At 32.9% G+C, this 288,358-nt stretch overlaps 3 protein-coding genes across 7 annotated transcripts; all 3 read right to left on the bottom strand.

The window, feature by feature from the left end:
- Positions 1-11,681: 11,681 nt before the first annotated feature.
- LOC114333619 (glucose dehydrogenase [FAD, quinone]-like) lies at positions 11,682-73,341 on the bottom strand. 3 transcript variants are annotated; one of them, XM_028283535.2, is made up of 10 exons: positions 73,225-73,323; positions 64,410-64,449; positions 55,368-55,523; positions 50,029-50,259; positions 34,637-34,971; positions 32,538-32,829; positions 31,966-32,142; positions 29,140-29,336; positions 15,588-15,804; positions 11,682-12,337 (listed from the first exon to the last, which is right to left on the bottom strand). In XM_028283535.2, exons 3-10 carry the CDS (start codon positions 55,516-55,518, stop codon positions 12,054-12,056), a joined length of 1,884 nt encoding a protein of 627 aa, XP_028139336.1. In that variant the 5' UTR covers positions 55,519-55,523; positions 64,410-64,449; positions 73,225-73,323; the 3' UTR covers positions 11,682-12,053. The 3 variants fall into 3 exon arrangements, with proteins under 3 accessions (XP_028139336.1, XP_028139334.1, XP_028139335.1); XM_028283533.2 differs by lacking the exon at positions 64,410-64,449 and having other exon boundaries at positions 73,225-73,341; XM_028283534.2 differs by lacking the exon at positions 64,410-64,449 and having other exon boundaries at positions 73,219-73,319.
- Positions 73,342-104,866: 31,525 nt separating this feature from the next.
- LOC114333618 (uncharacterized) lies at positions 104,867-120,917 on the bottom strand. Its single transcript, XM_028283532.2, has 8 exons — positions 120,721-120,917; positions 114,890-115,096; positions 113,257-113,346; positions 113,036-113,170; positions 112,697-112,885; positions 108,144-108,282; positions 105,244-105,547; positions 104,867-105,114 (listed from the first exon to the last, which is right to left on the bottom strand). The coding sequence occupies exons 1-8, from the start codon at positions 120,874-120,876 to the stop codon at positions 104,955-104,957; spliced, it is 1,380 nt and encodes a 459-aa protein (XP_028139333.1). The 5' UTR covers positions 120,877-120,917; the 3' UTR covers positions 104,867-104,954.
- A 30,263-nt stretch (positions 120,918-151,180) lies between these two features.
- LOC114333617 (glucose dehydrogenase [FAD, quinone]) lies at positions 151,181-274,584 on the bottom strand. 3 transcript variants are annotated; one of them, XM_028283529.2, is made up of 5 exons: positions 274,398-274,584; positions 180,506-180,768; positions 168,502-168,742; positions 164,376-164,583; positions 151,181-152,513 (listed from the first exon to the last, which is right to left on the bottom strand). In XM_028283529.2, the coding sequence occupies exons 2-5, from the start codon at positions 180,765-180,767 to the stop codon at positions 151,359-151,361; spliced, it is 1,866 nt and encodes a 621-aa protein (XP_028139330.1). In that variant the 5' UTR covers position 180,768; positions 274,398-274,584; the 3' UTR covers positions 151,181-151,358. The 3 variants fall into 3 exon arrangements, with proteins under 3 accessions (XP_028139330.1, XP_028139332.1, XP_028139331.1); XM_028283531.2 differs by lacking the exon at positions 274,398-274,584 and adding an exon at positions 272,293-272,436; XM_028283530.2 differs by lacking the exon at positions 274,398-274,584 and adding an exon at positions 186,495-186,630.
- Between the last annotated feature and the right edge of the window lie 13,774 nt (positions 274,585-288,358).

The following is a 288,358-nucleotide window of genomic DNA, read 5'->3' as shown; positions in this document are numbered from 1 at the left end:
GAAAAACCGTGAGTAAACGTACTATAAACTGTTATTTTTGCAATTTATTAATAACAAAGTCGGAACGTGGTTTAAGCTATCACGACTAGTGACAGTCGATTTAGCGTATAAAAATACTATGAAAAAGACTACAACCTTCGAGCTTTTCGGCGAATAAACAATTATTTTGTTATTAACAAAATAAGAACACATTTTGAGTAATCGCGACTAGTCGCATTCGATTCAGCGACCAAAAATACACCAGAGAAGACCTTAAAACTATCAATTTATTTACAGGGCTTGTAATAATACCTGAAAAACACCTAATTTTACCATAATTTGTTAATAACAATTAAACGAACCACATTTGGGTGTCCAGACCACTTCCATTGGATTCAGCGACCCAAAAACCTATATTACCACCATCTAATCAGGGCGAACTAAAAGTGTCCACGGGACCCCCTATGTTGCGTCTAGACTAGTAAGCGGAGCAGGGGGCTAGTTGTAGCAAATATGTATCTTGACATCGATTTTCCTAATTATCACTAATTAAATACTCAACGCTACTTTAACTCTTTTTCGTCTTGATTGGCTTTACAATTCGGGGCGAGTCTTCGCCGCATCCACTATAGCCCTCCATCTTTGACGATCTTGTGCTTCCATTTCATATTGTTTTGCCCCAATCCTAGATAAATCGGCTTCAACATCATCCTTCCGTCTTTTTCTGGACGGCTTACTGATCTTCTACCGTCTGACCTCTCAAAAATAGCTATTTGTATAACTAGGGAGGAAAGTGCTGCTTTTCCTCCCGAGAATGAAGTTTACTGCCCGACGCGCAGCTGAGGGCAGTAATCATTCAAGGGAGGAAAAGGCACTTTACTCCCATGTTATACATATGGTTTTTCCACCTTCCTTAAATAACAAGTCATTTTTTCATTTTTACTTAATTTATTTATGTAACTAACCAACAAAATTTATTAGAACTAAAACTGACAAGTAGGTACAATATAACTGTCAACTGTCAAATATAAGTCAAATTATTAATGTAAACATTGTTAAATCAGAATAACAATTTACTGTTTTTTACCATTCTGCAAAATACAGAGTGTTTTTAAATAAACGTTAAAATGAATAGGTACTTACGTAATAGAAAATAGATATTGCACAGGGCGTCAATAAGTTATATTTCATGAATGAAATACCATGACGTCACTTTTACTTTTCCTCCCTAGGGAGGAAAATATTTTTCTCCCTAGGGAGGAAAAGTACAACTTTGCTCCCTACAATCAGGCCCGGAAAAGTATACTTTCGGTAGAGGTAGGTGGAAAATACTGTTACCACTCTGTCTTCCTGTGATCTTACCACATGACCTGCCCATCTTATGTGGTTAACCACCCATCCAGTTGATTTATTAACATTTTTTATCTCTTCTTCTTCTTATGCAATCCACTAATGGATGTTCACGATCACGTTTGACCATTTTTCTCTATCCCTTGCAGTGTGTATTAGGTCTCCTATGTTTCTTAGCCCTGTCCATTGTTTGACACTAGCCATGACATTTTCTTCCTGTCCACTCCATTTCTTCCTTCGATCTCTCCTTCAATTAACGTTTTGCAGAACATGGTATCCTTCGTTTCTAATTACGTGTTCCAAGTATGCCGTTTTCTCTGTTTAATTGTGCATAGCAGTTGTCGTTCTGTACCAATTCTTCTCAGGATTTCGTTATCCTTCATTTGTTATTCGTGCGGTCCAGGGAACTTTAAGGATTCGTCGATAATAGTCCAAAAACCGAAGCTTTTCACCTCGCAATTTTTACAGAATATATCGATTTGCTTGAAAATTTGAGAATACGTAGTGGATAGTCCAAGTATCAAAATAAATATTGTAGCAAAACAATGAGTCACCGGCCGCAAGACGTAAGCCGAGAAAAGTCTAGATCGAAGCACGCTATACGTGGAACCGACGCGCGGTTGTTAAAAGGTCACACGATAGTCGGAGAGCTGGCTTAGCCCGAAATGATCGAGAATAACGACTAGGATATATAAGGCATAATTTTTATAAATAGAGTTTAGTCTTAAGCTAAAGTTTGTAAAGTAAACTTGTATAAATAAATAATAAAGTCGTAAATAAATACCCGAACGCTCGTTATTGTTACAATATGATGCCGAAAGACGCTTTTACCATGGGAGTGGTTGCCACCCCATCTTGGGGGCGGAAATTTTTTATTATATTTTGACTACAAAAGTTGATAAAAACATTAATTCTAAACAAAAAATGTTCTATACATTTTTTTGATAAAATATACTGTTCGATTTATTCGCTATCGAAAAAATCAATGTTTTTCGATATATGTATACTCATTTACCATTCATTCAATTTTTGCCGTAGAAACAATTTTTTGAAACTAAGTTCTTGAAAAATAAATAACCTTCAGTTTCATATTAAAACATTTTTTCGTATATCTGATGTTAATCTTTCTATTCTGAAGAAAATGGCATTTTTTACCAAACTACAAAAAGTCGTTATTTGCCTTTAACTCCAATTTTTTTAAAAACTAATCATTCTAAGCCAGTCAAACTTCTAGATTATATTAATAATACATAAATAAATAAGAATGAATAAGGCCAATGACTAAAAACACCGCTAACTTACATTATTATGCTTCCAATTGGATTTCTCCTTTTTTTTTTTAAATATATTGATTTTTTAACCGTAACCTTTTTAATTTTTATCATAGAAAGTTTGGTGAAAAAGAACTTGGTAGGTTTTTATAAGGTCTATAAAGCTGTTAATATTAAATCCTTTTAAAATCCACAGTTGTAAAAAGTGAGGACTTTGAAAAGGTTGGTAAAGGTGGTTTTTGCATATTATTACCAGTTTTAATTGTCAATAGCTCACTCATTTTTTACCGTAGAAAAATTTTTGCAAAACACGTTCTTGGTAATTAAATAACCTACAGTTTCATATTTAAACATTTTTTCGTATCTCTGATACTAATCTTTCTATTCTGAAGAAAAGGGAATTTTTTACCAAACTCCAAAAATTTGTTATTCGCTTTTGACTTCATTTTTTTTAAACTAATTATTCTAAGCCAGTGAAACTTCTAGAACCTATTAATAATACATAAACAAAGAACACCAAATAAGGTCAATGACTAATTTTAATTAGGGTGCTGATTAGGCGTTTGCTTCCGATCACTTTTTCGCTGAAAAAATAGGGACTGACATTCTTTTCATTATAAGCCACTTAATTTTTGAGCTAAAGACTTGTTTTTTATTTCTGGAAATAGATATTTTTAAATACTTCTAATTAGTTTAAACATTTTATCCTTGAAAAATGCATAGTTTTTCCGTCTTTTGACTTTGAAACTACAATATTTAGCATTTGACGAAGAAGAGCTAACATATATAAAGTATAGCTCGATTACTATTGGTCTTAAAGAAAATTTAAAAAAACGGTTTTGTTGATTTGTTCATAAGGTACATTTTTGTTAAGCAAAGTTGTTTTGATAAAACGAAAACTTTTTGAGTTATTTGCAGAAAACTGATTAAAAACATTGATTGTTTCGATATAAAACTAACACTTTCGATAGCGAATAAATCGAAAACAATTAATTTTATCAAAAAATGTATAGAACGTTTTTTGCTTAGAATGAATGTTTTTACCAACTTTTGCGGTCAAAATATAATAAAAAATTTCCACCCCCGACATGGGGTGGCAACCACCCCCATGGTAAAAGCGCCTTTCGGCATCATATAGATTTTGATCTGTGGACTATCCACTACTTATTCTCAAATTTTCAAGCAAATCGATGCATTCTGTAAAAATAGCGAGGTTTTGTCCTATTTTAAGCTTCATTACTTGGACTGTAAATTCACATCTCAAATGCTTCTAGCTTATTCATTGTATTTATTTTTAAAGTCCATCCCTTGTATGCCATATAGGAACACCGACTATATATAGCATTTCGTGAATGTCTTAGGTTCATTTCTGAATTTCGTGAATGCGCTTCTGGCCCTTTCTATCCGACATTAAATTTCCATATCCCAGTGGCGGCTCATGGCCTTAGAGACAGGGTCGGCAAGGTCTTTTTGTCTCCTCATATAGGTATACCATCTAATTAAAAGGCTTAAATTATCATAGGAGATTTTTTTGTTTGGTTTACTTGACATTCTCTCTTGTTTCATGGTATTTCGACAATATGTTTTGATTCTTTTGAGACAAGAGAAATCCCGTTCATTTAAAGCAGAAGTTGGTGGTAACAAGAGAATTGATGATCAGTTTGTTGTATCTAATGAATTGCAGTACTTACTACATAAAATTACACATATTTTGTAACATCCAACTTTCTGAAAATATTTGGATCAGCGTAATGTTTAAGTAATTTGTAATAATAAATATCTTGAAAATTCTTTGGCGAAGGTAACTTTTAAATTTGATTCGCCAATGAGGTCAAAAATGTGCAAATCTTCAAAATTCGAAAAACGAGTATCTATTTGCATAATACATAGTAGGTATCCAAACAAAATATACTCGTTTTTCGAGATATGTAGGTATCATGCCTGTGTCTTTTTTGGGGTGGTTCGGAAATATCAAGCGAACTCAAAACGTCACTGCGTATATATTGGAAACTACAATCATTACGAAAATCTTTGAGATTTTGCACCAGTTTTCTTATTCTATCTTTGGAATAAATAATGTCAGTTGACTGATTTTGAACAACAATGTGTCAGATCGGTTTGGGCAAACACTTTCTTAAAAATATTACAAGAGTAATCATTTAATAAAGTTCCCAAACCGATTTATGTAATTTTTTTACACGTATCTATCCTGCAAAACTAAATTCATTCCATTCCCATGACAGTGAGTAAATAAAGCTTGTGGTGCAATAGTTTTAACTTTTGCCTGGAGACCTTTCAATTCACCAGACATCACGGCAGCGCCGTCATAAGTTTGCCCTACCAATTTATTTTTGATATCAAAAAATTTTAATCTGTTCTTTAAAACACCAAAAACATATTCTGCCTTATTGCTTTTACTCACGTCTGTAAAAACCTAAAAACCTCTCATAAATATTACCACGTAACGCGTATCGGACAACAGTTGATAATTATTGTAAATTACATGATAATCAGAAGTTTCATCTACTTCTAGCGAAAAGCAAATGGTTTTCTGAATCTCAGATCCAATAACGTTATTCAAAATGTAACTAATTGATTATATTAGTTCATTCTGTACTGTTTTAGACATGCCGCTAAATATCAGAAAGTAAATTAGAAAATCCAAATCGTATTTCTTAAACAATTTTATTAGTTATGTATAATTATATGATATAACGAGTTTATATATCTATAAATAAATGATAATTCCTGACAACTTAAAAAAATTACAATATCAATTAAACGACGTAAAACGGCGTGATTATTTTTTACAATTTCTGCCGATGCGATGCTTCCAAAGAAACCGGCAGATTTAAAATGTGCCGTACCTGCCGCTTAATGCCTACGGAGAAATGTATGTTTGGTTTCTCATCTACTTGTATTTTTCGTTGAGTTTTACGTGTAAATCGTCAAGCTACGGATGGCCTGGGGCCGGCTAGCCGAACAGTCAGATGAATGGCTCGGATCATTCATTTTTTGAAAAGTCTCTTATGCGCAGGAATCACTTAACGCTCGGATTGGTCGAATCCTTTTAAAAACCATGAATAAAATTTAGTAATTAGTTTAGTATTTAGTTTATAAATATAGATACAAAAAATGATATAAACTCTGATTAAATTGAATATTAAAAAAAATCTATAATATCTATAAATGTGTGGGTCGGCACTGCCGACCCTGCCGACCCTGACGGGCCGCCACTGCCATATCCGACATCCAGTCTTCACATAGCCAGGTTCCCTGGTACTTAAATTTTCTTACGCTCTACATCTTTATTGTTATATGCTAGTTGTGCATTTTGATTTTGACATGATTGACGGCTGAATATAAGGAACTTCGTCTTTTATATGTTGATGCTAAGTCCCATGTTCTTGCTATGGTCAATTTTATTAAGAAGGTTGTGGAGGTCTTCTATATTATTCGCTATTAAGACCGAGTCATCCGCATATCGTGTGTTATTGACCGAGGTACCATTTATTTTGATGACGCTTTCGCATTCCTCAAGAGCTTCTTGGAAGATACTTTCTGAATATAACTTGAAAAGTAGTGAGGAGAGAATGCATCCCTGTCTTACACTTCTAGATTTTTTTGAGCTGCGTTGTTTCGTTATCCACCTTATTGACAGCTGTTTCGATTCCAGTAAAGAACTTCTATGCAGCGAATGTCTTTTTGATCTATGTCGAGTTGTTTTAGTATATGTACAATGTACGAGTTTATGATGTTGTACTCCATCGAACGCTTTTTCATCATCTATAAAGCACAACATTTTTTATAAATTGTACTAATGTCATTTTAAATTGTCTTTTGTTGTCCGATGCGATGTCGAGCACTTGCCCCTGGGGTGGAATCAGATCACCATGACCGATTTAAGCAAGTCATTTTTTGTTTAAAATTATATCGGAAGTGATCTTTAGAAAATAATAATATCAAGTACGTTTTATTCAATGCAAGTAAATGTCTTAGAAAATAATGCCTTATAGACCGGGCAGTACCGTCGCCCCCGCTAGCAAAATTATTCCGATTCAATTTTTTTCCACAAACTTACTCAAAAAAAGGTCCTTATAACATATCCACAGGGTGCCGTGGTCGAAAAATTGTTTAAACAATTTTTTTTAAAACAAATTCACAAAAATAATTGTTTTATTTCGAACAATTTTTTAGATAATTTGGGCCATTCTGAGCAAAAAAGGTCTCCTGTCATTTTTCTCTAAAATTGATTGTTGTCGAGTTATATGCGATTAAAAATTTGAAAAATGCGAAAATGGCTATTTTAAAGGCTTAATAACTAGATTAAAAATTATTATTTTGAAATTCAAAATGTGACTAAATCAAGTCTCAAATCCCTTCTTCAAGGTCCTGAAGAGATTTTTGTCATTATTTTATTACAAAACCGCTATTTTTAATTATTAACAATTAGCGCTATAGTACAACTGTATCGTAGCCCCCGTTAGCGAAACTATTTTGATTAAATTTTTTTGCACAAACTTACTCAAAAAGAGGTCCTTATAACACATCCACAGGGTGCCGGGCGGTGCCGTGGTTCAAAAATTGTTTAAACAATTTTTTTTTAAACAAATTCACAAAAATAATTTTTTCATTGCGAACGATTTTTTTTTTTAGATAATTTGGGTTATTCTGAGCAAAAAAGGTCTCTTGTGATTTTTCTCTAAAATTGATTGTTGTCAAGTTATATGGCCATTTTCGCATTTTTCAAATTATAAATCGCGTATAACTCGACAACAATCAATTTTAGAGACAAATCACAAGATACCTTTTTGCTCAGAATGTCCCAAACTATCTAAAAAAATTGTTAGAAGTGAAAAAATTCTTTTTGTGAATTTGTTCAAAAAAAATTGTTTAAACAATTTTTCGACCACGGCACCGCCCGGCACCCTGTGGATATGTTATAAGTATCTCTTTTTGAGTAAGTTTGTGCAAAAAAATGGAATCGGAATAATTTCACTAACGGGGGCGGCGATAAATCCTGGACTATAGCGCTAATTGTTAATAATTAAAAATAACAGCTTTGTAATAAAATAATGACAAAAATCTCTTCAGAACCTTGAAGAAGGGGTTTGAAATTTGATTTGGTCACTTTTTGAATCTCATAATAATAATTTTTAATCGAGTTATTAAGCCTTGAAAATGGCCATTTTCGCATTTTTCAAATTTTTAATCGCATATAACTCGAGAACAGTAAATTTTAGAGAAAAATGACAAGAGACCTATTTTGCTCAGAATGACCCAAATTATCTAAAAAAAATTGTTCGAAATGCAAAAATTATTTTTGTGAATTTGTTTAAAAAAAATTGTTTAAACAATTTTTCGACCACGGCACCGCCCGGCACCCTGTGGATATGTTATAAGGACCTCTTTTTGAGTAAGTTTGTGCAAAAAAATCGAATCGGAATAATTTCGCTAGCGGGGGCGACGACATATTAATATTGTTATATTATATTACAATAACGATACCCGGTCTATTAATATTAACATATTACGGCACATAATAGTGAAATGTACTGTTTTACATAGGGGTGCGGGGGGTAGTTGAAATGTGGTGTTAACGACGTATTCTGAAAATATCATGGATGGATTGTAAAATAAACGCACAATTTTTGAGCAACTAGGAAAAGAATGCGATGTTTTAAATTCCATAAAAATTGAGAAGTTGGAATACTTGGGGCACATTATGAGACGTGAAAAATACGAAATATTAAGGAATGATTATAATGCATGGTAAAATCAAAGGCAGAAGAGTTGTAGGAAGACGTAAAATCTCAAAACTGCAAAATATCCGTGAATGGTTTGGATGCAGTAAAGAAGAGGAAAAAGAAGAATATTAGGAATAATAATCTTTCTTCGTATTCTTCCTCTTCTTTTAATAGGACTATGTCCTGTTTCTTCTGTTACAGTCTCTGTTGCGATCCGGAGCTCCAGCTCTCGTACCATCGTTTTTTGGGTCTTCCTATGGGTCAGTTGGTGTTGTGGTATCTGCACATGCGTTGTCGTGCTCTTGTCCATCTCACTACGTCTTGAACGCCTAACTCTCTCAATGTGTCTTCGTTTCGTATTCTGTCTCTGAGTGTGATACCTCTTATGGATCTTAGAGTTTTCATCTCTGTTGTTCTCATTATTTGTTTGGTCTTTGTTGTCTCGGCCCTTGTCTCAGCCGCGTCAGTATGGGTCAGGAATAATAATGTTTCCATAAAATCATGAATATTTCGCTTCGTCTTATTTCTTCTTCTTTCTCATAATACTTAGTGCCCTTCAGGGCGTCGGAGGTAGGGGTGCGCCTCTTATCCATTTCTTCCATGCACTTCTATTGGTGACCAGGTTCTTCATGCCTCTTATGAGACATGGCCATGTCTCTCTTTTCACCTATACGATGGGTTTGGTCCACACATGACTTCCTTGGTCTTTCCTTTCTTCTTTTGTTTCCCATTTTGGCTTCATGTACCTTTTTTGTTAGTCTCTTTTGCTTCATTCGCTCTATGTGGCCAAACCAGTTCAATTGTTTGTTTTCGATCTTCCTCATTATCGGTTCTTGCTCCAGCTCTCTCTTTATACCTTCATTTCTAAATCTTTTAAATGACCCCGCAACACTTCTTATGGAAAAGTGGTCCCGGCCAAATTTAACAAAATTTTGGTCAATGATAGTTCTCAGTGAGTAGATTAAAAAAGTCCGTGGCACCTGGGTCTGAAACACTATTATTCTCGAGCTACAGCCTTCTTAAGTTCTTAAATTCACGTACTCGGTTTACGTTAAGTGCACTTATTCACGGTCAAGTGAATGAACATATCTCTTCTTTAAAGAAGAGAGACTTATTTTCTTCATGCATGTTGCACATGAATTCGTGGTTAAAAATAGATGCATCGTATTTTAGTCTTCAGAAAATCTTCGAAAAGTACTCTGAAAACTGAGGAAGTGCGATAAACAATGTTTTGCTACAGCGACATAAGAATTATCATGTTTCATGAATGGTTCAGACTTATCCAATACCAGCATAGCTGCAGTAGCTGCTGCTGCTTTCCTCCCCCCGCATGGGCGCCCATATACAAATGTTTGGGGGGGGGGGGCAGACGTTAAGACTGAAGACGTTGCACATTACATTTTGTATACTTTGGATGACAATATATAGTTTACAGCAACCGAAAAGCCAGGGGGGAGCACGGCCCCCTTGCCCATCGTTATGGGCGTATATGTTCCCCCCGTAACACGGTCCAGAATTAAAGACAAAAATTTTTGAAACATAAAAAAATATATTAGCTGACATGAAACTTACTACAGACAGACAAATTCAACCCAATTAACTCGACAGTTAGGAAAATTAAGGGAACATATTGCACATGTTATTTCCTATGTCTTGTAGTTTGGGTTTATCTATTGTATGTATTTAGTGGTTGGTATTTTATTAAAAGTCGTCTCCTCTTCCAAGGCAAGTGTTTCGCCACTTCTACTGAAGCGCCTTCAGAAAACTGAGGAACAACCACAATAAGTGCTACTAGAGCAGAACAAGACATCTCACGTTTTCACGCATGCAGAATAAAGTGCCTCTAAAAATCATTAGATATGCTGACCAAGCAGTAGTTTTTGCAATTATCTTAAATGATTTGTAAAGAATATTCTTCAGCATATCAGATTAAATGGACTTGATCTCAATCCGAAAAGAAAAAACAAAGTACGCACATAGTAGTAGGTAAACGCGAAATATTAATTATAATCTTCTAGTGATAACTACCGACCTATTAGGATACTTCAGTAACAATTACGGAATATTTTCCTTGGGCGAGGGGGGCGACTTCCAATAAAACACCAACTCCAAAATATATCAAATAGATAACCAAACCTACATAAAAGACATAGGTAATAACATGTGCAATAAGTTCCCTATATTTTCCTAACTGTCGAGTTAATTGGGTTGAATTTGTCTGTCTGTAGTAAGTTGCATGTAAGCTAACATATTCCAACGTGTAATAATCATGTTTAAACATTTTTTTCATTAATTCTGTACCGTATTACTAGGGGAATTCCCCTATCCCCCCCTAAATCCGCCACTGTTCAGTAGTTTTCTAAACATAAGGTGTAACTGCAGTTATTGGATAGAACCTTGGTTTCCTCGAAAGCGGCACCGACAAACTGCGACAGTAACACTGCGATGAATGACGTCATAAAAAACTGTACCACGCAAAATAATAGCAGTGGTTTCCAAGGATGCGTTGGAAACCACCGCTTGCTGTTTACACATTTCATTGCCGCAGTTAAGAACCTTGAATTTTTCACCGTAATCTGACGTCATTCATCGCAGTGTTACGGTCGCAGTTTGTCGGTACCGCTTTCGAGGAAACCAAGGCTTTAGTGAGAAGCATTCATGAAAGCATGATCATTGTTATGTCACTCTAGCAGCACATTTTATATCTCACTTCTTCAGTTTTCTGAGAACTTTTCAGAGGTTTTCTGAAGACTTATATGCAGCATGCAAATATGAATGAAGAAAATGAGTCTGTCTTTTTTCAGTAATAGATATTTTCATTAATTTTACCGTGAATTAGTGCACTTAACGTAAACCCAGTACCTGAATTTACGAACTTCATAAGGCTGTAGCTCGAGAATGATAGTTTTTCAGAGTTTCAAAGTTTCGTTAAATTTGACCGGGACCACTTTTCCATAAGGTGTGTTGTGAGGGGTCCTTTCGTAACTCCAGCTATTCTTTTAATGTATTTCATCTCGTACGCGTTTATCATTGATTCATGTTTCTTTTGCACAATCCAAGTTTCCACCACGTGGTCATTATCGGATTAACTATGATGTTCTATGTATACTCGAGTTTAGTTTTGTTATATATTTCTTATTTCCCAAAGATTGTATTATTTAATGAGTAATACAGGTTAGTAGCCTTCTTCAATTTATTATTTATTGCCATGTCTGTTTTCCCATCATCTGTTATTATATTTCCCAAAGCTTCGCCTCATTTAAGAAAGTTTTTGTTGTAGAATTATATAGAACTAAATTATAAAAAAGGTTCTGTCAAAAAAAAAACATACAAATAGGTATTAAATTGTTCTCTATTTAAAATAAATAATATTTGATTTATAAATATTAAAAATTATTATGAGCAATATCTTTTGTCTATTTTAACTATTTTCTATCACTACAATAAATTAAATACAATCACAACCTTAATAATAAAAAATACATTTATAAATATGTATAAATATGTAAGTATGGACATTGTGGCAATTGTTTCAGTCTTGTGTAGATCTTGGAACTAATATGACTAATAAATAATTATAGCTATTGAACAGAGATCCTTGTATAAATGAAGATTTGCTAACGGTTCTATAGTTACTCTATTTTATAAATGTTTTTTTTTTGTTTTATCTCAACCTAAAATTATTTGTAAAACAATTCCAAATTGTTTAGCTTCGTTTCTTCCACGTCTTTTTAATCAAATCGGCAGCTTTTTCTCCAATCATGTAACCAGCTGTGGTGATATGGCCTGAGGTAGGGCCTGGAATAACACTAGCGTCTGCCACTCTCAAATTGTGGACTCCGCGGACTCTTAGTTTGGAATCTACTACAGCTTCTGGGTCGTTGTCTGGGCCCATTTTACACGTAGATGTGTAATCTCCAAGAGATGTTGCTAGCTGACAGAGTGAACATAGCCAGTATGCATCGGAGTCGAATACATGGTGTCCACAACCTAAAAATTATCATGATAATAATAAAATTTTACATGAAAAACGTAGTCTATCACACTTAAAAACCTATCGTTGATATAATTTCTTAAATTTCTCTACAATAATCAAAGTGGTGTACATACTGAAAGGTAAAAAGCTAATTTGAGAAAACTCAACAAGGAAATAAAAGAAAGATGAAAAGCTGATAAACAACAATAGATGTGAAGACATTGAGAGCCACGATCAAAACTACCAGCCGAGAGATCTATTTAGAAAAATACTCTACATAACAACAGACTTTGGACAGAATTAGACAGAATTTGAACAGTTGAAGATAAAACAAGAAGCCTGAGAACCAACAGGGAAGATATATCAGAGACAAGGAGATTATATTGCCGGGATCTATAAAGATGATCAACGCCAAGAACTTGTTCACCAAACAACCGAAGAAATGGAAGAAGAATCTAATATACCTACTAGAGAACGAAATAAAACTGGCGATCAGTAAACTCAAGCATAACAAAGCGCCAGGTCCGGTTATAATAGTAGAAATGCTCAAAGCCACAGAATAAACCGGAATAAAATTACTCCACGTGCTCTGTAACAACATATGGCATTCCAAGCAATGGCTTGACGATTGGACAAAATCTACAATAACGACAATAGGCAGCTTCCATAAATGTGATAACTATAGAACCATCTCCCTTATCTCATATGCCAGTAAAATAATGTTACACATAATCATTGAGAGACTGAAAACTTTCTTGCAAAGAGAAATACCCCAAGTTCAAACTGGATTTACCAAACGTAGAGGTACTCGAGAACAATTTTTGAACATAACAGAAATAATAGAAAAATCTAGGGATTTCAATCCCTATTTCCCACTATACCTATCTTTTATAGATTATCGTAAAGCGTTTGACAAGGTCAAAATGACAACACTTATGGCAAATATTAAAAGAGTTTGTTGTGGCGTACCACAACACATAATTCCACTTATAACTGAACTGTACGAACACACTACTGGAAGAGTTAAAGTGCATACAATCTCAAACAAATTCCATCCAGAACAAGGTGTCAGACAAGGATGTATACTGTGTGCTTATCCCAGTCTCAAACGAATTACATCCAGATTAGGATGTATATTGTCTCCACAATTATTTAACATATATGTGGATCATATTATGAGAAGAGACCTTGAAGGATGGGAAAAGGCTATCTCAATAAATGACAGAAAAATAAACAATCATCCACACAAAACCACGATTGAACGACTTAAGGTCGTGAACTAAGAAAGATAGATGCCATTAAAATGATCTTTTGGAGAAGAATGTTACGAATTTCATGGACCGACGACAGGGCAAATATTCAATTATTAAAGGAAATAAAAATGTAGTATGTCAAAGTGTGTAAGTAATCTATTTCTTTAGCTGAGCGCTTTCGACATAAACGTCATCATCGGAGCTAATGGTCAAATAGTAAAAAAGTACCGCCACATTGAGGTGTAATCATTTGCATCTTATGAATATAAATGTGATTTTTGATTGCAAATGCTAATTGCTTTGTCCTCCGTACAACACCAAACAGTAAAAAACAGAAAAAACGGCCACATACACGTTGCACAAACACATAAAAACTTTTTTCATGGTATGGGTGTAGGTATCACCCATCCATTCTTGGCCTAGTAAGACAGTCAGCTGTCTCTACTCTTTTTTATTATTTGACCATTAGCTCCGATGATGACGTTTATGTCGAAAGCGCTCAACTAAAGAAATAAATTACTCACACACTTTGACATCCTACATTTTTATTTCCTTTATTTATTCAAGTGTGTACAAACTTATCAGTCTTTCAACTATTACATACTAAATATTCAATTTTAAATTAGCTAAATGTCAGCCAAAGGCCTCTATCAAAGTCCATCTCCAACAATTAAAATACTTTGGGCATGTTATGAGAGCAGATGCACAAAACAGAATGACTTATTATCCAACGAAAGGTAGAAGGCCGAAGATCACGAGGAAGATCCCCAACAACATGGATCGACCAAATTGCAGGAATATGTAAAATACGTATGCATACGTTAAAAGAAATGACTAGATACAGAGATCTTTGGAGACGGACAATACACGACATTACGATGATGTCATCACTACCTCCGGGGAAAATAAAGAAAATTCATCTTTTGAAAGTAAACTTTAGTTCTCTTTTTGTTGATTCGTTTGGGATCTCATTTTTGCAATTCCTATTTTCAAAGATTGCTATCGTATCTGTCAAAAGGTATTACCGCCGTCGGAGTCTAATTTGACCGACAAAAGTTGCAGAAAGAGCTAGCACAAAAAAAAAAGAATGTGTGTGTACTTTGTACGCACGTAAGAAGATATTCTTCTATTATATAATAGGTAATTTAAACGAAGTAAATATACTTAAAAGGTTATTTGTACTTATTTTATTTAAAAATCAAACTAACTTTCTTATCTACCACTTTCAAAAAAGAACAATATCTTCAAAAATTATATAATAATATTCTTACAATCATGAAATCTATAAAAAAAAATAAAAAAATAATAACTTGCTTGGGGCTTGAACCCACTTCACGTCTACCGCGCCGTACGAAAGTTGACGCCATTTCAAACTGCACCAAACTCTCGTATACGTCATGTGGGAATATACACAAACTAAACGTTTACACCATAAATTTATATGAATTTAATAAAATTATTAGTTTGATTTTTGTCGAAATAAAATACAACAAAATATAGAGTAAGAAAACGATATATGAGATGAAGATTTGTAGAAAGTTTGTTCGTAATCAGATTATGTAAATTAAAGCATTGCCTACTAATAGGTAATTACATTATTTTGTTTACATTTTCCAAATAGATAGGTATTGAAACTATTAGGTATTTCCAACTGAAACATTTAGAATTACATACCTGCGGCTTTTCAAAACTATTTAAAAAGTCACTATAATTATAAATTTGATTTTATTTCTGTCCACACATCAATAAAAACTAATATTATACAATATTTTTGTTTACCGATAACCTCCATATTGAACAATTATTGACAGATCATTTCAAAATTTCAACACCCAATCAGAGCCCGTATAACAACTAATACCATACTGTCGGTGTGCGCATGCGCGCGGATCAATCAAATTTTACCCTCAATCGATTCGCCGCTAAAGAAGAATATCTTCAAAAACGAAGAACTGTAACTAAAATATAACCAAAAGCCGTATAAATATATAATCAACGATGCATGTTTTACCTGGAATGGGAACACCGACGAGTTGAGCGCCATATTTTTGTAAAGCTGGACTTTTGGCAATCCTCTGAGCTTCTCTTATTCCTTCCAAAAGCGTTCTGGCGTCGTAGTGACCGGGATCCGTAAGATAGTTGCTGTATATTTTAGGCCAGTGATAGGGGTTGTTTGTCTTAAGTTTTAAGTATCCAGACGACTTGGGATATAGCAATACTGGCAAAATCTAAAAAAATACATGTCGTAGTTGTCGTTATTATCAAATGTGAAGTTGATAATGAAAATAATTTAAAAAATACAAAAGTGTAAAAAGACAATATTTAAAAATTATAAATTAATAACCTCCAGTGATCACAATCACTGGAAACATGTAATTATTGTTATGAGGGAAAGTATCTAAGAGAACTTTTAAATCTATCTCATAGATGGCAAAGGTCCAAATGATATTACTATTTTATTATGTTTAAGATTAAATTATAAGAGTAAAAAAAGATCATTTATTTTATGTTGTTTTATTTGGTATAAAACAATCATCTTAATCTTTATTTTTGTTTCAGGTATGACTCGTTTTTAATTTCATAGCAGACTCATTTTGGTAAGATATTTAAATTTTTTTTATGTTCTAACTCATAGATGCATATATGGGTGTAACAAATATTAGGTCTGGATCCCGCGTATGAAAACAAAGTTGATTAATAGCAAGCTGAAAATTTGTTAGTAGCTTAAGGGTGTCTAGTTGGATAAACATTGATATATGGGAACACTGGAACAGGGGCAGTTTTAATTGTGGAACAGGTTAAAAATTTGGAACGGTCACACCACGAGAACGGCACATTTATTTTGTCCGACAGAGCAGACTTAAACTCTCCGAACAGAGATTAAACTCTCATGCAAAAATCAGACTGCTATTGACAACCTGTCATAATTCCTGTCATTTGACATATTCTACATGTTCCACTCATTAAAACGCCCATTTGGTGATAAATAGTAGTCTGATTTTTGCATGAGAGTTTAATCTCTGTTCGGAGAGTTTAAGTCTGTTCTGTCGGACAAAATAAATGTGCCGTTTTCGTGGTGTAACCGTTCCAAATTTTTAACCTGTTCCACAATTAAAACTGCCCCTGTTCCAGTGTTCCCATATATCAAAGTTTGTTCGACTAGACACCCTTAAGCTATTAACAAATTTTCAGCTTGCTATTAATCAACTTTTTTTTCATACGCGGGATCCAAACCTATATGTAACATATCTGATATGGTGGCAGACTTAAAAGTAAATACTAAATCTGCAGTTGATAATATTTATTACTGTTGTATATATCTGTTTAAATAACTTTGTCTTTTTGATAAAGCAGTTTCAATGCAATGCATTTCTGTGATTTCTCTAAAGCATTCGATTGTGTAAACCATAACATCTTGACTGACAATTTACAGCACTATGGATTTAGGGGAAAGGCTCTTAAATGGCTTAAATCATATCTTAATAAAAGAAGTCAGTTTGTAAGGGTTGACACGAAGACGTCTTCTTGCATGCCATTAGAATGTGGGGTACCTCAGGGTTCAGTTCTAGGCCCTTAATTGTTTCTGATATACATAAATGACATCTCTAGTCTGAACATTAAAGGTAAAATATGTCTCTTTGCAGATGATACTAGTATTACTTGGAGTAACACGGATATTATGGATCTTCGCAATACCATAGCTACAGACCTAGTCACCATTAAATCGTGGTGTCTAGAGGTAGTTGAATCGGTGAAGTTCTTAGGGCTTATTGTGGATGTCTCTAAAATGGAACTTTCACATTGATGCCTTACACAAAAAATTACGTTCTGCTTGTTTTGCGCTAAGATCAGTTGCTACGGAAATGAATTTGTCAACATCTAGGACCGTTTATTATGCCCTTTTTGAGTCTCATCTTCGGTACGCCCTTCCATTCTGGGGTTCGTGTTGTGCGACTCAATTTGAGCGTATTTTTAAACTACAAAAGAGAGCTCTTCGTTACTCCCTGAGACTCAATAGCAGAGTTCATTGCCAGGAATTCTTTAAAAAATTTAAAATATTAACTCTTCCTTCTTTGTTTGTTTTTGAATCCGTTTGTTTAATCCGCAAATATGCATCAGAAGGTCCAGAGAGACCCACTCACAACTATCCCCTTAGAAACGTGGAGCATAATCTTTATCTGCCAACCCCACGGTCTGAGCTGGTTAAGTGCTCTATACTATACAATTCGAGAAAAATGCACAATCACCTGCCATCTAACATCAAATCTATTGCAGCATTTCCCGCTTTTCGCAAGGCCTTGAAAGCTTATTTGCTTGAGAGAGCTTTTTATACAGTGAATGACTTTTTTATAAACGATTTGAATTCAGCAAATTGACTTGGAGGATTATTACTTTCGAGTACTTTTGTACATATTTGCAGCGGCATAGATCTTTTGATTTACTTTCCCTTTCCCTTTTCCTCGTTCGCCTTCTTTTTGCTCTGACGTATACATATTGTTTGCAAAATTTTTAAAATTTTTTAATGTGTACTTAATAACTATAAAATTGTATTTAAGTAGTATAACTCACGCCATTTATTTGGTGTATGTTTCTGTTTTTATTTTGTTTGTAGTTTTTATTATTTTTTGTTTTTTATTGTATTTTTTATTTTGTATAAGCTTTGTCCACAAATTGTAAAAAATTTTTGACAATAAAGCATACCTTACTTACTTACTTCAAATTAATTTCAATGTTTTACCGTAATAAAATTCTTATGTTAGAAGAGTTTACCGTCAACAGGATTTTTTAAGAAATTTGTGAAAGAATATAAACACAAGGCTGTATTTTGTCTCCTCTTAATCATCAATCTCTACTCTGACGAAATATTTATAGAAGCTTTGGACGAAATTTTACTAAACGGGTACCGGCTAAACATCATGTATACTAGAGAGCTCTATATACAGATGGCACCGTAGTATTTGCGGACAACCTAGAAGACCTACGAGTCCGTATGAACAAAATCACGTATTACAGTCAAGTATATGGACTCAAAAGACTAAGTTTTCGATCTAATGGCATATAAAACAACATAATGTTACTCTACATCCCACCAGACTGAAATCAATGGGAACCTTCTCTGGTTACACCCCCGAGGCTTCTACAATTTGCAAGCCATAACGCATGCTGAGACTAAGGAAGACGAGTGGAATTTTACAATTTATAATTCACGTCCCATCTGCTCAGCGCGGTAAAGTTCGAATGGGAGTGGTTCCCTTCATACTCCAATCAGAGTAAACATGTAAATAAAAAATGATTAACCATTTTCAATTTCGTTGCAAAACGAAAATACAGCCGTATCATATTCTAGTCCAATCAGAGAGTGCAGCAAGCACCTCTACCGGATTCGAAACTTATTATTAGTCTCTCATCAAGAGGCACATATGCTGCTCTCTTTCTCTCTGATCCAACCAAAACAAACCCCGGCGTTCAGTCACGGATTGCAACGAACGAAATGGCATAGATGCCCTAGCGGCAACTGCTAGCAAAAGACTAAGTTTTCGATCTAATGGCATATAAAACAACATAATGTTATTCTAGATCCCACCAGAACAATGGGAGCCTTCTCTGATTACACCTCCAAGGCTTCTTCAATTTGCAAGCCATAACGGATGTTGAGACTAAGGAAGATGAGTGTAATTTTACAATTTATAATTCACGTCCCATCTGCTCAGCGCGGTAAAGTTCCAACGAGAGTGGTTCCCTTCATACTCCAATCAGAGTAAACATGTAAATAAAAAATGTATAACCATTTTCAATGGTTCAATGATTTACATTTACTCTGTGTGGAGTATGAAGGGAACCATTCTCGTTGGAACTTTACCGCGCTGAGCAGATGGGACGTGAATTGTAAATTGTGGAATTCCCTCATCTTCCTTAGTCTCAGCATCCGTATGGCTTGCAAATTGTAGAAGCCTCGGAGGTGTAACCAGAGAAGGTTCCCATTGTTTTCATTCTGGCGGGATGTAGGATAGCATTATGTTGTTTTATATGCCATTAGAGTGAAAACTTAAGTCTTTTTGCTAGCAGTTGCCGCTAGGGCATCTATGCCATTTCGTTCGTTGCGATCCGGGACTGCACGCTGGGGTTTATTTTGGTTGGATCAGGGAGAGCAGCATATGTGCCTCCTGATGAGAGACTAATAAGTTTCGAAACCGGTAGAGGTGCTTGCAGCACTCTCTGATTGGACTAGAATATGGTTCGGCTGTATTTTCGTTTTGCAACGAAATTGAAAATGGTTATTCATTTTTGATTTACATTTACTCTGTGTGGAGTATGAAGGGAACCATTCTCGTTGGAACTTTACCGCGCTGAGCAGATGGGACGTGAATTGTAAATTGTAGAATTCTCTCATCTTCCTTAATCTCAGCATCCGTATGGCTTGCAAATTGTAGAAGCCTCGGAGTTGTAACCAGAGAAGGTTCCCATTGTTTTCAGTCTGATGGGATGTAGAGTAACATTATGTTGTTTTATATGCCATTAGATCGAAAACTTAGTCTTTTGCTAGCAGTTGCCGCTAGGGCATCTATGCCATTTCGTTCGTTGCAATCCGTGACTGCACACCGGGGTTTGTTTTGGTTGGATCAGAGAAAGCAGCATATGTGCCTCCTGATGAGAGACTAATAAGTTTCAAAATCGGTAGAGGTGCTTGCTGCACTCTCTGATTGGACTAGAATATGATGCGGCTGTATTTCGTTTTGCAACCCAAATTGAAAATGGTTATTCATTTTTGATTTACATGTTTACTCTGATTGGAGTATAAAGGGAACTATTCTCGTTGGAACTTTACCGCGCTGAGCAGATGGGACGTGAATTATAAATTGTAAAATTCCCTCATCTTCCTTAGTCTCAGCATCCGTTATGACTTGCAAAATTGTAGAAGCTTCGGATGTGTAACCAGAGAAGGTTCCCATTATTTTCAGTCTGGTGGGATGTAGAGTAACATTATGTTGTTTTATATGCCATTAGATCGAAAACTTAGTCTTTTGCTAGCAGTTGCCGCTAGGGCATATATGCCATTGATGCAATCCGTGACTGCACGCTGGGGTTTGTTTTGGTTGGATCAGAGAGAGCAGCATATGTGCCTCCTGATGAGAGACTAATAAGTTTCGAAACCGGTAGAGGTGCTTGCTGCACTCTCTGATTGGACTAGAATATGATTCGGCTGTATTTTCGTTTTGCAACGAAATTGAAAATGGTTATTCATTTTTGATTTACATGTTTACTCTGATTGGAGTATGAAGAGAACCAGTCTCGTTGGAACTTTACCGCGCTGAGCTGATGGGACGTGAATTATAAATTGTAAAATTCCCAACCAAACCTACTTATGCTTCTATACCCTTTCACCAAGATAGGCTATCTGGGGATATTTCGAACATTCTCAAAAGATCAGTAGACAACATCCGAATTTCATTTAAAGTATCCAACAACTTAGGACATTCTCTATCCAATTCCAAAGATAGCATCAATTACATGAATCGTAGTGGTGTTTATAGACTACAATGTTCTGACTGTGATGCTACTTACATAGGAAGAACTTGTAGATCACTTGCTTCTCGCTCTCTTGAACACACCAAAAGAGAGAACACCTCTACCTTTTCTCAACATCTCAAACAAAAAAATCATACGTTGAATATCCCAGATGATGTCGCTCTACTTCACAACATCCCACAGAAAGACTTCTTAAAATTAGACTTGTACGAGGACCTAGAAATAATAAAAGAAAAACAGAAAAGTCCGAATTGTGTCAACCGCCATGTTTCGTTCAACCACTCCATCGACAACTTTTTTCTTAACACATTTACAATATCACTTTTCACCCCCCTTCTACTGCTTCGTTCACATTCACACTTATAATAATTTATCTGGTACTAGCCACAATATTCCTTTTGTCATCTTCAGCCAGCTAACCACTTTTATCTATTCATAACTACATATAAATTACTGATATCATCATCCACAGACATCCACATTATATAAATTTTCATCTACATACAACCCACTATCATATTTCTACATATGGCTATGCTCACCGTAATTATTCAATCTGTCATTACCAAAATATAACACTAATCTTTAGTAAAACCAAATTCAATAGTCCAAGTTTCTTTCTGGGTCTCGTTCATATTCCTTTTCCATTAATTCCCTCACAGGCATCTCATACCCCCAGCCCCTATTGTCGTCATCCTATTACGGTTTTGGTTTTTGGACCCTTAGAGATCCGGGCAGCCTGCGAGCTCTTTGGGAATTAGTCGCCTAAGTTTGAGCTTGTGCTTTCTTAATGATACATCCCCCAGATTATTTAAGACATTTTTACACCTCAGTCACCCCCATTGTGATCTCTTACACACTTACCCACACAAATTCCAACAGCTACCAATAAGTTAAATAAATTCGATAACTTTAAATCAACAAAATTGTTTTTTTAATCTTAGATCTCTTGATAATAAGATTTGTTTACTAAATTTAGTTATCGAATACGAAACTTTTGTGTAATGTGGTTTGCCTAACTGCACTTACAGTATACGTGAATACATTTTTATTTATAACAAAATGAATTTTAAATGATAATTTTCACAATGAGTGTGTTGTTACATCATTTATAATTTTAACATGCTGTACACCTTAGTCTTAAATATGACAGGTTAATTTTTAACTTCCTGTGAAACTGTCATTTCTGTCTTGTCATCGTTCAGAGGTCCTATCCGTCTCATTGTCACTTGCCGTCATTCTTTCAACATGTAAACACGTCAAATCCACATCTCAGATGTTACCTTGGGCAGATTAGCTAAATATTTTAAACATCCATATTTAATGTAGCTTTTTAAATCAATGTTTCCTTGACAGACTTCTTTTACTGGGCTTTGACACACATATTTTTGTTAAATACTATCTTGGTGGTTAGCATGCACATTGCACGTGAATATAACTGATAAGTTTTTTAACCGTAGTCAAAATTTCAATATCTTTGTATTATTTTATCAGGTTATATTCATTTTAGGTAAGCACTGATGATGACTGGTAAACCAGTCGAAAACTAGTTATGTGATTTTGATGTGGCCCTTTTGAGGGTTCTTAAATATACCTTTTATACAGGATTTTACTGTTTTTTTTTGTATTACATGGTATACAGCTAACCACAGGAAAACTGTTTCCTTGTGAAAAAAGTTAATGTTTCGGCCCTAGACTTTTTGTTTTACCCTCGTGTTTATTGAATAATCCTATAATTTTTGCTCTGTTTTACGAATGCTGAAGCGCATAAACTTGACCGGAGGACCTTTTAAAATGAACGACAATTTATAAATCGTGAAAAATATGGGAGGAATAATAGATTCTATAAAATATCGACGTTTTCCCCTTTTCACAATGAATTTCATGAGAATCCTTAAGCATGATATCCTGTTCAAAACAGCATATTATTTATTATTCATTATTCATGATCATGACAATATCACTAGCAAAATTGCCTAGTAGGAACATTAAGATTTGTAAACAATTTGTAATAATTTAAAATTTGTAGAAAATCAGTATGTTAGCCAACCGTAACACTGGTTGCCTATGAATGTTCGTATGTATGTTCAATATTTTTTCTCCAAAATATGCTATTTATTTACTTCGGGTCTTTAAGCATTTTCAGTTCTGAATAAAAAAGGATAAGTTCTTTCTTGTTTTTTTTTCTATTTTTTTTTAATTGCCATGCATAGTAATATAAATAGTTATAAAAAATATGAAAATTGTTTCATCCTTGAATTATTGAATAGCATCAATAATAATTGGTACTATATGTGTGTAGAAAACCAGTATATCCGCCAAACGTAACACTGGTTGCCTATTAATTTGCTTAGGTTACATTATTTTTTCTCCAAGATAAACTGTTATTGGGAAAAATAATTTATCTTCGAGTCTTTTTTTAATTTGCAAACCTATACATAATACTAAAAAAATTATAATAGTTTAGTGTAATTAGGAAATAAGACAATTGCTAGATAAATGGGGTAGCTAGATTAGTACCATGTGAAAAAAGTACACAGTGTAATTGATACGGATATCTTAGGAAACAGAAATGTTCGAAAATTAAATAAGATTTATGTACCTATGACAGATCAAAAGATACAGTTTTCATTATAATGTAGCTGGTTGAAAAATATAGTAATAAAAAGACAAATGCTCGTGGGGTAATGATTTAGTTTCAGAAATCTATAGAGTAGTTCGCGAGATTCGGTAGTAAGAGATGAGTTCTTAGTGAGCATGTAAAGGTAGTTATGTACATATTATGGATTAACAACTAGCATCAGGACAGGTGCACGAGATACTAATAAATTTCCTACGAAAGTAAGATTTTATCAGATCCCAATGATTGTAGTACCTAATTATTTATCCTCATTAGTGTGGGATCAGATAACAAGAGAACAAAACAGGTTTAGAACAAAAACTGGAGACAAGCTCGACTGAACAAAAAATTGTAAAATTTTTTCACAGAAAGAGGACAAAAACCGAGTACATAGGTATCCATGTGTTCATTTGAATATTAAATTATCACCTCAAATAAGATGATAACTAATGATCAGGCCCGTTTTACACCCTGCCAGCGCCCTAGGCACAACGAAGAGTAGCGCCCCTTTTTATACCCCTTACAGCTGATTACGCCCCTCCCCTTCCCCCCACCAGCCCTACCATAACGCGCCTACACCCCGTAAATTTAGATTTAGTCTGAAATGCCAGTTTTGGTTCGGGAGGACTTTAGACTTAATGTCCCTTAACTCTCCTTTACAAATTATCCTGATTCTTTTCGAGAGCCTTCCCATTATCCACCACCTATGGACCCGCCGTGTCCCGGACTGGCAACCGGTAGCCGTGAGGTATCTACTGGCCTCCGGTGGGAATGCGTGTAACGTACCTCACGGCATCACGGACCACCCACTCTCCCTTCTTTACATTTGAAGTATTTACATTATTTACAGTATTCGTTTAATCACATTTTCTTTGGATTATTTTTGGTTTGTTGGCTTACCACTAGACTGACTAGAGATTCATACAATAGCTTTTTTTCTGGTTTTCCGTGTTGCAAAGTCGTCAATAATGTTTTTGTAGTCTAATTTTAAAGTAATGTCGTTTTGGGTGCACAGCAACAATAAGCCATTAAGCTTTTCATCAACCATCGACGATCTAATTTCTGACTTCACTCTTTTCAAAGCTGAAAAGCTACGTTCAGCTGTGCAGTTCGTCACAGGTAAGGTTAAAAATATCCTGAGAGCAACCTCCAAATTGGGGAAAGTGTTCTCTAATCTGTTTGATTTTATGTAGGCGTACATTTCTTTGATCTTAGAAAGGTTCTCCAAAACCATGTATTGTTTGAAATGGTTACATTCCTGGGCAAAGTCTTCCCCATCAATATCATTCTTGTATACTTCTCCTAACAGTTTAGCTTCACAAGCCACCTCATTGGAATTTTTCTCTTCTAGATTTTGTAAGATCTTAAATCTTGTGTCGAGATTTTTATAGGCCTCCCTTCTTTTGTTGAGCTGCGAAGCTATGTTGTCAACAATGGCAATAAACACCCCAGTGCGAAATCTTTCTCGAGAAGATGTTTCTTCCATGCTTCTGTCCTTTTCATCGGGCAATAACTTTCTTTTTCTTACTTTGTCGTATACAGCTTCTTCTTTTTCTGCAAGTTTCAATGCTTTGGACTCGAAATCATCAAATAAATCTCTCTTTTCACTCAAAAACGAAGATAGTGTTTCAAGTTCCTTTGTGGCACCAAATAGGTCTAAATCTTGATTTTGAAGAGTCTTACTTGTTTTATCAACTCTCTCGAGAATTTCGTCCCAGATCACAGTTAATAACGTGGTTTGGAAATGTCCAAGTGTTTTTAGAAACCCAGCGGCTGTGCATTGTGTTGCTGGTGTCTGAGTATTGTCTTTATTTAGCTCTTCAAGAGCATCTTTTAATTCATGTCGACTTATTTTTAAAGCTCGAAGGGCGTCTGCCCTAGCAGACCATCTTGTGTCACTCAGGGGTTTTACCATTAGCTTTCTCTGATCTTTCTTTGATTTTCCTTCGTTAATCTTTTCAATATGACTTTTTAGGATGTTCCACCTGTAAGTGGATGCCGAGAAAAAAGCATACAGCCCTTGTACGAATGTAAAAAATATTGTGGCTTCTGGACACGCCTTCTCGGCAGCAAAACACCCAGCAAGGTTTAGTGAGTGGGCTGCACATGGTACATAGTCAGCAAGATCATTTTTGCTTTTAATCCTTGCCTGAAGACCTGAGTATATGCCCGACATGTTTGATGCATTGTCGTAACTTTGTCCACGACAGTTATCGATATCCAGCTCAAGTTTCTCAAGTAAACTGAGGGTTGCTTCTTCCAAACTTCCAGATTTGTGGCATACACTTGGTAAGAGTTGTATCAGGCGTTCGTTGGCGCAAGCATTGGGCAATGAAACATACCGAAGTACTACAGCCAATTGGTCTGTGTGCGACACGTCAGGTGTGGAGTCTATGATTAAAGAGAAATAGCGAGCTTGCCTGATTTCATTCAAGATTTGTTTCAGTACTTCTTTGCTCATAATCTCAATAAATTCATTGCAAATGTCAGACGAAAGGTATGATACACTACCTTTGCCTTTGTTACCATGTGTTGCTATGTGTTGGGCGAGAAACGGATCAAATTCACTTATCAGCTCAAGACAGCCTAGAAAAAGTCCGTTTGATGTAGATCCAAACGTTTGGTTATCACCTCTAAATGGGAGACCTCTACTCGACAAAAATTTTACAACAGACACAACTCTTGTCAATATTTCTCGCCAATATTTCACTTCTTCCTGGTATTGACTTTGAATTTGTTTGGTGACATTAGATGTGGTCTTTTTCCTCAAAATAAATTTCAAAACATTAGCCCTGTGGTCGTCAGATTTTTCATGTTTCTCAGCTAATGCAAAGGAATTTTTCCAATCATTAAACCCTTTGTTAAAAGATGTGGATTTGTCCTCTGGTTGAAAAATAAGGCAGAATTTACAAAATACCTGCCCTGTTGATTGCGAGTAAATAAGCCAGTCTCTTTTGATCTTTTCTCCGTTCGGAAGCGTGACAAGAAATAAGTTGACGGAAAGCTTCCGTTTCACCTTACTTTTTCCATCGCCGTGATGTTCAGACTTTGAAAAATCAGCTTGCAGAAGATTTTGATCAAATTCAGAACTTATTATTTTATTTACTTGCGATTCATTTTTGATATTCCATGATGCCGAGTCTTCAAGCTCAAAATCGTATTGGTCTTCAACTGGGTCTTTGGGCTTCACACTTTCTACTACGAGGTTTGTGTCTGAGTTTGAGTTACTGTCGTGCTCGTGCACAATTGCAATAGTTGTATCTAATTCGGCCGACGTTGGAGAATGAATAGGGTCTTTCTCTTTAGTCTCAAAATTATATTGGTCTTCAACTGAGTCCGTAGGCTTGATTTTCGGGCGTTCTACTTCCAGGTTTTTTTCTGAGTTAGGTATGCTGTGTGCGATTGCAGTTGTTGAATCTACTGCGGCCGACGTTGATGGATGAATGAGAATTCTTAGGGGGTCATTTTTTACTGGATTACACGAAGACGGATTTTGTAGGTTTATCTGTGGTTTTGGCGCAACCTTGAAAAATCCGGATATTTTGGGGATCTTTTTCAAAACATTTTGCTCTTTTTGGTGTTTTTCAGCCGCTCGTTTACGAAACTCGGAACCACTTGGCTTTGAAGAACTCATTAGGATTCCTTTGAGAAGCTCAATAACACACGACTTTATTAAAAAACCGCCCTATCAATAAAATTAATACATTATTATAATGTTGTATATGAGCATAACCTTTGGAATGAGTTTTGTTGCTTGTATTTTACTTTATAAAATTAGATCACAATTTGCTGTGTTACTTCTATTCAATTTACTTACGCGCAAATAAATTGTCCCTTCTTCTTGATCACAGAATTTGTTTCACAGTATATTGTTCAAAATACTAAGAGGGTCACAACATGGATAAAAGAACTTCTTTTATCTGTGGTCACACTATACTATACCGATATTAAACCACACCACTACCACAGTCTTCAGTCTTCACTTCAGCACCTACAGATATCACATTGACTAGGACAAAAGAATATACTTTCAATTCATAATGATACACGTTGTCACAAATCATCCAAAAAAGGAAACAACAACAACTACAGATTTTCAAGTTGTGACAGGCGTAATCAATCCACGGTAGGAAGTGGGGAGGGTGGTCGGGGTGCGGGCGGAGAGAGAGGCCGAGCGTGGTTGACTAGCAACCAGTGGCGGTGGAAGGGGGCGCGAGGCGGGCTGTGTGGCTGGCACACGGCCACAAGTGGCACGTTAAGTACAGCGCGGAGCGCCGGGCGGGCTGTGATTTGGGTCAGATGTCGGCTTTCGGCAGTGGCGCAATAAATGAGGCATGCTGATACAACCACGGCAATTTTTTTTGCGCCCCCCAAAACCTAGCGCCCTAGGCACGTGCCTACCGTGCCTATTCGGTAAAGCGGGCCTGCTAATGATGATGAAATGATTGCGAAAACTAATAATTTTTAGTTTCTAGAATTTGTACCATATGGATTACAAAGCAATGGGGAAATAAATTAAGATGCATGAAGTAGAGTAGGAGCAAAATTGATGTTTCATCCATTTCAAGCAGAGGTAGAGCAAGATCAAGGAAGGCAAGGTAGTGATCAGTTAGGCAAAACATGTCTGTAAAGGGGACTAATATTGCTACGGCCACAGAAAAAAACTATTGGTAGGGGAGCAAAGTATGCTAAATTTGCAGTCACTCGAGCGTGATGGGGACCTATTGGGTTGTGATTATTAGGTCCTAAAACTAAAAAAAGTTAAGTAAAATTTTCCATTTTATTGGGGACTTTCCATTTTTTAATTTAATTTTTCATTTGCGACAATCATTTTTTCTGATTATAGCGCTATCTATCCATAATTCGAAAAAAGGTCTCGAATAAAAGTTGCTTATTTTTATGTAAAGAATCCCGTAACCCCCCACCCCACCTCCGCGGGGGGTCCTGTTTGGTACCATTCGATAAATTTTTGAAAAATGTTGAAGACGTATTGTTTAGTTTTTCGATCTGATGTTTCGCGAAATATTCGCATTTTTTTTGTGAAACTTTTTGACTCACCCATTCCCTTGCTCAAATCGTCAGATTTTTAAAATATGCATTCTTTTGCATCTACTTAACATACCTTATCTTAATCTGACAATTTCAAGTATTTTTAAGGATAGATTTTTTTTTAGTCCCCCTTAACGAACTTTCCTGTGTTAAGAGCTAATATATGGTAGAGGTACATCTGCAGGGTACCAGGTTTCTTCCCATATGATAATCTGACGCGCTCGAGTAACTGCAAAAATTCCCGCTTGGGCTCCCCTACCATATGGAGAAATTCAGTTAAAGAAGCGTACCGTGCATAGCGATGCAGGTGAAGAGAATGATGAAGATAATTAATTATGACAAATCGTTTTTATGATTTAACACTTACTTGTAGTACGGGCCTTCCTTCCAATGGTTTCCAAATAGTATTATACACTTCCTTAGATATTCCAAATAGTTTTCTGTAAACTAGGTTTTTATCGCCACTGATACCACCTCCGAAGAGCAACAGCTCAATGTTTGGTTGGCTTGGATTCCAAACCAGAGTTTTCTTAGTATTTAGATACGTCACAGCTTCCAGTCCACCTAAAAGTTAAAAGAATATTTTAACAGTGTTTAAAGATCTACTTTTGTGGGACTGTTAGTTAACTGATATCCTATTAACATACCAAAGTGTGTCCATATGAGTAAATTAATTATAAAAAAATAAATTTGTTACCTTCGTCTCTTTTTCTACTAAAATAAAACGTGTATATATAAATGTAAGATCTAGAAGAATGGCGAAGAACCGAGAGGTACTAACCACCATCAAATCTCGAAAGTTGGAATACTTTGGACACAATATGCGAAATTAATTCAGATATACCCTCCTACAGGCCCTCTTGCAAGGAAAAATATTTGGAAAGCGAGGTTCAGGAAGAAGAAGAACATCCTGGTTAAAGAACCTCAGAACCTGACTCAACAAAACATCTGTGCAGCTTTTTCCCCGTTGGTGCAGATAAAATAAACAGTGCCATGATGGTCGCCAACATTCGACACGGATAGGCACATCCAGAAGAAGAAGAGATAAAATATATATGATATACTGACACAGTCGAAATATGCTCTCTGGTGCCCGTTCCTGGCATAGATCCTGCATGTTCTGGTATTTCAGGGAGTGGGTACTGCTTGAGGCTTTCTAAGATAAGCTGCAGCATGTCTTTATTAGCTTGTGGTATAATAGTCCAGGGCGGATCTGTTTTGAGATGGACGTTGAGAGGTATTTTTTTGCAGAAATTGCTTAGAAACAGCTCATATAATAATAATTGAGATATCCTCCCACTCAAAAAGGTCCGGAACATTGTTTAAATAATCAAAATGTCAAAAAATGAAAGAAAAATTCGATTTTTTTCTTCGTTTTTTGATTATAACTTAAAAGTATTCACCTCCGAGAACAGTTGCACTAAAATAAAAGTTGCATAATTAAATTTCCTACAATATAGGCTTGGTTAAAAATTTTAAAAATTGCCCTTGTTAGAAAATAGCAATAATTGCGAAAAAACCATAAAAAAAGTAATCGCATTTTACATTTTTCAACCATTTATTGTAAATTTGGGACCTTCATATATTACCCAGAAAAACTTTATGATATAATAAAACAATACTGTAAATTTAATTAAGATCGGTTTAATATATTTTGCAAAATAAATTTAATTATGCAATCCAGCTTTCGCAAAAAAATTCAATTTTTCAAAATGTTGCAGGACTGAAAATAAAGCAGATAGCAAGTTGAAACTTTTTTTACATATAGAAGAATACTAAACCTTTCATGTGCAATTCGCAAAATTAAAATCGGTTACCTACCAGGGCGTCAGGAATTTTTTTAAATAATCAATAATTTTTGGTGCTTCGCGCAGGACAGCGGTGTTCGATTTACAGAAGTTGATTTCCACCAAAATTTCTTCGAATCTTTATCTAATATATTATTTTCTGACTCTATATTTTGTTGTATTTTAATATTTTAATTCCACAAAAATCAAACTAATTTGAGTATTGTTTGTGAAATATTGTTTAAATAATTGCATATGTTTAAAAATAATAAACTTTTATTCTGTAAGTTTAAATATATGAGCAAAGAAAGCTTTTGCTAAAAAGAGTATTATTTCACAGGACATAGTATGTGTTTTTATTTTGCAATAAGAAAATTTATTTATTTATATCGAAATGTACTAAAAATTAAAATTTATCAGTCATTATCAAAGGGCATTGGAATGCCCAATCAGAGCAAACGTATCCGCTGTCCTGACGCGGTGGTAGTTAACCGATTTTAATTTTGCAAATTGCATATGAAAGGTACAGTATTCTTCTAAATGTACAAAGAAATTCAACTTTGTCTGCTTTATTTTCAGTCCTGCAACATTTTGAAAAAATGCATTTTTTTGCGAAAGCTAGATTGCACAACTTATTTTGCAAAAACTGTTGAACCGATCTTAATGAAATTTGCCCTATTGTTTTATTGTATCATAAAGTTTTTCTGCGTGAAATATGAAGGTCCCATATCTAGCATAAATGGTTGAAAAATGAAAATGCGAATACTGGTTTTTTTATGTTTTTTTCGCAATTATTGCTATTTTGCAACAAGGGTGAGAATGTTTAAAATTTTTAACTAATACTATCTTGTAGGAAATTTAATTACGCAACTTTTATGTCAGTGCAACTTTTCTCGGAAATGAACACTTTTAAAGTTATAATCAAAAAACGAAGAAAAAAATCAAATTTTTCCTTCATTTTTTGACATTTTGATTATTTAAACAATGTTCCGGACCTTTTTGAGTGGGAGGATAACTCAATTATTATTATATGATTTATTTCCAAGCCACATGTGATATGCCTTATTTTAAGGAACATGTCTCTGGTTTCATTTTTATTTTGATGAGTCTCGACTTCCTGACGTAATTGCTCTTGAAACTTCATTGTTAAGGCCCTTCGCCTTCACCTCGTTTCTAACTTATATTATATCCGATGTATGGTCTCATGTATTTTCCTTTTCTCTGCTCGAGAAGATCTTATGTTTTTGCTCGCCTTAGGTTTATGATGTGATCATGATGATGACTCATCAAACCTCATTAGGTTTGATGAGCCATCAAACTTAGTATCACTTTCTACACCTTATTAAATTATTAAATCTCAAACGTATGAATAATAATATTTTATTTGAAATCCCCATAGAACTTACCTATTGGTACTGTAAATGGACCTCTTCCATCGTTAATAGCGATATAGTTGTCTAGCTTTCCAGTTTCCCATTCTTGGTTGGGAACTATCGACTGGTTCAGTACGAAATTCAACCCAGGGAATAAGACATGATCGTACAATTTCTTTCCTACTGGTAGCTCCTGTACTAATGAGATACCTGAAAAAAATCAAAATTTTAGAAGTAGCCAGTATATTCAGTTTCGAAGAGTGCTTTGTATAAAGAGCTAGTATATACTTTCAAAGTCTAGAAGTCCAGAATATCAAATAAAATCGAAAATACTATAGGAGGGTTGCAGAGATTGGCTAAAAGCATTTAAAATAAGAATAGCTTCAAGTTATATCAAAGTCAATTTTGTGTTTCGTAGAAATGCATAAAAATAAGAAGTAACGTATTTTCACATAGTGAAAAAAGAAACTGCTATAAATTAGAAGTAGTGCTTGAAATGCTACTGTAACGCAGATGATTCAATATAAATTGAAAAAAAGAACGAAGGATCATATCTTCACTTTACATTCAAAAGTTTGAAAAAAACTATGTTATAAAATACTTACCCAAATTCTCCAGGTGCCGTTTTGGTCCAATTCCTGACAACATTAGCAGCTGAGGACTGTTGAAGGATCCTGCACACACAATAACTTCCTTTTTAACTGAGGCTTGCCAATACTGTCTTGCTCTGATATATTTAACACCATAAGCCTGTTTGGTGTCAGGGCTTATCAAGATTTTGATGGCGCGGGAATTTTTGATGATTTTAAGGTTACTTCGATAACGTACTGGTCTAAGGAATGCTTTTTCTGCACTGACTCTTTTACCGTTTTTGGTGATGGTTTGAAGGTACGAAACCTGAAATGCACAAAGATACAAGAAAATGTTAAGTACCGTCGCAAACTCTCTCAAAAATAAATTTAGAACAAACACTTCAGACATGAAAGACAAAATGCATCAAAATGGGAATACCTTTGAATCAATAAGTGCAGGGCCCCCGCTACCATATGTGCAAAGTGTGCAATGCACACGGGCGCCATCCTTTAGGGGCGCCAAAATCCAGGGTAAAAAATTTGAAAAAAAAAACAAACAAAAAAACAAAAATTAATTTTAAAATAAAAGTTGAGAAATTAAATAGGATTACGTATAAATAGAAGAGAGACATGAGAAAAACAGAATACTTCGGCCATATAATAATTAGAGGACATACATTCCATCTACTTCGCCTTATAATACAAGAAAAAGTGGAGGGAAAGAGATGGATTGGTCGAAATTAACTTTCATGGTTCAGAAATATTAGCTAAAGAAGACGAAGGTATAATAAATACACACAAAAGTTTATTAGTAGGTATATCATCCAGTTACTGCCGATTCCTATATGCAAGACCATGTCGGAAGTCAGGAATTTTAATTTATTTTGTTATGATTTTATTATGTTTGTTTCATTTTGATATTTTAGTCTACAAATAATAGTCCATTTACTAACGGTTTTTGCTGTGAATTTTGAAGAACCGCTTGCATTGACATGAAATACACATTGGCATACACATAATACACATAGCTAACAAGTCAAAGAAAAAAAGTGATATTGTGCCGATGTGTGCTTTTGCACTGGGGGTGGCTTCCACCCCTTCTCGGGGGTGAAAAAAATACGTTCAAAATAAGGATGGAATTGGATAAACTGAGTAATTCTAAGGAACTTTGTTTCTATAGAATTTTTTCACTAAGTGAATACTTTTCGAGTTATTTGCGAGTGAATATGTTCATTTTTTAACAAAAACCCTTTTTAGACGGTTTTCCCAAATAACTCAAAAAGTACCTCAGCATTTTATCTTATTAAAAAAATAGCTTACAAAAAGTTTAAAAAATGGCTGGCATATGAAGTCTGTAAACCCAGTAGAAGCACAGTTGTAACTAATGAAAAGTAGGTTCTTATTCTTCAAATTCCAAATCGAATATTTCAACGTGAAATAACCAAAAAATGAAGCACTTTTTGGGGAAAGCTCATTAAAACTTCTTTAAAGTGTTTAAAACAAGCTTTATATTTGTTGTTTAAAAAAGTTTCTAGCATCAAAAGTAAGTAAGTTATGCTCAAAATAAAGTTCGTCTTCTTTTTTGGTAAAAGAAATCTTTTGGACAAAATTTTTTTATCTTGAAAAAAATTGCTTTTTTAAAAAAAATAGCTTAAAAATTATTTGTACGAAAAATCTCAAGCAGTAAAAAATGTAGGTTTTTTTATTCTGAATATTTTGGATTTTTTGTTTTCCTTTGTGAAGTTATAAACTTAAAAAAACAAAAAAATAATGTTTCACTTTCACTTTTTATAAGCTTTATATGTGTATGCCAAATTCCATGTTAATGCAAGCAATTCGTTAAAATTCGGAGGTTTTGCAATATTTTACCGTGAGTGACTGGCCTATAAATATGACTTCTAAAGTTCAATTTTTTGCTTTATTTCAAGCACCTACCCACCTACCTACCTACCTACCTTCAAAAAATAAATAGAAAAACATGATCCAAAAATGCCTCAAGGGGCGCCAAAGTCCTTTTTTGCACACAGGCGCCAGTTACCCTTACGGGGGCCTTGAATAAGTGTACAATTCGGTGTAAGAAAGTCAATAAAGAAGATGCTTAGGAGAAATATGCCAATGAAAAATAAACTTACACCAATTTGGTTTTTTCCATTGTAGTCCAAAAACGGATACCCTGCTTCCTGGGCAGCCTGGACAAAGGCATTAGCAGATTGTGTTCTATACGGAATATCGCTGACGGTCAATGGTCCTCCCGCCTGATGGTACTCAGGATCAGCCGCGCTGAGATTAGCGTTTTCGGATTTTTTAAAATACTTTAACACGCTTTCGTAAGACCATCCTGGGTTTCCAGATTCTTGCCATTTGTCAAAATCTGCTGGATTTCCTCTGGAGTACAGTAAAAAGTCGTTGATGGAGCTGCCTCCTAGAGCTCTTCCGGAAGGTAGTCTCATTCTTTTATTCGGACAACCTGAATTACAAAAAAGTGTCTTAATTGAGTTTTTAAACGAACGCAACATAAATATATCGTATTCTAACCTGTAGTACCTAACCTAGAGACCATACCAACACAAAAAACCCAGAGGCAGACCTCCTATGAGATGGACAGATGAGCTGAAACAAACTGCCGGGAATAATTGGCTACAAGTAGCGTACAACAAAAAACAATGAATAGGAAGACTTGAAGAGGTTTATGTTCAGATGTGGACGTGAATGGCTAGACGAAGAAGAAGAAGAACCGGTAGTAAATTCGATAGGGTTCAAACTAACCCTTCTTTTATTTTTTTTACTGCTGTCACCAAAGATTATGATAGCATTAAGCTAAGTGAAATAATCAAGATTCTTGAGGAGAATAGTGTAGACTCTAAATGGAGAATGGAGAGCATGGAGCATTGGAGAGAACACATTTTACAAGGATGTGAGAAGCGAGACGGGCAAGATCGGCTAAGGCCTACAAACGTAGATTAAAAGAAAAACAAAAAAATAGTGGTACCTACTAGAATACTAGAAGATTGCCTACTATCGTGGAAGTCACATTCAGATGGAATTGTACGGATATAGGATAACAGTGTTGCCAATTCTACTTCCATTGTAAATTTTGCTACCTTTTTAAAATAAGCAGGGCCAAACTCAAAAAAAAGTTCACAATAGTATTTTTCTATTTTACATTCATAAATATTTCTAAAATAATTATTTTATAGGAGCCGGCTCATAACGTACGATTAAAAACTTTGACAACATTGTAGTTATTTCTGCCATATAGAAAGCACAGGCGTATCTCTGTAACGCTGCCATCTGAATGTGAACTTCAGTATAGAATAATATGAATAGTCAAAAATCTTTTGAATGTTACTCATTTTATGTGTACTAGAACTTTTCAAACAGTTAGTATGGTAAAAATATATTCCATGTTACTATATTCCTAGTACCAAGAAGACATTCATAACTCGATAAAAATAGAAGTTGAGAAAATTAACAAATTACCAGAGAACGGCAGTTCTCGTCAGTGGCGCACAATACCCCTACATGCGACACTATATATACACGAAGTTTTCGATTTTCTAAATCTGACTGAATTGAAAATTGGGCCAAATCCCATCTTATAGTTTAAGGAAAAGACTCGCCCATCCATAGTCAACTCTCCATTTTGATCCAAGGGTGTGGATTTTACGGCCCTTCCCATTTTTGATTTGTTTTTCGTTCTCGTCCCCAAAAATGTCAAAAATTTAAGTCTGTTCTTTGCGGCATCTGATAGTACTGATCATTACCTTTCCAACGCATGTCTAATTTTGAACCTAAGTTACCGAGCTCAGAAGTATGACTGAATGTTTATTTAAAAAGGAGAAAATGTTTGTGGACATGTATGTATGTGGAAAAGTTACACCGATCTGAATTTTTTTTCTGTGTTTCAAGAGGGAGTCAGGGCCGATTCAGAACCGGTGTAGTTTGTGAGTTTTGACCACCCATAAGCCAGCTATAGGGCTAGGTATATACAAAATGGCATATTTTTTGGGCGTATATATCTTAAGTTCAAGAAGAGACAGGAAAACCGCAAATATACTATATCAATAGCGTTGAGTTAAGCTTTCAAATGGTGCCTAAGCGGTCAAGATCATACCTACACACGGCTCAGTATAGCCGAAAAACTAAAAGATTAAACTTTGAAAATTTTGGTTTTTCGACAATTACTCAAAATTTCAACCTACGAATTGCGTCAATAACTGAGCGTTTGTAGGAGGACTCTAGACGCGTCTAACGGTGTATACCTCATGTCTGGGAAAATTCAAATTTTTAAGTTATTATAGGCTTCACAAGTATGATCAAATTTATTTCTTATGGGAAAAACGGTTTTTCAAGCTCAATAATTCCTGTAATAACTTCAGTTATCATACTTTACCTTGGATGCAACAGATACTACTTGTCAATACGTTTCAAACTCATGTTTAATGATCAAAATCGGTTATGCCGTTCAGAAGTTATCGAGCTTCAAAAGTATAATCCATTTAACCATTATCGCCGAAATGGTTTATGTAGTTGTAGTGGTTACGACGCTAAGTTCGATAGGGCAATCCGAGTTCATTTGAACTCGGATTGTCTTATCACAAGTCTGGTGTCGTAACTACTAGATCATTTGGGAGAGAATGCGACAACGGCGACCATTTATAACGCTTAACGTGTAACCGAAAAACATTACATTCAATTTCATACATTTAATTTATAAAAAACTTTGAAAAACTCCTGATGATACAAGAATAAAAAACCGCTAAACGCCGTAAAAATGAGTGGCGCCTAGAATATTCCAGCTACAAAAGAGCTGATATGAATATGACGTGGCGCGAAAATGTATTTTCATTTTGATGGAAAATAAAATTCTAGTTTTATTTTGAAAGATTTTTTTCATAATATTTGCTAAATTTGAAGTAAAAAGCGCCACAAAAGAGCCTCAAAATGCACACTGTACCAAAGTTACTCTTTTGTGTCGCGTTTTATTTCAAATTTAGCAAATATAATGGAAAAATCTTTCAAAATAAAACTAGAATTTTATTTTCCATCAAAATGAAAATATATTTTCGCGCCACGTCATATTCATATCAGCTCTTTTGTAGCTGGAATATTCTAGGCGTCATTCTTTTTTACGGCGTTTAGCGGTTTTTTATTCTTGTTGTATATTCGGAACTAGTTTGTTATATTCCGTACATATTTTAGATCAAACATTAGTCTAATATCATTTATGAATAACAAATTATGGAAAATATTTTAAATGTTTATTAGTATTTTAAAAGTATGTCTTCAAATTTTCACTTTTGGCATGTGTGTATTGTATACGAGCATTCCTTTTATTATTGCGCCGCCTCCTTTCGAAGATTGGCGATCGAAATGGAAAGTTTAGAAACTGTTCTAAACATCAACTGGTTTACAAAAAATCTCCTATATGTGATATGGATATGTATATGATTATTCCAAGGTAGTGGTGAAGAAAAGCTCTTGATTTTATCAAGGAAAAAAAATTAACGGAAATATATATTTAGAGGAAATTCTCTAAAATTGAACGGACTCATCCGCCATTTTTAATTTGACGTAAGGAATCTACATTACCGACTGTCATAGTTCAACTATCTTCCGTGGCCGGCGCCAGTAATTCGCTATTTTTAATCTAAATTGCTTTGTAATTTGACATAAAACGTGACATAATATGTGACATTTAACGTTTGACATAAGACGTGATATAATATGTGACATTAGAACCATAGAATTAAGACGAAACTTGTAAGCAATCTGCGAACACACCAATATTGTAATAAACCATATAATACGAAAGAATGAAAACAAAAATCAAAAAATGTTACGTTTGACAGTTTGACATACAACGTGACAATTGTGCAACGTTTGACATAAAACGTGGTATAATATGTGACGTTTGACATAGAACGTGACATTTCTGCGACGTGATGGATAGACATCACTAATGAGTCAAAAATATAGTAAATACACTCGGGTGCAAAAAAATCGATCCACTGAAAATTTGGTCATATTTGATGTCTCGAATTTCCTAAACCTGTTGTCCGATTTAAGTGATTTTTTTACCATGGTATAGCCTTATTCATTAACAATATCGTTGTAATAATATTGTTGTTAGTCAGATAAACTGTCATTGTATACCGGGTATACGAACCAAACTGTGTTTTTTTCTCAAAGTTCGCACCAACATGTGGACTATTCTAGCATTTATAAAATACTGAAATTTGAACCCAACTATAGACTCAAGTTTTCTCAACATTCTGTTTTTAGATTCATTTGCTTATGTTGGATAATAAAAAAGTTAGGTACTTTAACAACTGGCCATGTTAGTCATCAGTACAGGGTGTTTCTAAATAAGTGCGACAAACTTTAAGGGGTAATTTTACATGAGAAAATAATGACAGTTTGCTTTATAATCATATGTCCGCAAACGCTTCGTTTCCGAGATACGGGATGTTCAATTTTTGTTTACAAAATGACGATTTATTTATTGCTTTAAAACCAGTTGTTCGGGAATCCTTATTTCTTTATTTTAATATTGCTATGATTCTACTATTTATTTATTTTCGGGTAGAATAAACTTTAGACAATTTAATTATATTTAGTTATTTTGGTATGCCCCCTGTAAAATGACGCGGAATAACCTTCTTAATGTCAATTTTTAAAATTATCCACAAGCTCAAAGCTTATCGCTTTCGGTACGCATGTATAAAACTGGACATGCGTTAAGTACTTTAAGGACAAGGTACCACTACTGTGATTTCGCTTCAAGCTTTCAACGAAAAAGGTACTCCCTTTCGTGATCTTGACGGTACCGTCCCGCGTTCCACGTGCATCGCGAATTCCATGGAAGGAGTCTAGGATTGAGTCACCCATTGGATCTACAAGTTTACCATATCCTAAACATCACCGATTTCCAGGTAAGCGATATTGTGCAAAGCTTGTGGAAACATAATTTTTAAATTCTATTTTTTTTACAACTCAGTTTTCATATTTCCTGCAGTTTTCATAACATTTTGAAACATTTCGGTCCTTCGCAGCCATATTTTGAGCCTTTTTTCTATTTATTTTACATAATATAAGCTTATTTTGCGTCATTTTTAAACCTTGTAAGCTTCTATAAACGACAAACGTTATAGGCTTTTTATTAACAGTCACTTTTTTGTAACTTTTAAAAACTTTACAATACGATACCTAAAGTAAATTCTCGCACATATTTTTGAATCGAGAAATTGAACGGTACATCGCTTTCTAGTTTGCTTTTCTAAACCTGTCGCTAATTATTATTATCGGTTAATTTGATGGGTTCACGTTAATTAGGTTTTCTTGTTTATTTTTATGTCGATTTTGATAAATAAAGTTACTTGCTGTTGTTCGCTTATTTATAACAAAACAATTATTATTTGAATTACGTTTATTATTTAAACCACTTGTGTCTTTGATTAATAAATTTTTTATTCGCTATTTAGAATACAAATCAATCACATTTAAGTAAATTTTATTAGAATATTAATTTGTTAAATTAACTTTCTAACATGTCTGATAAATTAACAAAAGCCAATTTAAAGCGAACTACTGCTTTTAAACGATTACAAGAAACTTACGAGTGTGGTCTTAAAGTTTCGAATGATGAGTCTTTAAAGCCTGAATTTCTTGCTAGAGCCAATGCTATTGATGGCACTTATAATGAATTTCAAAGTAATCATAACACTGTTATTTCATTAATCAATGATGATGAATTTTCTTCCTATGATGAGATGAGATTAAATGCTGATAAAGCCTTTTATGGAGTTTTATCACTAAAACATGATTTTTTGGTGAATGACTCATCTTCTCAAGCGGCAAACATGTCTACTGTAGATAATTCTAATTCTTCTAACCGTAGAAGTGTCGTAAACCTTCCAAAGCTTTCCTTGATGCGTTTCGAAGGTTCTTATAAAGATTTTCCTACTTATTTTGATGTCTTTAACAGTCTAATCCACAATAATCCTGACATATCTAATGTTGAAAAGTTTCAGTATCTGCTTACTTCTTTGGGTAATGAACCCCTAGCTTTAATCAAAGGCATTCCTCTTACTGAGGGCAATTATACTGTAGCATACGAAAAGCTGGAAAAAAGATATAAAAATACACGTATCTTAGCTAGCCACTATTATAATGAAATTTTTAATGCTCCCTCAATTTCAAAGGCAAATTCTTTTGAACTAAGAAAATTATTAAGTGTCTTTTCAGAAAATGTTGCTGCTCTCAGGGTAATGAAGTTGCCTGTAGATCATTGGGATTTTTTGCTATTTAACATGCTTCTTAATAAATTAGATTCAAAAACCAGAACCAATTTTGAACTGGAACATAGCCTTAGCCAGGAATTGCCAACTTATAGGCAATTAATGTCGTTTTTAGATAGACAATGCATCGCACTGGAGTCTGTTCAGTATATTGCTTCGTCATCTCACAATCCAAAGGTGAACAATAAAAAACACGTATCTAGTTTTCTGGTGGAATCCAGCCCTAATTCAGTTGAGCAGTCTAAGTGCCTCATGCCTTATATAAGTGCGGAATATTTCTTTCTAAATCCCCTCAAGAGAGGTTTTCTATTGCTAAACAACACAAACTTTGCGTTAATTGTTTAGTTTCGCCACACTCTATGAGGAATTGTGTGTCATCTCATAAATGTCGTGTTTGCAAATTCCCCATCATACAACATTGCACTTTGATAAAAAATCAAACGATACAGCTTCTGAGCAGAATTCAAACGTTCAGGTTACTTCTTCCAACCCCTCTGTTGGTCCGTCAGTGGGTTGCAACCCGTCTACTAGTTCTTCGATCACCAATACCCTTGTAAATACTTACATCAATTCTGACTGTATTACAAGCACCTTATCACTTCCTCAATCAACTATTTTATTGTCAACCTGTGAAGCGGAAGTAAAGGATATTCGAGGTAACTTTACAACAATACGAATTCTTCTTGATACAGGTTCTATGGCGAATTTTATTTCTGAATCTTGTGTTCAACGTCTTGGCCTTTCAAAAAGAAATTTTTCGATTCCTGTTGAAGGTCTCAATGGAATATCATTGGCTGCAAACAGTGGTATAGTGCAGTGCACAATGAAACCGTGTGGACAAATCGATCCAACATTTTCATTTAAAGCCATTGTTCTTCCTAAAGTATGTTCAAATCAGCCAAAATTCCTAATTAATCCTTCTGAGTTGACACATCTTCAAACTTTAAAATTGGCAGATCCTAAGTTCCACATACCTGGTCCTATAGACATGTTAGTTGGTGCAGAACTCACTCCGTTTATTTTAAAATCGGGTAGAATTTTTGGAAATCCAAATCAACCAGTGGCATTAGAAACTGTTTTTGGATACGTTCTTCAAGGTAAAGTAAATTGCCTCCCTAATGATTCTTCTATAAATACTCTTGTTAATTGTCATATGTCTCTTGAAACAAATATCGACACGCAATTAAGAAAATTTTGGGAGCTTGAGGAGATTTCTAAATCCTTACCTTTATCCTCTGAAGATAAAAAATGTGAAGAAATATATAAGTCTTTAACTCTTAGAGATTCTACAGGTCGATTTTTTGTCCCGTTACCTTTTCGTCAAGAAAAACCTAAATTTCTTGATACTTATTCTCAAGCCCATCGACGTTTTTCGATGCTTGAAAATCGTTTTAGAAAAAATCCTGATTTACGCACAAAATATTGTGATTTTATGCAAGATTATTTAAATAAGGGTCACATGTCTCTCGTTCCTACAGAGCATAACCATTCTCCTTCGGCCTATTATATCGCCCATCATGCTATATTTAAGGAACAAATTTCCGAATTCGAGATTGTATCTAAAATAAGGGTAGTCTTTGATGCAAGTTTGCGTGACATAAACGGTGTATCTCTAAATGACACCTTACTTGTAGGTCCAAAGCTTCAGAAGGACATTGCTAGTCTTTTACTTAGATTTCGATTTTATGCCTATGTCTTTGTTTGCGACATTAAGCAAATGTACAGACAAATTAATGTGATTGCCGACTATTGGGACTATCAACGTATTCTATGGCGTTTCTCCCTATCCGAACCTCTTCAGGAGTATCATTTACGCACTGTGACATATGGTATATCTTCTTCACCATATTTGGCATTACGTACCTTGTATGAACTCGCAGCTTCTGAAGAAAATAATTATCCTCATGTAGCTAAAGCTTTAAAAACTCAATTTTATATGGACGATGGTTTACTTAGAGTTGGTGGTCGGCTTAAAGGATCTTCTTTTAGTTATGACATTAAACATCCTATCCTTTTGCCCAAAACACACAGACTGACAGAATTGATAATAGAATCAGTTCACAGCTCATATTGTCATCCTGGTTTAAAGACTTTGCAATACTTGTTGCTTCAACAATATTGGATCTTATCCCCTAAAGCAGCAATTTATAAATGTTTATCTAGATGTATTACATGTTTTCGTTCTAAACCCAAGTCATATAATCCGTATATGGCTGATTTACCCTCGTTCCGCGTTTCTCAGTTAAAGGCATTCTCATCAGTTTGCATTGATTTCGCTGGTCCATTTTCGCTTTTGATGAGCAAACACAGAGGAGCAAAAACTTTTAAGGGTTATGTCTGTTTATTTGTTTGTACCGCTACTAAGGCCATTCATTTGGAGGCCACATCTGATCTTAGTTCAGAGTCATTCTTAGCAGCTTTTAGACGTTTCATTGCCCGAAGGGGTAGGTGCAATCATATTGTAAGTGATCAGGGCACTAATTTTAAGGGTGCTAATAATCAATTAATAGAACTTGCTCAAATTACAGCACAAAAATTAGACATTTCTTGGAATTTTAATCCTCCCGCTTCTCCGCATTTGAATGGATTGGCCGAGGCTGGCGTCAAGTCATTTAAATCATATTTTTACCGAGTTATGGGAAATCAAATTTTAACCTTTGAATAATTCTATACAGTTCTAACACAAGTCGAGGATATTCTAAATTCTCGTCCCTTGTGTCCCATTAGCTCAGATCCTAATGATCTGCAGCCACTTACGCCTGGACATTTTCTGATTTTCGAATCGTTAAATAATCCGATTCCTGAACCCAATTTAGAGCATTTAAGTCTTAACAAACTAAGTCGTTGGCAGCTACTGCAACGTATCGAAAGCGATTTCTGGAAACGTTGGTCTTTAGAGTATATTAACACTCTTCAACAAAGACACAAGTGGACTAAACAGTCTCCTCCGGTTTCTAAAGGAGATCTGGTAGTTATTAAGAATGAGCAGCAAGCTCCTTTGCAATGGGAACTTGGTCGTATTGTTAACGTGTTTCCGGGACGCATATTTACAGATGCTTGCGTGTGTAGACACCAGGGTGTTGAAATCAGTTAGGGTTTGGAGAAACGGTACATTTACAGATGCTAGCGCGTGATGACACCACGGTGTTGAAACCAGTTAGGGTTTGGAAAAACAGTACGTTTACAGACGCTAGCGTGTGTTGACACTAGGGTGTTGAAATCAGTTAGGGTTTGTAAAAACAGTACATTTACAAATACTAACAGATTTGGACACCAGAGTGTTGAAACCAGCTAGCTTTTTTAGTGGTTATACATGCATAGATGCTAACGGCTATTGACTTTGATTTTATATACCTACTGTTGTGGAAAATATTTAAGTGATTTAGGTATTAATAAATAATTAAACGTTGATGGGATACAAACAATAATATATTAACACAAAAAACATATTAACATAAAAAATAATGTTGTTCTGAAGCTATGTGCTTGTGGCATTTTTATAATTAACTATTTAGATGGGAAATAAGCAACAATTAAATTAAAAAAAAATAATTTTATTAACGGTTCGACGCCCAAATCGGGTGTCGTTGTCAAAATACAAAATACGTACTACTAAATTAAACAAGAATGTTGTTGTCTAGTAAAAAATACTTTAAAATGTATAATATATGTATGAATTGCCAATATAAATGAGTCAGATTAAAAAAATTATTAGTAGAATTTTTTACTAAGCAACAACATTTTTGTTTAATATACAGGGTGTTTGGTAAAGAATGGGCCATAGCTTAACCTCAGGTTCCTGAGGTTAAAATAGGCCGATTTAAGCTACTTACCTTAGTACAAAGTTTATAATAACCGAGATACAGGGTGTCAAAGTTAAACTTTTTTTTTATTTATTATTGAATATTTCCTGACAGATATGAGATAACAACCTGAAATTTGGTATGTGAGGTTTTTTTGGGTCGAGAAAACTAAATTCCCTACCAAAAATTATGTATTCCCCAGAGAGCGCCACATACGCCTTTCAGCACTTATTTATTACGTTAAATTTTTTTTATCCCTCACTCTGTATAATTTTGACATTAAAATTTTTATTCTCCTATTAGTTTTACTTAAAAAAGCTATGCTTCTTTCATCTCTCTAAACTCAACCGTTTTCGAGATAAACGCATTTTAAATCTGCGATACACCATCATTTTTAGCATAATATCATTGTAGTTACACCCGAAAAATAACTTAAAACCATAATAATTGTGCCAGTTCTCAAATTGGCACAATTATTGTACACTTTCCTGGTGACACCTCCAAGACTTCTACAATTTGCAAGTCAAATAGATGCTGTAGTGAAGACGAGAGGGAAGGAATTCTACACTATGCAATTCACATCCCCCGTCTGCAGCTGGTAAAGTTCCAACGGAAAAATGCACCTAGTTACTCTACGGAGTAATACGACCATAAAATAAAAATGTATACCATTTTTATTCATTTGCAATGCGAAGGCAAAACAATCTTACTTTTCAATTAGAATACGGAGTGCAGTCCAGTCCCTTGAACCGCGATTTTCGGCTCTTATTGGAGCCTTCATCGGAAGGAACGTAGGCACTGTTCTCCATCGCCGTAATTAATCATAATTAAGAGTTCGCGCAATGATAAGAATTGACAGTTACTTTAAAACGAATATATTCGTATAAATTTTATTGAATTTGAGTGACATTATATTTTCCATAAGATGTGTGCGATGTCCTTTGCGATACATTTTTGGATAATTTTATGGTTTTAAGTTATTTTTCTGATGTAACTACAATGATATTATGCTAAAAATTATGTTGCACCGCAGATTTAAAATGCTTTATCTCGTAAACGGTTGAGTTTAGGGAGATGAAAGAGGTATACCTTTTTTAAGTAAAACTAATAGGGGAATACAAATTTTAATGTCAAAATTATACGGAGTGACGGATAAAAAAAATTGAACGTATTAAATGAGTGCTGAAAGGCGTATGTGGCGCCCTCTGCGTAACACATAACTTTTGGTAGGGAATTTAGTTTTCTCGTCCCGAAAAACCCTCACATACCAAATTTCGTGTTGATATCTCATGCCTGTCAGGAAATATTCAATAATAAATAAAAAAAAAGTTTAACTTTGACACCCTGTATCTCGGTTATTATAAACTTTGTACTAAGGTAAGTTAGCTTAAATCGGCTTATGTTAACCTCAGGAACCTGAGGTTAAGCTATGGCCCATTCTTTACCAAACACCCTGTAGTAGTATTTTTTATTTTGACGACACCCGATTTGGGCATCGAAACGTTATTAAAATTATTTTTTTCAATTTAATTGTGGCTTATTTCCCATCTAAATAGTTAATTATAAAAATTCCACAAGCAAATAGCTTGAGAGCAACATTATTTTTTATGTTGTTCTTGTGTGTTAATATATTATTGTTTATATCCCAACAACGTTTAATTATTTACTAATACCTAAATCACTTAAATATTTTTCCACAGCAGTAGGTATATAAAATCAAAGTCAATAGCCGTTAGCATTTATGCATGTATATTAATTACTAAAAAAGCTAGCTGGATTCAACACTCTGGTGTCCAAATCTGCTAGTATTTGTAACTGTACTGTTTTTCCAAACCCTAACTGATTTCAACACCCTAGTGTCAACACACGCTAGCGTCTGTAAACGTACTGTTTTTCCAAACCCTAACTGGTTTCAACACCGTGGTGTCAACACGCGCTAGCATGTGTAAATGTACTGTTTCTCCAAACCCTAACTGATTTCAACACCCTGGTGTCTACACACGCAAGCATCTGTAAATATGCTTCCGGCATAGGATGATGTAATTCGCGTTGTCGAAGTCAAAACTTCTCGCGGCACGATGAAACGACCGGTGGTCAAGATTTGTCCTCTTCCAGGCAATTAGGCAATGTAACTGCCTTTTTTAATTAAGTTTAATTGAGTTTAACTTTAGTTTTATTTTTTTCTCTTTCTCTCTTACTTTGAAAACATTCGTTTTGGCGGGGTGAATGTTCGGGAATCCTTATTTCTTTATTTTAATATTGCTATGATTCTACTATTTATTTATTTTCGGGTAGAATAAACTTTAGACAATTTAATTATATTTAGTTATTTTGGTATGCCCCCTGTAAAATGACGCGGAATAACCTTCTTAATGTCAATTTTTAAAATTATCCACAAGCTCAAAGCTTATCGCTTTCGGTACGCATGTATAAAACTGGACATACGTTAAGTACTTTAAGGACAAGGTACCACTACTGTGATTTCGCTTCAAGCTTTCAACGAAAAAGGTACTCCCTTTCGTGATCTTGACGGTACCGTCCCGCGTTCCACGTGCATCGCGAATTCCATGGAAGGAGTCTAGGATTGAGTCACCCATTGGATCTACAAGTTTACCATATCCTAAACATCACCGATTTCCAGGTAAGCGATATTGTGCAAAGCTTGTGGAAACATAATTTTTAAATTCTATTTTTTTTACAACTCAGTTTTCATATTTCCTGCAGTTTTCATAACATTTTGAAACACCAGTTAAGATATACAAATAAAATTTGGTGGATTTTAGGACGTAGTTATTGCACATTTTTTGACGTACAATTAAGAATTTAATATTCACCATTGGAGCGCAAACGGGTATTACGACCAATGGTGAATATAAAATTCTTAATTGTATGTCAAAAAATGTGCAATAACTACGTCTTAAAACCCACCAAATTTTATTTGTATATCTTAACTGGTTTTAAAGCAATCAATAAATCGTCATTTTGTAAACAAAAATTGAACGCACCACATTAGGAAATTCGAAATATCTCAGAAACGAAGCGTTTTGCGGACATATGATTATAAAGCAAACTATCATTATTTTCTCATGTAAAATTACCCCTTAAAGTTTGTCGCACTTATTTAGAAACACCCTGTACTGATGACGAACATGGCCAGTTGTTAAAGTACCTAACTTTTTTATTATCTAACATAAGTGAATGAATCTAAAAACAGAATATTTAGAAAACCTAAGGCTATAGTTGGGTTTTAATTTCAGTATTTTATAAATGCTAGAATAGTCCACAGGGTGGTGCGAACTTTGAGAAAAAAACACAGTTTGGTTCGTACACCCGGTATACAATGACAGTTTATCTGTCTAACAACAATATTATTACAGCGATATTGTTAATGAATAAGACTATAACATAATAAAAAAATCACTTAAATCGGACAACAGGTTTAGGAAATTCGAGACATCAAAAATGACCAACAGACCAGGGCGCATCTGTAAAAATATTAGTACATTTGGACGTTGAGAGGTGACTCAAATTTTTTTGCAGAAATTGCTTGAAAATAAATCAAATAATAATATTTGAGTTATCCTCCCTCTCAAAAAGGTTCGGAACATTGTTTAAATAATCAAAATGTCAAAGAATTATGGAAAAATTCGATATTTTTCTTGGTTTTTTGATTATAACTTTAAAAGTGTTCATTTCCGAGAAAAGTTGTACAAACATAAAAGTTGCGTAATTAAATTTCCTACAATATAGAATTGGTTAAAAATTTAAAAAATAGTCACCCTTGTTGCAAAATAGCAATAATTGCGAAAAAAAGATACAAAAACAAGTATTCGCATTTTACGTTCTTCAACAATTTATGCTACACTTAGGACCTTCATATTTCACCCTGAAAATCTTTATGATACACTAAAACAATACTGTAAATTTCATTAGGATCGGTTCAATAGATTTTGCAAAATAAATTTTGCAATCCAGCTTTCGTAAAAAAATTCATTTTTTCAAAATGTTACAGGACTGAAAATAAAGCAGATATCAAGTTGCAATTTTTTTTACTTATAGAAGTGTACTGTACCTTCCATTTGCAATTTTGCAATATTAAAATAGATTAACACCACGGCGTCAGGAATTTTTTTAAATAAACATTAATTATTGGTGCTACGCGCAGGACAGCGGATAGTTTGCTCTGATTGGGCATTCCAATGACCTTTGATAATGATTGATACAGTTTAATTTTTATTACATTTCGATATAAATAAATAAATTTGTTTATTGCAAAATAAAAACACATACTCTATCCTTTGAAATAACACTTTTATTAGCAAACACTTTCTTTGTTCATATATTTTAACTTAAATAATAAAATTTTATTATTTTTAAACATATGCAATTGTTTAAACAATATTTCACAAACAATAATAAAATTAGTTTGATTTTTGTGGAATTAAACTATTAAAATACAACAAAATATAGAGTAAGAAAATAATATATTAGATACAGATTGGAAGAAATTTTGGTGGAAATCAACTTGTGTGAATCGAACACCGCTGTCCTGCGCGTAGCACCAAAAATTATTGTTTATTTCAAAAATTTTCTGACGCCGTGGTAATTAATCGATTTTAATTTTGAAAATTGCAAATGAAAGGTACAGTACACTTCTATAAGCCAGAAAAATTTCAACTTGCTATCTGCTTTATTTTCAGTCCTGTAACATTTTGAAAAAATGAATTTTTTTTGCGAAAGCTGGATTGCAAAATTTATTTTGCAAAATCTATTGAACCGATCTTAATAAAATTTACAGTATTTTTTAACTGTATCATAAAGTTTTTCTCGGTGAAATATGAAGGTCCTAAGTGTAGCATAAATGGTTGAAAAACGTAAAATGTTAATACTTGTTTTTGTATGGTTTTTTCGCAATTATTGCAATTTTGCAACTAGGGTGACTATTTTTTAAATTTTTAACCAATTCCATATTGTAGGAAATTTAATTACTCAACTTTTATGTCAGTACAACTTTTCTCGGAAATTAATACTTTTAAAGTTATAATCAAAAAACGAAGAAAAAAATCGAATTTTTCCTTCATTTTTTGACATTTTGATTATTTAAACAATGCTCCGGACCATTTTGAGTGGGAGGATAACTCAAATATTATTATTTGAGTTATTTTCTATCAATTTCTGCAAAAAAATTTGAGTCACCTCTCAACGTCCATCTCAAAACAGATGCGCCCTGGACTACAAATTTTCAGTGGATCGATTTTTTTGCACCTGAGTGTAGTTTGACTAAAAAACGATCCTGGCAGTTCAAAATGTTGATTGAGTTAAGACATTGAATGGTCATTATTAAATAAATAGTGGAATAATCCTGGATCAGTTATTATAAAAATTTGAAGTATGTTCTTTCATTAGAAAAATTTCACTTACCATTACACGAAGTGTTCTGTTGTTCCGCTGAGTATCCCCAGTTATAATCAGTAAACTGGAAGAATTCTGCCATATAAGGTATATCAGTAAAAGAGTCAGCTTCCCCGCCAACTTCTATCAACAGTACGTTCCATTCTGGCACTTCCGACAATCTGTTGGCCAATACCGCCCCCGAAGGACCGGATCCGATGATGACGAAATCGAAACTGCTTTCAGTCAGGTATGGATCTCCTGAAAGGACAAAATGTGTAGAAACAGTTAAAGATTGTGTTAATATAGTGGTCTAAGAGCAACGTTTTCGAGAAACTATTTTAAGACAGCTGATTATTTCATATAATTGTTCCCTATGCTTCCTCGAACACCTGATACTGGTTGCGTTCATTACTGCGCAGCACACCTGTACAGGTAAATACAAAATCAGGGTGATTGATTAGTGTGATAAAGCTTAAATGTAGATCCGCTATAGTAATGGATAGCAATAAAAGTTAATAACAAAACTTGTAGCCAACTTTGAGCTTCACATTACAAAATTAGTTAGAATGTTACAGGGTGTTCGATATCATAGTGGCAGACCAAACTTATGTTTTTTTAAATGGAACATCCTATATTTTATTTTATATTCGAAATCCTGTTAACTTCTCCATCACAAAAATATAAAGGTTTGTTATGTTGTACAGGGTATTTACAAAGTTATAACCAATGTTCTACGAAAATCGTAATAAGTTCAGCTCCCTGTATAAATAAAAATAAGCACAACAGCAATGGTTTATTGGTGCCACATTTTTTTTTGTTGATTGTCAAAATTTATAAAAATGATCGATATTGCTAATTTTCTTTATATCGAATACAGGATGAGTCAAAACGCAACTACATTATTTTCTCAGTAATTTTAAATAGAACACCTTAATTAATAACTTGCTCTGAAAAATGAAAATATCTCGAAAACTAACAAATTTAGGCACAGGAAATATTATACAAAAATTAAAGTACGGTAATGAATCTTTTCGATGGTGATATAAAATACAGGATGATCCATTTAAAAATGTCTGAGAAAAGAATGTACTTGCATTTTGACTCACCCTGTATTCGATATAAGGAAAATTAGCAATATCAACAATTTTTCTAAATGTTGACAATCAACAAAAAAAATATAGCACCAATAAGCCATTGCTGTTGTGCTTATTTTTATTTATACAGGGAGCTGAACTTGTTATGTTTTTCATAAAAAATTGGTTATAACTTTGTAAAAGCCCTATATAACATAACAAACCTTTATATTTTTGTGATGGTAAAGGTAAGAGAGTTTCGAATATAAAATAAAACATAGGGAAAAACATAAGTTTTTTTGCCACTATGTTATCGAACACCCTGTAACATTCTAACTAATTTCGTAATGTAAAGCTGAAAGCTGGCTACAATTTTTGTTATCAACTTTAATTGCTATCTATTACTATAGCGGATCTACTGAGCTTTATCACACTCATCAATCACCCTGTATATTGAATTTAAATTATTTTATGACGAAACATTTTTTTGTTATTACTTTTTAAACCACAAAAATGTCTGGCAATTATAGTTCATATTTCTAATAATGTTTAAAAAGTAATGACAAAATAATTTTTCGTCTTACAATAATTTTAAATTCGATATGTTTACCTGTACAAATGTGCTGCGCAGTAATGAACGCAACCTGTATCAGCAGCCAGATGGCCGGTACGGTGTTCGAGGAAGCATAGGGAATAATATATTAAAGAACCAGTTGTCTTAAAATAATTTTTTTTCCGACTCTTGGTCCATAGGATTTGCTACAATTTTTGTAATAGACTAAGAGCCGCTATAGGATAGGTGAAATTTCTTAATCATTTTAGGCACGATAAGAGCCTATAACTTAAATAGTAGAACCTAAAAAAAAACGTTTGAACACTGTGCCGTCACTTTTCAGTGGTACATGCGTCGATAGTGGCGCATCAAACTTTCCACTTATGGACGGGATAAATAAATTAAAAGTTACCCTCCCTCACTACCAGAATTCAATTTTTTTCATTTTTTTAAGTTCTATGTGATTAACACATAAGATTCAGCGTCATTTTAACCCACCACCCTCTTCCCCCTGCTCCCTCCCCCATCAAAAATTTCATGTTTTGTTTTTTTATTTTTTTTTTTGGGGGATGCAATCAATTTTAAAATTTCAAAAAATTGTGACGATAATATAATTGTATCGTCTAGAGTCTAGATCAGCGTTTCCCAAATAAAAGTTTTTTGGTCGAGGAGCATAATTCAGGACAGATATTATGTAGGGAGCACTTACCATATTGCACTTGAAACCTATATATTAAGTGCCACAAAGAACGAGAGATTGTAGCGAGTTCGTTGCGAGAACGAGTTGGGGGGAGGGAGATATTAACCATTACATTTTCTATTCATTTTATTCAATTTTTTTTTTAAATTCCAAACATAAGAAACTTAATTTCATATAAGAATAAAAAAATAAAATGAACACAGATCTTATTTCTAAAATCTTAAAAAACGTAATGCCTTCATTTTAATGTGAAGAATGAGGCTGCCTTGAGTTGCACAGGTTAGTAATATCCGGTTGAATTTGGGATAACTGCAATCGAATGTCAGGGTCCGCATTCAGCGAGATCTATATATTTTGTTTTAGTGGCCACATAGGCAGAGAACGCTGCTTTACATACCTAAGTATGTTTTTGCAAAAAGGAGACGAATAATTTTCGCTTTATCTGACAGAATTTTAAATTCGTCTTTGAGTTGACACCAAAAATCTACTAGCGATTTACTTTCAAAATGTTTTTTTATCGCAGAATCCGATGTCAAATATATCAGGCATTCATACTGCTGAGATGTTACGGAAGCTAGTTTTTTAACATTGCAAGGTACGGACCTGCAACCCAGAAGGTTTCTTTAATTTTGTCGTGGAATTCCTCAGGAAAATAATTATGGAAGTTTTCAAGTAAATTTAGCAGATGAGTGTGGAACTCGTTAAAGACAGCTTCTGGTATGTCCGATTCCAGTTCTTCTCTAAATTCTGTGATTCGTGGAAAGCTATCCAGATTTTTATTTTTCACCGATCCTGCCCAAAAAAATTAATTTCTTCCTATACGCTTGTATTTTATCATTTGCGTTAACAGTTATTGTCTTTCCCTGACGTGAGAGACTAACTTCATTGACCTTGTTAAAAATATCTGTTAAATATGCCAATTTAATTAACCAATGCCATGCCAAATTAACCATGTGAAACCAGTATTTTAATTTTGAAACTCTTATCTATTTTTTTCTAATGTTTAACCGTTTATTATCGCGATATAGCGGAGCACCTGTAGATGCTTCGCGGAGCACAGTTTGGGAAACGCTGGTCTAGAGTACGCCAATGGATTAAGTAAAACGTGTTTTTGTACCGCCTTGGACAATATAAAAGTCGGATCGAAAAGCCTAGTTGATTATTATTCTTGGAGCGTTGATCGAAGAATAATAAACAACAGCGAGGTACAAGAGGTGAGTTTATGTAGGTAGTAGTTCCCGACCGTTTTCCGCTGTCGTTTTGGCGAGTTGAGCGAATCCGACAGTTTTCCTATTACCTATCCTTTTACCTATCCTTATACGAGCGGTGATCGTATATCCCTAATATGTCTTTTCATCTGGCGAGCTGAGCGAGATTCCCTTTCTTCCCTTTCCTTACACATTCATGTCGTATTAATAAAAGCAATTCCTATTTCACGTGATCGTCAAAATTCATTCATTCATGTACAAAATATCGTCACATCGGCCCGAACAGGAATCTCGATGCGTAGATTATAATAGTTATTTATGAAACAGTTCGTGAAGTATGCTTTTCTGCGAACGCACGCGATTTTTAGAGCACGAGCGACAACGGAGCGAGTGCTATAAATCGCGTAAGTTCGCAAAAAGTACTTCACGCACAGTTTCATACAATATTTTATCTACGATAAATAAATAAAAAAGCTGCAACTCTTCGTCCCTGGAATTCATTTCTATTCTACAATTTTTAGAACTTTGACATTTAAAAATTCTAACTACTTTCAAACCACAAAACTGTCAAAACTTTTGTTGTAATTCATTGCTCATATTGTCATCACCATGACAACGCGAAAGTTAAGGATTGTCATCATGACAACGCGAAAGTTAAAAACAGTGCGAAAAAGTAAGTCCCATTTAAAATACATTGTTACTTCACGCACACTTTAAATCCTTCACGCACTGCTATCTACAATGACAGTTTTTACAAACTAAAAACTTATACATGATATGACATCGAGTAGATAAATACAATACATACTTGTATGTTTTATTAACGAAATTAACGAGTAATTAAGTTAATTATCTTATCTTTTGTATGTTTTGATTTCAAATAAAAATTTCTTACAAAGCGAACTCTTTTCTTCGACTGATTTAGTTACCTGGAGGAACAACGCAACGACCTCGTTACAAAATTCACACGCATAGTTGAGGCCTTTATAAAACATGTCTATTTTTTATAGACCCTTAGGTTGAGTGTACATAACCTCAAAAAAATTTTTTTTTTGAAAAAAGCGTGTAACTTTTTTTTGGGGATAGCTGCAGATCTAATTTTTTCTTAATCATGTGTATTTTATCAAACACTATAATATGTATTTCTAATTTTTTTCAGATTTTTCCGTAACGCTGGTCATCTTAAGAAATACAAAAAACTGTTTTTTAAGGGTGTTTTTTGCTGTTTGAAAGTGTTTCTTCCATTTTTAAATATTCTAAAGGACTCCGTTACTTCAATTTACATATAACCTATAAAATAGAAATTGATTTGATTTATTATGAAGTCTATAAAATATGCAAATTTTAGAAGCCACGAATGGTGTAACCGGAAGATTAGTTCTAATAAAGTTTTGTTTTTAATATTGTTAATATTAAAAGTAAAACTTTCGTTCGTCTTTAGCAGATACCACCACGGCATCCATGTCATCATGATCTTTCGTTTGCGGATCGAGACTGGCGGCCAGAATTTTGGTCGTTCAGAGAGAATCAAACATGCACTCTCTGAAGAAACTCTAGAAAGAATTGAAACTAGTTAGAGTGCTTTTTACAGAATTTTATCGTGCTGGACAGGCGGGTAGTGAGATGCAACTTGATAGATCGCCCTCAGCCTTCTTTGCTTCTGCGATTCGTTGAATTGCAAATTTTTAGAAGCCACGAATGGTGTAACCAGATGATTAGTTCTAATAAAGTTTTGTTTTTTATTAAAAGTGAAACTTTCGTTCGTCGTTTAATTATTAAATTACCAATTTAAAAAATTATTTAAACGTCTAAAAGTGAATCGATTTACTTACCATACAATCCTCTATTTTCTATTGGCCTATGTTGAACATAAAACGGCAGAAGAAATTTTCCTTTCCTAGTTTTTTGTTTTACTACTCCTTCACTGTAGACAAAAACTAGTAGAGACGGAATGAATATCCAAAATACACTTTTCAGTATCATTTTGCCTAAAATAATAATAAAATTAATAGATAAACTAAAGTCAAACAATAAGGAATGCACAATTTTCCCCTTGTTGCTATATTCTAAATTTGAAAAAAAATATAAGGAATAATCAGATATTTTTGACATGCCATTCCTATTACAGCTAGCATTTTATTGGCTAGAAGTAGTGACGATTATATGACGTCATTATTATATTTGGTCAGATGGCAAATGGTGACTGACGTCTGTCATAATAGGTTAAATTAGGTCATTGTAGGTTAAATATAATGTCAAATTATTGTTTTCCAATTATATTTTATTTATTTAGTTTATATTTTAACAACAGCTTATTTTTTACCAACTTCACTTTCCCTGCCCTATCCTTGGTCTTATTGTATGGTAGGTTTAATTAGGCGTTAATTTTAAGAAATGTTGCTGGCTAAATGGACACAGCTCACAAAGGCCATAAAAGAAGAAGAAGAAAACATACACAAACATAATGTCAGCTTGACACTTGTAGTAAAGATCTTTATTTCACACTCTTAAAGACAAAGAGAAACAGTGTAGGCTGTAGCAGCTTTGGTAAATAAATATGTGTTTTTTATTTGGCAACAGCGCTGTCCTGTCAAACTTGACGGCAACGAAAAAACTAGGTAATATATGAGGAAAAATTTGTTGAATTTGTTTGCCGTTAAGTTTGTACCGGTATGTTATGATGTCATTAAATCTATGAAGTGCATTCCTAATTGTTTGACTATTAGTATACAGGGTGTTTCATTAATAATTGTCCATATAGTAACTGGAGAAACCTTAGCACAAAGTGCGAAGATTTAACCTAAAACACTTTAATAAATTGTGGTTCCTTACTGAGTTACAGGGTGTTTTATCTAAAAATTTAAAAACTATTTTTGCTCAGCATTTTATAACTATTCGACGTATCGTTTTCATACTTGGCAGAAAGTGAAGTTATTTTTAAACACTTTAAATAAGTTGTAATGAGTTTTCCCCGAAATGTGCTTTATTTTTGGTTATTTCACATTAAAGTATTCCATTTAGAATTTGACGAATATGAACCTATTTTTAATTAGCTATAACTCTGCTTCTACTAGGTATAGAGACGTGATATATTACACCATTTTTTTTTTATTTTTTACAGGCTATATTTCTGCTACGAATGTTTTTTCGACAAAATACGTACTATTTGAATTATTTGCAAAAAACCGTCTAAAAGCGTGGTTATTTTGTTGAAAAAATGAACATATTCACTGGCAAATAACTCGAAAAGTATTGACTTAGTGAAAACACTCTATAGAACAAAAGTTACTTAAAATTAGTCAGTTTATCCATTTCCGGACTTACTTTGGACGAATACTTTTTCACCCCCAAGAGGGGGTGAAAAGCACCCCCGGGGCAAAAGCACATATCTGCACAATATCACTTTTTTTCTTTGACTTGTTAGCTATGTGTATGTCAAATTTCATGTCAATCCAAGCGGTTCTTTAAAATTTATAGGTTTTGCAATATTTTACCGTTAAAAAACGTACTATAAAATTTAAAAATTATTTGTACCCAGTACTTTAAAACTATTTGGCGTATCCTTATCATACTTGTCAGAAAGTGTAAGTGCTGTACACCCTACTAAATTAAGATAAATAAACGTTTCTAGCTACTACCAGAGGCGTACGACAGGGGATAGTGGCTGGTTGACCCTTCCCAAATTCTACGCCACTGACAAAATTGCTACTTTAGTGTAATTTTTTGATTTTCCAATCCTCTTTATGTAAATAATATACTGGTCATTTGTAACGATAACATGATTAGTTTTCGAGATATTTGAAATAAATTAAAAATGAAGCGACACAATACATTAATCAAAATAACCGTGTCGTTTCATTTTTAACTTCAAAGATCTCGAAAACTAATGACTTAATCGTTACGAATGAAAAGTATACTATTTTCATAGAAAGTATTGGAGAATCCAAAAATTGAACTAAAATAGCAATTCCGCCAGTGGCGTAGAATTTGGAAAGGGTCAACCATTCACTTTCCCCCGTCGTACGCCTCTGGTAATAGCCAGAAACGTTTGTTTAACATAATTTAGCAGTTTGTATAGTACCCATACTTCCTGCCAAGTATGAAAAGGATACATCGAATATTTTTAAAATGCTGGCAAAAATAGTTTTTAAATATTTAGGTAAAACACCCTGTAACTCAGTAAGGAACCACATTTTATATAAGTGTTTTAGGTTAAATCTTCGTATTTTGTGCTAAGGTTTCTCCAGTTACTATATGGACAATTATTAATGAAACACCCTGTATAGTGAGGTTGTACATAATATCAGGTTTTCTCTATAGTAAAACGAAAAATCGTGACCACTAACAGTGACACGTAATATAGATGGAATAGTCAATTTACTCAACAAAGGGAGTCCGTTAAATAAATGTAAATATTTAATTAATTATAAAACCTATATATTTTTACTAACCTTTTTACGTTAGTGGTTAATAAATTCCTTTCCAACTATACTCGAATTTTATTTTTAATCGTCTCATTTATTTTATATCTATATTTTATTTATTTTATATTTATAATAACTAAAGTTACTATGAAATGATATTTATTTATATTTTATTAATAATTTAATATTTGGTATGACTTTGTCGGGTCTGTCAGAAGTAAAAGCTTTATTGATATGTTAGCAGGTGCCGTTATAGTCTAAGATCCGATATAAGAATGACCTTCACCGACCTGTTTAACAGATAAAAATTATTTGATATGCAATTTAGTAAGTTTTTTTTTCTGAAAAATGGCTTTTGCAGAGCCACTTAGCCAAAATTTAGTATGTTAAAAAATTATAAAAAACAAGGGGTGCTCGATATAATTTTGTCCAGACTATAATTAAATAACTTGTTAAATAAGTAAATCCAGACTTATGTTTTTGAACCTCGTTATCTTTCTTTTTTTTTTTCAAATTGTTTATAACTCGAAAACGATCAACTTCAGAGAAAAATTACAGAAACTTAAAGAAAAATTACAATAGACCTTTTTATTGTTTCGAATGATCCAAAAAATCTAAAAGAATATCTGCCCGGATTGAAAACATTTTAGTAGGTAGAATTTATCAAAAAAGTAATTTTTCAATTATTATTAATTAATTATAGTCTGGACAAAATTATATCGGACACCACTTGTTTTTTATCATTATTAACATACTAAATTACATATCATAGTTATTTATGTACCAAGTCAGTAAAGCTACTCTTTATCGAACGAGTCTGATATTATGAGCAGAGCGAGTGTAGTGATCGAGGCGAATAACAGACGAGTTCGATAAAGAGTCTTTACTGACGTGTTGCATACAAAATTTTATCGCCAACATAATTTGATATTGGTTTAACACTTACTTACAATTTACAATTTAAGAACGTTTAAATTTTTGACGTAATAAAAATTTCATGACAGTGATGACAGATGACTTTTGCATGATGGCCGCTTTAGATCTTTAATTAATAGTTATCAACATTGAATAATTACTAAATCGGTAAAGTTTTGATTTATTTTGTATGAATATAATTACAAAATACTACAGAATTTACAGTGACTTTGACACTTTGACAGTGACTACAGAACTTTGTGACATAAATTTAATTAACAGTGTCGTAAATTTTATACAATGTTTTTAATAATTAAAGTAAACAAATTATAAGTTAACTCAAATAAATAATCGATTACTGCCATCGACCACTTACATTCAATCTCGATTAATCGCGGCAGGTAAAGTAAAAAACTTCTTTCAGTACAATAAAGTGTTACTTTACTGCCGCAAATGGCGTCAAATGAGTACAATAATGAATGACTTTAGTGACGGTTGGCGATAAAATAATTTTATTACATATCGTTCTTATATCGGAGCCGCTACTATTACATAGGAGGAAACATAATGAATTGTTGAAATATTTTAATATAATATATAATTTGTTTAAAATATAAATAATAAAATTCCTTTTAAAAAAAATATTTTAATATAACGTACCTCTATAATGTGTTTAAAATATAAATATAATAAATAAATAATAAAATTTCTTTATTACATTTTAAAAATATTTAAAATTTAAAATACAGAAAACATAGTATGGAACTTCGCGCCGGTCTATAGTACCACCTTTTTTTAATATAGAATAAACACAGCTACAATTAAAAAAAAATAAAATTAAATGGAACATGAGTTCGATACTGAATATAAATACGCAATAGAGTGCGAAAAAGTCTTACTGAGAAAAAGTCAGTATGAATCCACTCAACGACGTCTCTTTATCAACCCATCTGGTTACACCAAAGCTGGTCACACCAAATTTCCTTGTTTTTTTTTTATTTCTGGAACAGTTGACAACAAATACATTACTGGTCAATGGAGAGTTGGAAGACAAGCACGCTCACGGTAAGACAAAATAATGTTGTGCAAGAAAACTTGCTAACATCAGAAAAAATTCTTCTTCATGTAAAGCTAGGCCTTACAACACAGCCAAAACAGTTTTTCCCATTTCTCTCAAAAAACGAAGAATGTTTCAAATACTTAATTAAAAAGTTTACAGGTCTCTCGGATGCGAAATTAGATGATAGAATCTATATTCGTCTAGCACAATTCGCCAAACCTTGCGTGTTTGAATTGGAATCAGTAAAGTGTTATAAAACGTTATTTCAGCATCCCTGCTTCATCAGATACTCGGGCTGATACAAATTCACACACGGAATAGCGAACGAATGTCTTGTGCTTACTTCCATTCAAGTAGTTAGCTACAAAGGCGCCATCTATTTTGATGGTCATAAACGAAAACGATTTGATAACATGGTTTTATTTCCTTTTATCATCATCATCATGCAACTTCTTCTGTTCACTGCTGGACATAGGTCTCTCTCATTTTTCGCCACTCTACACGGTTCTGTGCGTCTTGTTGCCATTTCTTGGATATTCGTCTAATGTTGTCCATTCAACGTGTTGGTGGTTGTCCTCTGCTGCGTTTGTCTTCTCTTAGGCGCCAGTCAATTAGTTTTCTGGTCCATCTTGAGTCTTTCAATCTGGCTATGTGACCTGCCCAATTCTATTTCAGCTTGGCTATACGTTCGTCGCTTCCATAAATGCGACAATTATAGAACTATTTCTCTTATGTCACATGCCAGTAAAATAATGGTACATAAAATCAACGAGAGACTAAAAACATTCCTTCAAAGAGAAATCCCACAAGAGCAAACTGGATTTACCAAAGGTAGAGGTACTAGAGAACACCTGTTAAATATAAGACAGATAATCGAAAAATCTAGGGAATTCAATCTTCCACTGTACATATGCTTTATAGATTATCGTAAGGCGTTCGACAGGGTCAAGTGGAGATACTTATGGCAAATTCTAAAAGAAGTGGGCGTACCCCAACACCTTATTTCGTTTATAACTGAACTATACGAACACACTACTGGATCAGTTAAAGTACTTGACACACATTCAAACGAATTTCATCCAGAACGGGGTGTCAGACAGGGATGTATACTCTCTCCACAATTATTCAACATATATGGAGAGCATATTATGAGAAGAGCACTTGAAGGATGGGAAAAAGGTATCTCAATTAATGGTCATAAAATAAACAACCTACGTTTCGCAGATGACACAGTCCTTCTTGCAAATAGTCAAGCAGAGCTGATTGATCTTATATGACTGGTTGAAAACGAAAGTCAAATATTTAGTCTGCAATTAAACATATCAAAGACAAAGATCATGATAGTGGATAGACTACATAACAATCATCCACATATAACCACAATTGATCATTAATCACAAACACAGGGTCACTACAGGAAGAAATAAAACGTATATGTGATCTAGCAAAAGTCGCCACAGCAAAAATGACCACAATATGGAAGGACTGTCAAATTTCAAGAGCGTTAAAGATGAGGTTGATCGACTGCTTAATATTCCCAATACTGACTTACGGATGTGAATCTTGGACCCTGAGAAATTCGGAAAGAAGAAAGATAGACGCCACTGAAATGTTCTGTTGGAGACGAATGCTACGAATTCCTTGGACCGACCATAGAACCAATAATTCGATTTTAAGAGAGCTAAAAGTTAGCCAACGGCTCTCCAGTAAAGTCCATCTCCAACAATCAAAATACTTTGGACATGTTATGAGAGCCAACACAGAAAACATGGAAAGACTCATTATACAAGGAAAGGTGGAAGGCCGAAGATCACGAGGAAGATCCCCAACAAGATGGATCGATCAGATTACAGGAATATGCAAAAGACCTATGCATGAGTTAAAAGAAATGACCAGAGACAGAGATCTTTGGAGACGGACAATACACGACATCACGTCGACCACTACACCCCCTCCGGGGGGTCAGGATTGAAGAGAGAGATACGTTCGACGACATCAGTGATACCTGTTCTTTTCCTTAGGTCTTGGTTCCTTATTTTGTCTTTTTTGTCACGCTGAGAATCAATCTTTCCATGCGCCTTTGTGCCACTCGCATTTTTAGTGCTGTTGTTTTTGTGAGCGTGAGAGTTTCTGCTCCGTATGTCATAATAGGAAGAACGCATTGGTCAAATGTCTTCCGTTTCATGGCTATTGGGATGTTGCTCTTAAAGATGTCTCTTAGTGAACCATACGCCGCCCAAGCAAGTGTTATTCGTCGTTGAAATTCGCAGGACTGATTGTCCTTGCCTCTTCTGATTTCATGACCGAGATATAATATGTACTTTTCTGTCAATTCTACCACTTGATTTTGGATGGTTAATTGTTCGCTGGGAACTAAATTTGTCATAAATTTGGTCTTACTGATGTTCATTTTTAGACCTATTGAAGATACGTTTTCTAATTCTTGTAGCATTTGTTGTGCTTCACCCAGATCTTCAGTAATAAGTACTATATCGTCGGAAAAACGCAGATGATTGAGCATTGATTGATTGATTTATGTCCTTTACGCTATACAAAATTTGTAGGAGTTTACAGATTTCATTAAAAGCTTAGCCAATGTTAAAAAGTAAACAGGTAAAAAGTAAAACAGAGATATACGACGTGGAAAAGCTTAGAAATCCACTCAAAGAGGAAGGGTATAGACTAGACCAAAATTTAAAACAGAACTAATATTAATAGAATGAAATAATGCAATAGAAAATACATCCTTCTAATTAAAAAAAAAAAATTGGCAATTTTTGTTTTTAAATTACGGATACTAACATTACTTGTATTTATTACAAATATGCAGGGTTAGCAAAAACCAAGGTTTTTTTCCAAAAACCCAATAAAAGCAGGTATTTTGGTTTAAACCAGGTTTATTTGATACAAAGTATTATAAGTCTAAATACTTTAAAAATGAATAAATTATTTTATAAAATAATGTAATAAACAATGAAAAAAATTAAGACAACATTTATTTTTATTTACACACACAAAAAATTAACATGGCAAAAAAATCTTCAAACGTAATAATATTCAAAATAATTAAGTTCGAAACTACATAAATATGATTTATTTATCTTCATTTGTGGCCAATATATTAAAAACCACTTGGTTTAAACCTTGGTTTAAACCAGTGGTGGGCAAACTTTTTTAATGGGGGGGGGCATAAAGTTCAAGAAATTCTAAAGGAGGGCCAGAATTATAAAAAAGTGAAATTTGTGTTAAAGCTATGTGTAAACTATCCATATCGATGGACCCTCGGCGGACCGAATTAAATACTTTCGCGGGCCAGACTTGGCCCGCGGGCCGTTCTTTGCCCATCACTGGTTTAAACCAAGGTTTTAAGCTCCTGCCAACCCTGCAAATATGATAACTCATTTATTATTCAGTATACGAAAAAAATGTATTCTACATAAAAAGTTCTGCATGGTGTAAAACCTAAGATGCAGCTATCAAATTTTGTAAATTTTATACGAGATATGTCAAAAAATATGAATTTTGCTTAAGAGCAGTGCCTTTGACTTTCACAACATCCAACATTATTATTAAAAGTTGTTTGGAATTAAAAACTATGTTTGAATATGCAATTACTGTCTATCCAAAGTCAATTGAAAATTGAAATTTTATGAGGAGGTTCAAATATATTAACAAATCTATTTTACTACACAATGCGCTATACGCAACATAACCAAGCTATTACAAGATATTCTCGTATTACCGTTGTAAAACAGATCTGTTAAATAATATATTTCACCCACCTCGTAAAATTTATATTTTCAATTGACTTTGGATAAACAGTACATCGTTCTAAATGAAAAAGAAAAATTGCAAATTTTTCTAAAATTAGTAATTAATTCGAATTGCTATACCTAAATAATTCGGTACCATGACATCTCGTAACGCGACAGTTCGTAACCGGACAACTGGTAACGGACAATTCGTAACAGCAACAGTTCGTAACGGCGAATGTCTAAAGACGGTTGTCGGCTTAAAGATTTCACGAATTAGGTACTTCAAATCCTTTGTCTACGCGTATGCAAATTTAAGGAACAATAAGAGGGATAAACTTTTAAAAATATTGTTAAAAGTTTGTATGTATTTAAATATTTGTTTGTGTTTAACGACTTATAATATATTCTGAAACACGAAATATAAAATGTGTTAAACATGTTTATCCCGGTACTGATCCATTAAATTGATAAACATAATTTCAATTAAGTTAATTTCCGCGTTAACAATAATAAACAGAATACTTAAATTTTAACGTTACGAATTGTCCGTTACGAATTTGTATAGTTACGAACTGTCGCCGTTACGAGTTGTCCGTTACCACTTGTCCGGTTACGAATTGTCGCGTTACGAGATTTCTGGTAACGAAATAATTCACCTATACCAATAAAAATAGAAGTAAAGTACCTGAGCTTTCATCTAGATCTAGACGAAAAACTTACTTGGAAATCACATATTGTATCCAAACGACGACACCTCGACCTAAAAGTTAAGAATATGAGCTGACTAATCAACAGAAGATCGTCACTTTCTTTAGAAAATAAACTGATCATCTGTAAGACAATAGTCAAACCAGTGTCGACATACGGAATCGAGCTGTGGCGCTGTAGCAAACCATCCAACACCAAAAGATTACAGACATTCCAATCAAAAACTATTCGTATGTTAGCTAAAGCCCCATGGTACATGTCAAACCAAACCCTTCTTGCAGACCTCAATATTCCTGTCATCAATGATGTGATCGCTGACCACTCCAGAAGATACATGAATCGCAGCACAATCCATCCAAACCATCTTATATACGAATTATTCAACCTTCCACTGATTGACAGACGCCTAAAAATACTTTGGCGGGAAGACCTAACTGCTCGGAGAATTCTAATGAGTCGTCGTCAATGGACGACATCTGCCACAAGCCAAAAACTTACATCATATTTACCTATTACTTTATTGAAGTAGGTTGTAAATTAGCAATGAATAAATAAATAATAGGGGAATGCATATAGATTTTCACTTCGGAAAAAATCAAACAAGATAGAACTTTTTGTAATTTCATTAAGAAATGTTTAATAAACAACATATCAAAAAGTTCTACTCGAGAAGTGGGTGCTTCATTTTTTATTAAACAAATGAACTGCGAAATTAGATGTTTTTTTTTAAATAACTCCGAAAAATTGACCGTTGAAAAATTCAGAAAATTTTACAAAAAAAACCTTTATAAATATTTTTCTAAAATTAAATCTGTAGCTTCTATAATTTTTTATTTATAATACCGGGTGTCCATTTATATTTTCCCCCATTTTAACTGCCTATAACTTCTAAACGGCTCAAGATAGAAATATGCGGTTTTCGCTGAAATGTTTTATTTTAGTAAAAGTTTTGTCTGAATGGATTAAATTTTTTATATCGCTTTCAAATACGAAAAAAATGGCGGATTTTTGAAAAAAACTTTGTTGACTTTTTTTTAATGGAACACCCAGTATATTTTTTTGTAAATTGAAAGAAAGGTCATTCACCTATCCAACGATATAAAGTTTTTCAAAATCGGTTGTCAAATGACTGAGTAATTAATTTTTAAAATGAGAGGTGCAACTTTCTAACTAAGCAAATTGATATTATGTTATGTGATTTCCACATTGCATCTCTCATTTTAAAAATTAATTGCTCAGTCATTTGACAACCGATTTTGAAAATTTTTATATCGCTAGATAGGTAAATGATCGTTTTTTCAATTTTTTAGGTAAATGGCCATTTTTCATATCGCTTTTAAATAAAAAATGGCGGATTTTTGAAAAAAAAAACGTTGTTGACTTTTTTTATTAAAACAGCCAGTATATTTTTTTGTAACTTGAAAAAATGGTCATTTACCTATCCAGCGATATAATTTTTTTTAAAATCGGTTGTCAAATGACTGAGAAATTAATTTTTAAAATGAGAGATACAATGTGAAAATCACAACATAATATCATTTTGCTTAGTTACATGTTATTTAGGTATGTGATATCCACGCTGCACCTCTCATTTTAAAAATTAATTACTCAGTGATTTGACAACCGATTTTAAAAAACTTTATATCGCTGGATAGGTGAATGATCGTTCTTTCAATTTGCAAAAAAATATACTGGATGTTCCATTAAAAAAAGTCAACAAAGTTTTTTTCAAAAATCCGCCATTTGTATTTTCGTAATTGAAAGCGATATAAAAAACTCAATCGATTCATACAAAACTCTTAGTAAAATAAAACATTTCAGCGAAAACCGCATGTTTCTATCTTGAGCCGTTTAGAAGTTATAGGTAGTTAAAATGGGGGAAAATATAAATGGACACCCGGTATATTGTGATAACGTCACCCTTCTCACAAACATTGGCGCACTGTAAACTAGCGTACGGCGAAGTGCACGGTTGAGTTATTTTAATGTAATTATTTAACTAATGGATCAAATGAAATTTTATAAATTGATCATGAAAGAAGAATAATTTAGCTATCTTATGGTTGTAATAAAAACAAATAAAATGTATGGGCATAAGTATGGTGTGGGCGAAAAGTGAGACTTACATGAATTTGGTTTAAAAATGGTTTAAAAATGATAAAAATGTGTAACTAATACAATCTTTCTTATAAAACTCTCAATTTTGAACAGCTTACCTTTCAGACATCTTACTAAATGATGTTTATCTCAACAAAAAGTCTCAAAAATTTAATTCAAATGATACGGCGACGTCTCAAAAAAATATAATTTTTGAAAACTTCGTAGTTTTACAGAATTACCACCCGTTTAAGACGGTATTACTCAATTTTGAACAGATTTATTAGTTTTATAGGTGTTCTTTTAAGGCTTAGGATGTAATCTTTAAAATGCGCTAAATTATTTTACATTAGAAATAAAATAAACTATTTCTTTTTGAGAAAATTTAGAAAGATAACAAAAATGTAATAATAAAACCGAAAATTACCAGTTAAAAAAATGTTTATCAAAAGTGATAAAAACTTTTTTCTATAAAACTTACCTAAAATACATTTAATAATAAGCTTCAACAATAATAAATGTTCAACAAAAAAACTTTTTTTTAGCTCTTATACAGTATGCGTAAATTGAAACCTATTGATAACTTTTTTTATTATCAGTTTTACGAAAAAAAGTTATTCTTTATAAAATACTCTGCTTCGTATATAACACTGGTAAACACAGTTTGCTGCTGGAAATTTTTTTACTGTTTCTAGGTAATTTTGGTCTGCTGAATCGAAAAATGCCACCAGATTTGCTCCATCAGATCGTTTTCAGAAAATACGACAACAGATCAGATTTTTAACATATAGGGTAATTTAACGCAGTACTACCTATATACAGGGTGATCAACTTCTGTGACAAAGTCCAATATATCTGTTGTTATACAATATATGAAAAAAAGTTGTTAATAAAAGTTATAGACACCTTTAATGTACATATTTTAAAATTGGTGAGAAATATACAGGGTCCTCCATAACACGGTGCCAAACCAAAGTTATGTTTTTTTAAATAGAACACCCTGTATTTTATTCAAAATCTGGTTTCTCTACATTTTTCTGATTCTAGAGATATAACACTTGTCTAGGGTTATACTGAGTGTTTCAAAGTTACAAGCACTTTTATTAAAAAATCATACTGATTTGATCGCCCTGTATGTTTCTATTGGTGTAATATGAACTTATTTTTTTAATGCTTTTGACTGTCAATATTAAAGTAGTTTTGCAACAATGTACAATTTTTTTATAACTACACAAATTGTATACAGGGTAAGTCAAAATGTAAATACAAGATTTTCTTCATAATTTTAAATGGAACACCCTGTATTTTATATTATTATCGAAAAGTTCTATAACTCTACTTACATATCTTCTAAATATTCCCTATACCTAAAGTTATTAGTTTTCGAGATATTTTAGTTTAATTGTTGATAACAACATGTATTACTTAGTTATTAATAACAATACTTTAATTTATTAAAATTTATTAAAAAAACTAAATTAAATAAAAAATGTTCAACGTACTTCTTATGTTATAAAAGGTGTTCAAAATGACCTCCCATAACGTCTACACAAGCCTGGAGACGAGTTTCGAAAGACCTACGGATGTTTGTAAGCATTTGTTGTGTGACACTTTGAAAGGCGTTTTGAATCCTTATTTTCATATCGTCAACTATTATTGGAGGTGTCCTATACACTACGTCTTTAATATAACCCCAAAAAAAGAAGTCAACTTCGTTTAATTCTAGTGATCAGGGTGGCCAGTGAACTGGCCCATCTCTTCCTATCCATCTTTCAGGAAATAGTTTATCGAGTTCACCGTTGACAAGTGCGTTGTGGTGCGCAGGGGCTCCGTCGTGAAGGTACCACATATGTTGGCGGATGTTTAATGGTACATTTTCAAGTAGAATAGGTAAATGATTCACTAGAAAATTTAAATAAACCTCACCATTTACCGATTCCTCAAAGAAAAAAGGACCTATAACGTAATCGCCTATGATTCCACCCCAAACATTTAAGGACCATCTCGTTTGACTATGTGTCTGAGCACAGTACGGATTGGTTGTGGAATAATAATGAAAATTGTGTCTGTTTACACTAACATTTTTGTGGAATGTTGCCCCGTCGCTAAAAAAAATAACAAACTCAAAAAAATCTCTCTGTATAACTATTTGTTTTTGTGATCATTGACAAAATTGTACTGTTCGTTCGAAACCATCCCCAACAAGTTCCTGATGTAATTGTATATGATATGGGTGCATGTTGTTTTTCTTGAGTATGTTTTGGATAGATGCATAACTTATATCTTGCTCTCTTGTAATATTTTGAATACTTGTATGAGGATTTTCGGTAACAGGCAGTAAAACATTTAATTCATTTTCATCCGTAATAATGATTTTTGTTTTTTCCTTTGCTTCATAAACAGAACTAGTACGATTAAACATGTCTAATAAGTTGTCAAATGCTCTCTTATTTGGTTGCTGATGCTATGGACACCGTCCTTATGCTCCTTATAAATTCTTGTGGCAACTAATTAGTTTTTGAAACACTCTCCGAAAATCCATATCATGTCTGTCATTTCTTCACGACTAAAATTCATTGTTAGGTAACAATTATAACAATATGGCAAACAATTATAATCAATAACAAAAATAAATACAGATAATTAAAATCTTACATCTGACAGTCCTTGTGTCAATTATTTCAAAGCCACCTTAAACAAGAACTTGCAGCAATTTATAGTTCCCATTTCTTCGCGGAAAATTAATATCATTTTGTTAGTAAATATAAAATTATCGTTATTGTATATAATTTACCATAAACTTGGAGAAAAAATGAAATGCAGTCTAATTTTAATTATGATTAACAAACTCATTGGAGGTTTCTAATATTAAGGGTAATTAATTTACTGTAATAAACGTATCTATGAGTTATCAACAATAAAACTAAAATATCTCGAAAACTAATAACTTTAGGTATAGGGAATATTTAAAAGATATGCAAGTATAATGAAAGAACTTTTCGATTGTAATATAAAATACAGGGTGTTTCATTTAAAAATATGAAGAAAATCTTTTATTTGCATTTTGACTTACCCTGTATACAATTTGTGTAGTGATAAAAAAATTGTATGTTGTTGCAAAACTACTTTAATAGTGACAGTCAACAGCAGTAAAAAAATAAGTTTATATTATACTGTTAGAATCATACAGGACAATAAAATCAGTACGATTTTTTGATAAAAGTGCTCATAACTTTGAAACACTCAGTATAACCCTAGACAAGTGTTATATCTTTTTAATCAGAAAAGTGTAGAGATACCAGATTTTGAATAAAATACAGGGTGTTCCATTTAAAAAAACATAACTTTATTTTGGCACCGTGTTATGGAGGACCCTGTATATTTCTCACTAATTTTAAAATGTGTACATTAAAGGTGTCTATAACTTTTATTAACAACTTTTTTTCATATATTTTATAATAACAGATATATTGGACTTTGTCACAGAAGTTGATCACCCTGTATATGTGGTGCTGCTACCCATGAAATAAACTAAATACGAATAAAAAGTAAGATCTTTATTGTACAATATTGTACTTACAAAAATCATCACACATATCTGCCAAAAAAACTTAACTTTTCACCTAACCGGCAGCGTCGCAACAAAAATGTGTTATTCGGCGTCACCTAAAAACTTCCTTTTATATGATTTTCTTGCAAAGGCTTTAAAAGGCCGGTCCTTTTGAAGACTCCAGCAGTAATCCGCCATCATGTGATAGCCCCATCTCCCTGATACCCCTCTTCCATCGTTTTGATATCTTGGTGAAGATTTTCTGGGAAACGGTCTAAGTGGCTGTGGAGGTAATGAATTTTAATACTCATATGACAACCGCGTTTGTTCAAATTGTTGAGAATTTATTCCACTCTAATGCCCAATTGGTATACTTCCATATTTGTTGCCATTATGTAGAAGGACACACTTTAAACTTCGTTTGGAACTGTCGATAAAAAGACGCCAGTGATCTGGTGTATACTCTGATACACCCATTTTTTCTAACAGTCCTTTAATATTGTTATAAAAAACCATATCACCTTGCTGAGAAAAAAAGGCAAAAGATCTTTTATCTCTATTACGGTAGTATGTAATTTTGGTATACAGGGTGTCCCAGACTAATTTACCCGGGCTATATCTCTTAAACGAATAGAGATTTTCAAATGGGACAAAAACTGATCTACTCCATTTGTAATACACTGTAATTTGGCGTACAAAAAATCATCCCCTAAATATTCATCCCTTAGTTACAACCCCTAACTTTAATTTTTTTAATAGCACCCTGTATATTTCTTTATAGTTTTGGATGTGGTCTTCGATCGTCTAGTCATCACATTTTTTTAAAATAAAATCGGTTCGTAAATAATCAAGAAAATATCAGTTTATTTTTGTTAATTATGTGTCCCAGACTAATTTATCCAGGCTATATTTCTTAAAGGAATAAAGATTTTCGAATGGGACAAAAACTGATCTATTTCATTTGTAATACACTTTAATATGGTGTAGAAAAAAAATCATCCCCTACATATTCATCCGTTAGTTACAGAGTGCTATTAAAAAAAATTTAAGTTAGGGGTTGTAACTAGGGGATGATTTTACGCCATATTAAAGTGTATTACAAATGGAATAGATTAGTTTTTGTCCCATTCGAAAATCTTTATTCGTTTAAGAAATATAGCCTGGATAAATTAGTCTGGGACACATAATTATCAAAAATAAACTGATATTTTTCTTAATTACTTACTAACCGATTTTAGTCTGGGACACCCTGTATAGGTGAAGAACATTCTTTTCTTTTAGTCTGAAGGTAAGCAACTCGGAAGAATCCTTTGAAAGGTTCAAATTTCTTATAAGATCGCTTAGCTCTTCCTGAGTAAAGCGCTCAGGACGTTTTGAATCCCCTTCAAAATCACTGTCGACTTCCTCAAATCTATTAGTCTGCAGTTCGTCAAATAACGTTTCGGCATTATCCTCTGGTAACATAGTTAGACTGCTAAATATTGGAATGGGTATCTGTTCAAGCTGATGTGGAATTTGTCTTATTGCTGAATCCAGGTTAGGATATGTTCACGTATGTCGATTGTTACGATTAATGCCCTTTATATTCACAAGACAGAAATAGCAATCGTCAAAATGATTTTTTGGTTCCCTCCATACCATTGGAAAACCAAATTTAAACATTTTCGTTCTCCTTTCGTCCACTGTCGCAAGTTTTCAATACAAGTTTGCACACTACATGTGGAGCTCAGGATTTATCTTGATCTCCTAAATGAACACCAAAATAGGCCCGTTTGTTCATTTGCCCATTTGTCTTAGAATTTGTTAAGTTTGTTTATAAACATATTGCAATTATAGTGGTGGAATATACAGAAATGTAAGAATATTTAAGTATTTGATAAGTATGTTATATCTCAAAAACTAGAGCTGACACAAAGAAAAGGTTTGTATTTTTGGAATCAGCACAGATGAATTAACTAAAATCAGTTGATTTTTTTTCGGCAGCAAGACAAAAAAATTTTTTTGTTGGGCTGTGTAATCTAAGATGCAATCGTCAAATGTCAAATTTTATTAACTTTATACGAGGTATGTCAAAAAATATGAATTTCACTTAAGAGTAAAGTACCTTTATATTTCACGATATCAAAAATTGTTATTAAGAAAAGTTGTTTGGAATTAAAAAATATGTTTCAGTGTTCAATTACATCCTTCTAATTAAAATATTGTGAATAATAAAGGCACTTAACTCTTAAGTAAAATTGATATTTTTTACATACCTCGTATAAAATTGCAAAAGTTTGATATCTGTTAGTTGTATTTTAGATTTAAGACCAGTTAGAGCATTTTATGAAGACTAACTTTTTTTCGTAAATTTGATAATAAATTAGTTATCATAATTGTAATAAAATGATGATGGGTATCCGTAATTTGAGAAAAAATTGAATTTTTTTTTTTCGATTAGAATGATGTAATTGTATATTAAAACATAGTTTTTAATTTCAAACAACTTTTCATAATGGCATTTTTTGATATTCTGGAATGTGAAGGTACTTTACTCTTGAACGAAATTTATATTTTTGACATAACTCGTATACAATTGATAAAATTTGATATATGACGGTTGAGTTTTAAATTTTTGACTATCCAGAGCATTTTATGAAGAATAACTTTTTTTCCTAAAATTGATAATAAAAAAGTTTTGCGTGTGGTTACTAGTTACGCAGACATACTGTATAAGAGCTTCTGTATAAGAATTTTTAAATTGTAATGCCATATTTGGATTCAGCATAATCAAAAACAAAATAGAAACATATTTGATCCAAGTAAAATGATGAATTCGACGATATTTTTAAAATTATTTATACAAAACAATTGTTATTGTTAAACAATTAATAAACATTTAGCGGCCAAATCTGCGAATAGAACTTTTTACTTTAACATATATATAAACTAACAAAAAAAGTTTTAGAAAAATATAAGCTTGTTTGAATTTTTCCGAAACAATGCATGTTTTCGTTCTAATTGCACTCCCCTATAAAAAAATTTGAATTTTCAAATATATGTAATAAAATTAAATAAAAAGGTTTGGTGCACTAGAAGTGTAAAAAACGGTATATATTCCGTTTCTAAGCGTCTTTTTAGGGGTAAGCGGCTCGCTTATAAATAACATTTTATCAGAAAAAATAGAAATATTACCTTTACCTATAATATTTTCCCAGACACCCTACTAACACTGAGCATTCACCACCGTCGACTACTAAACTTAAAATGCGCTCAAGTCGACATGGACACTCGGGAAATAGTATCAGTTTCCGTTAGTCCATGAACTGAACTCGTCTTAATTGCCGAAGAAAGCAGAAAAAAAAAGAGGAACACTTTCAGATGCGAGTAACGGACTTGGGGTATATTAACCTTGTTAATTGCTATGCGATTCGCAAATTGCCAAACGATCAAAACACATTTACTCACATCACAGCACAGTTACTTCACAGTATGAGAAGAGGAGTATTGATATTAACGAGTAATCTCTTTAAGTGTTACAGGGAGGACTGAAAAATCTTCTAAAGTATAAGCTAGATTATATTATTATTGTTTTGAAGCTATTTCTTTGTGTCTGATAATATCAGTAAACGACTTTTAAAATACTTGTGAGTTGCATTCCTGGGACGACTTTATCGTAAGGTAGTTTATGTGATTTATCTTTAAAAAACAACCACATGCAATAATGACAGTAAAATTCTCGTGTTAGTGACTCCATAGTAACTCACGAGGAAAACCCAGGAAAAAAACCTCATGATACTATCCCAACATAATAAGTATTTGCTCCTACATTCAGTTTACTCTCAAAATTAACACCTAACTCTGATTTTATAGGTATATTATTTTAAAATATAAATAATATTTAACAATACATAAATATATGAATAATAATAAAATATAAATAATAATGTATCCTCGATATGTTATTGACTTAGTAATCGTGGTATTTTATTTATTTATATTATTTATTTTATTATGCAGGAGGATTCTGGTTAAAATCTGCTTGGTTAGCTCGAAATTCAATTTTGTTAATCTTTTCAGTATGGTGGTCGTGAAAACTTTATTTATTGCGGTAAGCAAGGTTATTAATTCCTCTCCAATTATTGCACAAAGTGAGGGTTGTGCTTTTTTGGAAGCTTAATAATGTCAGCGTTTTTTCCACCCCGCTGGGATGCGATTTGTTCCCACACCTCTCGGATTATGGAGAGCAAAAGTTCAGCAATTAGATATGGATTAGTTGTTAGTTATTCGGCAGCAATGCTATCAATTCTCGGGGATATGTTGTTTCTCAGAAATTTGATAGCTATTATTATCTCCAGTTTGGAAAAGGCCTCGCAAGATATATGCAAATCTGTATTCTTCGGATTTTCGACAATTTCATCTGCGTTATCTCTGGGCGTACCTAGCATCCCCTGAGAATTCTCTTGCCATCTCTTTACTTGGTCATGTGTTGTGTAGTAAGTAATTGATCTGTCTTGGATCTTACAATGTTCGAACAGTTGTGCCCATTTTTATGTTAGTCGTCTAGTGATTTGGTATAGCTCTTTAGTTCTATTGTGTTGTGCAGCAGATTTTGCTTGTTTTGCTAGTTTTTCAGCCCACCTTTTTGTATTATCGTGAATTCCTTTTAACTGCTTTATTTATTGTTTCATACTCTTTTTCTCTATTCGCTCTTTCTTCTACAGTTCTTATTTGCAAGATATCTTTTTCCCTGTTTTATTTCCTCGACACCGTTAGAAAGAGTGGAGAAAATATGCTTTCTGGACTGAAATATTAAGGATACTTGGGATCATAGCTACAATCTAAAAACTCATTTTATAGAAAAAGCCAGAAGTTTTTGTTTATCTAACCTATCTTTAAGTATCAATATTATTATGTAAACGGAATTCTTAGATATTAAGTCTTAAGTATCCTCCTCTACGAAGTGGAAAACTGGAGTGTCATAGAAATGCGAGAAAACGGTTGGTGGGTGGCATTCGAAATGTGGTGCTACCGACTTGTGTTAAGGGTCTCATATAAACACGACGCAATTAACACTACTCTCGAGCAACTAAAACAGGCAAAGAAAGTATTAACACCGTAAATAATAAATACCGATTTCTGCAGTTAATTTGACAAGGCAATAATGACGGCATGTGAGACCCTGGTGGCAGACATATATCCTGGTTGGCCAATCTTAGGAAATGGACAGATCTAACGTCATCTGATCTAATTCGAGCTGCAGTGAATAGAATAAGATGGGTCAATGTGGTCGCCAACATCATGAACCTTTAGAAGAAGGTATTTATCGCATTGACGAGACGAGTAATCATCTTGCAGCTACAGGTAATATGTTCGGCCGTTTCCTCTGTATCATTATCACAGAATCTCAGTTCAGTTTCCTGAATCACAAGCCGAATATTGTAATAATATTTTTGCTTGTCTTTGGTCTGGAATCGACTGCATTAAGTTCTTTTTATAATTTTTGGACATTTTTCACAATTTAGATTTCTGCGATATCTAAAGACACATATCCATTACGTTGGTGCTCCGTGCTCTATGTAGCTGCTCCACATAATGGATACGTTGGTGCTCCTGCTCGGCGCTCACCCTCGGCGATCCAATCGGTGACGGTTTATATATAGAGGAGTTACAGTTACACGGATCACGGAGCACCAACGTAATGGATACGTGCCTTAAGGCCATCGGTACATAATTCGCAAATATTTTACGGCTATCCCTACCTTTTCTGTCTTTACATGGCAAATTACTTGTAGTAAAATTCACACTGGTATAGATATGTAAATATTACTAGAATGTCATTCTACTTGAAAATGTCATCCTACTTGAAAATGTCATCATTAACTTAAAGAGATGGCTTTTGAATGTTCTTGGGTAACTGTTATTTGTATAATTGCAAATTATTAATTCAGTTAATAAATGTGATAATTTTTTCACTAACTATGTATTCAGTGATTGTAATAATTTATATGTACAACAAAAACTAATACTCAGTCGAGAAAAGAGGAAAAGTGTTAAAGTGATTTTTTAATAATACATATATTGTTACTATGGAACGCTTACAATTTTGAACATCTTTAACAACAAAATACTTGGATCACAAAATATATCTTGATGTATTATCTGCTTGGATCTTCCATAAATAATACACAATAAATAACTTTTTATAAAGCTCACGTCTTAAATCAATTAAAAACATAAGATGTAGATCTTTGAAACACACTCAGTGAACCAAAGATCCAAGGTTATTGGTTTAACGACCACTCGTACGAAATCAAATAGATGAAATAGAGAATGTGGAAAAATCCCCTTACGAACAATTCACACATCCACCATTTCGGGCTGGGAAAAATTTTTCGAATAGAATCAAAGATCCAAACACCAGTTCTTAGAAATGTGTTTCGCCCTCTTCAACCTCTCTGGGCTCGTCGGTAAAGACAAGAGGTTGAATATCTTTAGACACATTCTAATCAAAAAACAACATTCGAGACCTAGACATAGAAGGTGCGTAAGTCTACGGCAAATCCGACAATGACAGTCTCAAGTTTTAATTCCCTAATTACTTAAAGTAAAATATATGTTTAAAAACATAAGATGTAGATCTTTGAAACACACTCAGTGAACCAAAGATCCAAGGTTATTGGTTTAACGACCACTCGTACGAAATCAAATAGATGAAATAGAGAATGTGGAAAAATCCCGTTTTTTTTTGAAAAAAAAAAGTTCGTAAGGGGATTTTTCCACATTCTCTATTTCATCTATTTAAATCAATTATTTATCAAATACACTATATACAGTGTGTTTGGTAAAGAATGGGCCATAGCTTAACCTTAGATTCCTGAGGTTAAAATAGGTCGATTTAAGCTAACTTACCTTAGTACAAAAGTTGATAATAACCGAAATACAGGGTGTCAAAGTTAAACTTTTATTTTATTTATTTTTGATTATTTCCTGACAGGCATGGGACAACAACAAGAAATTTGTTAAGTGGTGCTGGTATTGTACACTCTACTAAATTATGTTAAACACACGTTTGTGGCTACTACCAGAGGCGTACGACGGGGGATAGTGAATAGTTGACCCTTCCCAAATTCTACGCCACTGGCGTAATTTCTGTTTTAGGGCAATTTTTTGATTCTACAATACTTTCTATAAAAATAACATACTCTTCATTGGTAACGATATAGCCATTAGTTTTCGAGATATTTGAAGCTAAAAACGTAGGATAATACATTAATCAAAATAAGTGTGCCTTTTCATTTTTAACTTCAAATATCTCGAAAACTACACTCCGTCTACCGAACAGACGGAGTAATCACGTGAATAAATCACAATATTTCTTCAAAATACCTTAAGTTATGTCCGTGTAAACAATACCGATAACAACAATACCGAATACCTTGATATCGGTATTGTGTACAAGGACGTGAGTTAAGGTATTTTGAAGAAATATTGTGATTTATTCACGTGACTACTCCGTCTGTTCGTTACGAATGAAGAGTATATTATTTGCATAGAAATTATTGGAGAACTAAAAATTATGCTAAAATAGCAGTTTCATTAGTAGCGTAGAATTTGGGAAGGGTCAACTATTCACTTTCCCCTGTCGTACGCCTCTGGAAGTAGCCAGAAACGATTATTTAACATAATTTAATGGGGTGTACAGTGCCTACACTTTCTACCAAGTATCACACGGATATGTCAAATTATTTTAAAATATTCTTTTTTTTAATAATTTATTCTTTATTTAAAACTTTAAGAACTATGTGTCCCCGGTACTAGAAATCTATTTGACATATCCTTATGATACTTGGCAGAAAATGTAGGTACTGTACACTGTACCTGTACACCCTTCTAAATTATTTTAAATAATCGTTTCTGGTTAACACCAGAGACGTACGACAGGGGAAAGTGAATGGTTGACCTTTCCCAAATTCTACGCCACTGATGAAACTGCTATTTTAGCATAATTTTTAGATTCTCCAATAATTTCTATGCAAATAATATACTCTTCATTCGTAACGATAAAGCCATTAGTTTTCGATATATTTGAAGTTAAAAATGAAAAGGCACACTTATTTTGATTAATACCTTTCAAATGAGCTTAAAAATAAAAATCGATCTATTTCAGGATATTTCCTTAACGTCGCGGGTTTACGAAATAACGAATTTATTCCTTCCATTTGCACCATACTGTACGTCTGAATTGCTGATATGAATGAGTCAGATTAAATTAAATTATTAGAAGAATTTTTTTACTGAGCAATAACATTTTTGTTTAATTTATTAATATTTTGTATTTTGAAAACGACGTCCGAAGTGGAAGTCGAAACGTTAATAAAATAATTTTTTCTATGGATGCTATACAATGTGCAACTTCTCTCACTACTTACATACATTCAAAACGATCAATTTCTCAGGGTGTGAGAAAAGTCGGCCATTGCAGTGAGAAATATTTTTTCTCACGGGTTCCATACGTAGAATCGCGGTTTCCATGGTAACATGCACAATACAAACACAAATATGTTTGTCAAATAAAATGTGTCAAATCAAAACTTACGAGGAATTACCTTTCAAAAGTGTTCAAATATAACTGGTAACTATAATTTTAAATAAATAAAAGTATATAAATATTAAGAATATTAAATACTTACATATGACATGTGTATAGTATGTATTTTATTTCAATTTTGTCATATAATCTACATAATAGCACCTAAATTATTTAATTTTGATGATTGAACTCTGGACAAAAACGCATCCATAGAAAAAGTACAGTGTACAACACGTGAGAAAACGACATACTTCTCCCTCGCTTGATTTGCGGGCCAACAAACTTCTGTGCTCGTGAGAAATATGTCTTTTTTCTCTCTTGTTGTACAATATTATACTATTTTTAATTAAATTGTGGCTTATTTCCCAACTAGAATAGTAATTTAAAATAAATGGTAGTCCGTTAAAGAGTAAAACTTTTTATTGGAGGTGTTTTCTAAGAGGCTCTTTTAGCCGGGTCTATTTTAGCCGGGGCTGTTTTGACCGGGGCTATTTTGTGTGCGATCTATTTTGTCGGGGCTATTTTGTTTGCGGGCTATTTTGTGTCCGGGCTATTTTGACGGGGCTATTTTGAGGGGTCACGGTTGCAACTCATTCTTCGGGGCAAGGTATTTGGAAAGAGAGGACTAGGGGAACGAAGAATATTTTGGCTTCAAAATCTGAGAAAGTGGTTCAATACATGTAGAACTGGACTATTCCGAATAGCACCAAGCAAAGTTGGAATAGCCATGCTGATCGCCAACATCCGAAACGGATATAAATACACTGTAAGAAAGAAAAGAATTTCTAGTCCAATATCATTTGAAAAAATTGAGATAACACAAAAAAACAGTTTCAAAACAATTTCAAAACAAATTAAAGAAAACCGTGTGTGTCACCATCAACTTTCGAGTCATCCTCTAGTCGTCTTTGAGAACTAAAATATCGTCACATTCACTCTTTGTAAAAACACACTGACATATTTTAAATGACAGTAGTATTTATTAGTCCCACTTGTTTATTTTTGCAACGTTTGACCTTGAACTTGCATCTAGTTCATATAACGTTTCTTTCTTTTTTGGGTCTCGCACCTCGCTGAGGTCGCGAGTATGCCAATAAAAATATAAAAGCATTCTGCATACACTTCGCCATTACGTAATTTTTCACTACCGAATGTAACGAGGTGAATAACTTTAAAAACCTGTTATGTACTGTAATACGTTTTGGTAATCTTCTTTTATAGTACATAACAGTGTATATTGATATTGTATGCCATTATAGTAGTACCTGTCAATAGTAATATTGTATTATTAAGGTGATACAGTAGCGATCAACAGGTAGCCAAAACGCGTTCCAAGATTGCGGCTATAATTTTGAATATTTTTTAGAGATATTTGGCACACTTATTCGTAATATAATAAAGAATGGCGGTACAGAGCCCAATTTGAAAAATATATTAATATGTGGAAATTACTCTGTAATTAAATACGATATTAAAAAAACGAGCCTGTAGCGCCATTAAGAAGAACAAAAAAATACACTTTCTTCAAATAAACTTTTTTATCTGATGCCTAGATTTTGTGTCATTTTGGAACTACTAATGAAATAAAAAATTTTAGTAGTTCCAAAATGACACAAAATTCAGGCATCGGATAAAAAAGTTTATTTGAAGAAAGTGTATTTTTTTGTTCTTCTACAGGCTCGTTTTTTTAATATTGTATTTAATTACAGATTAATTTCCACATATTAATATATTTTTCAAATTGGGCTCTGTACCGCCATTCTTTATTATATTACGAATACGTGTGCCAAATATCTCGAAAAAATATTCAAAATTACAGCCGCAATTTTGGAACGCGTTTTCGCTACCTGTTGATCGCTACTGTTTCCTACATCAGTCTATCTGGAAAAAAATATTGATTTTACGTACATAAATAATAATACTTAATAGTTGTTATTCACGGAGGTAAAGGAACTAACAGAACCAAAACACATAGAAAAGGATACATGAATTGACTATCTAAAAAAGCTCTATGTAGAGGAAGAAGAAATGATGCTAGAACCGGAAACACCAGAAATTGCAACAAGTGAACATGTTAATATATAGGGTGAGGCAGATAACTGGCCTATTAGAAATATCTCGAGAACTAAAGGCAACACAATCATGAAAATTGGAATAAAGGGGTTTTGAAGGATGATCTATTAAATGAAAATATTTTCATCTCTTTGCAACTTCCGGTTATACCGGAAGCTGCTTATAACTTCGTTTTTTTAATGGGACACCCTGTATATTTTTACATTTTTGGATTCTCTTCGATGTCTTCTTTCTTAACATATCAGGTTTTGATAAGATACGTTTAGATACAAGATAATTACGTTTTTTTATTAATTTCGTAGCAACATTTACACCCTGTAGAATTGTAGTAGTTTGACATCTAAAACTATACTTACGTTCAAATGATTTTTAATATACTCTACTATTGTTAAGAATCATTAGTATAGCTAAATTTTTAATTTTAGTATACAGGGTTGGTCGAAACTTGAAATGAGTATTTTCTGAGTTTTCTTAAATAGAACATCCTGTATTTTTGTATTGTAGTGAAATGATATTTTATAGTACTTTTTTATTTCTTAAGCATTCCCTATACCTAACTGCTTTAATTTGTGAGTTATTGGTGATTCAAGCTAAACATTAATTGCAATAAAAAATAGGTAAAATTTTATTAGGTTGGCCGTGAAAATACTCAATCCCAAATAATTTTTCAGAAATAAATACATATTAATCCAGACTGGTCCTTAAAATTACCAATAATGGTTTAGCTATCAAAATACCTACGTAGTTAAGATTGTTGGTTCGATTAACAATTAGCACAAATTAAAGTTAGGTATAGGGAATGCTTAAGAAATAAAAAAGTACCATAAAATATCATTTCATTACAATACTAAAATACAGGGTGTTCCATTTAAGAAAACTCAGAAAATACTCATTCCGAGTTTCGACCAACCTTGTATACTAAAATTAAAAATTTAGCTATACTAATGATTCTTAACAATAGTAGAGTATATTAAAAATCATTTGAACGTAAGTAGAGTTTTAGATGTCAAACTACTACAATTCTACAGGGTGTTAATTTTGCTACGAAATTAATAAAAATCGTAATTATCTTTTAAAAGGCCCTGTATAATATTACAAAACCTGATATTTTAAGAAAGAAGACATCAAAGAGAATCCAAAAGTGTAAAAATATACAGGGTGTCCCATTTAAAAAAACGAACCGGTATAACCGGAAGTTGCAAAGATATGAAAATATTTTCAGTTAATAGATCATCCTTCAAAACCCCTTTATTCCAATTTTCATGATTCTGTTGCCTTTAGTTCTCGAGCTATTTCTAATAGGCCCTGTATTTGCCTCACCCTGTATATGTACACAGGAAGTTCGAAAAACACTTGAAAGGCTGAAGAACAGAAAAACTGCAGGTAAGGATGGAATGCCAAACGAATTACTGAAATATTGTGGAGCAGCAATGACAGAACAATTAACACCATTAAACAAATTCATAAAACACAATAAAATACCGGAAGAATGGAGAATGAGCGAACTAATTGTACTATTAAAAAAAGAAGATAAAACACAGCCAAAAAAACTATAGAGGTATCAACTTGTTAAATACTACCATAAAACTTACATCTAAAACTAACATTCTACAAGAACTTATGAATCAGAGGATAAGTTTAGCAGATGTTTCATTAGCCAAACAGGGTTTTCGTACTGAAAGATCGTGTACAGATGCAATATTCGTCATAAACAAATGACTGAAAAATCACTAGAGTATAATAGACCAGCATCTCTATGTCTGATTGACTGATTGAATAAAGCATTTGATAGAGTAAGACTATGATGTAATCCATCTTATGTATATAGGGGAGTGCTTATAGATTTTCACTTCGGAAAAAATCAAACAAAATAGAACTTTTTGTAATTTCATTAAGAAATGTTTGATAAACAACATATCAAAAAGTTCTACTCGAGAAGTGGGTGCTTCATTTTTTATTAAACAAATGAACTACGAAGTTTGATGTTATTTTAAATAACTCCGAAAATATAAATTTTAGAACAAAACTGACTTGACCATTGAAAAATTCAAAAAATTTACAAAAAGTACCTTATATAAAGAATTTTCTAAAATTAAACCTGTACCTTGTATAATTTTTTATTTATAACGCTAAAGTCACCCTTCTCACAAACATTGGCGCACTGTAAACTAGCGTACGGCGAAGTGCACGGTTGAGTTATTTTAATGTAATTCTTCAACTAATGGATCAAATGAAATTTTACAAATTGATCCTAAAAGAAGAATAATTAAGCTTATGGCTATAATAAAAAGAAATAAAATGTATGGGCATAACTACAGTGGGGGTGGAAAGTGAGCCTTACATGAATTTTGTTTAAAAATGATTTAAAAATGTGTAACTAATACAATTTTTCTTATAAAACCCTCAATTTTGCACAACTTACCTTTCAAGCATCGTACTAAATGATGTTTCATTAAAAAAAATCTCAAAGATTTAATTAAAATGATATGACGTCCCAAAAAATGTAATTTTTTAAATCTTCGTAGTTTTATAGAATTACCACCAATTTAAGACGGTATCACTCAAGTTTGAACAGATCTATTACAGTTTTATAAGTGTTTTTTTAAAGCTTAGGATATAATCTTTAAAATTCACTAAATTATTTTACTTTAGAAATGAAATAGACTATTTCTTTTTGAGAAAATTAAGAAAGATAACAAAAATGTAATACAAAAACCGAAAATTACCAGCTAAAAAAATGTTTATAGGTACAAAGTGATCAAAACTTTTTTCTGTAAAACTTACCTAAAATACATTTAATAATAAGCTTCAACAATAATAAATGTTCAGCAAAAAAAATTTTTTTAATTCTTATACAGTATGTCTGCGTAACTTGAAACCTATTGATAACTTTTTTATTATCAGTTTTACGAAAAAAAGTTATTCTGTATAAAATATTCTGCATCGTATATAATCTAAGATGCTATCATCAAATATCAGATTTAATGAATTTTATACGGGGTATTTAAAAATATATGAATTTCACTCAAGAGTAAAGTATCGTTACATTTCACAATATCGAAAATTGTCATTAATAAAAGTTGTTTGGAATTATAAAATTTGTTTCAGTGTTCAATTACATCCTTCTAATTAAAATATTGTGAATAATAAAGGCACTTAACTCTTAAGAAAAATTCATATTTTTTACATACCTCGTATAAAATTGAAAAAGTTTAATATCTGATGGTTATATCTTAGTTTTTAGACCAGGGAGAGCATTTTATGAAGAATAACTTTTTTCGTAAAAGTGATAATAAAATAGTTATCATAATTGTAATAAAATGATGATGAGTATCCGTAATTTGAGAAAAAATTCAAAAAAATTTTTCGATTAGAATGATGTAATTGTATATTTAATTTTTAATTTCAAACAACTTTTCAGAATAGCATTTTTTGATATTCTGGAATATAAAGGTACTTTACTCTTTAACGAAATTCATATTTTTGACATAACTCGTATAAAATTGATAAAATTTGATATCTGATGGTTGAGTTTAAGATTTTTGACTATCCAGAGCATTTTATGAAGAATAGCTTTTTTTCGTAAAATTGGTAATAAAAAAGTTTTCCATGTGGTTCCTAGCTACGCAGACATACTGTATAAGAGCTTCTGTATAAGAATTTTCAAATTGCAATGCCACATTCGGATTCAGTATAATCAAAAACAAAATGGAATCATATTTGATCAAAGAAAAATGATGAATTTAACGATATTTTTTAAATTATTTATACAAAACAATTGTTATTGTTTAAACAATTAATAAACATTTAGCGGCCAAATCCGCGAGTAGAACTTTTTACTTTAACATGTATATAAACTAACAAAAAAAGTTTTAGAAAAATATAAGCTTGTTTGAATGTTTCCGAAACAATGCATGTTTTCGTTCTAATTGCACTCCCCTAATAATAGAAAGTCCCCTAGATACAATAAAAATCATTGAAAACATCTTTCAAAACAACAAAATGGAAGTCAGAATAGATGGACAACTTACAGAACCTATAGATATAGGCAGCAGAATAAGACAGGTAGACTCATTGAGTCCTATGCTCTTCAATTTAATCATGGTTGAAAAAATAATCAAAAGCGTCAACAAAGGAAGAGGATACAGAATGGGAAACAGAGAAATAAAAATACTCTTTTACGCAGACGACAGAATATTGACAGCGTAAGATGAAGATAATCTGTCCACAGAGATCTGTCCAATATTAGTCCGCAGATTTAACATAAAAGCAAAAGTATTCAATATGACAATTTCATATTATTAAACAATAGTAATCGCGTTACCAAGAAAGATGCTTTCTCTGTAACAGCTATAGTTAACTTAAAGAAAGCAGAAAAAAAAATAAAAGTCAGACCATAGAGATTTGAGACTTCTCTGAGGTGGGTTAGAAAACATAACAAGGAATCATTTTAGTCTGTCCTAAAATGATTTATTCAAAGTAGATTTTAGGAATATCTAACAAGAGGGCGCCAGCAAAAATATGTGAGAATTATAAATTAAAGAGTAAATACATATAAATTTATTACCGAAACAAATATTGTTTATTAAACATCAATATAATATTATATCGTTACAATGTTTTAAATAAAAGAGAAAAACAGTTGACAAAAAGTCACCTCGAATAGGCTTCAACCAAAATACCTAAAGACCCTAAGAGCTCTTTACATTATTTTAAAATTAAACTGTTAAATAATTTTGATATGACTTTAATGAAGTAATAAAATATTACCTATAGCCTAATAAAATAAAAAAAGTCAATATGTAAATTCGTACAGGTTAAAACAAATTTTATATCAAAGTTTAGGTGGGTACAAAAGATATTTTCAAGAAAGTATCCTAATCATACAAGGGGATCATTGTTTAAATAATTAAAAAGGGGTCATTTTTGCAAAAAAATTACTTTTGTAACTGCTGAGGTCATTCAATTACTAATGAAGGTCTATAGGATTTTTTTCTGCAAAGTTGAAGGGTAAATTTTTCACATAAGACTTACTAAATTAAATTTGACCCCCTATTTATTTAAATAATTATACATAAAACTTTAAAAACAAATTTGCAAAAAATTATTTTTAGCGTTTTAAATAAGCAATTTAAAATATCTTATTTTACAGAATAAGTTGCGCTATGTTACCAGTATTAAGGAAAAAAAATTGGTCGAAAAATATTTAATATTTTTTGAGATATTGAATTTGTTTATTAAATGTTACTATATTTTCAATTGCAAAAACGCGGTTGTTGCCAAAGAAATATTCACCTGCTTAAGATCTCATTATTTTTATTTTTATGTATATTTTCGATAAATGTATTGATAAATTCAAATTTCAGTTAAACTCCCCACTAAAATGGCATTTGTAAATTATTCAAATTTGTTTATAATTTTTTTTAATAACGTCGCGGGGATTAAGTATTTTGAAATGCCGTTTCCATAATTGGGTTCCTGGGAATTTTTTACTAATTAACAATATTTTTTTGTCATTTTTCTTCTTTTTTTTTTTCTTTGAGTTATATTACTACGGGCCCTTTTAGGGTTAAATTTTATTAAGAATGTCGAATCTCTGAGTTGTAGATTCTAGACCTAAAAATATTAAGATTTAACTAAAATCTTCTAAATAAAATGTGGCTACTTACTGAGTTACAGGGTGTTTTATTTAAAAATTTAAAAATTATTGTTACCAAATACTTTAAAACTATTTGACGTATCCTTATCATACTTGGCAGAAAGTGTGGCTATTATACACCCTATTAAATTGTGATTAATAAACGTTTCTAGCTAGTGCCAGAGGCGTACGACAGGGGATAGAGAATGATTGACCCTTCCCAAATTCTACGCCACTGAGTGAATTACTATTGTAGCGAAATTTTTCGATTCTCCAATACTTTGTATGTAAATAACTTTATTAGTATCGATAAAGTCATCAGTTTGAGAGATATTGGAAATTTAAAATGAATGAATGAATGAATCAAAATAACTATGCCGTTTTATTTTTAACGACCAATATCTCGAAAACTAATGACTTAATCGTTACCAGTAAAGAGTATATTATTTACATAGAAAGTATTGGAGAATCGAACAATTTCGCTAAAATAGTAATTCCCTCAGTGGCGTAGAATTTGGGAAGGGTCAACCATTAACTGGCCCCTGTCGTACGCCTCTGGTGGTAGCTAGAAACTTTTATTTATCACAATTTAGTAGACTGTATAGTACCCACACTTTCTACCAAGTATGAAAAGGATATGTCAAATAGTTTGAAAGTACTTGGTAAAAAAAATTTTTAAATTTGTAAATAAAACACCCTGTAACTCAGTAAGTAGCCACATTTTATTTAAGTGATTTTAGACCAATCTAAATATTTTTAGGTCTAGAATCTAAAACTTAGAGATTCGACATTCTTAATGAAACTTAACCCAAAAAGGGCCCGTAGTAATATAATGCCAAGAAAAAAAAAGAAGAGGAAAAAAAGACAAAAAAATTTGTTAATTAGTGAAAAATTCCCAGGAACCCAATTATCGAAACGGCATTTCAAAATATTTAATCCCCGCGACGTTATTAAAAAAATAAATTATAAACAAATTTGAATTATTTTCAAATGCCATTTTAGGGGGAACTTTAATTGAAATTTGAATTTATCAATACATTTGTCGAAAATATACATAAAAATAAAAATAATAAGATTTAAGACAGGTAATTATTTCTTTGGTAACAACCGCGTTTTTTCAATTGAAAATAGAGTAACATTTAATAAACAAATTCAATATCTCAAAAAATATTAAATATTTTCGGACCAATTTTTTTTTAATAATACTGATAACATAGCGCAACTTATCCTGTAAAATAAGATATTTTATAGTGCTTATTTAAAAAGCTAAAAATAATTTTTTGCAAATTTGTTTTTAAAGTTTTATGTATAATTATTTAAATAAATAGGGGGTCAAATTTAATTTAGTAAGTCTTATGTGAAAGATTTACCCTTCAACTTTACAGAAAACAGTCCTATAGACCTTCATTAATAATTGAATGACCTCAGCAGTAAAAGTAATTTTTTTGCAAAAATGACCCCTTTTTAATTATTTAAACAATGATCCCCTTGTATGATTTGGATACTTTTTTGAAAATATCTTTTGTACCCACCTAAACTTTGATATAAAATTTGTTTCAACCTGTACGAATTTACATTTTGATTTACATGTAGTGTAATTTTATTTTACTAGACTACTATCTTAGGAACAGATAGACTAGTGAGATATTGAAGTGTCTCTCAAATAAAACAAGAATGTGTGTGTACTTTGTACGCACGTAAGAAGTTATACTTCTACTACATATTATGTGATTTTTAAGACAATACCAAAAATAAAAAAAAAAATAAAAGAATAAATCGCACACAAACACATTGAAAAATGCCACAAAGAAAAAATGATTTCTGAACGATAATAATTGTTGGCAAAAATTTTAAATACGCATTTTCTGAAAAAAAATTATATAACAAATATACTTACAATCATAAAATGCATAAAAAAAATAAAAAAATAAAAACTTGCATCGGGAACCGAACCCGTGAATTTCGGGGCGCTTTGATTCGTAATCGAAGCCTAGACTCACTCATCCAATTACACATTATTTGTCATGTGGAAAAATAGGGTAACTGAACGTTTTACTGTTTGAAAGTTGTTTTGAATATAATTAAATTATGTAGTTTAAATTTTGTGGAAGATAATATTAAAATATAACAAAACAGTAAGAAAACAATATATTAGATGAAGATTGTAGAACTTTTGTTGGTAATCAAATTAAGTATGTAAATCAAAGCATTACATACCTACTAGATAAATAAATCTACGCCAAAAAATCATAATTTAAAAATAAAAATCGGACCTAATTTGGGATTTCTCTCTAAAATCCCCATTCTTGAGAAAATAAATGTGCAGTAGAGCGTCGATTATCCGAACGTCGATCAACCGAACGACCGCTTATTCGAACTATCGACTTCCGCGTCCCGCACTCGAATACCGAGCAAGCGTTAGTAATTGACGCTTAAAATATCTTCAATTTTCTTCAATATTGTATCCAAAAATAATTATGTTGTTGCAAAGACTGCACTTTTTTGTTTAGTTGCTAGTTGTCATTATCAAGATATAAATAAATATGTAGGTACATAAATATGGCTTTTATTCACTTGTGGATAAATATGTATGACTATAAATATGTATCAATATATTGTAGTTCGATTATCCGAACAAATCGGTTTTCCGAACACCATGTCCCCCAATTAGTTCGGATAATCGACGCTCTACTGTATTTCAACCTAATCCAAATGTATAATTACAATATGATTATAATAAAAACTACTTACCAAATTAGAATGAGTTTTCCTTGTCCAAAATAGTCCAAAAGTCCAAAAATATAGGTATATTACTATTAATTAATAATAACTATTAATTAACATTTGTTTGTTGTTTCTTTTCACACAAATTTTAAAACGCAACAACCATAAATAATCTAACTACAGCTGTGCCACAGCCGCCATATTGAATATTTTTTGACATGTCATTTGAACATCCAATCAGAACAAAGTTATAATGCGCATGCGCCGGGATCATAGGTTTTAACATATAAAAATTCACCCTCATATCGCCGGTAAAGAAGTATAACTTCAAAAAAAAAACAAAAGAATAGTCTTTTCTACGTGAAGGTAGTGATGTAAATAATTTCACTAACCTTTAGTTCCCAAACTTGAACGTCTTCACACCATCAACATTCTTACAAACAACCAATAGAAACAGTTGCATCCAACAACCTCATTACTGCAATTCGGCAAACATCAAATCGGAATAAATATGCGACTTCAGCGGACAAAGGTCTCCAACTAATATTTAAAATATAATTCACAGCCTCTATACCAAATTCTCGAAGATGTATGCGGTGGCAACACGTGGTTTTTTCTTCGTACAAAAAAATATGGCTAACGAAGGGTTTCACAGAAACTAGATTCTATAATCTCCAACAAGGAATCGGAAAACTAAGTCCATACGATGTTCCACAAACTGAAGTAATCTTTAGAATAATCCAAAATATGATTTGTGATAATATATGCACATTTTGATCGAAGCCGTTTGAACATTTCCAAACATTTGAACCGTAACAATCTATAAAGAACTAATCAGAAATAAAATAGAAACAAGAATAAAAAACCGCTAAACGCCGTAAAAATGAGTGGCGCATACAATTTTCAGCTACAAAAGATCTGATATGTATTTTCATTTTAATGCAAAACAAAATTCTAGTTTTATTTTAAAAGATTTTTTCATAATATTTGCCCAATTTGAAGTAAAACGCGCCTCAAAAGAGTAACTTTGATACAGTTTGAATTTTGAAACTCTTTTGTGGCGCGTTTACTTCAAATTTAGCAAATATTATGAAAAACTCTTTTAAAATAAAACTAGAATTTTGTTTTGCATCAAAACGAAAATACATTTTCGCGCCACGTAATATTCATATCAGATCTTTTGTAGCTGGAATATTGTATGCGCCACTCATTTTTAGGGCGTTTAGCGGTTTTTTATTCTTGTATCAGGAGTTTTTCAAAGTTACAGTACGGTCTCTTTTTATGCGGATTATTTTTATGCTATTTTGAAGTTATGCGGTTGGTATTTTATTCAAAAATGTCTATTATTAACAATTAGTATAATTAATATTAACTATTCCCATCCACTAGTCTGAGAGTTTGCAATTCGGGTATTCCCCTTTTTACATGATGTACCATGCAGCTATTATATTCAATCTGAATTTCGCATTGAAAGGTATTAGGTCTGGATCCCACGTATAAAAAAAAGTTGATTAATAGCAAGCTGAAAATTTGTTAATAGCTTAAGGGTGTCTAGTCGGACAAACTTTGATATATGGGAACACTGGAACAGGGAAGTTTTAATTGTGGAACAGGTTAAAAATTTGGAACGGTCATACCACGAAAACGTCATATGTATTTTGTCCGACAGAACTTTCTATTGATTTGTTACCCTTTCATTAAACTCTAATGCAAAAATCAGACTGCTATTTATTACCAAATGGGCATTTTAATGAGTGGAACACGTAGAACATGTCAAATGACAGGAATTATGACAGGTGATAAATAGCAGTCTGATTTTTGCATGAGAGTTTAATGAAATGGTAACAAATCAATTGGAAGTTCTGTCGGACAAAATACATGTGACGTTTTCGTGGTCTGACCGTTCCAAATTTGTAACCTGTTCCACAATTAAAACTTACCCTGTTTCAGTGTTCCCATATATCAAAGTTTGTCCGACTAGACACCCTTAAGCTATTAACAAATTTTCAGCTTGCTATTAATCAACTTTTTTTTCATACGCGGGATCCAGACCTATATAACCTGTAATAATTGTTTTGAAATTAAATTTAAATGTTGCTGATTTCAAGTTGCAGTATAATAAACAGCACATTTTGATTTCTGGATTGAAACATTAAGTGTCGTAAAGTTTTATGTTCCATATAGAAGAGGTTTTGCAATCTCAATATCGTTAGTCTGCGTTTTTAATTTATTCTTTAAGATTTTATTTGGCCCAATGAAGAAAAAAAAAACATCAAAGACACTATTTTTGGTGGACAAACGTCCACCATTTTATGTGATTTGAGAAAATCATGGAACGTATCCCTACTTTTTCAATGCAAGTAAAGTCTTTTTTATGCGGTTTTTTTTATATGCTGTTTTCTGAAGAACGTATCCACCGCATAAAACGAGACCTTTTACTGTATTTATAAATTAAATGTATAAAGTTGAATGCAATGTTTCTCGATTACACGTTAAGCTTTATAAATAGTCGCCTTTGTCGCATTATCTCCCAAATGATCTAGTGACCATCGAATGTACACTAGATTTTTTTTCTATTCGAAATAGATTGAAAAAAATTGGGATGGCCGGTAAATGAACTTTGCCAGATCAAATTAGCGTCGTAACCACTACAACTACACAAATCATTTAGGGAATAATCGTTAATTGGATTATACTTTTGTAGCTTAATAACTTCTAAACGGCTTAACCGATTTTGCTCACTAAACATGAGTTTGAAACGTATTGACAAGTAGTATCTTATTATGCATCTAAGGTCAAGTATGATAACTGAAGCTATTACAGGAATTATTGAGCTTGAAAAACCGTTTTTTCCATAAGAAATAGATTTGATCATACTTATGAAGCCTATAACTTAAAAATTCGAATTTTCCCGGATATAAGGTATGCACCGTTAGATTCGTCTAGAGTCCTTCTACAAACGCTCAGTTATTGGCGTAATTCGTAGTTTGAAATTTTGAGTAATTGTCGAAGAACTAGAATTTTTAAAGTTCAGTTTTTCAGTTTTTCGGCTATACTGAGCCGTGTGTACGTCTGATCCTAACAGCTTAGACACCATTTGAAAGCTTAACTCAACGCTATTGATTTGGTGTATTTACTGTTCTCCTGTCTCTTCTTGAACCGAAGATATATACCGCCAAAAAATATGCCGTTTTGTACCTACCAAGTCCTATAGCTGGCTTATGGGTAGTGAAAACTCGTAAACTACACCGGTTCTGAATCGGCCCTCATCCCTTTTCAAACACAGAAAAAAATTCAGATCGGTTTAAGTTTTCCACACACATACATACATACATTACCAGAGAACGGCGGTTCTCGCCAGTGGCGCACACCTACACCCCCTACACGCGACAATATACAGGTTGAGGCAGATAACTGGCCTATTAGAAATATCTCGAGAACTAAAGGCAACAGAATCATGAAAATTGGAATACAGGGGTTTTGAAGGATGATCTATTAAATGAAAATATTTTCATCTCTTTGCAACTTCCGGTTATACCGGAAGTTAATTATAACTTCGTTTTTTTAAATGGGACACCCTGTATATTTTTACATTTTTGGATTCTATTCGATGTCTTCTTTCTTAAAATATGAGGATTTGTATTGTTATACAGGGTATTTTAAAAGATAATTACGTTTTTTTATTAATTTCGTAGCAATCTCCACACCCTGTAGAATTTTAGTAGTTTGACAACTAAAACTCTACTTACGTTCAAATGATTTTTAATACAGTCTATTGTTAAGAATCATTAGTATAGCTAAATTTTTAATTTTAGTATACAGGGTTGGTCGAAACTCGGAATGAGTATTTTCTGAGTTTTCTTAAATGGAACACCCTATATTTTAGAATTGTAATGAAATGATATTTCATGGTATTTTTTTATTTCTTAAGCATTCCCTATACCTAACTGCTTTAATTTGTGCTTAATTGTTAGTCGCACCAACAATCTTATTTACGTATGTATTTTGATAGCTAAACCATTATTGGTAATTTTAAGGATCAGTCTGGATTAATATGTATTTATTTCTGAAAAATTATTTGTAATTGATTATTTTCACGGCCAACCTAATAAAATTTTACGTATTTTTTGTTGCAATTAATGTTTAGCTTTAATCACCAATAACTCACAAATTAAAGCAGTTAGGTATAGGGAATACTTATAAAATAAAAAAATAGTATGAAATACCATTTCATTACAATACTAAAATACAGGGTGTTCTATTTAAGAAAACTCAGAAAATATTCATTCCGAGTTTCGACCAACCCTGTATACTAAAATTTCAAAATAAGCTATACTAATAATGAAAAAGAAAATAATCGTTTTCGTTTTGATTCAATTCGAGTCTCTTGCCATCCTCTGACACAGTGTTTCTGGGTCTCTACCCTTTATCAAAGAGGCTATTGCAAGTAGACTGAATTGAATCAACTCGAGACGAAGAAGAACTGCATCTATTAAAATATCTGCAGTATATTGTGGTTAGACTGTCCTCTAACGGGGAATGACAAAATAAATAAAATAAATTTCGACCAAGAGTCAGGATTCTGTTAACCGAGATACGATAGTATCAAGCGGCGCCGTTAGGAGGAGCTTCTCCAACAATGCGTCTCAGAATACTTTAACAACACTTGGTCATTTTGTACTCTAAACCGAGTAAAGCATGAAAAAGAAAAAGAAAATAATCGTTTTCGTTTTGATTCAATTCGAGTCTCTTGCCAACCTCTGACACAGTGTTTCTGGGTCTCTACCCTTTATCAAAGAGGCTATTGCAAGTAGATTGCAAGTAATAATTCTTAACAATAATAGACTATATTAGAAATCACTTGAACGTAAGCAGAGTTTTAATGTCAAACTATTACAATTCTACAGGGTGTGAATGTTGCTACGAAATTAATAAAAAAAAACGTAAATATCTTTTAAAATACCCTGTATAGTATTACAAAATTTCATATTTTAAGAAAGAAGATATTGAGGAGAATCCAAAAATGTAAAAATATACAGGGTGTCCCATTTAAAAAAACCAAGTTATAAACCGGAAGTTGCAAAGAGATGAAAATATTTTCATTTAATAGATCATTCCTCAAAACCCCTTTATTCCAATTTTCATGATTCTGTTACCTTTAGTTCTCGAGATATTTCTAATAGGCCAGTTATCTGCCTCACCCTATACACACACGAAATTTTCGATTTTCTAAATCTGACTGAATTGAAAATTGGGCCAACTCCCATCTTAAAGTGCAGGAAAAGACTCCCCCATTCATATGTCAACCATCCATTTTGGTCCAAGGGTGTGGATTTTACGGCCCTTCCTATTTAGGGTCTGTTTTTCGTTCTCGTCCCCAAAACTCCCAAAAACTTCGAAAAATTAACTCCGACCTTTGCGGCTTCTAATAGAAGCGATCATTACCTTTCCAACGCATGCCTAATTTTGAAAATTGGTTATACCGTTCAAAAGTTACCGAGCTCAGAAATATGAGTCAATTTTTATTTAAAAAAGGGAAAATGTTTGTGGATATGTATATATGTATGTGTTTGAAGAGGGGGTGAGGGCCGATTCAGAACCGGTGTAGTTTGTGAGTTTTGACTACCCATAAGCCAGCCTTTTGGCGGTATATATCTTCGGATCAAGAAGAGACAGGAGAACAGTAAATACACCAAATCAATAGCGTTGAGTTAAGATTTTTTCATAATATTTGCTAAATTTGAAGTAAACGCGCCACAAAAGAGTTTCAAAATTCAAACTGTATCAAAGTTACTCTTTTGTGGCGCGTTTTACTTCAAATTGGGCAAATATTATGAAAAAATCTTTTAAAATAAAACTAGAATTTTTTTTTTATTATCAGCATCAACCACTTTGGGTTATTAGCTGTACTGTCATTGATACATGGTTACTTAAATCTAATAGCATTTTGATTAGGTATTACATAAGTTCACATTTAGGTAACAATATCATAATTTACAAATTAAGAATGGGGTTTATAAAATGTTAACAGTGGTTATAGTTTGTTTAAAACATTAATGTCTTTCAAATAATTAAACAAATGCGTAAGCTTACAGTGTGATCCTAAGGCTGCTTTTGCATTGAGAGGTATGGAGTGTTTTTGTCTTTCATTAAGATATTTAGGACACTCTATTAATATATGTGTTACATTGATGTCGCAATTACACAGGTCACAAATAGGGCGATTTGACTTGGAGATTAGGTAGCTGTGAGTAAGTCTGCTATGCCCTATGCGTAAACGATTTAGCTTCACAAACAGCTGGCGATTTAGGTCTATCTCACACCAAGGTTCAATTGAGGGCTTTATTGTGTGTAGAGATGATTGTGAAAGATTCCATTCGTTTTCCCATTTGTTTAACACTTTTTCTTTAAGGAATGGTTTGTAATCGGAAACAGGCACTAAGTTCACTAACACTGAAGACGCACTGTGTATTGCTTCTCTGGCATGGAAATCTGCTTTTTCGTTTCCTTGAAGTCCAATGTGTGATGGAACCCATATAAAGCTTACTTGCTGCATCGTGTTCTTCAGTAAATGTAATTGTTCTTTTATTAAAATACTTATAGGATTACTTGTATATAATTGTTCTATCGTATGTAATGCACTGAGAGAGTCGGTAATTATGACAGATTTTTGAATTTTTTGAGTACGAATGTGAATGAGGGCTTGCAGAATTGAATATAGTTCTCCAGAGTAAATACTGCAAGTGGAAGATAATTTAAATTGTAATATAGTGTTTGAATCTACAACTGCCGATCCCACACCATCAGCAGTCTTAGATGAATCTGTATAAATATAACAATGATCTGGGAAAGAAGCAAGTATGTTGAGAAAAGATTGATTAATTGTTGCATAAGGGGTATCAAGCTTATTGTATTTAGAAAGAGTTAGATCACATATTGCGGGAGGAAAGGTCCAGGGCGGAGGAGTAACTGTATTTGTCTGATTAAAAAATTTTGGGAATTGAATATTATTGAGAGAGAGATATTTTCTGATTCTCTCGTAAAAGGGGGGGGGGTTAGTTCTTTTTTTATTTACATAAGTTTCTTTGAAACGTTCTGCAATAGTGTGGTGGAAAGTGGGATGCGATTCTATTGCATATATGGATGATGCGTAGACTAATGACAAGTACATTCTTCGGAAATTTAAAGGTGGTTCTCCGGTTAAACATTGTAAACTATTAATGGGGCTAGTACAGAATGCTCCTGTGGCTATTCTTAATGCTGTATTTTGTATGACTTCTAGTTGAGCAAGAAGTGTCTTCTTTGCAGATGAGTATACAATTGATCCATAATCGAGTTTAGATCGTACTAGAGATTTGTAAATAAGAATCAAACTTTTACAATCTGAACCCCAATTACGATTGCACAGTGTACGCATTAAATTGAGACCAGATTGACAGGATTGTTTAATGTGCATAATGTGGTACTTCCAAGATAGTTTTTTATCAAAGATCATTCCTAGAAATTTCAAGTGTTCCACATAAGTTAAGTTGTTTCCATATAACTGAAGAGCTGGAGTTGTAGACTGCCGTTTTTTTGAAAATAAAATACATTTAGTTTTGGTTGTAGAGAATTGAAATCCTACAGCTTTCGACCAGTTTTCAAGGTGATTTAATGCACATTGTAAATTTTTCTGTATAGAAAGAATATTTTTTCCTCTTGAATATATGACTAAATCGTCAGCGTATAATCTCGCTTTAACAAGTTGTGGAAAGTTTTCTAAGATTTTGTTTATTGCTACTAAGAATAGTGTTGAACTAATAACAGATCCTTGAGGTGTTCCATTTGTTTGGTCTTTAGTGCTGGATAGTGTACCATTTATCTTAACCTTAAATTGTCTCTTACTAAGAAAATTTTGAATGAAATATAGCATGTTACCTTTGACGCCCCACTGACTTAGTGTGTTAAGAATGTCGTATCTCCAAGCCATGTCAACGCTTTTGTTATATCGAAAAAAACCGCAAGACATTCCTGTCCAATTGCAAACGATTCATTTATCTCGGATTCTAGGTCAATTAAATTATCTATAGTGGATCTGTTCCTGCGAAAGCCGCTTTGTTCATTGATTATTAATTTATTATTTTCCAAAAACCACCTTAGTCTATTATTCACCATTTTTTCCAAGATTTTACACATTGTGTTGGTAAGCGAAATTGGCCTATAGGATTCGGGATCAGTTCGTGGTTTATTTGGTTTTAGTAATGGAACGCCTGCGTCCATTTTGTGGGAAACTCATTATTAGTCCAAATTCTGTTGTATAGGTTAAGAAGATATTGTTTTCCATTATCTGGTAGATTTTGTAAGAAACTAACAGGAATATCGTCTGGTCCTGGCGCCGATTTTTTTGCTGGTACTTAAAGAGTGATTAAGCTCTTCCATGGTAAATGCTATATTAAGAGGATTATCTTCAATGCAATTAAAATCTATTAATTTATTTTCCGAAATCATCTTGGTATTGATAAATTCTTTAGAAAAGTTGTTATTGCTGGAGTTCATTTCAAATTGTTTTGCTAATAAATCTGCTATTTCGTTATTAGATGTTACTATCTGTTTGTTATTGCATAGAAATGGAATCTTTTTATAGGTATTACTTCCAGATATTTTTCTAACTCTTTCCCATACGGTGCTTATAGGCATAGTGGAATTAATAGAGGACATAAATTCTTGCCAAGATTTTTTTCTGTTCTTTTTAGTTATATATCTAGCTTGAGCCCGTAACTTCTTATATTCTATAGTATTTTCAAGTGTTTTGTGACGTTTCAATTTGTTAAAGGATTTTTTATATTTCTTTATTATATCAGTACACTCTGCGTTCCACCATGGTAATGAATTTCTTTTATGTAGAGTTTGTGTTTTACCTATATGATTTTCACCGGCAAGATGGATTAATGATATAAACGAATTCAAAAGTTCATCTATATGATGATTTTCGGTGACTTCTTTTAAGCTATGGCAGTTCTGTTGAATATACTTTTTAAATAAATACCAATCGGCATTCTTTAGATTCCATTTTGGAATTGGGGTTGTATTAGTATCTTCATAATTACTGTTAAAAGAGACTTTAATAGGATAATGAGCACTTCCAAATAAAAACGGAATTACATCCCATGAAAATTTTGCTGACAGTACAGGATCACATAATGGCAGGTCGATAGCTGATGAAGTACCTGTATGAATATTATATCTTGTTGATTGTCCATCATTCAGTACGTTTAGGTTTTTTGAGGTAATTATGTTTTCTAAAATTTTGCCCTTGGAATTTATTCCAAGAGATCCCCATATTGGATTATGGCTGTTAAAATCACCAACGATTATTCTGGGAGTGGGAATCTGATCTAATACATCTGAAATATCTGCTTCTGTGATAGGTAAGTCAGGTGGAATATAAATATTACAGATATTCATTTTTTGTGGAAAGGACACTGATACTCCTATTACTTCTAAATTACTATTGATTACTAATGCTTCTGATTCATATTTTTTGTTAACATACGTAACAACTCCTCCACTAGCGATATTTGCGTTGTCTCGGTTTTTATGGAAACAAGAATAATTCTTCATGTCATAACTATGATATCCTTTAAAGTTTGTTTCTTGTAAACATATTATTGATGGTGAGATTATTGAACATAAATGTTTAAGCATTTCTAAACGGGGATAAAACCCGTTAACATTCCATTGTAGTATCGGTTCGAAGATTTTAGTTTATTTCTGGAGCTGAATTTGTCGAACAATCACTATCTTGATAAGCGGGATCGTCTAGCATTTTTTCGATTTTGTTTATTAATTTAGTGCATTTGGTTTTCATGCTTTTTTCTGTAAAATATGGCTTAATTGTTGTTAACATGTAAATAAAGTTGGGTATATCCGTTGTGTATGTTTGTAATAAACTAATGGGATCAGTCGAGCTAGTATAATTTTCAAAAAAGTCAAGTGTTTGTTCATATGTTAAGTTAAAATTATTTGACGTATCGTGAAATACTGTTTTTGTTGGCATCATTATTTCCTGAATTGATCTGGTAGATTCAGTTTGCTTTTTTTGTTTCTTTTTGGTTTGTGTTGGTACTTTAAATTCTTTATTTAATTCTTCAGTGGGAGATGGAGTAGTATTAATTTCCGAAATTGTTCTCTTATTGGTCGTTGACTGATCCTTAGATATACAATTAGTTTCCATAATTAATACGGGGGGCATTAAATTAGTATCTGTTTGTTGGTTAAGTGAAGGTTCGGCATTAGAATTACCGACTGGATGATTTGGTTCCATTTCTAGGGGTGATGGAATAGACTTGAGGGATTCTTGTGGTTGTTGTTGTATTGGTTGTTGTTGTATTGGTTGTTGTTGTTGTATTGGTTGTTGTTGTATTGGTTGTTGTTGCATTGGTTGTTGTTGTATTGGTTGTTGTTGTATTGGTTGTTGCGGTTGGTGTTGGATATGAGAGGAATCGTTTTGTTGATTATGATTTGAACAATTTGCTGCAATGTGACCTGTGTTCTTACAGATAAAACATGAAGGTTTATCTAAACTTAAATATATGCGATACGAAGTTTGATCATATGTCATTAAGAAAGAAGAGGGAAGGTCTATATCTGCAAGTGGTTGAATATAAGTTTGTCTTCTAAAACTGAGGACGTGTTGAAATTCTGGAAGTTGACTACCGATTCTAAGGAAGGTTAAAGGTGACATTAATTTAAGACCGAATTTGGTTAACTCATTCTCTATTAGAATATGTGGAATAGAAGGGCAAACACCCGATAGTAACAGTCTTTCGTTTGGAGTTATCAATTTTCGTGCTTTTAGATTTTCGCCTTTAATTGTTATTTCTGCTGGACCGGACATAAATTTTTCCACCAGGGATTCGCTGGAGAGATAAATACATATTCTGTTATTTGATAGCCTATTCTCGGATCTGGTATCATTTGGTATACTCATTAGTAATTATGAACCAGTTTCAGAACCAGAACTAGTTCCGAGAACTGGCCTTTCGGCCGTCACTTAACCTTACAAACGGTATGCTTTGTAATGTTTTGAATAAATAAATAATAAAAACTCACTGGTTTATTCCGTAAGGTAACTGCACTATATACTATTACTTTTTGCTTATTTTCAAGTTTATTTGGATATAAACTACTTGAAAAAAGATGATTTTTTGGGACTGAAATGTAAACACAGTTTGTGTTACCATGTTCAGGACCGGACTCCAAACTAGAATTTTGTTTTGCATCAAAATGAAAATACATTTTCGCGCCACGTAATATTCATATCAGATCTTTTGTAGCTGGAATATTGTATGCGCCACTCATTTTTACGGCGTTTAGCGGTTTTTTTATTCTTGTACATACATACATACATATATTATTTTTACTACAAAAGCGATATTACGTAGGTCAAAATTTTTGACGTAAGAGAACTGGCAAAACATTAGAATGTGACTTTTCATTATTGCCATGTTTATGTTTATTGCCATGTTTATAATAAACATGGCAATAATGAAAAGTCACATTCTAATGTTTTGACAGTTCTCTTACGTCAAAAATTTTGACCTACGTAATATCGCTTTTGTAGTAAAAATACTAGATCCACATTTTCCCTTTTTTAAATAAAAATTGACTCATATTTCTGAGATCGGTAACTTATGAACGATATAACCGATTTTCAAAATTAGACATGCGTTGGAAAGGTAATAATCGCTTCTATTAGAAGCCGCAAAGGTCGGAGTTAAATTTTCGAAGTTTTTGAGAGTTTTGGGGACGAGAACGAAAAACAGACCCTAAATAGGAAGGGCCGTAAAATCCACACCCTTGGACCAAAATGGATGGTTGACATAATGAATGGGTGAGTCTTTTCCTGAACTTTAAGATGGGAGTTGGCCCAATTTTCAATTCAGTCAGATTTAGAAAATCGAAAATTTCGTGTATACAGGGTGTCCAGAAACTCTACCGACAAACGAAGAGAGGAGATTCCTCAGATAATTTTAAGACAATTTAACCCAATTCACCTAGTCCGAAAATGCTTCTTAAGGGAGCTAGAGCTCTTTGAAGATGGCGTCATGAAATTAGTTTTTCTTAAATACCCCCAGAACACTTCTATTTAGAAAAACGAAAATTGGTATGCATATTTACTTTTCAGAGATGAATCGATTCCATCCATTGCAAATTCTAGTACTGGTCATAGGCGTGCGTTTTGGGTAGAGCAACGGGTATTTTATCGCATAACTTTTTTGTCCTTAACTTTTATGCATTTTTGACACCGGATTATTAAATTGTGAGATATTCTAGTACTAAAAGGTACTCTTGATTTAAGTCGGTAGGACACACCGTTTTGTAGAAAAATCGATTTGAAAGTTTTTCGTTTTTGGAATTTGAAAAAAAAATTGAAAGAACTTTTCAACAAAAAACAAAGTATTTTACCAACATAAAGTAAGAGTAACTTTTAGTACTCGAATACTTCATAATTTAATAATCTAGTGTCAAAAATGCTCAAAAATTCAAGACAAAAAAGTTATGCTATAAAATAACTGTTGACCTACCCAAAACGGACGCCTATGACCAGTACTAGAAATTCGCAATTAATGAAATCGATTTATCTCTGGAATATAAATAAATGTACCAGTTTTCGTCTTTCTAAACAGTTTTTTTTGAAACTTTTTTTTAATTCAAAAAGCGAAAAGTTTTCAAATCGATTTTTCTAGAAATCGGTGTGACCTACCGATTTAAAACAAGAGTATCTTTTAGTACTAAAATATTTCCCAATTTAATAATCCAGTATCAAAAATGCATAAAAGTTAAAGATAAAAAAGTTATGCGATAAAATAACCGTTGCCCTACCCAAAACGGACGCCTATGATCGGTACTAGAAATTTGCAATGGATGGATTAGATTTATATCTTGAAGATAAATATGCGTAAAAATTTTTGTAAATAGAAGCGTTCTGGAGGTATTTAAGAAAAACTAATTACAAGACGCCATCTTCAAAGAGCTCTAGCTCCCTTAGGAAACATTTTCGGACTAAGTGAATTGGGTTAAATTATCTTAAAATTATCTGAAGAATCTCCTGTCTTCGTTTGTCGGTAGAGTTTCTGGACACCCTGTATACAGGAATATGTATATACGAATATACAGGGTGTTTCATTGGGAAACGGAAACACTTTAATGGTGAATAGAGGTCATCGAGCCGGTTCTAGATATACTACATTTTTTGCCCTACCGACTTTTATAACTGAGTTACAGGGTGTTTTATTGATTTTGCCCATTTCTTTCCTAAACGATAACTTTGGAACCACCCTGTATATTTTTTTGATATTTGGTACACATATGTCTCATTCAAAACTCAAACGACCGACACACTAACCATAAGAAAAATTCAGGTCCGGATTAACAAAAAATTATAAAGTAATTGTGACCTTAAAACAACACCCTGTATATTGAAATTTTGAAAATCTGTTTGCATATTTGAATAGAGCACAACAAAGTAAGTTTAATGGTTCCCTTCAATTTTTCGGCCAGATAATTTTATGACTTTCATTTTGAAATTATATTGAAATTTTTAAGAACTTTGACATTAAAAAGCAGATATTGACTTTTAGTTACAAATTATTAAAGTTAATGAATAAATACTCATTTTAAAAATAATCAATACTTATTTAGGTACCACATTGTAACGACCCAATTATTTATGACAAGAAAAATCCAGGTCCGGATTAAGAAAAAAATATAAAGTAATTGTGACCTGTGACCCTGTATATTTATAAAAATTTACTGTGTGTTGTAAAACAACACCCTGTATATTGAAAATTTGAAAATTTGTTGTATTTTAGAAGAACATAAAAAACTGCGTTAAAAGGTACATGCCAAATTTTTGCGCAGATAATTTAATTACGGCAATTTTGAAATTATATTGATTAATTCTTACAAGATCACAAGAAGCTACCAGAAAAATGAAGAACAATCCCAATGTACTTAGAAAATCGATTCGAAATATTTTAAAACGAGCAAGGAAATGCATCGAACAAAATGGCGGACATTTTGAGCAACTGTTATAGTTCAAATATTTTTAATTTATGTTAAATTGTTGAATTGTAACGAATTTTTGTTTTATTAGATATAGCAGTTTTTTTAATTCTTTACTAAATCATTAAAATATCCCAATTCTCGCAATCCTAATTTTTAATGATGTGCATATAGCTACAAATCCAGAGAATATATGAAGCCAGCGTAGTAAATAAGTATAAGGTATTTTTAAAATAAGTATTGATTCATTAACATTAAATTATTATTAAAAGTTAGCAATACCTGGTTTTTAATCTCAGAGTTCTTTAAAATTTCAATTTAATTTCATATTGATGTAATTAAATCAACGGCGAAAAAATTAAAATAAGCCTTTAATCACAGTTTTTCATACTCGTTTAAAATGCGCAGAGAAATTCTTAAAATTTCAATATACAGGGTGTTGGTTCAAGGTCACAATTACTTTGTATTTTTTTTTTAACCCGGACCCGGAATTTTCTTGTCATTAGTAATTGGGTCGTTCCAATGTGGTACCTAAATAAGTATTGATTATTTTTAAAATGGGTATTTATTCATTAACTTTAATAATTTGTAACTAAAAGTCAATAATATCTGCTTTTTAATGTCAAAGTTCTTAAAAAATTCAATATAATTTCAAAATTAAAGTCATAAAATTATCTGGCCGAAAAATTGAAGCAAACCAATAAACTTACTTTTTTGTGCTCTTTCCAAATATGCAAACAGATTTTCAAAATCTCAATATACAGGGTGTTGTGTTAAGGTCACAATTACTTTATAATTTTTTGTTAATCCGGACCTGGATTTTTCTTATGGTTAGTATGTCGGTCGTTTGGGTTTTGAATGAGACATATGTGTACCAAATATCAAAAAAATATACAGGGTGGTTCTAAAGTTATGGCTTAGGAAAGAAATGGGCCAAATCGATCAAACACCCTGTAACTCGGTTATAAAAGCGGATAGGACAAAAAATGTGGTATATCTAGAACCGGCTTGGTTACCTCTATTCACCATTAAAGTATTTCCGTTTCCCAATGAAACACCCTGTATATATGAATACGTGTATAGTGTCGCGTGTAGGGGGTGTAGGTGTGCGCCACTTGCGAGAACTGCCGTTCTCTGGTAATTGATGGTATCAGTATTGAAAAAGTACTGGAAATAAAATATCTTGAAATTACATTGCCAAGCTACGGAGACCTGGACAAAGAAGTGAGAAATCAAGTACAAAAAGCAAATAGACTGACAGGATGATTTAATAACACTATGTGGCGAAACCGACATATGAACACTGAGATGAAATCAAGAATTTATAAAGTCAGTGTACGACCAATAATGACATATGCATCAGAAACAAGAACCGATAAAGCCACAAGACAAAGACTACTAGAAACGGCAGAGATGAGAGTACTGAGAATAATTACAGGAAATACGCTGAGAGATCGAAAGAGGAGTGAAGACATTAGAAGACAGTGTAACGTACAGTGTATAAACGAATCGACACTAAATAGAAAAAAGAATGGAATAACCACATAAGCAGAATGGGGGAGACACCTGTGGTCAAAATAGCAAGAGATAAATCACCAATCGGTATAGAAGAAGTATCGACTTACCTCGCAAAAGATGGAGTGAGAATCCTTCCAAATGGCTTATAAAGAGGAAAAAGAGAAATAATTTTCTACTCCACGCATAAGCACTAGAAAAATAAACTTATTTGGTTGAAATGAGAGGATTGTTATTTTGAATGAAACCAGAAATTTAAAATTTAAAATCAAAATTTTATTTGAACTAACAGCCACAACATGGTGTGAATATAATAAAATGTACAAAAATTATATAAAATCATTACATTACATTAGGAGTATTATATACTACTGGTTTTCTACCGACCCCTTGGTTTATGTCCTTCTCGGTAATGTGGTAGTCAACCAAGTTACCATTGACCAATGTTTGGACGCTGGCTTCACCGGTAAGAGTCTTCATGTGGCTTGGGCGGACCTCTTCCCTGAGAAAAAGAGACAGTGTATTAGTACGCCTGTAGAAAAATAATACAAGTATGACAGACAGCAGGGTACATGTTGTAGAGAAGATGTAGAAAATGAAACTAAAAAATCAAGTAGGTGTCATAACTTACTTGGTAATCCTGAAACCGTTGACATCAGCTTCATAGTAGACGGTTCTCCAGTTGTAACCATCGTCGTAGGAGTATTTACCATATACAACACCATTTTCTCTGATTTCAGCTCTCTGTTGGAAGTTTCCTTCAATTTTGTCATCAATTTGAGTAGCAAATTGGTATTTGGCGTTCTTGGCTTGTTGTCTCAGTTCTTCTGCACTCATTTTTACTTTGGACCATTGTTCTTTGGAATCAATCACGGAAGTTTCTGGTCTGCTGATGATCACTGTTGCGCGGTTGTATTCACCATTAGGTTGTTCATCTATAAGAAAATAAAGTTTGTTAACAAAATTCAGCCCACTCAGCAATAAAGTAACTATTCTAACAATAAAACACTGAAAACGTTTGTTTTCTATACTTCCACAAAATTTATTAAACAGAATAACTCCATAACTCCATTAGAACAGAGAATAACTCAATTAGAACAGAATAACTCCATAAACTTTCTAGATGTAACGATTTCCAGACTACACAACAAACATGAGTTTTCCGTATATCATAAACCTACCCATACTGACACAACTATACACAATTCATCATCCCATCCTACACAACACAAATTAGCAGCCTACCATAGCATGATACATAGACTGACAGAAATTTCTATGACAAAAAATAACTTCGAGATAGAACTAAACATCATTAAACAAATAGCAGTAAACAACGGCTATAACGAACAAACAGTTAACAAAATTTTAAACCAAAAATTCCACAAGAAAGCCCTGAAATTAGTGTATCCACCACCACAGAAAGAACCCAGTACCTTCTGCTCTCTTACATATACTGGCAAGATAACAACAAAAATAGCCAGATACATAAAAAAGAAAGGAATAACACCAGCTTTCAGAACTAACAACAACTTAAGCAAATATATTAAGAACAATAAAAGCCGAAAGAGAAAGCAACTACAGAGTGGTGTGTACAAACTAACTTGTGGTGACTGTCCGAAAACGTACATCGGTCAAACTGGCAGAACTTTTGACAAACGGATAGCAGAACACAAAAGGGCATTCAACAATAGAAAAACAGACACTTCTACATACGCACTTCACCTTCTAGATCATAATCATTCTTTCAATGAAGAGTTTCAAATTCTGCATATTCAAAATAAAGGCCTTAAGCTATCTATTTTAGAATCTATGGAAATTAATAAACTGAAAATACAGATATAATTCTGAATGACCAACTCGAGACAAACAGCTCCCCAACTCTTCAACCTCTTCAGTTGAAGACTTAAAAAGGCAAACGCATTGTAAACTATATCACTTGAGAAAGGCACTCTGCCGAAACAGCTGTAGTCACTTAGTTATAATAAATTTTGTGGAAGTATAGAAAACAAACGTTTTCAGTGTTTTATTGTTAGATAAAATGAACTTCCATCAAGTAACGGTCGAATCCATCAATTATTTAAAGTAACTATTAGTCGTTCTGGATAATTTTACAGAAAGACTACAGGAAGACTTTACTATTATTTAAGACTCGTATACTATCTAATTAGTGGTTCATTGGTAGTCATATTGAAAGTTTAAAATTTACATGTTGGGCTATTCTTGGCCAGATTATCAAAAGGCTTTTGATAGAGTACGACATCAGAAACTCGTAGAATTGTTGAAAGAAAAGAATGTGGACAGTCGAGATATACAAGGTATTGTAAATATGTACCGGAATCAAAAAGCAAAGGTCAAAATCGAAAATATCGAAACAGAAACTATCGAAATCAAAAGAGGTGTTAAACAGGGTTGCGTGTTGTCCATATCGTTATACAATCTGTAGCAATATCAGAGAAAGAACAGGGTATATTAATAAAAGGAAAACTCTTGAAATGATTCGCAGACGACACTGCTATTTTTGCAGAGAGTCTAGAAGCACTGCAACGATTAGTACATACATTACATCAAGTCAGCATAAAATATGAACTACAAATAAATGTTAAGAAAACCAAGTTCATGATTATTTCTAAGCAACATACAGTAGGAAGGCTAGATAGATATCGAGGGAAAACAAGTAGAAAGAGCGAATAACTACAAATATCTGGGAACCTTGGTAAATGAAAACAATAACCAAAGTAGATAAATCAGGACACGCATTGAAATTGCAAAACATGCATTTATAAAAATGAAAACAATGTTTGTTAATCGAGATCTTCCTCTGTAGCTGAAGATAAGAGCCTTAAGATGCTACGTGTTCTCGACTTTGTTGTATGGAATGGAAAGCTGAACACTAAAAGTGGATAATATGATGAAGTTGAGATGGTGCATTTGAGATGCGGTGCTATAGAAGGCTTTTGAAAAATGAAGAGGTGTTAAGAAGGCTACAAAAGGATTACGAGGTCACAAAGAACATCCAAACAAGAATGCTGGAATATTTAGGCAACATTACCAAAAGTGAGAAATATGATATATTAAGGCTCATAATGCAAGGTAAAATTAAGGGTAAAAAATCCATAGAAAGACGAAGAATTTCCTGGCTGAGAAACCTAAGAGAGTGACATAGTTGCAGCTTAGTAAATATTTTCACAGCAGCCGCCAATAAAGTAGGTACGGATAGTTGTGATGATAGCCTACATCCGATAGGAGAAGGAACTACAAGAAGAAGAAGGACCATTCTAAGCTGTCAAAATAATTTTTGAAAAACCAATATTTAAGTTCCACAGGTTGGTGTCTTGTTACCGCTTTACCACGAATTTTGTAACCTAACAATATGTTTCTTGGAAGACCGAATTCCTCAAATGAGTTTTCCTCAAACTACACGTAGATTGTACAGAACTTTCAAATGTGTATTGATGTCTTTTATTCACACATGGCTTTCTTATTGATCAACTTAAATAATAATAGATTAATCTGTAAATTAAGACTTACCATATCCATAACGATTCTTGTTTGTGGTGGTTGTGCTAGTGGTCATAACTTTGTTGGACTCTCTTTGGTCGTTGACGGCTTGTTTCCTAAGTTCGTTAAGTACATTTTCACTTGTGCTGATTGATGGTTCACTGTTGGTCTAAAAAGTAAGAGAACAAAAATAAGTCTGAGATATTAATCGCTTATGTTCAGTCAGAAATTTTCCAAGCGCAATAGTATAAAATCCAAAATGAATCAGCGGCCTCGTTTCTCCACGACGAGCATTCATTGATCTCTACCCAAAGTTATTAAGACGTTAAGAAAACTGGAACATACTAATATAAATAAAAATAAAAATAAAAATAAAACTACTAATTTTATTTGGGTAAAAGCTCATGTTGGTATAAAATATAATGAGCATGTTGATTCTTTAGCTAAAGCTGCAATAACCTCTTCAGCTGAAATTGTACCAGAGGAGAGAATTTGTATTCCTGACACTTTTTGTATCTCTAAAAGAAATCAAATAGATCGTTGGAAAACTTATTGGCAAACTTTTTGTAACCACTCAACAACACAATATATTTATATACAACCACAAATTCCAAATTCGAGATGGTTTAAGAAATTTAGTAACATCCGTAAATATATAACAACCTTAATAAGATTGAGATTTGGTCATGCTTGTTATCCTACTCATCTTGCTAAAATCAAAATTTACAATTCAGACTTATGTGAAACATGTCAAGAACAAGGAGATCTTAATCATATCTTTTTTAACTGTTCCAAATATATTCAGCATACAGGAACTCTTTTAAGCAGCTTGCAAACGCTGCAAATATTTCCTCCGTACCAAATAAATAACCTATTGGCTACTAATGACAAAAGAGTATATGATTGTCTAATCAAATTTATACATAGTACAAATGTATGTCTGTAATCAATTTTAGCCAATCTCGTTAACCTTTTTTTTACCCAATTGTTTATTTTCCCTCCTTTTCCCTATTTATAGTAATGTCTTTTAGTAATTTTTAAGAGGTTTTTTTTTTCTTTTGACTATTTTGATCTGTTTGCAATAGTAGGTATAGATAGACACTTTTTTATTTAGTATTAAGTAAATTAGAATAATATGTTTTTCTTTTTAATAATTTGTATTAGGTTTAATAGTTTTTTTGTATTAGTATTAATTATTATCAAGTTGTATCTGGCTAAATAGCTAAGTGCTAAAGTCACAAATAAAAAAAAAAAAAAAAAAACTCTCGAAATCAAAACAAACATTACATACTAAATGACTGATAGGAATAATAAAAAAGTATTAGTATTAAAATAAGGAACACATGACACTAAAAACATGGAGAATTTTGGATGTGGTGAGAAGAAGAATAGCAAAATTAACTAACACGAAGAGACTACTAACGATACATCAACGGTATCTAAAAAATAGCATGAATGCTGTCTAATAGCATAATAAGAGTGGAGATAACGGAGAAAGGAGAAGCAAAAAAAAACAAATAGTTTGGGCGTCTACCATTCAAACAACTAAGTACATATTTAAAAATGTATCACAAACAAACTGAAGCAGGGAAGGAGATTCCAAATGACTGGTTTCTATCATACATGTCCTCCATTTTCAAAAAAGGTGACAAAAGGTCAACCAATAACTATAAATGGATTAGTGTAATGCCTTCAATAGCAAGAATCTTTTCCATAGATATAAAAGAAAAACTAGAATAGCATATGCATATGCTGAAAAGCCAGGTCATGTCTAGGTAATATATTTATCATTAGACAAATGATAGAAAAGAACAAAGAGAAAAATATTGAAACACATATGACCTTTATCGACTTGGAAAAAATATACGATAGCGTGGCCAGGAAACAACTGTTGACAGCAATGAGAAGAATGCACGTTAGAGAGAACTGGGTGAATATAACACAAAGACTGTAGAAAAAAACACAAGTGCAAATAAACTTAGCTAACGAAATAACAAAGACAATAGGTTTGTTCTAGCAAACAGTCAAACTAGTCAGAAACCGTCAGCAAACAGTTGGTCAGTGAGAGAACATAATACAGTCACCAGTGCTATCCCCTCTACTCGCGCTGGTCGACTATTCGCTGATGGTTTCAAACCGTTTGAAACTGATGCTAGAACAAACCTAATATTCGCAACAATAGCCATCAAACAAGGATGTCGTCAATCACCTACACTTTTTAACATATACAGGGTGTTTGGTAAAGAATGGGCCATAGCTTAACATTAGATTCCTGAGGTTAAAATAGATCGATTTAAGCTAACTTACCTTAGTACAAAAGTTGTTAATAATCGAAATACAGGGTGCAAAGTTAAACTTTTATTTTATTTCTTCTTGAATGTTTCCCAACAGGCATGGGATAATAACACAAAATTTGGTAAGTGGTGCTGGTACTGTACACTCTACGAAATTATGTTAAACAAACGTTTCTGGCTACTACCAGAGACGTACGACGGGGGAACGTGAATGTTTGGCCCTTCCCAAATTCTACGCCACTGGCGGAATTACTATTTTAGTGCAATTTTTTATTCTACAATACTTTCTATATAAATAACATACTCTTTTTTCGTAACGATAAAGCCATTAGTTTTCGAGATATTTGAAGCCATTATGAAGAGTATATTATTTGCATAGAAAATATTGGAGAATCTAAAAATTATGCTAAAATAGCAGTTTCATCAGTGGCGTAGAATTTGAAAAGGGTCAACCATTCACTTTCTCCTGTCGTACGCCTCTGGTAGTAGCCAGAAACGATTATTTAACATAATTTACTAGGGTGTACAGTGCCTACACTTTCTGCCAAGTATGACACTGATATGTCAAACTGTTTTAAAGTATTCTTTTTTTTTTTAATAATTTATCCTTTATTTAAAACTTAAGAACTATGTGTGCCCGGTACTATAAAATTATTTGACATATTCTTATGATACTTGGCAGAAACTGTAGGTACTGTACAAACTACTAAATTATGTTAAATAATCGTTTCTGGTTAATACCAGAGGCGTACGACAAGGGACAGTGACAGAGGCGTACGACAGGGGAAAGTGAATGGTCGACCCTTGCCAAATTCTACGCCACTGTGAAACTGCTATTTTAGCATAATTTTTAGATTCTCCAATACTTTATATGCAAATAATATACTCTTCATTCGTAACGATAAAGTCATTAGTTTTCGAGGTATTTGAAGTTAAAAATGAAAAGGCACACTTATTTGATTAATGTCTTATGCTCCTTCGTTTTTAGCTTCAAATATCTCGAAAACTAACGGCTTTATCGTTGCGAATGAACAGTATGTTATTTACATAGAAAGTATTGGAGAATCAAAAAATTACACTAAAATAGAAATTCCACCAGTGGCGTAGAATTTGGGAAGGGTCAACCATTCACGTTCCCCCGTTGTACGCCTCTGGTAGTAGCCAGAAACGTTTGTTTAACATAATTTAGTAGAGTGTACAGTACCAGCACCACTTGCCAAATTGGAAATATTCAAAAATAAATAAAATAAAAATTTAACTTTGACACCCTGTATTTCGGTTATTATCAACTTTTGTACTAAGGTAAGTTAGCTTAAATCGATATATTTTACCCTCAGGAATCTAAGGTTAAGCTATGGGCCATTCTTTACCAAACACCCTGTACAGATCAGGCTTTGAAAAGATAATATAGAAAATGTGGAAAAATGGGCATACTGGTATACTAGTACAAGAGAATAAATTATATCCACTACTCTTCGCCGATGACCAAGTCATTTTTGTACAAAACAGTGAGGACATGGAATATATGATCAGTAAATTAAATGAAGAGTATGAGCTATGGGGGCCCAAGATAAATGTTTGTAAGACCAAATACTTATGTACTAGATCGGAGTGTGCATATTTGAACTAAGTTCAGAAGAGACTATTAAGCGTTGTAAGACTTTCAGTATTTAGGGTCAATGATAAGCCAAGATGATACATGTATGAAAGATACAGAAATGAAAATAGCATGGGGAAAACAAAGCATGAAATCACTCCAGGGATTAATGTGGAACAACAATCTAACCAAAAATGACAAAAAAAAAGGATCTTTTGACATCAATGCGAAGTAAAATAAGAACAGTTGAATTAGATTTTTTGAGATGTCTACAAATCACCAGAGAAGATAGAATAAGAACAGAGGAAATATGGAACAGAATGGAAGTAGAATGCTCAATTAAAAAAACGTTGCAGAGCAGAACTCTGCAGTGGTACAGGCATGTACAAAGAATACCAGAGCATAGGTGGTCGAAAAGAATATTGGACTGGGTCCAGCTGGGAAGAAGACGGAGAGAAAGACCTGCTATGAGATAGAAAACGTACCTACAGAAGAAATGCTATGATAGATAGAGACCTCAGAGAAGGTGACTGGGAGAATACAGTGCTGTGGAGGACAAAAACAGCTAACTTATTATGGGAAAAAGCCGAAAAAGAAAAAGAAAAGTTATCACATAATTTAATGAATACGTAGGACTTAAACTTGTTGTTTCTCCTCATCAAATTTATAGAAGATTCCTGTAAAATACTTACTGTGACTGTTACATCGTTGGTGAGATATCTTGATGGGAGGTTCGTTGGTCCGCCATTGACGACTGTCATTGTAGGGTTGGTTTCTGATGTGGAAGATGAAGTAGAGCTTGATGTTTTAGTAGAGGTTGATGAGGTGATTTGGTCGATGAGAGAGTCTGGATCATTTGATACAGTGGTTACAGGTTTTACCTAAAATCATTAAAATCATATAATTCCGGCCTAACTTTGGATTTATATTTATCAAAATGTGTTTCTTAAGACATGTAAGGAAGTTAAAAGTGTTTTAGAAAATATAAGAAGAGCTTCAAAGAAAATGTATTGAAAAAATGTTTAACTTACCACAACTTCGACTGGGCGAGAATGCCCATTGACAACGGTTTCTTCGGTTACAGTTGTTTTTGTATTTTCAGCATTTTTCTCTTGATTGATCAATTCGTTTACAATAGAAGCCATGCCAGTTCCAGTTGCTTTTTCCTGCGTTAAAAATAAAAATATATTAATAAAATACACTATTTTAAACTCATATACGGGATACTATTGTAGTAATTCTGGATACTTACGCTATTGCCAAAGAATCCACCTAAAAATTTCACGAAAGATGGGTTCTTCATCAAAGATTGTATATCAAGGTTCTCTGTGGTTGTTACGGTCTAGAAAAAAAAAGAAATTCAAAATCAGTGTTTGAATGATATTAGACTATTAAATAGTAATGTGATGACTAAGTTTTAAGATCTTGACACACCGGAAGTGTTTTTAAACACGTATTGAGGTGCTAAGGCTTCTTAAGACCTTAAAAAATCGCGAAGTTTGTCAAAAATTAATTATCAATTAATCAGTTAATCAATTACTCTCTAATGGAACTACTATTGTGATACGAATTTACTTAAGGCCATCGGTACATAATTCGAATATTTTACGGCTATCCCTACTTTTTCTGTCTTTACATGGCAAATTACGTGTAGTAAAATTCACACTGGTATTGATATGTAAACATTACTAGAATGTCATTTTACTTGAAAACGTCATCATTAACTCAAAGAGATGGCTTTTGAATGTTCTTGGATAACTGTTATTTGTATAATTGCAAATTATTAATTCAGTTAATAAATGTCATAATTTTTTTACTAACTATGTATTCAGTGATTGTAATAATTTATATGTACAACAAAAACTAATACTCAATCGAGAAAAGAGGAAAAGTGTTAAAGTGATTTTTTAATAATTTATTGTTACTATGGAACGCATACAATTTTGAACATCTTGAACAAAATACTTGGATCACAGAATATATTATCCTGATGTACTCTTTGCTTGGATCTTCCACAAATAATACACAATAAATAACTTTTATTAAGTTCACGTCTTAAATCAAATTTATCAAATACACTATAATATATTAATATTGAGACTTCTTAGAGACTATTATTAATATAGAGTTGAGACTTCTGAGCTTCACCGATGAGGCATAAGGATGCTGAAATAGCTATATGGAGATGGTGGTCCAACTCTGAATCAAATATAAACAAAACCTGCCTTGATCTTTTTTATATTAATATTATTTAATCAAAAACTCTATATATTCCCGATGCCATGTCAAATATGTATTTAAAATTGTCACTGATTGTCACTGTCTGACTGACAATATGCTGACAATATTCTATTCGAATGAGTGCGTTTTAAGACAAAGATAGGTTTGGAAAATATCACCTTGGATATTGTGTTCATTTTTTCGAATCCTGAAAAAACCAATAAATATTTTTGAAAAATTTAAACGCATAATGAAAGACTAAATTATTACCGAGGGCCGAAAGTCCCTAAGAATAAATAAAAAGTTTATTTTGAATGAGATATTTGAAATTAAAAATTACACTAAATTTTCGCTTAGTTTTTCACCCCTGTAACTTATTAAAATAAACATTATAGAAGTTCTTAGGGACTTTTGGCCCTCACTAATAACGTAATCTTTTATTCTGCGTTGTTTAAATTTTTCAAAAATACTTATTAGTTTTCTCAGGATTCGAAAAAAATGAATCTCCATTCGAATAGCATTGCAGCCGAAAATACGTACCCATCCCCTTAATGAAATATTTTGAGACTTGGATAAAATAAAAAATAAATTCATTCGACGAATACTTGATTTGAAGAACTGTATTAGCTATACAAAATAATAAATATTTTAATTCTGATACATACCTCAGAAGTCTCTGCTCCTTTGTGCAAGGCGTTGTACATTTTCAAAAACTGAAACAAGAATTGTCTGAGTTCTTTTGCGAACTGTGGATTCTGTAACAACACACGGAGTTGTTCAGCTTCGGAAACTACTGGAGCACCTTTTTTGGTTGTAGTAGTCGTAGTTGTTGTAGTGGTCTTCTTAATTACGTTGCCTCCTGTAGAGGTAGTCTAGAATTGAACAATTATTAAATTAGTGGACATTTTGTTGGTTTTTAAAGTACTGTTTAAGTTAGGTTGATCCGGCTCTGGGGTGTTAAATTTAAGAGGGTTGTAAACCAAGAGCTTAGTAAATCAAGAGTTGTATTTAATAGGAATTAGTTCTATTTTTAACTTAGAGAAATGGCAACGTTTATGGCAGATATTAAAAGAGATAGGCGTACCACAACATTTAATTTCACTTATAATTGGACATACTTCTGGAAGATTTAAAGTGTGTGACACACTCTCAAACGAATTCCATCCATAACAAGGTGTCAGGTAAGGATGTCTACTGTCTCCACAATTATTTTTAACATATGGGAAAGGGGCATCTCAATAAATGGCCGAAAAATAAATAATCTATGTTTTGCAGATAAAATGGCCCTTATTGCAAATAGTCAAGAAGAGTTAATTGGTTTCATACGAGTGGTTGAAAATGAAATTCAAATGTTTGGTCTGCGGTTAAACATCCCAAGGGCAAAGATCATGATAGTAAATAGACTACTTAAAAATCATCCGCACATAGCCACGATTGACCGATTTGAGGTTGTGAGTTCATACTTATATTAAGGACCATTGGTCACAAACACAGGGTCACTACAGGAAGAAATAAAACGTAAATTTTATCTAGAAAAATTTTCCATATGAAAGATAGTCTCTTTCATACAGAAAAATATGGAAGGTTTCTCAAATTTCAAGAACTCTAAAAATCAGGTTTATCAACTACTTAATATTCCCAATACTAATATACGGATGTGAATCGTGGACCTTAAGACAATCGGAAAGATAGATACCACTGAAATTTTCTGTTGGAGAAGAATGTTACGAATTCCATGGACAAACCACAGCACAAATAATTCAATTTTAAAATGAGCTAAAGGTCATCAAAGGGCTTTCCAGCAAAGTCGATCTCCAACAATTAAAATACTTTGGACATGTTAAGGGCCAGTTCTTCAATCAGTAAAAAACTCATGGCATAGGTAAACGATCATTAAATTTAATTCAAAATTATTTCTTAAGAAGTTGTTCAATGCTGGTTAACTCTTGGATTTATTAAACCCGACTACTGAAATGGTGACAATGTTGCCAGTTATTAATTAACGGCTTGGAACAAATTTTATTATGAAAATTGTAAAAGTGATAAAAGTAATGATTTTTGACGTGTAGTGCTTACATTTTCTTCTAGATTCGTGTGCATTTGTTGTATTAATTTGTATCAGTGATTATTTTTATTTAATTTACATCATTAAACATATTTCAAATAGAAGAAAGTAATAAAAGACTGAGAACTGCTAATTTTACGTAAAAAAACATATGTTAAAATAGTAATGTTGATTTTTAGCTAATAACAATACAAATTTTATATCAAATTAATGTTTTTTTTTCGATTTCCTTCCCGAAAAATTCATAAAAAGTTTTCCAATTTATTTTTACCTGATTTTTACACATAATGAAAAACAAGTGAAAGTTATGGAAATCCTCGTCCAATTTACTTACCGTTGCACGTCATCCGCGCCATAGCCTGTGACACTATACCAACACGAAATATCTAGGCGGTAGGTGTGTTCCCCTTTATAATCATTTTGATTCTAAAAAAGAACACATCCACCGCCTAAATATTTCGTGTTGGTATCGTGTCACAGGCTATGGCGCGGATGACGTGCAACGGTAAGTAAATTGGACGAGGTATATGTATTTAAAATTATCATGCATAAATTTATAGAAAGTATAAGTACCTATACACTGAGAAATCTAATTTATTTTTGTGCCGCCAATGTACATCACTGGGTTAGAATAATATAACTTTTTTAAGAAATATATTTTTTAAAGTAAAAAAAATATATTAACAACTAAGAAATCTTCGTCCTCTGTGATATCTCTATCATCAGAATCAAAGACACCATTCAGAAATAGCCATTATTGTTATTAGAAACACGATATTATAATACATAGATTATTACTGCAAATCTTATCTAGGACTGAAAATTATTTGTAGAAAGAACAATTCAATATAATATACCTATTTAGTGCAATAACTATGGTTGTTTTAAACTGGAATTTTCATGATTATTTCATTCATGAGATTCTGACCAATAGAAAGCTACATAAATCTAAATTAAATCGATTATTTTTAATGATTTTATTTGATATTTGATCACGTGTTAATTCTGTCCAATCGGATTAAAATTATACTGAGAATTATCTACTGTAGAAAATTACCGATAGAATTTTTTTAAGTAGTAGATTGTTTCTGTTTAATGGCAACCAGTTTCCTAATTTTGACAACTGTCACATTTAAGAAAATATCCATAATATACGTATTAAAAAAATAATCTTACGCATATCACACGACAGTAAGAATAAATAAGAAAATAATGCTTCATTTTTACTCAAATTGGTTGTCATTGGGCAATAGCCACTCGAGCCCTGCGGGCTCTCGTGTCTATTGCCAGACAACAAATTTTCGAAAAACTGTCGCATTATTTTCAATTTATTCTCACTCTCTTGTGATATTATATCCGATAATTTTTGATAATTTCTCATCGTCAAGTATATTACGTCAGATGCCCTTCGTTGCTACGAAAAAATACATTCAGTGACATTAATGACAATTAATGTTTTAAAAATTATAAAAGTGGTGACTTTCAACCGTCAAATTAATATTTATAACAACTGTGTGTTTAATTGTACTAATTTGTACTTACATAAATAAATTACAATAAAATTTTGGTGTTGAACAGTTTTATTCATGAAATAATAGCAACAAATTGCACTCGATCTCTAAAATTTATATAGAATTTTTGCCCTCGTGACACTTTGACATAATTTCACTCGCCTTCGTCTCGTGAAATTAAAACTGTCAAAGTGTCACTCGGGAAAAATTCAATAATTTTAGAGCTCTTGTGCAATTACTACTGAAAATATTTAATTTAAAACCAGAAAGTAAGGTTACAAATCTTTAGTAATCCTTCGTTTTTGAGCGATTAAGATAATCTCTTGTTAACAGACGGTTAAGTGTTAAACTTGCATTGAACAACGCAATATTAAGTTTAATTGAAGATTATTTTTAATCTGACGATAATCTCCAATTGAACAATCGGCCCTAAGAGAGCAGCCACGAAAAACATGAAAAGACTCATTATACAAGGAAATGTGAAAGGCCGAAGATCACGGGGAAGATCCCCAACAAGATAGATCGACTAAATTACAGGAATATGCGTAAAATATCTCTGCATGAAGTTAAAGAAATTAACAGAGGCAGAGATTTTTGGAGACGGACGATACTCGACATCAACCATCATCATCAGCTCTGAAGAATGAAGAGAGAGAATCGTATTTGGATCATGAGGTCTTGATAGTAAGAAATGAACGAGAATTGAAGGAAATCAGAAAAGACAAAATAGTCCATGTGGTGATACCGCTCCCGTCTGAAAAATTTTTTGATTCGGTTTTTTTGTGGATTCCTTTTTAAAAATGTCCCCTTTAAACAAATCTGAAGGGTACCGGGCGGAATTTTTGGGCAGAAATTGTTAAAACAATTTTTTAAACAAATACAAAAGATCACGTTTTTTTGCTCTGGAACATATATTTTTAGGTTTTTTCGGTCATTCTAAACAGGAAAGGTATCTTCTAATTTTTCTTACAAATTGATAGTTTGCGAGTTATAGGCGATTTAAAATTTGAAAAATGCGAAAGTACGCATTTTCGAGACTTAAAAACTCATATTCAAATTAGTATTTTTGATGTTGCAAGATACTTAAGTTGAAGATTAAACATTCAGCTTCAAGAATCTGAACAGTAATCATATCTAACCATAATTTATACCGTTGTTTTTTAATTGTTAAATATGCGTGTTTATCCGCCCGGCACCCTTCAGATTTGCTAAAAGGGGACCATTTTGAATAGGAATCCACAAAGAAACCGAATCAAAAATTTTTCCAGGCGGGAGCGGTCTCACCACATGGACTAAAAGATACAAGATCCCAATACGAGTAGATACAAGAATGTTATTAAGAAAAAACTAGTTTGTTTAATTGTCAGTTTGAAAGTGATAAATATGATAGACATTATTATTATGATTGATGTTATTTGCAAAAATGAAAGACTGTGGCAGTGGTAGATATTAATACGCGGTGCCGCCCAAAATCCCGACAGCCAAAATCCCGACAGGCCAAAATCTCGACATGCAACAATCCTCGCATAAGTGAAAATTCCGACTTTTGTTTAATACTTTTAATACAAAATACTTTTGTTTAGTAACAAAAAATAAAAAACAGATGGCCATAAACAAAAAACAAGAAATAAATGTAATTATATTTTAAAAAGAAACTTATCAGACCTGTCGGGATTCTGGCCTGCCGGGATTTTGGCCTGTCGGGATACTGGCGTGTCGGGATTTTGGTCGTCGGGATTGTGGCTGTCGGGATTTTGGCTGTCGGGATTTTGGGGTAGACCCATTAATACGATAAACAAATTTTGGACAACAAAATTTTGGTCACATACTAAGAAATGAAAAATATCAGTTGATGCGATTGGTTGTACAAAGGAAAAAGTGGAAGGAAAAACAGGACCGGGTAGACGACGCACGTTCTGGTTGAAAAGTTTAAAGAAGTGCCCAGTAGAAGACCGCCAATGTATTTAAAGGATGAGACACTTGAAGAAGAAGTACGTGAAGAACAAATTTTCGTTGTGTTAGGTTTAACATTGAAGAAAGTTGTTGTATTACGATTATGTTTCACAAGGCTATTTCAGAGTGAAACACGATGTTAGAGTTCAATGCAATTACTATAGGAGTATCAGGAAGGTGTCACAGGCATGGCCCTTTACTCGGGTGATACTGTTATCTTAACAGTAGGAAAGCCAGCGAAGAAGTTAAACAAACATGTTAAAAAGTTGTTGATTGGATCTATGACTGGACCAGAAGATGGCGAAAAAATTAAGAATAGGGGACAAAGCCACTAACAAAGAAATTGTTAAGAAAATTGAATACAAAAAGGAAAGTAAAGCAACTAAAACATAGAAGAAAGAAGATTTCATCAAATCTTTGATTGTGATTAACTCCAATTAAAAAATAATTTGCGTTTTCTAGTATTAGTTTAGACAATACAGTTGGAAATATAAGAAAACAGTTACAGAAAAATAACTGTAAATATAAAAGAAATTGAAAATGTTTTTATCTATATTAAAAACGTTGGTGAGACCGCTATCTTAGCAGTAGGAAAAACCAGCGAACAAGCCACACAAAATTTTCAAAAAGCTCTTGATTGGATCTATGACTAGACCAGAAGATGACGAAATATTTAAGAATACAGGAGAAATGCACAAGCAAAGAACTTTGTTAAGAAAATTAGATGCAAAAGGGAAAATAAAGCAAATAAAACGAAAAGGAAAGAAGTTTGTCAAATCTCTGATTGAGATTAACTCCGATTACAAAAGAAATGCGCCTTTTACAATTAATTTTAACAATACAGTTGAAAATATAGAAAAACAGGTACAGAAAAATAATAAAAAAAATGTATTGTAAATATAAAAGCAGGAGAAGAAGAAAGTGAAAATATTTTTATTTATATTAGACAATAGAACAAACGACTTACCGTTGGCACTGGACCAGATAAAGAATCTAACAAATCTTGCATCTTTTGGTTTCCATTGACCACGGTGGTGACGACTTTATCAGGGTTTCCTTGTGGTGCCGAAAAGACGACAACGCACTGGACAACCAGAACAATGACTGCTGCTTTACTGAACATGGTGAATACTGTAGAAAGCACTTAAGAGTGAATAATGGTTTTCGGCTCATGCGGGTTTTTATATTATCCAAAAGCTATAGTGCTAATGAGTCTTTGATGGCTTTCGAAAGTTAGATCGTTTGGAATGTAAATCTATTGCTAACCGCTAAATGCAATATTTTGTTGTTCTAAGTGGTGTACTTAGTATATTTTTTTTCTTAAGAAATACGACATCGTAGTTTACAAAAAAATATTTTGAACATTCCAAAAGCTCTTTTTTTTAATATTTCACTATCGGCTAGTAAATGACCGTATAGTTTTGGAGTGTAATTTTCAGTGTCACGACTGTTTTATTTGTAAAAGATTTAGGTTCTTCTTACCCTCTACTCGACTTTTGGATTGGAACTCAGCGTTGTTTTTATTTGGGTGGTAAGAACCACCCCTTCTTGGAGGTGAAAAACAGACGTTCAAAACTAGTCTGGAAATGGATAAACTGACTAAGTCAATACTTTTCGAGTTATTTGCGAGTGAAAATGTTAAAAAAAGTCCCTTAGAATAAACAAAAAATTTATATAATAAATAAATTTTTGAAATAAACTTTTGAATAAAATATTTGAAATTAAAAATCACTCTAAATTTTCTCTTTTGTTCACCCCTCTAACTTCTAACTTATTAAAATAAACATTATAAAAGTTTTCAGGGACTTTCGGTCCTCTGTAATAATGCAGTCTTTCATTCTGCGTTTACATTTTTCAAAAATACTCAGGAATCGAAAAAAATGAAGGCATTTAAATAGCATTGGACCAAGATTTTGCACCTATCCCCTTACTTTTAAAACAGTTTGGTTTTACAACTTTTTTAATTCTGAAAAAATGCGTTTTTGTCAAAATAACTTAAAAAGTATTAAGTAAAATACGAAAAAATCGTAATACGAGAAATCGGGAAAAGTAAAAAAGGAGATTTGTTTTATTTAGCTTATTGCCTCGACAACTAATGGCCATTGGCATGGTACAGTTGATTTTGCAATAAGATACCTATTGCAGTGTGTGTGTTTTGAGTAAATGTCTTGTTACTTTGAAAAGTCGACTTCATTGTCTTTACAAAGGACGCTAATTGTATCCAAACGTCTGCGGTCCCTTCGGTGAGTAGCAATCCCACAAGAATAGAAACTGCGTATTTTCAATTATTCATTTTTAATAAATGAAAAACTTCCTATCCTTGATGAGATTCGATCTCACGACCCCTGAATCCAAAGGTAGGCTCTCTTACCACAGCCATAGAGAGGGAAATGTAGATTTTGCTGTTCTGAATATTTTGATTTTTTTTTGTTTCGTAGATCATATAAATAGTCCAGGAACCGAAGCATTTCACCTCGCAATTTTTACAGAATGGATCGATTTGCTTGAAAATTTGAGAATAAGTAGTGGATAGTCCGAGGATCAAAATCTATATCATGCCGAGAAGCGCTTTTACCATGGGGGTGGTTGCCACCCCATCTTAGGGGTGGAAATTTTTTATTATGTTTTAACTGCAAAAGTTGATAAAAACATTCATTCTAAGCAAAAAAATGTTCTATACTTTTTTTGATAAAATTAATACTTTTCGATTTATTCGCTATCAAAAGTGTTAGTTTTATATAGAAAAAATCAGTGTTTTTAGATATATACTCATTTACCATTCACTCAATTTTTGCCGTAGAAAAAATTTTTTCAAACCAAGTTCTTGGGAATTAAATAACCTACAATTTCATATAAAAACAGTTTTTCGTATATCTGATTCTAATCTTTCTATTTTGAAGAAAATGACATTTTTTACCAAACTACAAAAAGTCGTTATTCGCTTTTAACTCTAGTTTTTTAAAACTAATCATTCTAAGCCAGTCAAACTTTTAAAATCTATTAATAATACACAAATAAAGAAGAATTAATAAGGCCAATTACTAAAAGCAAAGCTAACTTACATTATTATGCTTCCAATTGGATTTCTTTTTTTTTTGAAAAAAATATATTGATTTTTGAACCGTAACCTTTTTAATTTTTATCTTAGAAAGTTTGTTAAAAAACAGTTTTGTAGGATTTTACAAGATCTATAAAACTATTAATACCAAATGCTTTTAAAATCCTCAGTCGCAAAAAGTGGTGACTTTGAAAGGGTTGGTAAAGGTGATTTTTGCATGTTATTACAAGATTTAATTGTCAATAGCTCACTCAATTTTTACCGTAGAGAAAATTTTTGCAAACCAAGTTCTTGGGAATTAAATAAGCTACAATTTTATATTAAAATATTTTTTTGTATCTCTGATGATAATCGTTCTATTCTGAAGGAAAGGGAATTTTTTACCAAACTTCAAAAATTCGATGTTTGCTTTTGACTCCATTTTTTTAAAAACTAATCATTATAAACCAGTTAAACTTCTAGAACCTATTAATAATACATAAGTAAAGAAGGCGAAATAAGGTCAATGACTAATTTTAATCAGGGTGGTGATTAGGGGTTTGCTTTCGATCACTTTTTCGCTGAAAAATATAGGGTCTGACATTATTTTTATTATAGCCGCCTAATTTTTGAGCTAAAGACTTTTTTTTATTTCTGAAGATAGATATTTTTAGATACTTCAAATTAGTTTAAACAAGTGATCCTCGGAAAATGCATAGTTTTCCCGTCTTTTGACTTTGAAACTACAATATTTAGCATTTTCCGAAGAAGACCTAACATATAATAAAGTAGCTCGTTACTATTGGTCTTAAAGAAAATTTAAAAAAACAGTTTTGTTGATTTTTTCAAAAGGTACATTTTTGTTAAGCAAAGTTGTTTTGATAAAACAAAAACTTTTTGAGTTATTTGCAGAAAACTGATTAAAAACATTAATTTTTTTAATATACAACTAACACTTTCGATAACGAATAAATAGAAAACTATTAATTTTATCAAAAAAATGTATAGAACATTTTTTGCTTAGAATGAATGTTTTTACCAACTTTTGTGATCAAAATATAATATAAAATTTTCACCCCCGACATGGGGTGGCAACCGCCCCTGTGGTAAAAGCGCCTTTTGGCATCATATAGATTTTGATCCTTGGACTATCCACTACTTATTCTCAAATTTTCAAGCAAATCGATCCATTCTGTAAAAATTGCGAGGTTTTGTCCTATTTTAAGCTTCATTACTTGGACTAAAATAATAGATACAGTAGGAAAAATGAAAGAATACCCATGAACGAACATATAAAACACGCTGTATTTTCCTGTCACCGTGTCACACAAAAAATTGGCCAGCGCAAGTACATGTAATAATTATTATTACATGTACTTGCGCTGGGCAATTTTCTTTGTGACACGGTGACAGGAAAATACAGCGTGTTTTATATGTTCGTTCATGGGTATTCTTTCATTTTTTCGACTGTAATTAAAGTAAATTGTAAGGTGGTCACGATTAATTTTATTTGGGATCCTAATTAGGGGCGATTTTCATGATTTTTTTACCAAAAATAAGCGACCAACTTTATTTTGACCGTAACTTGCTTAGTTTTGATGAGTTTTCGCCGAACAGTGCTTCATTTTTTATTTGTTTCACATTGAAATATTCGATTTGTAAGTTGACGAATAAGAACTTGCTTTTCATGAGCTACAACTCAGTTTCAACTGGGTCTAAAGAGTTCATACATACACCATTTGTTTCGTTTTTTATAAGCAACATTTTTGTTAAGAATATCTTTTTCGATAAAATAATTGTTGAGTTTTGCGAAAAACCGTCTAAAAACAAGTTTTTTTTGTGTGTGAAAATGAACATTTTTACTCGCAAATAACTCAAAAAATCTTGAATTAGTGAAAAAACTCTGTAGAGCAAGAGATGCTTAAACAGTTTATCCATTTCAGGACTTATTTTGAACGTATGTTTTACACTCCATAGAAGGAGTGACTTTCTTCTCCCAAGTAAAAGCAACCAACGGCATAAGTTTAAAAGTGAAGTGGAGGGTACGCAGAACCTAAATCCACTGTCATGCATTTCTGTGGTGGCACCTAAAATTACACAGTTTCTCCCTATTTCACGTTTATTTAATGACCTACATTCTACATAAATGACATTATTGTTATAAATTAAAAAAAAAACAATTTTCGACCCGGGCAGATTTTTTAGCTCATTCTAAACAAAAAAGGTCTTTTGTAATTTTTCTCTAAAGTTGATCGTTTTCTAGTTACAAACAATTTAAAACTGAAAAAAGAACGAAAGATGACGATTTTCAAGGCTCAGAAACGATTTTCGACCGGGCCGATTTTTTAGGTCATTCTGAACAAAAAAGGTCTTTTGTACTTTTTCTCTAAAGTTGATCGTTTTCTAGTTACAAACAATTTAAAACTGAAAAAAGAACGAAACATGACGATTTTCAAGGCTCAAAAACATGTAAGTATAAAATATCATTTTTGAAATTACGAAGTACCTAAATTTTTTGGACTTATTTCATTTTGAAACATTGTTTTTTAGCTATTAATGCCTGTCTCCCCATAAGAAACCTTCCTCATTAACAATTAAAAAAATATATTTTTCTACGGCCGTGCTAAAAGAGCCACTTTCACGCACGGATTTTGTTTCCGAAAGTTGCACTTTTCCGCACAGCGTGCGTGAAAGTATATTTTCCCGCACGGCGTGCGGAAAAGTAAAATACCTTGTAATATGGCATTATAATATATTTTAATACATGCAATAAACTAATATTTAGATATTATTTACTAATTTATTTCAAATTTATCTTATTGTGTTACAATACCAATAGAAAGCTACAGAAATCTAAATTAGACTGCTAATTTTTGATAATTTCCCGTCGTCAAGTATATTACGTCAGATGCCCTTCGTTGCTATGAAAAAATACATTCAGTGACATTAATGACAATAATGTTTTAAAAATTATAAAAGTGATGACTTTCAACCGTAAAATATTTATAACAACTTTGTGTTTAATTGTACTAATTTGTACTTGCATAAATAAATTACAATAAAATTTTGGTTTTGAACAGTTTTATTCATGAAATAATCGCAACAAATTGCACTCGATCTCTAAAATTAATATAGAATTTTTGCCCTCGTGACACTTGGCTCGTGAAATTAAAACTGTCAAGGTGTCACTGGGGAAAAATTCAATAATTTTAGAGCTCTTGTGCAATTACTACTGATAATTCGATGAAATAAAATTATTTTGACATAATATTTAAAAGTCAGATCAGTAGACAATTACAATCGTTTTGAATCGTCGTCATGGAAACCAATATCGTCGTCGTGGTAACCCCATTATATCGAAAGTTTGGTTTTGACAACCTTGTCAAAGAATTAATTTGTGTATTTTCACTTCTAAATAAAAATTGATATAACTCTATTTTTTGTGGCTTTTTACCAAACGTACGGCCCTAGAAAAAATATTGTTCCTAACTCATGCTGAAAGTGTCTTCCCCGCACTCGACTGCTTGCCCGAACTCCGCTATCGCGTCGTTCGGATCAACGGCAGTCTCGTGCGTGAAAGTATCACTTTCCGCACTAGTTAGGAAAATAACTATTTAGAATAAAACATGGCTAAAATTCTTATCGAGACCGTGCGGAAGCACGCCAAATATAATTCTATTTTAGTGACGTCACGTTGCCAAAAAAAAATTTAAAGACAACATAAGTAACTGCCGTTACATCTCCGAAAGAATAATACATATGAACATCACAATGGACTACCAAAAATTAAATGTTATATCTATCTATAGCCCCGAGGACTGCAAACCTAAGAAGGAACGAGAGGCATTCTACGAACAGTTGCAAACCATCCTGGACGACATACCTCATGAAGAACACTTAATTCTTATGGGGAATTTTAATGCACGAATCGGAAATGAAATAGTTCCAGGAGTAAAACAAAGATTCAATGAAAACCATGTCAACTCAAATGGAGAACTCATGGCTAATCTCTGTGCTTTTAACGAACTGCGAATCAATAATACATTTTTCGACCATAAGCTTCAGTATAAATATACGTTTGAAAACTCCAGGGGGCACAAATCTATGATTGACTTTATAGTCACTAATAGAAAAATCCACCCAGAGCAGATTCTAGATAGTCGAACTTTAAACTCGGCAGACGCAGGGAGTGAACACAAATTAGTCCTAGCAAAAATAAGAATGAAACTAACACCAAAACATTTTCCACAGGAAATCACCGAGGAAAAATTCAATGTAGAATCACTGTGGAACGATTCTACCAAAGAAATGTACCAAAGGAGGCTAGCACAGAAGATACAGCTGAAGCAGATAGACGACATCGAAGATATAAACGCGAGCTGGGAGAAAATTAAAAACAATATTGAAGAGGCAGCAACAGAAGCTCTAGGAAAACGCAAAGTCATACTGAACAAAAGAAACAACAACAATACACCATGGTTCAGAAAAGAAATAAAAGACAAATGTAAAGAGAAGAGAGACGCCTACATGAAGTATAAAACATCAAACACTCCAGAATCCAGAGACACCTATAGAAGAATACGAAATGAAACAAAGCAATTGGTAAGAAGAACAAAAAATGAACACTGGGAACAGTTTACAAAAAGGATGGAAAGCGACTTCTACGGAACACAAAAACAAATATGGAGATTCATAAGAAACCAACGGAAATAAATGGCAGAATTGAAGGAATACAATAACATACCAGCAAACGAATGGGAAAGATACTTGACGGAACTGTTTAAAGGAAAGGAAAATCATAATCAAAATAATAACCTACTTGAATTAAGACACGAAATTGAAATCAGTTTTCAGGAAGTAGGGGTAGCCATAAATTCACTCAAAAATAGGAAGTCACCAGGACCAGACGGAATAACCAACGAGCTTCTAAAATACGGAGGAGAAAGTATAACCCTAGAGATGACAAAACTTATACAAAAACTAATATTGCACTGCAAGATACCAGACGCATGGAGAAACAGCATAATGATACCAATGTTCAAAAAAGGAGACAAAGAAGACCCCAACAATTATAGAGGTATAAATCTACTAAACACCGCACTTAAGCTAACCACAAAAGTCCTAACCAACAAAATCAATAAACTAACAACTTTATCAGATGAACAACAAGGATTCAGATCCGGAAGATCCTGCGTAGACGCCGTATTTGTACTGAGACAAATCACAGAAAAGGCCATTGAGTACAATAAACCAGCATATCTATGTTTTATAGACCTGACAAAGGCTTTCGATCACATCCAAGTCGAAGACGTCTTACATTTACTGTATGGAAGAAACATACCAATCAATATTATACAAACCATCGAAAACATCTACTTTCATAATCGAATACAGGCAAAGATAAATGGAAAACTAACGCAGTTTATACCAGTACAAAGTGGAGTCAGACAAGGTGACTCATTAAGCCCACTGCTCTTTAATATAATAATGGACGATATAATAGAAGCAGTACGTAAAGGTCGTGGTTACAGAATGGGGAATAAAGAAATCAAAGTATTGTGTTATGCAGACGACGCCGCATTAATCGCCGAGACAGAAGACGATCTCCAAAGATTAACACACATCTTTAATACAACAGCCAAGAAATACAATATGATAATATCAGCAGAAAAAACCAAATGTATGACAACATCTAAATACCCACTACGATGTAAAATCGAAATTGATGGGAAAATAATAAAGCAGGAAGCAAGGTTTAGATATCTGGGAATTGATATAACCAGTTACGGAGATGTTGAAGAGGAAGTACGACAACAAAGCTTAAAAGCAAGTAAAGCGGCGGGATCTCTTAATGACACAATCTGGAAGAACAAACACTTAAGACAAGACACAAAAGCAAGAATCTATAAAGCAGCAATTAGACCTATATTAACATACACGGCGGAGACAAGGCCTGACACATCTAAAACGAGACGACTACTAGAAACAACAGAGATGAAAATACTCCTACGAATATCAGGGAAAAGTCTGTTGGATAGGGAGAGGAGCGAAAACATAAGAAGATCATGCAATATAGAAGACATAAATGGATGGGTGACAAAACGGAAACAGGAGTGGAACGAACACATTAGTAGAATGGCAGAGGATAGGATAGTACGAATAGCACGAGATAAGTCACCAAATGGACGAAGAAGTATTGGCAGACCAAGAAAAAGGTGGTGCGATAACCTAAACAATTTAGGAGGATAATATTGAAGAAGAAACAGGCTTTAAAGCCTACATACAAGAAGGAAGAAGAAGAAGACGTTGCCTAGCAACCGTCGATTCTCCCATTAGGAAATTCTATTTTGTGACGTCAGCAAAATAGAATTCTATTTGGAGTGCTCTGGGCCCTAATAGAAAAAGGTTTGAACTTGAATATAAATATGTACTTGACGATTACAAAAATGATATTTTTTACTTATGTTTTTGAGCCTTGAAACGTTCTTTTTTCAGTTTTAAAGTGTTTATAACTCAAACACGATCAACTTTAGAGAAAAAGTACAAAAGACGTTTTTTGTTTAGAATGTTCCAAAACATCTGAAATAATATCTGCCCGGGTCGAAAATTTTATTTTAAAATTCATAAAAAAATGTAATTTTTTAATTATTAATTAATTATAGTTAGAACAAGATTAGATCGGGCAACCCTTGTTTTCTGTAATTGAATACCTCGGTGCAAGAACGGGGCAAGTCCACTTTTCTGAGTAGTTGGGAAGTCGACAAAAACTTAATATTTTTTAGAAAATATGAATAAATTATGCTTAATTAAATTAAGCTAGACAAGTCTTGTCTAATATTCTTCTAGGAGGATTAATTAAATTAAGCATAATTTATTCATATTTTCTAAAAAGTTTTTGTCGACTTCCCAACTATTCAGAAAAGTGGACTTGCCCCGTTCTTGCACCGAGGTCTTCAATTGCTAACATGGTAAATTACATAACCAATAATTTTTATCCATTAAACAGATCGGTGCAAATCGACCGTATGTCGGATCCTCTACTATTCGTATGCTTTAAATGATGACGCACGGGTAAAGAATCCTGGACTCAAGTGTATGTTTATTTAAATTACAACAATTGTATTATTAATAATGGTTTTTGTTTCAGGTACGATTCGGTTTTAATATCACAGACTACTTCCTTCGGTAAGATTTTAAATACGTTTTTTATAACTTTGTAGTAGCCTATGCGTAATAAATGAAACACTAGGAAAAGTGGGAAACAAAATACACACATCGGAAAAGTCCAGGGATATTTTTAAAAAGAGACATAATTGATTTTTTAATTATTTTGAATAAATAAACGATGTGTAGTGATAAGTTGTATTTAAGATACAACAAAATTTGTTGAAATGTCAAAAATATCGAGAAATACAATTAAAGAAAAATAGGTCGTCACAAAATAAGTAGCAGTAATAAAAAAGAAACAAAATGAGTACATAATAATTAATACAAAGTAGTCAACTCATAGGTACAAAAAAATAATAGAATGGAATAAACATATTGATAGAATGGCACAAAACAGAATAGTAAGAATATCTCGAGATAAATCGCCAGTAGATAGAAGAAGCATCCTAAAAAACCGCTGGAATGACTTTTTAGAACATACCAAAAATTAAACAGACATTTTGGCTACCACAAGATATGAAGCGGATGAAAACAATTAAAAGAAAACCATCATATGGTTTTAACCAGAAAATTGCATTCACTCAAAAAGGCACTTTATAACAGGTTTTATGCGGAAAATTTTTGAGATTAAACGAAAAGTTAGAGCAGGAATGGATAGGTATTTTGAAGTCAATATGCAAATCGCTAAGACTTAATGAGACTAACGAGAAATGAGACTTGGATCATCAGTCCAACGTGTTGGTGGATGACCTCTGTTTCGTTAGGTGTCTTGGTCTCCATCCCAGTATCCTCTTTGTCCATCTGATATCTGCCATTCGAGCCACGTGACTTGTCCAGTTCCAGCTCAGTGTTGCTATTCTCCTAATCTTTGTCATAGCTGGCGGTTTGGGATCTGGTTTCGTAGTAAAACGCCCAACATGGCACGTTCCATCTCCGTTTGAGGCACACGGATCTTTTGCACTGTTGTCTTTACCATGGTCAACGTTTCCTCTCCGTAAAAAGTCAACACTGGCAAAACACACTGACCAAAGGTTTTTCTTTTAAGACATATTGCTATGTCAGACGATTTGAAAATATAGTTCAACTTGCCGAAGGCTGCCCAAGTTAGTCTTATACGACGGAGAAGCTCAATGGTTTGGTTATCTTTTCCTATGCGAATCTCATAACCTAGGTATTTATAACCCATCACCTGGTCTATGGATCTTGTTTATACGCATATCTCTTCTCTGATTACGTTGTTATAGTTGTCTCATTAAGAGTTGTCATCATCTGGGTTTTAGATATATTTATTTTCAATCGGCTGGATGACAGCCAATGCAACTTTAGGCCAGGGCTAGGTACAACCGATCTCATATTCACGGTGAGACAGTTATCAGAAAAAGCCCTAGATAGAGCATCTTTTAATTGAAAAAGGTAATTTTTCAAGGTGTAATGGTCTTTGTTGCAGTATCTAGGTTGGGAAAATCTCGTCTGATTTTTGTTGATGCCGGGGTAAAACTTAATTCAGAAACATATCAAGATCAAATCTTGCAGCACCTATTATCTGAAATTGAAGAATTATGTTATGATTACACTTTCCAGTTGGGGCTATTCAATTTGGGGAATTTTCGCACAAAATTTGTATGACGGACAACAATTTGAAACCGTCGAACAGCTCAAAGAAAGAATGCAGTTTGTTTGGAACAATTTTGAACAGGGTGTAATAAATGGGGCTATCAATTTATAGCGCAGACGACTTCAAGAACTGGTAAACAATAATGGTGGCCACATTCATAATATTTTAGTCTAAGTTTTAAAATTAAACTCTTTTCATAAATGTGTTATTTCTTAAAATTTTGTATTTTCCTAATTTAATAAAACAAAAATGATATTTTGCGAATCCGGTAATTTTGAAAAATGTAATTTTGAAAAATTTCCTTTTTATTGAAGTGTTGTGGATAGCTATCCTACCAAAAGAGCATATCAGTTCAATTTTAGCTAAGACAGTTTTCATTTGTAACGAGCTCAAACGCACCGTTACATAAATTTTTATAAGTCCGACCCTGTACGTTATTTTTCCTTCCAAATTTTCTGTCATGTTGAGGACATGTTAGGCTATTAGCCCTGCAAAAAGAAATTAAATCGCCCAAAAAACAAAAAAGTTATTTTCAACTAAAAAATGTACTCCTTTATTTCGGCCCACAGTGTAGATTTAGACTCTCGCTACGAGATCGAGAAATTTTTATTTTCTCTACTTAATATGCTAACTAGTGCAGCCGATATGTGAAACAATTGTGCATTTAATGATAGAAATATATAATTTGGACCACATATACTACACATATAAAGGTTCAAATTTAGATAGGAGGCCATCTCAGATTTTGCCTTTTACAAAAATGGCGGGCATTCAAAATGGCGACTATACATATGTGACTAATAGCACGATAACTTTTCAACGAGACGTCAGATTTCAACCAAATTTGATATATATGTAGGTTCATTTTTTGATGTGTAAGATCGAGGTCTTGAACTGGAAGAATCGGTTTACCAGAAGTTGTGTTTTCCCTGGTTTTTATGTAAAAATATGTTGTTGTTTTTTCAATCCTTTCACCCTGTATGTATTAATTTTTCAAAAAGTTAATACCGCCATTGAAAAGAGCGTAAAAATATTTTTTAGGAAATATTTTAAACTTTTCATTTATGTTAATTACCATTTAATAAATGGATAACGTATCTTCACATGTACCTATGTGCGGCAGATTGGTGCAAATGTTATAAGAATTATTGTGCATTTAATGGCAGAAGCATATAATTTGAACCACATATAATACACATATAAAGGTTCAAATTTAGATATGAGGCCATCTCAGTTTTTGTTCCTTTTACAAAAATTGCGGGCATTGAAAATGGCGACTATACATATGTGACTAATAGCACAATAACTTTTGAACGATATGTCAGATTTCAACCAAATTTAGTATATATGTTCTTTCCTTGATGGATAAGATCGTGGTCTTGAACCGGAAAAATCGGTTTACCAGAAGTTGTGTTTTTACTGTGTTTTTTTTTGTGTAAAAATATGTTGTTCCTTTTTCAATTCTTTCACCCTGTATATATAAATGTTTCAAAAAGGTAATACCGCCATTGAAAAGAGTGTAAAAATATTTTTTAGGAAATATTTTGAACTTTTTAGTTATTTTAATTACCATTTAATAAAAGCATAACGTATGTTCACATGTACCTATGGGCGGCAGATTTATTTTGAATGCCCGCCATTTTGTAAAAGACAAAATCTGAGATGGTCTCATATCTAAATTTGAATTTTTGTATGTGTAGCATGTGTGGTCCAAATTATATGCTTCTACCATTAATGCACAATATTTCTTATATTATTATTTGCACCAATCTGCCGCAGATAGGTACCTAATGAAGATTCGTTATGCATTTATTAAATGGTAATTAATATAACTAAAGAGTTCAATATATATTTCCTAAAAAATATTTTTACGCTCTTTTCAGTGCCGGTATTATCTTTTTGAAAAATTAATATATACAGGGTGAAAAAATTGAAAAAATAAACAACATATTTTTATAAAAAAATCAGGAAAAACACAACTTCTGGTAAACCGATTCTTCCGGTTCAGGAGCTCGATCTTGTACCTCAAAAAACGAACCCATATACCAAATTTGGTTGAAATCGGACTTTTCGTTCAAAAGTTATCGCGCTATTAGTCACATATGTATAGTCGCCATTTTGAATGCCCGTCTTTTTTGTAAAAGGCAAAATCTGAGATGGCCTCATCTAAATTTGAACCTTTGTATGTGTAGTAAATGAGGTCCAAATTATATGCTTCTACCATTAAATGCACAATAATTCTTATAATATTTGCACGAATATGCAGCACATAGGTACAGGTGAAGATAAGTTATGCATTTATTACATGGTAATTAACATAACTAAAAAGTTGAAAATATCTCCTAAAAAATATTTTTACGCTCTTTTCAATGGCGGTATTACCTTTTTGAAAAATTAATATATACAGGGCGAAAGAATTGAAAAAATAAACAACATATTTTTACATAAAAAATCAGGAAAAACACAACTTCTGGTAAATCGATTCTTCCGGTTCAGGAGCTCGATCTTGTACATCAAAAAGAGAACCCATGTACCAAATTTGGTTGAAATCGGACTTTTCGTTCAAAATTTATCGCGCTATTAGTAACATATGTATAGTTCCAATTTGAATGCCCGCCATTTTTGTAAAAGGCAAAATCTGAGATGGCCTCGTATATAATTTTGAACCTTTATATGTGTAGTATATGTGGACCAAATTATATGCTTTTATCATTAAATGCACAATTCTTATAATATTTGCACGAATCTCCCGCACTAAACAGATATTTTCTTTTTGCTATATATTGTTAGATATTTTCGATTCCTTCCTATCAAGTTTGGCACACATTTCTCGTTCTATGTCATAATGAAAAAGTAATTATAATTTCTTTAAATTCCTGAGATTGATGTTTACAATAATTTTCTACCGTTGTACCTCATTATAGGGTGATTACCAAAAATTTAATTTTTAGAAACTTTCGAATATTAGTGTAATGATAATTAAGTTATTAAACATCAAAACTGAATTTTAATTTCGATTGAATTGGTGTATTGGATGGACGTTAGTGTTAAATATTTCCAAGCATTGAGAACGATAATCATCAACGTGTTCTTGTATCGATCAAACCTGTTTTTCTTTTCCCTTTCCCTCTGGTTTACTACGGATTTTATTTAATTCTAGTATACAAATATTTGTCAAGTTTAAAACTTCTTTTTTCTACGACCGTTTAATAACATGCTCATTATTCGCTATTTTTTCATAGATAATAACACCCATTACTGTACCCGTGAGTAATAATTCATTACTCACGGGCTGAAGTTAGATTCAAGTGGCACATGCCACTTTTAATATTAATCGTATATAAACTGCAACTAAAATTACTTAAACTTGTTTATTTAATACAATAATTATTGTAATTTATACCAATAATTAACTTCCAAAAATTTTTAAAGGAATTTCAACTGTAACAATGTCAGTATATTTTGTACGTTTAGGTATATCTTGTTTACTAAAAATTTTGACGTTTATCATTTAATTTAGTGACAGTGTCATTAGCGCATTTTGTTTATCTTAATTGGAATTTATAACTAATATTGTGTTTGTTTTTCAAATTATATTGTGTTAAATATGTTATAACATATTATATATAGTTATATACAGTGCTGTTTTTGTAACAATAGAGGTTCCGGTACGCAATGTTCCGGGGGGTCTAGGGAGGGTTCAGAAGGGGGTCTGCCCCCGGGAAAACTTTTTAAATTTAGCCTCAATAAAGGCGTTTTAAAGCTATTTGGGGGCAAGGAAAGAATTCAGGAATTTGTGTATAATTTGGTTGTTTTTTTTATTTTTTGTCACAAGAGGTGCCAGTACGGCGTACCGGCGCGTACCGTCACAAAAACAGCACTGGTTATATATTATTATATTATATATAGTTATATGTAAATATATATATATATATATATATATATATATATAAAATGAATAATTTTGGGGAATGCAGTCAATGTGTTTTGGGCTGATTAAAAGAGAAACACTTTGAACTTTTGTCGAGCTTTCGGACAATTTATTTCCTTTATCAAGAAATTTTTAAATTATTTAAAAAATTATTCATTTTGTATTATTAACAGTCACTACATATTAATAATTATATATATATATATATATATATATATATATATATATATATATTATATTATATATAGTTATATGTAAATATATATTATAACTATATATTATGAAATACGTCCACCGACAACAGCCATTTCCCATTCATTAGATTCACTGATAGTAGGTACAAATGTAAGCTTATAATTTTTCGGAAACGAATAGAACTCATATTGACTATTTCTAGTTGTATTTTTACAATAAATAAGAATTTAGTAATAGTAGGCAACCAATTATTCAGCCACGCACTAGGGGTAAATAGCATTTAGGTATTTCTGTAAATTATTATAATTTAAATCTCGAGTAGTTGATAATTAAATTTTTTACTAACTAGAATAAAAAAAGTCGTAGAAAAAGTATAGTATTCTACTCGCATGTAATATCATTACATGCTCGTTGAATAATATACTATTACTTTTTCTTATACTAATTCCCAAACCAGGTAAGCCTCTGGAAGATGTCAAATCATATCGACCCATAAGCTTACTGCCGATAGTGTCAAAGATCCTAGAAAAACTGATACTCTCAAGAATTCAACCACTCCTATCAGATCGAGAACTAATCCCTGCACACCAGTTTGGATTCAGATCCCAACACGCAACCATAGAACATGTTTATCGGATATGCAGAACTGTTAATCGAGCATTGGAAGACAAAATGTACTGCACTGCCGCCTTTCTAGACATCTCGCAAGCATTCGATAAAGTCTGGCACACAGGCCTTCTATACAAATTAAAAAAATGCTTCCTCTCACTCACTTCCTAATTTTAAAATCCTACCTCCATAACCGTTACTTTTTTGTACAACATAGAGATGAGCGCACGTCTCTATTTCCAGTTGGATCCGGAGTTCCACAGGGCAGTGTTCTGGGGCCAGTGTTATACCTGTTGTTCACAGCGGACTTACCAACAAACTTTCAAACCACAACAGCTACATATGCAGATGACACAGCAGTGATGTCAGTACATCAGGGATAGCTTCTCAACTTTTGCAAACCAGTCTCAACAAAATGCAAACTTGGCTAAAACGGTGGCGTTTTCAAACAAATGAAACAAATTCGGTTCATATTACCTTCACAAACCGTAAAGGTCACTGCCCGCCTGTATATATCAACAACCACCAACTAAAACAGCAAGCAACAGTCAAATACCTTGGAATGCACCTGGACCAAAGATTAAACTGGAGAACACACATTTTTATGAAGCGTAAACAACTTGGTCTCAAATTACACAATCTTTACTGGCTGATTGGTCACAAATCATCACTTTCGATGAAAAATAAAGTACTTGTCTACAAAGCAATTTTGAAGCCAATATGGAGTTACGGGATCCAACTTTGGGGTACTGCATCAAACTCCAATATCTTGGACATCTTGGAGAGGTTCCAGTCGAAGGTTCTTCGAATAATCACAAATGCCCATGGTATGTTGCAAATAATATTATTAGACGCGATCTAGAAATTGCAACAGTAAAAGGAGAAATTACTAACTTCGCACAGAAATACGAAGACAGACTGACACAACATCCAAATGTACTAGCTAGAAACCTGCTGAGACAACCAGTGAGGCGAAGGCTTAGACGAAATACACCTAGTGTATCACCTTAGTGAAATACACCAGAGACAAACAATTTTATATCTATGTAAAATATTTGTAAAGAAAATGATTAATGAATCATTTTCTCCAAGTCACCTACACTAGTGGTCACAACATTTACTCATTGTAACTTGTTTTACAGATTGTAAATAAATTGGGAGGTTAAATAAAAAAAAACTGTTTCTTTCTTTCTAGACATGACCTGTCTGTTTTTTCAATATGCCTCCAATAAGTCATTTTATCGTTTCCGTGATCTTCCCACTGATCGTATTTGTTGTCATTCGGCTTTTATTGTTATTCTGTTTCTTACCCAGTTATTAATGTTCCCCACCTAGTATCTCCGTCGTATATCTGTATTTCTATGTCTGTCCCATACAGTCTTACCATCGATTTTTCGAAAGGTTTTCATCTCTGCTATTTCTAGCATTACTTTTGTCCTCTCTGTGTCGGGTCGTGTTTCTGCCGCATGTGTCATTATTGGCCTGATAACTGTTTTGTAACTTCTGCCTTTTATTTCTTTCCCGATATTTTTATTCCTCCATATTGTTTCATTCAGGCAACCTACGGCTCTGTTTGCTCTATTCACTTGATCTTCCACTTCTATTTCGAGCTTTCCGTAGCTAGATAGTGTGATACCTAGAAATTATTGTTCTGTTGATTATTTCATTCATAGGAGATTCTGACCAATAGAAAGCTACAGAAATCTGTTTGTTTGTTTGGGTTTATATGACTGCGGACACTAAATCCATTCGCCAATTTTACTATTTTTTATTTTATTAGTCATTTTTTCGTATCTTATCCTAAAACTAATACTAATATAATAAACAATTCTACTAATAAATAATTATTTTTGTATTTTTTTTTTAATAATTTTTTATATATATATATATTTTTATTAATTTTTTTCCAAATGATGTTCTCAGAGTTCCACAGCAAAAACTGCAACATTCTTCTTTAGCCCTCTACTTCATTCGAAAGCTATTTTACTATGGACTGTCCAAGTTCGTCATTCATTTTTATCTACATATTTTTTTTATATTTTTTAATTATTATATTTTTTTTTTCTATTTTTTTTTATATATCTTTTTTTATATTTTTTCTTTCTTTTTTTTTATTATTTTTTTATTTTTTTTTATTTTTTTTTTTATTTTTATTTTATTATTTTTTTTTTATATTTCTTTTCTTTTTTTTTTCTTTTCTTTTCTTTTCTTTTTCTTTTAACATATAACAATTTACAAGAAATACTTACTCTATATTTTACAATTACAATTTAAGCTTAATATCTAAAATATGTTTATACAATAGTCGGTATACCAACTCATTATTTTCTAATGTTAATAAATAATTTAAATTAATGGGATGGTGGACATCAGTCAAAGAATACAGTGAATTTAAAAACATATTAACTTTATTAGAGATAAGAGAACAGGTCAAAATTTTGTGTTGTAGATTGCCCAACTGTCCACAAATACATTGTGGACTATCAGCTATATTAATTTTAAATAAATATGATGGAGTAAGACAGTGGTCAAATCTCATTCTGCATATGGTTCTTATCATATCTTTTGTCGACTCCATTTTAGAAAACCAAGGTTTATCCGTTATATAGTTTCTGATTGATCTGTAGTGGTTTCCTGTATTTACGTTTTCATCAATATACCTTTCTTTCCATTCTTTCTTAATCTCTTTGAATAAATTTGATTCAATATACAATTTGATACAGAAATCTGAATTAAATCCATAAGTTTTGATAATTGCCCGTCGTTAAGTATATTACGTCAGATGCCTTTCGTTGCTACGAAAAAATACATTCAGTGACATTAATGACAATTAATGTTTTAAAAATTATAAAAGTGATGACTTTCAATCGTCAAATATTTATAAAAACTTTGTGTTTAATTGTACTAATTTGTACTTACATAAATAAATTACAATAAAATTTTGGTTTTGAACAGTTTTATTCATGAAATAATCGCGACAAATTGCACTCGAACTCTAAAATTAATATAGAATTTTAGAGCTCTTGTGCAATTACTACTGATAACTCCATTACCTACTTTAGGCCAGGGTAATAAGACGAAAATATACCCTGTTCGTGACACTTCAGCAGCCAGGGTACAGAAGCGTTTTTTCGACAGGTAATACCTATAGGAACATATAATAACTATTTCCTGCGTAGGATCTGGCGGCCATTTTTATTTATAAACAATTAACTGTCAAAAAATGGCATTTTTCCCTTTTTTCAAATCAACGGAAAACAGTGAAACTTATGATTTTTTTAGTACAAATATCTTCGAGATACCGGAGGGACCGCAGCCGTTCGGATACAATTAGCGTCTCTTTGCAAAGACAATGACGTCGACTTTGCAAAGTAACAAGACACTTACTCAACACACACACTACACATTACTCCCCTGACTTAGTGATAAGTTATACTTTATACAATTACGTGGCTAACGGTTCTAGTTAACCAAGGCCAGAATCAGAGAAAAAAAATATCTTCGAGATTATGGAAAAAGCTTTAAAATTACATATTACAAAGTTTGATATACTCATTTATTGTTAATATAATTGCGAAAAAAGGTCGGAATTGCAAAAGAAAAATATTTTCTCAATAACTGTTGTAGAAATTAGTGTACAGCTTTGAAATTTTTGTCAAATGAGGGTTCTTTGGTGCTTAATATGTGATAAAAATTTGAAAGCAATTCATTCAATTGTTTAAATTTTATTCAAATTGTTTACCCCAGAGAGCATTTTTTTTGCAATAACATGTCAAAAAAAAATGACCTTAGAACCATTCCACAGGTCTTAAATGAAAGAGCATGAGCTACATTTTCAACATGGTTTAAAAAAGTGAATAAAAAATGCATTTATTAGTAATAAATAATTATGCAAAAGTATCCTCAATTTTTCTTTATAAACTTTTTGAATAACTTTTTCCAAAGAAATTAACTTTTTTACCCTGTTTTAAGTGCACAACTACCAAGTAATGTTATCTATATCATAATTGATAAAAAATTGTAATAAATATGTATAATTTCTTATATAACAAAATAAAAAGTTTATAAGGAAAGATTTACGATACTTTTACATAATTATTCATTACTAATAAAGGCATTTTTTTATTCACTTTTTTTAAACCATTTTGAAAATATAGCTCATGCTCTTTCATTTGACACCTGTGGAATGGTTCTAACGTCATTTTCTTCTGACTTATGTTATTGCAAAAAAATGCTCTCTGGGATAAACAATTTGAATAAAATTTAAACAATTGAATGAATCGCTTTGAAATTTTTATCGCATATTAAGCACCAAAGAACCCTTATTTGACAAAAATTTCAAAGCTGTACACTAATTTTTACAACAGTTATTGCGAAAATATTTTTTTTGCAATTCCGACCTTTTTTCGCATTTATATTTATTAACAATAAATGAGTATATCAAACTTTGTAATACGCCATTTTAAAGCTTTTTCCATAATCTAGAAGATATTTGTACTAAAAAAACCATAAGTTTCCCTGTTTTCCATCGATTTGAAAAAAAAAGTGAAACATGCCATTTTTTGACACTTAATTGTTTATAAATAAAAATGGCCGCCAGATCCTACGTAGGAAATAGTTACAATTTGCTCTTATATGTATTACCTGTCGAAAAAACGCTTCAGTACCCTGAATAAAGCGTCATAGGCACCTATTGGGTTGTGAAGATTAGGTCGTAGTTAGTTCAGAGAAGTATGGAAAAAATATCCTGTTGGTGACACAACCCCCTCCAAATCAAATTTTTTGAGTAGTATGGATATCTATAATAATAACCTATAATACGTTTCCTGCAGCCGATTTTGATTATATACATAGTTATAAACAAATGAAGATCAAAAAACGTAAATTTTCGCTTTTTTCGTCTATTACCAAAAAGTTATGCATTTTAAACAAATTTAAGAGTAAGAAACTCATAAATCGTATAAAAAACTTCAATTTGGCGTTCGCTGAATATGTCTATCCTTATTTGTTGCTTAGAAAATTGCAAAATAAATCATAAATTTTGAGTTTTTGTAAATATTCATAACTTACGTAAAAATTAACTTAGAACCATCTTATTACATGGAATGCTGAGACTTCTGGTGCTTAAATCATACCCTAAATTTCAAAACAATTGGTCAAATAGTTTAAAAGTTATTTAATTTGTTTATCCCAAATTAATTTTTTTGCAACATTATAAGACAGAAAATGATGAAGTTACAGTAATACTTTGGATAGTTTATGAAAGAAGATTTACACTATTAATTTAATTAAAAAAAAATGACAAAAAATAATTCTAATTATTGCAAAATTATTTTGCAAGAACATGTGAATTAAAAGGGGGGGGGGCTAACTGCGTCCCTAATTCTCCTAGGACAATTATTGTTTTTCTTTCTAATTGTGTATAAAAATTCAGTCTTTCTAAATAGGAAAATATAATTTTTCTACGGGTAACGGTTAAAAAGTTATTCTAATTGTTTATAAGTAAGCAAAAATCGACATGTTTTTGCAAAATAATTTTACACTGTTTAAAATTAATTTTTGTCATTTTTTTAATTAAGTTAATAGTATAAATGTTATTCTTTCAGAAACTGTCCGAAGTATGTATTACTGTAACCTCATAATTTTTTGACTTATGGTGTTGCAAAAAAAAATGAATTTGAGATAAACAAATTAAATAACTTTTAAACTATTTGCCCAATTGCTTTGAAATTTAATATATAACTTAAGCACAAGAAGTCTAATTATTCCGTGTAATAAGAAGGTTCTATCTTAATTTTTACATGTTATGAACATTTATAAAATCTTAAATAGACATATTCAGCGAGCGCCATATTGAAGTTTTTTATATGATTTATGAGTGTCTTATTCTCAAATTTGTTTAGAATGCTTCACTTTTTAGTAATAGACGAAAAAAGCGAAAATTTACCGTTTTTTGATCTTCATTTGTGTATAACTAACTATGTATATCATCAAAAGCGGCTGCAGGAAACATATAGGTTATTAATATAGATGTCCATACTACTCAAAAAATTTGGTTTCGGCCTGGAGGGGGATGTGTCACGAGAAAAATCTTATTTCTCTGGACTATAAAACCAAAAAAGTTATGTTTTCCATTTATCCATAGATTTTCTATTTTTTTTTTATTTCCAAAAATCGTTTTTTCCGATTATAGTGCCATCTATCTATGATTCGAAAAAATTTCTCGAATAAAATGTACTTATTTTTACGTAAGCAATCCAAATCTGTTACAAAAAAGGGGGTAATGTATTCTGTAAAGGAATAAAAGGGGTCGTGTTTGCTGTCATTCGTTAGATTTTTGAAAAATATTAAAGACGTATTTTTCAGTTTTTTGATCTGATGTTCATTTCACGAAATATTTAAGTTTTTTTTTGTGAAACTTTGTGACTCGCCAATTCCCTTACGTCCCCCTCAAATCGTCAGATGTTTTAAATACACATCATTGTTCTTCATGTACTTAACTTACCTTGTTTTAATCTGACGTCTTCGACTTTTTCTAAGGATAGACTTTTTTACGGACTGTCCCCAACGCACGCCCCTGTATTAAGAGTCTATATATGGTGGGGGTACATTTACAGGGTATAAGGTTTCTCCCCATTAGTAAATTGATTCAAAAAAATGACATAACCCAGACATCCAAAGTGAAAGTTATCCTCCAACACCAAATTGTTCTATATGGTCTACATAATGTTCAGAAAAAAGTCACACCATTTTGAGCGTCGGGTTTGGGGGGAGGGGGGAGAAGTCGGTAAATTCGTAGTTTTTTACGTTTTTCGTCAATATTTCTAAAACTATGAGGTTTAGCATGAAGAACCTTCTATACAAAAATGTTCTACATTAAATTTGAAATAAAAAAAGGCCCTATACATAATCGTTCTAAAATCAACGGTTCCACAGTTACGGAGGTAGTATAGTATAATTGGTCCAAAAAAGGCCTAACCTAGTCTTCCAAAGTAAAAGTTTTCCTCCAACACCAAATTGTTCTATATGGTCCACATATTGTTCAGTAAAAAGTTACACCGGGTCTACCCCAAAATCCCGACAGCCAAAATCCCGACAGCCACAATCCCGACGGCCAAAATCCCGACACGCCAGAATCCCGACAGGCCAAAATCCCGACGGGCCAGAATCCCGACAGGTTTGATAAGTTTCTTTTTAACATATAATTGCATTTATTTCTTGTTTTTTGTTTATGGCCATCTTGTTTTTTATTTTTCGATGCGAAACAAAAGTATTTGGTATTAAAATTATTAAACAAAAGTCGGAATTTTTACTTATGCGAGGATTGTTGCATGTCGGCATTTTGTCCTGTCGGGATTCTGGCGTGTCGGGATTCTGGCGTGTCGGTGTTTTGGCCGTCGGGATTTTGGCTGTCGGGATTTTGGCTGTCTGGATTTTGGCTGTCTGGATTTTGGGCGGCACCGGTAACACCATTTTGAGCGTCCGGTTTGGGGGGGAGATGGGGGAGAAGTCGGTAAATTAGTAGTGTCTTTAGGTTTTTCGTCAATATTTCTAAAACTATGTTTAAGCGTAAACAATGTTCTATACAAAAACGTTCTACATAAAATTTAAAACAAAAATGGTCGTATCTATAATTGTTATAAAATTAACGGTTCCAGAGTTACGGAGGGTGAAATGTGAAGGTTTTCGATACTTTTTATATTTTTTGGGCAATTGCTGATGATTTTGGGTGGTGAGGTTGACGTTTCTTCAAGGGCTTATCACTAACATACCATCGGCCACTGAAATAGCAAATTCTGTTAAAGAAAATTTTTTTCAAGCAGTAAAAATATTATAAATTGCCCAAAAGATATAAAAAGTATCGAAAACCTCCACTTTTCACTTTCACCCTCCGTAACTCTGGAATCGTTGATTTTATAACAATTATATATAGAACCTTTTTTGTTTTAAATTTGATGTAGAACATTTTTGTGTAGAACATTGTTTACGCTAAAGCATATTTTTAGAAATATTGACGAAAAACATTAAAAAACTACTAATTTACCGATTTCTCCCCCATCTCCCCCCCCCCCCAAACCGGACGCTCAAAATGGTGTAACTTTTTACTGAACAATATCTGGACCATATAGAACAATTTGGTGTTGGAGGAAAACTTTTACTTTTAATGTCTGGGTTAGGCCTTTTTTGGACCAATTATACTCTACTACCTCCGTAACTTTGGAACCGTTCGTTTTAGAAGGATTATGCATAGGGCCTTTTTTGTTTCAAATTTCATGTAGAACATTTTTGTATACAAGGTTGTTCATGCTAAACCGCATAGTTTTAGAAATATTGACGAAAAACTTAAAAAACTACGAATTTACCGATTTCTCCCCCCTCTTCCTCCAAACCCGACGCTCAAAATGGTGTGACTTTTTTCTGAACATTATGTGGACTATATAGAACAATTTGGTGTTGGAGGATAACTTTCACTTTGGATGTCTGGGTTTTGATCTAGTTATACCATACTACATGTGATTTTCTGAAGCGCTCGAGTAACGCGCAAAATCCCCGTTTGGGCTTCCCTACCATAAACAATATTCCAGATTTGCTTCCAGATGTGTAATGAGGTGGTCATACATTTTATGTGGCAGTTTGCTGGTATTCTATAATATGTGCAATATTAGTTCATTAGGTCTGGCTCCCACGTATGAAAAAAAAGTTGATTAATAGCAAGCTGAAAATTGTTTAATAGCTTAAGGGTATCTAGTCGGACAAACTTTGATGTATGGGAACACTGGAACAGGGGAAGTTTTATTTGTGGAACAGGTTAAAAATTTGGAACGTCAGACTACGAAAACGTCCCATGTATTTTGTCGGACAGAACTTCCAATTATTTTGTTACCCTTTCATTAAACTATCCTGCAAAAATCAGACTGCTATTTATCACCAACTGGGCATTTTAATGAGTGGAACACGTAGAACATGTCAAATGACAGGAATTCTGACAGGTGACAAATAGCAGTCTGATTTTTGCATGAAAGTTTAATGAAAGGGTAACAAATCAATTGGAAGTTCTGTCCGACAAAATACATGGGACGTTTTCGTGGTCTGACGTTCCAAATTCTTAAATTGTTCCACAATTAAAGCTTCCCCTGTTCCAGTGTTCCCATACATCAAAGTTTGTCCGACTAGACATCCTTAAGCTATTAACAAATTTTCAGCTTGCTATTAATCAACTTTTTTTCATACGCGGGACTCAGACCTACATGTAGGACATTTAATAGGAGTCTGATAACTACTGTTGGATCTTTTGATCTCCGTCTTCGTTTTCAAAAAATATTATTTAAAAATTGTGCGAAAAGTATAACCAAAACAAGATTGACTTATTTGGCCCCGATCTTGTAGGCAATAGCCATGCTTTTAGTTAAAATAATCAGAGAGCGGTGTTTGTGTCCTCGGGATATCAAATTCTGACTATTTTGTGTGTTTTTGTATTATTTGTTTCTGTATTATATGCTTGTGTACTGTTTGTTGCATATGTATGTGTTAAGTATGATTGTAGATGATATGTCACAGACTTTCTATTAACCCGATATTGCTGGTATATTCTTGTTGTTTGTTGACTTTCTTTTAGTATTGGCAACCAAAGCCTGTCATTTCGTTCGTTGCAATCCGTGACTGCACGCCGGGGTTTGTCCTAGTTGGGTCAGAGAGAGCAGCATATGTGCCTCCTGATGAGAGACTAATAAGTTTCGAAACCGGTAGAGGTGCTTGCTGCACTCTCTGATTGAACTGGCATAATGATGCGGCTGTAGTTTCGTGTTGCAACGAAATTGAAAATGGTTATTCATTTTTGATTCACATGTTTACTCTGATTGGAGTATTGTTGTTGTTTGTTTGAGTTTATATGACTGCGGACACTAAATCCATTCGCCAATTGATTGGAGTACGAAGGGAACCATTCTCGTTGGAACTTTACCGCGCTGAGCAGATGGGACGTGAATTATAAATTGTAAAATTCCCTCATCTTCCTTAGTCACAGCATCCGTTATGGCTTGTAAATTGTAGAAGTATCGGAGGTGTTACCAGAGAAGGTTCTCATTGTTTTCAATCTGGTAGGATGTAGAGTAACATTTTTGGATGTTGTTTTATGTGCTATTAGATTGAAAACTTAGTTTTTTTAGTTTTTTTTGCTAGCAATTGCCGCTAGGGCATCTAGTTGGGTCAGAGAGAGAGAGAGAGAGAGAGAGAGCAGCATATGTGCCTCCTGATGAGAGACTAATAAGTTTCGAAACCGGTAGAGGTGCTTGCTGCACTGTCTGTTTGAACTGGAATAATATTGCGGCTGTAGTTTCGTGTTGCAACAGAATTTAAAATGGTTATTCACTTTTGATTTAATTTTTCTCTTTTTTATGTCTGTTTCTTTCATGATTATTGATCCATCTTTCCCTTGTACTCTGTGCTCATAGTCCCAGGCATGTTCTTCTTCTTCTTATTCTCTTTCTTGGCTTGCATACTTGAGCATCTTCCAGTACATCCCAGGCATGTTTGCAAATAGGTGATTTGTCAAATTCTCTGTTCTTGATGTATGTTTTATGCTCGTTTATTCTGCCACAGAGAGATGGTTAAATTGATAGGATACTTTATAGATGCAGTTTTGTATCTTTCTTGTGTGCTGTTAAGGTGGATTTTCGATAGATCTATGTAAATGTCTCACAATAAAACACTGAAAACTTTTGTTTTCTATACTTCCACAAAATTTATTATTTACAACTACAGTGGAACCTCGATTATCCGTCTCTCTATTAACCGTCACCCAGTGGCGTGCTGGAACTTTTCAAGCGGCCCGGTGATTTTATAGAAAAGCGGCCTCCCATCCTCGTTTTACCTTTTATTAGCAGGATGTTTTATTCGGTATTTAAAAAAAAAACAAAAAAAAATATAAATTATTTTTGAATCAAACATAAAACTTTGAATTCAATGATTTTTTTCTTAATTTGCTATATTTTTTCATTTCAGAATAATAAATCTTACAAATAATAATTGACATGTATGACAATATTGTATGCAGTAAGGTAGAACCCATAATTTCCTAAATCAATTTTATATGAATTTGATGTAATTAAGGTACAAGTAAAATAAAATTGAGAATTTTTCAATTATCTATTAAGTTGCATTTTAGTAAATCAATACACGACTGTACAAATACAAGTACAGTGCAAATACTTTACTTTAACAATATTTAAAAAAAATGTTAATACAACGCAATAAACTAAATATTCTTTTGCAATTATTTTATAAAATAATTACTTAACCCTCGATCAATAATTTTCGCATTAAAATAGACTTTTGAGCAAATTCGTCAATAATTTCATCATTTTTAAGCTCATACAAAGCTTCTTTTTCTATAGCCATTAGCATAAAAATGATCTTGTGTTAAAGTACTTCTTAACCGATTCTTTATTTATTTCAATGTTGAAAAGCTTTTCTCGCAAAATACTTGTGTCACTGAAAGAGTTAATAAATGCATTATATTATACTATTTAAATTTGGATAAGCACGCACTGACATAAGTTGTACTTACGCAAAACAGCGTAACAGCAAGCTATACGATCTTTACACTTTTAAATACCACACGGAGGTGAGGTTTTCACGATATCAACATTGTCATTTCTTACTTCATGTTCATTATCACTTGGATTATTAATATCATCCTTCATATTTTCTGTAGGCTGAACATATTCAACATTAACTCCATCTTGTATACTCTCAGTATTTTGCAAAATCCAATTTTAATACAATCCATTTATCAGCAAAATCCATGAGTTCTTCTCTAATTGTAGTAGCAGATATGGTAGGATAAAACTTTCTTAATTGTTCAGTAAATGATTTAAATGACATCAAAAGTATTTCTAGGATGTAGAGTGCTTATATCATCATAAAACGATTTGATTTGTCTTCATCAAATCGTTTTTAGATACTTTCAATAATTCGGCCAAAAATGAGCAAGACGTTTTTCCATTTTTTAATTCTGCAGAGTACATACATGTTTGAAGGAAATTGGAAAACCATAAATATACTTGTATGTATGAAAATAAATAATATTATCTGTAGCAATCTATTTATGTATTATAAGACTATAGAGTCTTATTAAATTTACTTAAACTGCATTTCACAATCAAAAAAATTTGATTTTTTTAAATGTTTTATTAATATTATTAGCAAAATTAACATCCAATTAGAAATTAAAAAAATATTTTTTTGTTACATCGAAAATTTTTGTAAAAACCTATTTGACCGGCCTCAAGAGGCTGCGGCCTCTCGGTGATTGCACCGATTCATTTATATGACCAGCACGCCACTGCCGTCACCTCTGTTAACCGTCAGGGTCCATACCTGCAAAGTTATATTGACAACATTCGTAAAAATTTAGTCATCAATTAATTTTGTTTGAGCATTGCGATTAGCCAAACGAAATTCGTTGAAATGTACACGCGTGCAGTTATACCACCACCGCATTTTTTATGTAAATAATTTTTGTTCTTATTCAGGGCTCTGGATTAAATTTCAATTTAAATAGGTGATAAATGATACCGTGCTTTTAGAGTTCTATTTTTAGAATCGCAAGCCGAAAATAAAATGTACAGCACAATAATTATTAGTCAATATCTGTGAATCTGTGTGTCACCATAATTAAATTTGATTCAAATTCGAACATTGATTGTGTCACTAGTCGTTTGATCAATTAAGTTTTGTTAATGTTCTGTTAACCGTCTTTTCGATTATCCGTCATACCCTTGGTCCGGTGCCCTGACGGATAATCGAGGTTCCACTGTATGTGACTTTATTTATTTATTATGTTTCGGCAGTGCCTTTCTCAAGTGATATAATTTACAATGTGTTTGCCTTTTTAAGTCTCTAACTGAAGAGGTTCAGGAGTGGGGAGCTATTTGTCTCGAGTTGGCCATTCAGAATTATATCTGTATTTTTCAGTTTATTAATTTCCATAGATTCTAAAAAAGATAGCTTAAGTATAGAAGTACAGAAAACAAAAGTTTTCAGTGTTTTATTGTGAGATAAAATGAACTTCCATCAAGTAACGGTCGAATCCATCAATTAGATCTAAATGTATTGGTTGTTTTGAATGTTGTTGTGATACCACAGATCGTTGTATAAACTTGGATTGCCGTGTCTATGCGTTATTCTTTCTTTCAGTTATGTATCGACATTCTTGATCAAACCATTGTTCTTTATTTTTTTCACCATTTTCTGTATGCATACTTACCTGCTTAATGCTTTCATACGTTTCCCATTCTTTCTGTGTGTCTTCGTGCTTTTGACTGTTTTTCAATATCATTTTTACACTTTCTTTATATTCTTTGTTCTTGCAAGTTCCTTTTATCATATTTTTCATTTGAAGAATCCCTTTTTCATGGTGAGGTTTTGGCTCTTATTTTACTTTTCACCTGGTCTGCATTGGCCCCTCGTCTGCTACCGATATTTATTACGTCTATTTGGTGTTTTTAGTCAATAATATTATGATCTCATGTTCACTGTGACCTCATTCAGATATTTCCTTGTTCCATTATGACTGCTATTACACGGAAAGCATGTACTGATAATGACCATGTAACTACAACAAGAGAAGTTACTAGGTTTATCAATCTGTTATTATTGCATATTTCATGTAGCATATGTTTGTCTATGATTGCTACAAAATGTTGGTCTTCTTTTGTTTTTGCGTAGGGGTCTATATTACTTATGACCACTTAAATTACAAATGAAAAGCAGAAAGACCACCACTTAGATGTTCAGATGACAAAAGCCAACATGCTGCAGCCAGATTCGGATGCATAGCCTAGGATAGGCAACAATGGATGAAAGAAGTGGAGGCCTACGTCCAAAGATGAATATTCCTAGCTGATCTAGATCTCTCTTTCATCCTGACACCCCGGAGGGAGTGTCTCTGGTCATTTCTTTTAACTCATGCGTAGGTATTTGGCATATTCCTGGAATTTGATCGATCCAACTTGTTGAGATCTTCCTCGTGATCTTTGGCCTTCCACCTGTCCTTGTATTATGAGTCTTTCCATGTTTTCTGTGTTTGCTCTCATAACATGTCCAGAGTATTTTAATTGTTGGAGATGGACTCTACTGTAGAGTCGTTGGCTAACTTTTAGCTCTCTTAAAATTGAATTATTTGTTCCATGATCGGTCCAAGAAATTTGTAGCATTCGTCTCCAACAGAACATTTCACTGGAGTTGGAGTCTATCTTTCTTCTTTCTGATTTTCTCAGGGTAGAAGATTCACATCCGTAGATCTGTATTGGGCATATTAAGCAGTTGGTTAACCTCATCTTTAACGCTCTTGAAATTTGACAGTCCTGCATATTTTGGTCATTTTTGCTGTGGTAACTTTTGCTAGATCACATCTATGTACTACAGCTATCTTTTCCTGTGTTTATGATCAATGTTTCCAAATATAAGTATAAGCTCACAACCTAAAACCGGTCAATTGGGGTTGTGTGGATGATTGTTATGTAGTCTATCCACTATCATGATCTTTGTCTTTGATATGTCTAATTGCAGACCCAATATTTGACTTTCGTTTTCGACCAGTCGTATAAGATAAATCAGCTATGATTTACAAAAAGAGCATCTGCGAAACGTGGGTTGTTTATTTTATAACCACAGAGTAGCGGAAGTTATTTTACGCCGGTTTCTTCTGTGGCTTTGAGCATTTCTGCTGTTACCATATCTGTACCTGGTTTATTATATTTGAGCTTATTGATCAATTAGATAGATATGTAGAAGTTTTAATTAAAAATAGAGCCTTTGGATTTTTGGCTGCTTAATACGTGTGGTGCTCGGTATTTTATTGAGCAAAATCATTATTTACCAATAGTTTGTTTTATTTACACATATTTTTTAAACGTTTTATACATACGAGTATATTGTTACAGTAAAATAAAAAGTACTACTAAAAGTTATTTATCACAAATTTACTGCAGATTAATAAATAATATTAAAACTTAACCTAATATGTACAATCCTATATTTATATCACAGTTATTTCTTCATTCCCCAATCTTCCTTGATCATATCTGCCCCCTTCTCCGCTATCATATATGTTGGCGAGTTTGTATGAGCTGCCGGTATTTCTGGCATAATAGACGCATCTATAACCCTTAGGTTTTTAATGCCATAGACTCGTAATCTTGGATCTACTACTGCCCTTCTATCTTTTGGTGGGCCCATTTTACAAGTTCCACTTTGATGGTAAATTGTGAAGCTGAATTGGCGAGTCATGCATTCAAAGTATTCGTCGGTACCAAAAGGGAATATTTTACACTGAGGTATGGGTATGTCATGCAATCTAGCTCCTATGGCCTTTAAGGCTGGTTGTTCTGAGATATTAACAGCCAAACGTATACCTTTAATCAATATATCCATGTCCTCTTTAAAAGCGAAATAGTTGGGGTATATCAAAGGCTTACTCTTGTAGTTAGCATCTTTCAACATAACTTTTCCTTTACTTTTCGGCCTCATCAACATGGGCATTACCATGAACGTATCTTTGTTTTGTATCGGAGTGTATACAGCATCGTATATCTCATCAGTAATACCGAAACTTCTTCGAAAAGTATAATCAGACACCACAGAACCAGCTTCATACAGCAATTCCATTTCTGGGTGCCCATTAGGATTACCGGGGTTGGAAAAGTCGTGGAATATTAGTACTTCACAACCTCCAGCTATGGTTAAGGGACCCTGATGATGATTTAGATACATATCTAGATTCTCCCTGGTGATCACTCTATCAATTCTGATAGAGTAAGGTTTGTCTATAACGAAAGTTAATCCTCCAGTGGCCACATGATCCATAAGATTATAACCAACTTTAAGATCTTTAAGAACTTTAATACCCACAGAGGTCAAATGCTTTTTAGGTCCTATCCCACTAAGCATAAGCAGTTGTGGTGAGTTTATAGCCCCGGCAGATGAAATTACTTCTTTTGTAGCTCGAGCTATACGTTTCTTTCCGTTTCTTACATATTGCACTCCATAGGCTGTTTTGGTAGCTGGATCAATGAGAATTTTTGATACCATGGTGAACTTAATGACGTGGAGGTTAGGTCGGTCTGAAATTGGATGTAGATACGCCCTGCTTGAACTGTCTCGCACACCATCTTCCATGGAGACTTGGAGCCGAGATACACCAATCTAAAAAAATGAAATAAATTTAAAATCGATTTGCCAAGTATGAAATGATAATAATAGGTCTGGATCCCGCGTATGAAAAAAGAAGTTGATTAATAGCAAGCTGAAAATTTGTTAACAGCTTAAGGGTGTCTAGTCGGACAAACTTTGATATATGGGAACACTGGAACAGGGGCAGTTTTAATTGTGGAACAGGTTAAAGATTTGGAACGGTCAGACCACGAAAACGGCACATGTATTTTGTCCAACAGAACAGACTTAAACTCTCCGAACAGAGATTAAACTCTCATGCAAAAATCAGACTGCTATTTTTACCAAATGGGCGTTTTAATGAGTGGAACATGTAGAATATGTCAAATGACAGGAATTATGACAGGTGATAAATAGCAGTGTGATTTTTGCATGAGAGTTTAATCTCTGTTCGGAGAGTTTAAGTTTGTTCTGTGGGACAAAATAAATGTGCAGTTTTCGTGGTCTCACCGTTCCAAATTTTTAACCTGTTCCACAATTAAAACTGCCACTGTTCCAGTGTTCCCATATATCAAAGTTTATCCGACTAGACACCCTTAAGCTATTAACAAATTTGCAGCTTGCTATTAATCAACTTTTTTTTCATACGCGGGATCCAGACCTATAATGTAGATCATTATAATATCGGTCAAATTCGTAAATCAAAAAATCATTTTACTCAAAACTAAAAATTGAACACGTGCTTCGTGTTGGGAAGGGATAACCAGACATGTGAGCTTCCACATCGCATAGCGTTTGGTAAATTAAACTATTATAGGTCTGGATCCCGCGTATGAAAAAAAAGTTGATTAATAGCAAGCTGAAAATTTGTTAATAGCTTAAGGGTGTCTAGTCGGATAAACTTTGATATATGGGAACACTGGAACAGGGGCAGTTTTAATTGTGGAACAGGTTAAAAATTTGGAACGGTCAGACCACGAAAACGGCACATTTATTTTGTCCGACAGAACAGACTTAAACTCTACGAACAGAGATTAAACTCTCATGTAAAAATCAGACTGCTAATTATCACCTGTCATAAATCCTGTCATTTGACATATTCTACATGTTCCACTCATTAAAACGCCCATTTGGTGACAAATAGCAGTCTGATTTTTGCATGAGAGTTTAATCTCTGTTCGGAGAGTTTAAGTCTGTTCTGTCGGACAAAATACATGTGCCGTTTTCGTGGTCTGACCGTTCCAAATTTTTAACCTGTTCCACAATTAAAACTTCCCCTGTTCCAGTGTTCCCATATATCAAAGTTTGTCCGACTAGACACCCTTAAGCTATGTACAAATTTTCAGCTTGCTATTAATCAACTTTTTTTTTCATACGCGGGATCCAGACCTATTAGCCCGATCAGGGAAAACAAAATTTTACGAAAACCTCAAAAAAATAAAGGAAGGATGAAAATTTTGGAATAGGTAGTTGAAATTATCTATTATTATATAAGAAAAAGTTTACAATTCTACATCGCCTCCATTTTTCAAAAATGGAGGGGAATACGGGGTGAAAAATATTTTCTCGGGAGTGAAAAAATATACGTTCAAACTAGGCCCGGAATTGAATAACATGACTAATTCTAAGCAACTTTTGTTCTATAGAGTTTTTTCACTATGTCAATAATTTACGAGTTATTTGCGAGTGAACATGTTCATTTTTAACAAAAAAACATGTTTTTGGACGGTTTTTCGCAGCTAACTCAAAAAGTAAGTATTTTAGCGAAAAAATATTCTTAGTAAAATATAGCTTACAAAAATTTTTCAAAAATGGTGTACGCGTTTGGTCTGTAGACCCAGTAGAAGCAGAGTTGTAGCTAATGAAAAGGTCAAATTCCAAATCGAATATTTCAATGTGAAATAACCAAAAAACAGAGCACTTTTCGGGGAAAATTCATTACAAGTTTTTTAAAGTGTTTAAAAAAAGGTTTATTTTTGTTTTGTTTTAAAAACTTCTAACATTAAAAATAAGTGAGTTACGCTCAAAATATTGTTGGTCCCTTTTATTTTTTGGTACAAAAATCGCGGAAATCACCCCCTAATTAGCTTCCCAAATAAAATTAACGTTACCGCTTCACAAGTTACTTTACTTTTATATTGTTTATATTATCTATAAGTTTCATTGGTTCAAAGTGCTCATTTTTGAAAAAAATTGGGTTTAAAATAAAACATTTTTTTTTTAATTTTGAAAAAAAGTGGAATTGTTTATGGAATTAACTTAAAAATTATTAGTAATACCAAAAATCTTAAAGAGTAATAAAATGTACGTTTTGCATTTCTGAATATTTTTGCTTTTTTGTTTTCTTTTTAGACAGAAAGTGGTTATGCTATGGCTGTTCAAAATTTGCCTAAACTCGTGATTAGTTACTCGTTCAAGCCATTTTAACTACAGGTTTTTCAAAATTATGCACTTTAAACCGATGAAACTTACAGATCATATAAATAATACGTAAGCAAAGTAACTTGTGAAGTGGTAACGATAAAATTTATTTGTGATGCTAATTACGGGGTGATTTTTGCAGTGATTGCAGTTTTTTATAAGCTATATTTTTGATAAGAATATTTTTTTCGCTCAAATACTTACTTTTTGAGTTATCTCCGAAAAACCGTCCAAAAACCTGTTTTTTTTTCTGTTAAAAATGAACATATTCACTTGCAAATAACTCGAAAAGTATTAACTTAGGAAAAAAACTCTTTAGAACAAAAGTTGCTTAAAATTAGTCATTTTATCCAATTCCGGACTTATTTTGAATGTATATTTTTCACCTTCGAGAGGGGGTGTAAAATGGAGGGGATGTAGAATTGTAAACTTTTTCTTATACAATAATAGACAATTTCAACTACCTATTCCCAAATTTTCATCCTTCCTTTATCTTTTTTTGGGGTCAGATTGTTCTTTGATCGGGCTATATGTTTTTAAGTCGGACTTACTCATATTGCCTCAAAAGGAAAATCTTTGACCAGTGTGTGTTACCTGTATGTACTCACTTATGGAGCGGAAATATTAACACACAAAAAATGGTAGTGAACAAGATTTGCGTTATTCATAGGACTATGGGGCGCCAGATTTTGAGTGCCTATCTGAGAGACCTAATCCCAAAGGAAGAAATACGTCGTAGAAGAAAAACAACAGACGCTGTCGAAAGAATTGCATCGTTAAAGTGTGTCGAGTGGAGACCACGACAAGAAGCACTACGCAGCAGAAGACGCCCACCAACAAGATGGACTGACAGCGATTGACAACCTGAAGTGTATTACACCAGGGAAATAAGGCAAAAATATACCATGTTCGGGACACTTGAGCAGCCAGGTTGCAAATGGTTTTTTGGGTACTATATACCTAATATACATTATAAATACAAAAATGTCCGTCACAGTTTGGACGAGAAATTTAGGTACATATTAACAAATAAGGGTCAAAAATGAGAGTTTTTGACAGTCCATACAATGCATAAAAAATTTTAAGACGATGCGTCAATTAGTTTAAATTTTATTCAATTTGTTTATCCCAAAGAGGTATTTTTAGAGGTTATCCCAAAGAGGTTTTTTCGCTTTGTTATTGTTCAGAAAATGATAATGATATAGCAATTATGTGAAAGCAACATTAAAAAAGAATACTCATATTTTCAACGCATTTAAAAAAATCATTAAAAAGTCATTATTATCACTCAGAAAACATTTTATTAAAATAGAGACATCTTTAGCTTATAAATAATTTGAATAACTTTGTTAATATTGACTGTCGGCTAAAACTACAATGTAATTTGAAATACTGGTATTTTTTACGAATTTTCACTAGTAATACCACTAGAGGTCAAATTATTTCCGGAAATTTTCTAAAAATATTCATGATCAAAAACAAATTTCCGGATATTAATTTGACTTCGCGTGGTATTCGGTAAGAAAATTCCACACCAAATTTGCATTTGAAAATCCAAAGCTGCATGAACAGATTAATAGCGCGCCATAGCTTTGTCAGCAATTATTTAGGCTTTCAAATTCGTAATTTCTACTCATTGTAGTTGCATGGGAATACCATTTCAAGATAGAAAATAGCATATTCTTCAATTTTACATAAGTTTTGAGTAACTACAAGTGATAGAAAATGAATGAAAACTAAATTATGTAAACAAATAAAAACCAGTCTGTCAAAAATGTTCTGTTATTGTAAACGTCAAAAAATTTCCACTATAATTCGCTGTTGGGTACCCCACGAGCAAAAAATTTCCGATAAAATACCTCCGTTGCCATGGTGATCTGTCAAAATAACGTATTTTGATTGGTTCAAAATTACAGGTGTGGAATTTTCAAAGAAAAACTTTTCGTCTAGGTTAATTACGGTCAAAGTTAACCACTTTTTTTTATTTAATTGACGGCTACTTTATTTATATCAATTAAGCAACCTAACTAGAGCCATTTTGAAGCTGAAGATATATAGGTTATGTGTTAAAGTTTGAGTAAACTTTGAACCTGAACAGAGTGGTTAATAAGGCTTTAAAAATGGCGTCCGAACCGAATTAATTCGTGGTCGGTGGAAGGAGAATTACTAAAATACGTTCACTCAAAAAATGAAACTGATTCTGCAAACATATGCTTCGATTAATATCGCTGGAACTTGTTGATGGATTTTGATCATAATTTTTTTAATTTGTATGTACTCGTAGTCTTATAGACTACGTTATGTACACACAACCCCACCTAACATTACAAAATGTTAGGGGGAACTCCCCTTATCACTCAGGGATATGAAAAATAAATTACGACCGGTTCTAAGACCTACCGAATATACATATATAATTTCATAAAAATCGGTCAAGCGGTCTCGGACGAGTATGGAAACTAACACTGTGACAGGGGAATTTTATAGATGTAAATATATAGATGGCTATTAGCAAATAGGGTTTGGTGATAGAAGAGTGAACATTAAGGGTTGTATGTATTTTTTAATTCTACATCATATAAAATTAAGGCAGATAATTTTGTCCAAAAAAATAAAAAAAAATGGTCAGGGGGGCAACCCCCCTTATAACTTATGGGTATAAAAAATAGATTAAAACCTCTTCAACGTCCTACAGGATAAACGTGTAAAATTTTATAAGAATCGTCCAAGCCGTTTCGGAGTAGTATGCTAACTAACACTGTTACAGGAGAATTTGATGTATATAGAAGTAACTGCGAATTAAATATTAAAAGTGGCTAACTTTGAACGTAATTAACCTAGGCAAAAAGTTTTTTTTCTGGAAATTAGTATAAAAATACCAGCTTTTGAAATCCTAAAGTAGATTTACTGTATAGTTAATATTAACAAAGTTATTCAAGTTGTTTAGAAGCCAAAAATGACTCTATTTTACTAAACTTTTTTCGGAGTGATAAAAACGACTTTTTAATGATTTTTTTCAATACTTTAAAAATATAACTATTATTCTTGCATGTGGTTTCCACAGAATTGCTGTCATTATTATTTTCTGAACAATAACCTTGCGAAAAAAAGCTCTTTGCGATAAACAAATTTAATAAAATTTAAACTAATTGACGAATCGCCTTTAAAAATTTTTGTGCATTATATGGAATGTTTGACTCAACTTTTCGTGCAATGTGAAAGTCTTAAGGCCATTTTCGCAAAAGTTATAGCACATTTTTTATTTTTGAAAATTTAGTCTTATTTTACACTTTCTGAAACAAAAAATCATCGGGCCAAAATTCAAAAAGAAGAATATTATAAATAAGATATTTACTTACCCTATTTTTACCTGTAGCGATTTAAACGAAAAAACTGCCATTTTTGACCCTTATTTGTTAATAACTAAGTTTCTCGTCCAAACTGTGGCGGGCATTTTTGTATTTATAATGTATTAGGTATATAGTACCCAAAAAATCCATTTGCAACCTGGCTGCTCAAGTGTCCCGACAAAAACCTTATTTCTCTGGACTATATTATCAGTAACTGGATGCAAGCAGCATAAGACAAAGACAGATGGAAATAGCTGATAAAGAGACCTATGTCCAGCAGTGGTCGCGTACAGGTTAATGATGATGATGTAGTTTACGCGCGTGCGCCTCTGTGTGTGTCGAGAAAATGCTTTTTTCCTACGTTAAGTTGGCTTTACTGTATTTACAGTCAATTTATTTTAATTTGGTGAAAGCTCTACAATACAGCATTATTAGACTAATGAAGAAGCTTGATGAAGAAAAACTATGCTAATGATATATATTCATACCCAAAAGTTCAGTACCCAAACATTCAAAAAACCTACTTTAAAATAAATTAAAGTGAACAATTAAAAGTATAACACAAAAGAAGTCTTAATTTCAATACGATTCACTTTACAATAAAATACTTGTATACGCCTTGAAGTTATGCAAAACAGTTAACATTGCTTAGTAGTTATTGTTGTCTACCTTTCAATGTAAGGCCAAAATATTATACAAGTATTTTGAGAACGATTGTGGAAATCGAAATGATTTGTTATTATCAGATTCATGGTTTTATTAACATTAGCGGAGACCTGTGTATTCAATCTAAATTGACAGAAATCAATATTTCTTGCACCTTTAGTTTGGAATATGTGATTGTTTGCAGAAGCACTAATAGACTTTCAGTTGTCTAAAATTTACAACTACATATAACAAAATTTTTAGCGAGCTTATTTTTCTATCAGATCTACAGATATTTTAGATTCTTGACATATTCGTTTATTAATTATTCTCTCCGATATGTTCATTTTGCTTATCGTTTCTTTAGCAGTGCTTGACAACATTATCGCATTCTATTTTAGTCACCATTGTTTTTATTGTCTCCACCATTCCTATATGGTACATTCAAAGTAGAATCGTAAGCAGCTTATTTGTAACATCACCTAACGGATTCTTATGTGCGTAAGTGTGTGCTATGCTTTGGTATTATGCAAAGTACATGTCATAACTTTGCAAATGTCGCAATTGCAAAAATCTTAATTGTATGCGAAGGCTGTGGTGACACGAGCGAGATCTAGATAGATAGATTTAATGAGGTGGCCTTTTGGCATATTCCGCTGCGACCTTTTCAGATCTATTGGGGTCCTCTAGCCCTAGATTAAATTCGCTAGCGTGGCTCTTTTTAAAAAGTCTAATATCTTCGAAACCGAACCTTCCATGTAGCTATTTGCCGGTGGATTTTCTTCTCCTAATGCAAAGAACCGCATATTTGCCAAACTGTCACACTGACATGAATGTGCTCTCCTGTTTCTTCGTCCAGATGACAGAATCTACATAGGTCATCATCTGACAATCCCATCAGCTGTGCTGTTAGCAGACCTACTATGACTATTTTCCTGTCAAAGCCATAGTAGGTCTGCTAAAGGGTCACTGTAGCCGAGTCTAACGGACAGGAGAATGTCTTTTAACATATCTCAAACTTTTGCCTAGCAAGTTATTGTTTCAACAGGAGCGGTATATTTGATTCACATATACTTACTATATCGTTAAAGCAAATGCAAAAAAACTGAGCTGCATTATTTTGGTCTTGGTTTATAGTTTAGCTCGTAGTGACCATGTCAACCATGTCGAGCCTCAGTTTGTAACATAAGAAGACGAGTCTTGTTTAACTATAGGAGTTAAATTGCAGTGTTTCGCCTGCTTTAGGACTGTAGGACTGTTGTCGAATGCTTTACTGCTAAGTAATGCAAGCAGTATTTTTCTATAGAATTGAAGAGTTAACAGCGAGAAGTTTTGAAGAAGTTTCTGAAGAAGAAGAGTTTATAAGAAAAAAAAATAGAATAAAGACTGGAAGAGTTGAAAAAAAGCTTTTGATTCAAATGGTTGGGAATTTAGTAAAACAAAAAGAACATAATACATAAAATGATGTTTTGAATATGGAAGTATTACGATATATAAAATAGTAACTTTGGATAGTAAGGGGATTATGAAAAGTAGAAGTATTATGTCTCTTGGTTTGATATAACAGAGTAATAAGTTTAGAGTACATGCACTAGTGTTTGGGAGGGCTGGATTAAATGGAAGAAGCAAAATGATGTGTGTGTTAATGAAAAATTATTCTAATTGGTCTAATACAGAGAGCCAGGGATTATTTGAGAGCCATTTGATAAAGTCCCACATTACGCCAGTCAATGGGAGCAAGAAGGATATTACCTCCGAATTCTATCCTACTGCATGGATTTTAATGAAAATTTGGGAATAGCCTCTACTTATCTTCTAATTCAAAGTCTACCCTATGCCGATGTGTACTTTTATCTTGGGGGTGGTTTCCACCCCTTCGCAGGGGTGGAAATTTTTTTGGTAAGATAATCACGGAATTCGCTAGAGAACCTAATTCTAAGCAAAAACTGTTCTATAATTTTTTTTGAAAACTTAATACTTTTTGAGTTATTCTTGGTTGAAAATTGGCCATTTTTATTGAAACATAACGCCTTATCGAACGGTTTTTTTCCAATACCTTAAAAAATATGCATCTAACTAAAAAACTGTATAAAACATTTTTGTAGGTTATAAAAAAACAAAGACACACTTGCCTTCATAAATCTTCTAAGTATATTACAAAAAGAGATATGGTAGGTGAAAAAGTTTGTTTTTTGCTACATGCTCAAATTGGTGTTTTCAACTTGAAATAACAGAGAAATGGTCGATTTTATGTGTATAATGCTACCAATACTTTTTGTAGTGCTTGAGCAGACCTATAAAATGAGCAATATTAAAGGTAAATTACATTCAAACTAAGCGAGATATCTTGCAAACAAAATTGATAACTAATGCATTTTAAGAAAAAATGAGAAGTAATTTTAACCCCCATCCACCAGAATGTAAATGCATCATTTTCCGTCTACAATACCTTTTATTATAGTTTTATTTCTATGTTCAAATAGTTGGACGAGTTTAAAATGAATGGTTTTTGAAAAAACATAAGATCAAATTATAGAGCGCATTTTTAAATTTTTTTAAAAATCTTCCATTTTCTCCATGTAACCTGAAAATAATAACAGATACAGTAATGAAAAATAAAAACGAAATTTTTATCTAAAAAAACTCTACATTTTTGTGTTATATCTTTTTTCGTATCTCTTATAATTTTCGAGTTACATGGAGAAAAAGGAAGATTTTTAAGGAAATTTAAAAATGCGCTCTATAATTTGATCTTACTTTTTTCAAAAATCCTTCATTTTAAACCAGTCCAACTTTTTTAACATAGAAATAACACTATAATAAAAAGTATTTTAGAAGGAAAACGATGTATTTAAATTCTGATGGATGAGGGGTTAAATATACTTCTCATTTTTTCTTAAAATACATTAGTCATAATTTTCTTTGCAGCATATCTCGCTTAGTTTAAATGTAATCGGCATTTAATACTGCTCATTTTAATGGCCTTTTCAAGCACTACCAAAGTTATTAGTACGATTATACACCTAAAATCAACCGTTTCTCTGTTATTTCAAGTTGAATACACCGATTTGAGCATGCACCAAAAAACAAACTCTTCTCACCTACCATACCCCTTTTTGTATTATAACTAGAAGATTTATGAAGGAATGAATCTCTTTGTTTTTTATAAGCTACAAAAATTTTTTAATAGTTATTTTGTTAGATGCATGGTTTTTAAGTTATTCGCAAAAATCCGTCCGCAAAGGTATCATTTTTCAATGAAAATGACCAATTTTCAACCACGAATAACTCAAAAAGTATTGAGTTTTCAAAAAATAATTATGGAACAATTTTTGCTTAGAATTAAATTCTCTCGCCTCTTCCGTGGCTATTTGATTCAAAAAAAATTCACTCCTGAGAAGGGGTGACAACCACCCCCAAGATAAAAGCGCACATCCGCATAGGGTAGACTTTGTTTCTTGAGCTATTCCCTACTTACTGTGAAAATATCAAGTAAATCGATGTAGTAGAATGGAATTCGGAGCCAAATACCCTCATTGACTGCCCTACGTGGAAAACTAATCGATATCCTAAAAACATCAGGACTCGATGGTAAGGATATAAGACTCGTCTCAAACTTATATCTCCAACAAAAAGCAACAGTTCGATTCGAAAATGAACTGTCCGAAATCTTCACAGTCGAAAAAGGAGTTAGACAGGGTCGCATACTGTCAACAGCATTATTTAAAATATACTCTGAAAACATCTTTAGAGAGGCCTTGGACGAATCAGAATATGGTATTGCAGTAAATGGACAACTTATAAATAATATTAGATATGCAGACGATACAGTATTGCTGGCAGATAGTGTGCAGGAGCTTCAAAGGATCATGGATAATGTTGTAGAAGCATGTAACAAATACGGCCTAAAACTAAATTGTAAGAAGAAAAAAATAATGATCATTAGTAAAAACACCAACATAAACGCCCAAATTACCGTAAACAATACACCCCTAGAGAGAGTACCGAAAATGTGCTATCTGGGCTGCAACATTAAGGATACTTGGAATTATAGCTACGAAATAAAAACTCGTATTGAAAAAGCCCGAAGCTCTTTTAACAGTCTTGGGAAAATTCTGTGCAACTTCTCTGATACTTTAAGTATCAATATACGCATAAGAATTCGTAGATGTTACTTCTTTAGTGTCCTCCTCTACTGAGTTGAAAGCTGCAGCCTAACAGAAGATGCCATAAAACGGTTAGAGGCGTTTGAAATGTGGTGCTACCGACGTATTTTGAGGGTCTCATATATACACCACACAACTAATATAACTATTCTCCAGAGGCTAAGAAAAGACAAAGAAATAATTAACACTGTAAAGAACAGAAAATTGGCTTACTTCGGCCACATTATGCGTAATGAAAAATACCGACTGCTACAGTTGATTCTACAAGGCAAGATTGAGGGCAGTAGAGGCCCTGGACGTAGACGTATATCCTGGCTGGCCAATCTTAGGAAGTGGACTGGTCTAACGTCAACTAATCTATTTCGAGCTGCCGTAAATAGAATAAGATGAGTCAATGTGGTTCGCCAACATCTCCATAAGATAGGCACTTTTAGAAGAAGAATGAAAAATTCCAGTACAACCGGAATCAAAGAATGATGTATTGATGAAAAAGTTTAAGGCAACTGAAAGAAACATCCATTAAAGATCGCCACGTAACCAGCTGTGGTGTATGGCACAGAATTTTTGGCAATGAACACAGAAGAATAACGAATGCGTATTGCAGACGTAATAATATTATTGCTGAGGGAAATTATAAAAATGCTAAAATTATAAGAAGTTTAGTTCTGACATGTACAAAGAATGGAGGAACATCGACTCCCAAAGCTGATAATGGAATAGAAACCCCCGGAAAGAAGGAAAAGGGGCAGACCGGAAACTACCTGGATAAGTGGAATCCAGAAAGCAATATCTGAGAGTGATCTACGATCAGGTGATTGGACAGATCGAAACGGCTGGAAAATAGGAACCGGAAAGCGCAGGACGCTATAAACTGGTGTTATATACAGTGATGAGCGCCCTAATAACCGGCAAAATAGCGCAAAAGATGGAAAACGTATTAAGTTGTGAGATAAAAAGAAATGAAAGTAGTCGAGCTGGGAAATTTAGCGAAATTAACCTTTAAATTTACATTATATTGATTATTTCGCACCTTTACACATATCAGAGGAGTATGTCAACTAAAACTGTCACTGTGACAGTGGTAGTTCCAAACTCGTCTGATATGCCTGAGGGTGGGACACAATCAATATAACCTGAATGTATAAAGTTAATATCGCTAAAGTTCCCAGCTCGACTAGTTTCATTTCTTTTTATCTCACTACTTAATACGTTTTCCATCTTTTGTGCTATTTTGCCGGTTATTAGCACGCTCATCACTGTATAGTTGTGGCACTAATTGATTCCGAAATGGAGGAATGAACGAAAACATTTACCTGTGATTGAGCGTTGTAATCAATTTCAGGAAGACCATATTGCTTGCTAGCTTCTATGACAGCTTCAGCTATTTTTGTCTTACCGGGTGAATAACTCACTGTTAAATGTCCTTTGGTATCGTGGTACCTTGGGTCCATAGGGTTCATGTGTTCGTGTACACTAAAATTTTCTACTTTTTTAAAATATGGCAGTACTTCTTCATATGACCTAAAAGGTAAATAAAAATTTATTAAAATCCTTTTTACAAGGTATATTTTCTCAAAAACACTAAAACAGTCTACACACGTCCAGACCTGACCACCTGACACGACAGACCTCTCCAACCATCCTTGTTTGGGTCAGCTCTATACACGTCCCGACCAAACTACCCGACAATACCTTAGTAGCCAACTGCCTAGCGCATTTTTTTTGCATTTTTTGAATTGCAACCTAGGTTTAATTTTTTATTCCGCATACCTACTAATATTATGTTTTAGTGTAAGCAAATTGTTTTTTATTGTGTGTTTACATATTAATGAATGCTTCTTCTTCTTTATGTACCGTGCTTGTTTTCAAGCGTTGGCCATCGTCGTATTAACAAGCTAATGAAATGTTTCTCGGTCGGCAGCTATATGAAACAATTCCTCGACCGTTCGACCTGTCCATTGTCTAATGTTACGCAGCCAGGTCAATAATTGTTTTCTTCCAACCCAAAGTTTTCCTTTGATTTTGCCCTGAATGATCAACCCGAGTAAGCGATATTTCTCATTTTTATGACGTTGATCAATTCTCGCTCTTTGTGCATAGTGTCCAGCAGACGTTCGTTAGATGTGTGTGCTGTCCATGGGATTCTGAGCATACGACGGCGACGGTAACACCACAACTCGAACGCTTCTAATTTGTTGCGATTCTTCACTTTTGTGGTCCAAGTTTCACATCCATAGAACAGAACTGACAAGACGTAGCACTTCAATACTCTTAGACGTGTCGTCAATGAAAGACTTCTACTGCACAATACAGAACGCCAGCTAATTAAGCTTTTTCGTGCAAGTTCTATTCTGGTGAAAATTTCCTCATCACTTTCAACCCTGCAGTTAATCCAGTTCCCCGATATCTAAAGTGTTCCACCCTTTCCAGGATTTTGTTATCTCATTTTAGTACCGAGTCTTCATCACCGAGTCTACCATCCATTTTGTTTTCTTGTTAAGCCCTTCTTTGCGTTGATTGTTAAGCCCTTTTCAATAGATTCGTTGTTTACAACGTTCAACAGGGTTTGAAGGTCTTCCAGACTCTGTGCCATTATGGCAGTGTCATCTGCGTATCTGATGTTATTAATGATTTCACCACCCATTTTAACACCGTCGCGAAGATTATTTAACGCTTCATCAAAAATTGGTTCGGTGTAGGCATTGAACAATTTTGGTGACATAACACATCCCTGTCTGACACCACGCTTAATAGAAACTTCAGCTGAAACTTCTTGGTCCAACTTAATACAAGCGGTCTGATTGTAATAAAGATTTTTGAGCAATCTATTGCCGTACGTGTCCATACCAACTAAGTCCAAGCATTGAAATAGTAATTTATGTGGTACTCTATCAAAGGCTTTTTCGAAATCTATAAAGCGTACGTAGTAATGAATACGGAGAGAACAAAATAAACAACGTATTACCAATATGGCAAATGGTAAAGTTATTATTTAACTTACATTTTTTCTAAACATAATGTATATGTTACAGTTCAAGTTGATTATCCAGTTGGAGTTGACTATTCCTAGTTCGAGGCAACTCAAACGGCTGGTTTTAGTAAAAGTTGATTATAAATATAAAATGAAGATTTTTATTCAACATTTATTAGTAAAAGTAGACTCCAACTAGAAAAAGTACACTCTTCCCAATGCCATTTAGTAAGAGTTGATTGACACAAACAAACGATTCTAGAAATTAAATGTTACTGGATATGTTTCAGTCGTGATAAGTAGTTGAAACCACGGTATAATGTATAATTAACTCGAAAGATCTGAATTCAAACGGTCAAAACAAAGAGACGCACACTCATCAAAAAAGCACGTGAGGATATTAGTCCAGGCTCTATCGTCGCCCCCGTTAGGTAAATTATTCCGATTCGATGTTTTTGCACAAACTTACTCAAAAAGAGGTGCTTATAACAAATCCACAGGGTACCAGGCGGTACCGTGGTCGAAAAACTGTTTAAACAATGTTTATCTACTCTATGTCATATTATGTGTAAGTTTTTAGTTTGTGAAAACTGTCATAGATAGCAGTGCGTGAAGTGTTTAAAGTGTGCGTGAAGTAACAATGTATTTTAAATGGGACTTACTTTTTCGCACTGTTTTTAACACACGTTCATATAATCAGATACCCTTAACTTTCGCGTGGTCATGGTGATGACATGTGAGCAATAAATTACAACAAAAGTTTTGACAGTTTTGTGGTTTGAAAGAAGTTACAATTTTTAAATGTCAAAGTTCTAAAAATTGTAGAATAGAAATGAATTCCGGTGACGAAGAGTTACAGTTTTTTTATTTGTTTATGGTAGAGTAGATAAAATATTGTATGAAACTGTGCGTGAAGTACTTTTTGCGAACTTACGCGATGTATAGCACTCGCGCCGCTGTCGCTCGTGCTCTAAATATCGCGTGCGTTAGCAAAAAAAATACTTCACGAACTGTTTCATAAATAACTATTTTTAAACAAATTCACAAACACATTTTTTTCACTTCGAACAATTTGTTTAGATCATTTGGGTCATTATGATCAAAAAAGGTCTCTTGTGATTTTTCTCCAAAATGTCTTGTTGTTAATTGTTGTCGAGTTATACGCGATTTAAAATTTGAAAAATGCGAAAGTGGCCATTTTCTAGGCTTAATAACTCTGTTACTAATAATTATTATGAAAGTCAGAAAATGACCAAATCAAAATTTAAAGCCCCCTCTACAAGATCTTGAAGAAATTTTTGTCATTATTTTATTACTAAGCTGTTATTTTTAATTATTAATAATAAGCGCTAAGTGCGTATTAGGCGGCCGTCAATGGTGCATCTCACTCGCATTCACATTGACGGTCGCCTCAATAGGGCTTTTCGTCGATTGTCATTTGTTTCGAGCTTCTGTCATGTGTCACATAATATTAATATATCTACGTTTTACATCTTTGGTTTGTATCATTGGTAATACGAATAACGTATGACGTAGATATATTAATTTTATGTGACACATGACAGAAGCTCGAAACAAATGCCTGTGAATGAAAAAACTATATTATCGATCGCTATGTAAAATAAATACATTATTTTAAATACGAGAATTCACGAATATAATGAATATAAATACCAGGGAGCAAGGGTCGGAGCGAGGATTGCTCTCCGTAGTGAGCACAACTTTACGTTGTTAGTCCCGACAGTCAGGTGGTCAGGTCGGGACGTTTGTAGGCGCTTTAAGAAGGACATCACAGAACTTCTGAATCTAGTGTTATAAAGCATCATGGTTTTAAATTGTTTGCATTATATTATTAAAATTCATGTGATGTTTAAAATATTCTTGTATTTAACATCAGGCATCACAGGACTCTGCTCATGCGGGTTTGCTCACATCACGGATTTCAACTAGCAACTCATACCTTCACTTAGAAACTTCCTTGAATATTTTGTAAGCGTTAAGATGTTTTATTTTTTACATGGAAACGGCCCCTCGTGTAAAAAAAAGGGAAAATAAATTTTTTGTCACAAATTAAATAAGGAATTTAAAAATGATTTTTATTTGAAATAAATATCTCAGTGTCGTAATATTTTTTTTAATTCGGGCCTTTACCCGTAAGCGCCCCAATGATGAATATAAAAATTATTAATTATTGTATATCAAAAAATAAGCAATAACTACCTCTTAAAACCCACCAAATTCTATTTGCATATTTTAACCGGCTTTAGAGCATTAAATAAATCATCAGTTTGTCAGAAACATTTCAACACCCCGTATCTCGGGAACGAAGCATTTGCGTGCATAGGTACGTGTTTATAGAGCAACCTTCCAGTATTTTTTCATGCAGAATTACCCCTTAAAGTTTGTCGCACTTATTTACAAACACTCTGTGCCTATATATTAAAATTCCATTAAAGTATTTGACTTACCATCCTGTGTTTCCTAAACTGGCCCAATGGTCGTAATCCAGGCGGTTTCCTCTGGTATATATCATATAATTTAACACACTGGATCCACCCATCACTTTGCCTCTCGGCCAATTGCATTGTTGGTTGTCGAATCCTAGGCAATAATTTCCACTGGGTACTGTTGTATATTTCCAATTGGTGTCTGTGAATTGGAGATAATTAGCTAAGATGGGAAGGTCCATCATAAAATTTTCAGGTCTTCCTAAAATCAATAAAAATGTTTAATAATCAATTACTGAGTGTTTATTTTACAACTTATGTTATCCGCTCATAATATTACTAAAAAATCTTGGGAATTATGATGTGGATTTCTTCCCGAGATAGTTTAGTATCTAACGAAAGGCAAATCTGTAGTATTTACCAATGCAGATGTCAATGAATATATTCCTCAGAGATATAATTTCAAATTCATTCGTTAGGAGAAAACCTGGTGTTACGGATGTAGTTAAAAGAATTACAACGCTGGAACGGAACTGGGCGGGACCAGAGTCAGAGATAAAAGATGGTCTAAGAAAATTTTAGAATGGAGACCTATTCACGATGCTTATAGTAATCAAGGACGTCTTCCAACAAGATGGTCGCACGACATCAAGCGCATTTAGCTCAACTGGATTCAGGGTGCTCAAGATCGGATGTAATGGAATTCTTTACGAGAGGTCTATGTTCAGCAGTGGACTCAGACGTAAAGAATGCCGTGCGACAACCGACAAAAGCCGTTGACACATGGTTTGGCAGATAAAGTCAAAATAATAGTTTGGTAGAAGAATAGAATACTAAATGTTTAATAAAATCACGGAATTTGGAAGACATCCATTCGAGAAAACTACTACAGCCATGGAGCCTGCGTGGAGCGGCGAAGGATAGCCGGGGTTGGAAACAGCCCCGCCTATCCTTTGCCAATCCTTCGCCAATCCTTCGCCAATTTATGATCTGCTTTTAACGAATTCAATACTTTCACGTGCTCTGTTCTTCGTGTAAAATTTATTTACATCTTAACATACAGGGACACGCTAGTACTAAATCCTGCCTCAATAGGCATGTAGGTACATCCACGTGTTCATACTGTTTACTAATGAGTGATGACTGTTTACTAATGAGTGATGAGGCACTTACTGGAAGAATGCTGTAGTAAAATGGGCAGAAGATGCCAGTTTATTTCTTTTGTTTGATGCCAAGGATTGACTAACCTTCTTATCAGCAGCCTGGAGGCGGACTACAACCCCGGCCTATGTTTCGTTTCGACCGACAACAGAGACTTACCTTTACTTCAAGAAAAGTTCTAACTGATTTCGTCCAAATCAGACAAAATCTTCAATTAATAATAAAAATAGAGATGCAAATCCAAAGTCCAAGGCCAACTGGAATGGCTCCTCTACCTACCTAGGTAGAGGTCTAGAATGAATACCACCTAATTCAAAATTTGTTGCTTCTGTGTTAAGCATAGCTAAGAAACACATACCAAAAGGATATTGCAAAGAGTACTTCCCTGACTGGTCACCAAAAATAGCACATAAACTACTTCAATGAGTTCAATGGATGCCTGGATATCTGTAGAATTCAAAACTGGACCGATGCAGTGGAAAGTTTTAACTTCCTGACATCAAGCAAGCAAGCATAGTATAGTAAGAAAAGTAGGTAATTGTGACCCATCGAAACACCAAAAGGCAGCTCCAAAGCCAGATATGCTTCCAAAACAGAGGTTAATTGCTTCCAAAGTTGTTCACAGCAGTTAGGTCCAAAAAGGTCAACATTCAGCTGCATACTACGATGAGGTTGATAGTTGAGGAAATTAAATCAACTCCTACCCACTGGCTTCCAGTGTTACGTCACATTCTACCTTCACATCTACGACGAGTTGACGCACTTGTACGTGATTATAAAAAGATTATGAACAATGGAAATCTGCTGAACCAGAGGCCACCAGGGTTTGATCTTCCTCGAAAAACATGATCCACCCTAAATCCGAACCAGACATGGAAGATGTGTATGCATGTTACACAAATGGGAAAACAACCATCTCCTTAACGGACTGTGGAAAAGAAGCCCCGAAGACTTCCTGTTTGCAACTTTAGAGTCAATATATTAATTCACTTAATTTTGTAAGTGATTAAAGTTTGACGTAAACCTCTATTATTAGTGTTAGAAATGTTTCTAAAGTTGGAATTGACGTACAATAAATAAATAAATTAATTAAAACGGGAGTAGTAGGCCTGGATGCCGCGTACCAAAAAAAGTTGATTAATAACAAGTTGAAAATTTGTTAATAGCTTAACGGTGTCTAGTCGGACAAACTTTGATGTATGGGAAGACTGGAGGAACAGGGAAGTTTTAATTATGGGACGTGGTATTACTTGTGGAACGTGTCATCCTGACAAGTTTATGATTGTGAAAACTAGCAGGTTGTTTTTAAGTTTATTCAATAGCAAACTTTATAATATATGAAAAATGTTTGTCCGATAAATGACAAATATGTTGGGCATTTTAATAAGTCCAACACGTAGAACATGTCAAATGACAGGAATTATACTGGTGGTAAATAGGAGTCTGATTTTTGCATGAGAGTTTAATGAAAGGGTAACAAATCAATTGGAAGTTCTGTCCGACAAAATACATGGGAAGTTTTCGTAGTCTGACGTTCGAAACCTGTAACCTGTTTCACAATTAAAACTTCCCCTGTTCCAGTGTTCCTGTACATCAAAGTTTGTCCGACTAGACACCGTTAAGCTATTAACAAATTTTCAGCTTGCTATTAATAAACTTTTTTTGGTACGCGGGATCCAGGCTATAGGTTTAATACTCGAATATATGGAATTTATAAAAATAAAAAGCAGATATCGAGCACCAAGACATCGTACACCAAGTATATTTTCGCTAATAGAGCATTAGGTTAAAGGAGGGTAAGAGTACGCACTTAGTTTATTTTGGGTTGTAACTTGGGGGAAGAAAGACATAACAATACCATATTGGTTGAATATAGATCTTTATTTATTAGGTAACAATAAAATCATATTTTATTATGTTTAAACAAAAAACCATCCCTGTAAAAAAATATTTTGAAAAAGTGTCATTTGCATACTCTTGAGCTCCAGGGAGGCTAAGAGTACGAAAGAGTTAGGTTAAAAGTACGCACTAGCTAAGAGTCTTACAATGGTCGCAAACGAAAGGTCCGCTTCCTTCATACGCTGAACAGGCCCCATGCCCCCATTCTGCACATATTCCACATTGAATCCAATTGTCATTAAATCACTCAACAGTCTCTTCTGATTCTCGGTTTGAGCTGGTAGATGGTTTGGGTTGCTCAATATCAAAAGTTGGTTTAGTTTTGACGTTTGAAGCTTTCTTTTTGGTTTGTTTGTCACGATATTTCATATTTTTCCTTTTAATCCGCTTTTCCATCCTTGAAATCTTTAGACTGCGTATTTTTAGACTCATGTGACATGATTCAAAGAATGGCCGCTACGTGCCTGCACTAAACAGACTCTTCTCTTTAACTCCACTCATTAGATAGCTAATCGTATGGTATTTGCCTTAATATTAATACAAAATACGCCTACCACTATTTCGAAGGTGAAAAAGAACAATTTACCTTGTATATATATATATATCGGGTGTTCTACAGCATTCGCCGTTTCCCGCATCCTATTCGCCATGCTTTTCGGTCACGAATATCTTCCTCGTTGAGTTGTCTACTGTTCATTGCTTTCTCTACATCTTGTATCCATGTTCTCTTCGGTCTGCCTCTTTTTCTTCTCTCGGGTGGTACATACTGGATCATTTTCTTGGGCCATCTTGTTGGTCCCATTCTCTGGACATGCCCGTACCATATTAATCTTTTTTGTTCTATTCTGTCTATAATATCCTTTTCTACTTCCATTCTTTCTTTTATTTCTTCGTTTGGGATATGCTGCAGTTTAGATATTCTGCAGCTTCTTCTAAGCGCGTCCATTTCTAAAGCTTGAAGTCTTTTATTTTGTCGGTCTTTTACTTCCCACACTTCCGAGTTGTACAGGACAATTCCTTCCACGATAGTTTGGTAGATTTTTTTCTTTGTCTGATTCTGCAGTCCTGTACTCCACCAAATGCCATTTAGCTGTTTTATAGCTTTTCTTCCTTGGCTTATTCGATATTCTATATCTTGATGGCATGTGGAGTTTTTGTCAAAAATTGAACCTAGATATTTAAATTCATCACATCCTTTTATGTATTCCCCTTCTAATTCTAAGTCTTCAGTATCACCTCCGACTACAAGGTATTCAGTTTTCTCCATGCTCATTTCCAAACCCCATTTTTGGTACTCCTCTTTCAATTTTCTAATCATGTAACTGGCGTCATCTTTATCAGCAGCAATCACAACTTGGTCGTCAGCAAATAGCAACGTATACAAATAAGAATCTCCTACTGGTATCCCCATTGTTTGGCATTTCCTAGTCCAATATTTTAACACATGTGTAAGGTAAATTTTAAATAAAGTGGGCGACAGACGGCATCCCTGCAAAAGGCCTTTCGAAGTTTCAAAGGTATTTGAAAGTTTCGTTCCAATTTTAATTGCTGTTGTTGCATTAGCATAGAGATCTTTTATTGTTTGGATGTATTTTCTATTTAAAGTGGTTTGTTGTAATACCTCAAACATTTTTTCTCTGGGAACGGTATCGTATGCTTTTTTTAAGTCTACAAATACCATGTGAGTTTCTAGATTTCTAGCAGAACGTTTTTCTAGTAATTGCCTTATGCAGAAAATGTTATCTGTGCATGATCTACCTGCCCTAAATCCACTTTGTTCTTCGGAATCTTGCCACTCCTTTTCTATCCGTTTCTTTATTATTCGTCCGTACAGTCTTCCAACTGAGCTGGTCACACTAATGCCTCTGTAATTATTACAATTTTTTCTACCACCCTTTTTGTATATAGGGGTAGTTATGGAGTTTTTCCACTCAGAGGGCACGCCACTATTGCCTGAAAGGCATCCGTTGAATATTTCAACTAAAATTTCTTTTGCCTGTGTCGTGCTGTGCTTAATGAGTTCAATTGGAATACCTCCGGGACCAGGAGCTTTATTGTTTTTCATTTCTCTTAACGTTTGTTCTAGTTCTCGAATAGTTATATCTTCTAGTTGTTCCAGGTTGTTTGGGGCGATGATGGTTTGCCTTACATATTCCTGTCTATTCTCTTGCAATAGGTTTCTAAAGTATGTTTCCCACTCGTTTACACTTATAAGGGATATCTGGCATCTTTCTTGTACGTTTTGTCTTGTATTTGATATTGTTCTCCAAGCTTCTCTGCTTTTTGTTCCTCCCATAAGAGTGTCTATTTCTTCACATTTCTTCAGCCACATATTTTCTTTGGTTTTAATCACTTCTTTTTTTGTTTCCATTCTTATTCTTGCGTAGGTTTTTCGGTCTTCTGAGCAATTGGTACTGAGCCATTTTTGATATGCTTCTTTTTTTTCCCTCGTCTTTTCTTTTAAAGAATCTGTAAACCAAGGGTGATTAGTGTTATTTGAGGATTTTTCCCCTAACGCTTCGAATGCAGCTTCATGTAAGCACTTTTTTAGCCGATCATATTTTTCATCTGCTGTTCTTGTATTAAACTGTGTATTGGTTATCTTTTGGCTCAGTCTTAATTTAAAAAGAAAGGAGATTGAATTATCTTTCAGTGCGTCGATGTTGTATTTGTACTGAGGCGGGTGTTCTTCTGTAATCTCTTCCTGGGTCTCTTCAATTTTGTTGTTCAAGATATATGGAAAGTATAGATCTGCTCTGAGTAAAAAGTGGTCAGTTCCACATTCTGCACCTCTATAGACTCGTACATCTTTCGTCACAATTGATGATTTCTGCTTCATGATGACGTAATCTATAATCGATTTCAATTGTCGGGTTGGCTGCGTCCATGTGTATTTATGGATGGATCTGTGTTGAAAAAATCCATTCGTTATCCGTAAGGAATACGCTTCACATAGTCCCACAAGTCTTGTTCCATTGTTGTTAACAGTTTCTTCGCCAAATCTTCCCACAATGTCGTCATTGATCTTTGACCCAGTTCTGGCATTGAAGTCGCCCATCATGATAATCTCTTTTCGGTTGCTGATTTTTGAGATGGTGTCCGCTAGGCTTTCCTCAAATTTATCTTTTACATCCTGGTTTGAATCATCGGTAGGAGCATATACAACAAATATTTCTAATTCTCTGTTATAGAGTTTTAGACCTACTCTTAAAATTCGTTCATTTACGTATTCCCAATTTTTTATACTTTTCTTATATTTCTTGCGTATTGCAAATGATACTCCTGACTTTGCTCTGTTCTCCTTCTTCACTCCGCTGTAGATATGAATGTAGTTTTCCTTTTGTTCCATTCCAGTTCCTTTCTTTTTTGTTTCTGTTAGAGCGCAGATATTATGCGATTCATTTTTAGTTCTTCAAAAATATTATGTTTTGTAGAGATTCCTTGAATATTCCATGTTCCGAAAATCATCGTCCGTTTCCGTAGCCTGTTTCGTTTTCCGTAAGTTCCATCCTGGATCCGAGGCATAGCGCCAATTTACCTTGTAAAACCCAAAGATAGAGTGCCAGGTGGATGACAATATGGCAGATTCTTCTCTAGTTGAAAGCACACTAAAACGTGATGTCACGAAATTCCTGCAGTGATGCCAAGTGTTTAAAAATTCCCTGCGTACTTTTAGCCGACCGCGTACTCTTACCCTCCTTTGCCTTATCAGGGGCTTTTCGTCAAATCAGGAAGGTATCGTAGCAGAATGTCGTAATATTTGTTTAGTGAGAATGATGGCTTGGCAAATTAACATGTATCATAAAACAAATAATTGACAAAGGACAAAACAGTTTAAATTAATACATGTTGGTACTACATCATTAGCACGTCGAAGATGGAGTAACAATGAACAAAGAACAAAGATGGAGGAACAATCATTGTTTCTCCATCTTCGGCGTGCTAATGATGTAGTACCGGCATTTATTACTTTAATCTGTTTTGTCCTTTATCCAGTGTGTTTTATGTTATGTATTAATTTGACAAGCCATTTTTCTCACTAAACAAATGTTACGAAATTCTGCTAGGATACCTTCCTGATTTGACAAAACGCACTTGATGATGTTGTTCTGAAGCTATTTCCTTCTGGGATTTTTATGATTCACTATTTAGATGGGAAATAAGCCACAATTAAATTGAAAAAATAATTTTATTAACGTTTCGAAGCCCAAATCGGGTTTCGTTGTCAAAATACAAAATACTACTAAAATAAACAAAAATGTTGTTGATAAGTAAAAAAAATTCTTTTAATAATTTATTTAATCTGACTCATTTATATTAGAAATTCAGACGTATATTATACATTTTAAAGTAGAAGACTTTAAAATGATATCGCCAATATTTATGAGTTGCGTTCCTGGGACGACTTTACTAAAAGATAGTTCATTCGATTACATGAAATCAATCCCAACTCAAGAATATAAAGAAACGTTAATAACATTATTTTTTCAATTTAATTGTGGCTTATTTCCCATCTAAATAGTTAAGCACCTGATGATGCTTTAGGAGCAAAAATATACTTGGGCAAGATTTAATAAACTAGGGGCTCGATATCTGCCTTTTATTTCTATATATATTTATATATAGGGTAAGGCAGATAACTGGCCTATTATAAATATCTCGAGAACTAAAGGCAACAGAATCATGAAAATTGGAATGTAGGGGTTTTAAAGGATGATCTATTAAATGAAAATATTTTCATCTCTTTGCAACTTCCGGTTATACCGGAAGTTGCTTATAACTTCGTTTTTTTAAGTGGGACACCCTGTATATTTTTACATTTTTGGATTATCCTCAATATCTTCTTTCTTAAAATATGAGGTTTTATAATATTATACAGGGTATTTTAAAAGATATATACGTTTTTTTTATTAATTTCGTAGCAACATTCACACCCTGTAGAATTGTAGTTATTTAAGATCAAAAACTTTACTTATGTTCAAATGATTTTTAATATAGTCTACTATTGTTAAGAATCGTTAGTATAGCTAATTTTGAAATTTTAGTATACAGGGTTGGTCGAAACTCGGAATTAATATTTTCTGAGTTTTCTTAAATGGAACACCCTGTATTTTAGTACTGTAATGAAATTATATTTCATGTTACTTTTTTATTTTATAAGTATTCCCTATACCTAATTGCTTTAATTTGTGAGCTATTGGTGATTCAAGCTAAACATTAATTGCAACAAAAAATACGTAAAATTTTATTAGGTTGACCGTGAAAAAATTCAATCACAAATAATTTTTCAGAAATAAATACATATTAATCCAGACTAATCCTTAAAATTACCAATAATGGTTTAGCTATCAAAATACCTACGTAGTTAAAATTGTTGGTGCGATTAACAATTAAGCACAAATTAAAGCAGTTAGGTATAGGGATGCTTAAGAAATAAAAAAGTACCATAAAATATCATTTCATTACAATACTAAAATACAGGGTGTTCCATTTAAGAAAACTCAGAAAATACTCATTCCGAGTTTCGACCAACCCTGTATACTAAAAATAAAGATTTAGCTATACTAATGATTCTTAACAATAGTAGACTATATTAAAAATCATTTGAACGTAAGTAGACTTTTATATGTCAAACTACTACATTTCTACAGGGTGTGAATGTTGCTACGAAATTAATACAAAAACGTAATTATCTTTTAAAATACCCTGTATAACATTACAAAACCTCATATTTTAAAAAAGATCGAAGAGAATCAAAACATGTAAAAATATACAGGGTGTCCCATTAAAAAAACGAAGTTATAAGCAACTTCCGGTATAACCGGAAGTAGCAAATAGATGAAAATATTTTCATTAAATAGATGACTCTTCAAAACCCCTTAATTCAAATTTTCATGAATCTGTTGCCTTTAGTTCTCGAGATATTTCTAATATGCCCTTTATTTGCCTCACCCTGTATGTTCCACATAAATAAATATTGGAAGGCAACACGGATTAGTGTGAAGCGATTTTCTTCTGTTGACTTCTGTTAGTATTTATTATAACTTTTTAGGTTTTTTTGGTGTATGCGTGGTGATCTAATCTTCTAACAGGCACTAATAATAGCTGTGAGGACTTCATGATCTATAGTAGCAGGCTCTTTATTCAGCTTTGGTGATTTTTTGTATGGAAGTGCTTCTTTTTTGTGTTTTTACTTGTTTTGGAGCTAAAGCAAATTATTCTTTATTTTATTATTTAACCCTTATCCGGGCAACACATTTTACTTACGTAACCGGGCAACTCGGGTCCGTTGGGCCCACCACTGTTCTTGAATGTACTATTCATATTTACCCATATAATTCTAATATTCTTTTTTGATTTTTTATTAAGGTTGAATTTAAATTATCTAAATTAAAAAAAAGGTGCTACTATAGTATGCGGTCTACCTCGAGGATGCGATCTATCTGAAGGATTTGCACAAAATAATAAAATGCAAGAAAACTTTTGTAGAAAAAATATCTATTCACAAGTAATAAACATTTGGAGCCAAATAAAGACTACCTCGATACGGAACAAGTTGCTCATCTATCGTTATGTGTTTTCCTGGTAAATAGTATTTCTGAAAGTTTTGATTGACTTAATTCCACACATCGCGTATTGCTGCTAATTGTTCGTTCCTTCTTCGTTCAGACCTCGTGTTCTCGTGTCCTTATCGTCAAATCGAACAAATCTTAGCAAATTTTTGAATCGTTTTAACCCCATGGTAGCTTTAAATATAGTAGGTCCATAAAACTTACTCCAAAATATATCTACATTATGGATGTTTGCAGTTAGTAGTAGTAGTCCAATAGAGGCATATAGCTCTGTAGAGTCGCAATATTTCCAGTTCTATATCCCCAGGACTTCTTAGGCTTCTTTATTTGTACACTTCACTATTTCGTTCACAATTTTTTCGTCCACAAACAAACAAAAGAAATCAAAAGGATTATCTACACTTTGACCAGGAACTAACATTACTTTGTGCACTTTACTTTTTGGCAATCCAAGAAAAAGATGGTGCGATAACTTAAACAATTTAGAAGGCTAATATTAAAGAGCAAACAGGCTTTAAAGCCTACATACAAGAAGGAAGAAGAAGAAGAACTTTGCATTTTATTATGTCGCAGTATCGCGTACGTCCTGTCGGTTGTGGTTAACTCTTCCAGTTAATTCCATCCTTAGTTTCAAAAATTACACACTCTGAAATCTGGGAACTTGTAGCTACACATTCTTCTTCATTATCACTCAACACTACTTGCTGATCATCCTCTTCACTTGCTTCCGAAAGATGAGCTTTAATTTCAGAGTCACTTTCAATGCCACCTATTTCAGGAGATTCTTTATCATAGGAAGCGACTGATAGCAGATGCATTATTTATTTCAAAATATGTGTAGGTACCTATCTAGAATATTATTGCATGCCAACAACGATTATCAGTTTTTAAAATTCATTTAGAATAGATATAACACCTATTGTAAGCATTTCTTTGATGTTCACATAAAAGAGATGTTTACATTGTTTGGGAACGTTTAGACTTTATTATTGGATTTCTGGAATCATACCAGTCGTTTAGGTAATTCACAAAAACAATTCCTGACTGCCAGTTTAACTTCTGTAACAAAGATTTAGACTTTAGGTATAAATACAAATAGGGTCCGATGGGCCCGTGTTGCCCCTTTACGTGACAAAATTCTTTCGACGCAATAATTTCAAAAATGATAATGAATATTTTGAATAGCTCATGACTATGTTGAAGGAGACATACTTCTAAACAAATTCAGTGATGCATAAAATTCAATAAAATTTTTGAAGTTATACTTCTTTAGGCGCGATTGAGATTGAGGGTGAATTTATATTGATCTGCGCGCATGCGCACACCGACAGTATGGTATTAGTCGTTATATGGGCTCTGATTGGGTGTTGAAATGATCTGTCAATAATAAATAATTGTTCAATATGAAGGTAAACAAATGTATAATATATTAGTTTTATTGTTGTGAGGACAGAAACAAAAAAGTTTATAATTGTAGTGACATTTAAATAGTTTTTAAAAGCAACAGGTACGTAATAATTGTAAATGTATCATAGGTACCTACCTATTTGAACCTACCAAAATACATAGTATGTAATACTTTTATTTACATAATTTGATTACCATCAAAGTTTCTATCAATGTTCACGTAATATATTGTTTTCTTACTCTATGTTTTGTTGTATTTTTTCAATTCTAAATCATTTCAATTCAAAATCAAAATAATTTAATTTAATTCAAAAATGTCAGAAGCTTAATCCGTTTAGTTAGTCGATCTTCGCACTTAATGACACATCGCCTCCGTGGCGAAGCGTTTAAGGCGAACTTACCCCAATATACCAACCGCGCTGATAGCTGGTTCGAATCCCAATAAAAACTTTTATTTTTTTATTTTTTTTATACATTTTATGATTGTAAGTATATTTATTATATAATTTTATTTTCAGAAAATACGTATTTAGTAAAAAAAATTTCCGACAATTAATGTTCAGAAATCATTTGTGGTATTTTTAATGTGTTTGTGTGTGTTTTATTCTTTTATTGTTTTAATTATTGGCACTGTTTTAATAAAAATGTTTGAGACGTAGTAAGTATAAATTAGTTTAATATTTAAATAAAATATAAATAAAAAGTATATTAATTTCGTTTAAATCATATAATAGAAGTATAACTTCTTACGTGCGTACAAAGTACACACACATTCTTTTTTTTTATCAGTTTATGATAAAAGAATTGGCTTCTCGGGCCCGTTGGACCCACCTTGCCCGGATAAGGGTTAAACAAGAGATTATTTCATAAAACAGGTAGATCCTTTGATTATGGAATTCCACAACTCGAACACTAGCACTCCGCTCAGCTGAACATTAATGAGCCTCTTAGATAGCTAGTACTGTTATACCTATAGTGTTATTTACCTGCTTCAATAAGTAGGACATTCCAGTCAGGGTTTTCACTCAACCGATTGGCTAATGTACATCCAGCTGTTCCTGCTCCAACTATGATAAAATCATACTCTTTCAGCATCTCGTATTCCGGCATGTCGGGTGGTTCCTTCTGTATCTGGTTGTCGCCATCTTGAAGTAGCTTGATAACTCCATCCAGGAGATTTGATTGACCCGTCGTCGTACCCAATAGGGTTCCTAGAAGGAGAAACCAAATGGATGGAAGCTGTGACATCCTATAAATAAGAAAATAATTAAAACGTTTTGATACAGAAAATTCTAATAATTATATTTTTACACTTATATTATAATATTACAAATCAAATATAATTGCAATAACAGTATTACCGTAATGATGAGCCTCGTTATTTTACAGACTTTTATCATAATTCAAATGCTCATTATAAAACACAATTTTACTATGAGGTGTTATATTGGAATAACCTATATCAAGATCGCATGCTAAACTCAAGAAATATAAAACCCAAACATTGTTATTGGTTAGAAGTCTATAACAGAGCATCTTTAAAGAAGACGTAGATAATAGACAAAAAGTGCGGATATTAAATCACGTTAAAAAAGAAGCTAAGAAACACTAGTCAGAATAAAGATGAATAAGGGGAAACCAAAAAGAGAAAGCAGTCTATATAGGGAAAGAATTTAAGACAATTTTAGTAACAAATATATGAGGAATATCTATCAAAAAGCGAAAAAAGGAAGCAATTATTACCCACAAAAAAATATTTTTTTCCAAAACAAAATGTTATGACAGCAAAAGAAATAGCAAGCAGCCAAGCAGGTGAAAAGCATTTTGAAAATATATCAAGCGGCAAAATCACCAATTTAACAGACAGTTTAAATTTAGATGTGGCTCAAGATGAAAACGGGAAAATACCGATAAGAAAGAAATTAAGGGAAGTTATTAAACGTCCTAGAAATAAGCTCTGTTCTGAAGCTCTGTTCTTGTGGCATTTTAATATTATTTAATATTTTAAATAGTAATTAACAAATTAACTACAATTTCAGTTTAAAATTTGTTTATTTGACGTTTCGATTTCCACTTCGGAAATCGTTCTCAAAATACAAAAAAAAAATCATTAAAACAAGGATCAACAGAAATAAAGAGACCATAGTTAAGAGGCACAAGGCAGACTTCAAAAGAGATCAATCTACTCCAGTTCTGATGTTCACACAGTTATACAGATGACACAATACTCCCTCCGGCCGCAAATGTTAGTTGATCGCACTATGCACTACAGCGAGAGGTATCAATGGCTCTGAAAGCAAAAAAAAATAAAAATAATTATTGTCAATACGAACAAAATTCAAAACAAAACAATCTACGTTAAAAGGAAAAGCTTTATAGTACGTTATTTAAAGGTAAAATGAAGGGTCTAGATTCGAAACCGGACATTTCTACTTTATGTCATTCTGAGTAAACTTCTTCTTCTTCTTCTTTCTCGAAACTCCTTATGCCCTTCAGGGGCGTCGGAGGTTTTATTCATCCTCTATTCATATCTTCCATTTCTTGCGGTCCTTTGCTAACTCTTCTATTTGTTGATGTGTTTTTCCTTTTTCCTGTCCAATTTCTATAATCTGATCGATCCATCTCTTCCTTGGCCTCCCTTTCCTTCTTTTACCATATCTTTTTGATTCCATCACCTGCTTTGGTAGTCTTCCCTGGTCCATTCTGTTAATGTGCCCATACCATTTTAATTTTCTTTTTTGTGTCTTGGTTATTATCGATTCCTGTTTCAGTCTTTGTCTAATATCTTCATTTCTTATTCTGTCCAATTTCGTTTTTCCTGCTATTTTTCTTAGCTGCTTCATCTCCGCTGCGTTTATTGTACTGTCTATTTTTGCATTGTTTACCCATGTCTCACTTGCATATATTAAAGTTGGTACAGAGATTGCGTTGTATACCTTCAGTTTTATTTCTTTATCTATTTCTTCCTTTCCAAATATTGTTTTATTTAGTGCATAGTAGATCTTATTTGCTTTTTTCGCTCTGTATGAGATTTCTTGATCTATCTTTCCATCCTCTGATATTATTACCCCAAGGTATTCAAACTTTGAGACTGCTTCTATTATTTCGTTTTTGCACCTAAATATTGTTTGGTTTATTTCTTCCTTTTTTTTTGGGTTACTATCCTTGGTCTTCGTTTTCTTTACATTTACCTCCATTTTCAAATTTTCTATTTCCTCCACCCAGATATCGATTAATTTTTGCATTTTCGCTTTATTGTCTGCTATTATTACTAAGTCATCTGCATATAGTAATCCCTCCATTCTCACTGGTACTAAATTTCTGTACCCTATTGTTGACTGTAATTGCCTTGACCTTCTTTTAGCGCTCTTCATTACTCTATCCATTACTAATATGAACAAAACTGGGCTGAGACTGTCCCCTTGTTTTATTCCTCTCCTTAGGTTTATTACTGGCGATCTGTTTCCGTTTATTTGTACTTTAGCAAGTACGCTTCTATATGTACTTTTTACCACGCTTACTATCTTTTGCGGGATTTGCAGATCTTCCATTACTGACCATATTACTTCTCTATTTATAGAATCAAAAGCAGCTTTAATATCTATAAACGTAATATATTTCGTTTTTCCTTTCAATTATATTTCTCAGTATGTATATATTATCTGTTATTCCTCTTTCCTTCCTAAAAGCCGCTTGTTCTTCTTTTAGTTTTCCTTCCAGTTCTTTCCTGAGCTTCCTTTCTGTTATCCCGGTGGAGACTTTATATGCCACTGATGATAAGCATATAGCCCTATAGTTATCACATTCCGCTTCATCTCCTTTCTTGTGTATTGGTATCAATAAATTTTCTTCCCAGTCTTTCAGTATCTTTTCTGTTCTCCATGCTTCCCTCATTATTTCCAGTAGCCAAAGCTTGCCTCGTTCTCCTACGTACTTCATCATCTCCGGATCTATGTCATCGGCACCTCCCGCTTTTCCAGTTTTTATTCTTGCCAATCCTTCTTCAATATCTTTGATATAAATTTCGTCTACTCGATTGTCCCTATCCTCTTCTCTTGCCTGCTGTCCTCTCTCCTCATTTTCTTGGTTGCTTGCCTCGAATTTTTCTTTATAGTGATTATTCCATATGGTTAGTATGTCTTGTATGTTTGTTTTCATTTCGCTCATTTCTAATTCCTCTTATTTGTTTCCTTTTTGTTCCTTTCATGCTTCTTATTTTATTCCAAAACTGTTTATTGTTATTCCCAAAACCTTCGTTCAATTCTTCACCGAATTTCTACCAGCTCTTCTTCTTCGCATCTTTTACTAGTTCTTTCACTATATTTCTCTGTCTTCTGTATTCGTCTCTGTCTTACTCTTCATTTGTGTTTATGTATTCCTTCCACATTTCTTTCTTCTTTTTTACTGCTTGCTTTATTTCCTTATTCCACCATCCAGTTCTTTTATTATTCTTCCCATTCTTTCTTATTCCACATACTTGTTTTGCAGTGTTCCGTAACGTGTCTCTCAATTTTTTCCATCTCTCTTCCATATTCCATATTTCCTCATTGTTTTTATGCTGTTCCAGTATTTTATCTGTCTCTCTTTGGTATAACTTCCTCATTTCCATATTTTTCATCTTCTGTATTGCTATTCTTGTATATTGAGGACTCTCTATTATTTCCATTAGTTTCATGTTTATCTCTGCTGTCACTAGTCTGTGTTGGGTACCGAGTTCGGCTTCGTTCTCTGTTTTTATATTTTGTATCGTTAGTTCTGCGTCTCGAGGATATATTGTGTAGTCAATTATGCTTCTCGCATTTCTTTCTTCTGCTAGGTTGATACCAGAAAGAATTACTGAGTAAACTTAAAAAAACAATTTACAAGTTTACTGTTCCCTATCTCAAATTGGAGGAAAAGTCCACTTTTGCATCTGAACCATTTCTTTCACACTGAATTACTACTAGGAACTGTCCAATTTTGCTCTTTATCAAATTGTTAATATATAGATCTCTAATCACAGATTACAGAGGCGTATTCAACTAATTTTGACCAAAAATCGGAAATGTCCGGTTTTGCATCTAGACCCCTCAAATATTGCAAAACCTCTTAAATTTTAAAGAACCGCTTGGATTGACATGAAATTTGGCATACGCATAGCTAACAAATCATAGAAAAAAAAAGTGATATTGTGCCGATGTGTGCTTTTGCCCTAGGGGTGAGAATTAGTCATAAAATTACTAATTCTAAGTAACTTTTGTTCTATGAAGTTATTTCACCAAGTTAATACTTTTCGAGTTATTTTCGAGTGAATAATGTTAATTTTTCTACAAAATAACCACGTTTTCAGACGGTTGTTCGCAAATAAACTCAGAAACTAAGTATTTGGTCGAAAAAAAAATCTTATCAAAAATATAGCAAGTAAAAAACATGGTGTATATATTAGGTGACTACCTAGTAAAAACAGAGTTATAGCTAATGAAAAATAGGTTCATATTCGTCAAATTCCAAATCGAATATTTTAACGTGCCATAACCAAAAAATGAAGCACTTTTTTGGGGAAAACTCATTTTATCTTTTTTAAAGTGTTTAAACAATGCTTATTTTTGTTTTTTAAAAAAAATTTTAGCATCCAAAGTAAACAAGTTCCGCTCAAAATAATGTTGGTCCCTTTTTTTGATAAGAAATCGAGAAAATCACCCCCTAATTAGACTAAATTAATGTCCATTGCCAAAATATTGTCTATAAATTGCTACAATTAAACAAATTAAATAACCCGCACATGTTTATATATAATAACAAATTGGTTGATGTGATATACGGGGTGATAAAAATATACTATTAAATATCGGATATGAATAATGAATGTTTGATATTTGACATACCTATAGAGACCTAATATATACACCGTTTTATTCACTTTTTTATAGGCTATAGTTTTGCTAAGAATATTTTTTCGACAAAATGCTTATGTTTTGAGTTATTTGCGAAAAAACCGTCTAAAAACGTGGTTATTTTGTTGAAAAATTAACATATTCACTTGCAAACTGGAAAACTATTGATTTGGTGAAAAAACTCTATAGAACAAAAGTTGCTTAAAATTAGTCAGTTTATCCATTTCGGGACTTATTTTGGACATATATTTTTTCACCCCCGAGATGGGGTGAAACTCACCCCCAGGGCAAAAGCACACATCGGCACCATATCACTTTTTTTCTTTGACATGTTAGCTAATGCGTATGCCAAATTTCATGTCAATCCAAGCGGTTATTTAAAATTTACAGCAAAAACCGTGAAAGAATGTACTATTAGAGAAAGTATCCAGATAGTTATTTGGAACGTAAGCTAGATGAACAATGGGACCGCAGCCTCGAAATAAAATGACGCACTGAGATGGCCAGAGGCGCTTTCAATAAGATAGAGCAATAAAAAAACTGGGAATAGAGATAGATTCTCTGTCCTATTATATGGAGTAGAAGCCTGGAAAATTACTAACGCGACTGACAAACACTTGCCAGCTTTGAGATATTGTGTTGTCGAAGAATGTGGAAAATATTATGAATACAACACGTAACAAACATGGAAACAATAAGAAAGATGGAAAAAGAAATACACAATACTATGAAGGAAAGACAAATGAGCTTCTTTGGTCACATACTAAGAAATGAAAAATGTTGATGCTATTGGGTATACAAGAGAAAATGGAAGTGAAAAAGAGGACCGGGGGGACGACGCACATCCTGGTTGATAAATTTAAAGCAGTGGAGCGGGAAAACAACAATATAACTCTTCAGAATCGCTGCAGACGGAGTAAAATGGACCATGATAATCGCCAATGTCTTTAAAGGATCAGTCATTCGAAGAAGAAGAAGAAGAAGAATTCAAGAGAAGGACGCTGTTAAAGCAGTGTACAGTTATTTTACAAATTTTTTAAGTATCATTTTATAAATAGAGCGATAAAGTAATTAAAAATATATATATTTAAAAATAGGCTACCTAATAATTTGTCATAAACTACATCCACTTATGGAACCATTCACAAAAATGTTAATTAGCACTAATATATACTTAACACCGATTTTTTAACGTATATCGAACTTCGGTCATCTGTTGCCAGACGTTTATAAAAAAATGACCAAAAAACCACTTCAAGATCCTTATAAAAGACCGAATTGACCCTGAGTGTGATATATGGCAAAGTACTTTTTTGAATTTGATCAAAGGCAAGACAGGTTTTTGGTTAATCGGCTAAACGATTTAAATAGTTTTCTTAATTTGATTTCATATTATTAATACAATAAACGTTCATTGAAAATACTAAATGACTATAATATGTAATCTATTACTGTTTAAATTTTTTATGCAAATAGACTAGGGAACGAATGATTATTTTTTATTTTTAGTAAAGGTGATACCCACGTATAGTATTTTTACTACAAAAGCAAGATTACGTAGGTCAAAATTTCGGACGTAAAAGCCCTGTAGCCCAGTAAATGAACGGGAAATTCGGCGATACCGTGTAATTTTCAGGGGCAACTCCGAATTGCATGAAAATTTGGATTTAGGTTCTACTTACCCTCCACTTCAAAGTTGAAATTGTGCCGTTGGTTGCTTTTACTTGGGGGGTGACAGTCACCCCTTATCGGGGGTGAAAAAACATACCTTCAAGATAAGACCGGAAATGGATAAATTGACTGATTTTAAGCAACTTTTGTTCTATAGAGTGTTGTACTTAAGTCAATACTTTTCGAGTTATTTGCCATTGAAAATGTTGGATTTTTCGACAAAAAAACTACGTTTTCAAACGGTTTTCGCAAATAACTCAAAAAGTAAATATTTTATCGAAAAAAATATCCTTAGCAAAAGTGTAGATTACAAAAAACCCCAAAAATGGTGTATCAGTAAAGTCTATCAATCAAATAAAAACAAAGTTGTAGCTCATGAAAAATACGTTCTTATTCGTCTAATTCCAAATGGAATATTTCAAGGTGAAATCACCGAAAAATTAAGCACTTTTCGGGAAAAACCCATTTAAACGTTTTTAAATTGTTTATAAAAAGCTTTGTTTTAATTTAAAAAAAAAGTTTTAGCATTAAAAATAAGCGAGTTACGCTCAAAATAGAGTTGGCCTTCTTTTTTTTTTTTGTTAAACATCATAAAAATCTCGCCGTGTTTAGCTCCCCAAATGAAATTAATCGCTACCGCTTTACAAACAATTTACTTATGTACCTATCTATTTTTTATATGATCTGTCAGTCTCACCGGTTTAAAGTGTTTATTTTTGAAAGGGTTATAATTGAGAAGGGTTGAATGAATCACGAGTGTATGCAAATTTTGAACAGCCATATCTTAACCAATTTTTGTCTTACGGAGAAACAAAATAAAACTAGTATATTTATAATAGCAAAACCTACATTTTTTTACTCCTTAAGATTTTTTATCACTTACACTTTTTAAGTTATTTTGAAAAAATGAAATTTTTCAAAAATTTTTAGAATTTTTTTTTTACTATAAAACCATATGTTTTTAAAAATAAGCCCTTTAAACCAATCAAACTTACAGATCATATAAACAATACACATACAGTTAAAATAAATGGTAAAGCCAAACGATTAATTTCATTTAGGGTGCTAAATAGAGGGTTGTTTTCACGATTTTTTTTTACCAAAAAAAGGGGCCAACTTTTTTTTTTCAGTGTTACTCGTTTATTTTTGATGCTGTAAACTTTTGTAAAAAAAACACATAATAAGCCTTTTTCGATGCTTTAAAAATGTTAATAAGGTTTTCCCGAAAAATACTTCTTTCTTCGGTGATTTCGCGTTGAATTATTCGATTTGGAATTAGACGAATAAGAACAAAGCTACAACTTTGCTTCTACTCAATTTGTAGACTTTACTGGTAACCTCCCAGTCTACTGGGAAAAACGGTCTGAAAACGTAGTTTTTTTTTGTCGAAAAATCAACATTTTAAATTACGAATAACTCGAAAAGTATTGACTTACGTAAAAAACTTTATAGAGGAAAAGGTGCTTAAAATAAGTCGGTTTATCCATTTCCGGCCTTATTTTAAACACGCGTGTTTCACCCCCCGAGAAGGGGTAAATGTCTCCCCCCAAGTAAAAGCAACCAACGGCACAAATTCAACTTTGAAGTGGAGGGTATGTAGAACCTAAATCCAAATTTTCATGCAATTCGGAGTTGCCCCTGGAAATTACACTCCAAAACGGTCATTTATTGGGGTACTGTCAAAACATTAATATGTGACTTTTCATCGGGGCCACGTTTATGTCATTACTTGTCAGATATTTTTCTTTGTTTTTGTTCACTATAAAAATAATATCTAATTCTTTATTCTAATTAATGATGTCAATCGGATTTCATCAATTGCCGAAATATATTAATCATATGCCAAAATATTTGTTAATGTTAACGAAAATAATGATATTCCATAACATCAAATCTAGAATTGAAATTTCTGTAGCACAGCTAAAATACGACACCAACACGGAACTTCCCGATCTTGAATAAGCGTCCACATGGTATAATATTTTAATAAGAAAAACGTAATCGCGATTACATTGAGAATTTTAGAATTATATTAATTAAATAACCAAAAACATTTATTATTATCAATAATATAAATTTTCTAAAACAATTATTTAAGTTCAATATTCCAAAAAAATAATAATTATAGTTAAATATTTTAGACATTCGTACCTACGCTGCTCATATATTTAAACTAAATGACAGTTCAGTGTTGCTGGTCAATTATGCTGTGAGCTGTGAAATAATCTATTTTAATGATTATACCTACACTATGATAATATTCTAATTAATATATTTCGGCAAGTAATGAAAACCAATTGACATCATTAATTGAAATAAATAATTATAGATATTATTTTTATAGTAAACAAAAACAAAGAAAAATATCTCTGACAAGTAATGTCATAAACGTGGCCATGATGAAAAGTCACAATCTAATGTTTTGACAGTGCTCATACGTCAAAAATTTTGACCTACGTAATCTTGCTTTTGTAGTAAAAATACATAATAGAGTATTTACATAAACCTTTGTAAATTTACAAAAAAAAAAATGATACAACAATGCATATACATACTCCGACTAAGAATGTGGGAAGAGGAAGACAAAAACGATTTTTACGAGAAACTCAAAGAGATTTACATATATAATACACCCAAGAATGACATTTCAATGACGATTTCAATGCAAAGATGGGAAGGGCAGACGTAAACAAAGACGTAGGTGGTAAGGAAACTCCACAAAATTACGAATACTAATGGGACGATGCTTTGTAAGCTAGCAGCAGCAACAGACACATTTATAATGAGCACACACTTCAAACACAAAAAGAGCGTAAGGTAAAATGGCTAATACCAGGGTCAACTGAAGGTTATCGAATAGATCATATATTTTGATTTCAAACAGATGGAGGAGAAATATTCAAGATGTAAGGGCACCTCGAAGTGTAAATGCAGATTATGACCACTACCAAGTAATAGGAAATATGGAAATAAAAATAATTAAAGACACAAAGAAATACACAACAAGAAAAAATTGGAATGGAAGGAAAAGGAAATTGGAAGAAATAGTAGGCGATATAAAGAAATAAAAAGGCAAAAAAATGGTACGATGAAGACGGCAACCAGGGAAAAATCTAGCACGAATGAAATGGCTGAAGACAGGCAGATGAGAAAATTTAGAAGAGTATAGAAGGAGAAAGAAAGACTCAGACAAATGCGGTACAAACAAAAAAAAAAGATATGGATTGATGAATTTATAGAGTTATAGAAAGAAAAAAAAAGAAAAAAGGTATGTGAAGCTCTATAAAAACTGCAGTTAATGTGACAAGTTTAAATTTTGGTGAATAAGATAGAACACTTCAAATATCTTGGGTATCAGTTAATGGAACTAATGATAGAAGTCAGTCGGTGGTGGAAGAATGGTTGGTGGCAACTATTCAACATAATGTGAACAACTCGATTTGGGGTCAAATGGTTCTCTGGGCATAATACATGTAATATTTTGTGCATCCATGTGTAATTTCACAATTATAGTCAATGTTTCCATGACTGATCAAGTTTAAAGAGTTTTACCCTAATATTTTTGTATTTTGGTGGTAAGCATGTTAGCATCTTGTCATCACTGTTAATGATCTGTTATCAGATTGAAAACTAGTTCTGCTTGTAATGTAGCTCTTTTTAGGGAATTTTATTTAGTATACCTTTTATAATATAAAGGATTTTCCTTGTTTTTTGTAATATATGGTATACAGCCAACTACAGGAAAACTTTTCCCCGTGGATTTTTTTTATAAATTCTACTATAGTTATTTTCCTAACAAGTGCAGAAAGTCATACTTTTCCGCACGCGACTGCAGTTTGCCGAACGACGCGAAGCGGGAGTTCGGCAAGCAGTCGAGTGCGGAAAAGAGACTTTCTGCAAGAGTTAGGAACAATATTTTTTCTACGAGTCTTTAAAAAATGACCAAATCTTAATCAATTAATTTAATTAATATGAAAACACATACACAAATTAATTCTTTAACAAGGTTGTCAAAACCAAACTTTCAATATAATTAGTTAGCATGACGACGATCTTGGTTTCCATGACGATGATTCAAAACGACTGTTATTGTCTACCGATTTGACTTTCGAATATTATGTCAAAATAATTTTATTTCACCGAATTGTCGCGTTAATTTCATTAAAACAGGAACATAATAAGATACATTTGCAATAAAATAGTAAATAATATCTAAATATTAGTTTATTGCATGTATTATAATTATTTTAAGGCCATATTAAAATATCTACACGCGTGCGGAAAAGTAAAACGCGTGCGGAAAACTAAAACTTTCTAAACTAAAACGTTTGCGCGAAAGTAGACATTTTTGCACGCTGTAGAAAAAAAATTTCCGACCGTGCAGATATTATTTTAAATTCTTTGGGTCATTCGAAACCAAAAAGGTCTTTTGTAATTTTTCTCTTAAGTTGATCATTTTCGAGTTGTAAACAATTTAAAACTGAAAAAAGAACGAAAAATTACTATTTTCAAGGCTCACAAACACAGGTAAAAAATATTAGTTTTATAATTAGTGCAGCCGATATGTGAAACAATTGTGCATTTAATGATAGAAGTATATAATTTGGACCACATATACTACACATATAAAGGTTCAAATTTAGATATGAGGCCATTTCAGATTTTGCCTTTTACAAAAATGGCGGGCATTCAAAATGGCGACTATACATATGTGACTAATAGCACGATAACTTTTAAAAGAGACGTCAGATTTCAACCGAATTTGGTATATAGGTTCTTTTTTTGATTTATAAGATCGATGTCTTGAACCGGAAGAATCGGTGTACCAGAAGTTGCGTTTTTCCTGGTTTTTATGTAAAAATATTTTGTTTTTTTTTCAATTCTTTCAAAATTCTTTCTTATGTATTAATTTTTCAAAAAGTTAATACGGCCATTGAAAAGAGCGTAAAAATATTTTTTAGGAAATGTTTTGAACTTTTTGGTTATGTTAATTACCATTTAATAAATGCATAACACATCTTCACATGTACATATGTGCGGCAGATTCGTGCAAATATCAGAATTATTGTGCATTTAATGGTAAAAGCATATAATTTGGACGACATATACTACACATATAAAGGTTCATATTGAGATATAAGGCCATTTCAGTTTTTGTTCCTTTTACAAAAATGGTGGGCAGTCAAAATGGCGGCTATTCATATGTCACTAATAGCACGATAACTTTTGAACGAGACGTCAGATTTCAACCAAATTTGGTATATTGGTTCTTTTTTTGATGTACAAGATCGAGCTCCTGAACCGGAAGAATCGGTTTACCAGAAGTTGTGTTTTTCCTGATTTTTTTATAAAAATATGTTGTTTCTTTAATTCTTTCACCCTGTATATATAAATTTTTCAAAAAGGTAATACCGCCATTGAAAAGAGTGTAAAAATATTTTTTAGGGAATATTTTGAACTTTTTAGTTGTGTTAATTACCATTTAATAAATGCATAACGTATGTTCACATGTACCTATGGGCGGCAGATTCATTTTGAATGTAAAAGACAAAATCGGAGATGGCCTCATATCTAAATTTGAATCTTTGTATGTGTAGTATGTGTGGTCCAAATTATATGCTTCTACCATTCAATGCACAATAATTCCTATATTATTATTTGCACGAATCTGCCGCACATAGGTACCTACATGTAAAGATACGTTATGCATTTATTAAATGGTAATTAATATAACTAAAGAGTTCAAAATATTTCCTAAAAAATATTTTTACGCTCTTTTCACAGCTGGTATTACCTTTTTGAAAAATTAATATATACAGGGTGAAAGAATTGAAAAAAAAAACAACATATTTTTACAAAAAAAATCAGGAAAAACACAACTTCTGGTAAACCGATTCTTCCGGTTCAAGAGCTCGATCTTATACATCAAAAAAATAACCTATATACCAAATTTGGTTGAAATCGGACTTTTCGTTCAAAGGTTACCGTGCTATTAGTAACATATGTATAGTCGCCATTTTGAATGCCCGCCTTTTTTGTAAAAGGCAAAATCTCAGACGGCCTCATATCTTAATTTGAACCTTTGTATAGTCCGTCCACTATAACTTTTCTCATGCGGTACGATTCATTTTCAATCAAATTAAATCAAAACATAAATTGAAACGAACGTCGATGTGTATATACATTTTGTATACTGTATACTATATACTACACACATCGGCGTACGTTTCACTTTCTGTTTTGACTTAATTTGATTGAAAATTTTTTGCTCAATTAGAAATCCAATGAAATCAATTAATTTGTGGTCATCTGATTGAATACAACCAATAAAACCAACAAATGTCACGATTTGATTGTAATACTGATGAGAATATTAATGAAATTATCGAATCAAATATACCAAAGAATACTGTTTACAGTAAAAAATTTGTATGTTAATTGCACATTTAAATAAATTGTTTTTGCTCTGTATTTTTTTTTTCATGACCAGCAAAAAATTTTCTATCCGAATAACCCTCGAACATTGATAAATGCTCAAAAATTTTTTAACAACTTTCTCAAGCTTGTTGCTTACAGGCAACAGACCTCCGCCTACGGCGTCGGTCTGTTTCCAAGCAACAAGCTTTCGAAATCTGTTATAAAATTTTTTCGAACAATTATCAATGTCCTTGGGTTATTACTACTGAAAATGAATCGTACCGCATGAGAAAAGTTATAGCGGACGGACTATATAATGTGTAGTAGGTATATGTGGTCCAAAATATGCTTCTACCATTAAATGCACAATAATTCTTATAATATTTGCACGAATCTACCGCACATAGGTACATGTGAAAATAAGTTATGCAATTATTACATGATAATTAACATAACTAAAAAGTTCAAAATATTTCCTAAAAAATATTTTACGCTCTTTTCAATGCCGGTATTACATTTTTGAAAAATTAGTATATACAGGGTGAAAGAACTGAAAAAAAACAACATATTTTTACATAAAAATCAGGAAAATCGCAACTTCTGGTAAACCGATTCTTCCGGTTCAGGAACTCCATCTTATACATCAAAAAAATAACCCATATACCAAATTTGGTTGAAGTCGGACTTTTATTTTAAAAGTTATCGTGCTATTAGTCACATATGTATCGTCGCCATTTTGAATTCCCGCCATTTTTGTAAAAGGTAATATCTGAGATGGCCTTATATCTAAATTTGAATCTTTATATGTGTAAACAAACTGGAACATGAAGTAAAAACCACTTCTATGTAAAAGGTATATTTACTAAAAATTTTTAGAATCCCAATGGATTCAATAAAATGAGTTCATCAGAACGTTTTCAAACCTATCGGTCCATCATCAGTGAATTTGAATACTTGCAAAATAGCCCCAGAACCAAACAATGGTTGTGATGATAAATATATCTACATTGTGTTAAAATAAATTTAAAATGGCTAAACGCCGATGTTCAGGGATTAAACCTCTGAGAACACGGTGAAACTCTACCCGAGGACCCAATCAACCATCTTCGGTCAACGATGACTACTAAGTTATCACTTAGTAGTCATCGTTGAACTGCGTTTGGCCATTTTAAATTTATTTTAACATAATGTAGATCTATTTATAATCACAACCATTGTTTGGTTCTGGGGCTATTTTGCAAGTATTCAAATTCACTGATGATGGACCGATAGGTTTGAAAACGTTCTGATGAACTCATTTTATTGAATCCATTGGGATTCTAAAAATTTTTAGTAAATATACCTTTTACATAGAAGCGGTTTTTACTTCATGTTCCAGTTTGTTTAACTATAAGGTATACAGCCAACCCAGGGAACTACCCCTTTTTAGTCTTTATATGTGTAGTATGTGGTCCAAATTATATGCTTCTATAATATCATTAAATGCACCATTCTTATAATATTTGCACGAATCTGCCGCACTAAATCATAAGTACCTAAAGTCAAGTTCAAACCTTCTTCTATCAGGTCCCAATAAGAATTTTTGCTAAGAATGTTTTAATCTCAAATACTCGTATATTTTTTGTGTTTTTTAAGTTTTATGTTTTTTTATGTTTCTATTTTTATGTTTCAAATTTAAATAAACCCAAAATACTTATCAAGCACTGATAGAATAAGGCTTAAACTTGAATTTAGGTTCTTTGTAATTTCAGAAATGATATTTTTTACTTTGTTTTTGAGCCATGAAAATCGTTGTTTTTTGTTTTTTTAATTTGTTTTTAAAATTGCTTATAACTCAAGAACGATCAGCTTAAGAGAAAAATTACAAAAGACCTTTTTTGTTTTGAATTATTCAAAAAATCTAAAATAATATCTGCCCAGGCCAAAGAGATTTTAGTAAAATTTATTAAAAAAAAGTAATTTTTTAATTATTACTTAATTACAATCTTGACAAAATTATATCGGGCAACCCCTTTTTTAATAATTTTTAACATTCTAAATTATGTAAATGTTATCAAATCATTTTTATCCATTAAACAGATCGGTCGAGGTCGTATTTATATCGGATCTAAGCCTGTGGTCTCCTACAGACGCTGTAGGCTGCGTACAACGTCACGCCGCGCACCGTAGGAAACTTGTTCATTTTTTCTATTTTTAATAAACTATGAAGAACAAAGACTATCTTTCAACCGAAAAAAACGAAGTTCACCGGTGAACCTGGTTCAACTGAACCATAGATTCGACCCTTAGGGTCGATTTCTCATACCTGCTGTAATCTATGGTTCAGTTGAACTAGGTTCACCGGTGAACTTCGGTTTTGTTTGGAATGCGTTTCTCATTGTACGTTCATGTCAGTGCACGTTCTACAGCTTTCGAAAAATGCCAATAGATAAGTATTTATAGTCAAATAGTCATTTTAATAATTATAAATATACTGCGTATACTCTGTATACTCGGAGTATACGGCCCAGAAAATAACATGCCTCAAACAACAAGGGAAATCTTTTATGACGAATTACAACAAGTAGTAGATCAAGTTAGAGGGAAGATGATAATACTGGGGGATTTTAACGCTCGAATAGGTAATCAAGTAATACCCGGAATTAAGCAAAAACACAATTAAAATGTTAAAAACGAAAATGGAGAACTGATGATAAACTTCTGCACAAACAACGAACTTAGAATAAACAACACATTTTTTGACCACAAAGACCAACACAAATATACATTCAATAACACCCGTGGACAAAGATCTATGATAGATTATGTTGTAACCAACAGAGACATACATCCATCAAAAATAATCGACGTAAGATGCCTCAACTCAGCCGATGTAGGTAGCGACCATAGCCTAGTATTATGTAAAATAGGAATCATTATGAAATATTTCACACCTAAGAGGGCAGCACCAACACAAACAAAAATCAAAGTCGAAGGACTACATACGGAATCCACGGAATACTTATACAGGAAAAGAATATCAGAGAAGATTACTGAGAATGGAATATTAGAAAACGATAACATCGATGAAAGGTGGCAAAAACTCAAAAATAACATAATCGACGCTGCAACAGAATCACTTGGAGAGAGAAAAGTAACGAATACTCACATATTAAAGAAGAAAACCCCGTGGTTTAGAGAGGAAGTTAAGATAAAATGCGAAGAATAGAAGAAAGCCTTTTTACAATACAGAACAAAACAAACACAACAGGCATACAACCACTACAAACGATTCAGAAACGAAACGAATACTTTAGTGAGACAAATAAAAAGGAAGCACTGGCAGAGTTTCTCAAAACAGATGGAACACGACTTCTACGGAACACAAAAAGAAGTATGGAGAATGATCAGAGGGCAAAGAAAGGAGATGAACGAATTAATAAAAGCGAAACACATTCAGAAGGAAACATGGGCAGACTACTTCCGATCTCTATTTGTTAAAGGCGACGATAATGAACCACCAACACCTAAAGTTACGACAAGCGAAGAAATAAACATCGAGGAGGGACAGGTAAAGGAAGCATTAAGAAAATAAAAAAATAGAAAATCTCCAGGAGAGGACAGAATATCGAACGGACTCCTAAAGTACGGAGGACAAGATCTAACTAAACAACTATTAAAACTAATACAAAAAATAACAGAACAAAACAGAATACCACAAGAATGGAGATCAAGCATCCTAATACCTCTCTTCAAAAAAGGAGACAAATCAGAGCCCGAGAATTACAGAGGGATTAACTTATTAAACACAACATTAAAATTAACAACAAAAGTGATAACAAACAAATTGAATGAAATTATAACATTAGCAGAGGAACAACAAGGTTTTAGGCCGGGAAGGTCGTGCACTGACGCTATATTTATAATGAGGCAAGTTCAAGAGAAATCGTTGGAATACAACAAACCGGCATATTTATGTTTCGTGGACCTTAAGAAAGCATTTGACAGGGTCACATTAAAGGACGTTATCCACTTGTTATACTCGAAAGAGGTACCTCTGGGAATAATTAAAACGATAGAAAACATCTACCAGAACAACACAATAAAAGTAAAAGTGGAAGATGAACTAACTGACTCAATTGAAGCCGGCAATGGGATAAGACAGGGGGATTCCCTGAGTCCTTTATTGTTCAACCTGATCATGGACGAAATAATAAAAAAAGTAAGAACTAAAAAAGGATACCAAATGGGAGAAAAACAACTTAAAATAATCTGCTATGCCAGAAAATTTAACATGTTAATTTCCTCAAAAAAGACAAAATGCATGGTTATAACAGCAGATGCAATAAGATGTAAATTGGAGCTGGAAGGTCAGATAATAGAACAAGTGATGGAGTTTAAATATCTAGGCATCACACTATCTAGCTACGGAAGGCTCGAAACAGAAGTGGAAGATCAGGTGAATAGAGCAAACAGAGCCGCAGGTTGCCTGAATGACACAATATGGATAAATAAAAATATAGGAAAAGAAATGAAAGGCAGAATTTACCAAACAGTCATCAGAGCAATAATGACATACGCGGCAGAAACACGACCCGACACAGAGAGGACAAAAAGATTGCTCGAAACAGCGGAGATGAAAACCCTTCGAAAAATCGATGGTAAGACTCTATGGGACAGAGCTAGAAGTACAGATATACAACGGAGATGCAAGGTGGATAACATTAATAACTGGGTAAGAAACAGAAGAATAGAATGGAATGACCACATAAGCCGAATGACAACAAATAGGGTAGTCAGGACAGCGAGAGACGGTTCCCCAATAGGAAGACGATCAGTGGGAAGACCACGAAAACGATGGAACGACAACTTACTAGAGGCACATTGAAAAAACAGACAGAGTCATGTCTATACAAAAAGAAGAAGAAGAAGAATAAGAAGAATAATTATAAATAAATGTTATAAAAACAAAAATAATGTTATCTTTTATCGTTAGGCTTAATATAATAAAATAGGTTATATTTATATTATGGCAGCGTTTCGTGTTAATACAACGCATGCGTAATCCATGAAATCATCTGAACTGGATTCAGAAATCTTTGAACGGCCGAATTCCAGCGTTCAAGCATCGTTCAAGTTTAAACTGCCATCGGTTGAACGTGAATTGAGAAAGACGATTTTGACTTTTAAACTGACGTTCACTAATAGTTCAGGTTAAACTGGAGTTGAACTCGATATGAGAAATTGACCCTAAGTGTAATTTAAGTGGTTGAAACAATTGAATAAGAAAGGACTTTTTTCCCCAAATGTTGTTGTATGTATTGCTATTTTGCGACAAGGATAATAAATTAAAATATTTTTAACCAGTCGTATCTTAATTGAATGATCGTTATTTTATTTCATTATGACTTTGCTCTAAATTTAAAGTTATAAACAAGGAAAGTAGAAAAGAACGATGTTTTTAGTAATTTTTGTTCGCGACCTATTTAAAAGGAAGAAGTCAATTATTATTACTGAAGTTATCACACAACTTTTTCTGCAAAAATAGAAATGCCTCCTGTCACATCCAAATGTAAATGTTTTTTCACAGATCCATCCTGGTCTATAATCTATAATAAATATTATATTTTCTAGGCCATATTAGCGTTTATATCGAATTTATATATTTTTCGATTAAATTTATCATTGAGATAAAGGAAACCTATTATGGTCCAATTTGAAAAAAACGTATATTCTTGAGTTCATCATGTCCTATTTAGTAAATAACCATAATTTATACATCTCTATTAACCTTGTGATAAAAGAAGACGATAATCTCGCACAAATCGGTTAATTTTATATTGACGTAGGCTATCGACATTTTTGTTAAAAATAGGTACTATTAATAAATTTTTTAAACGCATACAAATTAGGTGTTTTAATTATTGATTTACAATAGAAGTCCGGATATTTAAGTATTTGTGTTGTAGAATTTGTAACCAGTATTTTGTTTAAAGCCGCGTCCTCACTGGTAAATTTTTAGTGCGTTTTGAACTAATGGTTCGTCGCAAGAATTTGCGTCGTAAAGTTTTACCAGTGAGGACGCGCTGCTCAAATCATTTGATCTTCGTTCGAAAACCGACAACCGATGAAGCGTGTGCGTTTTGTGCGTCGAAAATTATTGCGTCCGATTTATGCGACGAACACGTCCACGTTAGCACAATTTACCTCGAACACGCAAATATTTGCGACGAACAGCTAGTTCGACGCAAATTTTCACCAGTGAGGACGCGGCATAAGGTGTCTTGCTACTGCTCATCTTTTTTATATAAATTTTAATTAAACAATTTAATAATTAGTATCCAGTTACCATATAATTACTTTATTCCTGCCTTTAATTTGTTTCCAAGCTGCGGAAATATGTAGCAATCATTTTTATAGATCTTGTTAAATTTACTAATTTGGACTAATTTTTTAATTGATTTATCGTAGGCACGTCTAGGTGTCAAATATGAAGCAACATATTCTTTTTTACTACTATATATTCATTACTATGAGAAACAGATTATAACATCCTGTAATTGCTTATTTTAAAATGCAGCGATAAAATAGAAAAATCACAAGACGGAAATTTCCGTAATAGTAAAAGTTGAAGGTCTTGTTCAGATTCGTGATATTTATATCACATTTTAATATGAAGACATTGGTTTTAACATTTGCATGATATATTTTAATTATTATTCGCTAGGTAATACGACGATTATGGAATATTAAGCTTGATATTTTATGTCCTTAAAACTTTTCTCAGAATCATCCATACACGAATTTGCAAGTGAGTTCCAGATGAGTGACACTCAAATCGGATTCTGAAACGGATTGGGCACAATGGGAACACCAGAAGCTCTTTTTGCTTCCAATGTGTTTGTGCAGAACGATACAGAGACATGAATGTAGATATATATGCATGATTTATTGATTATCGAAAAGCATTTGACTGAGTTAACCATCAAAAGATGATCAAAATTCTGAGAACAACTGGAATAGAAAAAAAACTTACGAATTATCTTAGAACTACATTGGCACCAATCATTAACAATTCAAATAGAAAACATAATATTCGAAGATATACAAATCCGACGAGGAGTGCGACATGGTTGCGTTGCAACCATGTCGCACGAACATTGGACGAAGTCCAAGGTGGAATCAAGATTAACGGAACCAGCATAGACAACATCAGATACGCTGATGATACCGTCCTAATAGCATAAGAACTACAAAATATAATAAATGCGGTAGTTCGTCATATCATTGAAATCTTACATTTTTTAGGCCATTTGTTAGAGGAGTCAATTTTATTTTTTTAATGTGTAGGGGGATCCGTAAAAGCTTAAGTTCAAGTTTTTGGGGTCGCCACCCTTGTTCCCCGGCCGCCATCTTGGAAAAAGTGTCCAAAGGGGTTTCGCGGTATATCTCGTAAGCTGCCAACCCTACGGAAAATCTAATAAAACATAAAATGTAGCAAATTAAATTTTCTACAATTTTGTTTCTATTACTTTTTATCGTCAAGTGACCAACAAGAAAGATATAAACAAAAATAAGTTAAAATTTTTTAATAAGTTTCCTTTTGGATGTTATAACTTTTTTTCAGTTCATTTTACAATAAAATAACATTATAACAATTTTGTAGAGGGTTTTTTAGCGAACAATTTCCACTATAAAGTTTTTTAATTCTATTTATTTATTTAGGTTTTACAGCGCTCCAAACTTGACCAGATTCTCGAAAGCTTATAGAGATACAATAAAAACAAAACGTTAGGCTTACTTTTCTATCTATGACTTGACCAGATTCTCGAAAGCTTATAGAGATACAATAAAAACAAAACGTTAGGCTTACTTTTCTATCTATATATTTTTTTATTCATACAATTTATTATGATTTTGACCGATGCTATTATTAATATATTTTTGACCTTTATATCAACTATAAAGCTTAGAACCCTAAGCATGTATAGAATAGGCCCAAGAAGTTGTTTGAGGACAAATTCGCCAGTCCGGAAGGAGAATGACGCAACTTCAAAAGGCAAAATTCTCCAGAAAAGCAAAAAAAAACGATTTTTAAATATTTAAAATAGGGATTAAATGAAGAGTAATCGTCCAGGAGCATCGGTATGGCGTTTGTGTTTTGACAACGATGGCGTTTATTTTCATCGATATTGGTTCGAATTTCATTATTTTAATTTAATCGCCCCATTTTCAACCCTATCTACAGTTGCGTCATTATGCATCTGAAACAAGGTCTAACGTAGCACGTATTTCAGTAAAGACGCTTATAGTAGGGTGGTTCGAAAAAAACTTTTTTTCTTATTTCAGATCGCTATAGTGTGCAAAAGTTGCCATTGGTATAGACTTGAAAAAAACACTAATTATTATTTTTTTATTAATTTGTCTTCCGGTCGTGCAATGCCATCGAAGTTAGCGAAAATTGTGAAAAACCTTAATTTTTCATATATTTTTTTAACAGGCCAGATGGTTTTAATTGCGTTCCTATACCATGAATTAACTACTAAAAGTATAAAACATCAATGTAAATGCACTTATTATACATTTGTTTCATATCTTCCGGTCGCGCAACATAATACAAAATGAGTAAAATTAGTAGTTTTTGCAAAATTTCGAAGTTTGACTGTTTGGTACAATTTAATCATACGACTTTTAGAGATGGTATAATCATACTACTTCAATTACAATAATATATTTAAAATCCAAGCATATAAGATAAATTTTGATATTCAATTGTTATTCGGTAGCGCAGCTTCGTCAAAAACAGCAGACTACCGAGAGGCGAGGCGAAAGTGACGAATGCCAGCGAAGCGCCCGCAGCCACAAGTAAAAATACATGTGGGAATACCTCTACAATGGAGTATTTGTCTTCTCCATTACAACGAACTGCCATTCCACCACCTTTTCCAACACTTAGATGAAAATACAACAGGCCCAATAGGATATTCCGGACCAATTGGAAAGACCCTACCTGATTGTGAAAGACTACCACTTATTGATTTTAATCCTATTGATTGTGAAATTCTAAAAGTTGACAAGCGTATTCTTAGCAAGCACCAATAATTGTATTTGCTTGAGATATCAGAAGTCATCAAGTCAGGACATTGTTCAGAAGACTTTGTAGTGGGTACGTGATCCCAGCCCAATGTCACATTCAAGATGGCTTACTACTGCAAACAGAGTTTTGCGTTTCTACATCAGTGTGTCCAACCCTTCTGAAAATCTGAGAGAGATTGTCATATTCATTCTCAAATGTTATAATATGCCTATGTGGTTTGCCACAAAAATAAACCACAAATTCACAGATGGACCTAGACATGATTACAAAATCATTGAATCTTCAAGGTACTTACCAGAAGAGCTGCTTCAAGTTGTTGATCCCGTTTTACAACGGAATACTTACTTTGCCCATCCCGAAAATTTACTTTTGGCTATGGTAACTGATAACAGAAACCATGTCCGAGAGCTGGGCTTTAGGCGTATCATGAAGGAAAAGCAATCTGAAAGTGACTCTATCAGAATCTTTAAACCACCGAACTTAAACTTTGAATCTAAATAGTATTACGAAATTATCAAATGGAACACCAGTACACTGACTCCCCTCTACTGCTAAGAACATTGACTAATGAAGAGATAAAACAGTATGTGAGCAATGACTTCAAGCTTGTTATGAGTATAGATATATATTTACTTTGCCGTGCCATACACAGGCAGTTGAAAGATGCGTTAAGCTAGTGACCGAAGCTTCAAGTAAAGTGTGTGGACACAGTTCCAGAGACGGCTATATTAGAACCACATTATGGCATCGCTCAGCGATACCAACGATTAAAATCAACAACAACTGGTAGTCTTCCACAATCAGGTAGGGCCTTTCCAATCGGTCCGGATATTCTATAGTGCCTGTTGAATTTCCACCTAAGTGTTGGAAAACGTGGCGGAATAGCAGTTCGTTGTAATGGAGAAGACAAATACTCCATTGTAGAGGTCTTTCCACATGTATCTCTATTTGTGGCTACGCGAGCTTCGCTGGCATTCGTCACTTTCGCCTCGCCTGTCAGTAGTCTGCTGTTTTTGAAGAAGCTGCGCGACCGAATTCCACTTGAATATCAAAATGTATCTTATATGCTTGGATTTTAAATATATTATTGTAATTGAATTAAACTATGGCATCTCTAAAAGTCGTATGATTAAATTGTACTAAACAGTCAAACTTTGAAATTTTGCAAAAGCTACTAATTTTACTCATTTTGTATTATGTTGCGCGACGGGAAGATATGAAACAAATGTATAATAAGTGCCTTTATATTGATTTTACATACTTTTAGTAGTTAATTCATGGAATAGGAACGCAATTAAAACCATCTGGCCTGTTTAAAAAAAAATATGAAAAATTAAGGTTTTTCACAATTTTTGCTAACTTCGATGGCATTGCGCGACCGGAAGACAAATTAATAAAAAAATAATAATTAGTGCTTTTTTCAAGACTATACCAATGGCAACTTTTGCGCACTATAGCGATCTGAAATAAGAAAAAAGTTTTCTTCGAACCACCCTAGCTTATAGTGGCTCAGCACATTTTTACAGTTCGGTCGTTTTTGTATCATCTGTACACAGTATTTTAGAAATTAATTACGCAATAAACAGGAATTGACAAAATTTGCAGTTACATCATTCTTCTTCCGTACTGGACTGAATATCTGCCTGCTATTACTTTTTTTATTATAATTTATTCTAGGTGGCACAGCAGTCGGTTCCCCTCTACTTAACTTATTCTTACAGTTGTGCTACCTATTTGGCCACGTGCAGTCGTATTAAAAATTGTGAAAAGTAGTTTGAGTTTTATAGGTACCTATACTATTGAGAGTCTTGTGGGTAAAATTTATATTTTTGTGATTAGATAAGCATTTTGTGTTTTTTGTAAGCGCGCATCATGAGTGGTGGTTATTTTATTTGTAAGAAACCTCTGGGGAAAATTATTTGTCAGTGGAAAAGTCGAGCCATCTTTAGAATAGAATAGAATAGAAATATGCTTTATTGTCATGAAAAATTTAACAATTTTATAGACAAAGCTTACAAGAATCATAAATAAAAACAATAACAAACACAATTTACTAAAATTATACAAATCGTCAATATAAATAAAACATAATAAAGTGAAATAAAAATCAGTAACAATCTATTGCAAAAAAAAAATTGCAAATTGCGTAATCTACCTTAAGAAATTTAATAAGTAACTTAATAAGTTATGCTGCTGCATATGACACTCAAATATAGATTAAGATTCTACTTATAGGTACATAAGAATACTGTAATTTCTTAGTTATTGGTTAAGAAACTCTGCTATTGAATAATATGGTGTTTCAGATAAATAGGCTTTTGTCATTTTACGGAACTTTTGGAAAGATGTTGCAGATTTAAGTTGTAGAGGGAGATGGTTGTATAGTTTTTTGCAGAATATAGTATAGATTTCTTTACTAACTCACTGGACGGGATCGGTAAATAGATGTCAAAAGTAGAATTTCTGGTGGAATAGTCATGTCGAGGTCTTACTGGAAAGACATGTAGATGTTTACGAATTAAGCAAACAGTTTCTAAAATATTTAAAGAAGGTAATGTTAGAATCCTGTGATCTTTGAAGTAGCTTCTGCAATGTGTTGTTCTTCTGAGGCCAAACAGATATCTTATTGCTCTTTTTTGTAATTTAAAAATAACATCGGATTGGGCAGCTGTACCAGAACCCCAAAAAGGCAGACCATATCGAAGATGGGACTCGAACAATGAAAAGTATGTTATTTTGGAAGAGGCTAAATCCATTTCCTTCGAGACAGATCTTATTGCAAAGCAAGCTGAGGATAGTTTCTTGCTTAACACATCGATATGAAGGGACCATTTAAGGTTGCTATCTAAAAAAATACCAAGAAACTTTACAGAATCAACGATACTGATCTGGCTGTTATGAAGAGGTAAGGGTTGAAGAGTTCCTTTATAGGGTAATGCTACTGTTTTATCTACGTTAAAAGAGAGTAAATTAGAATCTGACCAGGATTTTATTGTGAGTAGATCAGAAGTTATAGTAGCATGAAGAGTTGCGATATTTGAGTTGCTCCAAGTGATACTGGTATCGTCAGCCAAAAGAAAAACTTTTCCATCGATTTTTAAACTAGTGATGTCATTAATAAAGATAAGGAAAAGTAAAGGACCCAATACTGAACCTTGTGGTACTCCACATACAACATTTTTGAGACTAGAGTCTGTATCATTTGCTCTAACCAGTTGTTTCCTATTATCCAAGTAAGATTGAAACCAGTTCAAAGAAATACCTCGAATTCCATAGAAATCTAGTTTTTTTTATCAAAATGTCGTGATTTACACAATCAAAAGCTTTTCATAATCACAAAAAACAGCGGCAGTGTGGAGATTATTGTTTAATGCTTGATAAACCTCATGTAGTACAGAAAACATGGCATCGGTGGTGCATTTATTATTTAAAAAGCCGAACTGATTTTGTGATACAATTTTGTTATCAACGAGAAAGGACATAAGTCGGGCTTTTATGAGTCTTTCAATAATTTTGGAGAGTACCGGTAGTAATGCAATAGGTCTGTAATTGCAGGCAATAGACTTTTCACCACCCTTATGAAGAGGAATAATGATGGCCGTCTTTAGGCACTCTGGAAATTTACCTTTCTCAAAAGAATCATTAATTAGAGATTTGAGGACTCCAAACACATTGTCTGGGAGATTTGAGAAAATTTTTATGGATAGTCCATCGGTACTACAGGAAGATTTGCTTTTGATACTATTGATTGTTTGGATCAGTTCAGATTTACCAACCGGTCTTATAAAGAATGAATTCGAAACCTTTCCTGAATTAGGGAGATAGGAAATGGGATCTTGTTGTGACACAATAGTTGATGTTATATTTTTACTCACATTAACAAAGTATTCATTTAGATTTTCTGGGTCTGGAAGGGAAAATGTTTGAGCTATGTGAGTTTTATTTCGAAGATCGTTTAATATGGACCAAGTTTCTTTTGCAACACTTTTGGAACTTCTGAGGCGATTTTGATAGTATAATTTTTTAGCCGATTTTATAAGTTTTAAATAGATTGCCCTGTACTTGGTGATATATTCAGTAACAGAGACGTTGGTAGTAACTTATTAAATTACTTTTAACTTATTAAATTACTTATTAAATTTCTTAAGGTATATTACGCAATTTGCAATTTTTTTTGCAATATATTGTTACTGATTTTTATTTCACTTTATTATGTTTTATTTATATTGACGATTTGTATAATTTTAGTAAATTGTTTTTGTTATTGTTTTTATTTATGATTCTTGTAAGCTTTGTCTATAAAATTGTTAAATTTTTCATGACAATAAAGCATATTTTTATTCTATTCTATTCTAAGTGGTTGCCGAAAAACAGATCTCAAATGTTCAGCAGCGTGCCTCCATTGTGGTGGTGAAAGTTCCTGCAACATCGTCGACATATTAACATTAATTATTGAAGAAAATGAATTGGTAGATGAATTACCGACAATGGCGCAAACTTTAACTCTCATAATGCTCTCAATGTTGTTCTGATTTCATGTAATCGAATGAACTATCTTTTAGTAAAGTCGTCCCAAGAACGCAACTCATAAATATTGGCGATATCATTTTAAAGTCTTCTACTTTAAAATGTATAATATACGTCTGAATTGCCAATATAAATGAGTCAGATTAAATAAATTATAGAAGAATTTTTTTACTTAGCAACAACATGTTTGTTTATTTTAATAGTATTTTGTATTTTGACAACGAAACCCGATTTGGGCTTCGAAACGTTAATAAATTCATTTTTTAGTAAAATTGTGGCTTATTTCCCATAAAAAATACGTAATCATAATGCTCTCATTACAACACAAAAATTCACCTCGGATACTGATTCAGATCTTGACTCGCAGCCTGGACCATAAAAAAATGAAAAAATAATAACTCTGATAGATCTCTTTCAACATAAAATAATATTATTTTGTCTAGAAATTGTCCGTGGATTATTGGGGATACATCATAGCAGGATACTCCAGACTCTACTTCATAGCTGGCGGGGAAAAGGGCCAAAAATAGCTTAAACAACTTTACAGTGGAAATTGTTCGTTAAAAAATCTTCTACAAAATCGCCATGATGTAATTTTATTATGAAATGAACGAAGAAAAAGTTATAACCTCCAACAGGAAACTTCTTACAAAATTTTCTCTTATTTTTGTTTATAACTTTTTTGTTGGTCACTTGACGATAAAAAGTAATACATATAAAAATGCAGAAAATTTAATTTGCTACAATTTATGTGTTCAAATTTTCTGTATGTTTACTAGTTTAGGAGATACACTGCGAAAGCCCTTTGCACCCCTTTTTCCAAGATGGCGGCCGGGGGACAAGGGTGGCGACCCCAAAAACTTGAACTTAAGCTTCTACTGAACCCACCTACACATTAAAAAAAAATAAAATTGACTCCTTAAGAAATGCAACCCTAAATGTAACATTTCAATGGACTGATAGCAAAATGTTCGGTTTACATGTAAATATTTCCGAAACTAAAATTTTAGTATCCTTAAAGACACCAATAAATGTAAATTTGTATGCCAAGTGATAAATAATAGAGCGGGTAACTTCCGTAAAATATTTGGGAGCAAATTTCAATAGCTAGTGTAACCCAAAGAATAAATCCTATCAAGAATCGAACAAGCGTGGAAAACACTCATGAACATAAAAACACTTTTTACAAGATCTTTAGTCTTAATAATAATCAACTTAGGAGTTTTAATAATTTTCCCAAAAATTAGTAAGGCCCTACCAGTGTTACCAATTTTCTCTGCATTTAATTAAATACCCAATTCTCTCTTTTTCTTCTTTTACTGGTTTTCTATTTGTTCCTGAAAATCCCAGAAGCTAACTCTACAGTTTTCAACATTTCTTAGTTTCGTCTTTAATTAGTAGTCCCTGAAAAATATATTAGTGAAGCTATAGCGGATATAAAAAAAGCACTGGATGAAGCAAACGAAGGCATAAAAGTCAATGGAGAATTGACAAATAATATCCGATATCTGGACGATACAGTCGTAATTGCCAGCAGTACCAATGAAATTCAACATCCTCTGGACAGGGTACAAACAGCGAGTGAAGAAAGAGGACTTAACCTCAACATAAATAAAACAAAATGGATGCTGGTCAGTAAAACTCAAAAACCTGCCAGACAATTGAAAATGAAAAATCAATTAATTCCCAATTAAGCCGAATGTATATGTACGATTGACTCGTATATATACCTTGGAACAGTCGTCAACTCGAAATGTGATCAAACAACCGAAATACGATCTAGAATTGAAATGGCCAGAGCAACATTTAACAACGTGAGAAATATATTCACCCATTGCGACATATCTCTCCCAATAAAAATACTGCTGCTAAAATGCTATGTACTTCCAGTCTTGCTGTATGGCGCAGAGGCATGGACAATAACGAAAACATTAGTGAGGAAGCTGAAGGCATTCGAAACGTGGGTGTACCGACGTAATCTTGGAAATCCTCAAAATATCTTGGAATACTCACACCACCAACGTAGAGGTATTGCACCGAATGGCAAAACGAAAAGAAATCTCTTTCACAATTAAGAAACGGAAACTTGAATACCTCGGTCATATTATGAGACATGATAAATATCATATACTCCAACTGATCATACAGAGTAAAATAGAGAGCAAACGCGAACCCGGAACAAAAAGACACCCATGGCTTCAAAACTTACGCCAATGGTTTGGACTAATATCGATTGAGTTATTCAGAAACGCCGCAAACAAAATTAAAATTGCTATGATGATAGCCAACGTTCGCAACGGTCAAGGCACATGAAGAAGAAGATAGCGGATATACCGCTTAAAACTTTATAAACTATTTCTGAGAAGTTTACTTTCCTCTTCTTCCAGATGACTTTCACAATTAAAAATTTTGCCAAGACATTGTATTTGCCAGCCTTGCAAAATATATCTCAAATATTTGAATAAAAATCAGCTTGACCTTATTTGATCTTGAGAATTAAGTTTAGTTGACAATGTCAAATGGTACAAGCGATAGTTAGCAATTTCCTTATTAAATTTTGGCAGTTGGCAATTGTCACCTTAAAATAAATAAGAATGACATCAAGATATTATGTGTTGAAAAAATAAACAGACAAATAAATCCTATATATGTCAAAAGAAGTGGTTTGTTTAATTTACATATGTTTATGTAGTGTTCTTGTCCGTTGTTGCGTTAATCGTGTTCTAAGTTGCCTTTTGTTTAATTTATAATATACTATATCTAACACAAACATGATTTTCAATGCCAAATTAAAATTATGAGATTTAAGTGGCTTGGACATTTGGACAAATGCTTCATCATCATTATGGTGCTACCTACACCCCTTAGAATGCCTCGATTCTTTTCGAGCTTTCTGCGCCATTCTGCCCTGTTTACTATATTCACCTTAGTTTTGGTCTACATCGTTTTTAAAATATGAAACGTATAAGGGTAGGTGGTTGTTGACAAATCATCGCTCGGTTTTTTTACTTACGGTTTAACCTGAGGGTTATAACCGGTTATTAAAAAACTGGTATTCGGTTTTTTAATCAATAGCCAATACTCAATAGGTTACAGTGTTACATTTACAATGCCCTTTAGTTGCTATTCTCCATTCGAATCGATATTAATATTATCGATACTATCGAAAGAATATATCGGTACCAAGATAATCCATATATAAACGGCGTCTGAATGTATTGGGTACTGCGTAGTGGGATGGGGAAGGGGAACTGGAAATTGGAACTAGTCAATTGAGATCAAAAATAAAATCAGTAATCATTGTTGTCAAATCGATTTCGGTTTCGGTTAATTTAAAATTTCTAGTTCGCGCGCTCGGGGCGAAAAATTTCCCTATTTTTTCTCTGAATTAATTTTTTTTTCGGAGGTAACTTATCCGGTTTTTCACCGGTTATTACTTTAAAAAGAAAAATCGGTTATAGTAGGAGGAGGAAAGTATGCTAAATTTGCAGTTACTCGAGCGTTATGGGGACCTATTGAGTTGTGAAAAGTAGATCCTAAAACCAAAAAAAGTGAAGTTAAATTTTTCGCAAAGTGGGGGACTTTCCATTTTTTAATTTAATTTTCCACTTCCAACAATCTTTTTTTCCGATTATAGCGCCATCTATCCATAATTCGAAAAAATGTTTCGAATAAAAGTTACTTATTTTACTTATTAAAAAATGGGGCTCCTATTTAAGATTTTAAAGTAAACCCCCAGTAAAGTTTGACTAGTCAAACCCCGATCAGCTATTAAAATGTCGTAATTTGTTAGAATAGGTTTAATAAAAGGTCATTTTTTTAATTTAAATGTTTATTATTTTTATATTGTCGTAATTAAAATAAAACAATTAGTCTTTATTCTCACACGTTGAGGCACTATGGCATATAGAGTTGCACAATACTTTAGACATTTTACACTTACATAAATTTTGAAGAGCATTTCTTATTGCAGTACCATTTTATACAGCCTTGTCATCCAAATTTAGAATCTTTTGTACTAATTTCCCTTAGAGACAACTTAACGCCTGGAACATCTTCGAAATTAACAAAAAAAAATTCGCGTTGCATTCTCTTATTTGATTTCTTGAAAAAAGTGTGTTTATTGTTCCGTATTTCGTACCAACTCTATATAAACCGTCAATAGTTTTATGTTGTATGATACCCGAAATATTTCGAGCATCTCCTTTGGCTGTATCAAAACTGGGGATAGGTTTTGTTTAAAGTTTTTCCGATCGAAATTGGAGTAATTTTTTTTTCACTTACTTGTTTTATAGCATCAGTCTGAGCATGAAGTGTGCTGTCAGCACACACAACATATACCAACTGATTACAAATTATGCACGTATGAGCTTTTAGGCAAGTAAAACAAACCACAAACCTCCAATTTCGATCGGAAAAACTGTAACAATACCTATCCCCAGCTTTTATAGAGCCAAAGGAGATGGTCGAAACATTTTGGGTATTATACAAGATAAAACAATTGACGGTTTATATAGAGTTGGCATGAAATACGGAACAATAAACACACTTTTTTCAAGAAATCAAATAAGAGAATGCAAAGAGAATTTCCTTAACTTCGAAGATGTTCCAGACGTTAAGCTGTCTCTAAGAGAAATTAGTACAAAATATTCTAAATTTGGAGGACAAAGATTTATAAAATGCTACTTCAATAAGAAACGTTCTTCAAAATTATGAAAGTGTAAAAGGTCTAACGTATTGGGCTACTCTAAATACCATAATGCCTCATCATGTGAGAATAAACACTAACTGTTTTATTTTAATTACAATATAAAAATAATAAACATTTAAATTAAAAAATGACGTTTTATTAAACCTAATCTAACAAATTACGACATTTTATTAGTTGATCGGGGTTTGACTAGTCAAACCCCGATTTCATAAAATTAAATTTCGACCTTTGCCTGACCATCTTAGCCTCTCCTAGGTTTGACTAGTCAAAGGCCGAAATTGTAATTTATTTCGGGCTTTGACTAAGACCGCTAGTCAGACCTGAGGATTGCCTAGTCAAACCTAGGAGTGCCTGAAATTCGGGCTTTGAGTATAACATATATGTTATAGTCAAAGCCCGAATTTCAGGCACTCCTAGGTTTGACTAGGCAATCCTCAGGTCTGACTGACGGTCTTAGTCAAAGCCCGAAATAAATTACAGTTTCGGCCATTGACTAGTCAAACCTAGGAGAGACTAAGTTGGTCAGGCAAAGGTCGAAATTTAATTTTATGAAATCGGGGTTTGACTAGTCAAACCCCGATCAGCTATTAAAATGTCGTAATTTGTTAGATTAGGTTTAATAAAACGTCATTTTTAATTGTAATATTTATTATTTTTATACTGTCGTAATTAAATTAAAAAAATAAGAGTTTATTCTCACATATTGATGTTGAGGCATTATGGGATTTAGAGTTACACAATAGGTTAGACAAGTGGCTTTCAATTTTTTTTGAGTGATGTACCTACCACAAAATTCTTATAATTATTTTTGGTACCACCTAACTAAAATACCTATGGCGGTAGTTAATCTAATTTTGCTGTTTTTGCGTTTTGTGTACCACTGCACATAATGATATGTACCACCATTGGTACATGTACCACAGATTGAGAAGCCCTGCGTTAGACCTTTTACACTTACAAAATTTTGAAGAGCAATTCTTATTGCAGTAGCATTTTATAAAGCCTTGTCCCCCAAATTTAGATCTTTTGTACTAATTTCTCTTAGAGACAGAACGTCTTCGAAATTAAGAAAATTTTCTTTGCATTCTCTTATTTGTTGAAAAAAGTGTGTTTATTGTTCCGTATTTCGTACCAACTCTACATAAACCGTCAACTGTTTTATCTTGTATGATACCCAAAATATTTAGAGTATCTCCTTTAGCTCTATCAAAGCTGGGAATAGGTATGGTTAAACACTCAACGAAAAAGGTACGTAATATCAATAAAAATGTTAATTCAGACAACAAACGCAATTCTTAAAATTTGTCCAATTCTTGGTTTTATTGGAACAACAAAGCGATGTTAATCAATTCATTATTTTCGTTAGTTGAGCCAATGTATTACGTTTATTGAATGGACGAACATTCATTATGTATACCATAATATCACTTTATTGATATTACGAACTCAGTTCATTGAGTCAACGAACACTATTTATTGAAACAATGAACTTTCATTATGTATACCATAATCTCACTTTATTGATATTACGAACTCTGTTCATTGAGTCAACGAACACTATTTATTGACACAACAACGTCGTTAATTGACCGACGAAGACAATTCGTTGTGCCAATAACAGTGTTATTTCTCCTAACGTATTTCGTTTATTTCTACAATTATTTCCGTTTATTGTTACAATTAATTCCGTTCATTGGCACAATAAATACGGTTATTCTTACAACCAATTCTATTCATTCTTACAATCAGTTTCGTTCATTCCTACTATGAACGTATTTTATATTAATAATTACTGAATGCATTAGCCCAATGTATCATATTAATTGATTAATAATAATTTTTTAAATCCCCTTTTTTGTCCTTAACCTTTAGGACTTTACACTGTTTGATTTCTCATAATTATTATATCGCTTATACAGTGCACTGGAATAAGTGTTACACTCCCCCCACCCATATTAACTTATTCATTTTTAGCACATAAGCAAAACGCTCAGATAGGTCGATTTTTAAAATTATCAAAGTATATTATAACATCAATGTTTCGAACTTTACACGATCCCTCTTCAGGTGACAGGCGTAACTTTGATTTTTTTTAATGGGAAAGTACATCATGTGACAGCTCAATTAAAAATGTTTGAAATGGTGATTTCAAAAATGTATAACACTTTAATCATTTTTGAGAGCGCAGGGGCAAAATTTCGATCGAATTATTTTTAAACGCATTCATTTTTTTGGAATCCTGAGAAAACTAATAAATATTTTTGAAAAATTTAACCGCAGAATAAAAGACTACATTATTACTGAGGGCTGAAAGTCCCTTAGAATAAACAAAAAGTTTCTTTTGAATAGTATATTTGAAATAAAAAAATCATACTAAATTTTCTCTTTTGCACCCCTGTGACTTATTAAAATAATCATTATAGAAGTTCTCAGGGACGTCAGACCCTCGATAATACTGTAATATTTTATTCTGCGTTTAAATTTTCAAAAATACTAATGATTTTTTTCATTCAGGATTCGAAAATTCATTTTCAGTTCATCTTATAAATAACATCACAAGACAATATTAAAAGTAAACACTTACAAACATAAGACACTGACAAGTTTATTTTTAATTAGAATGTTCTCCCGTATTTACCTTATCAGAAAAAACTTACTTTTATTCAAATATAAAAAATAAGTAATATCTTATCCTTATCTTCCTTCTACTACGGACTACACTTGGAAACAAAATGCAATTATTATTCGGCACTTTCAAGGAAAAGCCGTTACATTTCAAATGGTCAAGCAAAACATTTATTGTCTCAACAACCACGATTATTGTCACAATTAACGCATTGATTGTGGGAATTAAAGGCAGTAGTAGATTAATTAATGCATTCGTTGGCACAACAATCAGTGTACATCTTTTCAATAATCATATATTACTCTATATTAACAACATTTGTACATTGTTTTAATGAAATCTGTACGTTGTCACGATAAACCAAGGTAATTGCTTGTCATTTACGAAATCAAGAACGTGAGTTGCTGCCACAATTAACAGTATTTATTAAATATACGAAACTAAGTTATTGGCTGAATAAATTGAGTGTTATTGATTAATGTACTCTAGTTATTCTCACAATTATTATTCAATCATTGTGACAATAACCAAGTACATTCGTCAATGTCTAAAAGTTCGTTGAAACAACAAATTAAATTGTTGTGAGAACGAAATACTATTCAATAATCACTGTTAATCAATATTACGAACTAAATTTTTTTGAGTGAAGTTTCTCTGATCGAAATTGTAGGATTTTTTTTTCACTTAATTGTTTCGTAGCATTGGCCTGGGCATAAAGACCTTCAATCGCCTTTCCCTTTATTTATTTTAATCTTTTCTGTCTTTGCACAACGCATGTCTATACCATCTGATTACAAATTATGCTCGAATATGCGTCAGAGCTCTCTTTTTGGCAAATACATACAACAAACCACACCTGAAGAAGTAATCTGAATTGTTTGACAATTTTCTTCCTCCACTAGTGACGACGGTTCAGGGCCTTCGTTAGTGCTATGGTGATCCTTACTTTTGATAGTGCTCAGCCTACAGGTGGGTTGACATTACGAGTGTATTACTTTTATGCAATGCATAGATACAAATGTACCTACTGCTTGAGTTTGAAAATAGATAATAAAATATCTGACAATAGCACGGGCAAAATACGTAAGCGTAACCCGCCGTAATGCTATGAAACAATTAAGTGAAAAAAATTTCCTGCAATTTCGAATGGAAAAACTGTAACAATACCTATCCTTAGCTTTGATAGAGCCAAAGAAGGTGCTCGAAATATTTTGGGTATCATAAAAGATAAAACAATTGACGGTTCATATAGAGTTGGTACGAAATAAGGAACAATAAACACACTTTTTTCAAGAAATCGAATAAGAGAATGCAAAGAGAATTTTCTTAATTGTCTCTAAGAAAAATTAGTACAAAAGATTCTAAATTTGGAGGACAAGACTTTATAAAATGCTACTGCAATAAGAAATGCTCTTCAAAATTATGTGTAAAAGGTCTAATGTATTGTGTAACTCTAAATGCTATAATGCGTCAACATCAACATGTGAGAATAAACACTAATATAAAAAAAATTTATTTCGACAATATAAGAATAAAATTAAACATTAAAATTAAAAAATGACGTTTTATTAAACCTAATTACGACATTTTAATTAAATTACAAATTACGACATTTTAATAGCTGATCGGGGTTTGATTAGTCAAACCCCGATTTCATAAAATTAAATTTCGACCTTTGCCTGACCAACTTAGTCTCTCCTAGGTTTGATTAGTCAAAGGCCGAAACTGTAATTTATTTCGGGCTTTGACTAAGACCGTCAGTCAGACCTGAGGATTGCCTAGTCAAACCTAGGAGTGCCTGAAATTCGGGCTTTGACTATAACATATACACTGTTTTGCATGTATGGTGTATTCCACGAATATACGACTGTTTTGGATTATCGCGACAACGAATATTTTAGTGTGCAACATAACAAGTACGAAAGTATTTTGCTATAATAATTACTCCAATAAACAACAATATAATTTGCAATTTACTTTCGTTCTTTATATTTTGCACAGTAAAATATTCGTTGTCGCGATAATCCAAGAGGGTCTTATATTCGTGGAATGGGGTATACTTAACTTACCTTATCTTATTCAGATTTCGAGTTTTTCTAAGGTTTTTTTTTCAGACCCCCTTAACGAACTCCCCTGTATTAAGAGCCAATATATGGTAGAGGTACATTTACAGGGTACAGGGTACGATAATCTGACGCGCTCGAGTAACTGCAAAAATTATCCTCGCTTGGGCTCCCCTACCATTATAACCGGAATAAAAAAATAAGGAAAAAATAAATTATTGCGGTTTTAGGTTATAACCAGTCGCTTTTTCCAGCCCTAGCAAAGTTTCTACATGTAAAAATGTACCAATAATGGGTTAATTACAATATGGAGCAAATAATATTGGACCTTAGGATCGATTCCGTTTTTCTGAATATTTTTAAATTTTGTTGTGCAATCTTCACCTTTTAATATTACAAATTAAATTTCTTATTGCTTGTCTAAATAAACCATAGAACATAATCAATTTAAAAAGTATCTCTGTATACTTAGACTTTTTCGATTTGCATAATAATGGGAGATAACTCATTTTTTGAAGTTCAAAGGAACATATTATCTACTCGTATCTATACCTACAACTTCACGAAAAAATGTGCAGGTTATGTTAATTTTTTCAGATAGAATCATCATTTGTAGAATGAGTAAAAATAGACTATTTCTACCTGACTAAAATTAAACTTTATTATGGGAGATATTACCGCTGAATATTAAATAAAACATTTAATCGGTGTTGTTATTTTGCATATAAATTGGATATTAACAGGGGTTAAATAGGCATGACTTACGTTATTAAATATTGCAAAATAATTTATTTAACCTATTTGTACATTGATGTAGATAATTTTTTAATATTGTTCTGAAGCTATTTTTGCGGCATCTTGAGGCTATTCACTGTTTTTATTAGGAACAAGCTTTATACTAGTCTAAGAGCTAGTGAACCTTTTGACTAACGGTCGTCCTGTAAGGCTAAAAATTTGTAGAGTGATAATTCATAGCACACCAAAGCTAAAAACCATGACCTGGCAGCGAATTTACAAAACCTATACCATTTCAGTCATGGCAGCGACTGAATTCGAATAGGGTTTGTATGGAGCATATTAGTTACATATCCTATACCATTTCAGTCATGGCAGCGACTGAATTCGAATAGGGTTTGTATGCAGAATATTAGTTACATATCCTATACTATTTCAGTCACGGCAGCGACTGAACTCGAGTAGATTTTGTATGAAGAATATTAGTTACATATCCTATACCATTTCGGACCAGAAATTAACTGTAATGGTGTAGGATTTGAAACCGAATTTTTTTATTATTATTGAGCAAATGTCTATACTGTTTCAGTCATGCAAGTAAAACTAATCAAATATTTACTTAGTGCATTTATTATTATATCATAAAATTTAGATATGTTTTGAAAATTAAAATTAATAATATATATTTCGATAATATTAAAAATTAAAAACAAATGAGTAATTACTAATCTACGAATTAATATATGTATACAGTATGTCCCTGTAAGTTGGAACCATATGGAAAACAGGTCGATTTTTATTTTTAAATTATAATTTTTTGGCATATATTTCATAGGTACTAGTGACGTCGTCCATCTGAGCGTGATAACGTAATCGATGATTTTTTTAAATAGGAATATGGGTCGTGTGGCACCTCATTTGAAAGGGTGTTCAATTCTCTATTCAGTAATATAAACACAAATATCATTATTTATACAGGGTGGCCAAAAAAACATTTTTTGAATTATATTGATTGACGAAAAAAGAAGAATGTATGCAATTTATTTCAATCAAAATACTTTCTATCGCTGTGAGAAAATAGAAAAAACTGTTTATTTGGCAAATAAACATTGGTTTTTGGCCTAAATTAAATGTTCAAACTGTCAAGAGTTACGTGGGAGGCTGTTTGTGATTTAATTTAAGCAAGACGGAATGTTTATTTGTGAAATAAACATTTTTTTTTCTATTTATTGATCGCAGTAAAATGTATTTTGAGTTAAATAAATTACATACATTCTTCTTTTTGCGTCAATTAATTTAATTAAAAAATTATTTTTTTGGTCACCTTGTATAAATAATGATATTATTGTTTATATTACTGAACAGAGAATTGAACGCACTTTCAAATTAGTTACCACACGATCCTAGTCCCATTTAACAAAATCATCTATTACGTTATCACACTTAGACGGATGACGTCACTAGTATGAAATATATGGAAAAATTGTAATTTAAAAATAAAATCGACCTGTTTCGGGATTTTTTTCCTAAGTCGTCCATTTTAGACGTTCTCTGTATGAAGATACTTTACTTGACAGAAATTCATATTTTTTGACATCTCTCATATACTATTATAAAACTTAATATCAGATGATTGCATCTTCGGTTTTAGACCATGCAGAACTTTTTAGGAAGAATATCTTTTTTGCGTAAAACCGTTAATAAAAATTTTTTCCATATGGTTCCAACTTACAGAGACATACTGTATATATTCATACATTAGTAATTATTCATTTGTTTTTAATCTTTAATATTATCCAAATATGTATATACTATTCATTTTAATTTTCAAAACATATCTAAATTTTATGATATAATAATAAATCCACTTAGTAAATATTTGATTAGTTTTACGTACATGACTGAAACAGTATAGACATTTGCTCAATAATAATAAAAAATTTCGTTTGATAATCCTACACCAATACAGTTAATTTCTAGATCGAAATAGCATAGGATATGTAACTAATATTCTGCATACAAACCCTATTCGAATTCAGTCGCTGCCATGACTGAAATGGTATAGGATAAATATGTAACTAATATTCTGCATACAAACCCTATTCGAATTCAGTCGCTGCCATGACTGAAATGGTATAGGTTTTGTAAATTCGCGACCTGGCAGGCCTCAGCGGTGCACGTGTATCTACCAGGTGAATCGAAAAGTGCAAATTTAGGGGGTAAAATAAACTTTCTCCTGTAAGGTTTAAATTTAAGTATGTGTTTGAGTAAGTCATTTAGAAGAAATGTGTACAATGACAGGCGATTCTGAAGAGCATAAGACCTTGCCAGGCGAGGGGAAAGATTAGGGGTTTTTATTAAAATTATTCTTTTTGCATCGAACAAATTTTTTTTAGGCTTTTTGAATCATTCCAAACAGAAAAGGTCCTTAGTTATTTTTCTCTTAAGTTAATAGTTCTTGTTATATAAGCGATTGAAAATTTTGAAAATTGCGAAATCGGCCATTTTTAACCCAAATCGGACATTTATCTAAAAATTTCAATATTGGCAAGGTACGCAGATATTCCTTAAACATTGATTGATGAAATCCCGAAGAGTTTTTTGCAATAAAATAACGAAAACCGCTTTGTTTTTTTAATTGCTAATCAAGCGGGCGCTACACTGTAGTATAATTGAGGACGTTTGAGCTTGCATAAATTCATTATCTCGAGAATGGGCAAATTTGAAGAGAAATCCTCAGACAGGTCGATTTTTATTTTTGAATTAGGACTTTTTGGTATATATATAATACTAGTGACGTCATCCATCTGGGCGTGATGACGCAATCGATTATTTTTTTAAATAAGAGTAGGTGTTGTGTGATAGCTCATTTGAAAGGTTATTTAATTCTCTATTCAGTAATATAAACATTAACATAATTATTTATACAGGGTGTACAAAAAAATTTTTTTCTTCTATTTGTCAAATTTAATCAAAGTTAATTTAATAAAAAAAATTTTTTTGTACACCCTGTATAAATAATTATGTTATTGTTTATATTAGTGAATAGAGAATTAAATAACCTTTCAAATGAGCTATCACACAACCCCTACTCTCATTTAAAAAAATCATCGATTACGTCATCACGCTCAGATGGATGACGTCACTAGTATTATATATATGCCAAAAAGTCCTAATTTAAAAATAAAAATCGACCTGTCTGAAGATTGCTCTTGAAATTTGCCAATTCTCGAGATAATGAATTTATGCCAACTCAAACGTCCTCACTTATACTACAGTGAAGCGTCCGCTTGATTAGCAATTAAAAAACAAAGGGGTTTCCGATATTGTATTGCAAAAAACTCTTTGGGATTTCATCAATCAATGTTTAAAGAATATCTACCTACCTTGGCAACTTTGAGATTTTTAGATAAATATCCGATTTGGGGTTAAAAATGGTCGATTTCGCAATTTTCAAAATTTTCAATCGCTTATATAACAAAAACTATTAACTTAAGAGAAAAATCACCAAAGACCTTTTCTGTTTGGAATGATTCAAAAAACTTAAAAAAAATTTGTTCGATGCAAAAAAAATAAATTTAGGAAAAACCCCTAATCTTTCCCCTCGCCTGGCAAGGTCTTATGCTCTTCAGAATCGCCTGTCATTTTACACATTTCTTTTAAATGACTTACTCAAACACATACTTAAATTTAAACCTTACAGGAGAAAGTTTATTTTACCCCCTAAATTTGCACTTTTCGATTCACCTGGTAGATACACGTGCACCGCTGAGGCCTGCCAGGTCATGGTTTTTAGCTTTGGTGTGCTATGAATTATCACTCTACAAATTTCTAGCCTTACAGGACGACCGTTAGTCAAAAGGTTCACTAGCTCTTAGACTATACAGGGTGGTCCTTAAGTAATTGTACAAAAAGAAACAGTAGATTCTACACTCTAAAATATTACGATTTAACCCAACTTACTTTAATAAAATGTTGATATTAAGAAAGATACAGGGTGGTATAGTTGAAATTTAAAATTTAATTTTTCGCCATAACTTTCATGTTTATGGAGATTTATTTACAAAAATTTATAAGTAGAGGTTTTGAGTATGAGGAATTATAATTTGATGCATAATTTTGATGTATCTCATAGAGGACGCCACATATGCCACATATTTGACATAAATTTGCGCTTAACTTTTTTGCTCTTCGAGTTAACACTATTTTTCTGATAAAATATTAAAGATGCGATATTTCAACAAAAAAAAGGTATACTTGTTAATAGCTTCAAAACTGAATATTGGATTTGACATCAAACATTTTACATTTCATATTAAATTAAAGTCATAATAATATCATATTTTATTTTCAATTGAAATTAAGAAACAGTGTAACTGAATAACATAAAACTTTTTTTCAAAGTAAGTGTTCGATATGTCCACCATTTTCTTCAATGCATTTATCAATGCGTTCCATAAAAGATCGTCTCATATTAAATAACATCAACGACCTCGGTGTTATTGTAAACAGCAGCCTAACGTGGTCCGACCATATTCAGTCTATTTGTAAACGTGCGAACTCCAGACTATATCTTATTCGGAGGTGTTTTTCGAGAGCTTCAATGCAGTCATTCTGTAAACTTTACACTACTTACATAAGACCGATTCTTGAATATGCTGACCCAACGTGGTATCCTGATTTGGTTCGAGACAAAATTTTGTTGGAAAACGTCCAAAGAAAAGCCACTCGAATTCCATTGGGACTGAGAAGACCTTCCTATGAATAAAGGCTCAGTATGGCCCACCTAACTTCTTTTGGACTTCGCCGACAACGCGGCGACTTAATAACCACATTTAAAATATTAAAATTTAATTTCGGAAATCTCGACGAAATTTTTACAATCAATCAAGATGAACGCCTTAGAGGTCACCAATTTAAACTGAAAAAAGAGAACTTTTGTACGAGACCAAGACAGAATTTTTTACCAAATAGAGTTTTCGATATTTGGAATAACCTGGATGATAACATTGTCTCAGCCCCCTCTACCAACACATTTAAAAACAGACTTGACAGTTTTCTATTTTATTTAACATGCTCTACAGACCTTGGAGGCCTAGGGCTTTACAACTTAACAATAACAATTTTACATAATACAAATAACAATATATACTAATGTCTTATATTTATTATATAATTTGATTTAATGACTATGTAAAAATTGCTGCACTATGTTTCTCCACTGTATCCTGTTTTTCGCTTTCTCTTTCCAGTCTGTAATTTCCATCGATTCTATATCTTCTTGAAACTTTTCGTGCCATCTTTTTCTTGGTCTACCTCGTCTCCTTGTCCCAACTGGTTTTCTTAATAGTATCTTCTTTGGCATTCTTGACCTATCCATCCTCTCGACATGACCTGCCCACCTGATTCTTTGTGCCTTTGTGTATCTTGTTATAGTTGGTTCCTTGTAAAGCATCCTTAATTCTTCATTAGTTCTTCTTTGCCAACCATCTGCCGTATTTTTTCCCCCGAAAATAGTCCTCAGTACCTTGCGTTCCCATCTCTCTATCATTTCTTCTTCTGTTTTGTTTAGTGCCCATGTTTCACATCCGTAGGTGACTGTTGCTCTTATTACAGTTTGGTATATTCTAATTTTCGTCTTTCTTGATACGTAATTTGACTTTAATAATTTTTTTAAACTGCCGACCTTTCGGTTACCTTTAGCTATCCTGTGCTTTAGTTCGTTTTGCTCGTGTCCTTTTTCATCTATAATGGCACCTAGATATGTAAAGTGATTTACTCGTTTAAATTTATATTCTTTTCCATCGAACGCTGTTAACTTTAGCATATCTACAGGTTCTCTTTCTGTGTTGCCTAGCACCATATACTTCGTCTTTTCTTCATTTATTTCTAGGCCGAATTTTTTTTGCCTCTCTGACTAATCTTCTCATGATTTTCTTTAATTCGGTATTAGTTTTTGCTAGCAGTGTAAGGTCGTCGGCGTAGGCCATGCATTGATGTTCGTTACGGTAGATCGTTTCTTGTGTTTCTATTCTGCTGTTCCTTACAATTGTTTCCAAAAACTAGGTTAAATAACACAGTTGATAGAGGGTCACCTTGTCTAAGTCCTTTTTTGACTATAAACTCTTCCGATTTGTGACTGTTCCACACTATTTCGTTAGATGTCATATTTAAGGTAATTCTTATTAACTTGATTAGCTTTTCTGGTATTTCCATTTGCCGTAGGGCTTCATACATTTTTTTCCTATTAATTTTGTCATAGGCCTGCTTAAAATCTATGAATAGTGCATATAAAACCATTTTATGTTCGTAGCAGCTTGTTTGGATTTCTTTTATGTTAAATATTTGCTCTGTCGTCGATCTATTGTTTCTAAAGCCTGCTTGGTATTCTCCTATTAGTTTCTCTGCGTATACCTCTAATCTTTCTCTTACAATCCTAGCAAATATCTTATAGCACACGTCCAGCAAAGCAAAACCCCTGTAATTCTGCAACATCGTTGCATCCCCTTTTTTATGTAATGGGATTATCCAGGCTTTGGCCCACTCTTCAGGCATCTTTTCTTCTTTCCATGTAAGTTCTATCAGTTCATACACCTTTTCCAGTAGTTTTCTTCCCCCTGCTTTCAGCATTTCTGCACTTATTTCGTTTGGCCCTGGACTTTTATTGTTTTTCAATTTGCTTACAACTCTTTGCACTTCGTCTTTGGATGGTTCGGCTATTCTTATATCTGCACCCTCTGTTCTGTCTTCGTCCTCTCCCTGATCTTCATCATCACTGTTTAGTAACGTTTCGAAATACATTTTCCATTCTTTCATAACTTTTCCCGGCTCACTTACTAGCTCTCCTTCTCTGGTCTTTATGTAGCTTGTTTTGCTTTGGTAACCTTTTTCTACTTTTTTTACCTCTTGATAAAATGATCTTATTTCATTGTTTTTAAATTTTTCTTCTATCTCCTGCAACTTTTTTTCATTGGATTCTCTCTTTTTCTTCCTGCAACTTTTCTTTAACTGTTTTCGTACGTGGTTATACTCTTCTCTGTTTTTGTCGTTAGGGTTGGTCAACATACGTATTCTTAACTTTTTCTTCTCTTCTGACAGCTCTGCACACTCCCTATCAAACCACTCCTTAGTTCTTGTCTGTTTTTTACTTCTGGGTATCAATTTTCTGCTTACTTCTTTTGTAATGTGTTTTATTTGTTCCCATCTTTCTTCTACATCTGTGGCTTCATTCTTTGTTTCCAAAAACATTTTTTCTATTTCTTCTTGATACTTTTGCCTGGTTGTTTCTTTTTTCAGTTCAGCTACTTCGTATGATTTTGTTCTTTTTGCATCCTTTTTTACAACTATTTTTTCTTCTACTTTACTTTTACATTCAATTTTTACTAAAAAATGGTCTGAACTGCAGTCTGCTCCTCTCATACTTCTGACATTTGTAATAAATTCCGCGTGTCGTTTTTCTATCATTACATGATCAATTTGGTTAACGGTTTTTCCGTCCGGAGATGTCCACGTACCCTTATGTATCTCTTTCCGCTGTAGCTGTGTACTTCTTACCACCATATTTTTTTCCATTGCAAAACTTATCAGTCTCTGTCCGTTGTCATTTGACTCGTCGTGTTTGCTATGCTTTCCTACTGTATTTCTGTAGATTGCCTCTTTCCCCACTTTTGCATTTACATCTCCCATTATAATTTTGACGTCATGTTTCGGTATCTTTTCATATTCCATCTCCATTTTTTCATAATATATGTCTTTTATCTCTTCATCTTTTTCTTCGGTAGGGGCGTGTACATTTAAAATGCTGATATTTCTTTTTTCCCCTTTTATTCGTATATAACACATCCTCTCCGATATGGGATTAAAACTCATAATCTTTTCTTTTAGACCTTTTCTTATAATAAAACCTGTTCCCAACATCCTATCTGCTCCTCCACTTTTGAAAAAAACCACATTTTCTAATTCCGATATTTCTGACCTCAATTGTTTTGTTTCTTGTACCGTTACAATATCCAATTTATATCTCCCTACTTCTTTTACTAATTCCTTCATGGCTCCTTCCTCATAGGTGCCGCGTACATTCCATGTTGCCATTCTTATTTTCTCTTTTTTCCCTTTTTCCACTCTTCTTTTTTCTTCACCCATTTCTTTACCTTTTTCATCATTCTCTACGTAGTCAGACTTTTGATCTCTTGGCTTTTCTGACTTATGGTTTTGTTTTGCCTCGTTATCTTGTTTATACTTCGTATTATCATTTTCCAATCTCATGTACTTGTCCGTTGCTTTAGTCGTTATACTTTTTGTAGTCGTTTCTGCATTCCTTTTTAGTTTTTTGGGAGTCCTCTCTGGCTGTTCTGTGTGCTCTCTGTCAGTTTACCATTATCCTTATCCCATTTCATATCTTTTCCATTAATATTTAGCTTCATATTTAGCTTAATTTAATAAAAAAAATTTTTTTGTACACCCTGTATAAATAATTATGTTATTGTTTATATTAGTGAATAGAGAATTAAATAACCTTTCAAATGAGCTATCACACAACCCCTACTCTCATTTAAAAAAATCATCGATTACGTCATCACGCTCAGATGGATGACGTCACTAGTATTATATATATGCCAAAAAGTCCTAATTTAAAAATAAAAATCGACCTGTCTGAAGATTGCTCTTGAAATTTGCCAATTCTCGAGATAATGAATTTATGCCAACTCAAACGTCCTCACTTATACTACAGTGAAGCGTCCGCTTGATTAGCAATTAAAAAACAAAGGGGTTTCCGATATTGTATTGCAAAAAACTCTTTGGGATTTCATCAATCAATGTTTAAAGAATATCTACCTACCTTGGCAACTTTGAGATTTTTAGATAAATATCCGATTTGGGGTTAAAAATGGTCGATTTCGCAATTTTCAAAATTTTCAATCGCTTATATAACAAAAACTATTAACTTAAGAGAAAAATCACCAAAGACCTTTTCTGTTTGGAATGATTCAAAAAACTTAAAAAAAATTTGTTCGATGCAAAAAAAATAAATTTAGGAAAAACCCCTAATCTTTCCCCTCGCCTGGCAAGGTCTTATGCTCTTCAGAATCGCCTGTCATTTTACACATTTCTTTTAAATGACTTACTCAAACACATACTTAAATTTAAACCTTACAGGAGAAAGTTTATTTTACCCCCTAAATTTGCACTTTTCGATTCACCTGGTAGATACACGTGCACCGCTGAGGCCTGCCAGGTCATGGTTTTTAGCTTTGGTGTGCTATGAATTATCACTCTACAAATTTCTAGCCTTACAGGACGACCGTTAGTCAAAAGGTTCACTAGCTCTTAGACTATACAGGGTGGTCCTTAAGTAATTGTACAAAAAGAAACAGTAGATTCTACACTCTAAAATATTACGATTTAACCCAACTTACTTTAATAAAATGTTGATATTAAGAAAGATACAGGGTGGTATAGTTGAAATTTAAAATTTAATTTTTCGCCATAACTTTCATGTTTATGGAGATTTATTTACAAAAATTTATAAGTAGAGGTTTTGAGTATGAGGAATTATAATTTGATGCATAATTTTGATGTATCTCATAGAGGACGCCACATATGCCACATATTTGACATAAATTTGCGCTTAACTTTTTTGCTCTTCGAGTTAACACTATTTTTCTGATAAAATATTAAAGATACGATATTTCAACAAAAAAAAGGTATACTTGTTAATAGCTTCAAAACTGAATATTGGATTTGACATCAAACATTTTACATTTCATATTAAATTAAAGTCATAATAATATCATATTTTATTTTCAATTGAAATTAAGAAACAGTGTAACTGAATAACATAAAACTTTTTTTCAAAGTAAGTGTTCGATATGTCCACCATTTTCTTCAATGCATTTATCAATGCGTTCCATAAAAGATCGTCTCATATTAAATAACATCAACGACCTCGGTGTTATTGTAAACAGCAGCCTAACGTGGTCCGACCATATTCAGTCTATTTGTAAACGTGCGAACTCCAGACTATATCTTATTCGGAGGTGTTTTTCGAGAGCTTCAATGCAGTCATTCTGTAAACTTTACACTACTTACATAAGACCGATTCTTGAATATGCTGACCCAACGTGGTATCCTGATTTGGTTCGAGACAAAATTTTGTTGGAAAACGTCCAAAGAAAAGCCACTCGAATTCCATTGGGACTGAGAAGACCTTCCTATGAATAAAGGCTCAGTATGGCCCACCTAACTTCTTTTGGACTTCGCCGACAACGCGGCGACTTAATAACCACATTTAAAATATTAAAATTTAATTTCGGAAATCTCGACGAAATTTTTACAATCAATCAAGATGAACGCCTTAGAGGTCACCAATTTAAACTGAAAAAAGAGAACTTTTGTACGAGACCAAGACAGAATTTTTTACCAAATAGAGTTTTCGATATTTGGAATAACCTGGATGATAACATTGTCTCAGCCCCCTCTACTAACACATTTAAAAACAGACTTGACAGTTTTCTATTATAGTTAAAATATTTTTTTATGTAAACCCAAATTGTATCTTTTTTTTTGTTGTTGTTGTTTTTTTTTATTGTATTTACTAGTAGGTTACTTATGTAATTTCTTTGTTTTTGGGCATAATAGGGACTTGTCCCTCTGCCCTTGTTTATGTATAATAATAATTGGTTGAAAAGAAACAGCTGCAGCATTTATTTCTTCCCAAAGTCGGTTGCGAGTGTTTATGACATTCTTGTAGACATGCTGTTTCATTGCTCCCCATACACCAAAATCGAGCGGATTAAATTCTGGGCTACGTGGCGGCCAAGTAAAATGACTACCACGACCAATCTGGCGTTCAGGAAAGTTGTTATCTAGGTATGTTCTCACTGCTCTCGTATAATGTGGTGGTGCACCATCTTGCATGAACCACATATTTTGCCTTAAGTTTAATGGCAATTCTTCCAGCAAATCAATAAAATCATTTTGTAAAAAATGTAAATAGTTAGTTATCACCATTCAAATTACGAGGTAACTCGAATGGCCCTAAAAAATGATTTCCAATGATTCCACACCATACGTTTGTTTTGAATTCATGTTGAAAATGCCTTTCTCTTTTAACATGAGGATTTTCAATATCCCAGGAATGATTGTTCCTTAAATTAAAAACCCCACGGCGTGTGAATGTAGCTTCGTCCGTAAATAATATTCTATCGACGAAGGAGTGGTCAAGATTTTGCCTGTTTCGGATATCATTTGCAAATCTGCATCTTAAAGGTAAACCTGTTGGCAATAGATTTTGTACAGGTGTAAAGTGGTAAGGATGAAAATGCTCTAGGTGTAGGATTTTTAAATTTGAAGTTTTGCTGATTCCTAACGCTGAAGATAAACGTCGTGTACTTACTTGAGAATCATCGTCAACGCGAACCATTACTTCATCTTCTTGATCAGGCGTAATCATTTTCGGTCGGCCTAAATTGTCACGTTTAGGACGAAATGAGCCACTTTCGCCTAAATTTCGAAATAGATGTTGAAATGTTTGGTGATTAGGTTGCAGCCTGTCTGGGTATCGTCTTAAATATTCGCTTTTCGCTGCACGACCGTTAAAATATTGCTGACAATAAATAGCAATCATATCTCTCTTATCGATATTTGAAAAATTATTATGCCTCGGCATTTTCTGCTTTTGTTTAATAAACCAAAATAAACTAAATATTACAAAAGTCACTCATTTATTGACACAATACTTATTTGAAGTTGTCAACGTCATTAGTGACATCAGCCTACTATGTTAATGAAACAATACTTATTTTAAGTTGTCAAAATCATTCGTGATATCAGCCTACTCTGTTAAAATTTGCCGTAATGAATTAAATAAGAATGGGATTGTCTAATGATGACATCCAAACTGGCTCTAAATGAAGCATTTTTCAGGTATTCAGTGCTTTAACGCACAAATATCACAACTAAGAATTATTATGTAGCTGATTACAATAACACATTATTAATATTATCTTAATGATGTATGTAAAAAAATAATAGCGTATACTTTTTTTCTTTAATGTTTTGGAAACTATCAACTTTAGTTGAAGGTATTCCATAACAAAATTTATAAGTATTGATGTTTTTTTCTATTTTTCCTTCGTTGCCTGGAATAATTGCGTTAAACAGAGTTGTGCAGCTGATTTGTAAAATGCGATTATCTCAAAAACTGTTCAGTTTTGAAGCTATTAACAAGTATACTTTTTTTTGTTGAAATATCGTATCTTTAATATTTTATCAGAAAAATAGTGTTAACTTGAAGAGCAAAAAAGTTAAGCGCAAATTTATGTCAAATATGTGGCATATGTGGCGTCCTCTATGAGATACATCAAAATTATGCATCAAATTATAATTCCTCATACTCAAAATCTGTACTTATAAATTTTTGTAAATAAATCTCCATAAACATGAAAGTTATGGCGAAAAATTAAATTTTAAATTTCAACTTTACCACCCTGTATCTTTCTTAATATCAACATTTTATTAAAGTAAGTTGGGTTAAATCGTAATATTTTAGAGTGTAGAATCTACTGTTTCTTTTTGTACAATTACTTAAGGACCACCCTGTATACAGTGTGTCAAAGCCAAATGGACTAAATTCATTATTTCGTGAATGAGCGATTTTGGAAATATATCCCAAAACAGCTCGATTTTATTTTTAAATTATTATTTTTTGGCATATACATATTTTATATCAGACTAGTGACGTCATCCGTCTGGGCGTGATGACGTAGTCGATGATTTTTTTTGAGAATAGGGGTCGAGTGCTAGCTCATTGGAAACGTTATGTAATTCTCTATTGAGGAATAAAAACACTAACATAATTATTTATACGGGGTGTCCAAAAATTTTTTTTATTAAATTAATTGACGTAAAAAGAAGAATGTGCGTAATTTATTTAATTTAAAATACATCTTACTATACTACCAGAAAACAGAAATAAAATGTTTCTTTCACAAATAAACATTGCTTTTCGCTTAAATTAAATTTTCATACTGCCAAGAGGCAGGTGGGTGGCAGCTTGAACATTAAATTGACGTGAAAAGTAATGCTTATTTATCAAATAACATTTTATTTCTGTTTTCTGACAGTAGTAAAATTTTTCTTTAGACACCCTGTATAAACAATTATGTTAATGTTTATATCACTGAATAGAGAATTGAATTAGTTTTTAAATGAACACACGACCCTATTCTCATTTAAAAAAATATAGATTACGTCATCACGCCCATACTGATGACGTCACTAGTATAATATATACAGGGTGGGGCATTAGTTTGACAAAGTCCAATTACTCGTTTGTCGTAAAAGATACGAAAAAAAGTTATTTAGGTAAAAGTTGGGGCACACATAGTACCATAATTTAAAAATATTTTCAAATATACAGGGGCGTCCGTATTGACAGGGTGACACAAACTTATGTTTTTTTAAATGGAACACCCTGTATATTTTTACTATTTTGGATTCTCCTCAATGTTTACTTTCTCAAAATATATGGATTTGTAATATTATACGAGGTAGTTTAAAAATTAATTACGTTTTTTTGTTAATTTCGTAGCAATATCTACACCCTGTAGAAATGTAGTGATTTGACATCAGATTTTTATTTTATGTTTAAACGATTTTTAATAAAGTGTACTATTGTTAAACATTAACAGTATAGAGAAATGTTAAACTTTAGTATACAGGGTTGGCCGAAACTCGGAATGAGTATTTTCTTAAATGGAACACCCTGTATTTTAGTATTTTAATGAAATGATATTTTATGGTACTTTTTATTTCTTAAGCATTCCCTATACCTAAGTGCTTTAATTTGTAAGTTATTCGTGATTCTTTAAGCCAAACATTAATTGCAACAAAAATTACGTGAAATTTTATTAGGTGGCCGTGAAAATATCCAATCAAAAATAATTTTTCGAAAAAAAAATACATAATAATCTAGCCTGATTCTTAATTTATTAATATTGGATAAGATATCCAAATACATTCGTAGTTAAGGTTGTTGGTGCTTAAAATATTAATCAAGCGTACAAAATTCTCCCTAGTTGGCTATGACACAAAATTTGCTTAAAAATTTGACATTATACTATTTATGTAGTTCCAGTTGATTTGTTACCATTACTAATAATAATTTTTCTAATGAGGAACTGATTAAAATGGCTTTGTGCTAGGAGAGTATAAAAAAAATGAGCTACTTGCAATAAAAATTTATCATCAGCAATTCCCTGATAGACGACAACCAAAAAGAGAAACTTTTGAAAGTATACTTAAACGGTTTCAACAGACTAGATACTTAGATTGTAAGAATGGTTGTACTAATGTGCAGATCCTCAGTGACACTAAGGATTGCATTTAATTCCTGTTTTCCTCACTTATTTCTCACAATAGTTTTTGTTCGATCAGATTTATCATAATCTAAGTGTCCAGTCCGTTGAAACCGTTCTAGTATATTTTTAAACGTTGCTCTTCTTAGTTGTCGTCTATCAGGGAATTTCTGATGAAAAATTCTTATTGCTAGTAGCACATTTTTGTTATACTCCACTAGCACAAAAATCTTACTAATCAGTTACTCATTAGAAAAAATCATATTAGTAATGGTAACAAAGCAAGTGGAACTATAAAAATGGTATATTTTCAAATTTTTAAGGAAATTTAGTGTCATAGCCGAATAGGTAGAATATTGTATGTTTTTATTAATATTTTGCGCACCAATAATCTTAACTACGAATTTATTTGGATACCTCATCCAATATTAATAAACTAAGAATCAGGCTAGATTATGATGTATTTTTTTTTAATTATTTTTGATTGAATATTTTCACTGCCACCTAATTAAATTTCACGTAATTTTTCTTGCAATTAATGTTTGGCTTAAAGAATCACGAATAACTTACAAATTAAAGCACTTAGATATAGGGAATGCTTAAGAAATAAAAAAGTACAGGGTGTTCCATTTAAGAAAACTCAGAAAATACTCATTCCGAGTTTCGACCAACCCTGTATAATAAAGTTATTAGCATTTCGCTATATTGTTAATGTTTAACAATAGCAGACTATATTAAAAATCGTTCGAACATAAAATAAAAATCTGATGTCAAATCACTACAATTCTACAGGGTGTAAATATTGTTACGAAATTAACAAAAAAACGTAATTATCTTTTAAACTACCTCGTATAATATTACAAAACCATATATTTTAAGAATGGAAACATCGAGGAGAATCAAAAAATGTAAAAATATACAGGGTGCTCCATTTAAAAAAACATAAGTTTGAGTCACCCTGTCAATACGCACGCCCCTGTATATTTGAAAATACTTTTAAATTATGGTTCTATCAGTGCTCCAACTTTTACCTAAATAACTTTTTTTCGTATCTCTTACGACAAACGAGTAATTGGACTTTGTCACACTAATGCCCCACCCGGTATGTCAAAAAATCATAGATAATTTAAAAATAAAAATCGACTTGTTTCGGGGTTTATTTCCAAAATCGCTCATTCACGAAATAATAAATTTATTCCATTTGGCTATGTATAATAATCGCATTGTTATAGTATCCTGTTAGGTTGTTTTTTATTGGATCTTTGTCTTTGAAATGTTTTAGGCTTAAAACTAGTTTCTATTTGGATTAGTTTTTTTCTTGCTTTATTTCTAGTTTCAACAGTTGTTTTACACTTCTCATTATAGGATAGGATGTTACTATGAGTACCCTCAGAATTTATTTTAGTACTGTTCCAGGTGGTGAATTTTATCAACGATATTTAATCATTTGAAGGAAATGAAGTTTCATCGAAATGTAATTTTTTTGAACGATTGTCCAATAATTATGCCTTATTTAATTTTAATGCAAACAAATCAGGTTAATGATCTAGTTTTCATGCACTATTAGGTATATCAGGAAAGTCATCATAATTCACAAACGTATTTAAATATCAGGGTAAGCCCTATAAATGATTTTGCCATATTAATTATTTAATGAAATTGTGTATATATGAGTTGATTGAGTTTATTTATACTGGAAATGAGCCTCCTCTTCGCTCCATCTATTTGCTCTATCTCGAATCATGTGCATCATCACGAACTAACGTGGATTTTAGCTATCTATCTATCTAGTCATTGATACTGAACGTATTTGTTATTCAGCTGAGTTTTTTCTAAACGAAGCTCTTGTCAGTTTCTTTCGTCTTTTTATTTGTACTGCTTGGTTATCTTCATTCAAATTTATAAGCTGTCCCAAATATATAAAGTTGTATCCATATGAAAAACTTTTTTATTATTAATTTTACGAAAAAAAAGTGATTCTTAATAAAAAGTTCTGCATGGTCTAAAACCTAAAATACAACCATCTTATGTCAAATTTTATCAATTTTATACGAGGTATGTCAAAAAATATAAATTCCGCTCAAGAGTAAAATATGTACAAGAAGAGAAAATAATCGTTTTCCGTTCTGATTCAATTCGAGTCTCTTGCCATCCTCTGACACCGTGTTTGATGTATTATGTTGGTAACAATAATCCAAGACACCCATATGGAGTTGCCATACTTGTAGACAAAGAGACAAACAAATCTGTCGTTAGTTTTACCCCCTACTCAGAGAGATTGATGATGATTCAGTTGCAAACATTCTCTAAGAAGATAAACGTTGTCCAAATATATGCACCTACTGCAGACAAAGATAAGGCCGAGATAGAAAGGTTCTACATGCAATTGAACGAAATCATAAAAGATGACATATTGTTGGTGATGGGAGATTTCAAGGCCAAGATTGGAAAAGGAAAAGTGGATGGATGTATGGGAGAATTTGGCTTGGGAGAAAGAAATGAAAGGGGGGACAGACTTGTCGAATTCTGCCAAAGCGAGGAGCTGGTAGTAATGAATACATTATTTAAACTACCTAAAAGAATACTTTATACCTGGAAATCACCGGCGGATTCGGAAGATCACATTGTAAGAAACGAGATAGATTACATTTTAATCAAATCCAGATATAAAAACACTATAAAGTCTGTGAGAACATACCCCGGAGCTGACATAAATTCAGACCATAATCCACTAGTAGGCGTAATGAAGATAAAATTAAAAAAGATCCAAAAACAAACAAATATACCACGATTCGATGTCTCAAAGATAAAAGAAGAACCTATACGTCAGAGTTTAAAACAAGAAATAAATGATAACTTAAAGAAAATCAAACAAGACGTGATAAAGACAAGAGATGTTAATGACAAATGGAACATGATACAAGAAACGTTAGTAGAGGCAGGAAAGAAAATATTACAGACAAAAATAAGAAAAAACAGAGATGGATGACTTCAGAAATCCTAGAGTTAATGGAGGAAAGAAGGAAACATAAAGGCAGGAATAAGGCAAAATACAAAGAAATACAGAGGTTATTAATAAAGAAAATAAAAGAGGCCAAATCCACCTGGCTGACAAATCAATGCAGTGAAATAGAAGAATATTCTAAAAAACATGATAGCTTTAATATGCATAAGAAAATAAAGGAAACGAAAAAAGAAAGATGGCCTTCTTAAAGACATAAATGGAAAAATTATTATAGAAGTCAAAGAGAAATTAAAAAAGTGGAAGGCGTACATAACAGTTCTGTTTGAGGATAATAGACAAGAACCGGAAGAAATCGATAGCGAAACGGGACCAGAGATCATAATGGAGGAAATCGAACAAGCAATACGAAACGCAAAAAACGGAAAAACTGTAGGTCCAGACGAAATACCTGCAGAATTACTGAAATGTCTAGACGATGAAACTCTACCTGTACTACTGGATCTGTTTAATGAAGTATATAAAACCGGAAAAATACCTTAGGAATGGTTGGTGTCCACCTTTGTAACAATACCTAAAACAATATATGCCAAGATTGTTCAGACTATAGGACAATATCACTAATAAGCCATACCCTCAAAATATTTCTAAAGGTGATTCATGGAAGATTATACAGAAAGCTAGAAAATGATATGGATGATACCCAATTTGGGTTCCGCAAAGGACTTGGAACAAGAGAGGCATTGTTTGCATTTAATGTCCTCTCTCAAAGATACTTAGATATGAACCTGGATATTTATTCCTGCTTCATCGACTTCGAAAAAGCGTTCGACAGAGTCCGACATGAAAAACTAATAGAATTATTGAAAAACAGAGATATAGACAGACGAGACTTACGAATTATCATCAATCTGTATTGGCATCAAAAGGCCAATATAAAGATAGACGAACAAGAGTCCTAGAATATTGATATAAAGAGAGGGGTAAGACAGGGTTGTGTACTGTCGCCGCTACTGTTTAACGTGTACAGTGAAGCCATATTTCAGGAAGCGATAGCGGAACTTAGTGATGGAATCTCTATAAACGGAAGAATAGGGCAAATTATTATTATTTATTATTGGATAGACAGTTCCGCCCTTGCTCAATGACGGGAAAAAACAAGCATCAAAAATACACAACATATATTTGTCAGATTGTCATAAAAATTATTAGATTGATTGTCATAATTATAAAATCACATTTTTAGCAATTGTAATTAATTTTTTAGCTGAATACAAGAAGTTTTTAATATAATATATTACAGTCCATTCTATCAGAAGTTTGTCCATAAAATTTGGTACTACATACAACGGCACCCGATTTGGGCGTCGAAACGTTAATAAAATTATTTTTTTCATTTTAATTGTGGCTTATTTCCCATATAAATAATTAATCATAAAAATGCCACAAGGAAATAGCTTCAGAACAACAACGGAAGAATAGTAAATAACATAAGATTCGCTGATGACACCGTTATAATGGCAGACACCCTGGAGTCGCTACAAGAATTGTTAAATAGAATCAACGATTATTGCATTCGATATGGACTCAAAATAAACAAGAAAAAAACTAAATTTATGATTGTCTCAAAAACACAACATGGAAATGAAAGGTTAATACTAGAGCAAACCCAAATAGAAAAAGTAAAGACATACAAATATCTGGGGGAACCTGGGTTGATGACAAAAATGACCAAAGCAAAGAAATTAAAGTACGAATTGAAACTGCAAGGTAAGCATTTATAAAAATGAAGACACTGCTTACAAACAAAGACCTTCAGTTGCCTCTCAGATTGAGGGCTCTAAAATGCTACATATTTTCTATATTACTATACGGAATGGAAGCTTGGACATTGAAAAGGCAACACATAAGAAAAATAGAAGCGAAATGTGGTGTTACAGAAGAATGTTGAAAATTCAGTGGGTTCAAAGGATTACCAATGTTGAAGTGCTACGAGGTTTAAATAAGGAGTTAGAAATTATGAACAGTATAAAAACAAGAAAACTAGAATATTTGGGTCACATTACCAGAGGAGAGAAATATGAGCTGCTGAGAGTTATTATGCAAGGAAGGATCCAAGGAAAAAGAAGCATAGGAAGAAGACGCATCTCCTGGCTGAGGAACCTTAGAGAATGGTTTAACTGTAGTTCATTACAACTGTTTAGAGCAGCAGCCAACAAAGTGACCATAGCCATTATGATATCCAACCTCCGCTAGGAGATGGAACTTTAAGAAGAAGAAGACACCGTGTTTCAGAGTCTACCCTTTTTCATTAATTGAAATTATTTTCACTCATTAAAATATGTACGTTTATTTTTCACAATATCGAAAATTGTTATTATGAAAAGTTATTAGAATTAAAATCTATGTTTCAGTATGTAATTACATCCCTCTAATTGAAATATTCTGAACTATAAAGGTACTTTACTTTTGATCTAAATTTATCTTTTTTGACGTACCTCGTATAAAATTGATAAAATTTGATATAAGATGGTTGTATTTTAGGTTTTAGACCGTCCAGAACTTTTTATTAAGAATCACTTTTTTTCGTAAAATTAATAATAAAAGAGTTATCAGAATTGAAATAACTGAAAATAATGTTAGTTATCCATAATTTTTCAAAAAAAAAAATTTTCAGTTAGCAAGTTGTAATTGCATATTAGAATATAGTTTTTAATTCCAAACAACTTTTCATAATAGCAATTTTCAATATTGTGAAAAATAAAGCTACTTTACTCTTGAGTGAAATTCAAACTTTTTGATATACCTCGTATAACATTCATAAAATTTGATATCTGATGGTTAAATCTTGAGTTTTGGACCATGCAGAACTTTTTATAAAGAATAACTTTTTTTTGTAAAATTAATAATAAAAAGTTTTCCATATGGATACAACTTACAGGGACATACTGTAGATGTGAGGCCTGATTCTAATTCATTTCGACAGTCGCAATTTCATTTCGACACCGCCATGACAGCCGCAGAGTTTAGCGATTCTTATTCATTTCGATATTAGTTACAACTGGGGATATTAACCTTATCATGTTGAGACTGCCCAGAATTTGGGTTGGCGCTCCGGTTTATTGGAATTTGTTGACAGTCTGGGAAAATTATGGAAAAAATGCCATTTTTGGGAAAAATTATTTACCAGCTATTTTATTGCTAAAATCGAATCTTAAGATTGCATATATTAGTAATATGGGGTATGACAAGTCCGCAGAAAGTGTGTTATTTTATTTATAAATAAATTAGCACTCCTAAATCTTCTTTTTTTTTTTCAATTAGTGGTCTGTAACTCCTAAAATTTTTCCTTTGAGCCAAAAACACTCAAATAAAAATTCACCGTAATTTAGTTCTGCACGAAGCTATTTTTTTTTCCGATTTCCTTCAACAACAATTTTACTCAGAAAATCCGAGTTTTCCCAAAAAATCTGCAATTTTCAATTAAAATTTTAGGGAAGTACCTAATTATTTATCAATAATTAAATAATTGATGACATGAAAGCTTTATTATAGTAGATTATACATAGGAGCTAAATTATGGAATAAATTCATTTCTTTAAAACGGACGATTTTGGAGCAAAATCCCGAAAGAGGCGATTTTTATTTTTAAATTACAATTTTTTGGCATATATTTCATACTAGTGACGTCATCCATCTGAGCGTGATGACGTAATCGATAATTTTGTTAATGGGAATAGGGGTCGTGTGGTAGGTCATTTGAAAGGGCGTTCAATTCTCTATTCAGTAATATAAACATTAATATCATTAGGTATTTATACAGGGTTGCCAAAAAAATTTTTTGAATTAAATTAATTGGCGCAAAAAGAAGAATGTATGTAATTTATTTAACTCAAAATACATTGTACTGCTGTCAGAAAATAGAAAAAAAGGTTTATTTCACAAATAAACATTCCTTTTCGCTTAAATTAAATCACAAACAGCCTCCCTCCTACCTATTGGCAGTTTGAACATTTAATTTAAGCTAAAATCAATGTTTATTTGCAAAATAAACATTTTTTTCTATTTTCTGACAGCAATAGAATGTATTTTGAGTTAAATAAGTTACATGCATTCTTCTTCTTGCGTCAATTAATTTAATTCAAAAATTTTTTTGGCCTCCCTATATAAATAATGATATTAATGTTTATAATACTGAATAGAGAATTGAACGCCTTTGTAAATGAGCTACAACACAAACCCCTATTCCTATTTAAAAAAAATAATCGATTACGTCATCACGCTCGGATGGATGACGTCACTAGTTTGAAATATATGCCAAGAAATTTAATTTAAAAATAAAAATCGACCTGTTTCTGGATTTTTCTCTAAAATCGTCCATTTTAGAGAAAATGAATTTATTCCATAATTTAGCCCCTCTCTGTATATCAGGAGACCGGCGACAATCTAACCAATAGTTTAGCAATAATTAAAATGTTAATTAAAAAATTTCGGTCGAAATAATAACCAGAAAGATTATGATACACCAGAATAACTATGATTTTCGTATAAAAAAGCACTATACCTATTCAACGTACCTTACAGGATTGAAATTGGACCATTTGAGCGGTTTCAGGAATGTTATAAAGAAACAATTTTTTGGCTTATAAACAAATAGAACCCCTCAGAAAATATTAGATTAAATTAAATTAAGTTAACGCTGTTGAAAAGGGCACGGCTTCTGTGTCCTTTTCGAAGAAAAACAAATTGAATTGCGAGGAGTGATTCCAGGTATAACCAGAGTTATAAACAACAGGATTTTAATCTTTGAACCATTAGATACCTTTTAATTCCGGTCCTCTTTGTACATACAAATTTTCATATCTTCAAGACACTCATAACAAAAAAGATTTGTGTCACTGTCGCCAAATTATTTAATTATTGATAAATAATTACTTCCCTCAAATTTTAGTTGAAAATTAAAGATTTTGTTTGGAAAACCCGAATTTTCCGAGGAAAATTTCCGTCGAAGGAAATTGGAATAAATTATCAATGTGCAGAATTAAATTACTGTCAATTTTTATGTGAGTGTTTTGGTTTAAAGTTAAAATTTTCGGAGTTATAGAGCAATAATAAAAAAAAGATTTCGGAGCGCTAATTTGTTTATAAACAAAATAGCACACTTTCTGTGGACTTTGCACAGCTATATTACTAATATAGGAAATCTTAAGATTTGATTTCAGCATGTCCAGCAATAAAATAGCTGGTAATTAATTTTCCTTGTTTTTTACTAATTTTCCCAGATTATTACCTTACATCTTTCATTGAGTTGATGATTCATGTTGTGGACATTCTCAATTATTATATTTCTAATTTAATACTATTCTATCTAATTCCTCAAAACAAGCAAATTTCAGTTAAACCCAGCTATATTAAAATACCTTTTGCTTTAGTTTTCCTTGCAAGAAATAAACAAAACACATCTAAACTAAACCTAACCTCGCTTTTGGCCATTCATTCATCTCCGTGTCAAATAATTTGGACAGTCGAAATTATAATATCAACACCCTTTTTAAAGTCGCTATTAATTTCGATAGTCGCTATTTCATGACGTCCCATCGTTAGTTCAACTAAAATCCACAAGGCTCGCACAATCGCATTTCAACCGTCGCCATATTGAAAGCGACTTGTTTTTGGTCGAAATTTTATTTACAATCAGGGCCGTGTAGATATATTAACTTCTTACATTTGAGAGTGTTTAGTGGGAATTGTTAGCTCTTCATTTCTGTTATTTCAGCGCTTTGTTTGGTCGTAATTCATACAACTTTTGTGACTTCTTGGTGTAATTTTGGAACTGTTCTACAGTGCTAGTCAAAAGTCCGTACCCCCCCCCTCCTATCTTTTGAACGGTTAGACCTATAATAGTGAAATTTGGAGGGAGGAAATAAACGGACGTAAGCTTCTTAACTAGTCATGACAGGTGACGTAATTATGACAGATGACTTTACAGCGGCACTGTGACAGATAATTTTAAATGGAACCTCATGGCAAGTGATACCTTGTTTGAAAGGTGTTGAAAATACCTATTCAGTCATACTACTTTTGTTTGAGTTTAAGCTGATTTTGATGAATAATGAAATAAATATAAAATTGTAGTTTCCCATTTGTGGGAAAGTTCCAATGTGCGGAGCAGCACATTGAAAATCCGAGTTATGAAGAAGTAGTTCAAATAATAAAGAAACTAAAAAACAGTAAAGCGCCAGGAACGGACGGAGTTACGACATAATTGTTGAAATATGGAGGACCCGAACTCTGGAGAAGAATCCATTACCTGATAAAGTTGGTATGGACCTAGGAGCAAATGCCGGAGGAATGGGCAGTTGGTCTTATACAGCCAATTTATAAAAAAGGAGATAAGAGGGAATGCCAGAATTACAGACCAATTACATTGCTAAATGTAATATACAAAATCCTTTCTGGAATTACCTACACTAGATTGTCAGAATACTCTGAAAATATAATTGGTGATTATCAAAATGGATTCAGACCAAATAGAGCCACTACAGACAACATATTCATACTTAGAACAATACAAGAGAAAGCTTATGAATACGACATAGAACTATATAAAATGTGCATAGACTTCAGACAAGCTTTTGATAGTGTGAAAAGCGACAAAATGCTGGAAGACCTCCGAAATCTAGGTATACCAAAAAAATATATCAGCCTCATAAAAATGACGTTGCAGGGTTCAAAAGCAGTAGTTAGAGTAGATGGAGAACTGTCTCCCCTGTTTGACATCAACATGGGGGTGAGACAGGGAGACGCACTTTCAACCATGCTGTTCAACCTAGTTCTTGAAGCAGTAATAAGAAAAACCAATGGAATTGGCCATATAAACACCAAATCAGTACAAATTACTGTATATGCAGACGATGTCGCCATTATTAGTAGAAGCAAGACACGACTAAGGGAAACGTTTAAGGAAATTGATCCTGAAGCACAAAAAAGAGGGCTCAAAATAAACGAAACAAAAACTAAATACATGAATATCAAAAGAACTCCTGAGAATGAAAATAATATAACAATAGACAAATATAGTATTGAACGTGTGGATGCCTTCACATATCTGGGCACAGAAATCAATCAGAAGAATTCCGTAAATAGCGAAATTAATGCACGTATTTCCAGTGGAAATCGTACATACTATGCTAATAAAAGATTGATGACGTCGAAATTATTAGACAAAAGAACCAAAATGACTACAGAACTTTGATTAGACCCGTAGTAACCTATGGTTGTGAAACCTGGGTAATGACTAAAAAGATGAAGCCCAACTCAGGATATTCGAGAGAAATATACTGAGAAAAGTATATGGCCCGGTGCAAGAGGAAGACGGCACAAGGAGAATCAGGAGAAATGACGAGGTTAATGATCTGAATGAAGGGTATGACATTGTAAGATTTGTGAAAAGTCAAAGACTGTCATGGCTGGGACATGTTCAGCGACAAGAAGACACGAAGACGACAAAGAAGATGTTACAGTGGAAGCCGGTAGGAAGGCGGAAAAAAGGGAAGGCCCAGGACGAGATGGTTGGATGACGTGGAAGACGACCTGAAAACCATGAATATAAGACAATGGAGGAGAAGGGCCCAAGAGAGATCTGAATGGAAGGACATAGCCAGACAGGCAAAGACCCATCCAGGGTTATGATACCAAAAGAAGAAGAAGAAGAAGAAGAAGTAGTTTCCCATTTAATTAATAAAAATTCAAAATTCTGCATATGATTACTTATCAAAAAGGTTGATGTTGACGTAAAAACTACTAGAGAATTGAAAAACGTCAACTTTTTTGACAAAAAAACTATAGGAGGACATTTGAATTTTTATTAATTAAATGCGAAACTACAATATTATATTTATTTAATTTATTCACCAAAATCAAAATCAACTAAAACCCAAAAAAATAGTATGACTGAATAGGTATTTTGAATACCTTTCAAATGAGGTATCACTTGCCATAGGTTCCCATTTAAAATTATCGGTCACAGTGGCTCTGTAAAGTCATCTGTCACTATTACGTCACCTGTCATGACTAGTTAAGAAGCTTACGTCCGTTTATTTCCTCCCTCCAAATTTCGTAATAAAAACGGTAATTTGTATGATATGATAGTTGTCTTGAATTGAATTTGCATTCAATGCATCATGAATTCAAGCGCTGTGTCAACATTTTCCTGTGTCAGCCAGTTTTTTGCATTCGCTGCCAATTTATCTAGTCATGATTTCCATGCACCAATATTATCATGTTTCAAAACTTTTTTTGCAAATTGTATCAAATTACTTTATCGAAAGGAGTTGTTAATGGATTAGTGTTCAATTAAAGTTACCTGCGGCTCATTAATTAATGGTATATCATAACTAAACAACAATAATTATTACCAATTATAATCTCAATGTTTTGTAACAACGTTGTATTATCTGTTTAATTACCATAAACTATAAAAAAATCACTCTATTATGTGTTTAGCAATAATGTAAGCCTGACAAAAATTTCAAGTCTTCATACACCATATGCGTCCCGTGAAAGTTTTAGCTTTTTTCATAAATATGGTAATTATTCTTTTCGTGAGTATTGTCTTCACAATATTAGGTATGTTTCACCTTGACGAAAAATAAAGATAATAATGAATAATAAATTAAGATCAGAATATATAAAATTGAAGCAATGAAGCAATAAACCTATCTATATAACCTAAAAGTAACTATCACTGGGAGTCGGAGCCGGACATTAGGGCGCGGCCACATAGGCGCGACCGTTTAGGCGCGGCCGTTTAGGCGCAGGGACATTTAGGCGCAGGGACATTTAGGCGCAGGGACATTTAGGCGCAAGGACATTTAGGCGCAAGGACATTTAGGTTAGGTTTAGGTTAGTTAGGTTTTTTTTTTCGGGGAAATATTATACTTGTATAATCCCTCTGGCCATAAAATGTCCCAAAAGTTTACACCTTTTCGGGCAGAGCTGGATTATATACAAATTTTGTTTACCTGCATACCTTATATTATTATATTTTAAGTAGGTATATTCATTCTACAAGTTCCACTTCTGAATACCCCTCTTAACTTAATGTATCTGCGCCCAAGTGTCCCTGCGCCTAAATGTCCCTGCGCCTAAATGTCCTTGCGCCTAAATGTCCCTGCGCCTAAATGTCCCTGCGCCTAAACGGCCGCGCCTAAACGGCCGCGCCTAAACGGCCGCGCCTATGTGGCCGCGCCTTAATGTCCTGGACCGCTGGGAGTACGAAGAATGAAACCTACACTAGGGTACGACATGCTGAAGATACATGGATGTGCGCAGTAGAGGTCGTGGTCGAGGTTTACATCGATGACGGGCAAAACATACCGAAGATATCTGCCTTTCAGGGAGCTCGCAAACCAAAGCAATATCTCTACATCGCATAACATACATTGCAGAAAGATACGCACTGAGTGTCACATCTGGTTTTCGGTGAACGAAATTCCACCGAAAGTCACCGAAGATTCACGGAAAACCAGATGTGACACTCGGTGCGTATCTTTTCGCAATGCATGCCACATGCGATGTAGGATATTGCTTCGGTATGCGAGCTCGCTCAGTGTTCTTTGCGATTTTTGAGGTGACTGACACGTGTTCTGGGAAAGTTAGCTTTTTAGCATTATAAAATTATGTACATAAGCAATAGTAGTGATGACAGTGATTGTATGTCTTCAAGTGAAAAGTGGTGGATCATTTATAATTCTTCAAATCGCCAATTTTCGGCTCATCCTATAAAAAAAGCCAGTGTCTAGGAGAATACCATCACCTATTTAAAGTGCTTAAGAAACAGATTTTATGCTTATATGAGAATGAGTGGATACATTTCAGTATATTTCGTTGTCTTGGTGGTGAAGAGAGTTAACTCACATTTTTGGGCAAAATGAGTTAACTGCACCTCGTTATTTAGAACCAATGAAAAATAAAGTGGTAAAGTCAGCTAAGTGATTGTTGAATTTAAGATAAATTTTTCGGTAAAGTTTATACAATAGTGGTGAAAGAAGCCAAATGAATATGATCTAATTACACTGGCTGGTATAATGTATTTTTTAAACTTTATAATTACTTAATAAAAGTAAAAAGCATTGCCGGTACAAAAATCATGAGAATTGATCAATAAGCTACATACTTATAGTCCGTCCGCTATAACTTTTCTCATGCGGTACGATTCATTTTCAATAGGTTTGTTCTAGCAAACAGTCAAACTAGTCAGAAACCGTCAGCAAACAGTTGGTCAGTGAGAGAAAATAATACAGTCACCAGTGCTATCCCCTCTACTCGCGCTGGTCCATTATTCGCTGATGGTTTCAAACCGTTTGAAACTGATGCTAGAACAAACCTAATCAAATTAAGTTAAAACAGAAAGTGAAACGTACGCCGATATGTGTAGTGTATAGTATACAGTATACAAAATGTATATACACATCGACGTTCGTTTCAATTTATGTTTTGACTTAATTTGATTGAAAATGAATCGTACCGCATGGGAAAAGTTATAGCGGACGGACTATATATGTACAGTTACGATCACTGAATACTTTACACCTTAATTTTTATATTGTAATGTAATACTCTACAATTGCAGTGTCGTACGGATTTGATAAATGTCAAAGTCAAATAAATTTCAAAAAGTCCAAAAGTTTCGCTAATGTTGAAAAATAAAATAAAATAAAACGATATCAAACTCCTCCAAAATGGTTAGAATTGATTTGAGTGATACGCAAAAAGCAAGAGCAATTGCCAAACTCGAAGAATGTTGTTCACTAAGGAAAGTTCCTGCAGATTTGTACGGGAAAATCAAAGAACGATGGGATAATTATCACAAAAAATACAATATCCTTTGTAAAAGGTATATTTAAAAGACCCCAATAAGGGTTCATCACAAAACAAAACGTTTTCGGATTAATAGGTAATCCACCATCAGTGTTAAGCCAATAGCATGCGGCATGCATGCGTGAGCCACCAAAAAGTTATGGGTAAAAACCCTTTAAAAGTTTCAAGATCTTAAATGATACTATATATTTTTATTAAAACAGATGGATGTTTTAGTGGAATTTTTTAGTGCTAGTGGAATTTCGTTTTGAGGAGAATATCAACAGTACATACGAACACATAAGAGAAAGCATAATACAAGCAGGTCTGGAAGCGCTAGGAGAAATAGAAAATACAAGAGATAAAAATTACAAATGGGAATTCCACGAAGACACCTTAGAGAAAATAAAAGAAAAAAAAGAACTATACCATAAATACCTAAGCACAAAAGATCCACAAGACCTCCGTAAATATAGAGATAAGAACAGAGAAGTTAGGGCTATTACAACGAAAGAAAAAAATGAACAATGGGAAAGGTCATGTAGAAGTATAGAACAGAATATGGAAGGAACAAGAAGTTCAGAAGCCTGGAAAATTGTGAAATCATTACGAGCTAACAGGAAAGAGAAAACTTTTATACAATACATACCAGACGACGAGTGGGAGAACCACTTTTCGACTCTTGTTGGAGTCATCAAGATTGTTTTGCCTTCGCATTGCAACTGAATAAAAATGGTATATATTTTTATTTATTTCATATTAGTATTACTCCTATAGAGTAACTAGGTCCATTTTCCGTTGGAACTTTACCAAGCTGCAGACGGGGGTTGTGAATTGCATAGTGTAGAATTCCTTCCCTTTTGTCTTCACTGCAGCATCCATCTGGAGCATCCATCTTTGAGGTGTCACCAGGGAAATGGACTAATAAGTTTTCAATTTAAAAGTCTTTTAGTAATATTTTTAATATTTTCCAATATTATTAATGTTGCTATTAGGATTGAAAACTTTACCTTACAAATTTCTTATTTTTCACCATTTCTATTCACCAAATGCACTTTGGAAAATGCATTTTCCGTGTTCAATCATGCAATGTTCATCTCGACATCACCACTTTAGTTCATAAAATTGCCTCGCCTATAATAGACCAGGACATTTAGCACTAAAAACACCGAAATAAGTCTTCTTCTTCATCTTCTTTCTAGCATAATCGATCATGCTAGCAGGCTACTGCCTGTTCATTGCCATCAAGTCTTCAAAATCAATCAAACGACTCTAAAGCAGTGGTTCCCAACCTTTTCCCCATGATCGCCCCCTTAGACAGGTTTCACCAGTTGTGAATACTATAATCGTCCCCCTCCCCAAGTAAATTGAAACAAAAAATTAATCAGTACAATATTGATTTATTTTTACATTTCGTAAAATGATACATGGTAAGTCATCATTCAATCTTCGCTTGTCCACTGCTGGACATAGATCTCTCTCATAATTTTCCCTCTATTTCGATCTTGTGCCTCTTGCATCCTGTCCACGTGTTGGTGAACATGGTTAGTAATAATTGTTAATTTCTCCCTTGGGCCTGGTGATACTAACATAATTTCTTTATGTCTGGCTCAATGTTGGTTAATAGCTATTTACCTCAAATCCCCTCCAAGTTGGAGGCAATATGTTTGAAGATCCTCAGAATAACCACATGATGATTTCTGGGGAATTTGGTCAGACCTCCTCTCTGTATATTTTCTTCAAAAGTAGATAGTTTGTCAATGAATGCTGCGACTACTTCCTTCGCTTTGGCCATATTTATGTTCTTCCTTTGTAATTCCAGATTCGTTCTATTTAATTTTTCAGAAATATCTGATAGTTAAGCGATGTCATTTCGCTTCTCTTGTAGTGCTGTACTCAGTGTGGGGTCAGTAGTTATAAGAAATTCGATAACAGTATCCATGAGACTGCAGAACCGCCGTAAGCAATTCCCTTTCGAAAGCCAGCGGACTTCCGTATGACTGGAGTAGCAATGTATTAAATATCTCATCATTTTCTTTACAGAGTGTCAGAGTGTACGAAATATTACACCATTCTTTTGTTTTGCTTTAATTTTATTTACCTCATCTATGACAAGACCAATATTTACATATGAAGCACAGACATGGACCTTCACAAAGGAAAATATGGAAAGGATGGCCAATACTCAAAGGGCAATGGAAAGAAAAATGCGGGGTATCAAGCTAAGTGACAAAAATAAAAATACATGGATCAGAAATAAAACCAAAGTGAAAGATCTAAACAAACATGCAGCTACTCTTTAGTGGAAAACGTGACAAAACAACAGACAAAAAGACGGAAGATGGATTGAAGCGATGATCCACTGGAGACCTTGAGACCGTAAAAGAGGAAAGGGCAGACCACAGATGAGATGGTCGAATGACCCAAAAAGATACGCTGGGACCAGATGAACAGGATTATCACTGAACGAGGAAGAGTGAAAAAATAAGGGGGAGGCCTACGTTCAACTTTGGACAAATGAAGGGCAAAAGATAGATATATGACAAAACGACCACAATTTCGGCCGTACACTTTTTGTTAGAGTCAGATCGGCAGGGTCGGTACCTACTCTCATCATTCTTATCACACTTCTGTCCCTTTCTCTTTTGTGCGGATGTTCGCCTAATACGAAAGCTCGATAAAAGGAAAATGCAGAATTAATTATAATGTATTACTTACCTATAGAATTAAATTGTATCATGATTCATGGCCCTCTGTTACTAGACGAGATGTTTGTGTTATTATTACTTGCATTGGTGTACATTTAATTACTTTTTATTATTCTATGGATATCCAATCGAAAGTATTGTTTTTTGTTCTCTATTACCCATTTCTCGTTTCCCAGATGCTAATCGCCCACCTTATCGCCCCCTTTTCTCTATTGCCCCCCATATCGCCCCCTGAAAATCTCAAATTGCCCCCAAGGGGGCGACCGCCCCCCGGTTGGGAATCACTGCTCTAAAGAATGTGTTACCCATCTTAAATCCAGCTGTTCCGGGAAGGCTTTCTATTATTTTGTCCATTATTAAATTAAATATGAAACGGCTCAGTGAATCGCCTTGACGGATTCCTGTGTTTATAACTATGTCTTCTGTTGTCAAATGTCCTACTCTTATTTTTGTTTTACATTGTTTGTTAATATCGTGTACTAGGTTAATTGGCCTGCGGTTTAGCCATTTTTCTCCCATTATTTCTAACACGTCCTTTAATCGCACTCTGTCAAAAGCCTTGGCCATATCGACGAAACATATATAGGCAGGTTTATTAAAATCTATGGATTTTTCCGAAATAAATAGATTTTTAAATACAGCACCTAGAGAATTACAACTTTTTGTGTTCAGGTGACGTCAGGAAAAAAGTCTACAATACAAAATTGTATCAAAAATTGCATAAACATGTCAAAATAAGCAAATTAAGGGTCAGATGTTATTACTCAGGGTGTTTTGGGGTCACTGAACACGAATACGGAATCAGAACCGGCTCCGAAGCACCTAGTGCTCAGGATTACTGCTAAGGCACGTCAGCTGGAGTTTCGAGGGTTTTCAAACAGATTACTCGGAAGTTTTTTGGGATCGCTGAACTTGAATACGTCATCAACCGGCCCCTTGGAGTTTCGAGGGTCTTCGGCACTTAATTGATACAAAAAGGTTGCTCTGTTTTGGGGTTGCTGAACACGAATATGACATCAGAACCGACCCTCAGAACTCCAGTGTCTCCTCAGTGTCCAGTGTGACTGATGTGCATGTCATCTTCTGGAATTGTGAGCGTTTTCGGTTTTCGGAGGTCGGTTCTGATGGTGTATTTATGTTCAGCAACTTCAAAAAAACCCCGAGTAATCTATTTGCATCCATCCACCTAATTCCACCAGAAGTTGACGTGCATTTCAGTTACCCTGGCTACTAGGTGCTCCGAGGGTCGGATCTGATGTCATTTTCGTATTCAGTAACCCCATAAACCCCCGAGTAATCTGTTTGTATAAATTTATTGCTGACAACCCTCGAAACTCCAGAAGTTGACGTGCCTCAGCAGTGACTCTGGACACCAGGTGCTTCGTGAGCCAGTTCTTATCGCGTATTCGTGTTCAGTGACCCCCAAAATTACAAAATATCAGGGTTGGCAGGTTTAAACCAACATGCTTGAAGTCTTGGTTTAAACCAACTTTTAAACCAACTGGTTTTTTTAAGAAAAAACCAAACTGGTTTAAACCAACTGGCTTTTTTAAGAAAAAAAAACCAACTGGCTTTTTTAAGAAAAAAATACAAACTGGTGTTTTTATTTATTTAAAGTTTTTAACCTTCCGCAACTAACATAGGTTTTCTGAACAATAAAGCTAACATCCGTCTAAGAGACTGACTAAAAAAAATGTTTCCATTGACACAACTTCAACTGTAGGGTTGTGTTTGCTCCTTGAAGAAGTGAAATTAAACAAGAATGATACCTATTTTTAATTTATTAGCCTCTTAAACATTAGCAAAATAGCAAAAAAAATAAAAACAATTATATAACATCCCATTTCTGAAAAACAAGCTCAATTTTTCCACCGCCGTTTTTTTGTACCTAGTTTCACTTTTTACTTCTGGCAATTGGGTTACTAAATTATCAGTTGATAATTACATGCGTAAGCACGTTGTTTCGTTAATATAAATTTTTTTTCATCGAGTAGGTATGTCACTTCCAACATCGGTCTCTGAGAAAAAATTTGCCGATAATTGCATAATCGCTTGGCACTAAAGACTCAAACTTCAACACTAAAAACAGACACCTGAATCAGCAGCTACTGATGGCGGCGAAGATACATAACGAACAATTTGGATATAATCTTAAAAACTCTAAGTCAAGTGGTCCATCTCACAAACTGAATGTTAGTCACGGAAGGTTAATACATCTTCCGCAAATGAAGAAACTAAAGATAAATAAATTATATTCTTGTATTTTCGAACTTATTAGTTATTTGAATATTATCTCGTTTAAAGATTTTTTTTGGTATATTATTTTTTTGTGTGTGTAAATAAAAATAAAAGTTGCCTTAAGAATGTGCAGTCACTGAAGGTGGATATGAGCTTTTACCTCCGATTTCGTTGAACCTCCATAGATTTGCATGAAAATCGGTGACTGGTTAGAGGATATCTCAAGGAACAAAGGTGACATGGTGTCAACTTGCGCTTTTACCCTGGGGGTGGATGCCACCCCTTCTCGGGGGTGAAAATTATTTTATTGAATATAACCCCATAATTAGATAGAGCGACAAATTCTAAACAAAATTTGTTATATAAAGTTATTAAAATAAATTAAAACTTTTTGAGTTATTGAAGATCAAAAATTTATATTTTTCTTGAGAAAAATGCATATTTTAATCCGATTTTTCATCAATAACTCAAAAACTATAAGTTTTTACAAAAAAGTTATTATTACCAAAATTGAAGCTAATAAAAAATAAATAAAACTTTTTACAAGAAAAACCTTTTAATGTTAACCAAAAGTGAGTTACAGGTAATTGAACATATATTTTTTCGGCGAGTAAAAAAATCTAAGTATTCAAGCTGAAATAACGGGAAAATGATGCATTTTATAACATAAACTTATTAAACATTTGTCAAAGTACTTAAAAATATCTATCAGATGAGCCCCCGAGCATGTTGATAGCATTAATATTTATGCACCAAAATTTTTTTTAAATTAATTTTTTCAAAATTTTTCCAAAAAATGATATTGTTTTTTTTTTAATAACTGCGTTTATTTTTAAGATATCAGGTTTATCTAAAAACCGTTTGAAATTTAATTCCAAGGGCTATTTAACCACGTTAAATTTAATCTTTTAAATCCCTTACTTTCTTAAAAATAAAAGGTTAAATGGCCCTGGTTGCATGGTTTTCACAGCAAAATTTAAGATTTAAACGTTTCTATCTCGGTTATTTTTTACCCTATGAAAATAGTAAAACAGGTAAAATATTTTACACAGAAAAAACTAAAATTTGTATGTATATAATTTTTTACGTGTATTAAGTATTTTTGGAGTTATTATCAAAAGAATTTGAAAATTACAATAATTTTAAAAATTATGATTTTTTTAAATTATATCTATTATCAAAAATATGCATTCTAAACCGGTCAAAATTATTGAAATCATTACTTATTATGCTAACATAAAGAAGTTCTTTTAAGGATTACTATAAATTTTAATTTTTGTGGAAATGGTGTATGTTTTATTTTTCACTTTTTCCTAAAAAATTTGAAGGGGTTCTTTTATTTTCATCAAAACTTGCTTAATTTTGACGCCATTAACTTATTCTGAAGCTCATTTAATAGGTATTCCGAAATACGTTGCCAAATTTAAACGTTTTATTTATTTTATCAGGTATATTTTATACAGTGCATCGTTTTCCCGTTATTTAAGCTTGAATACTTAGATTTGAGTACTCGTCAAAAAAAAAATAAACATTCAATTCCCATTAACTCACTTTGAACTAACATTAGTTTAGTTCTTTAAGTGAGGAGTGTATTCAGTTTTTTATTATCATCAATTTCAGTAATAATAACTATTTTGTAAAAGCTTATAGTTTTTGAGTTACACGTGAAAAACCGATTTAAAACATGCATTTTTTTACGAAAAAATTAAATCTTTGGTCTTTAATAACTCAAAAAGTGTTGATTTATATTAATAACTTGATATAACAAATTTTGCTTATAATTTGTCCCTCTATCGATTTATGGTATTATTTTTAATAAAATAATTTTTACCCCCGAAAAGGGGTGGCATCCACCCCCAGGGTAAAAGCGCAAGTTGGCATCATGTCACCTTTGTTCCTTGAGGTATCCTCTAATTACTCACCAATTTTCATGAAAATCGATGGAGGTTCAACGAAATCGGAGGTGAAAACCTTCAGTGACTCCACTATATTAGGTATGTTATAAAATAATTTATTCACTTTTAAAGTATTTAGATTTATATACTTCATATCAAATAAACCTGGTTTAAACCAAATAAACCTGGTTTAAACCAAAAAACCTTTTTTTTTGGTTTTTTTGAAAAAACCTTGGTTTTTGCCAACCCTGCAAAATATGGCCCTTAATATACTTATTTTGACATGTTTATGCACTTTTGGATGCATTTATGCACTTCAATGTGCAATTATGCATTTCCAACCATTTTTGTATAGCAGAATTTTTTCCTGACGTCATCCTGAACATAATGCAAAAAACTGCAAATCTCTATGTGCTGTATTTAAAAATTTATTTATTTTGTGCTTAAATGCCCTGGTCTATAAATATTTATTAACATCTGCGGCTACTTAAATTCAGTTTAATTTTAAATTATAGTTGTAAATCAAGGTATGTGATAGAAGAGTGACCTGAGTATGAAGGTCAACGAAAAATGTTGATTTCATGACTCTTGCGACTGGTTAAAGAACCTTACAAAAAGAATAAAAATGGCATTTCAAAAGAAACCGGTACTAATTTACGTGTATATCAGCTTTCATACAAAGACCAAATCAACTCGACATAATTTTTCATTATTTTTGGCCTTCGATTTCCTTTGTTTGGTTCTTGGGGATTTCTGTTTGCGTACGTCATTAGTGGCGCATTCTTCTTGTTTTTAAAGATGAAACTGACTTGTCTTTGTGCAAGGCAAAAGTCTAGTACAAATGTTGTTCTGAAGGTATTTCCTTGTGACATTTTTATGATTAACTATTTAGATGGGAAATAAGCCACAATTAAATTGAAAAAAATAATTTAATTAACGTTTCGACGCCCAAGTCGGGTGTCGTTGTCAAAATACAAAATACTACTAAATTAAACAAAAATGTTGTTGCTAAGTAAAAAATTTTTCTAATAATTTATTTTATCGCCAACCGTCACTAAAGTCATTCATTATTGTACCCATTTGCCCTCATTTGCGACAGTAAAGTAGCACTTTATTGTACTGAAAGAAGAATTTTACTTTACCTGCCGCGATTAATCAAATTAACCGAGATTTAATGTAAGTGGTCGATGGCAGTAATCAAATGGCGAGTATTTGAGTGGACTTAAAATTTATTTACTTTAATTATTAAAAATATTGTACGCAATTTGCTATATTGTCAATTAAATTTATGTCAAAATGTGGCATTCTGTATTATTTTGTAAGTATATTCATATAAAATAAATTAAAACTTTACCGATTTAGTAATTATTCAATATTGATAACTATCGATTAAAAATCGAAAGCAGCCATCTTGCAAGTTATCTGTCATCACTGTCGTGAAATTATTTATTATGACGTCTAAAATTTGAAAAGTTCTTAAATTGTAAATTGCAAGTAAGTCTTAAAACCAATATCAAATTATGTTGGCAAATATTATTTTATATCAATAAAACATATATTAACCGATTGTCAAATATACCAGCAAACAAAAAGTAAACTCAACCTTCCCAGGGACATATCTGAGCTTCTTAGAGACAATACGAATATCAACAATATCATAATACAGTTTTTAACGGAAATAGGAATAAAAGACATTTAATTGTATCACAAATTTTTCAGGTATACTTTTTGTTAGTACATTATGTAAGTACTTAATATTATAAACTCTTTTTATTTTTAATATGTATTTTCCATTGTTGTCGTTTATAACCCCAGTGGTTCGGACGACATTAAATTAAAAAAATATATGTTGGCGATAAAATTTTGTATGCACCACGTCAGTAAAGACTCCTTATCGAACTCGTCTGTTACTCGCCTCGCTCGCTACGCTCCGTCTTCTCGTAATATCAGACTCGTTCGATAAAGAGTCACTTTACTGACGTGGTACATAAATAACTATAAACTGACTCATTTATATTGGAAATTCAGACATATATTATACATTTTTAAATAGAAGACTTTAAAATGATATTGCCAATATTTATGAGTTGCGTCCCTGGGACGACTTTACTAAAAGATAGTTCATTCGATTACATGAAATCAACCCAAACTCAAGAATATCCGTCACAAAAAAAATAATCATAGCATGTGATCTGCCTTTAAAAAGACAATGATGCAATGATGACAGTAAAATTCTCGCGTTAGAGATTCCATAGTAAATCACGAGGGAAAACCAGGAAAAAACCTCGTGATACTATCCCGACATCGTAAGTATTTGGTCTTACATTTAATTTACTCTCAGAAAATACCATATATAAAAGGACTATCCAAGAAACTTAAAACAATAGGAAATAAATTCAACATTTCAACAACATTCAAAACAACAAACACATTTAGATCTATTCTATCTAAAACTAAACCTAACAATGAACAAGAAAGAACAAAGAATTGCATTTATAAAATATCTTGTGAATGCGAACAATTTTATTCAGGTGAAACATCAAGACCATTAAACGTTAGAATAAGTGAACATCAGTCTTATATTAAAAATAGAGAGTTTGATAGATCTCAAATATGCCAACAAGCATGGGATAATGAACATAGAGTTCAGTGGAGAGATTCAAGTATAGTCCTGAAAGAATTAGATAGTAAAAAGAGAAGAATCAAAGAAGCGGCTCTAATTATGCTAAATGAAACCAATTGTGTCGCAAATTCCTCGGTAGAATGTAGTAGGATGTAGTTACCCATACTGAAAGAGGAAGTCAATAGAAAAAAAATACCACGATTAGTAAGTCAATAACATATCGAGTTAGTACATATTTTATATTTTAGTAAAAAACCAATACAGAAGTAAAAACTTCGAGATGTATTCTGGTATAAAATCGTTTATTTAAAACTATAAAATGTCATGGATTGCAAAACGTTTTCGTTCTAAACAGAACATCTTCAGTGCATCCTGCCGAGTATTTTGAAACTAGCACACTGTAAGTAGTGTTAACATCATCGTATATGGTTTACATAATGTAATATATTAAAATGTTATGACTACAAGTCGATGTTGATAGATAAAGTGGAACACATGCTAAAAGGGTGCCATGGTTCCCTGCTCGAAGATGCTAGGTACTTGCCAATTCAATGGGCACAGACCAACTGACAGACCAAGTTGGTCTGTGCCCATTGAATTGGCAAGTACCTAGCATCTTCGAGCAAGGAACCATGGCACCCTTTTATCATGTGTTCCACTTTATCTATCAACATCGACTTGTAGTCATAACATTTTAATATATTACATTATGTAAACCATATACGATGATGTTAACACTACTTACAGTGTGCTAGTTTCAAAATTATCGGCAGGATGCACTGAAGATGTTCTGTTTAGAACGAAAACGTTTTGCAATCCATGACATTTTATAGTTTTAAATAAACGATTTTATACCAGAATACATCTCGAAGTTTTAACTTCTGTATTGGTTTTTTAAACTATGGTATACAGCCAACTATTGGGATTTTCCCATTGATTTTTTTTTATATTGTAGTATTACTTATTGTATATGTATGTATTATTAATACAGGGTGTCTCATAATGGATTTAAGATTTGAAATTATTCTGGCACCGGCCCTAGATAGGTTGCGCGGGCATGCGGATTTCAGTATTGGTCCCAAGATAATCCGCGGCAATAGCATCAACGACAATAATTACACTCCAAAAAAGTGACCGTATGTGTGCCATGTTCGTCTTGGGCAAAATAGGGCCGTACTTTTTTGAAGGTGGAGCAGGACGTACGGCTACTGTGAACAGAGCAGCGCCCGCTACACCACCATGATTTCAACAAGAAGGTGCCACGGCACATACTGCGGCAATGACGATCAACGCAGTTACAGATAATGGAGATATTCCGTTTCCTCCACGATCCCCAGACCTGACCCCCTTAGATTTTTTTCTATAGGAGTACCTAAAGAGTATCATCTACACCGATCCAGTACCAGAAACCATCCAGCAACTGAAAGACTGTATTACCAATGCTATACGTATAACATACCCTTTCAGATGAGGTAGCGAATTTTCCGCAGCTTGCGCTCTAGGCTAACAGCCTGCTACGAAGAAGACGTAGCAGGCTACGTCTGAGATGGCCAGCATTTAAACGATGTTTTGATTCAACAATAAATCCGCATTTTTAAGGTATCTAACAAGTGTATTAAAATTGTTCTACAATGATTTTAGTCCAAGTAATGAAGCTTAATATAAGACAAAACCTCGCAATTTTTACAGAATGGATCGATTTGCTTGAAAATTTGAGAATAAGTAGTGGATAGTCCAAGGATCAAAATCTATATGATGCCGAAAGGCGCTTTTACCATGGCGGTGGTTGCCACCCCATCTCGGGGGTGGAAATTTTATATTATATTTTGACTGCAAAAGTTGATAAAAACATTCATTCTAAGCAAAAAGTGTTCTATAATTTTTTTTGATAAAATTAATAGTTTTCGATTTATTCGCTATCGAAAGTGTTAAATCGAAAAAAATCAATGTTTTTTTATATAGGCTCATTTACGATTCACTCAATTTTTGCGGTAGAAAAAAATTTTTTAAACCAGCTTCTTGGAAATTAAATAACCTACAATTTCATATTTAAACATTTTTTCGTATCTCTAATGCTAATCTTTCTATTCTGAAGAAAATGTGATTTATTACCAAACTACAAATATTCGTTATTCGCTTTTAACTCCAGTTTTATAAAAACTATCATTCTAAGCCAGTCAAACTTCTAGAATCTATTAATAATACATAAACAAAGAAGAGTAAATAAGGTCAATGACCAAAAACACCGCTAACTGGCATTATTATGCTTCCAACTGGATTTCTCCTTTTTTTTTTCAAAAAAATATATTGATTTTTTAACCGTAACTTTTTTATTTTTCATCTTAGCAAGTTTTGTAAAAAATAATTTTGTAGGTTTTTGCATGATATTTAAGCCTATTGATATCAAATCTTTTTAAAATGCTCAGTCGCAAAAAGAGGTGACTTTGAGAGGGTTGGTAAAGGTGGTTTTTGCATGTTGTTACAAGTTTTAATTGTCAATAGCTCACTTAATTTTTGCCGTGGAAAAAATTTTTGCAAATCATGTTCTTGGGAATTAAATAAGCTACAATTTCATATTTAAACATTTTTTTCTATCTGTGATTATAATCTGTATATTCTGAAGAAAAGACCATTTGTTCCAAACTACAAAAATTCGTTATTCGCTTTTAACTCCATTTTTTTAAAAACTAATCATTATAAACCGGTCAAACTTCTAGAGCCTATTAATAATACATAAATAAAGAAGACCAAATAAGGTCAATGACGAATTTTAATTAGGGTGGTGATTAGGGAGTTGCTTCCTATCACTTTTTCGCTGAAAAAAATAGGGACTGATATTCTTTTCATTATAAGTCACTTAATTTTTGAGCTAGAGACCTTTGTTTTATTTCTAGAGATAGAGATTTTTAAATACTTTAAATTAGTTTAAACAAGTTGTCCTCCAAAAATGCATAGTTTTTCCGTCTTTTGACTTTGAAACTACAATATTTAGCATTTGACGAAGAAGAGCTAACATATAATAAACTATAGCTCTATCGCTATTGGTTTTAAAGGAAATTAAGAAAAACGGTTTTATGTACTTTTTCAAAAGGTACCTTTTTATTAAGTAAAGTTGTTTTGATAAAACGAAAACTTTTGGAGTTATTAGCAGAAAAACAATTAAAAACATTGATTTTTTCGATATAACACTAACACTTTCGATAGCGAATAAATCGAAAACTATTAATTTTATCAAAAAAATGTATAGAACGTTTTTTACTTAGAATGAATGTTTTTACCAACTTTTGTGATCAAAATATAATAAAAAATTTCCACCCCCGAAATGGGGTGGCAACCACCCCCATGGTAAAAGCGCCTTTCGGTATCATATAGATTTTGATCCTTGGACTATCCACTACTTATTCTCAAATTTTTAAGCAAATCGATCCATTCTGTAAAAATTGTGAGGTGAAAAGCTTCGGTTCCTGGACTATTTGAATGTTTGTTTTATTTCTTTAAAACCTTAAATCCATTATGAGTATTATTTTTAATTTAAACAGATTAAAGTTAGAATTTGATATTATTTTTTGAGAGTATGTAAATTAAATGTAAGACCAAATACTTACGATGTCGGGATAGTATCACGAGGTTTTTTCCTGGTTTTCCCTCGTCATTTATTATGGAATCTCTAACGCGAGAATTTTACTGTCATCATTGCATTTGGTTGTCTTTTTAAAGGAAGATCACATGCTATGATTATTTTTTTTTGTGACGGATATTCTTGAGTTTGGGTTGATTTCATGTAATCGAATGAACTATCTTTCAGTAAAGTCGTCCCAGGAACTTCTACTTTAAAATGTATAATATATGTCTGAATTGCCAATATAAATGAGTCAGATTAAATAAATTATTAGAAGAATATTTTACTTAGCAACAACATTTTTGTTTAATTTAGTAGTATTTTGTATTTTGACAACGACACCCGATTTGGGCGTCGAAACGTTAATAAAATTATTTCTTTCAATTTAATTGTGGCTTATTTCCCATCTAGTACAAATGTATAACAGCTTTCTGTAATTGTAATTTTGTACTACCTTTGTGATGAATTTAATTGAATTTTCAAATTAAAAATAGTCCTAAGGCCAAAAATTTGTCCTAGGCCAAACTAGTTTATCCTGATATAAATACACACACTTCAGGCCAAACTAGTTTAAAACTAGTTTATCCTGATATAAAAACGCGCTAGTTTATCCTGATATAAAAACGCGCACTTCAGGCCAAACTAGTTTATCCTGAAGTGTATGTTTTTATACCAGGATAAACTAGTTTAGCCTAGTCTAAACCAATTTAATCTAGTCTAGCCTAGGTTTAGAAAACACTATTAAGAGTTGTAAGACTTTTAAGGATTTAGGGTAAATGATAAACCGAGATGGCACTTGTATGAAAGATATAGAAATGAAAATAGTACTGTGAAAACAAGTCACGAAATCACTCCATGGAGTGATATGAAAGAACTTCTTCTTCTGGATGTGCCTATCCGTGATGAATGTTGGCGATCATCATGGCAATCTCCACTTTATCTGCAGCAACGCGGAAAAGCTGCACAGATGTTGCATTGAACCAGGTTCTGAGGTTCTTTAACCAGGATGTTCTTCTTCTTCCTGGACCTTGCTTTCCAAATATTTTTCCTTGCAGGATGGCTTGTAGGAGGACATATCTGGATTCATTTCGCATAATGTGTCCAAAGTATTCCAACTTTCGAGATTTTATGGTGGTTAGTACTTCTCGGTTCTTCCCCACTCTTCTAAGGACCTCGACATGTGTGACCCGATCAGTCCATGGGATTTTAAGAATTCTCTGATATAGCCACATGTCAAATGCTTCGAATTTTCGGCACATATCTTCGTTCAAAGTTCATGACTCAACACCATAAAAAAGGACAGAGAAGACGTAGCATTTCAGCATCCTTACTTTTATACCAAGAGAAAGGTTGTGGCTCTTGAAAAATATGGAAGAACACGCTAAAGAACTAAAGAAAACAAAAAAGGATTTTTCAGGGCGTAGTGCTGAATATTGCCCTACAAGAGCGGAAGAATGGCCAGTGACAACAATAATACGAAATAAAATACGAACAGTTGAATTAGAGTTTATGAGAAGATGTCTACAAATTACCAGGTAGGATAGAATAAGAACAGAGGAAATACGATACAGAATAGAAGTAGAATGCTCAATTACAAAAAAGTTGTGGTAGTAAAAGAGCCCTGAAATGTACGGGCATGTACAAAGAATGCCGGAGCACAGGTGGCCGAAAAGATTACTGGACTGGGACCCGCAGGGAGGAAGACCTGCTGTGAGATGGAAAACTCACATAGGAAATGCTATGATACATAGATACCTCAGAGATGGCCACTGGGAGAATAGAGTGCTATGGAAAACGAAAACGGCATACTCATAATGGGAAAAAGCCAAGAAGAAGAAAGTAATTCAACGAACCAGTACGGCTTAATATTAATAATAAATTGAATAAAATACTTTGTTCTTGGAAAAATAATCATTTTTATTAAACTTATAATTATTCGTAACAAACAAACAATAATATTGATTTATATTCGCGGTCGGACGGACAGACAGCCTAGGTAAAATTGCTCACCTTTAGTACCATCCTTGGATTTATAAGCTTGGATTATTTGACACCTCATTTGTCATTCTACCTGGTATAATGACGGAGGAGTTGAGTTCACGGACAGACAGATAGACTGACGGACGGACGGACATACGGACGTGGATAATTCAACGTTTTCACATTTTTTCAAAATTGGTGAAAACAGTATTAATTCGTACTCGATTTTATTCGTAAGTGTATCCTTTCTTTTAATTTTTGGAGAAAACCTCATCCTTTTATTAATTTATTATTTTTTATGTTATTTAATTATAAAAGAATATATTGATTTATATCATGTATCAATATCTTTATTCGATATATCATAATATGATACAATATATCGCTGTAATAGCTATTTGTATAACAAGGGAGGAAAGTGCTACTTTTCCTCCCAAGAATGAAGTTTACTGCCCGACGCGTAGCGGAGGGCAGTAATCATTCGAGTGAGGAAAAGGCACTTTACTCCCATGTTATACATATGGTTTTTCCACCTTCCTCAAATAATAAGTCATTTTTTCATTTTTACTTAATTTATTTATGTAACTAACCAACAAAATTTATCAGAACTAAAACTAACAAGTAGGTACATTACAACTGTCAACTGTCAAATAAAAGTCAAATTATTAATGTAAACATTGTTAAACAAAATAACAATTTACTGTTATTTACCATTCTGGCAAAATACAGGGTGTTTTATAAATAAACGTTAAAATGTATAAGCTTACGTAATAGAAAATAAACATTGTACAGGGCGTCAATAAGTTATATTTCATGAATGAAATACCATGATGTCACTTTTACTTTTCCTCCCTAAAGGAAAACGCCAACCTTCGGAACGAAGATGGCACTTGAAGAAGAAGAAGAAAAGTCCTTACATGTTCGCTAAATTACTTTCGACTCGGCTAGACACCGTGGGCTAGACTAGGCCATACTAGTTTATCCTGAAGTGTGAGTCTTTATTATATTAGGATAAACTAGTTTTTCCTGAAGTGTGTGTATTTATATCAGGATAAACTAGTTTGGCCTAGGACAAACTGGTTTGGCCCACGCACGATAGGACAAACTAGTTTGGCCTAGGCCATACTAGTTTATCCTAACGCGCTTAGGACAAACTAGTTTGGCCTAGGCCATACTAGTTTATCCTAACGCGCTTAGGACAAACTAGTTTGGCCTAGGTAGGCCAAACCAGCTTGTCCTGAAATCGGATTTGGCCGGTAACATACACACAATTAACGTGCCTCGAAGATACTGCAAAAGAACTTGATCAAGGAAACTCTGAAGCCCCAAAAAGTTTTAATTTTAATGCCTTCAAGATCAGATTTAGTACCACCATGTGTCTGTAAAAATTGCTCTAAGAACTTATGCAGATGTAAAAAAGCTTCCCTGAAGCAGATTCCCTGTACATCTCGATGCAGATGTATAAAAGAAAATGTCTGTAAAAATAGTAATAATAAATAATATCAACTTACTTTTTAGTTTTATTTCTGAAATATTAGATTTTAATGGTTTTTTTCTCATTTAGTACAAAAAATAGAAGACAAATTAAATAGAATAAAAGGTGATACGAGGTACAGTATGATGATTTAATTATAACAATTATATGATAAAATTTTATTAGGATCTTCAAAAATGAAAAATGAAGATATCGTATTATACAATATATACATAGAAATTATAATTAGCATCGAGAAGTCAGCGCGTGAACCTTTGAACTCTGAGCCAATCTTGCGCCTCATAGCGCACCATTAAAATATCGACATCTTTACCAAAAATAAATTTACGAACATTTTCATAAGCTCAAATTGTTCCTTTTGAGTTCTTCTATCATTATTGTTAATTAAAGTATAAATGTTTATAGCTCAAATTTGCTTAAAACCCTTATAAACAAATAACGTACAATTTTTTTAAGAAAATTATAACTTCAAACGGGTATAACTTTAAAACAAATGAAGATCAAGTAATTTAACAAACTTTGTTTGGAAGCCTATTAACTAAGCTTTAAAATGAGATCTTCTAAGGCTCATTTGCATGCGTATAAGCCGAGTTACAATCGATAAAGCTTCGAAAAATACTTATGTTGTAATTTGCAATTTGCATTGTGCACTAATTTTACAATATCTTGAGTTCTAATTGTTGGATTTAAGTTTAGTAAACGCTTTTTTCTTCTTTTTTTATTAAGGAACAAATTTTATTTGAAACATTTTTTTTATCTCTTTTAGTTGATGAGCTAGAGAATTATAAACAATTTATAAACAATTAAATTGTTTATAACAATTTTTTGACCACTCGGATCGAAATCCACCCTCGAAATTTGTAATCAGGAGCCAAAAATCCATAAGAAACCGTTGAGTTTGTCCATCAGAATTGAAAAGGACACGGTGACCTCTATATGGCGCCTAGACTAAAGACAGGAGAAGAACTTGTGAGATTGGTTTGGACTTTTTGGACTGTGAGAATAATTGAACTGTTTATAACAGCAGTAAATAAAGTTAGAATCATCAAATTGATCCAATCTCCGACGAGGAGTCGGAATCTAAAGAAGATCTATCTCATATATTTAATTAGATTATGAGGTCGTTAAGGGCGGGTTGACACAATCCAAGTTGGATCCAAGTATATTTGGTTAAGTCAACTTGGACGCTGCGTGCGCTTACTTGGAAGCTACTTTGATCGTGTAAATTACTTGGACGTCAAATCAAATAACCATTGCAAAGATGGCGACAGTGATTATGGAGGGTATTCAAGTGGTTGCTGATTGCTGATATGTTAATATGAGCTTGAAATCCAGAAAAAAGAAATGAAAAAGAAAAATAAAGGAAAATTTGGACTCGTAATTGGATACGAGAGGCGCTTGGAGCTTCGTCTAATTTTCTAAGTAAAGTAGTAAATGAAGATTAAGATACATTTAAAACCATTTAACGATAACTACCGAACAATTTGAACAACTATTGAAAATGGTCAATATAAAAATTCAAAAAGTTGATTACTATTTTTTGTATGAACATGTGCATAAATCATTAAATTATCATGTAGTGTAACTAATGTATTGTAACGTCAAGTAACGGATATTTGTACATACACAACAATACCCAAAGTATAAATATCGATTCCTCGTTGTTAGAAATGCTCCTTACTTTTGGTGTACAGAATAAAAGAAGTCTGAATAAAACAAAAAACTATTTTATATAGCGAAATAACCAGATGCCCGTAATACCGAACCAAACAACGATTGACATGTCGGTGTCTGTGAAGAGACGAAAAAATGGAAAAAAGGCCTGCCAAAAGTTTACGGTTTCTTTGATATTGCACTTATTATGGATTTATTACCGTACTACAACTGTGTGTAATAAAAAGAGAAATTTGTTTTGCTTTGAGTGGATTACTCTACCTTTTAAGTACCAAAAATTACTATTATAAAGTACCGGCTATTGATATAGAAATAATCAAAACAGAAAAATGATAAAATGGAAAAAGAAAAATGATACCATATACCACAATCTAAATCTATTGCGATGTTACTTCAACAAAAAGAAAACATTAAAAAGATTATCCTCGTGCCCAAAAAATAACATAAAGGTTGCGTTTACGCACCTTTGCCGTAACTGGGTTTTAACACACTGATAATATTATGAAAACATATTATTACACGTAATGACTTAGCAGATGAAAGAATCTTTTTCTCATCCTTATTACAGCATATAAAAATCGATCTGCGATATCAAATCACGCTATATTGGGCACATAAATGTCTTCAGTTGACCATCTGTTGTAGTTGATGCTTTTATTTTTTCTGCTTCCTGTTGATACGTATTTTTCATAGCATTAATTTTTTTAATACGTCATTTTCTGTGAAACTAGGAATATTCATGTGCATTTTTATTCATTTTAGGGCCGCACTTCTAGCAGTCTTATTTTTATATTCATGTATTTTTATATTCCATACCGAATGCTTCCTCAGTTTCTTACAGCCCCATAAATCTAACGCTCTCACTTTCAGCCCATTTTCTATTTGTACTTATATCCCGTTTTATATTTTCCGACTGCCACGCCATTGTAACTTTACACTTTGACACTACTTGGAAGAAAGTTGGCCACCGTCCTAGTCAACTTGGATAGAAATGTTGATAGAAATGTACTTGGACGAGTAGGTGACAGGATAAAAGTAGCTTCCAAGTGTTGCATGCGCTGCGTCCAAGTAGACTTGGACCAAATACACTTGGATCGTGTCACCCCGCCTTAAGGCTATGCACCCTCTCCGCGTCTCCGCACTTCGACACTTTTGTGCATCGTATATTTGATACATTTCCGATTTAATGTAGGATCAATTATTTATAAACCAAAGTTTATTGTTAAACCACTCAAATTGTTAAATCTTTTTATTCATATTATTTATGGTTTCCATTACAATTTTCTTTTTGTGTGCTTCGTTTGGATGATTTGCTTGTATCATCATATTTGACTTACTATTTACCTTACAGATTTACCTTTTATTTTTTATTTATTTCGTAGACTTCCTGTACAATTTTAATTCGTACATATTTGGAAACAAGAAACACATACTTCTATGTGCTGTAACATTTAAAAATAGCAATGTCTAAAATTTATTGTACATTTCACATTTGTATGCAAGAGGTCGATGCATTTGTACGAGTAAAAAAGCTATTATGCAATGAATGTTATCCTAGCCAAAGAAATAGTTATTGCGCAAGATAGTGTTCAAGTTCAGATGCGTTTGTGAGGACAAGGACGATGGTCTCCTTCAATATAGAGAGTATAATAAAAAATAACGTTACATGAATCCAAAACGAATTGAAATGTTTTTTTAATGTGTAATTGGTATCTTTTAACGATTTAATTAAGTAAATACAGAAATAACGGAAAGAATTAAACATAAAACATAATTACATTTTATAAAGACTGTTTACACGCTTACAGAGAGTTACTGTTCTTAACACATTCGCTGCTGAACTTAAATTCCTAGATAGTACATAGAGAACATCGTACGCAGAGGCCGAGAACCAGAAAGCTGTCAAATGGCGGCTTTCCCGGCGAAAGTGTTATTGCAGATTCAAGAATAATTTAAAAATTTCCATTGTTATTTATAATCAAAACCCAAGAAATGTACTATTTATCGGTATATCTGAAATAACTTAATGAGTCAAATCGAGTTTCGCAGGCGACACTAGCCACACAGCTAGACAAAAAGACCAACGTTGGAATGCCACGTTCGGCGACCGAACGGTTCGAGTGGTCATGAGAACCGACATCAGCACCCTAAGAAATCTGAAGAATGGACTGCTCAGGGATCTGTCCGAGCTCCTCTTCTCTTTAGCATGTACATCGCTGATATACAAGAAACCATATCGAGGAAGTCCTTGCAATAAGGTGTAAGTTATTTGAAGAAACAGAAGAAATCCTCACGGTGAATTTACACACAAAGGAACAGTATTTCCGTAAATGGAGGCTCCAACCGAATGCTACGAAAACAGAGGTTTCCAGTTTCCACCTAAATAACAAGCTTGTAGGAAGAATACTCAAAATCCAATTCGAAAACACCACACTCGCCTTCAGTAAAACGCCCAAGTACCTTGGGGTGACTCGTACAGAATTTTGTCCTTCATGGAACATCTGACAAAAAAAGCGGTAAAACTTAAATCCAGAAACAACATCATCCAGAAGCTGTGCGGCACAGCAAGGAGACCATCGACTTCCACCTTGCGATCATCTGCCCTGGGCCTTGTCTTGTTAATCGCGGAATACTTCTCTCCAGTCTGGCTTAACAGCCCATATATACACAAAGTAGATGCCTAACTGAACAATACAATGAGAATGATTGCTGACGTTATCAAATCAACTTCTACGCAAGGGCTCCCAGTACTAAGCCACATTCCACCACCCAAACCATGGTGTATACACTCCCTCTCTAGTGAGTACAGAAAGATAATTGATAACAAGAGCCTGTAAATCCATCAAGATATAGATGCTGCCAACCGTAACCGTCTACGATCCAGACGACCGCCAATAAAAACAGCAAAGATTGCTTTGGAAGATGAGTTCAACTTAACGACCACATGGACTCGAGAGCGGATGGATCAACAAAATAGCAGCTTACCCTGCATCACACAAAAACCACAAGGTTTTGATTTACCACGCAACACATGGACTATGCTGAACTAAGTCAGAGCCCAACACGTTGTACGTTAGTCCAGACAGTTACTGTCTGTTCTCATTCGCACAACAGAAATAAACTACTTTAAGATTTTATTTTAGGATACTTATGGTAGCCTATTATTCGGATTTTTAGGTCTTAAAGCAACTTATTTCATTTTGTTCTTCTTCTCAGCCCTGTAACCGTCACACCTTAAATTCATTGAAATAAAATTCTAAAAATTCGTGTGAGTGTTTTTTAAGCGACTATGAACGCATCTGTGGGTTTGGTATATGCAATTTTTGTATAAAAAGTTGAGTTTGAAAATGTTGCCCTCAAGTAACATTGTCCATTAGTGGTATAATCAGAACGTTGCTCAAAAGCAACACTAACAGTTTGAGGTTAAGATTTTTGTATCGTGCAAATAAGGGATCACCACTAACAAAAGTAATTTTTTAGTGCTTACAGTATGTAAGAAAAACTACAGAAATAAGCAAATTTGTACTTTAATAGTTGTTACGAGAAACAACAAAGATAAAAATTTATGGTGAGATATGAAAATTAAAAAAACAATTGTTGGCCGGTGTAAACCATAGTCTCATGTCACATTTTTGACACAGAATTGTCGTTTAGCCATTCTTGTAAAAGCGGCATCTTCCTTTTTTGGTCCATAGATAAGCCAATGTTCTACGTTGTCTTTCCTATTGATGTGATGTGGTCGACTTTTCGTACGAGTTACAATTTTTTCGACCGTCTCGTTCAATGAAGACCGCCCTTCTTTTTTATTTTACCTGTCTTGTAAAAATATTCAGCTGTGTCCATTTAAAATTTTTTAAGGTACTGGTATAATATTTATAAGGTATTTTCATTTTCTTGTGTTGTGGCTCTTCCAAAGCTAATTCTTCTCGATCGATATCGATAAATTGCTCGGATTTATCGCTGTGTCTAAACGCTGCCGTATAAGTAACTGTTTATCAAGTTATTAGTTTTATTATAAATTGTAGATAATATTTTACAAATTATCACACTCCTATGTCATTTTTCACACAGAGAAATTTTTTTTATCCAGCAACTAGGGTACTCTTTAATTTGAAAATTTGTTTTCTTGATTTTAATTTTAACAGGTAAATACGGTAATAAAAATGTCGAACAAACGAAAATATATATAATTCAAGGATGGGCAGCAAAAACACAAGTGCATAATATATACATTTATCAATTTTGTATAATTAATTATTATTTTTTGCTATACTAATGTGTGTGTTGATCAATCGATATCTGCAATAGAATGATAACCAAATTTTGTTAAATATTTAATATTATTGCCAATACGTTTTCAAATTATACAAGGTGTAACAAAGAGGCAGGTCATAAATTAAATCACATATTCTGGGACCAAAAATACTTCGATTGAACCTAACTTACCTAGGTACAAATGTACATGAAAAAGTTACAGCCTTTTGAAGTTACAAAATCAAAATTTTTCCAATATATCGAAAACTATTAGAGATTTTTTATTGAAAATGGACATTTGACATTCTTATGACAGGAACATCTTAAAGAAATAAAAGTAAAACTTGTGCACCCCATAAACATTTTATGGGGGTTTTGTTATTATAAACCCTCTCAAATATTTATGAACGTTCGAATTAAATTATTATTGTGGTACCATTAGTTAAAGACAATGTTTTTAAAGCTCTTTTGCCTCTTAGTACTTTTTCGATAAGCCAGTTTTTATCGAGATAATTTGAACATTATTTGTAATATCCACCACATACTTGTGTGTGTGTGTGTGAACATGGCATCAGACAAAATCTATTTGCCACAAAACATGTAAATTCTTAATTATTTTAAATGTTTTCATGTTTTCGATTTCCTTAAACTATACCACTATTTTTGCATTTCTGATAAAATTAATGATGGAATCAAGTATCGATTTATCTGAGGAAAACAGGAGAGCTGTAATATTTAGCGGCAATGGAAACTCATGCTGAATTAGTTCTTGATACAGAATTGAAGAGGATTGAGAGTTCAGAGAACATTCTAGAAATATATGATTTAGATCACTAATTGATACATTGTTACAACTACAGACAGGAGAGTTAAGTATTACAATTTTATATAAGTGAGATGGAAAGCGACCATGGTTCAATGTTAAACGAGTCAATATTGACATTTTACTTATAAATGGTTTTGTTATCACTATAATAATAATTTAATTGGAACGTACACATCGGGGGGATTTAAGGCAACAAAACCTCCATAAAATTTTTATAGGGTGCACAAATTTCACTGTTATTGATTTTTCAAAGACCTTCCTCCTATAAGAATGCCACATGTCCATTTTGAATAAAAAATCTCTCATAGTTTTCGATATATTTGAAAAAATCGATTTTCATTTTGTAACTAGGGCTGTAACTTTCTTTATATGCACATTTGCACCAAGTTAAATTAGGTTCAACCGAAGTATTTTTGGTGCCAGAATATGGGATTTAATTTATGACCTGCCTTTTGATGGATGTGAGGCTAATATTTTTCTGATTAAACTTTAGTTCCTTCACTAATATTTCAAAGCTAAGGATATAAATATAATACGAACTAAGTGACAAATAGCAAATTAACATAGAGAATACAAACATTACAATCATGGTCATCAAAAAAAAAACAGAAAAGAAAAACAAATGAAGGCACGTTGATATGGAATAAATGAAAATCAGCTTAATTTGCTGATAATAATTGAGTATTTATTTTTCATATGATCAGCGATATAATATTTAATTTACATTTAGCATTAAGTAAATCAAGGCAATCCAGTCTTACTACTATTTTCGTTTGATTTGTCATCTAGATTAAATTACATAATATAACAAGCTGAAAATGCGACCATTATCATAGCGTAAACTTTGTTTATTTACGTATTTTAATTAATAATATGGAAAATTTGCTATTATGAAAAGTTGTTCAGAATTAAAAATGATGTTTTAATGTGCAATTATATCATTCTAATTTAAATGTTGTTAATTATAAAGGTACTTTACTCTTGATCGAAATTCATATTTTTTATATACCTCGTATAAAATTAATAAAATTTGATATATGATGGTTGCATCATAAATCTTATACCATGAAGAGCTTTTTATGAAGAATAACTTTTCTTCGTCAAATTAAAAATAAAAGAGTTATAAATGAAAATGTTGTTGGTATCCATAATTTGAGAAAAATCTTCAAATATTTTTTCCATTAGAAGGATCTAATTGCACATATAAGACCATAATTTTTTATTCCAAACCACATTTCATATATTCGGTTCTCTAAACTCAGACACAACTGGCTAGTGATTTTAGTCAGTAATTTTGCCATTTCGACAAAAAAATAATTACTAAATAGTTAATAATTACTAAATAGTTAATAATTACTAAATAATTAGTAATTTTGCCAATTTCGGCAAAATTGCCAAAAAAACAAAAAAATTACCTATTAAAATCCGTGACCCGTCAAAATAGCCCCGTCAAAATAGCCCCGTCAAAAAAGCCCCGTCAAAATAGCCCGAACACAGAATAGCCTCGACAAAATAGCCCGCAAACAAAATAGCCCCGACAAAATAGATCGCACACAAAATAGCCCCGGTCAAAACAGCCCCGGCTAAAATAGCCCCGGCTAAAACAGCCTCTTATAAACAATTACATAATTATTTATACAAGGTGTCCAAAAACTGTTTTTTAATTTAAATTATTTGACAAAAAGGAAGAATGTATTTAATTTATTTAATTTAAAATGCATTTTACTGTTGCCCGAAAACAGAAAAAAATGTTTATATCATAAATTAACATTGATTTTCGCTTAACTTAAATGTTCAAACTTCCAAGAGGCAGGAAAGACAGGACTCGAGTTCTCTGAAAAGACAATTTTTATTTAATATGGTTAAGATAAACATCTGAATAGAGGATAATTACCATTTCCGAAAAAATGTATTTTTAAGGAATTATTTCATGATGAATTCTGAAGGGAGCTTTTTTTCGGGGCTATTTTGTCGGGCGATTTTGTCGGGGCTGTTTTGTCGGCGGGCTATTATGCCGCGGCTATTTTGTCTGCAGGCTATTTTGTCGGAGCTATTTTGTGTGCGGGATATTATGTCGGGGCTATTTTGTCGGAGCTTTTTTGACGGGGCTATTTTGACGGGGTACCATTAAAATCACCAGCCAGTTGTGTCTGAGTTTAGCGAACCGACTATAATAACAATTTTCATTTCATAACAAATGGAACAGTCCATTAATCATTAGGTAGTCCCATTAAAGGGAAGGCCGTATACTCGTATAAACCTTTTTAAAGTTAATAAATTATTGCTTTCAAAATATAGGTACTCAAATTGTATTTTTGAACATCTTATTTATTTTATATAATAATTAAATTCACTATCAAATGTCATTGATACTTTATTAATACTTAATTTAAAATTTAGTTTGACATTCACGAAATGTCAAACTCAAATGTAAATAACTGACGTTTGGTGTGTCGGCGGAAAATAAAAGGATTGTGACGTCACATTTTAGACTTTGAGGTCGATTATCTCGAAGACGGTAAGATATATCGAAATGCCGTTTTCAGATCCGGATTCAGAAGACAAAACTACATAAGAATCCATCGATAAATCTGCTCTAAGTATTGCAGGAGCAGCGACGCAATAACACACTGACTTTGCGAATTTATAAACGAAAAGTTTTCGTTGAAAATAGTTAATATGTAATAAGCATTATCAAGCAATTCGAAAAATGATAAAAATTATAATGAGTGCCCAAATAGAAGAACACTCAAGGAAGTTAGTGGGAAATCTTGATCGTTATAAAAATGAGGGAAAAATACTCAATCCCTCAAGTAATCATCCAAAAAATTAAGGGGAAGAGGGGAGTAGGTCGCAAGCAAATGTCGTGGCTGCGAAATATAAAAAACTGGGCAGGCATAAATAACACTGGCGAACTTTTGCATGCAGCAAAAGACAGACGTCTGACCTTGAGATAATTCGACAACGCATTTTAGATGCACGGCACTTGAAGAAGAAGAACAAAAATTGAACATGAAATAATCAAGATTGAGGTTTGTTCACGAATGAAAACCATTTTTGAATGAAATTGATTGACTAATGAGATTGGGTATTAATTAGTCTTTTGTAGAAAGTTTAATTATGTTGTGGGATAAAATATGTTTAAGGATCTACAGAGTTAATGGTATTTCAGGATGTTGACTTGTTTATGGACTTTTGAGGAAGTACAAGAAGAAAGCTGGGTAAAGTTTGAAGGTAGCTTGAACGAAGCTACTACGAAAAAGAAAAACGAAAACTTAAACGAAAGAGCAAATATGCTATTTATTCTTTTTTTTACTAAAAAAACTACTTGTCTAGTTCACATTCACTCAACACACTTCAGTCACATTTAACACTTATAATAATTTAACATATATTTTTCAGCACTTTTATTAAAATTTGTTAAAAAATAATAATAAGAGACTACGAATTTAACTTCATTATTTTTGCCGGTCTATGCATTTGCATACACAAATGTAACACAATGGCATACTAGTATTTTTATCACTAACAATTAAATGAAATTATTTTATTTATCATGACATCTCCAAAAAAATCTCGTTACCTTATTTAAATCCAATTAGAAACACGCAGTTTCCAATATTCCAACAATAACCTTCACTTGCACCAACACAATGACACAAAAAGTGATCGGAGGCAGCCGCCTCTGGGACCCAAACTTTTTGACTGATATTGTCGATTTTCAAATGTTTTCGCGCCGCCTGCCTTGATTTAGTTTATATATGTGTATGTGTATTCACATTGGGAGCATATATGAACTGATGGTTCCCACCTGATGTACCAACTGATGTAGTGGAGTATACTATATTAAACCACTCAAAGAAGGTTGATTACTCCGAAGGATTGACGAATGAACTAAATAATTTAAATTTAGAAAAGGAGCAGATTAAAAAGTAAAATCAGCAAATCAAATGGGATATTAAATGGCAAGAAAGAAGAATCCAAGCTCTAGAAAAAGAAGTACGAAAGAAAAACTTTGTGATACATGGTGGAATAAAACATCAAATAACAATAGAGAATTTGTAAAAAATAAAGCCAAAGAAATTATTAATAAAATGAACATTTCAATAGATGTAAACGATACTATAGAGTAGGAAACGAAAATAATGAAAACAGGACTATAAAAATAGAACTTAAACAGTCGAAAAAGATAAAAATATTAAGCCAATCACGTATCCTCAAGGGCAGCAAAATATACATTAAAGAAGATTACCCAAAAGAAGAACAACAGCAAATAAATTTTTCCTAAAGCCTTCCTAAACTATAACGTATTAAAAATAGATAAAGAAATATATACTCTGAAACAGCTGGGCTATACAAAACATATCAATGGGGATATTTAATCTGATAATGGAGCAGAGGAACAAAAAACAAAAGGAAGAAAGGCGAGTGAAAGATCCCCAGGAAGCGAAATACAAGACATATCAAAAGCAATAAGGACGGTAGGAACAGGAGTATATAATATAATCCAAAAAACTAATAATGCAGTCACCAAAAACTACAAAGATATCCGGAAATACGACAACGCAAATGAAAAAGAACAATGGAAATAATGGACAGGAAATAATATTAATAGGTACTGGGAATATCACAAGTTTTTTATGGCAAATAATTTGAATTGACAGAGGAAACGAAAGCATACGGAATTGACATTCTAGGCCTCAGTGAAATGAAAAAAGGGGAAGAAGAATATGACATGTGATGGTTACAAGCTCTTTTACTCGGGGGTAAAGAAATGGAAAGAGGAAAATAAGGAAGTGGACTTTAGAGAGTATATAACAGTATAGTTAATCCGATAATGATATAAAGGGCGGAAACATGTATTGTGCAAAAGAAACATGAATCAATGATAAACGCGACTGAGTGAAATACATAAGAAGAATAGCTGGAGTTACGAAGTTTAAAAGACTTAGAAGTGAAGATATAAATAGACAGCTGGAGCAAGAACCGATAATAAGGAATATCGAAAACAAACAATTGAACTGGTTTGGCCACAGAGGGAATGGAGCAAAAGAGACTAACAAAGAAGGTACATGAAGCCAAAATGGGAAACAAAAAAAAGGGGAGGCCGAGAAAGACATTGGATGGGCCAAATCCATGATATAGGTAGAAAGAGAGACAGGAATATAAGAGATATGAAGTACATGTACCAAGTGCATGAAAGAAATTGATAAGAGGCGGAGCCCTAGGTCTTGACAGCCCTGTTGTGCGTATAAATAAATAATTTCCAGACTTAATGAATCCTTAAGTTAAAATGCAACCATCAAAATCCCACCTCTTTTCTCGAAAATAAATAAATCTGTAGTCCAAGGGGGGAAGCGTACTTTAATAAAAAAACATTTTCGATACTTTGTTGTTTTGGTTTAATATTTAAAAATTTAAACAGAATTTGCTATTCGGTTTTTTTTACAAAAAACTACCTGTATCTAAAACTACTACTAAAAACACACTGAGTTAACATTTTTTTTTCAGCAATTTTATTAAAAATAATCATAAGAACTACGAATTCATTCTTTTTGCCGGTATGTGCATTATCATACACAATTGCAAACGTACAAGCGTACGTAACTATTACTATTGTCTTATCACTAACAATTAAATGAAATCATATTTTATTTATCATGGGTATCTCCACAAAAATCTCGTTACCTTATTTAAATCCAATTATGAGCACGCAATTTTCAATATTGCACCAATAACCTTCACTTGCACCAACACAGTAACACAAAAAGTGATCGGGGGCAGCTGCCTCTGGGACCCAAACTTTTTGACTGATATCGTCGATTTTCAAATGTTTTCGCGCCGCTTGCCTTGATTTATTTTATATATGTGTATCCACATTGGGAGCATATATTATGAGCTGATAGTTCCCCACCTGTAAACGTCAGTTTGTCTGATAATTGCCGGCATTCCTTGGAGCTGTCTTCTCGAAGTGGGTTTTACCTTCGAATCGTATACGGGGTGAATACTAATGGGTGTATTTATTTCGTTTATTACCAAGAGAATGCCTTGTTTACTTCGACGTACCTACATAAATTGCTATCAAATTGTGATAGTCTCACCGCAAGGCTAAATACACAAATTACAGGAAAATTTTAATATACAGGGTGTTTGGTAAAGAATGGGCCATAGCCTAACCTTAGATTCCTGAGCTTAAAATAGGTAGATTTAAGCTAATTTACCTGTACGAAAGTTGATTTTTCCTGACAGGCATAAGCTAACAATACGAAATTTGGTAAGCGGGGTTTTTTTTGGGACGAGAAATCTAAATTCGCCACTAAATTACCCAGAGTTTCTTAATGTTGTTCTGAAGCTATTTAGTTGTATTTTGTATTTTGACAATGAAACCCGATTTGGGCTTCGAAACGTTAATAAAATCATTTTTTTGGTAAAATTGTGCCGTATTTCTCATTGAAAATAGTTGATTAAATTACCCAGACGGCGCCACATACGTCTTTCAGCGCTCCTTTAATACGTTCAATTTTTTTATCCCCTACTCTACATACTTTTTGAAACAAAATGATCCATCTCTGAATAGTTTTACTTAAAAAACATATACTACATTCATCTCTCTAAACTTAACTGTTTTCGAAATAAACGCATTTTAAATCTGCGATGCACCATAATTGTTTGCATAATATCATTGTAGTTACACCCGAAAAATAAGGCCGAAAAAAAACTTATATAAAACTTATATAAAACTTATATAAAAAAGCCATAATGATTTCCAAAAATGTATCGCAAATTTCTTTTAATGGAATTTGCGATGGAATAACATAAATATGAGAACTTGCACAATTATTATGGTTTTAAATTTATTTTTTCGGGTGCAACTACCACGATATTATGCAAAAAATTATGTTGCACCGCAGATTTAAAATGAGTTTATTTCGAAAACGGTTAAGTTTATCGAGATGAATGTAGTATATCTTTTTTAAGTAAAAATATTAAAAGAATAAAAATTTGATTCAAAAAGTATGTAGAGTGGGGGATCAAAAAAAATTAACGTATTAAATGAGCGCTGAAAGAAGTAAGTGGCGCCCTCTGGGTAATACATTATTTTTGGTGGCTAATTTAGATTTCTCGTCTTGCTTGTATTCAAGAAACTAGGTGGAAAGGACAAAGGGCGAAATAACTAGGTGATGGATATAAATTGTGGTATGTAGAGAATAGTAACACTAGAAATGGAGTTGGTATAATTGCTGATAGTGAAATGAAAGATAACGTAGTAGAAGTTGTAAGAACGAGTGATAGAATGATGTCAGTGAAATTTGTAATTGATAAAGAGGTATTGAATGTTGTGTGTGTATGCTCCTCAAACACATTCTTTAAAAAGAGAGAAACTCAACTTATTACCTACAAAAGTGGACAACATCAATCCCAAATAGACTACTTCATGATAAGGAAAGAAGACATACGTGAATGCAAGGACTGCAAGGTAATAGCTAGTGAGACAGTAAGCCAACAACATAAGCTGCTTGTTCTGGACATCGAAGTAAAAAGCGAAACTAAACAAAAATATCGGAGAGGACCACAAAAAATCAAGTGGTGGATGCTAAAAGATGAGAAGGAATGTCTATTCAGGGAAAGAATAGTAGAATAAATATGTTGGAACATGAAAGGAAGCCCTAACACAATTTGGAGAAAAACGGCCAATATTATTAGAGAGACGGCTATTGAAATACTTGGGAAAACGTCAGGAAAGAAGTTTGAGGATAAAGAGACTTGGTGGTGGTCAAGTGAAGTACAAGGAAAAATAAAAGAGAAGGGAAAATTATATAAAAAGTGGCAAGAAACCAGATCGGACATAGATCTTCAAAACTATATGGTCGCCAAAAAGGAAGCGTAAGTAGCAGTCTTCTTCTTCTTCTTTAAGTACCGTGCCCAAATTTTTAGGCGTGGGTAGCTTCCATAACAATTTGCCGATATCGTTCTCGATCTTGTGCGCCATGTAACAATTGATCTGCTGATAAGCCAGTCCATTGACGAAGGTTTCGGAGCCATGAATATTTCTTTCGACCAATTCCTCTTTTTCCGTCGATCTTTCCATTGAGTATTAACTGCAGCATCCTGTATCTGCTACCTCTCATTATATGCCCCAGATATTCAAGTTTTCTCTTTTTTATCATCTTCATTAAGTCACCTTCGCCTTGACCTACTCTGTTTAAGACTTCTCTGTTTAAAATGCGTTGAACCCAAGATATTCTGAGCATTCTACGATACGACCACATCTCAAAGGCTTCTAATTTGTTCATCATGTTAACCTTCATGATCCAGTAAGTAGCAGTAGCAAAAGCTAAAGCAGAAGAGTATTCAAACCTATACGATCAACTTGATACCAGGGAAGGCGAAGTAAAGATATACAAAATAGCCAAACAGAGAGCAAAGAAAGAAAGACATTTTAATCAGATTAGATGTGTCCGAGATGAAAATAATAAAATACTAATTCACGAAAAGGATGTCAAAAAGAGATGGAGAAAGAATTTTGACAGTTTATTAAATGAAAAATTTGACACACAGCCTGTGGGGTTAACGGAGACAGTAACAGCAACGGTTACCAGAATAACAAACGAGGAAGTGGCTCAAGCGCTTCAAAAAATAAAGAAAGGAAAAGCAGTCGGACCAGATGATATTCCTGGGGAAGTATGGAGAGCATTGGGGGAGACAGGAATAAGTTGTCTAGCAGGTCTATTTAATAGAATTATGGAAGTTGGGCAAATGCCAGACGAATGGAGAAGCAGTATATTAGTACCTGTCTACAAAAACAAGGGAGACATACAACAATGCACAAACTACAGGGCTATAAAACTACTTAGCCACACCATGAAAATATGGGAGAGAGTAATTGATAGACGGATACGTGAAGAAACCGAAATATCCGATAACCAATTTGGCTTTATGCAGGGCAGATCAACAACAGATGCAATTTTCATTGTAAGGCAACTGATGGAAAAATACAGGAATAAAGAGACCAACGCTCATATGGTATTCATTGATCTTGAGAAAGCATATAATAGAGTTCCTCGAGAGATTCTGTGGTGGGCACTCAATAAGAAAGGAGTCCCTGGCGAATATGTAAAGATTGTGAGAGATATGTATGAGGGAGTAACGACTAGTGTTAGGACAGGTGTGGGAGAGACTGATAAATTTCAGGTGAAAGTAGGATTGCCCCAAGGATCGGTGCTTAGTCCTTATTTATTCTCATTAGTTTTGTACCTGATAACAGCGAAACTACAGGGTAGTATTCCATGGTGCCTAATGTATGCTGATGATGTAGTGTTAATAGGAAATAGTGAAAGAGACTAGAACAAAAACTTTAACAGTGGAGACAAGCTCTGGATGAAAAAGGTTTAAAACTTAGTAGGAAAAAAACAGAGTATTTGGAATGTTCATTTAAAGATGGAGTTACTACAAATAAAATGGCATCTTTGGATGGTGAAATGATTGTGAAACAGAGAGAAATGATGAAGTGGAAAGAAGCTAGTGGTGTGTTGTGTGACAGAAAAATTCCAATGAAACTGAAGGGAAAATTATATAAAACAGCCATAAGACCGGTTATGATGCACGGAACTGAATGTTGGGCAGTGAAAAAGAAAGAGGAACAACGAATGCATGTGGCGGAAATGAGAATGCTTATATGGATGAGTGGAGTGACAAAGAAGGATAAAATTAGAAATGAGTATATTAGGGGAAGTCTAGGTGTGGCACCAATTGATGCCAAAATGAGAGAGCATAGGTTAAGATGGTTTGGTCATGTTCAACGTCGAGACGTTTATCACCCAATACGAAGAATAGCTGAAGTGCAGATTCCTGGAAGGAGTAGGAGAGGAAGACCAAAGAAGACCTGGGGGAGACGATAAGGCAGGACGTGTTGGTAAAGGGGATTAACATTGATATGACGCAAGATAGAATTGTGTGGAGAAATGCAATTAGGGAAGGGTTGTAGGGAAATGCAATGGGTTATAGGCAATTAAATGTACATTTTTTTCGGTGAGTACTCAAATCTAAGTATTCAAGCTTAAATAACGGGAAAACGGTGCATTTTATAACATATACTTAGCAAACACTTGTCATAGTACTTAGCAATACCTATCAATTGAGCTTTAGAAAAAGTTGATAGCACCACAATTTAGCAATTATTCAAGCTTAAATAACGGGAAAACGGTGCATTTTATAACATATACTTAGCAAACACTTGTCATAGTACTTAGCAATACCTATCAATTGAGCTTTAGAAAAAGTTGATAGCACCACAATTTAGCAAGTCATGATGAAAATAAGGGAACCCTTTCGATTTTTTAGGAAAAAGTGAAAAGTAAAACATGTGCCATTTCCACAAAAGTTAAAATTTACAGTAATCCCTATAAGGCTTTCTTTATTTTAGTGTAGATAATGATCTTAAAAAGTTTGACTGGTTTAGAGTGCACATTTTTGAAAAAAAGTATGATTTAAAAAAATCAGGATATTTCAGATTTTCGTAATTTTCATTTTCTTTTGATAATAACTCCAAAAATACTCTATATACGTACAAAATGATATAAAACCAAATTTTAGTTTTTTCTTTAACAAATGTTTTACTCATTTGTTATTGCTGTAACATAAAGAATAACCGAGATAGAAACGTTTAAAGCCTTAATTTTACGGCCAGAGCCATGTAATAGGGGCCCTTTAACCTTTATCTTTAAAAAAGTAAGGGATCTAAAAGATTAAAATTAATATTATTTTAAAGTGCTTGAAATTACCTTTCAAGTGATAATTAAACAAACCTGATATCATAAAAATTAACGGAGTTATTCTAAAAAAAATCAATAAATTTTTTTGAAAAATTTTTGGAGCATAAATTTTTAAACATTTTTGGAGAATAAATTTTAAAGGTATCAACTTCTTCAGCAGCTCATTTGATAGATATTTCTGAGTGCTTTGACAAATATTTAGTAAGTGCATTTATGTTATAAATGCATCGTTTTCCCGTTACTTACGCTTGAATACATAGGTTTGAGTACTATCCTAAAAAAATATACATTCAATTATCTATAACCCACTTTAAGTTAATAATAAATGATTTTTCGGAGAGGAAATTTATTTTGCATTTTATTAGCTTCAATTTTGGAAATTATAACTTTTTTGTAAAAACTTATAGTTTTTAATAGTCCATTCTTTCACGGTTTTTGCTGTAAATTTTAAAGAACCGCTTGGATTGACATGAAATTTGGCATACACATAGCTAACATGTCAAAGAAGAAAAGTGATATGTTGCCGATGTGTGCTTTTGCCCTGGGGGTGACTTTCACCCCATCTCGGGGGTGAAAAAATATATGTCCAAGATAAGTCCCGAAATGGATAAACTGACTAATTTTAAGTAACTTTTGTTCTATAGAGTTTTTTCACCAAATCAATACTTTTCGAGTTTTTTACAAGTGAATATGTTCATTTTTCAACCAAATAACCACGTTTTTAGACGGTTTTTCGCAAATAACTCTAAACGTAAGCATTTTGCTGAAAAAAATATTCTTAGCAAAACTATAGCTTATAAAAAAGTGAAAAAAACGGTGTATATATTAGGTCACTATACCTAGCAAAAACAGAGTTATAGCTAATGAAAAATAGGTTCATATTCGAAAAATTCCAAATATAATAATTCAATGTGCAATATCCAAATAATGAAGCATTCTTGGGAAAAACACATTAGAACTTTTTTAAAGTGTTTAAAAAAGTTTTATTTCTGTTTTTATAAAAAAAATTTCTAGCATCAAATATAAGCAAGTTACGCTCAAAATAAAGTTGGTCCCATTTGTTTTGGCAAAAAAAAAATCAGAAAGATCACCCCCCAATTAGCAACTTAAATGAAATTAATCGTTACCGCTTCACAACTTACTTTACTTATGTTGTGTTTATATGATCTGTAAGTTTGATCGATTCAAAGTGCTTATTTTTGAAAAAATTTGGTTTTAAAGCAAAATTTAAAAAAAAATTTATTTTGAAAAAAATGCTTTTTTTCAAAATAACTTAAAAATTGTTAGAGATACCAAAAATTTTAAACATTAAAAAAAATCGGCTTTACTTTTCTGAATATTTTGTATTTTTTTTTGTTTTAAAATTGGTTAAGATTCGGTGTTTCCAAATTTGCATACACTCGTGATAAATGACTCGTTCAAGCCCTTTTAACTACAGCTCTGTCAAAAATAAGGACTTTGAATCAATGATACTTACAGATCATATGACCAATACATACGAGACTAAAAAACTTGTGAAGTGGTAACAATTAAGTTCATTTGAAATGCTAATTAGGGGGTGATTTTCCCGATTTATTACCAAAAAAAAGGGACCAACTTTATTTTGAGCGTAACGTGTTTACTTTTGATGCTAAAACATTTTTTTAAAAAACAAAAATAAGCATTTTTTAAACACGTTAAAAAAGTTAAAATGAGTTTTCCCCAAAAAAGTGCTTCGTTTTTTGGTTATGGCACGTTAAAATATTCGATTTGAAATTTGACGAATATGAACCTATTTTTCATTAGTTATAACTCTGCTTCTGCTAGATATAGTGACCTAATACACTACTCAACAATTGAAGTGGATAATTTTAAAATTCCTAAAATTGACATATAAAACTATTTTTAAAATAATTGCCTGTACTATACTCTCTATTGCCATATAATCTTTAATTGCCTCTATAATCTTTATTGCCAATATTTTTTGCATGTGGTTTTTTTCTCCCTAGTCTTATCGGCCCTTATCTCGTACAAAGAGAGAAATGTTGTTCCAAACATGAATATATGATTCGTATAAAAGTGCTTGTATTGGCTTTACCAGTTGTCAATAAGTCAAGAAATCTATTTATCACAAAAATATTATGCTGCAAAGACGTTTAGAACTAGTGCAGCTCGAGCAATTAGTTCGTTGGATCCAACAAGGCATAACTCAACAAGAGGTTGCTATCAGGCTAAATGTGTCGCAAAGTGTGATAAGTCGTGCATGGAATCGGTATGTAGCAATTGGATCTGCAACATACAGGCATGGAGGAGGAAGAGAACGGTCTACAACTCATCGGCAAGACCGTTTTGTAGTTCTGACGGCAAGAAGAAACCCAACATTCACGGCTTCCAGAATTAACAGTATCTTCAGGCATGCTACTGGACGAGCGATTTCCAGTAAAACTGTCAGAAGACGGTTACATGCATCCAATTTAAGGGCTAGACGGCGCGCTACCCATCCACGACTAACTAGGGAGCAGCGTGCATGCAGATATCGCTGGGCGATGGAGCACTATCAGTGGAATTTCGAAAATTGGAGGAATTGTCTCTTTACTGACGAGTCCAGAGTTCGTTTGTATACGAATGACGGCCAAATATTGGTGTAGAGGGAAAGAGGACAGCGTTACAATGAAAATCTGAGAGTCCCAACCACTCTTTTTGGAGGTGGATCCGTTTGCGTGTGGGGAGGCATATGTTTTGACGGTCGCACGGACTTAGTCGTCTTAATTAATGAGACAATGACTGCTACACGATATCGAGACAGAGTCATAGTACCAATAGTTGTTCCATTTTTTGGTGCAATAGGCGAACAATTTGTTCTGATTGATGATAATGCTCGCCCTCACCGTGCGAGAATTGTCAACGAGTGTATAGAAGCTCATGGCATTACAAGAATGGAGTGGCCACCGTGTTCACCTGATATGAATTGCATTGAAAATGTTTGGGCCGAAATGTCTAGGCAACAAAACAGGCTCCTTCAACCGCCCCAAACCTTAGATCAGTTGGCCAATACATTACGCGCGATTTGTGAACGTATACCGCAGCAGTTCATCAATAATTTAATAAGAGGTCTTCCAAATAGAGTTAGACCGCTAAACACAGAGGTGGACCCACACACTATTAATTTTTCTTTTCGGGATATTAGAAATTGAGCAGGAATAGAAATTTTAGGTTGTTAATTTTACAATTTTTGTTTATTTTCTATTTTTTTTTAAAGAATTTCTTTCTTTCGGTTCATCTGTATGAAAATACGAAGTAAAAATAAATCTTTATTTATATCACTCCATTTTTCTATTTGACCTTATGAACAAAAAATAAAATACACATTTTCATAATATCCACTTCAATTGTTGAGAAGTGTATATACTCCATGTTTTTTACTTTTTTACATGCTATATTTTATACATACCAAATACTTACTTTTTGAGTTATTTGCGAAAAACTGTCTGAAAACGTGGTTATTTTGTAGAAAAATTAACATGTTCACTCGCAAATAACTCGAAAAGTATTAACTTGGTGGAAAAACTTTATAGAACAAAAGTTGCTTAAAATTAGTCATTTTATCCATTTCCGGACTTATTTCGAACATATATTTTTCACCACCAAAAGGGGGTGAAACACCCCTAGGGCAAAAGCACACATCGGCACAATATCACTTTTTTTCTTTGACTAATTAGCTATGGGTATGCCAAATTTCATGTCAATCCAAGCGGTTGTTTAAAATTTAGAGGTTTTGCAATATTTTACCTTTAAAGAACGTACTAAAGTTTTTTATGAAAAACCGCTTTAAAACATGCATTTTTTCCATGAACAATAAAATTTTTTGATCTTTAATAACTCAAAAAGTTTTTGTCATTTATTTTAAAAACTTGATACAAGAGATTTTGCTTAGAATTTGTCCCTCTATCGGTTTATGGGGTTATTATTAATAAAATAATTTTCACCCCCGAAAAGGGGTGGCATCCACCCCCAGGATAAAAGCGCAAATTAGCACCATGTCACCTTTGTTCCTTGAGGTATCCTCTAACCTCTCACAAATTTTCATGAAAATCGATGAAGGTTCAACGAAATCGGAGGTAATAGCTCATATCCACCTTCAGTGACTTCACTACATAGATAATTATTCAAGAGGTAGCGCTGAAAAATCTCTTTGAATTTACTAAAGCTAGATTTTTCACAGTTGATTACTGTGATTGTGTAGAGAAACATACTGCGGTCGGTCAAGCGAAACGTAGAACAGGAGTTACTGAGAGGGTATCAAAGTTGCTTTCCTACGAAGGTAATTGAATCCATTTACTAAGGCTGAAAATCAGTACACACATTCTAAATTAAATATAAATAAAAGTTATTACAGTCGGTCAGCTGTATGACGGAACAGAGCCGGTCGGTCGGCCCAGTGAATGTACAGGGTTATTCACTATATTTTGACCCCCTTTTAAACTGCTTTATTTACAGAATTAGAAAAAAATGTAAAATACAAAAGTTATTGGATTTTTAAATTATGATTTTTTGACATATATATCGTACTAGTGACGGGCGTGATGACGTAAGGGAGCGTTCAAGTATTACGTACCGCGATTTTTGAAAATTTTTGACCCCCCTCCCCCTATGTAACGCACTGTAATGGGCGTTTAACTATTACGTAACGCAATTTTTGAAGATTTTTTGCCCCCCCCCCCCCTTCTGCATTACGTAATACTTGAACGGTCCCTAATGGACTATCTATTTAAATAGGAATAAGGGTCGATTGCTAGCTCATTTGAAAGGATATTTAATTCCTTATTCAGTAATATAAACATTTACATGATTAATTATACAGGGTGTCCAAAAAAAATTTAATTAAATTAATTGTTTAATTAATAATTTTAAAAAAATTTTGGACACCCTGTATTAATAATGATCTTAATGTTTATAGTACTGTATAGAGAATTGAATAACCTTTCAAATGAGCTAGCACACGACCCCTGTTCTCATTTAAAAAAAAATAGTCGATTACGTCATCACACCCAGATGGATGACGTCACTAGTACGATATATATGCCAAGAAATCATAATTAAAAAATCGAATAACTTTTGTATTTTACATTTTTTCTAATTCTGTAAATAAAGCAGTTTACAAGGTGGTCAAAATATAGTGAATAACCCTGTACATTCATTGGGGCCGACCGACCGGCTCTGTCCCGTCATACAGCTGACCGACTATAATAACTTTTATTTATATTCAATTTAGAATGTGTGTACTGATTTTCAACCTTAGTAAATGGAAATAATCATCTTCGTAGGAAAGCAACTTTGGTACCCTCTCAGTAACCCCTGTTCTACGTTTCGCTTGACCGACCGCAGTATGTTTCTCTACACAATCACAGTAATCAACTATGAAAAATTTAGCTTTAGTAAATTCAATGAGATTTTTCAGCGCTGCCTCTCCGTCTATAATATAGATCTCACTTTACAAATGAATGTGTTATGTTTTATACGTAATATTTATGTCATATTAGATTATTTAATATTAAACACCTGATCCTAATGTTAATTTTTGTTTCAGGTATTACCCGGTTTTAATTTTACAATAAAGATTATTTTTGGTAAGTTGTTCAATCTTCTTTTATTATTGCTAACCCATCTCTTTACGCAGTAACGACAATCGCCTTATTATTTTTCTTATTTCTTGTATTATACATTACTCTTCGATAATCAACAATTAGCAAACAACAACACACATGCACCAAGTTCAACAGAAACATTTAAAAAACTCGCCATCATCAACCATGAAAATAAGTGAACAAATCGATATTCTTAAGTTTATTTCCATGCACCAGTTACGAAATTGAGCAACAGATTCAAACGAGTACGTGAATTTCGATTTAAACGTGATATTTAATCGTCAAGGATTTTCATGCAAGGTTATAAGTAAATGTCCTAAAATTTCATTGTGAAGAAAGTGGATTTAAAGAAATCGCGTAGTGCACAGTCGTCTGGCTTTTCATTCTGGTTTAATGAATAGGTTACTGTTGAAATAATTATTTATACTCTAATTAATGCATAAACATCGATTTACAACAAAGTGAAAAAATTTATTATACAGGGTGGGGCATTAGTGTGACAAAGTCCAATTACTCATTTGTCGTAAGAGATACGAAAAAAAGTTATTTAGGTAAAAGTTGGGGCACACATAGTACCATAATCTAAAAATATTTTTAAATATACAGGTTCGTCTGTATTGACAGGGTGACACAAACTTATGTTTTTTTTAATGGAACACCCTGTATATTTTTACATTTTTGGATTCTCCTCGATGTTTCCTTTCTTAAAATATATGGTTTTGTAATATTATACGAGGTAATTTAAAAGTTAATTACGTTTTTTTGTTAATTTCTTAGCAAAATCTACACCCTCTAGAATTTTAGTGATTTGACATCAAATTATTATTTTATGTTCAAACGATTTTTAATATAGTCTACTACTGTTAAACATTAACAGTATAGCGAAATGTTTAATTTTAGTATACAGGGTGGGTCGAAACTCGGAATGAGTATTTTCTGAGTTTTCTTAAATAGAACACCCTGTATTTAAGTATTGTAATGAAATGATATTTTATGATACTTTTTTATTTCTTAAGCATTCCCTATACCTAAGTGCTTTAATTTGTAAGTTATTCGTGATTCTTTAAGCCAAACATTAATTGTAAGAAAAATTACGTGAAATTTTATTGGGTGGCCGTGAAAATATTTAATCAAAAATAATTTTTGGAAAAGAAAATACATCATAATCTAGTCTGATCCTTAATTTAGTACTATTGGATGAAATATCCAAATAAATTCGTAGTTAAGGTTGTTGGTGCGCAAAATATTAATAAAAACATAGAATATTCTACCTAGTCGGCTATGACACTAAATTTCCTTAAAAATTTGACATTACACTATTTTTATAGATCCAGTTGCTTTGTTACCATTACTAATATGTATTTTTCTTATGAGAAAGTGATTAATAAGATTTTGGTGCTAGTGGAATATAACAAAAATGTGCTACTAGCAATAAGAATTTTTAATCAGAAATTCTCTGATAGACGACAACTAAGAAGAGAAACGTTTAAAAATATACTAAAACGGTTTCAACGGACTGATCACTTAGATTATATTAAATCTGCTCGAATAAAAACTATTGTAAGTGAAGAAAACAGCAATTAAATGTAATCCTTAGTGTCACTGAGGATCTGCATATTAGTACAATCGTTCTTACAATCTAAGTATCTAGTCTGTTGAAACCGTTTTAGTATACTTTCAAAAGTTTCTCTTTTTGGTTGTGGTCTATCAGGGAATTGCTGATGATAAATTTTTATTGCAAGTAGCTCATTTTTGTTATACTCTCCTAGCACAAAGCCATTTTAATCCGTTCCTCATTAGAAAAATTAATATTAGTAATAGTATCAAATCAACTGGAACTATATAAATAGCATAATGTCAAATGTTTAAGCAAATTTTGTGTCATAGCCAACTAGGCAGAATTTTGTATGTTTGATTCATATTTTAAGCACCAACAACCTTAACTACGAATGTATTTAGATATCTCATTCAATATTAATAAATTAAGGATCAGGCTAGATTATTATGTATTTTTTTTTGAAAAATTACTTTTGATTGGATATTCTCACGGCTACCTAATGAAATTTTACGTAATTTTTGTTGCAATTAATGTTTGCTTAAAGAATGACGAATAACTTACAAATTAAAGCACTTAGGTATAGAGAATGCTTAAGAAATAAAAAAGTACCATAAAATATAATTTCATTACAATACTAAAATACAGGGTGTTCCATTTAAGAAAACTCAGAAAATACTCATTCCGAGTTTCGACCCACCCTGTATACTAAAATTAAACATTTCGCTATACTATTAATGATTAACAGTAGTAGACTATACTAAAAATCGTTTGAATGTAAATAGAAAATTTGATGTCAAATAACTACAATTCTACAGGGTGTAGATTTTGCTACGAAATTAACAAAAAAACTTAATTAACTTTTAAACTACCTCGTATAATATTACAAAACCATATATTTTAAGAAAGGAAACGTCGAGGAGAATTTAAAAATGTAAAAATATACAGGGTGTTCCATTTAAAAAAACATAAGTTTGTGTCACCCTGTCAATACGGACGCCCCTGTATATTTGAAAATATTTTTAAAATATGATACTATATGTGCCCCAACTTTTACCTAAATAACTTTTTTTTGTATCTCTTACGGCAAACGAGTAATTGGACTTTGTCACACTAATGCCCCACCCTGTATGTAAAAAAACCATGAAATCCTTTATAAAAGGTATATTTGTTAAAATCCCTATACAGGGCTACATAATAAAACAAACAGAACTAGTTTTCAATCGGTTGACCCATCATCATCAGTGTTTCCTAAAAAGTGTATAACCTGATAAAATGATGCAAAGTATTTAAAATTTTGACTATGATTTTAAAAAGTTATAGGTTATACTCACTTGAATCATACATGCTAACCACCAAAGTAAAAATATTAGGGTAAAAACCCTTTAAAATTAATCCGTCATAGGAACATATAAAATTGATGTGACTTTACATATGGATGTACAAAATATCCAATGTTTCACGCTCGAGGTACCATTGAGCTAAATTTGACTTGTTCACATCATGGCTGTGTAGAAGCAAGTGACTTTGATAGCGGAAATCCTGAATGGTGACATGACAGAAATGACAGTTCCACAGGAAGTTAAAATTTCCCTGTTGGTTTTGTGATTGTAAAGTTTGTTAAATTATTAACAATAAAAACAGTCGCTCCCACTATGGTAAATACTCTGTTAGAATGAAAATGAACTTGATGTAAAA

This window comes from Diabrotica virgifera, chromosome 3 (genome assembly GCF_917563875.1).
Source record: "Diabrotica virgifera virgifera chromosome 3, PGI_DIABVI_V3a".
Lineage (NCBI taxonomy): Eukaryota > Metazoa > Arthropoda > Insecta > Coleoptera > Chrysomelidae > Diabrotica > Diabrotica virgifera.
Note: the sequence above shows the minus strand (reverse complement) of the source record. Positions and strands in the feature narration are given on the sequence as shown.

What these genes read in the sequence shown, in the direction of transcription:
- LOC114333617 (XM_028283529.2), bottom strand. Translation starts at nt 180,767, where the DNA reads ATGTCACAGCTTCCATCCATTTGGTTTCTCCTTCTAGGAACCCTATTG. An exon ending in AGTTTAGGAAACACAGGATG is followed by an intron (nt 164,584 to 168,501) that starts GTAAGTCAAATA and finishes TTTACCTTTTAG; the next exon opens with GTCATATGAAGAAGTACTGC. An exon ending in ATTACAACGCTCAATCACAG is followed by an intron (nt 152,514 to 164,375) that starts GTAAATGTTTTC and finishes TCATTTTTTTAG; the next exon opens with ATTGGTGTATCTCGGCTCCA.
- LOC114333619 (XM_028283533.2), bottom strand. Translation starts at nt 55,518, where the DNA reads ATGATACTGAAAAGTGTATTTTGGATATTCATTCCGTCTCTACTAGTT. An exon ending in AGAAAATAGAGGATTGTATG is followed by an intron (nt 50,260 to 55,367) that starts GTAAGTAAATCG and finishes TTGTCCTTTCAG; the next exon opens with GAGATCCATACCTGACTGAA. An exon ending in AAGGAAGGCCCGTACTACAA is followed by an intron (nt 15,805 to 29,139) that starts GTAAGTGTTAAA and finishes GTATTTTTTTAG; the next exon opens with ATTTTGCCAGTATTGCTATA.
- LOC114333618 (XM_028283532.2), bottom strand. Translation starts at nt 120,876, where the DNA reads ATGTTCAGTAAAGCAGCAGTCATTGTTCTGGTTGTCCAGTGCGTTGTC. An exon ending in CTCGCCCAGTCGAAGTTGTG is followed by an intron (nt 112,886 to 113,035) that starts GTAAGTTAAACA and finishes TAATGATTTTAG; the next exon opens with GTAAAACCTGTAACCACTGT. An exon ending in AACGGTTTCAGGATTACCAA is followed by an intron (nt 105,115 to 105,243) that starts GTAAGTTATGAC and finishes TCTTTTTCTCAG; the next exon opens with GGAAGAGGTCCGCCCAAGCC.